Source organism: Solea senegalensis, linkage group LG8 (assembly GCF_019176455.1).
Source record: "Solea senegalensis isolate Sse05_10M linkage group LG8, IFAPA_SoseM_1, whole genome shotgun sequence".
NCBI lineage: Eukaryota > Metazoa > Chordata > Actinopteri > Pleuronectiformes > Soleidae > Solea > Solea senegalensis.
Window position 1 is genome coordinate 20,381,107 of NC_058028.1, and position 288,358 is coordinate 20,669,464.

Below are 288,358 nucleotides of genomic sequence, written 5' to 3' on the forward strand. Positions count from 1 at the left end.
GTCCCCCACTCTCAATTACAGATTACAATATCATCTGCAAACAACATAGTCTAACAGAGAGCCCTCATCTGTCAATGTGTCCATCACCATTTAGCACCTATTACGGTCTCAGAAGGGTCTCAGAGTTGATCCCTGGTGTAATCCCACCTCCACCTTGAAGCCATCCATCACTCCAGCTGCACACCTCACGTCATACATGTCTCGCACTACCCTCACATATTTCTCCACCACTCACGACTTCCTAATACAATACCAAAGCTACCTGTTTTGACACCAGTTCATACGCTTTCTCTAGATCCACAAAGACACAGTGCGACTTCTTATGGTCTATACTACGTTACTATCCTCTATATGCCATTACTGCTCTCAAAGCAAAAACCTCACCTCTCTTTCTTAAAATGAATCATACTGCTGCTCACTGATCATCACTTCTTTCTTTAACCGAGCTTGTGCACCCCTGGTGGTACACATACCACAGTTTGAGAACCATGGTGTTAGACAATCTGGTCAAAAAGTCAACTGCTCTCTCTCTCTCTCTCTCTCTCTCTCTCTCTCCCTCTCTTACATATCCATTCCTCCAGAGGTATGTCATCTGGACCAACTGCCTTTCCACTCTTCACACTTCATGCTCTCACCTCCTCTTTCTAATCCACTGCACTTCCTGAGGCACTATCTCCCCTCCATCTGTCCTCCTCGCTCTCCCACTTCCCTCCTTCATCAGAACCTCAAAGTACGCCTTCCATCTTCTCAACACACCTTGTTCACTTGTTAGTACATAACCATCTCTGTTCTTAATCACTCTAACCTGCTGCACATCCTTTCCAGCTCTGACTCCCTGTCTAGCCAATCAATAGTCCTTTTCTCCTTCCTTGGTGTCCAGTCTCTCATTCAACTCATTATAAGCATTTCCTTTGCCTTTGCCACCTCTCTCTTTGCTGCACACTCCCAGTACTCCTGCCTACTTTCTCCCTGGCAGGCCCAATATGAAAGAAAGTGTGTACTAATGCCCCCAACATTTGATTTGAGTTGTCATTTCTATGACACCAGTCGTTTTTAACACAGTAATGTTTCAATCAACCTACATAAAATAGTATCAAACATTTACTTGGTAGGCCACAGTTATGTTGTGTATTTACTAACTCCAGAACATTTTCTGGCACAAACACTGACCTTGTCAGAACCAGTAATCCTCAGAGAGAACAAAACCTGATCCACATGAGGGAGAACGTCAAAGCTGAAAAACTGATTTTGTTTGGGCTAAGATATAAATTGTTGTTGGGTTAAGGTTAGGGTTAGACATTAAGTTGTTACGGTTAAGGTTGGGGATACTGCTTTGTTTATCATTCTTCATTTTCTGTTAGGGTTTATGTCCAAATAAATGTAGTGTCCTAAGAACAGATGTGCTTTATCTTTTGTAATCTGTGAGGGCAGAGTTTGGTTCAAATCCATCAGATCCTTGTATTTTATAATGGGCTTTTTGAGAGGAAAACTTGGATTAGGTTCAGAATACAGTTAGGGATGTAGTTGAGATGGTAATGGATTGGGATAAGGGGCTAGGTCTTATGTCAATGCATGTCCTCACAACTATAGAGAGACATGTGTGTGCGCGCGCGCGTGCGTGCGTGCGTGTGTAAAATGACAGGTAGAAAGCTGCCGTCTCTTAGTGAGGTGCATGCATGTGCTGAACAGATTGGTTTAGCAAATTTTACAATGTGAGCGTTCACACCAATCGTCAGATAAACTATGTGCACAAAACTTGGCACCATTCTTGGAGTTCAGCTGTAACCGTGGGCGAAGATACCGCAGGAGCAAACGGGAAATTCAACTGTCAGCTGGCCGGGAAAGCCGATCACACCACCCGGCTTCCGGGGATTCAGGGGCCGCATCGGTTGACGGCAGACGTCGGTCGGTAGCTCAGGGGAAAGGGCGAGCAGCTACATCATCGCCGACATCCACCGCTCGATTTCAGCCACTTTCCACGATGTCAAGAAAGCTACAGAGGACAGAAGTCTGCGCCGACTGCAGTGCGCCAGGTAGGGGCGATGGAAATTAATCAGAATGGACCACTGTACTGGAACAATACGCCGAAAGGGCGACGTGGTGGGACAGCAGGGCCGAGGCTGCTGTCACTGTCAGCGGGTCCGCAGAGCAGGAAAACGGCCAGGGCTCCCTAGCGTCGCATAGGCCCAAAATAAACAGTGAAAATAGGCGTTATCACATCGGGAACGATCCTCAGCTAATAGCTGCTAAATATGAAGTAGCCAAGTTGAGCTGCTATAACTGTGTATTAATTTGACTACGATTGCACGCGAGGGAGAGCGGTTTATTTGCGGCAATGAAAGGCGTGAGTGTCAGATTTATGTCGCCACTTTCAGAGACGTTTGTTTTGATTTTCGCGACCGGGATAGACTTCTTATCACGTTAGCTCAGATTGGCTAACGAGGTGGCGATTTTGACTCACCGTGGCAGCTGACTAATTCTAAATGTATCTAATTAACGTGTTGAACTGATGCACTGTTTCATTTTTGTACTGTAACTGTTTTATGTCATTGTTGACACTAGACTGCGGCTTCTTCAGTTAGATGTAGCTGGATAACACTGCTAGCTTAGCTACAGCGTTAGCTAGTTTAGCTAACTTTTGCTAAACGGCAAGTTGTTGCTAAGCGAATTCAGTCATTTGTTAACGGTGCCTGACATCAGTTTTAAATGATTGACTTATGTTCCAAAAGCATCGAAAGAAGCTAACTTCTTTAAATTGAAAACGCGATAGTTTTCTTCAGTTTCAAAAGGTGTTTTCTTCTTCTTACACCTAGAGAATTATAGAAAATACAGAAACTACTTTATTTGTAAGACATCCCAAAGTGGAATATCTAACCCCCCATTCTAAAATGTTACATACCATATGTAAACAGATGGAATTTCCGTATATGCAATATATGTATGTTGGGCTAAAACCATGTATGACATAGTGATATGTCACTCTTGGTATAGGGGCATTTCTGTATGTGTTGATATACCAAACGTTTAAAAAACAAAACAATGATCACAGTTCACCTGTCAGACAACAGTAGTTTTCGCACTTCGTTGTTAGGATGGATAGTATGATGGGTATGTAAGACTGGATGTTATGGCCAAAAAATGTTAAATAAAGACTGTCTATCAATATGTGTCACAATAAACTTCACCATATCAATATACTATATATTGTACCTGTGTTATATTGATACTGAACAAAATTATATTGCAATAGATTTATTACCCAGCCCTAAAAAATAGACAGTATATACGACTGCTGCAGTGTACTGATACATTTATAGGTGATGTTTACCTCACTGCTCTGTTTTTGTTGGAAAATAAGGTAGGGGAATGTGGCCAATACAGTTTTGCCATCTCTTTCTCGATTAGACATAGCCTCATATGACCTCAGTTTTATTTTCAAGCACTTGTTTAAAAGTGCTCCAGTATTTATGTGCATGTTCTTGTCATTCAGTCATGTGTACGTACATTTCAACAGCTGCTCTTGTTGGCTTTAGGACCCTAATGTTCAAAAATAGTGTTCAGAATGATTCTGGCCTTACCTACAGATTTTATGCCCTGAGCGTCATCCCATACATTTATTTCTGTTCAGTAACTGTTTGTCTTCTGCTCCTTCAGTTGCTATTCATAATCTGACTAGCACTTGTAAACCCCAGTTTGAACAACTGTCTTTCATTAACTAGTTTGTCAGTGCAGCAGCAATTACTGTTGTATACGTCTCTCTATGCAAGTAGGACAACATGTGCTCACACACAGTGCTTTTTTGCAAAATGCTGACCTAGCCACTGGTGACAGGCCACCTCCCTATGACCCAGCCGTCATTCTCAGGGATAGCTTCATGGCATGGCTACAAAAGACAACCAATACTTCCTATCCTAGCCAGGCCTCTTGAAGCTTTAATGTCATTCCATAGCAATATGCAGGCTTTATAGCAACAATGAATCATGTGTCCTGATGGTGAAGTCTTTATCGAACACAGATGCAATTGTGTAAGAACTTTAGGCTCTTGTGCAAGCATTTAGACCAGTTTGAATGTGACATTGAATCTGATCATAGTCTTGTGTTGTCAAGTTTAGCCTGTTGTTATTTTTGATTATTAGACACCGTTTAGTCAGTGTGTTACATTGTAGTGATTGTATCATTTACCATTGTAACGCTCATTGTAGTACATGTTCTTATGCAGACAGTTGCCAATGATATGTTGATGAATTAGGCAAACTTTTGGCTTAATTATGTCATGCTGCATATTTGGCCAATACAGCACTGTCAATATTCTCTCCAGGTCTAATAGCTTAATGGTGTAGCCTCATATTGATCCAGCGAGCCAAGCAGATAGCCTAGCCTGTGGGAGTTTTTATATTTATTACACAGATTAAGGAATTAAATTGCTTTGGTCTGGCCTTTAAAGACTCTGGGCTATTATTCTAAACTAGACTGTAGCTCTTTTGCATTTGCTGGTACTTTTATTTTCTGCTGACAAAAATAATGCGCAGCACGTCAGTTCATCTGACTATTTTAGCACCAGTAATACTCTAAGCCTAGATAGTTTTATCCCAGCCTGAGAATGACTACTGCAGATTTTAGATGTGTGTGTATTCGTGCAAGTGTGCATCTATTTGTTTTGGTGGTAGATTGTGTTAGCTGTGAGCTGCTCATCTCATCAGGCTCATGAGGGCATTAACGTGACCCATACTTAAAGATATTTTTGAATTTTGCAACACTGAAATGAAGAGATTTTTTTTCCACATGCAGCCTATACAGAAGTCAATATTGTGGTACAACCCTAAATAGTATTTACCATGCTCAACAAGCTTCACCATCATGTGCGGCCTGCTAACAAATCATGTGTAACCATCATTCTGTTCCTGTCAGACCCAGGCTGGACAAGCATTAACCGCGGGGTCCTGATCTGTGATGAATGCTGTTCAGTTCACCGAAGCTTAGGCCGCCATATCTCCATAGTCAAGCACCTGAGACACAGTGGATGGCCGCCTGCACTACTGCAGGTAAAGTTTGAGACATGTAGAGTCACTATGTCTTTTTCTATAAATGTTTATATATATATTGCATCAAATTAGTCCGTAATCTTGCAATTGAGCTGTATGGTGACTCATTTTACATGGTGTATTATCAATAAGTAATCTTGTGTGTTTTTCAGATGGTTCAGACCTTGGCCAGTAATGGGGCCAACTCCATATGGGAACACAGTCTCCTGGACCCTGCTCAGGTGCAAAGTGGTCGTAGAAAACCCAACCCCCAGGACAAAGTCCAGTAAGTACACTCACAAGTCACTACAAGCTGAAGTTAAACAAAGTAATACTTCCACATACCGCTCTCCTCTGTCACGTCTGCTGGGGGAAATATTTGTCTCTGCTTCACAGGAATGTCACATAACCTTTCTGAGCATAATTGGTGTTTTCATTAGTGGAGTGTCATTGCACCTAGGTTTTCCTTAATACCATAAAGTCACCCAAACTGTTTAATCTTGTCATGGATCACTTGACTACTTTTTTTTGTATTATCCTTATCTGATGTCATATGGTGTTTTGTATAATTAAATACAGTGCAGTTTTAAATATTGTATAAGACAGTAATAATAACTGGGTTTATTATGAAATCTGGTGATCACCTGTCTGCACTGGATGGAGGGAATTCCGATATTTCTGTGTATGTGAAAGAACCTTGCTCACATCTGTTAAAGAGCAGCGTTGCTGGCATTTAGTTCATGACATTTATTTGATGGGAGAGTGTGTTGTTCGTTCCATTTTATCACATAGCACAAATAATGAAAAAGAGTGAGTAAAATGTTATATCAAATGTTACATCAAAGCATAAATGAATAGTTGGAAAACCAATCATGATTTATGCGCACTTGCATTTTCATGCATTTTCTGAGTTGTGTTTCTGAATGGATAAACTATTAGCATGAAAGCACAAACCTTATCCCGTGTCAGGGGCCAGTTCTCCCAGGGATCAGTGCTAACAGTTTTTGTGTACATGTTAATACACCTTAAATTCTGATGGGCATGTGATTAAAACGGCCATTGCAAGAAAACTGTGGAATAACTATCATTTACCTTTTAGATGAACCTGCTTCCTTTTGAGATGTGATTTTCTGCTAACTATCTTCTTACCCCCTCCTGTACAGTCCCACTAAGTCAGAGTTCATCAGAGCCAAATACCAGATGCTGGCCTTTGTGCACAAGCTGCCATGCCGCGATGATGATGGTGTCACCACCAAGGACCTCAGCAAGGTGAGGGCTCTCTGTTCCACAGCTGAGGGGCAATACATGAGTTTGTGTTAATGAGCCTATTAAGACATAGCCATACTGTAGAACAGCATGTGTCAGCACAAAGGATGTTTCTTTTATAGATGTCAGAGGGAGACCTTTACATAAACAGGCATACGCGTGCATGCATGTGTGTGCATAGTCATGCACTTCCTTAAACACGTGCACGCTCAGTGATAACACCCTCTGGCAGGAAGTGATCTGAATGACACAGCAGGATGTAATGATCTCTAATGCTGTAGAGCTCCACAGAGCAAATGAGGGTGTTCTGCTTGTTTCTGTCTCTCTGTAATATTTAATCTTTCCACCCACATCTCTCTCTTGCTCTCTCTCTCCCCTCTATTAGCAACTTCACTCCAGTGTGCGGACGGGGAGTTTAGAGACATGTCTTCGGCTCCTGTCCCTCGGTGCTCAAGCCAACTTCTTTCACCCGGTAAGGAAAAATCTGCTCTCTAACTCAATACATTTTGCAACTAGCCATGCTGTTGCCTTATTTTTTTTGTGCCCTGACTCCTTGTGTGTACCCGATTCTCTAGGAAAAAGGCACTACCCCACTCCATGTAGCAGCAAAGGCAGGTCAGATCTTGCAAGCGGAGCTGCTAGTGGTGTATGGTGCAGATCCTGGAGCACCTGACATTAATGGACGTACCCCTATGGACTACGCAAGGTACGAGACACTCAAATTAAATTCCACATCATATCCACTGTATGAAAATGGCTTCAGTTCAATCAGGTAAAAAATATGAGAACGAATAATCTGTGTTGTGTGCTTTAGGCAAGCGGGTCATATAGAGTTAGCAGAGCGGCTTGTGGAGTGTCAGTATGAGCTGACGGACAGGCTAGCCTTCTATCTGTGTGGACGGCGTCCAGGTAACTCACTGGACCAGGTCACATGACACTCACCTGACCTCACGCAAAACAGTTAACCTCTCCTCTCCTCTCAGATCACAAGAATGGCCATTATATCATTCCACAAATGGCAGACAGGTATGGACCATAACATTATTATGTAATGTAATGTTGATTATAAAAGCCGTTTAGAAGCATGCATACTGTAGTTTGATTGCATGAAGCTTTTTGACTTGTTATACTTGTGTCTGGCTGGCGAGGATTCATTGATAATGTTGCAGTTTACTCTTTTGACCAGAGGGTGGCCCCATAGGATGTGTAATCCAACCCACTAAATGAGCATCTGTATAATATTATAGCTGGCTGTTTGTAGTAACTGCCATTCTAAGCTATTACAGTTAACAGTGATGATTTGGACAGGTGTGGTGTGCTTGGTTTATTAACCTTGAACTGCGGGTTTGATTTTGCAGGTGTAGAAGTGCACTGTTGGGCCATGATAAATCAAGTCAAATCAATCAGAGTTCTTTGGCTCAGTTTCAAGGCTACTCTGTGTGGGGGTGGAGAATAACTTGTATGCAGTCCTTCTTGTAGCAAACACAGCAACAAATTGTTCGTCATTAAGTTGATTTATATTAATGTGATTCATAGGTTTTTATGGGTTGCATCTCTTTCTCTCTGCTCTCCCTCGCTCACATAAGGGCCAAAAGTGCTATTTAGATTAGGACCACACAAAGTGAACAGGCTAAGACTACGCTAAAAACGACACACAACAAACATCAATAAGTATCTGAGATTGTCCTCTAGCCGCACAACCAGGCGCACCTCAAAATGTATTTGTAACTTACTGAGTCTTGCCTCTGAGCTGCCGTCTAACTCCACTCGCATCTATTCTGTTCTGGTGAATGGTTCTTCTTGATAATAACAATTAAAGCTGTTTTGATGTGGCTTCTCTGCCCCTTTTTCTCTCTGTTCCTTCACTTTTCTCACTCGTTTTCTGTTGTCTCCAATTCTGCTGTGCTTGGTGGAGCCAGAGCTCGTCCTAAGTGCCCGACACAGAGGTATCTTTACTCTCCTTGTCCCGTTTGTTTCACAGAATTCTGCCCTTCATTGAAATCCTCACTCTGCTTCCCCATCCTTTTGTAGATTTTCCCTCTCGAGGTTTTTAATGTGAACAGTCAGTGAGTTGTACAGTTATTTCCACAGTAAGCAATGTGTCGCTCCTTGCCGCCATCTCCATATGTTTAAAAAAATATAAAAATCTTAGTGTACTGCATATGAGCAAGTGAGCAAACAAGAGTTAAATAGTAAAAGTAAAATAAATTCTGTAAAACATTTAATTTGTAACTTATATCTGTATAATTGAACATGATTGGTTGGTTTACAGTAGTGTAGCGTATTCAAATTAATACTTTTTTGCTTTTTGCAGACATTGATATATGCTGACATTTTAAGACATACACTACAATCCTGTCCTATAGCAAACCCCCACAACACCCTTCCCAATCCTTAACTCATCTTCTCTTTCCGTTTACACATCTCCCCTCCCGCCTCCCACTCTGCCTCCTAATTCCACTGTGTAATTATAATGCCTGTTGGACTAATCATCTTTGTTTTTTTTAGTCTGGACCTCTCAGAACTGGCCAAGGCCGCCAAAAAGAAGCTCCAAGCGGTGAGTTGTTAGACTCAAATCTTGATTTATTGTACATGTGTACAGTTGAATTGACAGGTGTGAAGTCATAGATACAAACAAACCAATGAGCATCTGTTTCTCTGGAAGTAATGTAAAAATATGCTGCAAATGCTTTGTTAAGGTATTGTTATGGCAAAATTTTCACTGCTCCAGAGTTGTTTGTATAACCCCATAGAAAGATGACAATCTGAAAAATGGTCAATTAGCAACATTTGAATGATGTAAGTGAGAAACCTACAACACCAAATTGTTTTGGTGAAATTGAATGACTAAAAATCAGACATCCTGGATAGTAAAATCTTAAAAATGGAATTACAGGTCATTGTACATTTTTGTTTTTAGTTCTTTTGCTGTTATGCTATGCACAAATACATACATGTTGACATATTTTGGGTCCATTTGCTTGCATGTGACAGCTCAATAATCGGCTGTTCGAGGAGCTAGCAATGGATGTCTATGATGAGGTGGATCGCAGAGAAAATGATGCAGGTAAACATCACCTCCTCCCTGCTTATTTCCCTGTTTTGTCCTCTATTAGGCAGAAATATCTGCCTGTGTTGATTTTGCAATACGTTGAAACTACCTGTTTAAGAAAAAAAACATGAAACGGCAAGATAAATACAGCTCTTTATCGAGAGCAAGTGAATTTGAAGGACAGAGGGAAGAGAAAAAGGAGGCCAAATGAAGTGAGTGAGTGAGGGAGGAGAGTCCAAGTGAGGAAGTGCCTCAGAAATTCTTGAGTTTTTCTCCTCCTCCTCCACCACTGCTCTTTCTTGCTCTGTCGTTTTCTTTTTCCTTCTTTTCCCTTTCCTTCAGCAGCAGTCAATTTGTGCTTTCTGACAGAAGCACTGCAGGTAAGTGGCAGAGATACACACACTCTGTGGAGCTCAGTGCACCATAGAGGCTGGAATCCAGTTTTTAAAACTGTAATTTAAAAAAAAAAAAACAAAAAAAAACATATTTTGTTTTGTGTCTCCATGTAAGTGTGGGTGGATGAATTGGTGTTTCAGTACCCATGTTCCAGCCAAGGCGACCTTGCAGCTTAAAGCTACATGCACACTTTCTCTCTCCCTCTCTCCCTCTCTCTTTCTGTCTCTCTCTCACACACGCGCACAGACTTATTTCTGTTCTTGTTTATGTCTCCAGTGTGGCTCACGACCCAGAACCACAGCACTCTGGTAACAGAACGCAGTGCAGTGCCCTTCCTACCAGTCAATCCTGAATATTCTGCCACACGCAACCAGGTAAACACACACCCACCCACACATGCACATAAATATCTACATGCATACGCAGGAAATTGCAGATATGCGTAACTTGAGGACACTGAGAAAATTGATAGAGGGATGAGACAAAGTAGTGTCTCGTGATTTCTTTTGACACTTACTCACTGTATGTGTTTGGGGGGAAAGCTAAACATGAGTGTGAAATTGACAATGGGTGTTCCTCAGCTGTGAGAAAGTTGGAAATGTATAATCCATCTGTGCTACTCGGTCTCCTCACTCTCCATGTGAGAGAGAAATCCCATATGTCTTGTCATACAGTTCTCACTCATCTGTGTGGCTTATTTGTGTAAACACAGATTTTTAACACACTGAAATAACACCAACATGCCACGTTTGCTCTGCTCTGAGTGGGTAGGGTAGGGTTCACAGTGGGTAGGATCTCTTGTGTATTTACACTGAGGAACACATTTTAAGTTTAACTCTTTATCTTCATTGTCTTCTAAATTGTTGCATTTTGAAAAGCACCTTGTTTGTGTCGTAATTCCAGTTTTGTCTGTGTGTATTCGGTGGAAATGAACCCTTCTATTTTCATACATGGATATGCCAGCATTTTATTCTCTTTGCACAGTTTTGTCTGTCTGTGTGTGTGTGTCTGTTGCGAGTGCTCTTTATGACTGTGTTTTTCCATAGCTCATTGTAGTTGACCACAGTAGTAACACAGGCAGTGCAGCACTGACTGTGGGCCCAATTGTTTTTGCAAACTGCACATCTCCAGTTGAAATGAACAGAAATCTACCAAGTGTCAGATGGTGATTCCAGTGTGTGCACAAGTTGCGTATGAATACAAGACCTAAGTCCTGAATCGTTGTTCTTGCAGGGTCGTCAAAAGCTGGCCCGATTCAACGCTCGTGAGTTTGCCACACTCATCATTGATATCCTGAGTGACGCCAAAAGGAGACAGCAGGGAAAAGGTCTCAGCAGCCCAACTGGTGAGAGACTGGGAGGAAAGTTTATATTTGCACCGGAGGTTCAGGGTTGAAAGGACTTAATATGGTCTTTCAGTAATAGCAAAAAATAAGGACATGAAGCTCACAGTAGTTGCATATATGGATGCCTATTGCCTACAATCTTAGTTTGTTTTTGTTCTGCAGTGTGGCTCTTAAAGCATCTCAAAACATTTTATATACAACAGATTATATCTGCAAGCACCAACAAGATTAATGGGTGCAGTCCAGCAACATAGTGAAGATTGGAAAGGGGTTTTAATTGTTGTTGTCTTATCATTGTGAGCCATCTCACTAAAGAGATGAAAAGAAAGAGCAAGTCTACACACTCTGTTTTGAATGAATGGGAAAATACTTGCTTTGACAGACCAACTTGACCTGGGCAGTGATGATGACCAGCATGACTATGACAGTGTAGCATCTGATGAAGACACCGACAGCGAGCTGACCGCCCAGAACAACAACAACACGCAACGTAGCAACCGTGCAAAGGTATAGTACTTGTATAGTCTTGCTTTAATAACATGCAGAGTACCATTTAAAGGGTAAACCTGCTGTGATGACACACCATAGTGTCTGAGAGTAACATTTAACAAAGCTAACATATTAACACTTTTCCTCTTTTAAACTGCTTGTCCCAGCATGCTTTGCGGGGAGTGGCCACAGACAGGGCTGCCACATATTTCCTGAGTGACATCATCAGCTATTCTGTGTCGCTGTCAGAGAGGCATTGTTCGTACAGAGAGTCTTTGTGTGTGTGTGTGTACGGGGGAGGAAAAGGAGATGGAGAAAGAGAAGAGAGCGTGTGCAGAGTGGAAGTGGTAAACGGCAACTAAACCATTAACTATGTCCTCTTCCTGTGCGCTTTATTTAGCTCAGTGGGCAAATTACCATCAAACCACAAGTCAGAGGCTCCACTCCCCATCTCCACACTTGAAATATGTGCATTTATGATTTTGTTTTGCTAAGGTTGAACAGTGGCTGGGTGTCAGATGGCAGTCTACATTCATTTAGTGGGGGCATGAGCATAAAATAGAAATATGTAAAGCGAATATGTTAGTCGTGCTTTAGGGAATCATATAGGACTGAGTTTTAGCATGCTCTGGGTCACAGGAAGTGGGGGCGGTTGGTGCTTTGAGAGTAGAACTAAGGCTCTACTGTGTTTATGTGTGATCAGCTGCAGTACTGTTGTGCAGCCTTCTTTTTCTCTCACAGTTGTAAGCTCTGTTTTTACCCAGCTAAAAAAGTATTACTATACTGTCTGCATATTATCCCCATGTTACCCCTGAAAATGGCAACCATTATATATATATATATATATATATATATATATATATATATATATATATATATATATATAAAAAGTATGAGTGAAAGTTATTCCGAAGATATTAGATTTGTTTTTCTTGCAGAAACTGCACAAATCATATGTCAGCTTTCTTCACTTTGTCCATCTCTCACTTACTGTGTCCCATCAATCCAGAGTATGGACTCATCAGACTTGTCAGACGGTCCCATCACCCTGCAGGAGTACCTGGAGGTGAAGAAGGCACTAGCCTCCTCAGAAGCCAAGGTGCAACAGCTCATGAAAGTCAATAACAACCTGAGTGAGGAGCTGCGGCGGCTCCAAAATGAGGTAAAGTCTATGAAGGGGAAGTGAAAGGACGGGCAGGGATAAATTGGGGGAAAAATTTCAGAGGGTGAATTAACCAACATTGAGAGATACAGAGCAGGAGAGACACTTCATTTACTTGACAAAAAGCCTCTTTCTTCAAGAAAGAGAGATGGGATTAATCAAGAAAGGTTGTTCTCAGAAAAGTGTGAGATATCTGTATCAGATGAGAGAAGATGCCTAGGTGATGGGGACGCATTGAAGACGCAAGATAAAGTGACAAAGACAGGTTGGCGGAGTGAGAATGAACAAGTGATCCAGACACAACGAGGGCATGGTGATGGAGAGAAGAGTTAATATTTTATTATCTTCTCAAGCTGATATATTTCTCCTGACAGGGTGTCAGTGATGTCCGTGGAAGATGAATTTGGTGACAGATTTTCAGTGATATCTCGAAAACCAAAGCAGAAGTCATTCTCATGTGGAGTGAGAGTCTGACAAATGCCTCATCTTCCCATTTTAGTCATTATTTTTAGTTTAGTTTTTATAGTGAAGTCATTGTTGCTCCATTTGGATTCTTGTGAGTCATCATCATTAGTTTTATGTGTCTGCTAGTGTTAGCTCATGTGACCCATGGCTCATTAATAAATTGTCTTGTCTGAGAGTTTAGTGAAGAAGTGTGAAGGCAAACATGCACATGTACGAGCAAACACTTGTGTTCACGCTGCAAATAACAAAAACCGGTGTCAGGTGAGATGGTAGTGAAAATGTCTTTTTAGTGCAGGTGAATCCACATTGCTTCTGCCTGACCCCTCTAAAGCAAAGAAGTGTATGTACAGGTTGTGTATGTTGCCTTCCCTCCACCTTTTTCCATGACCTAATCCTCGCTTCACCATAACCGTAACTTACTGATACACTGCCACCACATATCCCCTCCTACCCCACTACTGATGTGACTACATAAATGAAACCCTGTGTGAGCCTTTAATTGTACATGCGATTGTGGGTGCTTGTTTTTGACCATTCATTTGACTCCACCCCTCCCTTCCCTTCCCTTTGACCTTCCCTTCCCATGTCCCTCCCTCCTTCCATCCTCTCATCCCTCTCATCCTTTCCTGCTCCTTCCCTCCTCTCCTGTAGATCACACGGATGCAGACAGAGAACAGTGCCCTGCGGGGGGGCCAGCAGGCTGGGGGGGCAGCCGGCCATGGGGTAGGGGGGCCTGGTGGAGGGGGAGGAGGCCATTGGCAAGGGGGGGTGATCCGAGGAGGAATAGGTGGAGGGAGTCTTGGTGGGTTTGGGCCAGGAGCAGACACCCCAGGGCTCACTGTGTCCTCCTCACTCACTCCCCACTCCCATGCCAACCGGCGAGACCGCCACGCATTCTCTATGTACGAGCCAGGAGCAGCCCCTGGCCCCACGGCCCATGGTCCCCCAGCCCTGGACTCCCTGGCAGCCCGCCTGCAGCCCCTCAACACACCCAGCGTAAGTTAGAACTTCCCCTGGCCCCTCGGACTTCTCGCCCTCCTATTGGTGGCCTTGATTGGTTCTCTTAGACCACATTGATGGATTTTGCCTTCAGCTTTCTCTCTCTCCCTGCATCTCACTTCCCGATCCTTCTCCTTGAAAGGTCCAGTTGTGCATGAACTCCTTTTTAAATGTGAAATCTTAGCACTGGTTTGTCGATGAATAATGAGACCTCAATCGCAAAAAGGGAAGTGCACAAATGTGCCCTGAAGGAGAAAGATGTAAAAAAAAAAACAGTCTTGGTCGTTTGGTTGCCAGAAACCTCTGTAATGCTCCTATCTTTAGCCTGCTCTGCACCCTGTTACCTTTACGTTTTCAAAGACTTGACCTCCCAGTTAACACTCCTGCTCCTGTACAGCTGCTTAATCTGGAGATGCAAGGGTCACAGTTAAACACATGCTACACACACTCTCATTTTGTTTATATCTTTTGAAAGGGCAGTTTATATTGCTGTTAGAAAAAAGTATGTGACCCTTTGGAATTTCCTGCTTGTCTGCGTGAATTTGTAATAAATTGTAATCTGCTCTTCATCTAAGTCACTAATATTAACAAACACAATGTGCTTTAGCTAATAACACACAAACTAATGGAAACCTTTTTTATCAAACTCACCCATTAAACAGTGTTGGTGGGGAAAAAATAAGTCATCCCCTTGGACTAATGACGCCAACTAAAGATGAATAGTCAGGTTTTATAGTCCGGTTGAATAGTCACGAATAGTCAGGTTTTAACGCACCTGGTGTCCTGTTAGTCCATCATTGATGGAACAATCACAACTTTATTCAAGCAAACATACAAGAAAAGGTTAGGGTGTGCTGACGCTCTGCAGGAGCTAGGTGATGCAACTAGACCCAAAACATGCAGGTAAATCAACCTCATAGTGTTTTTAACAAAAGAAAATCAGTGGTCCATTCAGAGCCTCAACCTTAACCTGATAGAGATGCAGTGGACTGACCTCAAACAAACTGTTGACATCAGACATCCTAAGACTGGCTAAACTGAAGCAGTTCTGAAAGGATCACTGGTTGAAATGACTCAGTATTTAGGTCTAACACGGCTACTTGAAGCACTTGGTTGAGGTTATTCCTGCCAATGGACATTCAACTGTTTACTAAGTCCAAGGGTTCACTTACTTTTTCCACAACCACTGTGATGTTTTAATGAGTGTTTCTCATGAACGTTCCCAACTGTTTGGGCATTAATAGCTTAAACACATTGTGTTTGTTAGTACTTGTGACTTAGATGAAGATCAGGTCACATTTTATGATAAATTCCTGCAGAAAACAGGAAATTCCGAGCCTTTGCAGCAGCCTGGCAAGCACTTACTTATAAATTATATTACACATTGTGGTGAGGCAGACCACAACACTTGTGATTGCGTCATGTCTGATCCAAGTACATAATCCCTTTGGTGGTCATACCAATTGTATACATGCACACACACACACACACACACACACACACACACACACACACACACACACACACAGTAGCATAGAAACTGCAAAATGGTGTTTAGGTGGTTGAATTGCAGAGTGACTCATACACACATCCAAGTATAAAAGCTGTGTCCATCTACACTAAGTAGGGCTCACAATACCAACATATAACAGTGTAGTATTCATACAGACAGTCAATCATCAGAAAACCCTCTATGAACCAAAAGTGAGTGTCCAGTTCACCGTCTGTTTACACAAAGATTTACCTGTATGTTTTCTTTCTGTCTGTCTGTCTCTTCACCTGTCTGTCCCTTGCTCACTGCAGTTCAGCCGTGCATCCTCTGGATGTAAGCATTTTGTCTGTCATTGCATCGTTTGTCATTTCGTCCTCGAATGTAGGATTCTCACACTGTGCACCACGTCTGCTTGTTATGCATTCTAATACTGGAGATCAACATTAGTTTCTAGTATGTGTAGTGTATTTCAGATAGGCTCTGTGTGATGTGTTGCTGCTGTTCATCTTTAGTTAGTTAGTCTCTGCGTGTCCTATAGAGGCATTCAGTCTTGATAGGATGATGGGTGAGCTGCTGAGTTGATCTGGCGCTGCTCTCACTGGCTCCTTCATTTTGTGTTTTGGACAGTTTTTAAAAACATGTCTTCTCTTTTTTTCCTTCCTTTTTCATCCAATGTTTCCCTCCAAATTTTTAATTTCATTTTTCTATCTCTTTCGTCATGTCATTTCCGTCCTTCCCATTTCTGTCTTTCTCTCTCCATCCTTGTCTACCTCTCTCTTCACAGGTGAGAAAGGGTAGTACAGGAGGAGGTCCGGCGTCATATGGCGGACAGCATTTGTCTGCATCTACAGAGATGGGCAGATATATGGTGAGTCTTTTGGGCGGTTTTCTGTACTCTGCTGTTGATACATGCATTTTGCCTTGAGAAGGTCCAGTCTGCAGATGTTCTTAAAACAAAGATGATGTAGTCAACTATGGCTGCACATTTATGTGTAAGAAAAACATTGTATTTATAACATTGACATAAAATAACAAGGAGCGATTGTGTTGTCCACTAGGTGTCACTCTTATGTAAGTTTTGGTCACACAATATGGGTAGGAACAATGTTTAGGTAACAGGTGTTGCACACACAGTTTCTTGACTGCTTTGTTTAGTTGCTGTAAGCCACACTGTGCTGGCAGGTGATACTGTGTAGTGAGGGACATTGTATTGGACTCTATGGATAAATGAATAATGTGGATTATTGGAGGATCGTGGTGAGTGTGAAGAAATTCAAAAGTCAACTGATTCATTTCCCTAGACGCATAACGCCAGTGATGACTTGTAAAGTGCGTCGACTGAGGTGCATGTCTTGTAACCATTGATCATTAGTCTCTACAATAACCATGATTTTCCATTAGAGATTGAGCAAACAGATTGAATTGAAACTCTGGGCTCACTCAACAATGGTGTAACCAGGTTATTCACAAAATACATTTTCATTTGTGGGCCACAAACTCTTGGATTGGTGTTTTGGTCTGTTGCTCCGCCCTTCACCCCCCCAACCAATTACACTGCTCATTGCACTTTGACACATGGAATTCGGAGTGAGAGCAGCTAGCTGTTATTCAGTGAAATGTTACCAAAAAGCTTGGCGACACCTCTGAAAAGTGTCTCAACCGGAGGACCAGAAAAATTAGGCTATGCAGCGGAAATGTGTTAAAATATTGACGAAAATGAAAATTAGACAAAGTTGACCATGACAGACATGCCGAGGTGGATACTTTTCTCCTGGACAGCAGCAAAACAGAGAATGCCAGCCAAGGTTACCCTCTCATTTGATAAATTACTGCTGCTCACCACAGACTCACTTTCACTTATCTATGGAACATAATGTTGATGTTTTTATTTCCTCAGGTCTCTAAACCAGAGAAGCATGGCAGTGGCACAGACAGTGACTATGACAACACACAAACATATGACCTCTCGCTAAGGTCAGATTCACGGCAAGTGACTGTACACACACAAGGATTAATATTATTTAATCTTAATGTCAGTGTTGTTTTTCTCCAGTATCACTTTTGTCCTGAGGGAAACAACGTGCTGATCAATAGAAGTGTGCTTTCTTTTTTCAGCATGGGCCGCAGCAGTGAGGAGGAGGGCCGCGGGGAGTCTGACGAGGGAGTAGGGGAGACGGGGGAGCCAGATCCCACTCTACCCTGCACAGAGGACGTCATACTGAAGACTGAGCAGGTGACCAAGAACATCCAGGAGCTGCTCAGAGCAGCTCAGGAGTTCAAACATGACAGGTGAGTGACCGGAGACAGTCTGCTGTCAATTCCTCTCATTGTGTTTTTTACATTTAGCACAAGAACTACCAGACCGTTTCATTGTTTTTGAATTAGGACTTGGTGTCATTGTGACATATAACATTCCCCAGTCAATTCAGTTAATATTTATTGTTATCAAGATTATAATGAAAGATTGATTTCTGCCCCTGAGTGAAACCCGTTAACACATACATAATAATACAAGGATATGATAATCACTCCCTTGATTTTAGGAGATTATAAGACTTACTTAAAACTGGGTAAGCTGTTGAAATCATTATAAAATCATTCAATATTCAGACATGCACATTTCTGCATGTCTGCATTTATTCAAAGCTTTTTCCTTCAATCTTTGAGTTAATTAGTACAATTCTCTGTTGCACAGCTTTGTTCCATGTTCTGAGAAGATCCACTCTGCTGTCACTGAGATGGCGTCGCTCTTTCCTAAAGTAAGTTCCCTCTTCTTGTCTTCTCCCTTTTCCATGTCTGTTTTCCACTGTCGTCATCTCCGTCTGCTCACGCTAGACATCATCCATGAGTGTTGAATTTTTCCCTCCTGTGATGTCTCTGTAGCGTCCAGCATTGGATGCAGTCCACTGCTCCCTCCGCCTGTTGGCGTCCAGTGCCTCGCGGTTGCAGGTGGAGTGTCGTAAGGCGGCGCCGTCAGAGCCCGGGGCCCCTGCAGTGGACTACCAACTCCTCACTCAGCAGGTCATCCAGTGCGCTTACGACATCGCCAAGGCAGCCAAGCAACTGGTCACTATCACCACCCGCGAGAAAAAGCAGTGACCCAACTAATGCATGGATGGATGGATGGAAGGAGGGGGAAGAGGGAGAAAGAATAAAGAAGGATAATATGATCACAGTAAAGATGGGAGAACGAGGGGCGGGGAGCGACAGATGGAGTGAGAATGACGGGCATGATGAGGAACGGAAAACAATGAAAGAAGATTTGAAAATGCATGGAAACTAATCAAAAGAAAAGAAACAAGCGGACTTAAAATATGAGAAATTCAAATACAAGAGTGGAAGTTAAAGTAGGGAAGGAACGAGCTGGAGGATCCAACATGGGAGCTAGAGCCAGAAGCAACCGACAAAAGCAGTTGGAATCGGATGTGTGTCATAAACCTTTCAACTGTGATAAGCATATGTGAAATACAAAGGTGGCAATGTACAGAGAACCTGGAACCCGAGGTATTACCATTTTATTTATTCCTCACCTTTTACTTGCCATCCCTTCCTCTCCCTGTTCACCATGATCGCAGAGGGAGGCCGGATGTGCTGCGAGAGAGGGAAGTAGATCAGCCATGACACACTCAAACCCTTGTCCGTCCCTTCGCTATGTGAGGAGTCACGATGTTCCTCCCTTTGCCCTTCTTTTATCTCTGCCTTTATCTCTCTCTGTCTCTCCAGCCAAACACAAGGCCTCTCTGCTTCCTGTCCATCCGTACAGGATGAGCCCCCAGTGCAGATAAAAATCCTCTGGGATCTAATGTCTCCCCTCGCCACATCCCAGATGCTCTCTGATGCTTTGGGTTAACTTTTGGAAAGGGGCTCCAGCTCTTCTCTCACCTGTCGTGTCCCCCCCTCTCTCCTCCCCTCCACCCTGTGTTGGTGGTACACAGTGTGATCTGGCATGTTATGATTTCTTTCCCCTCTTTCTTTATTCCCTTTTTTTTTTTTAACACAGACTGTTTTGGTCTGCAACTACGAGAACAAACATTACTGACTTAAAAAGAACAAAACACTTACACTGGAATAATTGTGATTTATTATTGTTTATTGTGTCAATTTTGTTTTGTATTGATATTTTTACTGACTGTCATCTTGATTTAACTGTTTATGTTTATTTTATTGTCTCAAATATGATGCTCATTTATGGGAATAGGGAGACAGCAGGTGGGAGTGTGTGCTCAACCTCTGACTGGGATTTCAGTTAACATTGCACACACGTTCACATACAACAACAACAACAACAACAAAAACAAAAAAGAAGTAAAACCTGTGAAATGGTCCTCAACATTTCTCAAGCGCTCCATATCCGGGTGACAGTTGAGGGTTTTTTTTATTTTCATATTTTATTGTCCTGTGACCAAGGGGTTGAACAGTTGCCAAATGGGAGAAGTGTTTGGGGAGATTTGTTTTTGACACTCTTGTCAGACCGAATGCCCCTTGGTGCACTATGACAGGACCTGGAAAAAAAATAATGCTCTTTTCATGTATCCTCATTTGTCTTTATGTGCTTGATTTATGCCTCATTTAACAGAACTAGTGGAATCATCTCAGAATCAATCTCATATTCATTTTTAGTGCCAAACAGGATAGTACATGACTGACATGGCTGGTGTTGCTCTTAGGTGCTTGTTTTGCACAGCATCCACTATTTACATGCACGCTAACATTAACTTTGAGTGGAGTTATGTCGATGGGAGATACTGTTATGTTGCAGTTGAGCATCATGTCGACCTGTGGAAAGCACCAGGTCTAGTAACCTGGTCCGTAAAAAAAACACTACACGATGCTCGCTGTATAGCTAATTTTTTTATTTTAAATTAATGAATTCACCTCAAGTGTGCTTGATTTACTTTGCCATGTATTATTGTCACTGTGGCATGCACAATCAAGCCCACAGCCTCTGTTTTCTGCTTGGTTCTGTGTCATGGCCTGCTGATCTGGGCCACAGAAGTCGTCACTTTTAGCTCACTGTCTCGTCATTGATATTGGGAGACAACATTGGGAACAATTTGTTTGTCTTTGTTTGCCTTTCAAAGAAAGCGCACTTCGCTTATTACAGGTTTAAAACTTGTTGAACTGTACTGAACTAATATGGCCCCACCTGTAACTGAATGGTTTCAGACGAGCTCTCTTAGGTCTTTGCTTAGCTGCCTCGTCTCGTGAAGATTCACCTCTAACCTTCATCTAATGGTTCTGCGGCTCATTTCTCAGTGTTTGCAGCTTGTAACAGTCGGTGGTCCTTTGCGTTATAATCCTCCTGAAATTTTGCCTGAAACAATGGCCTCATCCTTTAAAACTGTTACTATACATTCAAAAAGCCTTTTAACAAGAAGCAATTAGATCCAACGAGTTTCAAACACTTTGAGAGACTGATGCAGATCACCCTCAGCACTTCCTGACCTCTTGATTCACATTTTGTTATCACCCCTCGAGTCCCCCAGTGTCTTGTGCACTTGCACACATCTGTCTGTAGGTGATGATGACTGTTTTTCCCTCTGCTCCCAGTCAAAACAAGTCATGCCCGGAATACTCTTGAAATGTATTATTGTTTGATATTGAATGCCTTTGCACATCATGATCATCATCTCCTGATTTAACTGGCTGAGTTACAGTGATGTTGTACTGACTGCTGAAACAACAGATACACACACACACATACAGAACTAGTAACACGCACACACGCACACTCATTGGGGCCAGTAAAGAAGCTTGTCCCTTCAGTCTTGATTGCCCAACTTTTAGACTAGAGCCATATTATATTTGAACATATATTTTCATGCTATATTTTGTATTAAGCTATATGTTAGGGTTAAGTTTGTGAGGTATTTATGTCTATTTGTTGACTCAAGTGAGCTTCAGGCCAAAATTCTCTTCATTCACTCTTAAGTCTTGACCCTCGCTGTGCGTGTAGCTACTTTATGTCCCGTGAGTGTGGGTCTGCTGTGGTTTCATCCCCCGTACGTGTACAAACTGTAGTCCCATCGTACGCACACTAATGATCCTACGGCAGTTGCAGAGAGTGAAGAGTGAAAACACGAGTTTGATTCAGGTGTGGTCTTAGTTGCACTATTTTCATACACCAACTGGATGGGGTAGGATCTACATCACGTACGGCACTCTTCGAAAGCTCTTAGTTCAGGTACACAAGGTGCAGGGGTTGGATGTAGGATAGGGCAAATAGAAAGAGGTCTGGAGCGCACTTTGGTTCAGCACTACAGTCATCTCAACACGGGGGGAAGAGGCATCAAACTGCACACAGCCCTTCCCCAAACACATGGACACTGCATAGGGTGCCTCTAGTGTGAATGTTATAATGCTTGTTGTGTCACTTCATGTCCAACAGACTTAGGAAACGTCATCATACCCTCAACACTTCACAGTTGGGACTTCGGTTTGGACCTTCCACAAATACAGACATTACATTTGCAGCCAGTGAGTTACACACACACACACACACTCACTCATGCTTCAGATACTCAGCCACTGACGGTGCACCGTGGCCTGCACTGTCCCCATGTTTCTTCACAGCTCTACACTTTGGGAGATGGGTGACGGGAGATTTATCTTTTAACAGAAGACGTTAAAACTGTATAAAGTAGAAAAATCAATGACTCAAAGAAGGTCAATCGTAATGGAAACTCATAAGCTGTACATTTGTAATAAAATAATAAAACAAGTTAATTGTCCTGGCCCTGTCTGCGTTAAGTTTCTTCTTCGTCCTTCTCTCAAGAACGTGCAATTTCAGTACAGAGTGCGTGTGTGTTGGGCCAGTTTTCAGTCAAGAGACTACAAAACGAGAAAAGGTTGCAGTAATTAAATCTTTATCTAATACACAGTTTAGAATAGAATAACTTTTACCTTTGTCCAAAATGTCTTAAAACTGGATTCCAGTTACTTATCTGGCAAGGTTTAATTTTCACTACCCAAAAATGTGATAAAACAGTGAGCAGTATAGTTCTCAATACTTGTGTCAGTGGTTTATTTATTTTCTATGCAAAGAAATACAGCAATTCTTATGTTTGCACCATTCAGTGACACACAGTGTCTAACCTCACAACCTAAACCGTAACATGTTTCCAAACTAGTCCTTACAAAAAAGAAAAGTATAAAAACTATCTCTGGGCTGAAACATGGAGACTTAATATTGTCATTTACTGTACATGCATGTGTGAAAATGTGTTTATTTACACCGAGTGCTGTGGAGCAGACTGAGTAGATGGAAAGTATTTGAAGAAGATGAAATGTATAAAAGTCATAATGCACTGAAAAAAACCCCGGAGCTTCTATTGGAGTGAGATGCCACATCTTTCCGGGTTTAATGGACTGGACGACGGAGTTTTAGTCACTTCAGCTCGTCTTTTATGTACAGACAATTTGCTTCCAGGCTGTTCATGATACAGCACTCCTTTTGGAGGGTCACAATCTGTTTTTATTTCTCCCTTTCATGGCTTTCTTCACAAGGAGATGTAAAAGTGACAATCCTTCTGTGTCTTCTGACAAATCACAGTCTCATCCTTCACGCCAAGTTCTGTTCTCAAGGACATTTTACTCTTCACCTCCTCCACACCCCAAACATAATTCTTGGGAATGTTTCCTTCATTTTTCTACGGAAGTTCATCCGAGCTGGAGGAACTCGGCAGGAGAACACACTCCTTTCTTCTGCCCCTTTTCCGCCTCCTCTTGGCAATTTGCTGCCTCCTCTGGATCACATCTAGAAGACAGACACAGAGGACATAGCTTACAAATATATATATATATATATATATATATATGACAAGTTTTTTCACAATGGACCTTTGAAAACCCCTTAAAAGACTTTACATGACGTTACATGCCACGAAAGGTCATGAGCTGAGCTGAAGAGAAACTCATCAAACGTAGTTGCTCTGGTGATCGATCCCCGTGTGGTTCACTTACCCGCCACGCTATCATAGTCCTGCTGTGGGTCATGCCAGTAAAGACTGGGCATGGTCCTCCAGTGGCGGTACAGGCGAGTGTGAAGCACGGACAGTGTCAGGAGAACCAACAGGAAGCCCAGTGCTGCTGCCGCCCACACTGCCTCATCTGTCCTGGGGGTCCTCGGCAACCCCTGTTTCACAACAGCAGCTCGGGCATCGGGTTGTTGAGGCTGGGGAGGAGACGCCGAATGGGATTTGGAAAGAGAATCAAAGCCACTGCTTTCACTTTTGTGTTGAGAGTCTGTGGCACTGTGGGGTGTTTGCTTATGGTCCAACTCCCTCTCTTTTACATCTACAAGTTCATTGTCCTTCATTTTCCCACCTGCTGCCATATGTTTATCATAGTTTTTCTCTTTAGAGTCTGTGCCCTCATCTTTCAAACTGTAAACCAGGGCTTCAGGCCTCACAGTTTTGTTACCTTCAGGCTTCACATCTCTGCCAGTTTGCGGTTCTGTGTTTTTGAGATCTGGATGTTGTGCTGCTGTCTCAGTCAGGTTTTTCTGTGACTCGGAAGCATCAGATGCTAAAGAATCACTTTTAATTGTGGTCTGTGTAAGGCTCTGATTCTGACTTTGGATCTCGGACTGAGAGGGCACTTCCTTTGGACCAGGAGGATCTGAGAGCTTTCTGTTTTGCGGATGAGAATCCTCTGATTGTCTGAGCTTGTTGTTGTAATTCTGGATACCCCCTGCATTTCTGACTCTGTCTGTGTTGGTCTGGTTGGTTGATTTGTGCGTTTTGTTGTTTCCCTTGTTCCCAGCATTTTTCTGTACTTCAGTGATAGCAGCTCTTATTTGCCGGCTTCTCCCTTCCTTTATGTTCAAGCTTTCCTTCTTCACACTGGACTCCAGTTCCGCCTCCATTGTTTCATTAAGCAGAGAAGACATGGTCTGCTCACAACATCGCCTCAGAGACTCCTGGGGATTTACAACAACAGCTACTTAGGAGACTGTTACTACACTCCTCTTCTTGAATGCAGTTTCTTTTAAATGCATATAAAATGTGAAGAAAAAAATCACACACAATTAGCAGTAAAGAATACAAACCTTCACTTCCATCGACTGCTGTTCATCTGGATGTGTGCGTAGCAGCCGGTGCTGGTTAGCTGGCCAGGTTAACAGCAGATTGTATTCTCTGATGTGCTTCCCGCCGCTGAGCTTATTTCTTGTGCTTGCTGTGGTCTCCAGCCAGTCACAGACGTCTGCGGAGGCTACTGCAGACAGCTCCAGAGTCCGACCCCAGGACACCAAAGCTATTGGCTGAACACAGAGGCAGCAGACAACACAAATTAAAACTTCCTGCTGTAAAAATGTTTAAAGCTATCTTCACTTTTACTGTTACTAGGAGCAGAAAGAGACAAAGTCTTTCTTACCATGTGCTGTTTGAGCCGTGGATGTGGGGTAATGATGTAGTCTGACAAACAGGAGCGTGCCAGGACAGACAGAAGGTGGCGCTCATGCAGCGAAACACAGGGATGATACAGCAGAACAATAGCTCCGTGCTGGAAAATTCACAACATAAACACAAGCACACATTATTATCATTATCTACTATCGTCCTTCTGTGGGATTTACACCAATGGAGGTCTCCCCAAACGATATGGCATGAAGAATCTAATTTCTTAAAGTGATGTGAATATTGTATTCTGTCCTTTTCTGTTAACACTCAGTTAAAGGGCCAGTGTGTGCAATAATACCTATTTTTGAAAAATATACACTCACCTAATTGTACGATTGTAATGTTTGATGGTGCAACTTACCTGTAGATTATTGAGCCACCTTTGAGGAGGGCAGAACCAGTACTCCCCACTCTCTGCCCCGACTGGTCTGTACGCTCCACTGCACACACACACACAACTTAAAATTACTTTAATGCACAAAAAAAATCACTTATTCATCTGCTGACAACTTCCCTGTGGTATTAGTACAAAGCAGTAAATAATGACAATAACAATGCTGTGGTTGTATGTGTCCACACAGGCTTACCTGCTGGGAATGGTGTGATTGTAGGAGATGGGTTTATTCATACACATCTGCCTGGCAGGCTGCAGTGAAAAGAAAAAGGGTACGGTTCCTTTTTAATCACTCTATTCGTGGTATAAACACACAATTTGTCAAGAAACCTTGCAAGCTGTTAATCTGAATGTGTCAATGACTGTTATTTAAATGCTAGTGTTTTGGAGTGTCAAAGGTTGACAGGAATTGGATAAAGATAGCAGTTGCTCAGTCAAGTGTTGACTCACCTCAGGACCATATGTTGTGTCAATGCTGGGCTGCATCTGTAAATAAAGAGAGTGAACACTGTGTAAACACAACACACAACAACACAGACAATGACTAATGTCTTGTATTCTATGTCAGAAAGAGCCTGACAGTTTACAGAACTGATATTACCTGCACTGTCACATACACAGTTGTTAGCGCAACTATTTTCCTGTTGTTTCAAGAGCACCCCACCCAATTTAGCTACGAAGACTGAAACGTGTAACTAGGCATAGGCTCATAGGAAGATTATCCTTCACAATTATCCTGACTAAAATAAATGCAACAATAAATTATAACTATAACTAAAATTAAAACTATTTCTGTCAATAATCTACATTTTCACTTGGTCTGTGTCCATATGCTTTTAAATAACGTGCCCAAACATGGAAATGTGTCCAGAACAAAGTAAAAACGTTTCTAAATGTTGTAATGTTACAAACACAAATATATATATAGAACCATAAATAAGATCACTATAAATCATGAGGTAGATTGTATAACATGATTATCCTGATAATGGAATTAACCACAATCAACTAAGCATGTGTCCTTTTTTTCGTGGCGCATAATAAATAAAATACTATAGTATTATCCCATCCATCCCTATGTGCAACATTCAGTCCGTGACGATGATGAATGCTGTATCCATGGTTACCTGAGCAGAATGCTGCCAGGCAGATACTGAACAGTCCAGATAAAGATCCGTGAGCAGGTCCATTTCCAAAGAGAGCTGTCACACACGCAGAGAAACATTCGATTTAACAATAATGGAATAATAATTTAAGTTACATCCTTCAAACCTTGTAACACAGACACACCAACAGTAACAACAAAAATGTACCTTTCCGTTGTCACATCCTGGCCCCCAAGACTCGGAGACACCGCACCGACCCACACTGACCCACAGGGCGGCCAGGACAGTCACTGTCAGCGGCAGGGACGACGGGCTTTGACTCGGCATGGTGACACAGGTTACCAGTCAGCCATTCAAGTGTGAGACGTTGAACGCGAACTCGTCGTCATAGCCTAACTTTTATCACGTCGCTACAGTGGGTCAAACTGAGCATTTCTTTGGTAAAGTCCCATAACAGCAGCGGAGCGGAGACACGTACGTGAGGACGTCGCTGATGAAAAGAAGACGCCACTCGGGCTGCTGTCCTTCATAAGCTAAGCTAACGTAAGCGAGGCGAGGTCCATTTTTAAGTACAATTGAAAAGCCTTTTGTTAGTTATGTACGATAGAGAAAGGTAACAGAAAGTTCTTAACACTCACAGACCCCCAACACTACTTAGTGCGACACGGTTGTCACGCTAACCATACTGTTGAAAGATTTCTTTAGAAATTTCAAAATGCAGCTTTTGCACCAAATAAACAAGCTGTATACATGTATTTTATTCCCTTATCTTATTCTAGTTAGTCAATCGAATCATTTAATTGTGTTTTCCACTACTTACACACAGTCACGTGGTTTTTAATTATATTTATTTCTAAATTTTATTGTATTACATTACTTTTGTTTTGAAAATGAAATCGCATTTTCGGAAATGAGAGACTACACATGTGTAGCTTGATGAAAGGTACGGAAGCCGGAAAGGAACCGGAGAATGACGTTTGACTAATGGGATGTGGTCATTACTCCGTGCATCCACTGGGAGGCGACAACAACAACATTACATGACTGAAGCTAGTTTATCTATCGCAACCGACTCAAATCATGACATGACAAAATGTGTGTCATTTCTGTAACACCTAATATTATTTTTGAGTAGGTGAATTAGCCATTTCCAAAAGATATATGTTTGAAATGAGTGACAATGTAATTTTGCATGTGTTTTTAAAATAATCTACATATTAATCTTAATATATATCTGACTGGATCTTACATCTAGTTTGTGCCAGTCAGCAGCAGTTTTTAATTACGTCCTTCTCTTTATCACCACCACCACCAAAACGTATTGCTATTGTCATTGTTTGCTCTTTTAGAATTCCAGCAGAGATGTTTGTTTTCATGCTGGCGGCATTATGATGCAACTTTGTATGACTCCCAATGATATATTGACAATTCCCAGTGAAATATATATATATATATATATATATATATATATATATATATATATATATATATATATATATATATATGACATATATTTTGACAAAATCCTCCAAGTTCACTTATGGGTTGGGCTGGCACTGGTTTGTGTTGCATTTTGTATCTGTGTTTGCCCTCAGATGTAATGTAAACAAGTCGATTCCCTGTTTTCACATTTTATATATCCAGTGTAGTACATAGTCTGTGTGAGACTTTGTACTCATACAGGCCATGTAGATCCCAGGCAGTGAAACTGGCATTACCTGTTGACACAGGTAAACCTGCCTTTCAAGCTGCACCTCCCAAGTCAGATAAAGTCAGAGTACATGCTGTTGCTTTCAAAATAAAACAGACTGTATAAACAGTCTAAAATCAAAGTGAGCAGCGTGTTAGTTTCTGTCTTTGACAGTACAACATTTCATGACAATAGCTAGACTTGCAGTGTTAACTTTATCCCAGGTGCAGTTTTTGGAATATTAAATAATTTCTTTCAAAGGGTGGTTTATTTTGAAATTTGAGAAGGGAAGTCTTGGGATTTTGGCCTCCCTGACACTTTCCCTATTTCCCCACCCATAATAAGTGTAGCTTCCAACACCCAGTGCATGACTTAAAACTGCACAGGTGGGTCTGTCAGAGGAGACCTGGGTCCCTGGACAGAGAAGGATCTGGACCTGTATGGAGTCCAAGCTCATCGGAGGTTTGCTCTTTGTTTGACTATGATTTGTTACGCAGTCTACTAAGTTTATACTTTGATAAGTGTGTTTGAGGAAACTTTGACTTGTGTCTCTCTTTGATCAGCGTAAAACAAATCATTACCGGTAGATATGATCACGCAGTGGCTGTTGGACAGGGTCTGGTGTGGTGTCTTTACACTAAACAAAGATATTTGATCTCCTTGTACTGTGAGGGGTGTGGCACTTCTCAAATGTTAGAAATAGCTGTGCATTTCAAGTGGATTTATGGCAAAGGCCATCAAACTGCTACCAGCAGATGGGTTATGTACCCAGCATGCAACTGATTCAACACCTGATGTTTGATTTATACTCTGTTTACGAAAGTGGGCCAATAAGGAAGTGCAGTCACATAATCCTTTTTCCTGTGTAGCATAGTATGCTTGGTTGCTACAACACCTGATCCACTGTCATATTTATAGAGACTGACAGCTCATTTTTAAGGAGTGGACAATTTACTCTCATACGAAACCCACATCAGAGTAAAGGGTGTGTGTGTGTGTGTGTGTGTCGGCACATCTCTAATCCTTTCACACATTGTGCCCTTCAGCTCCAGGTGGGGCAGACGCTGATGGCGTCCTTAAGCCTGCATCGGTCCCTCCTGGTGGTCTGGAGCCACTTGTTGAGGTAGCAGAGCCTGCAGGTCTGGAGGATCAACCTGGAAAGCTCCCAGACACAGGAGATGGACAGGTGAACAGGAGTCATGTGTCTTTTTTGAGATATAACTTTAATGTGCATAGGACACATGACACACTTTTATGTGTTTATTATCCATTTGTTACAATTGGACAAGATACTAAATTATTTTTGAGAATCCCGCTTCCTGCTTTGTAGTAGAGCCACGCCTGAACTGATAAAACATCTGAAACAGGTCATGCTCAATGTCTCCCTGTCTTTGCCGCATGGTAGTTTGTCTGTGATCCTCCTCATGTCACTATGTTTTAACAATGCTACCACAAAGTACATTGGCTACAATGATAATTACCTGCACTGCATTGTAATGATTATAAGGGTCACATCAATTCATCTGTGTTTTTTCTCTTTTTCACCAGGAGCTGTACTCGTTTGACAGCTCGCCGTCCTCTCCAGACAGCGAGGATGAGGGCATTGGCAAGAGAGAGAAGAAAAAGAAGCTAAAGAAAAAGAAGAAGAAGAAAGTATGTGTCCATTGACCAAACCATATTCACTATTAAACTATTATTATCAGTTATTTTATTGAAAAAAAACATGAAATCACTGCACAACAGTCTATGTGGATTATGTGGCTTCTTAAAGGCAGTTGCTTGTCTTGAAGCAACACAGGTGGAGAAATCATGTCTTTGCACATTCCTAACGCCTTACAGAGGAGGGGAGTGCGGTTTGGGATGCACCTACTAACAGCCAGTCAAACAGCAGAGGACTACGAATGGAAATAATTTTTTCTAAATGCAAATCAACTGTCACTCCTGCTGCAGTAGTGATTAACTTGCACCATAGCTGGAATGGGGCGTTTTCTTGTGTATGCATGTGTCCAATTGTGTGTGTGTGAGTGAGTGAGTGAGTGAGTGAGTGAGTGAGTGAGCGTCGTTTGTGAAAAATGATTGCTCGTGTAGATTTCTTTGTGTGTTGCCAAGTGTTTGAAGAGCCCCTCCCTTGTGCCTCCTGTACGCACCTCTGACAAAAGCCTTGTTCCAGTTTGTTTGCGGTGACTCATTCAGTTTTCAATTTTCAATTCAATTTTTAGCACTTTCACCAGTAAAGGTGTGGATACTATAAACTAACCTGTTCCAATGGGCCCCCACGAAGTTGAGCAATAACCTCCCTTCGTCTTTTACAACAGGATTCCAGCTCATCCTCCTCATCTTCATCATCATCGTCGTCCTCCTCCTCCTCCTCTTCTTCCTCCTCTTCTTCCAGCAGCTCATCAGACAGTGACAGTGAGGTAAGCTTGTACAGAGTGGTATTGCCTCCTCACAGCTGCTTTCTTGCTGCAACATGTCACACACACACAGTTGCACTCATCACATTCCTTTTTACAACACAGAGCTTTTTCATGAGAATTCCCTCAGCCCGTGTTATTTGTGTTGATCATTTTTGAGGCTCTCAGGATTCAGTCAGTTGAAGCCAAAGCCTCCAGAAAAGGAAATGCAGATCTGATGTTTTGACAGTGCAGGTTTGTTTCTGTTAATCCCAAAGATATAAATCTCTGTCCGGCAGCACTGCTGAATTAAGTCAATGGTCACAAACGCAAGTTCCTAACAGATTATAGGAGAGTGATTGTCCCTTCTAAATATAGCTCTGCCTAAGGTGAGGATATTGTCTGACAATATAAGCTTTTAGGGGAATATTTAAGATAGAACAGCTGTAAATCCTTCTGTAATCATAAATTATAAATAAACAATGTGATTTGGAATGAAAAGGGGGATAAGCCAACTGTTTCAGAATGTTCAGAACTTTGGTAACTCTGGTAACGTTCCTGTTTTATGTGACTGCAGTCACATGGTGACTCGATGTCTGATCCCTTTTTCTGTGGGTGTGGTTGGGAAATGCAGGCTCATAAACTCAAGGAAAAACAAGTGACTCTCACACGTGTTTTTTTTTTGTTTTTAAGACAAATGACAGGAACAAAAGTTTAACAGAAGTCAAAGAAACCACAAGGTTGAGCGATTTCAAAAATGTGCCGCCACCACCCCGTGATAGGAGTGGTCATTTAAGACTGGAATGAATCTCACCCTGAGCCCAAGGCGTATCTGAATCTGATAGCTGGCCATATCTGATGGAAGTCATGACAATAAAATAATGAATACTCTGTATCAATGGGAACACACATACATGTATAGCTGCTCAGTATTTACTCTATGCATATTTGCATATTCAGGATGTAAAAACTACTGTGAATGTGTTGTACTGTATGTAAAATCTGTGCACAGTAGACATAGTCATAACAGATGTGAAGGTTTCCAGTCTGATTGTAGTGAAAAACGCCTTAAACTATAATTAATATAGATTTTGATGACTTTATCCCTATTTATTGCTCATACATGCAGTCATAAAAGTATCACTGTGTCTTTGCAGGATGACAAAAAGAAGAAAAAGGACAAGAAGAAAAAGGAGAAAAAGGATGAGGAAAAAGAGTTCATCTGGGACAAAGTCATCATATCTCAGACTGGTAAATGAAACAGCCTTTCTTATTTGCAGTGTATACAGTATGTGCTTAACGTATATACATAGATGTTTGTACGTACATGTCATATAGTCTCACCCAACAGACGCTAATTATTGCTAATGTTATTTGCATCAAGTGGTGAATTAGATCTCATTGACTGCTGTTTTAGGATAAAGATAAATGAATGGTCTCATGTGAAGGAGTTAGGAACATCTAATGGTGGGACTGCAGATTCCAACAAACAGAGGACTTTTGTTCCTCTTCATTTGCATAGTAAGCTTCCACACAATTCAAAACGCACTCTGGCTGGTTTGTTTTTCCGAGCTACTGCAGAAACGTGGCAGCGCAGGTAAACCAGGCCGTTGCCTAAAGCACGTATAGAAGTGTTGTTTTAAGGCTGTGACAACTCATCAGGTTTTATTCCAAAATGACTATGCGCCTTTAGTTTAACATACTTTGGATGAGGTTGTTATAATCACCGTATGACATGCACATTACCACGTTATCGTCCATGTGGTTGACAGACGTCTAGTAGTTTTACTGTTTTCACTCACAAACGTAAGATACAGTTCATGCGATACATTAATACACAACAGTGTGTCCATTCTTCATGTCTGGCAGTGATGCTGTGTGATTACTGATAATATTCAATGTTTTCAGGTCCCAATGGCGAAATCGTGCAGGTGTGTGGAGAGAATGTGAAGAACCTGGTGAGGGAGAAAATGAACAACCTTCTGTTTTTTTGACGACCCTTTGCTGTTAAACGGCTCATTATATATTTGTGGTCGCGTGTTTGTTTTTCAGGATGTGGACTCTTCAGATGAGGAGGCTGACAAGAAGAAGGAGAAAAAGAAGAAGAAGAAGAAGGACAAAAAGAAGAAGAAGAAGAAGAAGAAGGTAAATAAAAGTTGTTTTTTTTCATCACCTCAGTTGACAGTTAACCTTTCATCACATCATGTTTCTTCTGCACTTCCAGGAGTCATCCTCTTCTTCATCTGACAGTTCATCATCTGACAGTGAGGATGATAAGAAAAAGAAGAAGAAGAAGAAGAAAAAGAAGAAGAAGAAAAAGAAGAAGAAGGTGACATTACATGAGTGGTTCAGTACGATACTGTTACACCAATAATGTCAGTCCAGCAAATAAAAACAGATCATGAATATTAATATAGGATCATTCTTTTTCTGCCTTTACAGGACTCCAGCTCCTCTTCCTCAGATAGCTCCTCCTCCTCCTCCTCTTCATCCTCCTCCTCATCTGACAGTGAGGACGACAAGAAGAAAAAGAAAAAGGACAAAAAGAAGAAGAAAAAGAAGGACAAGAAAAAGGTAACTCAAAGTGAGGGTCACATGTTGGAGTGGTGGCTCGCTGTGTTGCCTCACAGCAAGAAGGTCACTGGTTCAAAACTGGTTCTTTTGTCATCTGTGCCAGTCACTTTTTGTTGCATGAAGGTGAACTAATGTGCTTTGTTGTCGTTGTTTACACAGGATTCCAGCTCTTCATCCTCGTCCTCATCATCTGACAGTGATAAAGATAAGAAAAAGAAGAAGAAGGACAAGAAGAATAAAAAAGACAAGAAAAAGGTAGAGTTTTGTGTATGATGCAGTAGGTTTCCAGGTCGTGTTAACGTTTACCTGTGTTTAAGTTGTCTGAAGTCATGTTATCTGGGAACAGTCTTTGGGTTAACCTCTTCTTTTCTCAGCTGTAGAAAGTGTTGGATAACTTTATAGCAAAGAGCAAACCTGATTTCCAGCAACACACACACACACCCTGAGAAAGTGCCTTCTATGCCTGTCAGGGCCTGCAAGAGAAGGGCATGTTAAGATAAATTAAAACACCGTCTCAGCACCTCACCTTATATCTATTCAAACAGGAACAACAAATGTACCCGTTCACATCTGATGGTAGTGACTAGACCTGCAACTAACGATTATTTTCATAATCGATTAATCTGGCGATTATTTTCTCGATTAATCGTTTGGTCTATAAAATATCAGAAAACCTTAAAAAATGTTGATCGGTGTTCGTCAAACATGGAAATGATGATGTTCTCAAATGTCTCGTTTTGTCCACAAACCAATATGATTAACTTTATTTATTAATTAACTTGATTTCTTTGTTATCCAGAGCAAAGAAATGAAGAAAATACTGACATTTAAGAAGCTTTAACAATCGGAAATCTCATTTTAATCATGAAAAAAGCTTCAAACCGATTCATCGCTTATCAAAATAGTTGTCGATTAATTTAGTAATCGATAAATAATCGATTCATCGATTAATTGCTTCAGCTCTAGTAGTGACCCTGGTGTCGTCTTGTGTTTGAATGAACTATATATCCATCTGTGGGTGTATGCTGAAAAAACAAGGTACAGAATATTTGATATAACGCTGTACTTGATTGAATCTATGTGTATCCACAGGATGAAGATGAGACAGAGGTCAGCTGTGTCGTTCTTTCTGCAGCTGGTGAGTGTGACCATTTTTGTTCCAACACGTGGAAAACAGTTGTCACAATTTGTGGTGCTGATGCAGAGATGTTGCACTTTTTTTATTCCTTTGTGCAGATGGCGAGACCACAGGCCCAAGCACTGATGGAGCTAAAAAGACAGATGGAGATGCTGCAAAGGTAAAGTATTGGCACAAACTGCGCTCAGGATGCATATGCACAGTCGCTCAGAGAAATCACTGCCTTCCTTTCGTCATGACAGGCCAAAGACAAGGACAAGCTGGCCGCTGCTTCAGCTGGTACGCGTGCTTCTCTTACTCGTAAACACAACTCGAAACAGTGAGTGGAAAGATAGTCTGTGTTTGTGATGATGTCCCATTTCCAACAGGGGGCGTAGAAGCACTCTCTGGTGCGATTGAGGAGGGCAACCTGAGTGACGATGAGGGAGAGGCGGACAAGGAGAAGGACAAGAAGAAGAAGTTGAAGAAGAAGAAGAAGAAGAAGGTGATTGTGTTTTGAAACAGGAAATGAAAAATTTTACTTTCTGTAATATAATGCACTATTACAGTTATATACATTATCAACGCCATGTACTGATGCCATATTTACAGCATAACACAGTTACACTGCAGGATAATTCAAATACACAGTGATTTCAAGAATGTTTTCTGTTTACAGGAATCTGGCTCATCTGCAGACAGTGATGACGATGATGATGATGGAAAAGATAAGAAGAAGAAGAAGAAGAAAGAGAAAAAGAAGAAGAAAAAGAAGGTTAATTCATGTTTTAAATAAACATTGCTGTACCGTGTTTATCACATTCTGACATCCTTCTTTTTTAAATTGGATCTGAAGGACTCGTCCAGCTCCTCCTCATCAGATAGCTCCTGTTCAGACAGCGAAGATGACAAAAAGAAAAAGAAGAAGAAAAAGAAGAAGAAGCAGAAGAAGAAGAAGGATAAGGTTTTTGTCCTTGCAACGCTATTGTGTTACATGTCCTTGTGCTGTTTAGTTGTCTATTGTGTCTATTTTAAATAATTCTCTGTGCTTCTGTGCATTTACAGGATTCCAGCTCCTCTTCTTCATCAGACAGTGAAGATGAGAAGAAGAAGAAAAAGAAAAAGAAGAAGAAGAAGGTGAAGAAGAAGAAGGATAAGGTTTGTGCCTTAACAACACAGTTGTGAATTAAATAAATATTATGTTTGGTTGTGTATTGTACTGACTTTAAATCACTTTTTGTGTTTTCATTTACAGGATTCCAGCTCCTCTTCCTCTTCTTCATCAGACAGTGAGGATGACAAGAAGAAGAAGAAGAAGAAAAAGAAGAAGACAAAGAAAAAGAAGGATAAGGTTTGTGTCTTTACAACACTTTTGCAAAGAACATTTTATTTTTTCTATTGCTGTTTTGTTTTGTTGTGTATTGTATTGATTTTTAATAACTTTTTGCACTTTCATTCACAGGATTCCAGCTCCTCTTCCTCCTCTTCTTCTTCATCAGACAGTGAGGATGAGAAGAAGAAGAAAAAGAAGAAAAAGAAGAAGACAAAGAAAAAGAAGGATAAGGTTTGTGTCTTTGCAACACTTTTGTGACGTACATTGTATTTGTTCTTTTGCTGTTTTGTTTTGTATTGAAAGTAATTCTCTGTGCTTTCATTTTACAGGATTCCTGCTCCTCTTCTTCATCAGATAGTGACGATGACAAGAAGAAGAAGAAGAAGAAAAAGAAGAAAAAGAAGAAGACAAAGAAAAAGAAGGATAAGGTTTGTGTCTTTGCAACACTTTTGCAAATTCATGTTTTTTTTCTCCTCGTTTGAAATCATTAACTGTGTCTTCATTTCACAGGATTCCGGCTCCTCCTCCTCCTCTTCCTCCTCTGATAGTGAAGATGACAAGAAAAAGAAGAAGAAAAAGAAGAAGAAGAAGAAGAAGAAGAAGGTAAATATTTGAATTTTACTGTTACATGTTACTGTTACTTGCTTGCTGGATGAATGTGAGGCTCGTAAATCAAGTGCAGTTTGCACCAGTTACATTACTTGATATAAAATAATAAAGAAACACTTGTTTGTGTAGAAGTCCAGCTGTGACGACAGCTCCTCTTCTTCGTCGTCTTCATCCTCCTCTTCCTCTGACAGTGATGATGACAAGGTGAGACGACATACTTGTAAATACGGTACATTCTGCCCAGTAAAGAGACAAGCAGCCGCACAGTTCCTTATGTCTTTGCTTGACTTTAGAAAAAGAAGAAAAAGAAAGATAAGAAGAAGAAGAAGAAGAAAAAGAAGGTGAGAACATCTCACAATGTGTTTTCCATTCCGGGTTTTCACTTGCACACATGTGACCATATTTTGCACAGGCACATAATGACTGTTTAAGGGATTAAAGTAAGATGATACCTCATTACTGTGTCCTTACTACTGTGGTAATGAAATCTGGCATGTAGTGTGATCATTTCACTCCCTTTCCAGGATTCTTCTTCTTCTGACTCCTCCAGTGATTCTTCCAGCGATGACGATAAGAAGAAAAAGAAGAAGAAAAAGGACAAGAAGAAGAAGAAAAAGAAAGACAAGAAAAAGGTAAACCAATGAGATGTTATTTTGTGCTAACTGCCATTTATTATACAAGTTATTTTCTGAAAAAGTACAGTTAAAAGCAAATATCACATTTCCATCCAAGGACTCGGATTCGTCAAGCAGTGAAGATGACAAGAAGAAGAAAAAGAAAGACAAGAAGAAGAAAAAGAAGAAAGACAAAAAGAAGGTAATTTACTGTGTGATTAAGTGAATAAAAATGCACTTTTTTTTATATTAAAGATGATTAACACATTTTACTTGTGAACAGGAGTCCAGTCCATCAGGTTCATCTGATAGTTGCTGTGGTAGTGACAAGGAAAACAAAGAGGAGAAGAAAGACAAGAAGAAGAAGAAGAAGGTAAATGACTCGTAGTCTAATGTGTATTTATTGTCCGTGAGTGTTGCATGACGTATTCACTTTCCTCTGTTTGTCTCACCTGCCAGGGTTCTGGTTCAGAGAGTGAAAGTGAGAAGAAGAAACGGGAGATTGTACGTTTGCTTGTAATATCAATCATGTAAAAAAAAAAACCCGGAAACTTTTGATTTCTAATCACATAATTCTTTTTTCAGGAATGTTTTGTTGGTAAGCCAAGTCAGGAGCCAAAAACAGAAGCTTCAAGTTCTTGTGGTGGAGAAGTCTCTGCTTCCGGTGGAGAAGTCTCTGCTTCCGGTGGCAGCAGCCCCAAGCCTGGTGGTGCTTCTGTTGTCTCCTTTGTGTCTCTACCATCCAAACCTGTCCTGAAGCTGGATCCTTCTACTTCTTCTGCCATCTCCAAGCCCACAGTCTCTAGCACCTCATTGGCTATTGGAGACAGGGCCCCAATTCGCAGACCGCCTAGCCCCATGGAGTCATTGATGAGCTCCTCACCGAGGAGATATGGCGATGGAACGACCCGTACCACCACCCACCTAACCTCCAGTGATTTGCTGAGAGGCCCCAAGCCTTACCAATAATGACACGTCATTACTGGATCAAAAATATCCTGTCACTTGTTTGTTTGTTTTTTATTGGAGGAAGTTGAATGTGATAATGAGCTTCTCTCATTCCCCTGATTCAATGCAAGAAATTTACAATCACTCATGAAAAATAAAAGAAATTATTTGATTGGGGCTTTTTTTTGATAGAGAGGTTACTGCATTAATGCATTGTGACATGGGTGAAACATGTCAAAGTTGAGGAATGATTTTATGTTTTCAGTTGTAGATGCTCATAATGTATATTTTAAAAGTAAATCAAATATTTTAAATAGTTCGTCTTTTTTAACTGTGATGAATATTAACCAATTTAACCAGATACTTTTTACTTCACCAAATGTATCTGATTGACTGTTTAAATTAGTTCTTCGTGCATGTCGTACACATAGTACATCATTTCCATCTAAATAGCCAACTAAATAGCAATTCTGCAGTTGTTCTGTTGTTGTTGTTGTTTTTTTAAATTGTCATGAAGTGTAAAATAAATAAATAATGAACCCAAATGCATTTTTTTTGTAAAGGAACAAAATGCGTCTTTATAAATTAAACTAACAGAAGTTAAAAAGGTCAAACCAAAAACAACAACAACATGGCACATGGACACAGTGGGGAGCACAGAGGAGATGATATTCAGACACAGGTGAATCACATAAGGGCGGGGCAGACAATCAACAGGGAAAAGCCAGGACCGGAAGTCAAACTTAACAAGGTACACACACTAGGAAGAAGTACAAAATAAAACCAGAAAACAGGAACAGAACAAAAAACAAGGTGAAGAACAGAACAACAAAGAGTCCTAACAGAATAAATGTTGTTGAGAAGCCAGTTGTTGTGACAACAATCCACTTTGATCGTGACATTGAAGACATATTCATGCATTCAGTCTGTGGTAATATACTGAGCCACTGAATGAGTATGTGTATGCTTTAATGCTGGAAAAATAGTTCATGATATAGTTCAAATAACTTTTAAATGAAGGACTTCTTTCATCACTGACCACCAATATAGTTTTGATATTTTCCTCTCCCATTAAATAACAACATTTCTTTTTAAATATTAATTAGCCGTCTTTGAATGACAATTCATTCTTGATATTCACCTTTTTGACACTTTTTTGTGTATATTTCTGACTGCACTTGAACGCAACTTGAGCCGACACCGGGGGAGGTGATCAGAGAGGGCGTGGTTAGACCAAGTCACGTGGTTCAGGTGCGGTCTGTAAATGTTTCCTGTGTGTGTGTGCGTGAGAAAAACAGTCAGTCTGCGGTCAGCTGTTTGGAAAAGCTCACCAAAGGGAGACACGATGGATTTTAACCTGGCTTCAGGTAGGTTCACGCTCAACTCCGTGATACTTCGACATAATTTGCGTTAATTCTCGCTGTGGTTTCACTGAAAAGCACTTTTTTTGTTTACATTTTGCACTTGAAGATTTTAAGAAAACAAGCTCATGGTAGAAGCGACCAATGTGGGTTATTTTATGGGCGATGATGCACAATGTTGTTCTCCAGTCTGCATTCTGCGTCTGCATTACACTTGTATCTTTTAAATAAAAACAATATATAATACATGAAATAGGTTATCAAAAAAAAACCTTGGATGAAAAATTTTCAAAACTTGCGTCATAATAATTAATCAATGATCAATTATTAAAAATGGCAATAACTTCTCCTGATTAAAAAGATGGAACCGAGTGTAAATGTATACCTTTCCTTTTACTGTTTCACTTCCACCACAAATGACATTTTTATTCTAACTTGAAGTCTGCTCATGTTTGTCTCTTCTGCAGCCGTGGATGAAGAAGCGATAAAGAGTGAGGATGCTCAGAAAGATGAGATCAGTTGGCCCTGGGGCAAGAAAGACGGCAAGGATAAGGACAAGGGCAAAGATAAGGGCAAAGATAAGGATAAGGTACGAGCTTTCTTACAAAGATGCTCATGTTTTGTGAATCAATAGTCTTCGATTGAGTCTGACTGTGAGGTCCAGTGCCCTTTAAGTCTGTTTCATGACAAATGTAAAAACTTTCATCCTCTCTGGATGGCAAACATTTAGGTCTCACTCTATAAACTTAACCAATTGATCATGTATTTAAAATCAACTTTTTCTTTTCCCTTTTATTCTTTTTTAGAAAGACCATAAGGACAAGTGTGGCGATAAGGACAAGTCTGACAAGAGCAAGTGTGACAGTAAGGACAAGTCACACAAGAAGCACAAGAAGGACAAGGAGGGCAAGAAGGACAAGAAGGACAAGGAGGGCAAAGAGCGTAAGGAGGGCAGTGGATCAGACAACTCATCTTCCTCTTCATCTACCTCTTCCAGTAGTGAGGACGTAAGTTAAATTTTACGTAACTTTCTCAACAACATGGTTATAGTGTGGTTTTATTGGATTTTAGTGGGAATAACAGCAACATCGTGCGTGGAAGTGTCACCATGGCAAACTTTTGTATGTTGTATGTTGTAGTTCAATAAAATGCTGCTCAGCAGGTAACACAGCTGTCACGCCTTGTTAGAAAGGTTGACAGCTCAATAGTCGTGGAACATCCAGCAGCAGGTCTGACCAGCAGAGCCAGTTTAACTTGGCACACACACACACACACCCTCCACACACCCTCCTGCATCTTTTTATTTATAGCACATAATGTTGTCAAGCCAGGAGCTGCACATCCTACATTGGTATGTTAACTATAATCTCAACAACGCCCAGTGTGTGAAGTGGGGAAACAATCAGTGCCAGTGCTCCCCTTATCCATACGACACGAAGTATTATGCCATGCTCTATGACACAAATCTGCCAAGAAGTCCGTGTGACTATAACTAAACATAAGTGAAAACACTAGTACCTCTTGTTTAACAATAAAACACTACACTCTTGTGAGAACGGGTGAATGTCACGCAGTGCAAGCTATTATTTTGGGCCATAATAATGAATTGTGAGTTAAAGGTACAGTACCGGCCCGCTTCAAACATTGACAAAGCCTTAGATCACATGGTTGCAGCTGAGAAATCAGAAAAACACGTAGGTCACATGTGCATGAGTTATTGGTTTTACCATACATGCAAATGACAGATGCAAAGAAGGGAGAGTCTGTCTCCGTGCGGGAGAATACAGAAACTGGTTGTATAGGAGAATCATAACAGAACTGGCCGTTTAATAATCACTCGCATGGAAATGAACATGCCGTTCCCAGATCTGTCATGGCCTGACGAGACTATCACATTCCTCACTGAAAAAAACACTGTGCAGAAACATTAAAGATGAAGTAAGAGCTGTGAGTTGTTTTTAACATGCCCTTTAATAAAACGTGTTCCCCTTTCTCCCGTAACAGCATTGTCCTCTTTGTCATTTCAGGACTGATGTTTCCTGGGGGACAGGACTGCTCTGTTAGTCTCATATTGTCGTGTTTGTGTGTGTTTGTGTATTTCTAGACTCCTTGTCACAGAAACATAATAATGTGTGTTGTGTTTACCAGCATACTAATGCCTACAAAGTAAATTTTCTGACGACAAACAAACCCACTTGAGTGTTTTCATTTTTGTTACTAATCAAATTCTCCTGTCATGCAAAATATCTTTTCTCCACCACTAGATGGCAGCATTTATATTCTTAAATGCATCCAAGCATAATTGTTATACTAAAAAGTCTTGAGTGGTTCTTTTTGTAACAACTAATATTATTTGGAATAGGTAAACCAGCCATTTACCAATATTGATAAATAAATAATCACCTTGTGTGATGCATGTCATTTAAAACATATGGACATAAATCTAAAGTCAAAGGCTGGGAAAACAAAACTACTGAAAAGCTCTGAACCCAGTCTCTTATTTTTTTTTGGTTAGTTAGTGATCAAGTATACAATACATTTATTGGCTATTAAAAAAGGGACATTTGGTTTATGCAGACGTTAAAAAAAATTCTGATTCAGCTAAAGAATAAAGAAACAATTTCTGTTTCATCTTTCAGTCACTTGAATGTAAAGTAGAAGTACTCGTTATGCAGGAAACCTACCCAGTTGTCATTTACTGGATCATTATTATTATTATTGTTATTATTATTATTATTGTTGTTGTTGTTGTGTTTCGCAGTATACAGTAAATCCTTTTGGAAAGTGTGCTTAAGTACAGTCCTGGAATAAACATGTTTAGTTAAACTCCACCACTGAGGCTGACACACTCAAACGTGGTTGACCCGATCAACGGAAATTATCGATGAGTGAAATATAGAACCTTCTCAACCCTGACTCGACACTCTAAAACAAATGGTCGTCATTTACCTGACATCAATATTCAAGGTGGTGTTCGCTGCAGCCCAGGCTGTCAGCAGAGGAGAATTACAACATTTAGCATTGGGGATCTCCTTCAGATCTTTTAAATCTTTTATGTGGGTGCAGAAAACGAGAAAAAGGGAATCAATAATAAATCAAGCATGCATCCTTCAGCAGCTGCTGAGAAAACTCAATTTAACCCATCTGTCATGGGCAGACCCTTCTTTTATTTAGAGAATATTGGGGGATGAAATTTGTGGTTGAGTTACATTTGCCTATGATGTGAAATGAAATATGCACAAGGTTTAATTTCTTTCCAGAACAACATCTACAGCATTATCCGTCTTTGCTGCCGTAGATTATTGTGACTTTATGAACTGCTGCTGCTGAAGAAGAACTCAGTTTATCAGTACATATTAAAGAACAGGTGAAGGCATCCAGCAGGTGACATGTACTCTAATGAGAGATGAAGAAATCTCTGCCTGTTTATCTACATGATTTTCTTCACAATCTCTCATTGAGTCGATTTGAAACCCGCTCAATGTGTTGTTCAGAACGTGAGAATACAACCTATAGCTGCAATAATGATGAATCATAATTTCTTAAACTATAAATGTAAAGTAATCAAACTAGTGTTGCCTTTGTGTCATTTGATTTTCCAGTTTCTGTATATTATATATAAATATATATATATATATAATATATACATAAATATTATTTGTGCATGTTTACAGTATTGAAATCAAGATATATTGAAATAATTCTGATTTAATTTGCACGTCGCTCCTGTTCGCAAGATACATTTATGAAATGTAATTCCAACTCCTGACGTTTGGAGGCAGTAATGGGCATAATTTTGCTTGGGCTGCCGCGCGAGAGGAGGAAGTGTTGTTGTGAGTGAGAAATGGAGACCATAACGAAGATGGAAAAGGAAAACTCAGTTGAGTCGCTTAAAACAGTACCGTTTAAGAGGAGACCTCGGTTGGAAAAGCTGCGAGTGAAAGCACTCGAACCGGACTAGCCGGACATTGTTTTAAGACAACAGTCGCAAGACGGGAAAAGACTTTACACTCGCTATTTTTCACGCTGCTGGTATGCTAAGAAGTCTTGGCTAACCGGATGTCCTGAAGCTGGTGCTTTATTTTGCTTCCCCTGCCTCAAACGCCGAGAACTGAAAAACCATGGATGGACTCTGGTGTCACTGGTATGAAGCATTTTGCCGAAAAAGCGAAACGGTATTAACAAGCTATGTGCCACATTGAAAACGCAGTAGGACTTGATGTTTGGGAGAGCAAGAGGAAAGTGAATATTCAGAAAACCCAGACATTTCTGCAAGACTTGTGCGTTTTGCAGACGCAGCCGTACAAGAACATCTACAGGCGGCAACTGAGTTTGAAGGGGACATCGAAGTCAGTACTAAATGAACTGCTCGACTGTATGCTCTTAGTTTTGAGAGAGCACATCATTGAAGAACTCAGGAATGCTGACTTTATCTCCATCCAGGTTGATGAAACGATGGGCACTGCCACTCAGGGTCTATTGGTGTTTATGGTCTGCTTTATTGACAAAACCCATGATGTACAGGAGACGTTTTTTGAGTTCATACCTCTCCAGAGTGCCACATGTGATTCAATCACCACAGCACTCCTGGACAAATTATGCACAATCCTCCCTGATGACCAGAAAAGCAAGCTCATTTCACAGACATATACGATGGTGGAGTTGTCATGAGAGGAGCCACAGGTGGTGTGCAGAAGACAGTGAAGGATGTGTATGAGTATGCACACTACGTCCACTGTTATGCTGCTCATCAAGTTGATGTCTTAATCTCATCTCACTGAAATCAGACAGTTCTTCTTTTATATAGCTGGATTCTCTAGCTTTTTGGAGGACAATAATTTCAACTTCTTCCTGGAACTGATCCATCGCATAATTCCCCACGTGGACTAACTTTACAGTCAGCTCCAGAAGCAGTCCATCGCCTCAGCCTTTGTCAACAAAGTCATGCAGCAGTTCACGGATGACTTGCAAAACGTCAGGTAAATGAATGTATGTTGTGCATACACTTATTGGCAATGTTAACAGTACATCCTTTAAACTTATTAAGTATTTTAAGTATTAAGTTTCTCTTCTGTCTGTTCAGAGATTCCCTTTCTTCTCTCTGTGAAGAATATGATGGCAGCGCACAACAGCTGAAGGCCAAGAAATGTCGCACACTTGGAAGGTGAACTTTAGAGAGTAGCTACAGAGGTGAGAGTGAGGCTGAATGAGCATTAATGTAAACGTATAAGTAACATGTTTACATTGATATTCATTTGTTGTCTACCGCTTTGTCCTTCATGTGAGTGTTGCGGGGGGCTGGAGCCAGTCCCAGTTGATATATGGAGCTTTTCCACAACAGTTCCAGCACGACAACTGTTTTTTGTTTTTTTCCATTTTGGATAGTACCTGGTACCTAGTACTTTTTTAGTTCTTGCTCTGGCGAGGTTCCAAGAGAGCTGTGCTGATACTAAAATAGTACTAGGTACTGCCGGCCACTGAGCTTTAGCTAACCTCTGCTGATGCTTCCCACTGAAGTATCTACACCAGCATATCTGTCACTGTGTCATTTTTTAAGGGAGCTGAGGCTTTTTAGGTCACATAACTACTCTCTACTCACTCTGCTGGCATCCCATGTATTGAAGCACAAAGGGCAGCCCATGTGGAAAGGAATTGGGCTCGTAAACAGAAGGTCGCTGCTTCAAATTCCGGGAAGGACCGAGGGCTGGGCTACCCCATTGCTCCCCAGGCAACGATATTGATGTCTGGACTTTGAAAACAATTCCTAAATTATACTTTTCGATACTAAATTAATTGGTAACATATTATGGTAAAAAAAAAAAAAAAAACTTGACTCAAAAGTGGTTTCAAAAAACTGACCCACAGTGTTAAATCTTTTAGGTTTTTATGACTGAGAAGCTTTGCATTTTTCCCATTTAAACAGTGACATTTCTTACTTTCCCTTTTCTGCTCAAGTAAACCGGTTGGTTGTCATTTGATGTGGCAGAGTGAAGAGAAAAAAAGAGAACTCCTATGCCAGTCCATGCTATGGATAAGCACATTTTAACAAGCGAACTATACCAATCATCTGCTTATTTCTTCAAAAGTTTAGATATAGTTTAAGTAAGTGGACTTGCTTTAGTTTAGTTAAAAATGTTTAATCTCTCATCTAAGAGACTTCTGCATTTCTGACCGAGTTTTTGTTCTCATATTTATTCTATAGACTTAAGATCTTATCAACGTACCTCCATTCCTGTAACAAGCACAAGCCTCTCAAACTACAACATACACAGACCAAGATCCTTGAAAGGATTCACGTTGACTTCCATTCATTTGTACAGCCTAAACAAAGCCTTATCCCTAATCTTAACCAAAACCAGTCAATGCCTTAACTCTTAACCTTAATCTAATCACAGTTCAAATGTTAGCCTTATAGTTAATTATTTCCTCAGGAAGCAGGTTTCCTCCTTATTTGGACCAGGTTTTTGTCTCCATGAGGACTACTGGTCCTGACAAGGCCAGTGTTTATGCCAAAAAGGTCCTAAAGAGGTACCAAATTATGAGCACTGTTGTATCTCAGTAAGGCAGCTAAAGCTGATGAGATGAACTCCTTTGGTATCGACATTTGGTTTTGAATGACAGCACATAGTTCAGTGTTGGGTGATAAATACAAAGTTCAGTCACAAGAAGTTTGATACCCAGCAGGGATGAGTGCAGACACCTCATACACAGTATGTGAAACTGATTTCCATCTCTTTGTTGTATTCATTTTTAGGTTTGTGACAGTATCTTGGGCCATACAAAGGAAAGGTTTGCCTTCCCTGAGCATCTGATCTGTGCTACACTGCTGCACGGAAACAAATTCAAGGACCAACCAAGACCAACCAGTTCCCTGAAGCAGCGTTGGACACCACCATTGCGACGTACCCACTGCTGAACAAGCGCAAGCTGAAAACTGAACTCTCAGTGATGTACGACTATAACGAGTTCAGGGACTGCTCCGATTTTTTGGCTCTGTTACAGTTCTTCACAGCAAACAATCTCCAAGATACCTTTTCAGAAACTGTAACTCTCCTAAAGATCCTCATCACAACTCCTATGACGACGCCTGAGTCGCAGAGAAGCTCCTCAGAGCGAGCAAGAATCAAGAACTTCCTCAGCAGCACAAAGGCGCAGGATCGTCTCAATGCACTGGTCATGCTCTCTATGGAAAAGAACCTCGTCAAAGAAATTCCCGATTTTAACCATCGAGTTGTTGAGAGATTTGCAAGTCTGGAGGTGAGAAAGGAGAAATTTACATACAAAACTTAATCTGTGTTCTGTGGTCAAACAATGACTCTTTTTGCTGTTTTTTTATTTCATTGATTTTCCAAATGGCACACTAGGAAGTGTTATGTTTCAGTTTTCAGATTTTGACAAATCTATTTCTATACATTTACAAACTAAAATGTTATACATTTGCTTATTAAATGGGAGTATTTTTCTACTTTCATTGTCATACTGCTTATTATCTTATTAGCTGGGCTTGAGCAGATTCTTAGGTATGGTCGTTTTTAATGTGGAAGTTATTCTTTTTTGTTGAAAAGCATTATCAGGCAAGTATTGCTCCAAGCAAAGGATTTAAGTAAAGCCATGTTTCCATCAGGGTACAGTACAGTTCAGTTTGGTACAGTATGGTACGGACATCTGTTGAAAAACACGCTGCACAGGGGGGGTTGCATTTTTCTGTTGCCCAATCAGCTGGCTGTCGTGGGTAGAGCACGTCTAGCGGCCTGTACCGTACCATTTTACTATGGTACTGAAAAATGGAATGGTATGGGGCTGGTTATTTTTGATTTACTATTCCTAATGCAAACAAACACCAAACTGTTGCACTTGATAGAAACACAGCTCAAGTACACTGGTGGGAGGTGAATGGTTAAAAACTAACTTTAGCCCACCACTTGATTTGATGCATTTCACATGGTGGTCTGGTGGATAGCACTGTTGCCTCACAGCAAGAAGACTCTGGTTCATGACCCAGTCCAACCAGCTGCCTTTCTGTGTGGAGTTTACATGTTCTCGCCATGGGTGCGTGGGTTTCTCCAGTTTCCTCCTGCGGTTTAGAAACATGTGGAGGTTAATGAGACACTCTAAATTGACTGTAGGCGTGAATGGTTATAGTTAGGGGATGGTTATTTGTGACCTTCACGTGGAGGAGTCGAGGGTTGAATGTGAAAAATTAAGGTTCAGGGTTTCTGACACGAAGCGATGTATAAAAAAAGACTGTTGATTCGGACACCTATAACTGGGGGACCTAAGTAACATAGGGGACCTATGTAATATTCAAATCGCTCTACATTTATTTAATTTTTGTGAATAAAAAAACATTGAAGGGTTTCCAGCTGTATTGTTGTTTTTTTATTTAAGGGTGGAATGTTGTGAACAAATAGAAAAGCTGATGGAGAAGCATCAGGGTGGAGAGAATCAATATTTAATATATAAATCAATCAATATTTAACATTGTAAACGCCTGTTGTGGAGCTCCACAGCTGCGAAGCTGAGTAAAGGATGGGGCCAGGGATCGAAGTCATCTCATCTTATTTCTTTTCCTTGATTATTTCATTTCCCTTGTTTAATTAAATTCAATTACATGAAGGAAAGATAAAGGAAATCAATTTTTTGGTTGATTTTGTGTTTTTGTGGACTATGTGAATGCCAGTAAAGAGTCATTTCGCTCTGCTGAGGTGAGCTAAGTGTGACCAGAGGCTTCAGACCTGAACTGCAGTGTTTAAATGATGTAGTGACCTGCAGTTCTTTTAATCACAGAGTGGAGCTTTAAACCATAGTCACTGTGGTGTGTCTTCTCCCTGTGGTGTGGTTTCTGAAGGTTCTCATCTCATCAGTGGTTTATCTTTCACTTCAGTAAGACTGGACTCTTTTCTCTTGCTGCCACTGATGTGTGTCCTCAAACTGAGCACAGAACTCGCTCCACTGAACGCAGTCTCCTCGGTGCTGCAGCAAGTCTGCACTGGTTGCAAATGATCAAAATAACTCACTTAATGAATGCCATTGTGTGTGTGTGTGTGTGTATATGTACATACAGTATATATGTCTGGGATTCCGTTTCTATTCATCAGTTGTTCTGTGGATTCACCGCAGGAGGGCATGAACGTCTCTCTCGCTCCCTCTCTGTCTTCTTTGCCGACTGGCGTCAGCGGTCTCCTAGCAACAGCCGGGCTCGTGCTCGTCGCCGTCACGCGCTCCTGTGCGCCGTCAAGCCGCGCAGACACGCTCAGACTGAAACAGGAAGCCAGCTGGATTTCTGCTTCGAAAATAAAAGCACTTTAATAAACAGTTAACCTGTTTATTGTGACCTGTGACCTTACAGATCACATTAAACAGCATTTCCACACATGGAATAGAATTGTGTACCATCAACAAGTGGAAGATCTGTATTAAGAGGCATTGTTTGAGGTTCTTATGGTCACTTGATAAATGCACTTGCACTTAATCCTTGCTAATCCCAAAGTTGATTATTTTTGTTTTACGTGGATGTGTTTATGCATCATGTCTTTGCTGTTTGTATGAATCCTGTTAATTGCATCTTTTTGGATGAATGAATTACTTTTTAATTGAACTGAATTGAGATAAATAATTTTGCTCTTATACTGTTAATGTTGGTGACGTTCTGTGGGATTTGTGTTCTTGTGGTTTTGGTCTGTATTCCTGTATCCGCCCCTTCACACACACACACACACACACTGATGAAAAACGACTTTTAATTCAGGAAACTACAGGCTGTAGAGGAAGTGATGCGTTCGATTGTCGGGTTGAACCTTGACCTCTTGCCACCACATGGCAATGGCATTAGCAAAGCTGGCGTCTGCTGTTTCAATAATGCATCTTCGCCATGCGCCGAGAGGTTTCGTTTTATTGTGAAAACCACGAATCGGAAGCTGTGTGCTTGCCACTGTTGTGTGACTTGGTCCCACCTCCGCTGATCTGCAGCGGCACAGACGAGAAACCATGGAGCGCAACAAGACGTGCTGGAGAGACTCACCTAGCGGACAGTTCAAGTGCCACTTTCTGGTGTCAGTGTGAGACACTTCCAGCAGCTGAAGGCTCACTTTTCCTTCACCAGCAGGTGGACATTGAGCTCACTCACTTTTTATGCGTAAATTGTCAGAAAAGGCGAGGAAAGAACATAATCTCGGAGTGACCAACAAACAAACCTGAGGGAAAGGAGGAGTAACAAGCGCACTGGTGCCTGGTGGATGGAAATGATTTGTGCGTTATTTAGTGGTACGTTTCATGTTGTTTGTAAAATGCCACGCGTGTTTGCGCTGCGTAAAACCCACTGATAGCTTCCATGTGTGATGTCAAAAGAAGAAAGAGAAGGAGCAGTTTCTTTTCTTCAAGTAAACTGTGAGCGGAGCGTTGGTTTCTCAGAGGAGGAGGAGGCGGCGGCGGCGGCACTGGACTAAAACTGACCTCGAGTCACTGAACACTGAGGAACCATGGTGAAGTTTCATAACTCGGACCTGTGGATAGCCTGGATGGTTCTTTTCTGCATGAAGGGTGAGCTGAACAAACCCACGGAAACATGTGTATCTTTTACAAACTGAGAACACAACACACCTATAAACAAAAGCAACTATATACTATAAATGCTTTAAATGATCTGCACCGACTGCATCGTTATTGCATGAACAGACTGACATGAATCTAAATTGCTCAGCCTCTCTTGTCCGCGCGAGCGCGTGCCAGAGCCGTTTGACCCTGCCCTCCCTTCTTAATACTGTATGTTTGGATCAGGCTGATAAATAAATCCTCCGCATTTCCAACAAACATATTTCCACAGATTTAGACATTTCCTCACTGCCCATTCTGCACGTTATCTCTCCCAACGCACTTTCGATGCGCGCGCGCGCCTTATCCTTCATGCGCTATGCCGTGCCATATCACTTCACTTTTGCGCGTCTTATATACAACACGTACAAAACACACACACACACACACAGTCACCACTGATACACTTTCAACACGTGGCACAGGAATGGAAGAGACTGTTTTGAAATAGAAACGGAGCAGACGGTGGACTGTTGCGCTGTAGTAATCCGCCCGATTAACGGGACACATGGTGGCAAGGCAGCACAGGAGAGCAGACAACCCCGAAGAAAAAGCACTGGTTATTCCTTTAATTCTTCCTCTGGGAGCTGCCTGTGTTTGGGTTTGGCACGAAACATCAAGTTTGTTGACCTCTACTTAGTCCAGTGTCGTTAGCAACCCAACAATATTCCTGTGTTTTTGACTTCACCAAACCATAAAACAATGAGAAGCACTGAAACTATAAAAAAAAGTTTAAGTTACATTATGCTTATTGCAGAGTCTAGTTGTTGCTGATTGTGTAGTTTACCATGAAATGACAACTCCATTTGTTTCCTGTTAACATAAAAAATAAAATACACTTCTGAAGAAAACAACGGGAGCAACATTGGAGAAGAGATTAATCGCACCCATTAATAAATGAGCATCATTAGTCATATTATAAATGTATTCATATGAACCAGGTCGATAATAAATGGGTCAAACCGTATTTCACATAATGTAATTAGGAGTAAAAATGATAGAAAATACAAATCTAGTTTCTCCTTAGACTCATTTCAGGACACAAACACCCCCCCACATGCACACACACACACACACACACCTTCCTTGACATGTCAATGTGGACAGAACAATTGCCCGAGATTGAATTTAGACCTGATTGCTCCCTGTTGTTTCACTCTGCTGCTCACTTGTTTAGCTGTGTACCTCTACAGTAAGTGGACGGATAGTGTCTTGTCAGCTTCACTCAGGATTACACACACACACACACACACACACACACACAGGTCAAAATGAAGACACTAGATTGTGGCTATCGCTTATTTTTCTCAGAAAGTGATTGCATTTCTGTCCAGTTTATTGTCTCCTCCATTGCACGTGAGTGAGGTTTCATGTCAACAAATGACTTTATAGCACGAACAACCTGCATGTGTGAGCTCAGCGGCTCCATTAACAAGCCCACTTGTTCAGACAGAAGCTTCCTTATCTGGACAATTTCTCTTCCCTCCTCTTGCGTCTTGGCGGGGAGCTGCCAGTGTTTCTATTAATACATTCTGGTGCAGCAAAGTCAGTATTGATCGTGGTTGCTTGTTTTGACTGTTTGTACTGACCTCCACTTTTTGCATGTCAGACATTGTCACTAAATTGATTAGTGACAACGTTTGTTGTTTTTTTGTCTGACCACATCTATGCATGTATGTAAATATCTTTCCAAAAGCAGATGTTTCTTTTGTCCGCGGATGTGATGTGCGACGTGTTTTCCGAGTGGTTGATGAGAAGTCAAAGGTTCAACTTGTGCAGGTGAAAAGGACAAGAGGCAGTGATCACAGGCGGGTGTCAAGTTAAAGTTAACGGCAGTGCACTTCATACTTTGAGCATTTGTGAGATGTCATGTCCTCGTTCAGCCCTCAACTCTCCCCGTCACACATAATCACTAGAAATCTGTGTCTTACAGCTACACACCGAGAGAAAAGTTGGGTTTGTCACATCTGCAGTGTTTGAAGAAAGTCTCTTACTGTCAGAGGAATTAACAGAAGAAGCTCCATGCTAATAAACCGATTTGTTCAGCTGTTGTCACAACGACCCCCTCGGTGAAACCAATACATAGCAGCTCTGTCCGTGAAGTCCCAATTTACGATCCACCACGAACAAACCCCCGGGGGTGTGGTGGCAGCCAATGTGGAGGTCCAATCAATTCAGCAAATTAAATTCAAACGGAGGTTTGAACTTTTCAACCAAGTTGCTTGTTTTAGCTGCTTGTGAAATGTATCCTATAGATGGTTTGGCATTTTCATTCAGTGGAATGTTCAGATTGGACCCAGGACCTCTGGCTCACTGCCTGTATGTTTGAGATGGAGGTGAGATGGTCCAGTGAGGATGAGAAATGCTCGAGCGTCACAGAAGACGGATAAACACGGTGTTTCTCAGGCTCATTGACATTCAGGGCATTCATGTCTGCTGCATCAAAGCTGGACTTAGACTCTCTTCTGCACTTTCAGTATGTGAGCATGTTTAACCTTTTGAGGCTCTGCTGAAAGCGCCCGCTCTGTTGTCAGTTACAGTGTGTGGTCCACTCTGCCGAGTGCGCTGCTGTCGTCGTTGTCATTCAAATATGATTCATGCCACACACAGTTGCACGTGGCTCACAGTAAGATCACAAAAGATACTCCTTTTATTAGTCACTCACCACGGGGACAATTGCAGTTACAGCAGCACAGACAGTCATGAAGAAAAGTAATAAATATTAAAAGTGAACTGAAAGCTGCAGTTCATAACTTTTGTTATTGCGTCTCTGTTTGTTCTTCATGAACAGAAGCAATGTAACATTATTTGTTTGCAGCGTCCTTAATCTGAAAACAGGCTCTGACGAGCAATACTACCAGACCTGACTGAGGGAGCGTTTGTGTGTACACAGTGGCAGCACTGGGGCGGGCGGGGACAAGAGGTGTTTATCCTGTCAAACTGCTGGATGACCAGTTTTTCTAAGCAGAAGAATTCACTTCTGAAACTTTACATTGACGCTACTTTCCTTTTTCCATCATACGCCAACCACTTTGCAGCCAGCTTGCTTTAGCGCAATGTTGCTGTTGCTTCCGTCTGTCTAAAACAAAGGACTTCCTGTGTGCAGCATGGGAATGTCGCCGGGCGACACAAGATCCAAACGCTGATGAATGATTTTGAATATTTGTTCGGAGGTAAAAGTTCCACACTGCAGCTTTAAGATGTGCTCATCACCAACACCATGTTGGAGATGATGATGATTTTTTTGATTGATTTGCTGTTTTTCTTTTTTGAAGCTATAGTTCTGACGGCACAGTTTTAAGAGAGCCGCGTGAACAGAGACCATGAAGACGAAACATGAAAGTGATCGACAGGCCTCATCTTGACCATTATAAACACATTCTTGTTTTTTTGTAACCCTAAGTGATCTTGCTCTTCTTAATGCACATTCCATCTATCTAGAACATGCCTCTCTTCTTGCTAATGCTGAACGCAAAAAAAAAATTCCCGTCTGTGTCAGTTTAATCTGATAAGTAGTATTTTTTTTTGGTCTGTTTGTGTGTGTCCCACTCAGCCTGCTGCTAAAAAGGAGCAGCTGGAACAAGAGTGTTGGACAGATGGAACTTTCCACCTCAATTATTTTTACTAAAAATAGCCTCTCAAAAAATTAAAAGTCCTCTGGGACCTCTGCTTGCAAAGTGCATGTGCGTGTGAATGTTTGAGCGACAGAGATGCAGAGAACTTTAGATGACGGTGTCCTTAACTGATGGCAGCAGTGGCAGCAGTGGCAGTCCTGGGAGTGTGAGAATGAATAAATGATAGGCTGATATTTGGGAGAGAGAGAGAGAGAGAGTGAGCAGCAGTAGCAGCAGCAGCAGCGTTCACCCGGTCCCACGATCTCTTAAGCACACATTAAACTACTTCCCAAAAAGTCCACAAGCTGCTACACGGCACTTGGCCAAGTATCTGGGGCAAACATCTGATGTGGTTCTTTCACAGAGGTTTGGGGTTTGGAGGTTTGAGGCGTTAAGATTTTTTGGGTTGGTTGTATCAGAGTGGCACATGATCATGAGTGAATCATGAGTGCGCAGGGATCAGGGTGAGACTGTGGATGCAGAAGTGTGACCAGTTGTGGTTATGGGGTTAGATGATTCAAAAGGCTGCTGGAGAACGAGGGTGGCATCACAACAGCAGCTCATGTACTGCTTCTTAAGTAGAACAAGTTTTGTAAGTGATGTTCCCATCAAGAGGAAAGAAGACGATAAAATGCAGCACAGTGGTGGACACCTGTGTGATTGACAGCTGGCCGCGAGAGTTGCTTCTCAACTTGTGGTTGTAAAACCTCAACATCAAAGGCTTCAAAACTGGAGTTTGGATTCATATTTAATTTAGGATAAAATCTGACACCTGTGTAACTCAAGGGTAGAAAATGAAATGCTGTAGTTTTGTGATATTATGTTTTCTAACAGGTGCAGAGGGTCTAACGTACCATAACAGGTTGTTTTCCTTTGGTGGCAGCCCATAGTGGAAGTGGAAAGGAAACTTGTCTTGTATCCAAAAGGTTTGGCGGTTTGAATCCCGTCAGGTCAAGGACTGTGTCCTCTGAGTAAGGTACCCAACCTCCTTTGCTCCCTGGGTTCCTAAGAAGCTTCCTTGTAGACGATGGGTTAAATGCAGAGAGGATTTTTTTTTTCCCTGTGGGGATTAATAAAGTTCAAAAAATTTAAATTGAATTAAAAAATGAAATGAGTGTGAGTGTGAAGAGCCCTGGGCGGATACATATTTAAAGCAGATGCCTTCTTCATGTGGTGACACCCTGAAGCTCCCCTCCTTGAAATGAGCAGTCTTGCTTTACTGGCTCTTGATGTTTGACAGGACTCAGATAGAACATTATTTTTTAAACAAGTGTATTGTGACCTATCAAGCTTTTGTTTGCTGTTAATCCTCATGGTCCATGTACTCGAGCTTTAACATTTAACTTCATTCATTTCAAAGAATCAAAGCAGTGAGAACTAGGGTTCACTTTGCTCCAACTGAATAATCACCCTTGCACACGACCACGTGCAGTGTTGCATAAATATCTCACAACTGGCAAAGTTAGACCTAAATTTCTCTCTAGATCTACATGGATTGATATCCCGCACGTTGTGCTTTTATTAAAGGTCTTTCATGAATTTATTTATTCTCACAACCCTGTTAGAAATGATGCTGTTCTCTTTGTCCCGAGGGAACCTGCACATATTTGAATGTTTGTAACAATCCATGTTAATTGACTTATATTTTACCAACACCCTCCTACACCACTCGTTTGTCTTTGTGTGTGTGTGTGTGTGTGTGTGTGTATGTGTGTGTGTGTGTGTGTGTGTGTGTGTGTGTGTGTGCGAGAGATATATTGTGGCACTCAATCAGTGCCGGCCAATGGGTCGTTAAGGTGATCGCTGGTATTACCAGGAATAGCTGTTGTGTTTATCATTGTAAGCCTTTATGAGCTCAGATCAATGGCCAAGGAAATGCTCCTGTGCACACATTATTCCCACAAGTGTGTGCTAATAGACTGTGTGTGTCTGTCTGTGTGTGTGTGCGCTTGGGCCTTTGTATTCCCCTGGCAAATACATTACCGTGGATCCCTGAGGATCAAGGTTTCCCCCAGACTGTAATGACCTCAACACTTTCATCCACCAATTGCAAATCTCCAGGTCTCCAGACAGTCAGATTGTCTTTTAGGTTCATTAGGCGGATCCAAGCTGTTGAGTTAATAGAAACCTCACTTCTGTCTGTTCAGTTGTTCATTCTTTCTTTTTTTTTATATCCAGTTACATTGTGAACACTTGTTTGACATGGACAGCGAAACCTGTATGAGACAAATAAAAAAAAAAAAATGGAGATGCGTCTGTCATGAGAGAAAGAGAAAGAGACACAATAAAAAGTGACATCGAAAGTCTGTCTCTAATTAGTTTCATAATTAATTTGTCATGGCATGGAAAAATCATTGGGGTGCTGATGAGATGCGAGAGGTTGCTAAAGTGAATGTGTTGCCTGGAGGAGTGCTCTCGTAGCCAGTGGTTGGGAATTGCTGATCTGACATAATATAAATTATAGAATGAATTAAAAAAACAAAACACCCTGCACATGCCATGATCAGTCATGTTACAGGCGTTTCTCTCTGCAGTTAAACTCACACTCACACTGAACAGGGCCAGGCTGTGCACATTCACTTAAAATTACAGATGGCTTAAGTTCTCTTATATATTTCTAAATGAACCCCAAACTCGTAAAGTCTGATCTGTTAAAACAAATCCTCATGTTGCTCCAGTGTAGTTGATGTCAAAATAAAACCACTGTCCATGATACTAACTGAACAAAAATGGGTAAAATAACAATTCATAAACCAGAGAGTAAATACTGTTTTGTTTTCTTGCTAAACTCTGGAGATTAATTTACTCATCAAAGTCCCTGTTCCTGTTCATTTTTCATTTATTTTAGTTCTACCATCTGCCGTAAATGGTCACTTATTTTAGTTCAGTGTGAAATGGGGAGGTGAATATAATAGTGAGGATATGCTGAGGCAGAGAACACACAATTTGCCAATTTGCCAATTTGCCAAAAAACTTTGACCCCATGACAACACTTGGGTCATAAGAGGCTGCGTTACTCAGCTGATTTCGCAGCTGTATTGTGTTTAGCACAACACAAACACACAAACACAAAAACACAAAAACAAAAACACGCTGCTCCTTCCGGGGAAATGATCGCTCTATTATTCCCAGTCAACAGATCATCAGTCAGCTACATGAAATATAATGTTGGGAGCTGCGTGTACAGCAGACACAAAGGAAGGATGCATTTCAGCTGTGGGTGGTTTTAGGTCTGAGTTTGCTGACATGGGCGAGTCCTGAAGCCACAAATACATATATGTATACATACATATATATATATATATATATATATATATATATATATATATATATACATATATATATATATATATATATATATGTGTATATATATATATATATATATATATATATATATATATATATATATATATGACATGTAATATACATATATATGTATATATGTATATATGTATATATATGTATATATGTATATATATATATATAGGTATTTTCAACTGTTCTCCCTGGTGTACAGTTGCCCTGCAACACTAATTTGAAATTGATCAGTAATCGATGTGCACAGTGACAAAATGACCTTACAACACTTGATGAACTTATGGGCTGCATGAGCTTGGTGGTGTCACACAGAGCTGGTGCATATCCTGTGACCTGCTTTGACGACATGACAGTCCATTGTTCTGTCTTGGTCCGATAATTGCACAAGCTCTAAAAACAGTCGGTGGATAATTTCATATTCTATAGAAACGTTGTTCTGGAAATTGCTGAGTGTTGCACATGATATCTATTATCTGTGCTCCTCTGTAGTGGCTGCCTCTCACTCTCCTAAGAGCAATACATTTTGGTCTCAAAAGGGAGGACAATGTTTGTGAGCGAGTGCTGTTTTCCCCCTTTGTGGATGTGGTAATGACCTCAATAATCTCTGACAGCAACAAAGTTTAGTTGCCCCCATTTTCTTTCAAGATGAATTTATTCGGCTAAAACAATGTGGTCTGGGTGAATGGATGAACTGTGGCCCCTTGTCCTCACACTGGCACATTGTGCTGCTAGTGGAGTGAAACATACAGAACATGGGGGACAAAGTGAAAAGGGGGACAGATTCTGCCGCATTAAACGTGTCCAGGACTGTGTCTCAGACATCTGCAATTCATACACTGCCAATTCAATTGTGCTTTGAATTTTTCTGCCGCCACTGAAACACAATGCTGAGGCGTGTTTGGATGGCGTTTTTGACGTCAGTGTATTTAATAGTCACTTTGATATATGATATATGGGTTTGCAGAAAGAGCACTCTCATTCCCCATTCCCACCAGTTAAAAACCCAGTTTAGTCCCTGGTTCCCATTAGCATTCACTGTCCGGTCAAATGACTTTGCACGTGCTAATTTCATGTTCATCTGCTTCATTTTTTTTTTTTAGCAGCAGTGCAAATACTGACGTCATGTAGTTTTACTGTTGTGACTTTTAAATGATTCATTCACTGCTGAGTTTGCTCTGATCATCAAGGCTGTGAAGGCGTGTAAACTAGTAACTAACATTGTCACTCAGCTCCATTGTGCTGCTGCTGTTGTTTTCTTCTTCCTGCAACTTGTCTTGTTTTCGGCACAGTCGGGACGTCGCCCTTCATGCACGTGTAATCACCTTTTCTCGTGGGTTCACTTGGGTCATAAAGGTTTTAAGTTGAGGAAAAAAATGCTTAATTGAATAAAACCAACCATGAATATTCACATGATTGAGCAGGATTTATCCAAACACGTAGGTTACGACCATGAAAGAAGAGCTGAAGGTGAACAATAAAATAATTACACAAACTGACACTTCAATTCCATGATTTAGCTTTTTCTACGTCCCACACACACGAGTAGGTGGGCTTCATTTGTTGTTTTTCTTTGTTTGTTGGATGAACAGGTCTCATCAAGTGCACAATCTGAAAACGCTGAAATGAACCATGTTCAAAATGAATTATGCCATTTTTCTTGAATTCCAGCACTTGATTGTTGTTGGTGATCTATGTCTTCAGTGAATCCCACAAAGCCTCTTAACCACACTTGTGTAACAGTGTTATTGTCTGCTCAGTAGAGAACAACAGCGTGAGACATCCCTGCAGGAGAGGAGGAGCTCTGGGTGTGACACACTTTGACTCTCACTAAGTGTGTTAACTGCCTGAATTGCTCCCTGTTGGAGAAGTTGTACAACAGTTTCATTATTAGTCCCTCGTCTGTACAGCGCCCCAGAGCATCACTCTCTACTTCCTCTCATTCAGGTGTCTCTTTTTCACGACAGTCCAACTTCACTTTCTCTCTTTTGACCTACATCCCTCCACACTTCTCCTCATCCTCCCCCTGTATCTTATATCTGTCTCCGTTTTCTGTAGCCCGTCGTCCTTCTTTTCCTCTCCTTGTGTCTCCCTGCACTTTTTCTTCCACACACACACAAATTTCTCTCTCTTTCTCCTTCCGCCACTGTCTTCTTCCCACATACTCTGTCAACACACAAATGACTTCCCCGGGATGAAGAGGAGAATGAAAAGTGGTCCCCGGTTGTTCTGGTCTTGCAAACTACGAGTGAGCATGTCAAGTCTGATGCATGTGAACAGCCAGGAAGAATGGCGCTTTAAGGCGCGTGTGCACGCACGCACACACGCACACACACACACACACGGAGCGGGAGAGAGGGAAACATGAGTGATCCCATCTGTGCATTGTTACAGCAGACTTCACAATGTCAGTGTTGTATCCAGTGGAACAGGAGGGGGCACAGGTGGGTCTTTTTACAAACTGGAGAGCACATACTTACACAGTACATCAGTCCATGTGTGGTCATACAATATGCACCAGCGCAAACACATTCCCCAGACATGACACTGCAAAAACTTGAACGTGATGCAGAAAACTACTCTGTGTTTGCTGCCAAATTAACGTTCACATGTACATGCTTTTTCTTTCATCTGGGTTTTTTCAGTCTTTACACTTGAGCTCTGTGTTGCAGCGTCTTTGGGAGTCTGCAGTCAATTTGCTGTCAGGCTGATTTACTGCTCAGTAGTGAAGGTGCACCCATACTGTCATTAATCTCATATCACAGTTAGGCATTTTAGCCAACCCTCTTATTGTCAGGGAAACTTGGACATGATATGTGTTCGTCAAAGGGATTGAATCTTTGATATTCTGACTGCAAGTTACATTATTTGAATAATTGTTTTCCTTCTAATATCTATTATCTGTAAATAACTTGTCCTGTCCTTGTTTAAATAAAGAGCCAGTGTGTAGAATTATTTTTTTGTTAGGATTGAGGAAATAAAAAAAGTATAATTAGTAAATGTTTGTTTTCTATTATTCCAGGATTAGCCTTTTATATATCAGGAGGTGGGTTTTTACAGTAGTCTAAAATGGACAAACTATACCTTTTAAGACCTTTTGTTTTTCACAGTGGACAAGAGAATTTCCTCAGCTGCATTTTAAATCCGATACCTGAACATGGATATTTGCTGACATTGCTTTTTCTCTTCATTCTCATTATTATTGTCAAACTATTTCTGTTGCTGTTGTGCAATTGTTTTCAAACTTATTTATTTAAAATGTATGCTTTACATTTAAAGAAGTCAATTATCTTAAATTTTAAAGTTCTCCTTTGTAGACCGTATAAGAACCAATAAGTAACAAGAGACGAGGGGTCACTAGATCTATTAGTCATTCATTTATCAATCAATAACATTATGTGTGCAACAATATGTTCCCTCTCTAATGTGAGGAAACGGAAACACAAAATTTGTCCATCAAACACACACATGTCTCATCCTTCCAGCTGCTAAGAGGTTTACTTTGATATTACTGTGAAAAGCAATGACTCAGTGTTTATGATTTTTAGATGGACTTTATAATTCTGTCCTTGTGTAGGGACTTAAAAACTGGCTCAAACTGATCTTATCTCATCGGGGATTTTTCTTTCCCCACTGGAACTTGGCTTCATTCACATGGTTTAGCTTGATGACCCTAAGGCCACTAAAGCTTGTTGTGAATGCGCTAAACCGTCATGGTTGAATAAAACGGAGGGGATGAGCACTGTTCTCTGTGAGACCTGGTTCCTGTGGTGACCATGTAGGCGGTTTTAGTCTAAGAGCAATGTAAGAGGCATGGATATCAGGGGGGCACCATATGCAGCTGTGCCCCTTCAACTCTTAATCTGTCTTTACAGTCTTATGTCGTTGCCCTCTGTGACAGCTTGACACTGGTGGTGTTGCAGGGACTCTGCACACAGCGCTTTGTGTTGCAATGTGCGCGACATGCATATCAGCCCCAGATAGTTTGCCAGTTCACCACACACACACACATTGAGGTCACCCCATCCTCCTACATGCATTAGTAACATGAGGATATTGCGCAGACTTATCAGTTAAGTCCACATCGTATTGTCACAGACCCGAGTGACACACTATGTGTGTGTGTGTGTCCTATTTGTCCACTCTGTGTCCTATTTGTCAACTCTCCTACAAAAAGCCTTTTAAGTAAATCCCAGCTATTAGAGGCGCTTTAAATGAACGTAACAATCATGGAGTGTTTGTTTGTGCTTATTTGACACACATGACACCAGCCGCGGGGATGTTTGAGTGTAGAAAATTCTCCATTCAGGAAACATGACCGCCTCAGAGAAACACACTGGCACCAACTCTGTGTTGCATCCTAATAGATAAGGAAAAAGTCCCCCCTTAAATCTAAACCCAGCCCATCCAGAGTGCTCACACAGTCATTTAAGTAATAATGAGTGGCCAGACTGGTGGGTGTTTAATACGAGGCCACTCACACAGCTGCTGTGCAATCGCTTAACATCGCTCTGCAACACCCACTTATCGCCTCTTGTTCACAATTTCTTTTTGTCACATCAAGGCCAAAGAAGTGTCTCATTAAATGTCTGTCCACGGTCACGTCTGCACTTACAGAATGCAGTGATAGGAAATAAAACAACTCAAGTGAAAAAAGGACGACTCTACGATAAGACATGGAGATGCTTGGGATAAATTCTTACCTTTTTACAATACTGTGGCAGTATAAACTGCAGAAGTACAGTGTAATCACATTCATTTATTGTGTCATAAATTAATATTCAGTATTAAGACATAAACTTACCATGATATGTCATCAGAGAATAAGAAAACATGTTTTATTGAAAAATGGCCAGTATATTCACAAATTAAATGGACAACCATGGCCACCAATCTCTGTTTATGTTGTGGTTTGGTGTTTTGGCCTGTTGTACCACCCACTGCGACCCATTCAGTAACACTGAATACTTTAATTCCTGGGTTGCCAGCAGAACAAGAGGCAGCAGCTAATGCATATTACTAAACCTTAAAGGCCTCACTACCACTCTCAAAAATGTCCCACCTCAACAAGAGAAGAGGCAAAACAAGAGTCTGCAGTGGAGATGGTGGAACATCGAGAGGAATATGAAGATGGATGCTGATAGCCAAGATCTTTTTCTGTCTTTTAGAGGGATGATGCCACTTTTTTGTGTCCAATACAGACATCACAAACTTGAGTATCTAACGATACCGATATTGGTCCGATGCAGTCATTTTTGACCATTTATGAGCTATGAAGCTGTTAATAATTTTGTTAAAAAAATGTGCTGAGTCATTTCAAAGACTCCAACTGTGATCCGAATATTGTACTCCCAAAGAGAAGAAAAAAACAGCCCAAACATGACTCATCCTCATTTACATCCTTACAGTATGTGCATAGTGAAGCATGCGATATGTAGGACTTTTGAATTGTATAGGATTTGACATTTTTACCTGTCCGATATCCAAACCAGTGATTTTGTCCAGCATGGGACCGACACAGATTACCATCCTTAGTCTTTGACTCGTTGTTGGTGGATTATGTAATGTACATAATGCTTGAACAGAATGTTATTGTTGCATTGTCAGCATCGTCACCCACCCTTACCCCTCATCATGCGATTCCCTGCAGCTGTGACACACTTTCACACGTTTCCACCTATTGCTGACGTGATAAATAAAACTTATAAGTTGGATGTTTATAAAACTATAATTGGACACAGTTATGTGCTGTATGTGTATGAATATATCCATGAACACAACAAGGTATAAGTAAAGCTTGTTGTTTTTGCGTTTTAACCTCTAAAGGCTGCAATTTTACATACAGCTTCCAATGCCCCTCTGAAGGTGATTTAACAATGGTAGATTTAGTTTTTGTTCCAACTTTTTCTCTGCTTGCTTCTTGCTAAAAGGAGCCAGCCGTACAGTTGTATCCATGTGACTCAGAGTTTAGGATCTAAATAAAAACTTGCATCTTTCTTTTTCTGTGTTTGATAGTTTTTCCTCTTTGCACGTTTGCCATTTGTCCATTTCTGCTGTGTTGTATTTTGAACTATTAAAACTGCCCTTGTTTCTTTTTGTTGAGATCTAGTCAGTGATGTACTCACCCTCTGCTTCTGATTAGCAGCCGCCACTGATCCACCACTTGCTCGCAAAGAGGTGATTTGTGAATATGGAACAAAGTGTCAACAATTGAGCCAAGGCCCAAATCATCTGTTAAGATGGGCTTTGCCACAGATTACGTCTGTCATTTGGTCTGTGACCCTGGCTTATAGATTATGGATAGCTTTGGCTTTATTTGATCAGTTCAGCACCACACAAGCAAGGCCTCGTGTGCAAACACACACAAATACCTACAGATTGGTTTGACATGGACACGTTTGACAACATATGTTTAACTCCCTTTTGAAGAAATGGCAGCAGTGTTGCCTAGAATAATGTTATATCAAGTTTATTTACCCATATTCACCTAGCATCGACTATCAGGTGAAATCACTTGAAAATGAGGATCTCTGTCGACACGGGCATTTCCAACTTACACAGGTGATAAGAAGTGTGTGTAATGATGCAGCACAAAAAGGCTGCAGTGGCCATTTCTATGATAATACGGTTCAAATCAAAGGGAAAGAAGATAGCTTGTCTTCCCCAAGATAAAGGATTGGACTGGAATGTATCCACAGGTTTATCTCCCTGAGGGGATGGCACTTGTAAAGATATGTTCCTTGGTGGAAAATGCTCTGCTGCCTACTAATGTCTTCTTGATTGTTGACTGCCTGACAGGCAGCATCCTGTGATCAGAAGGCGTGACAGGGTACACAAGGAATGTTAAAATCAGATTAATATGAAGGATACGGTTTGTTACTATTTATACGCCAGTACTGGCTACTTGAAATCAGATTTGGTTCAAAGCCACCGGAAGGAGGTCAGAGTGTTTCCAGTGAGATCAAATCTTCTTATTTTTTTAGTATAAGTCAGGGTTTGTAATACTGATGATTGGTAGCTATTAATGAAAATCGAGCAGATGATTTAATTTAACATTTCTATGTAAGTAATAGTTAGTATTATGGTCAAACCTGTGGCAAATGATTTCATATTGTGTATATTTCGCATAACATCTGCTACTTCTATGACTAGGCTATGTGCCCAGATTATAGTGGAGGGGGAATGGTGCCTGTAATCAGATGTGCGCTGTCCACACTAAAATTTGCTGTCACTTATTGGTGTGTGTCTAAATATAACACATTTTAATTGAAATCCATCTAAAGCCATGTAGACGAACAACCGCTCACACTCACACCTATCGGCACTTTAAAGCGTCCAATTAACCTCATGGTTTTTGGACCTTGGACCTGTGGCGGGAAACACCGCAGACAAACCACTCACACACAAGGACAACATGCAAACTCCACACAGAAAGGTCCAGACTAGGATGAGGACCAGCAACCTAATTGTGTGGCCCCAACAACTGCTCCCTATATAAAAACAAACAAACACTCTCACACAAGCAAATATGTACACACTTTCAACCAATCCAATTAGCTATACCAGTAAATTGGGGTAATTACCCAGAGACTATTAAGTCATTTTCTCGCAACTGTAATTATTGCAAAGCAACAATGATGTGCAGTTGTGATTCATTGTTATTGCTCTGTGGTGACGTGATGTCAGTCATAATGGCAGACGAGTGGCTGGGATGATAAAGAATTTCTGTATTTGATATTGACATGCATGGAGGAAAGGGTGGGAGAGCGCTGAGAGTGTGAGTTGCAACACAACGCTTCATAAACTTGTCTCACAATAAATGGTGGAATATCAAGTGATCCATCTTCTCTGGCCTGTAAACGGTTGACATTTTGCCTTTATTAGAGCTGTGAGATGAAACGCAGGCTTTTAACAATGACACGAGATGATCAATGACTCCATTGTATTCTGTTGGAGGTCGCTTTATTAACGCGGGAGCTATTGTGCCATTCTAGAATGATTTCTACGTGTTAAGAGGATGTTTCCTCCCCATTGGAATCACAGTCTGCAACTGCCTGAGTTGAATGTGTTGCTCTTCCTGTTTGTGCTTTTTAATTAAGCAGACAAAAGCCGTGCTTTGTCAGTAAGATGGACAGAGACAGAAGGAGATGTGTCTTGTCTTTATTACTGAACTGGGTGGTCTGAGAGAAGTGAGATATGGATCCAAGCAGGATGGAAAAAAGAGGATGGTGTAGAATAGGAAGGGAGATGCTTTTGACAATTGAAATAATAAAACACTGCTTAGAAAGCTCATGAATACAGGTTGCACGGTTGAGCTGAAGCAGCCGCTCTGTCATGGATTACACCACCACCGTGCACAGCAGGGAAGAGAAAAAGAATGATTCCAATTTTAATGAATCCTTGTTTAAATTAGAATGACAAACAGTACTGTGAATGATATGCTATGCCGATGAGATCGTATACTGAGTTCTATAGAGTGATGGAAGCATCGTAGACACAGGAGAGGATGAGATGAGATGAGAGGATGTGAGCGGTGGAATAAACGCAGACCAGTTTACTGAGGTTCAGCAGAGAAAGAACATCAGCTGCACAAGCGGATTTCACACCTGGTTTAACACTTTGTCTGAGGCTGGACGTGAAGATGCAAGATGTGTGAAGAGGATGGTACAGAGGGCTGGTCCAGTCTCATACTCTAATTACATTCATATACAATACATGCATCATGCCAGTTATGTTTTGAGGGACATTTTTTATACACAACATATATGATATATGTTAATAGCTAATAATTAAAAAACATGTGAACAGATGTTTATATTTTTTTTCTAGGAAACAGAGTGGATTGTTCTGCATGAAACTCATAGGCAGGTGGCCTGTGTGGATGGTGGGTGTACAAAACACTGGACTTTGACAATGGAGACAATGTTTTGCATCTTGAGTCCCATCTGTGGTTTCTTCAAGACAACAAAAGAACTGGTTATAGAGAAAGATTCTGATAGTAGAACATTAACTAATTAAAAACTTTCTGCAACTTGAAAACAATACCATGATCTGAAAACGTATCAGATTTCAAGGTATAGTAAAATCGTGCTTTTGTATTGTTGAGAAAGTCAGTGAGATTATCGTCCATAGAACATTTCACAACCAAATTCACAAATTACACACGTATTTCTATCAAAGCATGGCCAGAGCAGTTCCCACACATTAACAGTTTGTGTATTGCATTGTCACATCATTAAAATTTGTGAATTTAAACAATGAAGGCTTTTTTTTTTTTTAATGGTATTTTGAAGACCTCTTGTGCTTGATTGAAAAAAAAAAACACATCTGGAGCCTTTTATAGACTTCACTTCTCTCTCATTTATCATTTGTTTTCATTTTGCCATCCCTCCATCTTCCACCTTCTGCTGAGAGGGCATGAGGACTCTCGAATGTCTGATTTCCCCTTCTCATAATTGCCTTTCTTTTTTTTCCCAGCTTGAAGAGCTGTAAATGAAAAAGAAAAAAAAAAGAACCCTCTTTATTCTTACAGTTCATTTGCACTGCATTTTCACTGCCTAGCCTGGTGGAGACTCAGGTGGGCACGAGTATTAATAGCTTCCCTCATTCGTGACGTCGGTTGAAATCACACATGTGCCTCATAACACTCAGATTACTTTTATGTTAGTTAGACACACCGCTCACCATCTCGATGGTTATTTAGTCAGCGCTGTTAAGCTCTATTCAGTAAAAAAACGGCGAAGAAAACCTTTCATTTCTCCCCCCCACCTGCCTTTGTGGCTCTCAGTCTCAATGATAAATGCATCATTGTCCCTCTTGTTTTTCCCTTTTGTTGTCTGCTGTGAACCTGCTGTCTTTCTTCCTCTTCTTCAGATCAACCTGCACAGAAAGATGACTGATGAACAGTTTTATAATCTCGATCTCTACGTCCCTTCTTTACTCTGCGATGTCTTAAATAGTTCCGAGGTCCTAAATGCTAGATGGCTGTCTGTCTCTGCCAGGCGCCCGCCAAGCACCGGTCTCCCTGGTGATGAGACCAGCAACAGGCCATTCTGCGCCAGACACTGGGGGTTTGTGATTGAGTGAGCGTCTGTGTCTGTGTGTATGTCGACTTACAGTAGATTTGTGTGTGTTCTGCCCGTGGTCTCAGTTTAGATGTGTACTGAATGTAAGGGAGAGAATGCCGGGCAGTACGAGGAACGTGTATTCACTTGGCTCATTATCACGTGAATACATTATGTTTCCTGTCAACATGGTTACACCAAACAAAGGGGTCCCTGTTCTCTCTGCCAGGACTTGAGAGCCACAGCGGCCAGGCCCCAACGTGGTGCTGTTCTGCTCTGGCACAATTCACCAGGAGTTTAGCTCCACAGACACTGCTGTTGGCCTCCTCCCGATTCAGTCCATCTGTACTGGCATCTCAGCAGACGACAAAGACTTGCTCTGCGAGAATGAGATGGCAGAACTCCATTTACAGACCAAATTATACTGATGGAAGATTTTGAAATGATAATAAAACGCTGAGTCTCACGATGCATACAGCACTCCAGTGTGTGTTTTCCTTTGCCGTTCCTTATGGCATTGTTAAAAATGTCAAAGTTAATGAAACATCTACAGGTTTTTATTAGTCAAAAAGCAAATTCTTAAGGTCTTAGGTCACAGGATCCATATTTTATTGTCAGTTCAATCAGTGGGAACTGACCGTGGAAAAAACGGAGGCACAAACAATCCTTTTTAAACTCATTTTAACTGGCTTTAATGTCACTATGCCTACATTTTATTCTAGAGTTAAAAAAGCCAACTAAATAAAAAACAAAATACTTTTTTGTCCTTCGAATACGATCAGTGAATAATGAGATGACAATTTTCAGCAGCAGAATGACGAGAGAAGAACAGCCATCACTCACTGCTGCTCTGTCATTGTGGTAAGAACTGTTGAGTTCATCCAACGCTGACCTTTGACTGCGTTGTCGGGCAGATAGCAGGTGACAGAGCTCAGCAGACAGATGAAGCCTGATGTTGGTCATATGCATGTGCATGACAGCCAGGTGTGGCAGCCAAGAGGAAGTGAGGATCCCAGCCTCAGTGTGTCACTGTGGTCCTCAGGCATCATGTATTGTCCAGAGAGGTGTTTTCTGTGCTGTGAGGATCCTCTTAGAATTTGTAACATAAGGCAAAATTATTAAATTCAATAATCCTCTGTTTTAACTGTTTTATTCTATGCCTTAACCTTAGCATCAATTCACTCGTTTTATTCCTAATTTTGCAGTTTGAAGAAAGAGGCATCCTTTAACAAACATCTTACAGCAACGACTTATATCATAGTGTAGTACTGTCTCCTAACTCTGCGGTTGTAACAAGAAAATGCCACCAGTGTGGGATCAATAAAGTCAAATCTAATTTTATATAATCTAATCTCAAACATGAAATAAAAACATCATAAAACTAAGCCAAAGAGAGAAAGAGAGATAAATGTACTTCAGGCTCCACTAATCAAGAATAAAAACCCATAATAAATATATATATAAATAAATAATAGCCACTATTACTGTGCTGTTTACTTGAAACATTAAGTAAGCTATAAGCAAAATTAGGAACCTCCATCTTAAATGAAGTGTTAGTCTTACTGCTCACTAATAAACAACTTTAGATCATTCTAGTTGATTTAATAACCAATCGCAGCGCTCGACCTGCTCTCTGAGGAGAACCGCCAAACAAATGGCCCTTGTGATAATCATCATCAGCCCAATAATATTGTATAATGTTTCCCCTACACTGAAGCTGGGTCTCTAGCTGGTGTCGAGCTATTGATTGTGCTGACAGACACTAATGCTTTGATACTCAGTCATAGAGTGAGAGGTCAGCCCTGTGGTCTGCGCTCTCACCCCTCTTTGGGACCAATTTAATGGCCTGAATAGTTGAGGGTCCAAACATCATGCAAACGCGGGGTGTTATGAACGTGTGTGTGTGTGTGTGTGTGTGTGTGTGTGTGTGTGTGTGTGTGTGTGTGTGGGAGGGAGGAGAATGGATTTGCATGTGTGTTCACCCGCGTGCAGCAAAGTGCTTGTGCAAGCAACATGGAGATGCTTTGACTTGGATGTGTGAGCGATTGTATGCAGCTCACACACACTTGTTATGTATAAATGGAAAGCTGAATAACACCTATGAAGTCTGTGTGAATGAGCATATTGGAGACGGACGCAGTTACCCAGAAAATGGCTTTGCTGTGGGGGTAAGGGCTCATGTATTATGGAGGTCTACCGGTGACTGTCTGTGGTTTATACTCAGGTGGAGATGAGCTGTGTGTGTGTGTCTGTGTACTTGTATACTATACTTGTATTTGTGTCCTCTTTAGGACCTTTTCTGACATAAACACTAAAACTAGCAGGGCCAGTAGTCCTCATTGAGACCGAAACCTGGTCTTTATGAGGCAGAGCCCCAGTTCTTGGGAACTGATTACATTTAGGGGCAAGATTTGTGGTGAGGTTAGGGTTGGGGTTGGGTCAGGCTGTTCAAATGAATGGAAGTCAATGCTGAGTCCTAAGAAGAATAGCTGTGCAAACCTGTGTGTGTGTGTCAGTACAGATCATGATAAATAAAAGACAGGAATTACTTTGAGCCAGGTTTTTAACATTTACTTTATGCAGGGTTCTTCAATTGAGACCCGTAATCTCTTTCATATGGGGGATCAGGACACAGTCAAAGTGTTTTCTTAAGCCATTTTATAAGGACTTAAACATACAGTTCTACACATAATTGAAAGCATTTCTTTCTTTCTTTTCCTGGCAAATGGACACATCATGTAATCATCATGATGAAAGGCAACCCAGAAAACCTTAAATCTCGGTTTTCTGATAGGTGGAAGAGAAATCTAAAACAACACGCCTGCCTCTACTTCCAGACTGTAATATAATTGTGTATTAAAAGCATATGACTCCAGATTGTCTCCTGCAGCTTCATGCTCCAACATGTCTGTGCCAGACTGAGCCACTGAATGCCTCTGTTTCTTTCACACTTATTGAAATTAAAACACGACTTGTGATAAAAGGACAGCAGTCTGCTTGGTAATATGTATATTTGTGTGTGTGTGTGAATTGATTGAACACTGGCAATTGCTTCTGTGCCACATCTTTATTATCATTAACATCTCTACTTCATCTAAGTGCGTGTATGTGTGTGAATGTGTCTTTATTATCTTGGCTTATTGGACGTCTGTGCCAACAGTTCTCACACCAGGTTAATTGACCTCTGGAGATGTTTCTCTCCTTGGTTGTAATGAATGACGTAATTATTCTGCATTTGCTTTAGATGTTAGATTTGTAAAGGCTTTGCGTTCTCATTATTATTTTTGAAGTTAGATAGTAGATATATCTTATGTGTCTTTGAACATAGTGCCAGTGTGTAACTCTCAATTACCCAGCTTGTCTTTTGTGAGGATTGCTGATTGTAGGCTTTACATTTGGTTATTAACCCTTTAACACCGAGCGTATCGTAGACGACGTGTGGTTATTACGGTCATTTTACCTGTGTTATTGCAGAGAGCCTGTACATAGTTTCCATTTTTTTGGACATTTAGACAAAGACTCAAACAAATGTTATTTTAAATAGGTTTTATACAGTTCCAATTTCAAATTTAACACGCTAAATCTGGTGTTTGTGTACAACTACAGTGTTTTTTTTTTTGTTTGTCTTCATTTAAAATTGTTCATACACTATTTTAATATGCAGGAAACTGTAAATAAGCACTTACAGCAAAAGCACTTACAGGACATTTTTAGGCTGTTAGGGTTAAACAAAAACTGTCTATTGGTTTAAAGACTGCTGGGAAAGTTTTGGCCAAATGCAAGTACACTGTTTAACAAGCTATAACAAATTAACATCCATCCATTGTCTGCTGCTTTATCCTCCACGTGAGCATTGCGGGTCACATGAGCCAATCCCAGCTGACACAGGGTGGAATGCGTGGTACACCGTGGACAGGTCACAGAGATCAACAACCGTTCACTTTCACATCCACACCTACGGGCAATTTAGAGCGTTCAATTAACCTCAGCATGTTTTTGGACACTGGGAGGAACCTGGAGAACCTGGAAGAAAAAACGACGCAAACATGAGGAAGTGAACGAGTAAAGATGAAGATAAAAACCAGGTAACGGTACTCCCAATCCAGTGTTTTGAACCAGAGTAATTTGTTTCATACACATGTAAATACATTTTTCATAAACAATATTAAAAGGTCTGATCATCAATGATTAATAGTCTTCGCACCGTAATGTAGGTTAGGGCCCAGGAGGCCAGCGAACTGGGATGTAAAACAAACAAATCATTCTCCATAAAGGAAAACATCTTTTAATGCCCTCCTCACGGCTGCCTGCATTGTAATGACCTGTATTCCCAATAACAAAGAGAGCTGACGACGGAAAACGATGAACGCGATGAAGTCACGCGGGGCTTTTGTGTGTCTTTTGATCCACAGTGTACGCACACAATTACACACACACACACACACACACACGGAGGCACTCGCACCTACACAATCAAATAAACAGGCTGATGAAGCTTTTGTGAAACAAACAACTTGATTAAGACTCAGGAGGAGAGAGAATCAGGTGTGAGCACCGCGGGTCAGGAAATCATGTGTGAACGAATGCCAGGGATGAATCTTTGAAGATGCAGTTTGTATAGTTTTGTACAGCGCTCCACCTCCTGCGGGACTGCGTGTGTTATTGCTAACATTGCCGTTCACTTTACCTGGTGGTCGTCTCCAGGCTGCACACACGAGCGGGAGAGCCTAGCGGTTCTCTTGCCTCTGGGAGTCATAGTCCTGTTTTCCTTGAAGCTGCATTTCTTCACTGTCCACTGGGATGTTTTCTTCTCTTAGCTGTTGTTCTCTTCACCACATTTCTGACGTACAGTCTTCAAGTGATTTTAATAGAAACTGCACCTAATGCTCACCTTTTCACTACCATTTGATTCACTGGGCAATTTAAAGAGGTTTTACTTTTAAGAGCACACACTGTAAACAGTATGTTTTGTTTTCACTGCTCAAACACTGGGTCCCCTAGGACTGTGTGCACAATTAAAGTCGCCCCACAGAGATTTGTTTATTGGTGTCGCTGTGTGTTTAGGAGAGGAATAAAGAGCGAGGTGAGTCCACATTATTATGCCGCAGAGAAAAAAGCAAGAACTCAGAGTGAGCACGAATATTAAGCTGGAATAAAATTCCTCCTCTTTAATTTTCCAACACAGAGCCCAACATAAAGTCTTTGTTGCATACATGCTGTCAGTTTATCCTCCTTGCTATGAAAATAGAGCAGCTTTAACCAGCCAGGTACAAACCCCTCATTGTTAATTCCCATTTATACTCAATTTTCATCCGTTTTACAACCGTCTGTGATAAAATTTTATCTCCGTCACAACCATACATACCTCTTTTGCGTTGGTATGGAGGTTTACACAATACTTCCTCTAGGGGGGAGTGCCGAGTACCAAATTGCAGTCATCAAGCATTAAAAAGGGGTTATTTACTGTATATTATGCAGTTTTACAGTTGCTTCACTACAACTGTAAAACTGGTTTCCTGACTGACGGGACCATTGACTCAATACTGCCCCATGATTTATGGTGGCATTGTTCTGTCTTGGCCGTCATCGTGAGCTCCTCTGCTTGGTGCACAATGACAGATGAAATTAACTCAACGTACAGATGAAAGGTTCCACCCACCTCCGTCTTAAGTAGTATAAATGGGTCTTTATAGCCCCCACCTTTTGTAACAGTCAGACTTTTCTCCATGATGTAGTTTCTCAATATTCAACTTTGATGTGTATACATGATTCCATTTAATCCTGTGGACGCCTTTCTGGGTCTGAGGGAAGCTGCCAAGGAACTGCAAATGAGCAGTTACTTCGAGACAGAGGCGGATGTTTGAACCCGGGAACAAAGACTCATAGATTAACACAAACACTGATGTCAGAGAAAGAGAACAAGGCAGAAACAGTGCAGGTTAAAATAACACAAAAATCCGTGTTGTCAGTAGAGATTTCCATTTTCTTTTTAACACCATTTGTGGTGCAAGAGGGTGGTGAACAGCTGGGGGGTCGGGGGTACACGGTCTCCATGGAAACCGATGTTCCCTTAAAGGTACTTGGGCAGTCACTGCCAATTGTTGAGCTTGAGTAATGGTTGGAAATTCCCCGTAAAGTGCCTCAGAGATTGAGATTAAACGTTCTCAGGGCAGACTCATGCAGTGAGTAATCACACCATTTCTGAAAGATGGAGTGACGGAGCTTAATGACATGCAGACAGAGAAGTACTGTATCTTTATTTCAAATGTTTAGTTATACCTGTTGCCATTTACAATTTCATTCATTAAACACATTCATTAAAAAGGCAGCAACATTCACTTATTCTTATATTCCTGGAATTTGCAATGATAGAATTCACTTTAATTTAGCTCTCAACGCCGCTGTTCCATCAAGGCTGTCGTATGTGCACCATTTCACAAATGTGTTCTTTATGTCAAATGCTGTATATTAGCTGTTAGGAGGATATCAGGTGCAGCACTTGTTTTTCTCTGTTATTTCTGCATTTGTCCATCTTTCCTCTAAGCTTTTGCTCTGCCTGGCAGAACCGTCTGAATGAAAGTGGTCAGGCTTGGCTGCCTCACAACTGATGAAATGATTGCTCCTCTGTGTTTCCAAGTGCACAGGGCTTTATACGTCTGTGGCAGGTTGTCTGAAGGCCTGCTGATGATGGGCCTGTGAACATAAGTAGCTGAAAAGAAAAGTCTCACACCTCCGTCTGTGCCACCAGCTCATGCAGAAAATATGGAGGAATATTACTGTGTGCTAGTGTTATTGGATTATCATTGAAAAGCTTAAGTTGACTTGGAATCAATTTTATTTTCCTCAGTGAGTTTGTTTCTTTGTCACACATGAAGGGGGTGACTGTATTTTTCCAAGACAATAAGCACTCAACTCACAAAAAAGTGTCATTTGGGTTTCTAGTGCACATAGTTACATCACTTGTGCCATTAGATGTTCACATACAAGGACTTTTCTTGGGTGCTTTAGCACAAACAACGTCAGTAACAAGAAAGTACAAGCATGTGTTGTACTTCGTCTGTCACGCAATTCCTGCAAGATTGGGTTGAATGTCTTTTTTGTAGATTCATGAACTTGTTGAACAACACAGAGTTCATGTGTGCACGCATATGGGTCCGTCACACATTGTGAGGCTTATTTGTATGCCACAGCAGCTCCTGTTGTTTCCACGGCTCCTGAGGCCTGGGTGGTCACCCTGAGAAAAATCAAGGGTTTTCAGCAAAGCACGGATCGTAACTGTCAGTCTTCTCTTTTCATGATGCTGTGAATAGATCTACAGTGTAGGACAATGAAGCAGTGTTTTTGCATGGAGGGAGAGAAAAAAGACTGGCTGAAATTGAGCAGTATATCAAACATTGTGTATTTACTGCACTGACACCGCAGCACATCTGACTTCACTAAGTCCAGAGTCTTGGCACGCCACTGTAATCCAAGTATAGACTTTTAACATGAGTGTTTTATCAGAATCCATGACGAGTTACCTGTAAGCTTTTATCCCTGATGGTAACATTCAAAGCAATTTCATAGAAGACAAATGGGGATGCCTCAATAGCACGTATTTTATGTCTGATATGCCACCTAGCTCAGGGGGGTCAAAGTCATTATAGTTCAGGGGCCACATAGAGCACAATTTGAACTCAAGTGGGCCGGACCAGTAAAATAATCTCATAATAAAGGATAAACAACAAGAAATCCACATTTTTTCCAAAGTTTATCATTTACACGTGTAAATTGTGCTCTACAAAGAGGGAAAACATTTAGTCACATGTATCTGGAACTGAAAAATACAGAATTTGACATTAAATGTTCACAAATCCGTCCCCCCTGCCCTGAGCTTGCTATAACCATTTAGAAAAGAAAACGCTCCAACCGCGATGCAGCAATTTGCAGCCTTTTCTCATGTCCTGGACAGATGGCCGACCTAGTGACTTAGCCAATATCAGACGACTGTTGATACTGAGCAAAGTATAGGCTCATACTCATGAAGATTCTCAAACACTCTGTGCCGATTATCACAACGTCACTGAGCAGTCCACAGCCAGTGGTGGACCCACCTGCTGAGCAGCTCTTGTTATCAGACAGGAGATGTAGCAGGCATCTGTTAGCACATGTACACACCAAGCAGACACAGATCTTTCATCCAGCAGACATGAGCTGTTTGTTCCAGCGCGTCGGCTCTGGACTGCAGAGCAGCAATTGAGGACAGAGTGGCTTGGGGGAAATGGCGGGGGAGGGAAAGTTGTTTGGGGGAATTTGCCACTGGTAGTGTTAGTGGGCATATAGGTTGGCACTGAGAGGCGTATAAATCATTTATTTAAATTCCCAGTGAATGAATTATTTAGTATATATCAAAATGAAGATGCAAATGTACTCACCAAGTATTTCCTTTAATGTCCCAGGTGGCCATTGAGCATTACCAAAGCTCTGGGCACAGAGGGGAAATAAAATGAATCATGTTTTGCACTGCAATGATGTTTGTGACCTCACCGCAGGATGGAAGACGTGCTCTGCTGCTCCCATGCTACTGCTGCTTATTGTAATGACGACGTCAGTAAAGACGGCACAATGTCAGGTGCAAAACAATCTTAAACATGAAGAAGAGTGCATGGTTGCAGGGAAGTTGTGTCTATGTGTGTTGACAATGTGGCATGTTTTTAGCACATGTGAGTGTTGACTTATTGTAGATATGCATCCATGCACAATAATTACTTCACGCTCGCTGCCCAGGAAGGATTTAATTAACTGCTCCCTGTCAGCGGGGATAATTAGTCAATAACACACACACACACACACACACACATACCCACACACAATCAATAATTTTGCAACATCAGTGTTGAGACAACAATGTTCTCCCAAAAGTATGCAGGTCTTGAGTGATGTGGCTCAATAGGCAATTACAGTGGAGCTGAGCGTGGCACATGTTCTGCGCCTTCAGAGAGAAGAAAATGCTGATTTTTTTTTTATTTAAATGCTTCATTAGCATGGTAGCACAGCCTCGCTAATGTCCGCTTACAACACATCACTAATTAGGTTTTCTTCTCTTTTTTTTTGCAGGTTCATGGTTTGATCTACACACGGGGAAAGGTAAAAGTTAAATTCTTCATCCTTCAAAATGTTTTCAACACTTTCTAATTTTTCCTTGTTTTTACTTTTGCTGTCCACTCATGCCCACAGTTATTAGATTATTATTCGATTAGATTATTCTCCTGAATTCAGTGAGAATTTAAAATCTGGATTCAGGTTTTCTTAAAGAAACTTTCGTCTTCACACAGGACACCTTCTAAAATGCTCGGCACAGTTACACTTTCTGCAAAAACAAAGCAAAAGAAACTAACAACTACCTGGCAACTGATGTGTGTTTGTGGCACATAATATGTCCCCACACAAATGCCATCTGTGAGATGCCAGTGGTTGTTTTATTGAGTTTTTAGTGAAATCATTTTTACTGCATGTGAAAAATCTCATGCTGTGTGTTCTGAATGTGGAACCCTATGACTGGACAGGTCGCCTTTCTACTTTGTAAATCAGCTGCTGTTTAGAATGTCAAATACATCGGGTTTTTTTTTTTCTTTTTCTTTGCCATCGATGCAGCATTTTGTGATCATGATGAAGCCACGTCCTTCTTTTTTGTATTTCTATTTCTGGCAGATGGAGTCTGTAATGGTTTCTGTCTGTGGCCTTCCCTCTTTAGATCCCAGAGTATTTCAGTCCAGAATAATCCCCACCATCTGCTGTCTCCTCTACTATATTTTAGCACTCAGTATCTTTTCATCTGTCACTCAATTTTATTTGCTATTGCCTTTTCTCTTTTAGTTTTTAGTTCTGTATTTTTCCATGATCCCTCCCAGGCTGATTGTTTTCCATTTCCTCCCATCTTTGACTCTAGTATCTCTTAATCATGTTTCCATTTAAAATCTGCTTTTCATCTCTCATGTTTTAAATCTCTGGACATGCATTTTTCAGGAACAACTACTCATCGGGTTGCACTGGCTATTTGTAAATCCATCCCTAAGGTTGTCCCATACAAACTAGTGATAGATACTAGTATAGGTCTCGATGTTCAAAGAGAAGCAACGTCACACTGAGTTGTATTTGTTGCTAGGAAACGTTTGGACGTAATCAGTCAAAGCAGCGTCATGGCACAGTTTAATGTGTTCATTTTACATGATTGTCAGAGCAGCATTGTAATAAACTGTCAGATTTGAAATAATGACCACATTTGATGTAACCTTTAACAGTCGTGTCTTGCTGTATTTCACCAAGTCACTTTAGTAAATTGGTTTGCGTTTGACATTAACAAATAACGCAGGGAATCATTTGCATATAGTGCAGCTCATTATAATGTAGCAAATTGTGAAGCTATACCTCGCAAATGCTTCTGTTACAACTGGGATTTGAGCATCTCCACCTGAGAAAGTGAACAGCTTCTCAGCACAAACTGTGCATTACATTATTTTACCCTGATTTAAATTGTGGTGCCGTTTATGTTGACACCTGTGATCTTGAAAGCACATGAGAAATACACCAGAGGTGAGAGAAAGAGCCTCATATCTGTAATCACAGCTGTAATAAAATGACGCGCTCTCGCAGAAACTCTCGTTTGAGGGGAAAAAGGTTCTTCACTTTGCTGCAGTTGTTCTTTGGTAAATGGTACACGACTGCTGTGGAAATCCTCGAGTGTGTACGACCGTGTCTTTTCTCTCCGCCGCTCTCCTCTTATGCACTTAGTCAAATTAACACAACAGAAAGCATGGCAACAACATGCCACTGGTGACATTAATGGTGTTTTGAGAAAGAAATCCAGTTGGCGTTCAAGGCAGAGCACTTTCATTCTCCCTGATTTTATTTGTGTGTGCACGTGTGTGTGCGCATGTGGCTCCGAGTGGGTCACAACAGCGAAAATACAGACAGGTATGACATAGGCACCTCAGTGACATGAATGTCAGGTAGCACCCAGCGGGATTAACAATGACTGAATGGATTATTGAGTCTGTGAGTGTGCGTGTGTGTGTTCGTGCATGGCTGTGAAAGTGAGAGCGTCAGATGGAGAGAGCACGATAAAACGCAGTTGTGACTCCTGTGTCAAGTAGGTATTTGATAAAGCCGGATATCTTACACAGATACTGATAATTCTCTTAGATCATCATATTTTGGCTCGGCCGCTAATGACATCACTAAACCATGCACTCCAGATGTACGTTTAATTCATGCAAACACACATACACCCACGGTCCTGCGCAGATCAAGATTATGTCCTCGTCACCTTCTCACCCCTATTGATAAATCTATTAGCAGTGACCTCATCGTTCCTCTTCACTCCACCGATTCCCCCATGTTCTGCTTCCTCTCCTCTCATTTGTTATCACACATCCGGCCCCATGTATGGACCTTTTCTCCTCCATGCTTGGAAAGAGAAAGAAATCAAGTGACAGAAAAATTGAGGATGTAGGTGTAGACTGTGTCGCCTGTCTCTGTACATGCCACTCAAAATGTCAAATGTATTAGTGCCTACCATTTTACCGTCCTTCCAGAGCAGAGTCGTATACACAAGGCAGACAACATTATCTGTGACTACACACACACACACACACACACACACACACACAGTGGCCTCTTCTTTCAAAGTGCCACAATCTAGACGTTGTTTCCGCCCCCCTCTTTTGACCAAAAACAGATCCTAATTTTCATTTATTGCACAAGCCATAAAAGCATTACATGAGTTAAAATAAGGCTTTGTGCTAGTGTGGGTATAGGAAGAACATCCCTTATGTTGTCTGATGGACTACGTCTGCTGCCTTCTATGTGTCCTGTCATAAAGTGCCTTGTGATTGCGATTGTGCTGCAAACCCAGCTGCCCAATAAAGTTATCTCCTACCACTACCACTACTACTACTACAAACAGACAACTTTAACCAAAGCTAACACACACACACACAACATTAAATTAACAACAGCTGCATCTGGATGCTGAAGGCTATAGCTGTCCTTTTGGTCAAAACAAATGATACTTGATAATGAAGTTTCTTGAAATATGTAAGTTGTAATGTCCAACAACGTAATCTTTGGGTGTAAATGTGTGTATGTGCGTGCATGTGTGTGTGAGGGAGAGAGAAAGAGAGAGAGAGAGAGAGAGAGAGAGATGTGATTGCCAGCTGGGCCATTTATGCTAAAATTGTATTCCTCTCTGCAGCTGTAAATTGCTCTGGATTGCTGCTGATAGCTACTTTTGCCATTTCATTGTGAGTCCAATATAAAAATCCGACATGATGTCATTCTTTTGTCTCTCCCTCGTGCTCGCTGCTGCAGTGTGTTTCTTGGATTACTGTATTTGAACATCGCATGACGCTCCAAGAATGTCAGTAATGAATATAAGCCATACAATCTGCTTGACTATTCAAAATGCTCCTAATTGAAATGCTGAAAAGACGGCACTGGATAATCAGCTTAGAGATGAAGTCTACACTTGACAGATAATGAAGAGGATCTTTACCGCGGAAGATTCTAATACCACCCCTGTAATGAGAGTTCACAAAATATGATCCGAGGACAATGGAGGGATGAGGAATTTAGGAGAGCTGGGAGAAGTGCCGGTACAGGAAGGAGGAGATGACTTCCATTATTTAAAATGTAGGTTAAAAAAAGATCAACACAGGTGAATAGCTCCTGCAGAAATACTGCTTATTGTGAAATATTCAATGCTGTATGCTGAATGTTGTTGTAATCGTTAGAAAAGTGAATTCCTGACAAAAAGAATTATGGAATCCAATGCAAATACATTTAAACAGTGGCTGAAGCATATGAAGAAGAAGTAAAACAAATGTTATGCCATAAATAGAATGATAAAGGACTTACACTATTGTTTTAGATGTATGTTTAGGAATAATATTTCTACTTTAGGCACAAAAAGCACCCGTCAAAACTGCTTCTCAGGTGGTCGGATAGTTTTTATAAATTGTTATCCAGAGCCAGACAGGATGGATGTCTTCCAGAAAAGCCCGTCTGCTTCATCATCCCAACATTCAAACAACATTGCATCGTCTTCAGCAGCTGGCTTTTCCCTCCACTTTTGAGTGTCGCTGTTTGGATCTGGTATAAACACTGTTGCCTTCTACACCTACTTCCTTTTCAAGCTTTTCTAAAAAGGACAGCCTTTTGCACAACCATCATCAGTCACTTGTCAAGAAAATGTAAACGTGTACGTTTCTGCATTAGATAAATCTGGACTGTCATGAGTCGAGAAGCTGATTTGACAGTGTTTGAAAACAGCTTTACCACCGAGTAAAGCAAATTAATAGTGGCACAACTGATCCGAGAGGTGGATGGATGTGAACAGTGCTACCAGTGCAGATATTATAAAAAAAAAAACAGTTAACAATAGCAAAAGTAAAAGTACATCAACAAAATACTAGCAAAATAGTACCTTAAAAATGAATCATAAAAAGATAAAAACAGAGGCATAAAGTGCAGTCAATTAAAGACTACACAGTTGTGCAAAAGTTTTAGGCTCATATTGTAAGTAAGAGTCGAGACTGTTGGGCTGAAATGATGACGTGGTGGAGGCAGAGTATTTCACCTCATTGTCCGTGTGGACTTAAAAAGCTGGATGTCCCTGGAGACAAATGACCTCCTCAACCTGTCTGTTGAACATGACAGTGACCGAAGTCTGCCACTTGACATGTTCCTCTGTTTGATCATTGTGCTGCGTAGAGGGGTGGTGCTTATTGTCCATGATTAACAGCAGCTTGTTCTGGCTCCTTTTCTCCACCACTGATGTCAGGGGCTCCAGCTCCACGCCAACCGCATTGCCAGCCCTCCTCACCAGCCTGTCCAGGCGTCCAGCGTCTCACTGCTGCCTCCCCAGCACATCACAGATTAGAAGACGACACTGGCCATGACAGAGTGATAAAACATTAGAAGCAGTTTGCTGCTAATGTGGTAGGACCCCAGCCTCCTCAGGAAGTAGAGTCAATTCTGCCCCACAGTTGCAGTGTCATCAGAGAACTTCTACATGTGACATGATTGTGCAGTCGTGTGCAGAGTATATACAATGTATGTGGTGTATGCACAGTACTAAAAGGCTGTTTGGTTTAATCATGTCTTTTTGCCACACCCTGATGAGGTTCTTGCAAAAGTAACAGTTGGTAAGAGCTGACTAGTGTTTCCAGCACCTCATACAGGCGGCTATGTGGAACAGAATAACTCACCTTGTTTCTGACATGACAACTCGTGAGTGATGAAATAAATTCAGTTTACATCATGGCCCCAGTGTCGTGATAAATTCCCCCAAGACGACGAGCTGTCCCACACCTCGCTCTTACTTTCATTCGGGCTCATGCGCTCTCTGACCTGTCAATGTCGCATTTCCACATGCACATAGTGGACACACTCACACTGCATTTCTAAAGCCCCTGTTTATGAGTCAGTCAGAGGTCACGTCTGTGGAATGACACTGGGCACACGGGCACATTTTCACACAGCTTCCTACTAAGGCCGAACAATTTGTGGAAAATAGCTAATTGCAACTTCTCTGACAGATCTCGCTATTGAAGTTTGATTTGCGACAATTCATTAAGTCAAGGTTCAATTTAATATTTACAATAATAGTGTAATAGATTGTGGATCACAGGACAGCATCAGAAAATAAACTGTTAGCTGAGGGCAATGTTAAAGTTAGTTTTACCTTAGAGTATATAAGTAACCAATTATTATTACATTGCCCATTCAGTAGAATGACTTCTATTATTAAAGGGACAGTGATGTCAGCTACCCATTCTAACACTGTACTCACAGTTGACACTTAACAGGAACTACCAATACCATTTGTATATACTAGTTGTCCTAGATGTATTACTTGACAGTCATATTTTCACAGAATTAATTAATAAACAAGCTGACTGAAACCACTGTTATTCGTTCACCACTCTGGAAAACACTCACATTCATTTCTGTCAGAATAAGTCAATATACATACACCAGCCTAGCAATATAGGTCAATTCTGTCTGAATAGAATAAGGATTTAAACATGCACGCAGTCTTCATTTTGTCTTCATTTTTCCAGTGTTTGTTCTAAGCCAAGCTAAGGTCTCAAACTCAAATGATCTGTGGAGCCACTCAGCATCTTGTCTGGTCATTAAGGGCCAGTGAAGTGAAAAAAGTCTAACATTTTGCAGAGTGGACGAAATGAGCTTAAAATCATATCACAATATTCCATTATATTGCAATAGAAATGATATGGAACAATAAATGTTCACGATAAATATTTGTTGTGCAAAATGAGTCTATAAATAAAAAACAGACATAAATAAGTCATTATAAGTTGATATTAAGTGGAGGGCCACATAAAATGAACGTTTGAGACCTCTGATTTAGTGTCTATATCTCTGTTTTGTCAGGATATTGCAACACTGGATTTTAGTCACAAATGTACCCCCAAATAGCATGTACATAGCATGGTTTTTTATTTAAAGTCGAGTTAACCTGCAAAACAATTTGACCCATTTCCCAATGCCAGTAGATGACTGGCGACATGGATAGCAAACAGTAAAAATCCCTATTGAGACTGATGATTAACAATGGTTTTATCTCAGTCTCTTTCTGAACGATGTTTGAGAACAGAGACTAATGGGATATACAGCTGAGATGGTAATACGTCACTAAGACACTAAGACAAATAACCAGCGGAGGTGATGATTCTCTGTAGCCTCAGTGATGCCCATCACAGCAGTGGACAATGACGCTTGTGATGGCACGATGGAAAACATCTGTGTGTCCTGTTTACAGTGCTGCCTATCTTGGAGCTGGAGCTGATAAATACCAGTGACAACTATAGAGCTATTCAGCCCAGGAATAAATGCTAATTGTACTTTGTAACAATGAAACAAAAGCCATGTCATTTGTGTTAGTAGGTTTTTTTGTCCAGTGTGAAAGAAGCTTAAGAAAACACAACCAGTAATATAAAAAGTGAGGGGTCTTGTCCTCCTCATCACCAATTGAAATCCCCATCTTGCCCATATTGACATGAGAGTGACCTCTTTAGGAATCTATCACGTTCTTTTATAAAATAATGCAGCCTGTTTTGTTAAACTGGCCACAGACTCTTTGGCTGCATTTCTCGGGATGTGGTTCATCCAAGTCCAGTCTCCATGTGGGTTAAACATAATGGGAAAGTTCTATTCTTTGAGGTGCCAAGAATATAATATACGATCGCTCTTTCTACACTGCCCTGCAGCCAGAGATAGCACTGCTTTCTCTCCACATGTGAACGGTGGGCAGATGCCAGCCACTAGAACAGAAGAAAAAGGGCACAGCTAAAGTCCCACTGCTCATTATCGTCAACACCACCATCATTAATCATCACACCTTTGAGTATCGGAGACCTGCAGGATGTTAACTGTGAGTTTGGTTCAAAGGGTATGGCCCTTATATAGTCCATGATGAAGTGATAACAGCAGTGTTTTTCTTCAATGAGGTCTGTGCCTGTAGTGGTGTCACTGTTATGTCAGTTTGTGATTTGTATGCACAGCACAGAAACTATAAATGGTTGACTTTCAACACAAAAGGACATTATGATCAGATCTGCGACCCGATGTTTTCATGGATGTCCCGTTTCGGTTGCAGTGTATTCCTTGTTGTCTTGCGAACCAAAGGGTTTAGTTCGAGCCCTGAGACTGTTCAGCGGTTAGAGTCAGGCAACCAATTTAGAAAGTGTCGTGTCAGAGAAATAGGAGCTGAGAGGAAACTCCAGATACTCATCACACACATGCAGACACTGTCCGTTCTTCTCCATTACTAAATACTGACACCACAAACTTGACCCACTTGCTGGAACAGAATGACTGTCCATTTTAATTAAATAAAAAAAAAAAAAGGAAAAGATGAGCGGGGTGGGTGGGTGTTGAGATAGTTTGTGATTGACAGAGAGAGGAAGGCGAGGGTGTAAAAGACGGGGGTGGGTGGGGGCAGCTGTCCTTAGATGTCTGTCTCTTAAGGTTCAACCAGGAGACATCTTTGAAGTTTTCCAACCTTGGCATGAGTGCAAACAGACCTGAAATGAAATTGTGTTGGAGAATTGCACAGATGGTACATTTATATCTTATGAAATAGTTGATTTGTTTATGGATCAGGAGTTCCCTGCAGAAGATTGACAGATTGTAATCTACAGTACTGACAGAGCTGCAGACTTCGCCTCCTTGCTTTTAAAATTCTATTTCAGGATTGTAGAATCGTGCTCCATGTGAGTACAAAGGGAGTTTCAATATCCTGAGACCTGTTTTGAAACAGAAACAATTGTATTATGAAAAGCAATTTTCACAAAAAAAACGGTGGACTAAAGGAAAACAACTGGTTTTACCGTTGATTGACCTTAAGGAAAAAAAAAAAATTCGTACCCAGAAGCAGTGTCCTTGATCCAGCAGAGTAATGTGATCCAGAGTCCAACCACTAGGAGCCATGATGAAGAATCCGCTCAAGGGTGTATTGATTTCTGCTCAGTCTCTATTGTAGTTTTGCCACACAGGTTGACAACTACATAACCACAGCATGTTAACGCCACGGAAACCAATGTGATATGTAAAAAGGACCAGTGGCTTATTCTTCTTCCATTGACTTCCTGCTCGTGCTTTTGATTTTTTTCTTTTCCTCATCACTTTACATCTGCCCGTGGCAGTCTGTCTCCTTATGCGCTACGACTGATTTCTAACAGGCAAACACATCTCGACGCCCCATGAAGCTATTTGTTTTGGGGATGATTTGGTCCATGTCATTGCACTCATGCATTATGCAGGAAATATTGCACAGTGCACTGCGGGAGCAAAGCAGTAAATGTTCTACTATCATCTGTTATTCTGGGAATATTAAAGCATAGTGATGTGCTTTCCCAGCACCAGCTGATGAATAACAATGTTTCTTTGGGATATTTTTCATTGGAAGATGCCACTTACAGCCACTATCACCAACACTGTCATCGTTTTCCTGGCCTGTTGATAAGGTGGCTCATTTTAGTGTCATTATCAGTGGCAGATATAAAGTCGAATTACACAGTTTTGAATCACAGCCCAGCCCCCTCTTTGAATATCCCTGTGACTTTTTAGGTAAGATGTGTTTTTCTACTCATATGTTATATATTACCTGAACTCATTTCACTGAGAACTTATTACTCAACATGGCAGCGCTCTTTCTATTTTTTTTAGGTGAAGGCCACTGGATATATTTTATTTACACATGTTTGAATTATTGAGGGGAAATGTTTCTAGATGGATCTCGCCAGCTAACCATCCACCAGCTATGAATGGTTAGGTTATTCTAATGATCCCCTCTCCTCTGTGTCAGTGTGGGCCTGGAGGCTTTGCTGTAGCTCATCAGATCTGGATCGGAGACGTTTCCCGCTCAGCAAAAACCTGCTATTTTATTTTGCACTTGCACAGAGGGACGAGACTTGGCCTTCCAAGCCTCTCGTTGTTCCAGATTCATCTCCCCAGGTGTGCGAGTGTGATGTGAGTGCAAGTCTGCACATCATCATGTGCACAACTTGCTATAATTTCCCTGCAAATCCATCTCCTGCTTTCTTTTTGCCTCATCCTTCACCGCATGCTTTTCATCTCACTCCTGCCTCGCCCCGTTTCACTCGTCCGTCTTTTGCTCCATCTCTCGATCCTGCCTCGTTCCTCAGCCAGTCCTTCCCCTCGTGATTTCCTCCCTCCGTCTCTTTGCTCCTTCTTTATCCACTCCTTCATCTCTGCTTTGAAGTGACCACAAGGCCAAACATAAGGAGCATCATAAGGCCCCACAGCATTCTCCCAGGAGTGTTTTCTTATTCGTGTGTGCGGACGCATTCGTCTCAAACTGAATCCAACCTGTCGGTGCCGACAGAGAGTTCAAACCATATCCACTTCAGAAATATCTGACTCCAGACGGTAACGGTGTTGCAGGTTTTGGAGGAAATTATAATCATAATAATTATTTTTTAGTGACTGGATTGAGCAGGAATCTTTTGAGACGGTGTTAGATGGATAGTTTGCCCAATTTTTTGACACTTGACACACACCATTTTTTTGTAGTTTAAATTTTTGAACTTGGACTCTCACCAGCCGCAACTGACACACACACACACACAATTTCTATTCTCTCAGAGCCTCCACGAGTCCCTCCTCACTTCCTCTGATCTTCTCAACATCAATCCCTCGTTCCTCAAAGTGAAAGCGAGGGGACGGCCGATGACAAAAATGAGATGACAGATTACCTGCTATATATAGACTCAGTCCTTTGCCTCTTCCCTTATTCATCGTCTCCCCGCCGCCCCCTCCCCCCCACAGACATTCGATATAGCTTTTGGGTTAGCAATGCAAATAGACCCTCTCCCTTGTCACAGTGCTGCTGAAATTCAGTGTCTCGAGCCGCATGTTTTTGTAAAAGTTAAGGGGCCTCGCTGCAGTCACACATGTAGCGCGAGACCAATTTCAGCGGGTGTTGCTAAAACCCAGCCCTTTGTCTTCAATTTAAAAATATGACACAATCTTATGAGCAAGTCCTGGATTAACATTATTTGTATCTGGAGGACTGAAACATTTAAGAAATATCACGTTTCACTACTGGAAAAAACAGTATCACATTGTATCTATCTGGAAAAAGATAGATTATAATGGCCCACAGTGTAATATCCTCTGTTCTATCCTGTTCCATTTGTCTGCTAAGTGTTTCTATAGACATGCCATATTAAAGATTTATGTTCTCATGGCTCTGGGTGACAATATTGTAAAATATGGATTAGAACCACACTGAAAGGCCACAGATAATCTCACTCTTTCTTCCACTTCCCTCTGTTTCCTTTTGTCATTGCAGGTCAGAAAACGGATCATTTCTTTAAAACACAAACAACCCTAACCCCAACCCTCTTGGTTATCAAAAACACGTCATCATTTTGGTGTTCCTAAGATTGTGTTTTGCCCATACCGTTACCTCACATGGATGTTTTTACTGTACGTTTGTTACTTCTTTTTTTATGTAAACACAAATTAACGCAGACTGAAATACATATCGTAAATTCCACTTCAGTCCCACAATGTGTCACAAAATACTTTAAAGAAAACAATTTCCTTTTAGACGTGTTTATAAAATGTCTTCATGACGTGGCATTGATTGATTGAAAAGGTTGCTCTTCCTTTTTGCACTCTGTCTTCGTTTTTCACACTTTCATCTTGCTTCATGCTCATCACCATATCATCAGCATATCACGCGTCGTTCTGTCTTCTGCCACTGTAAAGCATCGCTCTCCCTTCACATCGCCTTTACGCACTTTAATCTTTACGGGGGGGGTTTGAGGTGCATATTTATTTCAAACTGAAATGTTAAGAAGCTCAACTCTCTCCAACCTCTGACTCTATGAATAAAGATTCTGGACCTCCAATTGGATTTTCCCTCTTCTCTTATGTCAGTGCCAGTAGTAGCGTTTTTTTCTCACTTTTTTTTTTTAAAAGATGAAATGCAAAAAATAATGTGCCATCGAGAGCAGGGAGAGACAAATTGGAGCCATGAAACTACTCATTTTATGCTGAGAGGAGAAGGAGAGTTCTGTTAGCTTGCTGACATTCCACTTAATTTGATTCATTATTGCATGGTGACACTCTTGTTGCTACATGCACAGAACTGGTCCAGTTGTGGAGCTTTGAAATATCCGAATGGAGGACGATGCAACCAACACATTATAAAATATGAATCAAGCTCTGGTTTGATTTCCGTCCTCAGCTCCTGAACTTCACAGCATTTATTGATATTTTTGAGAGCAAATTGTCCGGTCCCACCCAAACTAAGCCCATGAGGTCGAGCATATTTAGGGCTGGTGGTGTTCCATGCTTTACAGAGACAAACAGAATGTCTGTATGTGCTGTTCTGTACTGTAACAGATTTCAAGTTGGCAGAACTGAAAAGGTTTCCTCTTATCTTTTGACCTGCCCATACTCCTTAGAGCGATCAGGCTGAGTGAAGCCATCTGTGGCTGGTTAGGCGAGCCCAGAGTCAGGCTGATTCTCAATCTGTGTGTGTGTGTGTGTGTGTGTGCATTGGAATCATCGTGCATTGGAAACGTCATGTTTCTTTTTAAAGTTAGACGTAACTTTTACTTACTTACTACAACTAACTCCTTGATATGTTACATGTTCCTGTTGCAGGATTGTGGTTAGTGAGTTATGTTTGTTTTAGTTTACCTATATGGTCCAGTCAAATCTGGGGCTAGGAGGGCTATAAGAACCCATTTGAGCACTGTGTGAGGGGAGAAGTAATTTGTAGTTTCTCATGAGGCGGAGACATTTCATTTTTCATTTTATTTTTGTAATTTTCCTGTGACCGTTGCTTTCTCCGCTGATTTTTGGTCAATAAAACCACATCCCTTTTTTGTGCATGTTTCCTTAGGCCTTGTAAACAAACCTGTAAACATCTGTTCATCTCCAGTGCTGCAAGCCACACACACTCAAACAGGTCCTTCATTATGACACTACTATGTTACTGTGCTGTTTAAACTTGCTATATCTTGTTCCATTACTTTAACTCACAATTTCAAGTAAAAATCGTTTCAATATAATTAATATCTGTGACCATTTTTAGTCAAGTTGACTATTGTTTTTAATTATTTCCATGGAGATGTTTTCTGTATCGAAGTCTTCCAGTTACCTTATTCATTCAAAAGTTTAAACCTTATATATAACACATTTCCAGTTTGTTTTCTCTGTTTTTCAGCCCTTATGGAGTCATAGCACTGGCTTCATATTTATTTCCATCCCCTACTTATAACCTTAAAACTTACAGACATGGGTTAAATGAATGTTGTCCACATGGACACAATTCACAATTAGTCAAGAAAATGGTGTTTAAAAACATAATAACTCCAAACATTGTCATGATAAATGGTGTTGAATTGTCAAATCAGGTGTCATGTTTGTATTCTGATTATATGTATGTATATATATATATATATATATATATATATATATATATATATATATATATATATACAGTATATATATACATTTATATATATATATATGTATATACATATATATATATATATATATATATATATATACACATACATATACATATACATATACATATATGTATATATACCTAAATTAAATGAAGAGATGTCTCATTTTGCACCACCAACTAAAGCAATATGTTTACTGGGAGATGACGGAGCATGTGGAACAATATGTGGCTGTGATATCACTGACATATGAATGGACTCAGATGGAGAGCAAACTACAATCTGTCTGTGTGACTTGCTGTTGTGTGACTCATACAGTATGCATACAGTGCAGAGATCTGTGCTCAGTGGGCTGGACAGTCTAGTTACTCATGTTGTTGTAGTTCAAATACATACGGAGTGATAACAGAATCAGCAATCATGCAAATCAATTAATAATAAAGTGTGATGAGATGAATCTTGGGTTTTAAATAAACTCCTCAGTCTTTGGACTGATGTTTTTCTTTTTTTCTTTTTTACAGGACATTTACACTGACACTGTAAACGTCCAGGGGACACGCACTGTTTTGTATGCTGTGCAGCGCTCTGGTTATTCAGCGAGCCGTAGGGAGCAGCTCCTGACTGAGAGTCACACATCACAGGGGTCCCCACCGTTTTATGATTTTATTCATATGAATTGAATATAGTGTGGATTATATTAGCATACTAAACAAGAACCTGCTCCCTTACGATATCAGCAGAAACATGCATTTAAATGAGTAATTATATTATCATTTGTAATCCAGACCAGTTAAAAGACACCCGACTGTCCTGCGTGGTGCACGTTGGCCCTTGGGTGTCAACACATACACTTGTTTCCTTGTACACGACTCCTTACTGAAAATTGTCTTTGGGAGAATAGTTAAGAATGGATTAATTTATTTTATTTATTTTAACAGTCGCTGCTTTTGTCCATGATTCTTTCTTAAAGAATTATTTCCTTGTTTGTGACGGTATTAAAACAAGGATGTGTTTAAATGTACCAGTACACTGCAGTGTTGTGCCTTATTTCTCAAAACTGCATTTAAACCTTATAAAAAAAAAAACTCTACCACCAGATTTTGTTTTGTTTTGTTTTTGTCAAATATTCTTGGGGGCATCCTTATGCAGAGTGAGCTGCCCACCTGCATCTTTATTCTTACACAGTGGTGTTGTGGTGGGAAAAAAAACCAGATCATTAAATGAGGAACATTCCCAGAGCCTCTGTATAGACTGTATGCTGGAGGAAAATAATTTTGATTGACATGCAGAGAGTATATCATTTATCATTGCTTTGCTTTTACACACCGCCACAAGTGATTTTAAACCTAGCCATCCACCAACTTCATTTCCCAAAGCCCCCGCTTTCCCAAGCTATAAATCATCATCTAGCCACAGGCCACTGGGCACAGAGCAAGGTGACGCTCCACCCTGCTACCACCACCACCACCAGTGGAGATGGGAAGCAGAGAGAGAGAGACAAGGGAAAGAAAAGAGGGATGAAGGGGAGAGGGAGGAAGGTCATTAGGTTGAGAACACAGAGGCGGAAGGGAGATGGAGAAAGTGTGTGATCCATCTCCTCAGCCATCACAGTGGGAGGGAAATCTTTGATGTAAACTCTATTACTATTTGGCGTGTAGAGACCCAGCTCAGACTTGAGTGAAACCCAGTGTGGTTCATGGCTCCTCAGAAAGAAGCAGCCTACGTGGAAATTCAGACACGACGACACCGTACCCCACAGCATGCAGTTACTACATGGGTGTATGAGCGAGAAGTCGTGCAACAATATCTTTACCTGTTGGGAATGTGATTTCAAATTTTGTCTTCTCCTTGAAGAACTAGTTTAGTTAGTAAGGTCATGTCTTTGTGTGGTTTGACCTCACATAACAGTTGCTCAGTTAATCATAGGGGCTTATTTTAATGGAGACATGTGGAACATCTCCGGGGAAGGATGGATGCCCCCAGCTTCTTATTTTATGTCAATTTTTTATTGAGTTGCTTAATTAATAAAGTAATGATTAAAATTTTAATTAAAACCCTGAAATTTGAAGGACCCTCAAATAGGTGGAAATAAGCCTGGGTCTGTCCAAATGATACGTTGATCATATGAGTTGTGTATATGAGTATTTGCATGGCGTGGCAGCCTTTCTTCCAGGTTTTATAGGCTATGAGTTAGAGTGAACCACTACAGGTTTATGTGAAAGGTATCTTTTCATGTACTTCGAACTGGGCAAAATGTGATGCTATGCTATTAGACATTCGGCTATGTTAGCAACTAAAAACAGCTCTGCAATTTAAAAGACAAAACAAATGAGGGTGGCGGAGAGAAAATGAGGCAGGTGTGTGTTTGCATAAGGATGAAAAGCATGGGGTTTATTTTTTTAGTGTGTTTGTCTGTGAAGTGCTATCGTCTCAGATGGATTAAAAACATGTTGGTATTTCGATGCACACAGGGGATCATCTTGTTTTGAACAATAAGACGCTCACTTGTGAGAAGCACGATTTTTCATTGGCCATTAACAATAGCAATGATTTATACAGTCTTCATTAATCAGCCCTCAAATGTAATGAGCTCATCCGAGTGGGAGCAGAAGGTTATGATAGCAGTTTAACAGGGAGTTGGCTCACTTAACCTGGACTGCACAGGGTCTTATTTCATGCAAGGTGCTATAGACAGAAAATCAAATTCCATTTAATTAATCATCGGCTGAAATGTAATGACCCTTGTGTATTGGAGTGGAGACACTAATGTTACCATCATTACTGCACTTGGTCAAACTGCACCTAACTGCATGTCTTACATTGTTTCATTTGAACACAGATGAAGTCATTTCCAATCTTCTATTTATCACTTCTCAACCGAAATGAAGCAGGGAAACTGACTGTAATGATATGAGATTGACCCAGGAGGCTCAGTTGGAGAGGTTCAATTTTTGTTTCTTTATTTTTTTCAGTCTATAAAGGCGGGTGAAGCGGGCCATTTATCAAGCCTCTATGGTAACGACGCTGCCCTTGTGCAGTACAATGAGAGCGACACAGCAAGGGGGAGAAGAAAAAGGCAACAGATAGTGTTTCTCCACTGCTATCACTTCCGTCACATTCAGCAGTAATGGCATATGTGGATGCTGCATGCTGTCATCTCACCTGTGTCTTTATGCACTCACCAGCTAGAATGAAGGAGAGTAGAGTGTCAATCTATTTCCTTCTCACGTCTCTTTCTATCATGCAAGAAAATGATTCAGCAGAGATCTGCCACTTCTTTAGGCACACCTGTTTTGTGAGTTAAGTGACTTTGAACATGGCGTGGACGAGATGGACACAGCTGACTGACTGCTCGCACCAACCTGGAGGGGGAAGGGTCCTGTTGCTCAATGCTGCACACAACTCGAGTGATTTATGATGTGTTATTAAAAAACTCCTTACCTTAGGCTTGACATTATGGTAAATTCTAGCGGGTTTTGATACCCTGACCTTTTAATGCTGTATCTGTAGTTTATTGTGTACTTTGATCATCCCATGCTTGTTAGTGCTGGTTAGTGTCTCAGAAACTGCTGATCTACTGCATTTTTTTTTTAATGCACAACCATCTGTAGTGTTTACAGAGTATGGTCCAAAAAAAATGTCCAGTGCAGCAGCAGCATCTGTGCAAAAATACCTTGTCCATGCCAGAGGTCACAGGAATTGGCCATCAAAATGATAGAAACACACAACACGTGAAGCAGGCAGACTACAGCAGTAGAAGACCACACTGTACCTAATAAAGTGGTCAATAAGGTACTGATTTTGTTTACTATACAGTATTACTCATACTGTATAATGTATAATATATGCTAATGTATGCAGCTATAATGTAAGCATAAATGAGAGTAATGGTTTGATTGCTAAATTATACAAACACCTTTCCTGTTGTCATGAAGTCAATAAAAGAAAATCAAAGATGTGCTTTTCTTGGGCACATCACACAAAGCTGTTTGACTGAGTTGATGACTCAGCCGAAGCATAATTCTTTATTTGAACTTTTGAAGTAGGTCCTAAAATGTTAGCTACCCAGTTTTCAAAGGCAGGCCGATCCATGGCTGACGTCTGGGCAGTGATTGACTCCCTGAGAAGGGAAGTTTAGATCGTCCGCTGAGAGAGTTTCTCTTATAGATTTTTTATAGAATAGAAAAGTCGGAGAGCCACTGCTCCTTGCACCCCCCCCTGCAGCATTTGTGTGACACAGACTAACACAGCCACACAGACAGCATGTGAGCAGTGATTTCCTGATGTCAGCCACAGATGGCCCATGCCAGGCCAGATTAATGGTGATATTTGGAAGAAAGAAAGAATAACATCTATGTGGAGTCTGACACAAAATGTTCAAGTTTATTCCAAAATCAAACTATGCTGTTGGTTGAAGTAACATCAGGCTAAATGCTAATGAACTTCAAAGAGTACTGTACGAGTACTGTATAAAGTGTTATGTGCTATGCATGCCTGTCTGTAGAATAGTGAGCTCTGGTTTCTCCAGTTGGCTCTGATGAAAGGGTCTGAAGATACAACGGAGAAAAGCCAGATGGAGGGATGACAGTTTGTAAGGAAGAGGAGATAATTAGAGTCACCTTATTTTTGTTAGTGTCAGCTGACGTCCACTCGTGCACACATCACTTGACGAGCACAGAGAAATTAAGATGTAGTCCTCATCTCCTGCCTGTGACAATAACTGAATTACCTTAATAATAAACACTATGTCTACAGTGCTGGCCAAGGTTTGCTCACGTGCAGAACTAGTTGGAGCTATGCTGCGATGTCCAGCGCACACATCGCCCACATGTGCACACACACACACACACACTCGCATTTGTCTTTCTTGCTCCAGGCAGTTCTTCTGCTCGGCTTGCAGTGCTTGATCTCTTGTTGGCATAAATGGCTGGAGTTAACCTCTCTAGTTTGCACTATGATAGCATCACAGACTGGGTAGACTCGTCCATTGTTTATCCAGGAGACCACTTTAATTTGGGTCAAGATGAATAATAATATCAAAGCCAATTTCCGAGGCTGTTTACTTTGCAGGCTCAGAAATGTGGCATCTCCACTCCCACAGGCACACGAGGACAAACACTTCCATTGTGCAAATAGTCGACTCTTTCACTCTTCTCCACTGTAGCTTTTGGAGTTTGACAGATTCCATCATCACACTCATCCTGTTCTTGATGTCACACATGCACACACACGCGATATATACATATACCGCCACTTTATCATGTATATAGGACACCTATTAAAGTGGCTGGAGTGGCAGCCATGGTCCTCTATATACCTTGAGTGGTTATTTTTATTCCTGTTAAGAGTAATCAGCGCCTTACAATCAATTCAAACCAGTCTGGCCATTTTCCTCTTAGTGCTTGTGGAATCATGGAGACATTTTTGCTCAACAGACTGCTGTTCACTGGAACCTTTAAACCTTTAAACTTGATTGTTGTAATTTGCCATCTAATCCCATATGCTGCCATGTAGATAGCTGATTAGATATTTGCATTAACAAGTACTTGTATTTACCAAATAAAGTGGTGGTAAACTGGTGAGTGTATATTTAAAAAAAAAAAAACTCTTTTAAATAAGAGTCCTCTAATGATAAAGCATAATCATTTCCTCGACTGGGAAGTCTGTATGTGGGGGTAACATAGCATCATTCTTGAGTTTATATTGAATCCATATATCCTTCGCCTCACCAAGTCCCAGTGGTAGAATTAGAAGTTTGCACTTTAAGCTGTAAATTGTCATCACATTGTAAGTGATTGTTTTTTAGTCCCACAGCTAACAGATGCCGAGTCTATTTGTAGCCCGTCTCTCGCTGGACTCCCAGATGATGTGTGAATGCTGTTATCAACTATGGTCCTCGGTGAAAAGTGTATTTGCAGTGTGTAACACATACATTACACTTATAGAAACCCCGGGTTTGCTGTTAAGTATTCTAAAGACTAAAAGAACTTCAAAGGGTAAGCCTCTCATGGTAGATAAACTGAAATAAGTTGGGTGGTGTTCTCACTGTTGGGTTTTGATTTATTTATTTATTTATTTTTACAGAAGCCTGGAGGGGAAAAAAACAGGATTGAAACGAACACTTTATTGCAGAATAAGCAGTGGTGGAGACGGAGTTGACTCCGCTTGTCTTGAGTAATTGGTTAACTAATCAGCCATGGTCCATAATTGAAATTTAAATGTGGAAGAGGTTGTTTTCAGAATATTTTACATCTGTTAAACATAATTATACTTTGACAACAAAATTATAACCAAATTTGGTTAAAATTTGTTGTTGGATATTGACAGTTGCTTTTTAAACCAAGAGTGGTGACTTTAAGCAGCAATCTGGGTTCACCAAAGTGTTAATAATGTGTCTAAAAGGTGCTGGCCTTGTAAATTACACACCTGCCTTGATACCATGTAGTGACTGATTATGAGTATAGGCAAGCATGACCGCATCATTGGATATATCTGATATAGTACCACATACTGAAGTGACAAAAAAATTTGATTTGAAAATTTGAAAAGATGATTGGATGTCTCCGTCTTCACAGCCCTGGAACAAACCTGATCTTAATCACATCAGTGGGGAAAAATCAAATAGGATTCAACATAACCTACCTGTCCACATGTGCTTTCAGAAACCTTTGGAATTGTTCCGATAGCACAAACCGCAGCGTAACGGCGGTGTTAAAGGGTTAACACTGACTTTAAGGAACAGTAGTCCTCATGAAGACCAAAACCTGGTCATAATGAGGCAGAACCTCATTGTTGAGTCTCTTGTTGAGTTTAGGGCTGAGATTTTAATTATGTTTAGGTTAAGGTCAGGTTTTGGTATTAACTTGCTCTGGTTAAGTATAGGGATAATGCTTTGTGATGAATGAATTGAAGTCAATGCAGTGTCCTAAGATGAATCGCTGTGCTCTGTGTGTGTGTGTGTGTGTGTGTGTGACCTGGCTGAGCACAGTTAGATATTGAGCCTGAAGTGTCTTGTTCACGCCATCAATGTACTCACATCACACCTGACCACCCCTGCAGCCCCCTCCTGTCTGTACAACCACTGAGTCCTCATCACAATAGTAGAGCACGGCTTTATTGTCTTCTCTCCCCACTTCCTCATAGAGTCATAGAGTGTGTTGTTTGTCTTTTACAACAAGTTAATAGGAGTCTGTGTTGTAAAACGAAGCTCTCTGTGGAGGAAGAGACTAACAAGGCAATAGATCAACTAATATTATGGACTCTAACTGTCGTAAAACACAAAGAACAAACAAAGGAGCAACAATAATTTGGTTTGTTTGTGTGTTTGATGCACAGGAGGCTTAGGTTTGTTTGAAAGAAACATTTTAATGATATTATTTTCAGTCCCTGCCTTTGATGGAAATGATGTTTGTTTGTTTTTTATGTTTATCCATGATAAATTCAGATAAATGGTGCATACAGTGGCACAAGAAGACTTGTGTTGTGAGGCATTCCATTTTTGTCCTACTTATTTTGTTACTTGATAACTGTGCTCATGCTCAGCTAACTGGAAAAACTGACTTTATTGTGGAGAAAACAGGCAGTTCTCTTCTGTTTGGACAGGGTTTGGACTGATCCGTTTTGGAGGGATGATGTAACATCACTCTCACACTCTTCACAAACTCATAGTCACATGTAAATCCTGAGGGGATCACTGCTCACATCCTAACAGTTTCTTCTTTGTTTAGATCAGTATGTGATTGAGAGAAGCTCTTTCCAGTTACATGACGGTAATGTAGAATTTTTGTCCCGAACATCATGTGACACAGAAAGATGTGTTGCTATGTGAAACGGCACATACTGAATATGAATATTTAAGAGGAGACAGCTCATAAATAAGCCCGGCTTGACATTTGACTGAAAGGCGCCACATTGCGCCTGCCTTTATTAGGATTTTAGCATGTCTTTGCTTGTCACTAGGGTGTAATACACTCTACTTTTTCCCAATGGCATAGTGTCTTATCACCTATCAGCACCTCACATCTGACTTAATGATGTCTTGCAAGACACCTTAAGAGCTCTATTTTCATTCGACAGCAGCTGAGACATGTGAATGACGAAGGAAAATGTGTCAGTGGGTTATTTTGGGACTTTTACGCACCAAGCCAGGCCATATAAACCAACTTATCGGTACTGTTTGTGTGTGTGTGTGTGTGTGTTTCATGTGTGAGAATGAAAGAGAGAAGGTGAGGGAGGCATCTTTGACCTCAGTGAAAGTGAGGAGGGGATCGGGTTGCCGGTGCCGCTTATTGAGGTGGCTATTCCAAGTAACAGTGTACAGTTTCATCTTTGTCATGTTGAAATGCCAAGCTCAGGCCTGCTCGGTCTGTCTTTCAAAGATGCTGTGCTAATTTGGAGCCGTCTCCCAGACGCCTCTACATGCCTTTGGATTCATGTGTCGAGACGTTTCCATCCGTGTTTTAGGTGTGGAGGGACAGCATGGGTGCCTGTGTTTGTTGTGAGACTAGTGAGTGATACCAGGAAATTATACGTGTGCCAGTTATTACGTGTCAAGGTGATCTCTGCTCCTAATTTTGTGTGTCTGTGTGTTTGGATTAATGCCGCTATATGTTAAACTGTATCTGGCTGTATCTGGTGGTCCGGCTGTAATTAGCCTCTTATAATGTAAGTCATGTCAATTATTTTATATCGCTAAAGATTTACTACACCACAGGGAATGAACCAAAGAATGCACCTCTTATCATTATCAGCCCATCTCTCCCTCCAATAACATTTCCACTGGCATACCATTACTTTGAGACATCCTGCATGATTTACTAATTACGTCCTTAAGGCTTGTTTCGCCAGCATATTCTCTGTGAGAGCGGTTTTCAGACATACTGTGGATAATGAAATAAAATCAAACACAATTGAAGGACCTCCCATCTCTTTCAGTAACAGTGTAAATATGTTTTATAAATGTCCTGTAATAGGAAAAACACCAACACCAGAGGACACACGCTTCATGAGCATGCCTAACGAGCTGAAGGAACTAACGGGCCAAAATAATTAGTCTTCACCAGCGATCACCATGCACATTAATCAGCTTAGAGTGAACCATGAATGCATAAATAGCTCTCTCACTAGTCTTAAATCCACACAACATTATACACGAGTCTTCAGCCATTACTAACCACGCCATACTTCGAAATCTTTTTTCTTTGCAGTTGTATTCTGCAATTAATCAGTCAGCGATAATCAAGCTTCAGACAGTTTCACAAGCAGCCAGCGTTACCGAGGAGTGATTACAGCCCAACCGTTCAGTGTCTTGTCCACATGTGTGAACAGCACAACCTGTCAAAATAGTAAAAGGATAATGGCTTTGATAATATATTCTTGTTGTGGGTCAAACATGTTTTCCCTTTGCTCCGTGTTCCGTGTGATTCCAGACAGGAGTAGCTCATTACTGCTCGGTTTGAAACAACTTCACATGTTGGATGCTCCCTAGCTGTAATAGGTGTGATTGAACCCATTTGCATGATTCGCTGATGCCTCACAACTGCTTTTCTCACTGCATATAGATACGTGCATCAGATTTAGTCTTCTTACGTGTGTGTGTGTGTGTGTGTGTGTGTGCAAGTCATTTTTGTATGATTGCTACATGATTATGGGTGTGTCTGTGACTATGTCGTATGTGTGTGTGTGTGTGCGTTAGTGGTGTGTTTTAAATAGAGAGTTGATATTATGCATGTCACGTCACAGCCAATTAAGCCCCTGCTTACTGGAGCCCCTTTGAGTGTGATTTTTCACAGTCGTGAGTGTGAAATCTCAAGGATTGGAGGGAAATTACACCAGCTCTATATTCAGAGACTGAACCAGTCTCCTAACTCCCTCTCATCCAAACCAGCGTCTTTTGGGTTAGACAACGCAGTGAATTCAGGCAACAATTACATCAAGATGAAAGAAGACTGAAAAGACACACCTGGTCTTCAAAAAGACAAAAAGATTTGATTCCGGCTCAGTGCAGACTATAGTGAAGTAACTCTTTAAATAGGAGTTAAAAACACTTGTGTGTCCCTTTCTTTAGTATTTATCTTTAGTATCTTATACAAGTGCTTGTCTCTGGACAAACTACTCACGTCTCTCTCCCATGGCCTTGTGTCCGACCCTCTGTTATCATAGCCAGGTGTTTATGACTCATCCTCAGAGCTATCATGGGATAAGTTTGAAAACTGTGTATGATTTAAGCCTCTGCTGGGTTGAAAGTGATCTTTGGACAGGCTTATGGCTAAACTGCAGCCTCTCTGGGATTCACGTGTGAAACGGAGTGTGTGATGGAGAGATAACTGTAAAGTGGAACTGGCTGTCAGTTTGTATTTTTAGATATCAAGTTTGTTAACAATGTCCCCTCCGTGTCTCTCACTGTCCCCTCTCTGGTTACTCTGTTTTGCAGTCCTAACATCTCACCAGAAACATTAGATGACAAATAGATGAATGGATTTGACTCTGCTTATTTTACCGGCCTGTGTTTTCAACAATTTGTCCCGCTCCTTCATTTTTTTCTTGAACGTCTATTGTGAGAGCGAGTCCAAACAAGAAATGACATTTCCAAGCAGCCTGAATTAGAAATGTGATTTGTCTTTTTATAACGATGTGAATATGTACCTGTCACATTCTCCTTCGTAGAGAAAATATGTTAAAAAAAAAAAGTGGTGCTGTTATAACACAGTGTGATTTAAATAATTCCTGTCACCGGGAAGTTATGCATTTCTCTCGTCTGTAGAGTTGATGTCTCAACATGAAATGTCACCCAGCTGCAGCTGTTGGCCCAGAAAGGTGTATCTCTACAGCATAATATGTTTGCTGAGTGCTTGTTTGAGTGTGTCATTGTGTGTATCTCTGACTTTACAAGGCGTAACCTTGTCAAATAGAGCTGCATCATGTGCTGATCATCCCCTGCCTGTCCTCAGGACAAATGGCTCTCCCTCTCTCCAGAACTTTGTGAGGCCTCTCTGTCTTCACGAAAAAAAAATGGGTTAGGGGATTTGTCTTTGGAACTTTGTAAAAAAAAATAGTTGTAATTCACATTCTACTGAAGCTAATGTGAAGCATTCAACATGGGATTAAATACTTGCATTTGTTGTGAGGAGCAGGTTACAACCGAGACATCCTTCAGGATGGTTCTCCCGAGACATCTCTATTTATTTGGCTTCAAAACTCATTGCTTTTGCACATTTTTTTTGGTTTTCATTACACAAGAGCCAAATGCTCTCCCAGGCACACTGCTTGGTATTCTTGGCATCTTACCCTGTGATTGTTTTATTTGTTGTGGTTTTCATATCCACTCAGTGGCCACTTAATTAGATACACATGACAACAATAATATGGCAGCAGTGGCACCAGGTGTGGTCTTCCTCTGCAGGAGCTCATCTGCTTCAAGGTTGGAGGTTTCGTGTTGCAGTCTCTTGTACATATCAAGAGCTGGATCACCACTATTCCCAGACACTGAATATTCTTTGATTTCCTGCTGGTGAATATGTGCAGTAATTAAGGGTGGGAATCACAGGTATGAATCACATGATATGATATACATGGTCCACAATACCAATAATATCGTGATATAACGATTCAAAATGTCCGTGAAAGGTTGAAAGTGCAGCATTTCTCGATTTATTCACACCATAGATAACAAAGTGCACAAAGTCTATGTATTGAACATGGATGGGGCATCTCTTAACGCAGCTTTCTCCACTGTAAACTGTAAAATTTCCGCCCAAGTTTCCCTCATTCATTTGAGCAACGCTGTGGCGAGGAGACATGAAGTAGTGACGCCCACCGGGTAAAACTGGAAGGGACTGTTTACTTAAGAGTGCCTTAATCTTCTAAACACCTTACCCACAGTATTTTAACCATAAAGGGGACAAAAAAAGTGCTTTTGCCCATTTTTTTCAGAATAACTTTCAATATCTGGCAGTTTTTTCCTATTTACTGCATGTTAAAATAGTGTATTAACAATTAAAATTTGAAACAGGCCAAAAAATGCAAACTACGCACAGACTCCTTTCCTCTCTGGTGACAAAGACACTGATTCTTCGGCTTCCTGCAATAGTGCTAGTGAAATTACTGTAATAACCACGTGTTGGCTTTAATGTGCAACGTCTCTCAGACACTTGCATGTCGTCGGTGATACGCTCGGTGTTAAAGGGTTGATTAAAATATGGTGTATTGATTATTTTATTGCACAAGGGAAAACACTGACATATCACCAAATTGATATTTTGACCCACCTCTAGTAGTAATCGATCGAGTAAACAATTTTGACAGTGTCTTTCTTTCTCTGCTCAAAGGCTCTGACAAAGAATGGGATCAATTATGCAACAATTAATAGTTTGATTTGAAAAAATGCTTGTGATCTAAATGTGTGAGCGACGGCAGGAGTGAGTGAGAGAGAGAAGCCATTGTGCTATAAATTGGGCTTTAATTGTCTGCAGCAGCACTGGCTCAGGTGCTACACATCAGGCTGCCGTCACAATCAGCCAATCAACTCCTCAAACCTCAGCAACAGATAGAAAAAAGGATCCTCACACCAAACTCACTCCCGCTGGCAGCATCGGGGGTCGACACACGCGTGACTTCCCTGAAGGGGTGTCCCATTTTGTAGGACTAGATTTGAACCACTACCCCTTTGAACGCATTTGCAAGTGGCAAAGGGCACGATGTAGGAGTAAAAATGAGAAATAGGATCAGGCTGCTAATTATTTTGTCTGCATAAAAACCTCAGACACGCTTTACTGAGGCGGTGCAGAGATGCAGCACTGTATATCCCAACCCACATTGCTGCCTTTTATCTTCATTGCAGCTTAAAAAGAAAAATAACCTGATTGATACTCATTGATATTCGGAACTTGCTCGTCCACCCCTGAGGCAACCTGACTTTATTAAACAATACAGGATAATCAACAAAACTTTTTTTCTTTCTGTCGAACTAAGCAAAAAAAGAGATTTCCTAGAGGATGATTTTCATTTTCATTGCAGAGGACGTTTGATGTTTTGATTGATTTGATGTTTTTTTTATTTTTAATTCCATTCTTCCATAACAAATGGATATTAGGGATGACACTTATGGGATGACACCTCCCTGCTGTTGTAATGACTGCGTGGACAATATTAAACACTGCATGTATAATATGACAAGGGCAGTCTTATGTGCAATGCGCTGCAGTGACTTTTCTTTTTCATTACAAACATACATCAGTTTTCTTTCTACAACAATTGTCATGTGGAATACACAATGAACAGGAGGTAACCGCTGACATAATTGTGCAACAACAGAGAGGCACATCTGTCACATCGGAGGTGTGGACTGCTCTTGTTTTCCGCGTCCTTTAAAATAGCTCCATTTGCTTCCACTGAGCATGCTGATTGCCTGATTAACTGGCTTTGCTCTGTGCCAGAAGGAGCCGTTCTAATTGCCGTTGGATAAACATGAAACACACTGAGAGTGTGGATTAAATTACTTTGTCTTTTGGCATTGTGATCCCCCCTCTCTCTTCCTCCTCCATGGTACCTCTCCCACCATCTCCTTGGCCAGGCCTTGAGCCAACACTTTCTAGGACTATCCCCAAGACAAGACTTGGTGGGTATGAGTTTCAGTCAAGGTCACCCATTCATTTTCCCGCCTGTGACAGTTCTGTGGTAAAGATATGGGTCAAAGCGCTCAGAATGTACCCGCATTCCTCCTTTTTTCTCCGTGACCCTTCGCTCAAGGGCTTTAGGAGTATGAGCGGGGGGCTTAAGGTAGTGTACATATATAGACACTATTTCTTCTCAGACGTCTCAGTGGAATACCCGAATAAATTTAGACTCTCCTGCTCCTCACAAACATTAATTGCTGTGAAGAAACCGCAATGATCTCTCATTGATTGTGCAGCACCGTATGGAGCCTCATTAAATTGATCGCGGTCACAATAAAGGGAGCAGCAGTAATGTTCCACAGCGGTTGATTTCCTCTGCCTCACTGTCACTCCATGCAAGTCTGTACTTTACAGGTGAAGGATGCCCGTACTACCTAGGCTGATTGGTTTTCTCATTATTTGTTAATCGTTTAGCACGCAGAAAGCTAGGTAATCAAGACTTCATTTGCCATAGTCCCCACAAGGGACTAATGTGAATAGAAATGAGACAACAGGGAGGCAGAGATGCAGACAGTGTCATTTGCTTCACTTGCTCTCACAGAAAAGACAGCCTTGTCTCGGGTTGTGCATCTTAGTCTAAATTTCTTTGCTGCTCCTCTTTGTAAAGTGGTGAATAGCGATAGCGTTGGCCCTCAAAACACATACTGCTCTAGTTTCATTCCCATTGTTTCTCCTATAATGAATCTACAGTGTGTGTGTGTGCCTTTTCCAGTCGTCCCTTAACAATGAATCTTGGTCTTTGTTTAATGACAGTACATTATCTTACGCGTGTGCAGCTCATACAGTAACCCGCCGCCGTCGATTCTTTCTCTTTTTTTGCATCTTCAAATCTAATATGATCATATTCAGATGAGTCTATGCAAATATTGTTCATAAAGGGGCCCCGTCTGACATTTCCATACCCGATATATTCTCGCACAGGCGATCAAATTAGTTTTACAGGCCTGCCAATGTCCTGTGCAATATGTGTGAATTCAACATATATGAAAATATGGATAGGATAGGATAAAATAGATAAGTATTGCTTCCTAAGAAATATCAACCCGAGACATTTTCACTGCTGGATGACGTGGGGTTGGGGTGTGTGAAGTGATCCAATTGAGGAATCGAAAGTTCTTCAATATATCGTTCAAGATGAGCGCATGAATCATTCATAATGTGAGCGTCTCTGAGCATGATGCGTACCTCATCTATCCCTCTATCGCCTTCTTCCCCCTCTTTCTGTCACTAATTCACTCCTTTTTGCTCCCACGATTTCTCCCTGCTTCATTTTTATAAAATATCTGCTCTCTCTCTCTCATATGCACACACACACACACACACACACACACACAGACTGACTGCTTATGCTGGTGCCATATTGGGAAAATAAATGCTAGATAAATGGCTACACTCTCTCTCTCTCTCCCCTCCTCTTTCTCTGTTACAATAGTCAAGCAAACAAGCATTTTCCTCGGTCAGACACTCACTCGTTGCAAAGCCTCAGCTCTAAATGTCACCAAATGGACAAACCACGTCGGTGTGACAGTAATCACAACGTTTCATTTGTTTGGCATTTTAAGTTTGAGCCACATTCTCCTCCTGTTTGTGGAGTTTGTTGTTGTTGTCCGTGATACTGATTAATAATGCTATTAAATGTTAAGGTGACAGTTAAGCTTTATTAGCAGATGTTTTATTCTCTATGATGCCTGAACCGAGGCCTCTGTTGAAAAAAAGATCAAAACAACGAGAAGACCCTATCATATCCCCAGTGAAACTGAATCTGTAATTGTCATGTTGTGAAATTCTCTGGAGGAGAGTGGCTGCAATGTTCTAGTTTTATGAACAGCATGGCCTGAAGTGAAATGCTGCTGCTGCTGCTTCTGCTGCGAATGCACGTTAATGTTTGATTTAGGGCGCATATCTGTCAAAGTTACTCTTTTGATTCTGTAAGAGTGAGAGGGACTAATGGTGGGCCTTTTGCTCTTTCTATTCCCTTAAAAGGCCATGGTGTAGGGAAATAATCCTTGTGGGATTGTGTGTATGTAGAGCAGTGAGGCAGAATCTTTTCTGCAACGGCCAAAAAAATTAAATAAATTATATATGTGTATATATATGTATATATATATATATATATATATATATAGCTGTATAATTATATATGTATGTACAGTGAGGATTTGTCCCGTGTTCTCCTTGTTCTTTGTATCATCATCTTCAGAGAATCCAGTGCTGCATGATTCAGTATGGCGTATGGACAGACTTAATCCCTCTTATCCATGTGTTCTTAAACTACTGCATGGAACTACAGTATATAATGTCCTCACAATCTGTTTTGTCCCTGTGTTTTTTGAGTGTTGAATGCAGAGCAGAGCGCAATATGATACTGACTTATACTCGTAGAAAAGAGATTACACATGCAATATTAACTGTATCTCTCAAAGCTTGTGCTTGCGCATGAGCCTGTATCGCAAGCTCGGTTTGTCACTTAAAGATACAAAACTTGTGATAACGTTATGTGTAGGTTATTTCTTATGAATTATTCAGGGAATAAACATTGATAAACTCTCTCATGTGAGTGTTAGATGACAAATATTTCTTCAAATCTATTAATGTAAATCATACATTAAGTAAAACGTTCACAAACATTTCTTACCTCTACAGCAAAATCAGTGGATGCTGTTGTGTTTCACGGCATTCGCTTATTTATTTTTGCTTATTTGTGTTGTTTCCTTCTTATTTGTGAGGACCATTTAAACAGCTGGAGTCTGAACGCTCTCCCATGTGACACTAAACTTTATATTACAGACTACACAGGCCACATGTAAAGTTTCTCTCCCTCCAGCCACCACAACCACCAGTCCACTACAAGGGAGGCTACAGGGAGTTAATTAAGGACAGGTCTCAGGTTCAGCAGGGTTTTTTGAGTTTTGTCAGCCTAAAAGTCATGTAATAATCATCACTTTGTTTTCATGACCTGAGGACACTCTCTTTGAGTCAGCCATGATGCGAGACCCTGTCTCTACAGTGGCGCAAAAGTAAAGTCTGGAGATTTACAGAAAATGAAAATCCTGTTGACGCAAACATTTTCACACTAAACCACAGACATTAGCGTTAGACAATGTTTTGGCCATAAATGAGCTATAGGCAATATTTCTGTGTGCATGCACCGTTGTGTTTTGCTGAGGCTCTTACATTAAATATGTGAGTGTGAACTTGCATATGTGTGCTTTAACACCATCATCTATATCTGCCTGTGTGAAACGTTGGTCTGTGAAAGTGCATGTTTTCTCCCACATGGTCCAGGTGGTGCGAGAAGTCCTCCCTGCTGGATTCCACTTGGAGCACACACGTTCAGCACTCACTCCGGAGGGTGACTGCTCATTTCCACAGATGAATAGATGAAAATATCGGAGAGAGAGAGAGAGATATTAATGGGGTCAGTGGTTAAAGGTCCAAAAAGTAGAATGTGTGGCAGAACAATTATAATATTCAAAGCAATTTTTTTTTCATTAGTGTGCAATAACCTGAAAGTAAGAGTTGTGGTTTTGTGAACTTGCCACTACATCTTACACATTGAACCTCAAAAGTTATGGTTATGGTCAAAGTAAATTTGCAGAGTCAGATCTCTGCAACGTCCCGAAATATGACACGTGACAACAATTTGTGTGTTTGTTTTGGTGAGGCCTGCGGACTAAGCACGTATCAGCACAAACCTGCATATGTGTGCCATATCGCCATAATCTATATCTGTCCGTGTGAAACTTTGGCCTCTGAATGTGTGTGTGTGCATGTCGTCTCCCACATGGTCCAGGTGGCGCGAGGAGGCTTCCCTTCTGGCTTCCACTCGCAGCACACACATACTGATGCACTCGCTCCGGCGGATGCCCACACATGTTTCTACGGATGATTAGATTATGTAAGAAAACATTGCAGAGGCCTAGTAGTTGGTAAACCCAGATTACGCAGGATTATCATCCCTCTTGCTCCGCCTCCGTTCTTGTGTGTGTGTGTATATGGGCAGAGAGGAGGGCAGAGTAGGTGCTCTCGGTTTTGGTGCAGGGAGGTGGGGTGGAGGAGGGGGGGGTTTGCATGATGCTGCAAACACCAGAGCCAGATGGGACAGAACCCCTAAGCAGCTTAGAGTCACAGTAATCACGCAGGCTAAGTTGCCATCAATGGTGTATGTGCATGTTTCCTTGTGTGCTGTGTAAATGTGCGTTTGTGTGCACGTATTGTGCCGCATCCTTTAGCCTGGCAGTGTGCAAACGCGTACACATGAGAGTGTGAGACAGCCTGTGAATAAGAAATGAAGCAAACATTCTCATGCAATCAAGATTTTAGAGAAGACAAGGAGAGAGCGAGAAGCTGTGGGTCAGGGAGGTACCATTATTTCCTGAATGTGCCAATAAGATATTAGTGAAGTGGGAAATGACACTGTGTATGTCATGTTAGACGAATATCTGCCTCGGGGGGGGGCTCTGTAATCAATACCCGGGTGTCAATAGCAATCAGCTTTGCATTTCTGTTTGAAAGTGATTCCTGCAGGTCGACAAAGCAAAAAATAACGCCTGCTCGTTTTGCGTTCATCTGGAAATGAGCTTGCATGATAATTCAGTATCAACCTTTAAAAAATGCATAAACACATAAAGAGCGCTCATGTCTTTTCAAAGCATTTCTGTTGTGTTCCTCCCTGCACAGTGAGATGAGCGATGCTTTAAAACTGCAGAAAAAGCAAACTGTAAAACCCCGGGGACCGGCTTGCACGAATGTATTTACCTACATGAATATTCAATAATTGGGCCGCAGCACTTCACAAAGGGAAGTAATCACTGATTTATTTATTAGTGTTTTTGACATGCTGTGCAATTATACCAGTGCAGGCAAGATGTTGGGCTGCTCTCTGCCCTGCCCTACAGCTTTGTATGTGTGGCATAGCAGAGGTTGATTTTATAGCTACGTTATTGATTTAAATGGATCAATAGTGATGATTGTTCTGCTGCAAACACACTAATAGCGATCAGAGCGACCAATAACAGTGATCGTTAAATGATACGCGTGCTTTCAATTTGCATGGTCTCATTTTCTCTGACCTTTCCAAAGAATTTTGTCATCATTAGTTTGCAAGCTCAGTCAGATTCTGCCATCTCTCTCTCTCTCTCTCCTCCTTTGCTTTTCTTTCACTGTATCCCACAACAACTCTCTCTCTCCCTCTTCCCCTCCACTCTCTCCTGAGAAAAGAGTGATGACAGCTAGGCCCACTCTCAGCTCATTGAACATTCAGCTTTGCTTTTGATGGCATTAATTTGAATGTAAATGATGCTGTGATGGAAAAAGCTTTCATTGGGCCTGGCACAAAATTTCACACAGTGACACCGCTGCTCGCACTACCCCCCGATGTCTGAGCCAGTCTGCAGAGATGGAGAGATGAACAACAAAACAGCTCCAACAGTATGGAGACGTTACTTCTCTCTGAGGCCATTAACAGCCACGGAACATAATGAAATAACATCCTCCCTGGATTTAGTCGGTGGTTTAATCAATACCCGTGTTAATTTGTGATTTTAACTCCACTCCAGTGGGGTCATTTGTGTCATGACTTATCGCTCTTCAGGGATCCAACGATTTCATGGCACTGAAATTTACGGCGTGCGTCGTTGAGCTGAGTAAATTAAAACATGACACGACGAAGAAAGAAGTGATGGAATTTGATTAAAAACCAAAACTCTGTTCAAGAGGGCAACATGAAAATGGTAATAACAACAAATATTGGTTAAATGTAAAATGAATATTGAAGGATTGAAAGGATTCATGAGCTTTATTGTCACACGCAAAAGTAACATGTTAAGAAAGAGAAAGAAATTGCAAGCGAAAAGGAAGGAAATGTAAATACTATATATATATATATATATATATATATCTTCACACATACATATATTTTTAATCAAAGTGGAAGTATATGGGAGCAATATTTTTAGGATATGATATGATTTGAATGTAACAATGGATCTTTGCACGGGTTGAGTCCAGGTTGCATGCGGTGCATTGTGTTTGTCAGGCTTTTAAAAATGTACTATAAGTGGCAAACCATGTAGGAAAAAAGACATCCACACAGTGTTTCAGATCTCACCTGCATTATCCTCTCCTCTCCTCCCCTTTACCTGTCATGTAATGTCATTGTGCCATCCCAGCATATTCTCTCTTCCTCATTCAGCTCTTTCTTGTGTTGTGCATTTAGATTGTGCCCATTCACACCAAGTGTCTTTCTTTCTATGCCTCATACTCACATGCTCGCTCCCTCCCTAACATTTACTTCACATTATCTTAAAAAAGGCATTTGCATAGCGATTACATTGCTTTTACATGAGCGGTACAACGTAAGACACCAAGTGATGTGTTCTTGTTGGACTTGAGGCCATGCAGAGAAAGAGCTATGCATCCATACTCTTCTCAGTCTATGTTTAACCCATTTAAGATCATATAGATCCACAATTTATATTTCCCTGACCCCTCCCCCACTAGTCATTGCATTTTATTAGGAAGCTCCAACTTCCTTCACGTTCAGAGGTCTAACATGACGTTCACCATTCTGCGTCTTTTACAACATCATTGATTTCCAGTCTCCCTCAATGAAAGCCTTTGGCCCGCTCACCCTTAGCATCGTACATCACCCTACATTAAGGCTTCACCTTTTATATCGCCCCTCTTATATCATCGTATCCCTTACAGACACCTCTGCCTTTATGGCTCACTCTGCCCCTCTGATTTTAAACTGATGCCTCTCTGAACTGCCACTTACATTATATATTCCCCTGTAACAAAGATGGTTATATTTTCTGGAGACATTTCTAAGCATGGGAGGAGATTTTAAAGATTTAACGTCTTTTTCGATCAGGGAGCGTCCACCTTACCTGTATCCTCTTCATCTATACTGCCTGGCGTTAGATGTGAGTCAGGGAAGATGTCACTTTGATGCTTTATAAACTCTGCTCTTCTCCTTTCAGTATATTATAACAACCTTATAATATGTTTTTGCGTTCCCTGTTCTCTTCGGCGCTCTTTGAGATAGGAATAGACTGTGGAATAGAAGTGTGTGACTGCCTCCACAGTAATTATGTGATGAATGCCCTCATTCTGTGTGTAGCCCCGAGCAGTGAATAGCGCAACTGATTATTGAGGGGTGTGTTCTTGTCGGAAGACATGAGAATGGATGGATTGAAACAAAGAATCCCAAAGATAGAGGGACGGTGTGTGCGAGTAATGCTCCTATAGACTCTGCACGACTTTTGCAGGGTTCACACTGGCTGTGTGAGGCAGTGTGTGACGGCAGCAACGCTGATCTGCTGCGTCTTGCTGAGCAATGTTTGCACAGGAAGCGACTTTGCCATTGAAAATCATAAATAAATAAATAAACTGAAATACTTAAAATACTCTCAACTAACTAACTAACTAACAGGATCCCTGCAAATATTTGTCAAAAAAAAATATTACTAGTATACCTTTTATGCCGATATCAGGATTGCTTGGACCGATAACTGTAACAATACCGATATTGTTGTATTACTAATTTCTGCCTTAAAGTTAAGTTAACAAAATTAAATAATATGATTTAAGTGAGCTGCTTTAAACTGTTTAAAGGGATGTTAAAATCCTATATGGGTGAATGTGATGCTATTAACGGTAATTTGACATTAATTTGAAAACATGAAACTGTGGGTGCTTTTATTTTGTAGTGCAGTAAGCAACATTCTGGTTTCCGGCTGTGTTACTTTTGTTATAGCTTTATTCCCTGCTTACCTTTCAGTTACCCTCAGATACTTGAAATCAAAATATTTACAATCAACCAAGGCTTTATTGCTCTCTCAAAAAAACATTAACAAAAAAGAATGCCGAAGGCAAGAGCAAAAACGCTATTCAGAAACACGAAAATAAAAGAATGCCCAAAGGCAAGAGAAAAGGCGAAAAACAAACCTGTAAACTAGAAACAAAAACTGGATTATTGTTATGGATCGAAACTCTTAACGTGAAAACAAGAAACTATATCAACTTGATTCTACACTCTTAACATGAACAAGGTATCGATGAACATGGAGACGATAAAGGGAAATGAGTGAAGAAGGGGAAAGGGAAAAGGGACCAGGTGCTGATAATCAGGGAATGACACCAGCTGCAAACACTCAAGGTATCAGACAAGACGAGGACAAGGTAGACAAAGTGCAGATGCACAGGAAACCCTAAACCCTCACCAAAATAAAACAGGAAATGACTCCCAAAATGAAGCATTAAATGTTACTTTAACAAAGAGACATGCATTGGTTGTTATTATGCACATATATACAGTATATACGTACGTTTATCCCGGCACCCAACTGCAGAGGTCAATTAATATTTGCTGTAGTGAAATTAACATAATAATTTGCCTGCTCGTGTCGCAGCAGATATACATTTACATCATTGAGCGCTAAGGAGGTAGCAGCCTATTTCACTTTACTCTCACTTTGTGATTCTTCACTTTTTGTTCAGTGGGGAAAAAAACGAAAGAACTGCTATACTTTGAAAGACAGAGAGAGTCACGTGGAACTGACTTAATCAGCATTGTGTGGACTATTTTAACAATGGTTTAACTCTAACAGACATTAATTTATCTATTCTAAAGGGTTACAAACTACAGCTTAGATTAGACTTTTACTAACCTTGCTTATCATTTGATAAATTGCATATTTGTTGAGTAATATGCACCACTAAAGCCCTATTGATGAGACACACAGACTTTTTTAAGCCTCACTTAAAGCTCAGTATAATATTTATAGCATTTACTTACAGTAAAGTTTTTCAACCGTAAGCAAACAGTGCTTCAATTTTCAAAATGACACAACACAACCTGGAAAATTGCATTAAAGATGCAATGCAAAAATTCAAATGCTAAGGGCCCTACAGTGACTTCCAATCACCCTGCTATTAGGAGGTGGCCTGTGTCAAACGTTTACACCTGATTTTGATCTTTGTAAACTTCTACAAAATGATCAGATAAATGTCATGAACTAAAAGGATACACCAGTAGGTACAGGGTAAACAGGCAGCATTGCATTGTGCTTTTATTTACTCACACACAGAGACACAGATGGCAACACTTGTGCATTTTCCCACATGTCAGGTTTTCCAAATATTGTTCCAGTCATCCTGAAAGGTTTACAGCTATATGGGTCTGTTTGGGGGTTAGACACAAGAGCTGTCATACATTATCCTTCAATGATCCATCTCTTCAGCTGTCTGTGTCTCTACTCCGCCTCTCGCACTGTAACCCCCTTGTGAAGGAAAATCCATATGAGCTGGACAGCGAGACTGTGGTATTATAAATGGAGCTTAACATCCATCAAAAGGGGGTTTAAAATGTTGACTGCTTGATGTGCTCGCCTTAATGTTTCACTGAAATCACAGAGAAAATGGTGTTGTCACAGAAATGTCAAATGACAGCTGGCTCAGTATCTCTAAATGTGTGGTTAAAAAAGACAGAGGGTTGTGTACTGAACGTTTCTCTGGAGGCCAGGTTGCCAGAATATTGTAGAATAACCAGAATAACACATGTTGCTCCATGTCAAGTCCCATCAAATAACATCACACAACATTAAATTCCTTACCTGCTGTGATTAATTCACGGAGACATCGTTTTGGGTGGTTCACACTGTGCAGTGCGTCTGTGTCGTCTTGCTTTTCATTCACAGTCTCAATGTTTATATCTATTGTATGTCACAAGCTCAATATGCTTCAAAAGTAAAGGTACTTGAGATGCACGATATTATCGTCAAACACACCGAGATCTGACGATATGACTATAACATTAGGCGAAATAGCCTCATACAGCAGCATTAGGGCTAAAAACATCAAGAAGTGCTCACAAAAAGTTTCAGAAGTGGATTCTACTGCTAAAAGAATAAACCTGGATGTTCAGTATCGGGTGATATATATATATATATCACCCGATATTGAAAATGTGCGTTCGCTATGGTAAATGACAGATAAACAACAACTTGAGAATGCTTCATCTGTCTCTCTCACTCACTTCTCACTGTGTGTGTGTGTGTGTGTGCGTGAGTCTGTGTGTGTTACTAGGGAGGAGCGGTAGAGAAAAACTAGGTCAAATCAGTACTGCAGTGTTGTGATAATTATTCAGAGGTCCACAGGGGGGCCATAGAGGTTTCGCACTGGAACTTTAAAATAACTGCATTGGTAATAATCTGTATGTATGACCCTATATCTCAGGCTGGAGTAAAACTACTCCATAATGAGTAAGTGCATTTTTAGGCCACTTTATTTGGTACACAGGACACATGGTGTGGTCACCTGGTGTGTTCTACTGCTGCTGTAGACCTTCTGCTCCAGGGTCTGACACTTTGTGGTTCAGAGATGGTCTTCTTCATACTTTGGTTGTAACGAGCGCTTAACTAAGTCCCTGTTGCTTCTCCATTATTTTAACAAGTCTGGCCACTATTCTGTGAGAGTGGATACCCCACGAGTTTGTCAGCAGTGCCCCCCGTGACCCTCATGTGAAGGATAAAGCGGTAGAAGATGGATGGACGGATGGTCACTATTCTTTGACCGCTTCATTAACAGGGAATTTTGGCCCAGAGAACTGCTGCTAACTGGATTTGATTTCTGACCATTCTCTGTATACCCTAGAGATGATTATGGGTGGAAATCCCAGTAGATTTCTGTTCAGTTTCTGACACCAACAACCATGCCATGCTCAAACTCACTGAAATCACCTTTCTTATGGTCGGTTTGAACTTCAGCAGGTTTCATAAAGATTTTACACAAGACTGAAACGAACTCCTTTACACACAGTTCGCCCCTAAGGCAAAGAACCTGCTCGCTGCTTGTCAGTCACAGCCAGAAGAACCTCAGTGGACCTTTATACACACAGCCGTGAAGAAAAGATCAATGGGTTTGCATTTATACAGCAACATCCCCCCCCAACACACACACACACACACTCTCCCACACACAAGCATCTCCCCAAACTCCCTCCACCAAGTCTCTGACCTGTCCCCCGACAGCCAGTGTAGCCAGGGTATTGATTTCCACACATTAACACAGCCTTCATGAAAAGCCCAAGGCAGCAAAGAAGAGAGAAGAGGAGGAGATGAAGGAGAGGAGGCTGTAGAAGATAAGAAGACATGGGGCGGGAGGGGATGAAGAGTTTAAAGTGATGCCTGGTGCCTCTGATACTGTACATCATGCTCAAAAGGATTCACATGTCGGATACAAGCAAACGCATGCTCAGGTCTTTGAAATGGTAAAAAGCCAAATGAAAAGCTTGCATGTGTTATGTTTCATACGTGAACATTCATGGTTCACATGGTCTTCTGAAGAGGTGGGGGATGGGACTTTTCTAATGTAACGAACCTTACATTATGCACACTGCGTTAAATCACAACACAACTGATGAATTGGAAGTTTGAATCCCCACTTTACCCACTTTTTATTTTCATTTGTCAACAGGCTTGACTTGTGTAGTTCTCTTGTCTCTCACGTGGAGGGTGCAGGTAGATACTGATGGAGACATGTACTTGAAGAGATAGTAGTTTTATTTTTTTTTGATTTGTCTGGAAGGAGCTGATGGGTATGATGTCCTCTAATGGGTTACGGTTAACCAGTGAACACAAGTTGTAATGAGTGTATTTGGAACTCAGTGAAGACGTGGATCAACTGTAGAGCTGGATCGTCTAGGGATATTTTTGAAAAGCAACAGTCGACTCCATCAAAACCTCAGGGAATCCTTGGAAATCTTAAGACTCAAAACCAGAGGCAGATCTAAGAGCCCAGCCCGCAGAAGCAGAGGGGACTGCTTCTTTGGGGAGTTTTGATAAAGTATTGTGGGATAATCAAAAAGTCAGAGCCTCTGAGTCTGAGCGGTCACCGAGCAAACGATCTAGATCAGCGATAGCTGTTTTAATATAGAGCTACTTTACACTTATCTCAGGTATTTCACTAGACTCTACTGGTGTTAAATGTCAGTAGAATCGCTGTAAAAAGGTGACTGGTGGTTTTTGGCTGCACTTTATCCCCATGGTTTTTGGAAAGGTTTCCCTTCACCTAAGTAAACAAGAAACTCAACCTCAATATAATCATACATTTTGATACAGTGGAACCCATTCAAACACCTCTTGTAACCTCCTGGGTGAAAAACAAGTAGTTTTGTAATCGGTATTTAACCCCAACCTGGTGAGGATGGAATAAAACAATAATGTTGGGTGTTTGGAGATTTGCTGGATCTGTCTGCTTTGCCTAATGGGCAGCACGTGTGGCTCCTTATTTGTCAGCTGTTCCTCTCTTCTGCCTTGTTCCTCACTTACTGCTCTCCCTGTCATGCACGCACGCTCATGTTCACTTATTTTCTCTTTTCATCGCAAACGCTCTCTTTGTAAAGGAGAAGTGGGAGGCGTGTTTGCCAGCCATATGGCAGTGCCAGGGGCGTCCGGAGCAGATGTGCTCGGCTTTGGGCCTCTGCTCAATCAAGCACATGCGTATACACACACACACACACACACACACACACACACACACACACACACACACACAGAAGCTTATGCCTGTTACCAAGGAAGAGGTCACTGACTGACAACAGCATTATCTAACTCTCAAAGTAGAGCCACACCGGTGGCATGGATGATGACACCGAGGAACTTCTGAGTTCACAGTGGGTCATCAGATCAATAAAAATGTCATGATAGTATTTACTACAGCAGTGGTTATAGTAAGTACCACCTGAGAAGATATTGAGCTCACAAAGTAACACCATTATCTGCTCTCTCATCATCCTCCTCTTCCTCACATAACACTGGTATAGTGAAATTAGATTAAGATGCAGTGAGAGATAAGGTGACTCTAATTATTATCATTTAATTTGTTGTTATTATTGTTATTATTATTTTATTATTGTTTCATCATTTGTTTCATTATCTTCACACATTTTCATTCACATACTCTGGTATATACAGTAGAACAATATTTCAGATTTGTCAGAAGTACCACCAGAGGAAGCTTGCGTACTGCATTATACTTGGGTACTATAGTATTCAATAGTACTTTGTTTCAGGCTTTTGTGTGAGTATTGTTATACATTTCAAAAAAAGTACAGATTTACTGTAGGCTGGCACTTTGTTGACACTACTAATACAGACAGTCTCTTTTTGCTTTTTAATGATTGTAATAGTAAACAGAGACCAGCCCAGCTTTACAGGAACAGACTTTCTCCTTCATGTCACTGTCCTCTGATTCACTCGCTAGGAGACTTTTATTCTGCGATCTGTAGGCTTTCAATTTTTTTGTTTTAGTGTTAATGTGATTTTGTTGCCGAGTCAGTTTGACAACCTGAACATAGCCTTGGGAATGCAGGTCGCGACAGTGAAAGTTCCACATTAGCTCCAAAGAGCTTGACAAACATAGGAGCACTATGTTCCAACAAATCCAACAAAGTGGAAACCCATTATGTAATGCAAGGACCACACTGCAAACAAATCTCCGTCATGCTTTTTCTACAGTTCCTCTTGAGTTAAGAAAAGGTCCTTTTCGATCAGACTTTTTACACGCGTGGACTGAAAGCTGTTTTGCTGATCAAGAAGTTGCTTCCGACTGATCGGATTGTAAGGAAACTTCTCAGTGATCCGTTGGGTGCTTTTGACTTCGTTGTCTGGGAAAAGACCCTCCTTGCCTGTGGAGTGCCAACTCAGCAGGTTTGCGTTTATTTTTTAGAGCTCTTTTTTGCTGAATCGTAGAAGAAAGATGGAGCTGTGTGCATCTGTGTGTGTGTGCGATCCAGGTATTACTCATGTTGTAGGGACCTAAATCTATTTACACAATCACATTATGGGGAATAGAAGCAAATAAAAATGTAAATGAATAAATTTTAAGACATTAGGCTAGGTTAAAGTCAGGTTTAGTCCAGTAGTAGTTATGGTTACGGTTATAGTTTCTGCAGGAAATGAATGAAAGCCAATGTAATGTCCTCTGAAATCATGGTAACCAGACTGTGTGTGTGAGGGTGTGTCTGCATGTGTGTGTGTGTGTGTGTGTGTGTGTGTGTGTGTAGTTCAGTGAAGTTTCCCTTGAATGAAATGGCATGTAAATCTGACCAGCATGCAGAATGAGAATGTAAGCTGGTTCCCAGTGTTTGCTGAGCCAGCGTTTGACCTACATCAAACATCCAAAAGCAGATTAAGTTCGAAGGCATCACCATGCTAGTCATCACCTCGACACAAACTTGCATCAAATAGACTACGGGGGGAAAAAAAATGCACACAGAAGCACTTTTTTGAATGTTTTCCTAAATGAACAGTTCAGTAGCCCAGGATATGTGGAACTGTGGCACCAAACAAATACAACTAAATGGAGTTAAATTAAGGGATTTCAATTATTAATCATTATTTGATTAGATAGAGGAAGACTGTAGCTGATTGAGACAGTTAATGGTTGTTCGGTGTGAGGACAATTCCATTTCGTGGAATGAGTTCTGACGTATCATCACACAGGGATATTTCCAGTAACGCAGGGGTATAAATAGAATCACATGAAAACTAATTTTGTGATGCAGTGAGGAGGCAGAGCTTTGCCATTATTGTAAATGCCCATCTGTATTAGTATAATATCATCTTTATTAGTTCATATTTCCCTTATGTATGCTTTTCCAGATCCAAAATGTCACATTCATGTTAGTGCACTATTGATCACAAGACTGTGAATTGGAAATTTCTGGGAATGAAAAAACCCATGTCAGTGCATCCCCTCCTGATGAACAGAGAAAACTTAACAAAATATGACTGTGCTGATCTATAAATGGCATCACTGAGCGAGACTGCACACTTTTCTTAATGAGATTCAAATGGCTTTTTGAAGGGAAATCAATAGTGGTTGTTATTTCTTTTCTAAGTAACATGCATCACTTTGCTGGTCGTTTGTCATGGAGGAGTCAGCTGAGAACAGCTGTGCACAGGCAGATCACAAACCTCGGTGACACTTGGAGCAAAGTGTGGCACATGAGTAAATGTGTGAGTGTGAGTCTCAGACCGAGACAGCTGGTGAAGTGCAGTGTCTGGGTTCTTAGTCCTGGTCTGAAAAAAGGCTGATCTTACAATTCAAATCCATTTTTTGTTGAAAGAAACTAAAGGTTATGTTCAGTCATGAAAAAATCATTTACAAGAGATGTTTCAGGAAGCCGGATAACCAGCGTCTTTGTCGCCAGAGAGGAGAGAGTGCACACCTGTACATAGTTTCATTTTTTTTTTTACCTGTTTTTGCACATTCAGAGACAAAATGTTGTCAAAATGTTATTGTAAATATGTTTTATACTATTCAAATTTCAAATTGAACATGCAAAATTTGTTGGTCATTTACAACAATTTTTTGTTTTTGTGAAAACCTGCCAGATATTGGAAGTTACTCCAGAAAAAAGGACAAAAGCAGTATGAGGGTTAGGTGTGAAACCACAACAGTGTGAGTGTGGGTTCCTTTAACGTCACCATTAGCAACCACAGGTGAAAGAATAAAACACATACAAACACAATAGTGAAAGTCAAACTTGTTTTTCTCAGTACTGTCAACTCTGTAGCTGCTAAAAATGAAGAAATATTACATGTCTGATGTATGAAAGAAAAAAAAAATCCCCTAAATAAACCAATTAAAAGTATTTGACACTGTGGCACAGCATATCCTCTCTCTCTTTGCTTCCTGCTGATAGTACACACCAGTGGCGCTGAGTTGAGCGAGGGTTCACCCTGAAGGTGAGCCACACAGGGACTCAAACAGAAGATAAATCATTACTGGGCTCGTATTGCAGGAGAACTGTAGTGACCAAATCACCTGCAGAAGAGCTGTTGCTCCCAAGTGGCTCGACCAATGTTGGTGGGCTTAAAATCACTGTCCTCATTTGGAGAGTTACTGTTAAGAGAGATATATATATATATGTGGAGAGAGAGAGAGAGAGCTGGTTGTAATAGTAGTGGGGAAAGAAAGAAAGTAAAGAACAACTATCTAAAGGATATCAGACAAGGTTATAGTTATCTTATAAGCTAAATCCTAGTTCCAGGAATAGTCCTCCAGTAGTATCAGCTGACTGAAGCTTAGACTGTGTTTGCGTAAACCTGTTTCCTGCAGACAGAGAAGAAAGTCTAGTGACAGGAGTCTGGCCTCACCTAGTGATGCAACTGACAGATGTACTTACAGTATAGCACATACCCTTAGGTTTTGTTTATGTATTTATGGGTAAAAAACACATGTATGCAATAATAATAATAATAATATCTGTGTGTCATCTACATGGATGAACGAGTGTGTGATGAAATATTTACACCTTTAATCATGCTCTATGTCACCTGTATACAATCTATAACTGTAAACCACACATTGTGATGTACTTTGGTGCCTTTGGAGGAGCCAAGCCATTGTCATCATCCGGAGACTTGAGAGTGGCAGCTGCCAAAAACACAGCCACTTGACGATCACGTCATATCGGTGGGATGTTCAATTTGTGTGCAGACGCTGTGACAGTTTTGCAAAACAAAAAAAAAAAGTACACACAGATCTGTGGCTTTCATTTGGGAAAATGCAGGTCTGGTTCCACAGCTGTCATTTCAAACAACATACATTTGTAAAACAGCATGTTTTTGTGCTGTATGCAGTCAGACCCAGGATGGGAACATCGTTCCAGCTTAGAGCTCTATTTGTGATTAGTGTCCTCCAATGAAGTTGGTACTTCGTGGTCACTCTGTGTGTGTGTGTGTGTGTGGGTGTAGTTGTAGTTGTATCCAGGGCTGCATGTGCAGAGCCATCTGTTTGCTGCTTTAGCCATAGTCTTCCAGTGTCCAAGCTTATCTGATCCGAGGGCAGTGGCCTACTTCAACCTTCTGCTCGCGAGCTCACTAGTTTTGTGATCACCCATCGGCTTGTCCACAATAACTTTCCCCATCTTCATTGACATGAGCAAGAAGTCTTGTGACTCAGGCTGAAACAATTGCTCAATTAATTGTTTCTTAATTGATTACTAAATGAATCATCAACTATTTTGGTAGTTGATTAATTGGCTGGAGTGTTTTTAAGGAATTAAAGCAAGTTTTCAGATTGTTCAGCTTCTTAAATGTGAATATGTTCTGGTTTCTTTGCTCCATATGACAAAGAAATCATTCAAATTGAATAATGTTTGTTTTTAGACGTGACATTTGAGAACATCATCTTTTCCAGGATTGAGAAACACTGATCAACATTTTCTGATCAAACGATTACTTATCATTACAGATTCATAGATAATGAAAATAATCGTTAGTTACAGCTCTACTTGTGACTAATCAATTACTAATTTATGCATGTTTTTCATTTCCAACTAACACTAACACAGAACATAATGTTGCACGGTTTCATTTTCTCTCTTGACATGACAAACTAGCATAACTCGTGGAAAACACATCTCTAAATTATATTAGAATATACTGAAAGTTTGAGTGCTGGGCGGTCGACGAGTGCGACATTAATTCAGAGCAGTTTGCTGCGTCATCTTCAACAAGCTGTATTATGAAGAGCCAGTGGGGACATGCTTCTACTCATCTGATATATGCTTCTTTGTGTATAGCATATACTGTATATCCAGGAATATCCATGATTTATGAACTGGGAAAACAAAAGAGCAGGAACAATTTCCCACCATTGCATCATTGTGTTTGTTATCGTCACTATAAATCAACAGGAATTTACTTTTCCTTGAAACATAAGCTTGAGCTTCCGTCCTGACAATTTGATGTTTAATGCATTACAATGCAATTATGCAAATTCATGCGGTGAATGATTAGATAAAATGGGAACGAACTGCGGTTTGTTCACACTGTGACAGCGAGAAGGCAAACGGAGTGAAAGAATGCGACCCGCCATAGCTTGTGCTGTATGTTTGGCCTCGTGTTTGTAGCAGCATTAAGAGCACAATCAGCTGGACTTGTTAGAGTGTGTACCCTTTCAGTGGAGGGTATTAAGATATGTAGGCTAGTCAGTGGGCTCTGGTCAGCAGTGGCTAATAGGTCAACTATGGACAAGGCAGGGGATGAGGGGGAGGATAAGCAAGAGATTTTTGAGACTCTCTCATCTGATGGGAGTGAAATGAAAGTGAGAGAGGAGATGAATGGAAAAGAACAGAGTCACATAAACAAATGTCTGACTGACATCATTTTTCTTTTTAAACTGGCACACAGAGTGTGTGTGTGAGAGAGACCTTCAAACAAATGAGTTTTCCAAACCAAGATTTCGAGTTAAAATCTTTCAAATGCCAATTTATCTTGCACACTCACTGTAATTGGGCTTTATTGTTTGTCTTTATTGTTTATTCTTTATTTTTGAATTATATAACTATAGTGGAATAATGGGTAATCATTTAACAATTTTGATCAGCAATTTTTATTATCATTCTATTATTATTATTAATAATAACATTAATAATAATAATAATAATTAATTATTAATTATTAATTAATTAATAATATTAAATATATTAAGTGCAATATGTAGGCATATTTTTAACAGCTGTAGCATGCTAATTTACCTGTTACAGTTTTATCCTAATTACACCTAAAATGAGAAGCTGAAGAAGTAGACATAGACAATCTATATATATTTATATTTTTTTAAATACCATTTGCAAACTTCCATAAGTTTATACAGTATGTATTTTGAATTGTATTATTTATATATTGAAACTCCTGCTAGACTTTTAGTCTTTATGATTGCACAATATCGAAAGACCTCCTCATTTCATTGCTAACCTCTCAACATCTCTTCAACATATATATTTTATATATTATAGCATATTAAGGCAAACTACTCAGAAACCATTGAAAAGGATCTCATTTAAGTTAACAAAGCACGTTCAGGAAATACACACCACTTTGAATTGAAAAATGTGATGATTTGGGACTTTCTTTCTTCTGTTACCTCAGCAGTGCTTTGAGCATGATGTTTGATGAGTGGCTATAGAGCAGCTGGGTACACAACTATGCCACCTGAGTTAAACGCGGATGTCTTTTGCTCGCTCTTTGGTTTCGCTCTGGTGCCTCACAGGCAGTGGCGACATCACAAAGCAGAGAGTCTTGTGCGAGTTTGTGTGTGGGCACAGGTGCCAGAGCAAATGAAGCTACGTATAAATGTGTCCATGCTAGTGTTTAATTTCAATTTTTTTCACATCCCTACAGTCGGCTCACATGTTCTGTGGAGGTTAAAAGAACTAAATCAAGGGAGTCCAGAGAGAAATTCTAAAAGGATACAGATTAAACATGAAATGCGATCAGAGGCAACTGTTATGCCTCCAGCAAGAAATTGTTCCCTCTCACTTTTCTCCTCTCACTTGTAAAGAAGTCTCTCTCATGCAGAGACAATGCAGCTGTGATACTGTTAATGTTTCTGGCTTAAACATTTGAGTAATTTGAATAGAAGATTAATGTCATGTGTTTTAAATGTATAAATATAGCAATATGGTAAGTCAATTTAAATCTGAGGTCAAATTTGATGGAATCCGACTTATTGCTGTCTGTGATGAGGAATTAATTTGGTTTATGTAGAAGATGACGATTACCAACTACCTTTGTACTTGCAGGTATGCATTTCTCTTTAAAGTCAGGTTTACCACTGTCATTGTATCTTTGCACTTCATCAGCATACGTGTGTCTGTGTCTGTTATATCTGTGCGTCCCCGTGTCTCTGTGTGTCCTGTCTCTGTGTGTGTCTCTGTTCTGTGTTCATAACTGTGTATGTGTCTCTCTGTAATGCGTCCCTGTGTCTCTGTGTGCGTCCCGTGTCTCTGTGTGTGTTCCTGTGTCTGTATGTCTCTGTGTATGTTCCCGTGTCTCTGTGTAAGGCGTGTCTGTGCCCCGTCTCTGTGTGTGTTCCCTGTCTCTGTGTCCCGTGTCTCTGTGTATGTTCCTGTGTCTCTGTGTGCGTCCCCGTGTCTCTGTGTATGTTCCTGTGTCTCTGTCTCTGTGTGTCCGTGTCCCTGTGTCTGTGTGTGCGTCCCCGTGTCTCTGTGTGCGTCCCCATGTCTGTGTGTGTGTGTGTGTCCTTGCACATTCAGTGAAGCTGTGCCAGAGGCTCATCACATCACAGTATCAGGGGCATCTGTTTGAAAGCGAAATAAAAGTAACGCATATGAATAAAAGAAACCCAGGATGCAAATTACTTGCCAACCGAGGATTTTCTATGCGTGTGTGTAAGCAAAGGTGCAGCTATGATAGAATGGAGAACAAATGCAGAGTGAATACAACACTATACCGCACACCTGTACTCTCACAATCTTTAAGATACTCTCTCTTTCTCTCTCCCATATCTGGTGAGGTGTGTGGTTTTGTCGTGCATTAATCAACAGCAGCTCTGACACTCGGATGCCGAATGAGGATACAGAGCTGCCACAAATGCTGTTGATTCTGAAGCGCTGGCAGCACTGCTGGAGGTGACTTTATCAATTAGGCCTCACTGGAAAACAACAGCACCCTCCCACCTTTCTTTTGTCTTCCTCAAAGTGTTTCTTTTGTTCTTTGCCTCTCTATCAAACTAATGTTCTTCCATATCATTCCTCCTTTTTGTTCTCCTTGTTTTTTTCTGCTTAAACTGTCTTTTCATGTTCTGCCTCTGACCCTGCTTTTTAAATTTAAAATAAATGACCTTTTTATGGATGACATCCTTAAACAAGAGCCACACGGTTGGGTTGGTCTATAGTGGCTTTTGCAGCAAGAAGACCCAGGTTCACGACCCAGTTGGTGCAAAGGGTCTTTCTGCATGGAGTTTGTATGTTCTCCCCGTTCAGTCCAAAGACTTGCAGGTTTGGGGATTAGGCAAATTGGACACTCTATGGTTGTGTCTCTATATGTGGCTATATGTGATGGACTGATGATCCGTCCACGGTGTACCCCGCCTATTGCCCCATGTCACCTGAAATTTGCACAGCGCCCCCCCGTGACCCTCAGTTGGAGGATAAAGTGGTAGAAGATAGATGGATGGATCAGTGACCAGGCGGAAAAGAATGGGGGTTGTAACCGGAGGGTCGCTGGTTCAGTAGCAGGGGTGCCCCTGGGCACAGACAAACGCTGTCAACTACTTTTGCTCCTGGTTTTTTAAGTGTTCTCCACTGGTGTTTCAAAAGGAGGGGTTGAATACAGAGGTCAAATTCACCATCACTAATTGGTGTGTGTGTGTGTAAATAAATAAAATAAAATTCTTCCCAAACACTGTGTTTGTATTTTGCACACAAATCCCTAATACCTTTAATAACTGATAAACATATGCTATGAATTTGATCTACAACAGGTGACTGTGGGCAGATGGTCAGCATCAGGGAGAGATACTGGCCGGTTTCTGCTATTTCCTGTCAGTCAGGCAGGTCTGGCTCCAGCTGAGCTGCAGCGCCTTGGGGGAGCTTATGGCTGGAAATGAGAGGAGGAGAGAACAAGATGTTTGTTGACAGAAAAATGGACAGACTCGGATGGTAACCCTGGTGGGATGGACAGCTCTTTTCCATCTCACCCATGCACTTCAGCCTGAAGACATGAAAAAGACTGCAGTAATCATGTTCTCCACCCAGCCTCGGGCAAGAATACTTAAGAACATGCGAGACAAGAACAAAAGTGGGGGGAACATTAACTGCGTTGTATCAAAAACCTAGGAATTCTCTGAAACCATTTCTAAGTAAGACTGTAAATGTAGTCAGCTGCTCTTTACAGTGGCTTGTTTTCCTTTTCTTTAACGTCACTGCTTCATGTTTCATACATGACATCATGCCCTAACAGGTATTGTTTTAAATGAGTGGTCATATTTGACATTGAGAGGCTCAGGCATCATCACACCTCACACATACTTTACAGACCTTTTCATTGTGTCTACCGGACATGTGCAGAGCTGAGGGCCTGGAGTGAAGCTTGGGCAGAAGTCTGTGCAATAATGAGGCAATGCTAAGCAATGTTTAGCTCAGTTTAGTTGGTGAGCGTTCATGTCGTTCATGTCTCCCAGGGTGTCCCCTGAAGGTCTACCATACATGTCACCAGTGACACACACACGGATGGGTGTCGTGGGAGGGGCATCATGCGTGTGAGCGTGCGTGTGTGTGTGTCCTGAGGTCTTGTGGGCTTGTGCACAGAGGTTTCGTAATCCAGTGTTTTGAAATGAGGCCTCCAGCTGCTGTGGGTTTGAGAGACTCCTGCCTTGGAGGAGGCTTAAAGATGAAAAGATTCTCCCTCCATCCTCATTCTTCCAGGACTTCTCCCTTCCTTCCTTTCTTCCTTGTAATATTTCTTGGTCAAAAATACAAATCACTCAGACTAATGTCTTGCTGTCACTGCATTGTGTTAAGCTTTTAGTCTTTTGTGTGAACTTCCTTCGTTTTTCATTCTTAATCCTCCAGTAAGAACATGGGGATGGATTCTGTGCAGGAAATGAACATTGTTCACACAGTGATAAGGAGATGATCAGATTACAGTCGTGATCTGATTGAGGTTTTCTCATTTTATTGTATTTACAGTATATGGTTTGAGATGTCATTAAAGACGATGGGAAAGGCTAGATGATGAAATAATCCCAAAACTGGGTCACAATGAATTCAGGTCAATAACATTGACTAGTTTTGGACATCAATTACTTGATGGCACTTGGCAGAAGTCCATGCAACAAGTGCTTGTCATAGTCTGCATGCAATAGCATTTGCAGCCAAAATAACAGTGAGCCACAGAGCACTGTTATTTTATTGAAAATGTTAATAAACTACATTTTGGCAGAGTTGTTCTCTACTGATAGTGTCTGGGGAGAGTGGACACTGTTTGCTGATAGGCATGTGGAGGTGGAGGTACAGGGAAGTTGAGTTGTTGCTGTTGTTGTTGAAGTCTCCAAGTCGTGACTGTTTATACACAGAAGAACATAATTCATTTCCCATAAACCTTGGTCAGTTCTGGTTTCTTCAGTCAGGGTGATACTGATTAACAGAGACTGTTTGGTAGTTTAACATGTAGTCTTGTTATTGTAGGTAGCACTTATACTGTTTTTATTGACACTTGACAATGTAATATAATGCCTTTTAAGTGTAGGAGCTTGTGTACATTTCTTTGAAGTCCTTAGTTCATGAATAGATCTGTTAAAAACCATGACTGAGCTGAGTACTTTGAGTGCTGCCTATCTTCCATGTGCCAGCAGTGAGCCTGCAGGGTGTGTGGTGTCTGCCAGGAGAGGAGAAGCGTGGGAAGTCCAGCAGGTTTCGGACAGACAGACAGACAGACAGACAGACGGGGGGGCAACAGACAGTCTGTCAAAACAGGATGGTTAATATGTAATTTAGGCAGAAAGGAAGCCTTAAATTCATAACAGATGGGAAATGATTATACATTTTGAGGTAGTTGGCTCCACTTGGCATCTGGCTTGACTCGGACAGTAGATGGCACACAAATGACATGCTCGCTACTATTGGCTTATGGTATGATCATCTTACATTATCACTAACAAGGACGATTCACAGGACATGATCAATTATTTCTAATCATATCACTGCCATCATCCTCCTCACCATGTTTAGATAAGATTACTTCCCACTGGGGTTTTTGGACATGGATACATGCTTGCGGGGGAGATCTAACTTAATTTAGGCTGTAATGTCTTTAGCTGGTCTAGAAATAGGATGCAGCATGTACACATTTGTCTCTGTGGGTCTGTTATGGCTGACAGCTGACTCCAGATGAGGGCAGCAGCTCCTTGGGAGCCTTAAGAGGGTAGACCTTTACTGAACTAGAGAACAGGAAGGAGCAAATGCTATTAAAAATAGTCATTACTGTCCCAATTGTCATGTTGATTCTGCATGTATTAATAAAAGTAGTGTTCCTATGAAAGCCGCAAAGAGGCAAGTTGTTTTAGGAAAGGAATATCTCAAGAGACAGCACATCATGTTCTCCTATTTAAGCATTACATATTTCATGTGATCCTTCAGAGTGCGTTCTAGATGTTTGTTTATCCACTGAGAGTGATTCAAAAAAAAGCAGCTCGGATGGGAAATCATGTTTGTTTTGCTATAAAGATGAAGAAGCATCGATGAAAGGACAAACTGATTTATTAAACATGATCTATGCTTTTTAAAGATAGTGTACATTTAGTGTTCATTATTACTTGCACTTATAGACCTACTACTGCCTGTGTGTCTCGCTCTATCGCTGACTTTCTAAACACAAGTTTCCCCAACATCACGAATGCAGGTTGTCATATAGCCTGCAGAAAGACTTTGAACTTGACTGTAGTTGCTCATAGATTTAAAGGTGACATTGTACACGATGCGTGAGCTGGGAGTTGCGATGGCTGCGTTTAGACATCTGCTCTTCTCGCTGTGTCCCTGTTTTTTATTTGTTTTCACCTCCGAACTCATCCACTGTGCATCGAGGCCCTCATCACTGCTCTCCTCTTCCTGCAGTGTGTGTGCGGGCGCTGGACGTGACGGTGTCGCAGAGCAGTATCCAGGTGGCCCGTGGCCAAGCAGCCGTCCTGCCCTGCTCTTTCACCACCAGCGCTGCCCTCAACAACCTCAACATCATCTGGATGGTGATACCACTGTCCAATGCCAACCAGCCAGAACAGGTACATTTTACACACACACTCACCATGACGAGCCATAAATTAAAAGAAATAAGTACAGAATATCATGAGTCACAGAACGGATAGAGTTTCAGTCATAGATTGTATAAAAAAATGTATGAACTCTTCTCGTTTTCACCTGAAGCCAAACCAGGAAATAAGATTATATTGACACTAGGGGGCAGCAAATCCACTCCTCACTTGAGTTATGCTTACTTATCCCCATGAAGCCTGGTGATGCATAGGGCAGCAACAAAGTCATTGTTTTGTAGCTGTTTCCTTAGCGTATAACCTTTTTACAGAGTAAAAATTTATGTCAAATTATTTGACATAAACCTGGGAAACCTGCTACCATGCCCCCATGCATCTAACATATGTTGTTATGCACCATTACTGTGTATGCATCTTGTGGATGGCCGTACTTCATCTCAACGCCAACCTTTCAGTCAAAGCAGGTACACAAGTATTTACTTTGAATCAGTACCGAGGTGTGCTCAGATGCAGAAAAAAGAGAATTTTAGTGGCCCAATATGAAATAAAACACATTTATTTTATACATTTATAAATAACAAGAATAATAATAATACATTGTATTTGTAATGATCATAGTGCAACCACATTGTGGATGTTTGAAGCTTTACAGTCATGGCTGGCTTTTGCTTATTGTGATTAATAAACATGCTATTCTCCATACTTTAGTATGTTGAATGTGCAGTGGCTGCAATGCCTTATGCGTTACTTTTTGTAAATACAAAGACATCAAATTTCTCTTTCTGGTGCATCTGAATGCACCTTTAGGACACTAGCCAACGTTAGTTATAGACATTAGATGACTATAGCAATGTAGACAGTGTCTAGATTAATATCACTTTCCATGTTTTGTATTGAAGCAGTAGATAATGAGTGAGTGAGTTTTGTATTGTAGCCTGCAGACTTGCAGTATCATGAGAATGAATGCAATAAAATGAAGCAAATTTTACTGTTGTGAATATTGTGTTGGAACATTAGGAGTAAGCCGATGTTCACTGAAAATACTGCACAATTTAGACTTAATTAATAACTTACTAACACTGACTTATCACCATTGTCCTCTCCTGTCCTGCCACTCTCTTTGTGTTTGTTCTCTCTCTTTCTCTCCCTCTCACTCTTGCCCCCACAATCCCCACCCCCCGCGGACTTTGGTGATTCCATTTGAGTTGTTTAACATGCAGCTGCAGGCCGTACAAGCTCACCTGCCTCCCTTCACTTTGAACTCCGGCGCTAGTCGGTCGTCCAAATAATACAATCATCTTCTGCACTAATTATCTCACGCCCACAACAGGCTCTACATCGCAGCTGTTCTCACCCCACACACCACACACACATTGATTTTTATATAGCTGAGAAGGCTCCCATTGGTATAATTCATTCCGTAGACCCTTACCCCAACCTTAACCATCACAGAAATACAGTAAATCCCCATGTATTCAACTACAAACCTACTTAAACCAAATCTCGCCCATCAAACAACCCCTTTGAAGTTGTGAAAACATCTCCACACGTCATTTTGAACCCGTTTGTGCACACAATTAGGACACAAAAACAACCACCATGAGACAGACTGCTGGTCCAGATGCTGTGCAGCTCCACATGCATACACGCAAGGCTTATTAACTGTGCATTTACTGGCTTACAGAACATACATGCAAAGTGCACAATGATGAAAGAAACCTCAGATATGCACACTTCACACACACACACACACACTTTGCTGTCATGTGCTCACCTGCGGCTAAAAGCTTATCTTCACACACACACAGGAAGTTAAAAAAATAACAGTGAACACAATTGTGAGTGTGTCTTTTACTCATGGATGAATACATATGATTTTTTATGTCACGGAAGTGATGATTGAAGCTGACACATAAAGGAATCTGCATCGCATCCATGGTGTTGTCGTGCTGCACCCTCTCACCGCATTATGTACAAGTGTACTGATACAGTGATGCACGCACAAGTTTATAAGCATGGATTGTCCATTATAAACACCTCATAGAAGTACACACACACAAACACACACAATTTGAATTCTCAAGCACAAGAAGAAACCCATATTGTGTGAACTGTGAGCTGTGCCATGGGGTTAGGGTTGTGTAAAATTTGTGAGCTCTCTAAAAAGTAGTGAAGGAATAAAGTGCTGCGTGGGGCAACAGTACAAGTACAAGGTCATTCCAGAGGAAGAGAATGTCATAAATGATTACAGCTGATGCTAAAAGCCATTAAGAATTACTGAACAGTACACTTCTACACCATCACAACCTGCGTTAGCACTTTAGTGAGCACACTCAAATGTCTCCGCTCTCTCTCTGTCATGTTTAGATAGGACCAGTGCTACACGTGTGTCTTTAACTGCAATTTCTGTAACACCTCATATCATTTTGTATACGTGAACCAGATATTTCCAAGAGAAGTGCATTGCAGTGGGTTTCATGAATTAATCCCAATTTATTATAAGTAAGTGTGGTGTGGTCCAGTTCAGTTGGTGATCTGTGGGTCCTGACTCAGTCTCTGTGAATGTGAATGGCTGGGCTGTGTTAGAAGAAGCTTCTCTGACTTTTTGTTGTAGCGGAGATTAATCCGCTTGTATGTTTTGCTTGATGCTTAACGTTACATGTTGTTAAAACCTCATCCTGTGCTTTAAAAACTTTAAGCCCACATGGCTGTGACTACACAACACAGCTACACAGATACACAATAAGAGCTCCCTATGGTTTGAGTGAACAGTGAACACATGTGAACTGAAGTAATTACGACTCAGGACAGATAATAGACAGTCTGTGCATTTAATAGCAAAGACCATATTATTCCGTTAAAATGCTTGAATGCTAAAAAAGAATAAGTTGATAATTAACAATAACAGAATAATTGTAAATACTCCAGGTATTCTTATGTTGGGGACTTCTTCATGGGGACAGAAAGCAAGTCCCCATAATGTTAAATTAAATTTAATTTAATTTAATTTAATTTAATTTAATTTAATTTAATTTAATTTAATTTAATTTAATTTAATTAAAATAAAATAAAATAAAATAAAATAAAATAAAATAAATTAAATTAAATTAAATTAAAAGTTAAGATGAGGTTAGTGTTAGGTTAAGGTTAAGGTTTAGGGTTAGGCTAGTAGTTATGGTTAAGGTTTGAGTAAGACTCGAATTATGTCTAAGACTAATGTCCCCTGAAATCATGGAAACCAGACCTGTGTCTGTGTGTGTGCACCCACCTGCATGTTATGTGTTTATCTGGATTATAGGATCTCATACCTAGCAGCCCAGCTGAGGTAATATGATCATAGCAACTCTATAATGGACAGATTATATAGACAGAAACAGCACACATCAAAACGCACACGTTTATGTACGTATATGTTTAACAGAGGGAACTTTCCACGCTGTATTCAAAAAGTCTCAAGTCCCTTTTCCTGTTTTACGGTTGTAACACGGATTATATTATGATTTTGTAATCCCTTTTCATATTTATTGTCAGGTCATATCATTCAACATTTTTCTGAAAGCTGTTTTCCATCTTTGTAATCTACCCATCATAGTTTGATACACTTCAAATCTTAGTCTGAAACTTAACCAATTCCTGGGAAATACTTAAAATAAATGAACCAGGTTTAGAACCAGGTTTTGGTTCATCGTCTTTAAACTATTGGCTGGTTATTGTTGTTATTAATGCGCAATAAATGCTCCATTTTCAGTCCCAGCACCTGTAAATGAAATTGCTCACACATACGAACTTTAAATCCCTGCTCTCTTTGAACAAACCTTGTAGTTTAATATAGTCAGTGTTGTATAAAAAATCTTTTGAAATCAAATTTTGCTCCATATTCTCACTTTACTCGCTGTGGCTGATGAGAGAAATTAGTTTAAAACGTTTTCTCTGCAGCACTGCAATGTCATCACTAAATTATTTTCAGACTGAAGAATAAATTGAATATGTTGTGATCTTTTCCTGGAAAGGCAACACAAAAAAGAAGCACAGTTTGGGTGAAATGAGGCTCTGTATTGAAATAATAGAGAATCCCTAGTGCTGACATGATGTTAATCTGTAATTGAGGACATCTGTCATAGTATTTTAGATGATCTGACTCCGATCTTTATCTAAATTTAACAATCTGTCATGGAGGATGGAAGACATAAATACTGCTTTCAGATACCCTCAAACACCGACCTCTTCTTTTTGCCTCTCTTTGTTGCCCCCGTTTGCCCATATCTAAACAATTTGGTACTTGACACGTCAGAGAAAATGAACAATGTCCCATTTTAGACAGACTCAACAATCTCATTGTTTGTTTGAAGCTGGTAATCCTCCCTGTGTGGAAAGACTGAGGAGAGGTTACACCACCACAAACACCTCATAAACCCGGCTTCAACTCATTCTCTCATACGCTATAATGTGATATATTTTTATCGATCTGCACAGAAGACCTTTTGCGCTTGTCTATCTCCCGGGACATCAGTAATCAGAACAAGTGCACTGTTGTCTCTATGAAGGGGGCGTCTTGTGTGTCTTTCTTCGTATTTCAGCAGCAAATGAGCATCGACACCTACAACCTTCAGATGACGCAGCTCACTAACCCACCATGATTACTCCAAACCCTCATCTGTTATGCTTTTTCTTGTATTAAACTCTTTTTTTTTCTGTGAATATACATTCACATGTCTTTACTTCTTTGAGGCTTGCAGGGGGAGCTGGAATTCATAGTCTTACCCCAATTTGCACATCTTTGAACTGTGGCGGCCAACTCAAGTCATGCAAACTCCACACAGCAAGGCTCTGGCCAAAATAGCATTCAAAAAAGAAGCCTGTCTGCTGTGTTAACCACCATACTAGCACGCTGCCCACCCCTTGTGACTCCAAAAGTCAAATTCTTTTCAGCATGTCTAGTTCAACAGAAGAAAAAAAAATAACAATGGAAATAATGCTGTCCTTCTGTTTTTCTTTAATTTCACTGAAATAAAAACCAACTGCTTTGGTGCATGTGGATGGGTATTTGTAGATAGATAGATATTTCTTGTCCGTTGTTATTTTCATCATCATCTGACAACATCACCAACTTAGTGACTTTTCATCCGCTGGATCATCCGCACTCCTCCCACTCACCACCCCTTAGCGTGCTCATTTGACTAGGCGGTGTTATCGAACTTAGAACACATGACTATACATATATTATATACATTACACAGTATTTCATGTGTGCTATATCCAGAGCATGTGGACGATAGTTGGCGATAACACCAGCAGCTCACAGTGAGTATACTGTGGATGCCCAAAGTCAGTTTTATCATGTATTATTTAAGCCAGGGACGTACTGGGACAGAAAATCGGCCGCAGTCACATGTCATCCCCGTTAGCTCTGAGTTACGCTTTGACACCAGAGTACCGGGTTTGCAACCCAGCTGTGACAGACACATGCATGCGTTCATTTCCTTTTCTATGTTATCTGACAACACATGTGAATTTTGTTACGTTGCCATTTAAATAGTATAAATGTGACAATGAAAATAAAATCATTACAAAAGAGTGCGTTTGTATGTAACTTAATGGTAAATAAAAAAGGAAGTGAACAATTCCCCCCCCTGGAATCTTCACATGTTCAAACCTGGCCCTTGTTAAAAAAGTTAGGACACCCCTGCTGTAGGGGTTTTTAGACTTATTTTGGCTTTATTGGAAAGATGGCTGTGTGTCCCTCGTGTCTTGGACCAACACATCCTTCTTTCATGAGACTGATGCTGTTGTAACAGACACTTACAGTGTTCAACTGGTGTTGGCTCATGCCTGTGTGTGTTTTGCGTATGGAGGAAAGGATGCTGCAGAGTTTTACCGCTGGACGAGCAGTGGAACGTCCAGCTCGTCCAGCTAGAGTTCTTAGGGCCATTCGCCATATGACTGCCAGCCATGACCTCTTTTCTCCTAGCACACAGATTTAAAGCCAACCGGGTCATGTGAGAGGATGAGGTGATTTACGTACACAAAGGCGGATTTGTTTCATTGCAGTGGTCAGTGACTGTGTTTGTAAAACAGGTGGACAGTTGTGCTTACAGAGCTGGAAAACACAGTAAATATTAATGCTCATCGCATTATATGTCTGCTTTTTTTGAAATGTCACAAGCCCACAACACAAGAACCACGGGGGGAAAAAGCAAGGACAAGTGTGCGATCCTGCACAGGTTAGGACATAATCGAATCACCTGCTCTCATCTGCAAACACAAACAGTGTTGCATGTGAGGCAGATTGATTGGATGGCTTTCACTAACGATGCAGATTATGTTGTCGGGTCACCAAAAGTAAAGCACCCGGTCATTTCAGACCTGTCTGTCAGAGCGACGAGACATGCAGGCAGAAACCCTGACACAAATATGACAAGGGAAGAGTGGACAGACAAAATGTAAGTGAGATCACACACTTATTCAGCCTAGAGACGGCGACTGTGGCAAAACACACACAGATATGGACACATGATTGATTGTATTCCTCATTGGCAGAGTACATTACCCAGCTCCTTACCCTGGCCTCCACCATCACAGCCAATTTAATCCTTCAGCAGCTCTTTAAAGGTGGTTCACAAAGTGTGGAGCGACCACAGTGTCCTCGTTCCAAAACTCAAACTCAAACCCCCCACACACACACACACACACGCACGCACACGCACACACACACACAGATAAGAAGAAGAAGAGATGTAGTCACAGACTCTCATCACAGCTGAGGAGCTGCCTATTCATCTGCACATAAGAGGACAAAGCGAACGTACTGCACTCAGGAAATTGCAGCCGTGCAATTTACAATCGCGAGGCAGTCGTGGAGGACACAGTCACATACACACTCTCACTTTCATCACAACGATCTCACACACGCACACTGGTGCTGGTTGTTTCCCTGCCTGGGTCTTTGAACAGTTCAATGAGGGCTCTTTTCACCAGAGTGAATAGACCCTCTGATTCCCCTCCGTGCTTTGTGTGTGCGTGTCTGCGCGTGAGCTGGTGCGCGCACGGGTGAATGACTTGTGTGCTCATGCGTTTGTGTGTATGTGTGTGTCCTCTTCGTCTTTGTGCGTCCAGCTGAGGGGTGAGAGCTGTTGTGCATGTGGCTGTGCCTCACAAATGAGCTGCTCAGGCCAAGTTTGAAGCCAGAGTGAGGCTTTGCGTTTTTAATGTGGGCCTGAGACAAATTTACTTCAACCTGAAGGAGCAACTTTAGCGGTACAAAATGTGATTCTTGTCAAAGGTCACTAATATAAGGCGAAGCTTGTGCATAAAACTGCTTCAGATTGGAGTTTATACTGTATATTTCTAAGTTCAAATGTTTTCAATTATGCATACACGTTTAGGGAATGCTTTTATGTGAAGAGCCTTACCATGAAAGAGTACTTAAAGTAAATGCTTCTTTTCCTGCAATTTATCCACTGAGGTAGAAAGAAGCACTTACAAATGGAAGGTTTGTTTGTCTGTCTGTTTGTTTGTTTGTTTTCTCAGGCTGGAAACATCAGTTTCATTTACTTGCTCTGTATACTGGTGTTCAGTCTCTTGGTAGATCTATGTCTCCCTCTAGTGATGGATAATTGTAACTGTTTTCTAAGAATCATCTTCATATATATACATATTCTCCAAATGACAAAATGCACTGATTTCTTTTGACTCTAAATAAACGAATTGCTTTAAAATCTCATTAAAATGGTATGAGTTTACAATTCTAAACTTTAATTTCTCTTCCTCTTTCCTCACCCTCTTTTATTTTGTCATCCTTTCCTTCCTCTCTCTGTGATGTCCCACTTTAGGTGATAACTTACCAGGGTGGCCAGATATTCAGCCCCGCCAACCACCCCAATGCTCGTGTGGGCTTTGTGGCCACCATGCCAAGTACCAGTGCCTCCATAGTCATCAACAACACCCAGTTGTCTGACACTGGGACCTACCAGTGCCTGGTCAACAACTTCCCAGACAGAGGGGGACGCAGCATCGGTGTTATCGGGCTCACTGTGTTGGGTAACTAACTGCACGTCTCCACAGATAATGATCAATGTTTTCGTTGTTTTTCCGAAATAACAAAAAGAGTAGTTTCTCAGCTGAGTCTGCTGTAATAAACATCTTATATGGTTCTGCAATGACAGAGTCTCAAGTAAATCTTACTTAGACGAGGTAAAGAAAAGACACTTATATATGTTTTTATATATAAGTGAATTTTCAGGATTTTATTTTTTTATTAAAATCTAATAATTTGACCGTTAAAGATAGCATTCCCTGCCAACTGAAGAGCTGTAAAGAAAATTACACAATAACTTCATTGTCACCAATCAAAAGTGTATTTTTTTAACTTCATTCTGAATCGGACAAAAGCAAAATGAAATAAATATTAGAAATATAAGATTCTCCATTTCTTTGAATATGTCCCTTCCAATGCAGTAAGGAAAGCATTGCATTTTTTTGTGTGAAGTGGTTAACTTGACATCATCCCCTCTCTCCGTCTGCTAGTGCCCCCATCTATACCAGCATGTCGAATCCAGGGCACACTGGATGTTGGCAGTGACATCATGCTTCTCTGCAGCTCAGAGGAAGGTATTCCCACACCGTCCTACTCGTGGGAGAAGCTGGACACGCTGCCCAAGCTGCCTCACAACGCCATGCAAGGTATCACAAACAAGCTGGCCGTTGGAGTTCCTTTTTGCCGCGCCGTCTGTTTTTAAATCCCACACACATAGCGGAGCTCAGTCTCAGCAGCAACTCCACCATCATCACAGCCGCATGCCATCATGTACCAGGCCCAAACAACCGCTCGCAACAAAAGTTCCCCTCCTCTGATGGATGCAAGTGATTCATCCATCCGTCTTCTACTGCTTTATCCTCCACATGAGGGTCACGGGGGATGCTGTGCTCAATCTCAGCTGACATAGGGTGAAAGGCGGGGTTCACCCTGGACAGATCGGCAGTCCATCACAGGGCCACATATAGAGACAAACAACCATCCACTCACATCTACAGTCAATTTAGAGTGTCCAATTTACCTAATCCCCATATTGCATGTTTTGGACTGTGGGAGGAAATGTGTGTGTGTGTTTCAGGATTGTGTTTGTGAATGAGCAAAGTGATGGTTATTTTGGTGCGCCTCTGATGCCGAATACCAAACTCTGACACAAATGTGTCAAAAGCAGTGGTGCCAGCACTCCGTCACTCAGTTACGTTGTGAGAGACTGAACATCCATCCAGCTCCTCTCTGATGCTGGAGCTGTAGTTTAAGTTCAGCATCAGAGATGTGGTGTAGTGTTTGTACTTTTTTCTGCCCATAATCTTCATTATAATCTTCAAAAGGCAAATATATACAGAGGTCCAATCAGTTGTAAGGAACAGATTTGTCCTGATCGAGCTAAAACAAAATCTCATGTGGAGGATAAAAGAAGGAGATGGATGGATGAAATAAATAAATTCAAGTTTTTTTTGATAATGTTTGTTCACTGCACATCAATAATGAAGTTGTCTTGTCTGTCACTGACTTCAACAATTTCTTTCCACAATAACTAACCTAAATGACCACTGTAGTAATTTACTACTTACTTAACTGTTGTTTTTAGTTTAACCAACTGTACATGAGGCAATCATGCAATATCAATAACACTATTTTACTAATACTGCACTCATTAAATTGTTCCCCTTGCCTTGATAGTTGAAGTGTCCCCACTTAGACACGTTTAAACACTAAAGAGCTGCAGGATATCCGATATTCTTATAAATTTAAAATATTGGTTTTCTGCTGTTTGCACTTCATGAAAATTGAAATGAGGTCCTGGGTCACTTGGTATTACTCTTGTCTCTTTGTGTGTTTACCTAGACACACATAGCCATGACATTTTGTCATGTGACTGACAAGAGAACGGGTAAACACTTGATATAACTCAACTACTAGTCTTTCCGTGTCCAGTAGTGTACATGCACATCCAAGTGACTCAGTATAAGTACAGTATACTTCACTCATATTCCTTGTGTTTGTACAAACAAGGTTATTAGCACCTTCTATTAGTAGATAATAGCAGACGTGCTTGCAGTTTAATAAGGTAAACGATTAAAAGTAATGTCATTCTTAAGATAAAATGTACATTTTTGTCTTTTTATCATACGCCATCAACTCTAATTTCTAATCAGTTTGTATATAAGCTTCAACATATACGTGCGTCCGTCCCTTTAATCACTGTGTGGCCGTGTGTGTATGTGTGTGTCTTCCAGACCAGATGCAGGGCACGGTCACACTAAGAAACATCAGCACCTCCACCTCAGGACACTACCAGTGCACCTCCACCAATGCTATTGGCAAAAGCACCTGTCTGCTCAATCTGCAGGTCGTAGCACGTAAGTACTTCTCAATCAATCCATGTGCTTGTCAAGTGCAGGCAGGCTGACACATGGATGAGTTCATGCGCATGTATTGATAGAAAAAGCTGCCCTCTGGTCTTTCTCGAATGCTGACATATGAGGATAAAATGAGGATTCTTTTCAAGGACGCCGGTCAAAAGGAATCATAAACACGACAACAGCAAAGCAAAGGGCGAGACCAGAACATCTTGCAGAAAGCAGCACTCTGCTGTTTCTGACAGCGATCAAAGAAAATGACAGCAAGTCACTTGGGGGGGTCACACAGGGTCACACAGTTTGTGTATTTCACAAAGGAAGGACTGGAAAATGGTCTTTGGACCCTTTTCCTCAATCTGAGTGTGTGACAGGCCTTAACTGTCAGTGTGCTGAGTCAAGAAAAGGTTTATTTATTGAGCTCAGCAACACAAATTATCCTTTCAATGCCCTCAAACCAATTAAAACTCTACAAAAAAAAACAAAACATTTTAATGAGGCAAATGGAAGGAGCCATCAGCAAGGAACGACAGATAAATGAGAACACATTAGTTCTCAAGATAACATCATGGTACAGATGTGAATACATCACATATTCTAATATACGTAGCTACGCAAATATGTGATATTATCTGTGTATTTAGTTTAGACTTTCTGCTTTGTTGCTTTATTCTAAACTGTCATTTTCATCTAAGTTAATACATAAGTAGTGGATTGTTCTGGGTTAGCTTTTACTGTTTACCTTCTAAAAATATATATATATTTCATGAGTTGTTGTCGTTGTTTACCAGAATGAAAAGCTTGAAAGTTACTTCATGATGTTATTTAGCTGCCTCTAACCATCCTTGATAACCTATGTTAAACCTGCCTGACTGGTCTCTTTGTCTTACAGCACAGCCGCAGAGCGTAGGTCTGATAGCGGGGACCATTGCTACAGGAGTCCTGGCTATCGTCATCTTCTCCCTCTTAGCAGTGGTCACACTCTTCTACTGGAGGAATAAGAATAAATATGACGAGGAGGAGATCCCCAATGAAATCAGGTTGGTCATAAGCCGTTTGAAGGAGAATGCTGCTGTGCAAGAATTACAGATAATGTAATACTCGCGGCTAAAAGCTCCTAATGAAGTCCAACAGGGGATGTTATTTGCACGAATCCAGACTGTATCGCAGTGACTCAATTACTGCGCTATCTTCTTTATTTTAAAACTGGATGAGAAATAGGGGCTTTGTGGGGTTTTTATTGGCGAATAAGTCCGTTAATCTTGTAATTTCAAAGAAAAAAGCCGGGAACATAAATCTGATAGAACATTCAGATTAATTTTATCTCCTGGCAGCAACTTTTCACATTATCACATGCTAATTTGTCCGTTTCAACGGCCTGTGAAGCTCTGTCAGTTGTGTTAATGGACCCGATTCCCCTAATAAATCCCATTCAAGAATCATTGGGAAGATAAATCATTGTTCAGATTTCCTAGGCTTCAGTTGATTCGGTTAACATCTGCCTCAACTAAAATCCAACATTAATCTTATTTGTGACTCGACCTTTCCCGATAAAAACCTCAGCCAGATGTGTCAGGAGAGAAATAGTCTCAACCAAAATCACTCATCAGAAAACCACGTGAAGACTGATTACAGGTCCAACTTCAAAGCAAAAGAAAAATGTATTGCATATTTACTTTGTCTTGCTTTGTTGCTTTTTAATTTTTATGAGAGAGGGTCCTCAACGATCTAAACACAGATAAATCAGTAATATTTAAGGTCTCGGTGTGTTGCCACTTGATGACACACTGTTATTAAGTCACAGAGGATTTGTGCTTGATATTTGAAAATGATCTAATTGCCAATCTTATTGCAATCACCTCGCGTTTTACTGGCGTAATATTCGCATTAACTCCAGACAGCGGAGAGGCAACAATGATTCAGAGCTGTTTTTTTTTTTTTTTTACCAAAGTTAATAAATGGAGTTAATAGTACCAGCACAACATTACTGCAGAAGCTTGAGTGGCCATTAAAACTTACTTTAATCATTTACATAAGATATGTAATAAAAAAAAAAAATTCTATCTGTCTCCACTTTGATAGTAGATGTTTGGGTCACTGACTTCAGATACTGATATATGAATTATTACCTCACAAAGTTGTTATTGTGTCCACTTATTAACACATAACTACATATACTTGTTTTTCTCTTTTCTTCTATAACCAATGTTAGCTTTAACAGCTATCTGCCACTCTTAACAATGATGATTATAATAATACATTTTATTTATTTAAAGGTGCCTTGCAGGTCACTCAAGGTCACCATACAAAAAGATAAAAATCAATGAAGAGTGAAACACAACAGCACTAATACTCAACAAGACTCATCTTCAGCAAGGAAAAGCAATGTAAAAAAACAGTCACATTTCATCAAACACATCTTATGAAACAGCTCATTGTGCTGTTCTGTCGACTGGAATCTCCCCCTTGGACATGGGGTGATGCCCTCATGAGGGTGTAAACATATGAAAGTCCAACAGATGGCAGCACTTTGGCACAACATACTCCACATTGGAAATAAAAAGAAAATAAAAACAGGTGAATAGTTACAAACAGTGAGTAGATAATACATACACTCCAAAACTATGAAAACCAGAAATCACAGTTAAATATACAGTATGTGTTTAGTTTTCTTTGTCCGTCCCCTCTTTGTAAAATAAAGTGTCCACCTAGTGTTAGCCTGGCCAGCTCGTCTTGTCTAAATGAGGACATTGATGCTACTACTTAATGCTAAAGTTGTGGATACTTGTCCACCAGTCATGTCTGACCACTCTTTGAAATCCCCCCCTAACAGAGAAGATGACCTTCCTCCTAAGAGGTCATCATCAGTGAAGGCTTTCCATGCAGATGCATCGTCCTCAGAGAATGACACACTTACATCCACCAACACATACAACAGTCGCTACTGGCACAACCCCAAAACCAACTATGACACCAACTCCTACACGCGTTACAATGGAGACACACGCCAGACCTTCTCCACTGCAGCCCATGGCGCACATGGACACGGACAGGCCCAGAATGCAGGGCACGGTCACAGTGCAGTGGTCACAGCACCTGGTTCGGCACCGTTGTCTCGCCACGCGCAGCCCGCGGCGGCACCGACGACATCGTTTGCCAATGGCGGCCACACGCTCCCACCACCCAAGACTCTGGTGGTCACGACGAACTCTGCCCCATCCCCTCCCGCCAAAGTGCGCAGCAACGGCACTGTGAGCCTCAAACCGGCGGTGACGTCCGCACATGGGCAACACACGCACTCCTACGCTGTGAGTCAGGCCACGCTGGAGCGGATGGGGGCGGTGCCTGTCATGGTTCCTGCTCAGAGCAGAGCAGGCTCGTTGGTCTGAATGCTGATTTGGGAAAACAGACTAAATACGGGCTGAAACAGCCTGCTGCCCTTTACAACTGTGTCTTTCTCTTTGTCTTGACCTTTTTAATCTGAAAACAAACTGGGACTTAACAGTGAAGAGTTCATTTAATGCCAATTCTCTGACGTCCAGGACTCTCCATCTTGTGGACAAGACCAACATGGAACTTATTCATACCTTTATTGGACGGATTTCCCTGTTTCGTTGTGGTGGGAAACACTTTTTACGCACCTGGATGATTTCACATCATCCTGTGAGACCTGGATTTCCAGATCTTATTCAGGGCTGGATCATTGTGATGATTGAGGGTCTTTTTGGACCCAAAGACACTTTCATCTCAGTGCGTCTGCACCGCACAGTCACGGTCAAGTGAGCTCAGATTCCCGGCATAAATACACGTGTCCCTTGTTTTAGGATGACAAAAATAATGATTTAATCATTTCTAATAATTTCCTCTCAGTTGTTATTTTGACTGACATTAATGATAGTGATGGAAGTGAATGTTCTCGTTGGGTAAAAACTTAAAGGGTGAAAGTATATATGGTGGTTAAAATGGCCTTAGAAGCTTAGGGAGAGGGAGGGAGAGTTTATTGGGTGCAATACAACATATATTACACTTCACTGAATGCAAACTTTTTCATTTTTGCACTTTTCAAAGCAATTTTATATCAAAACTGCTGTCCTCTGAACAATATTCAGTCTTTCTACTGAATATGCTCACACACCACTTTCACAACAACACCCACAACACGCTACTGGCCCTGATTTAAACTTGAACCTGCAGATGGACAGTGTCACAGTCTGTCCTCGCTGTCGTCCTAATCTGGTTCATGTCACATCAGCGCTGCTTTGAGAAGACATGGATAAGAGGACGTGTTTGTTCATAAAGGCTTTATAAAGAGATAAATATATATTTAAGGGTGTTTTTTTTTTTTTTTTTGCAAAGGCAAAGATCTACTGTTTTCTCCTGTACATATTGTAACTACAACAGTAGGCTAGATTGTGAATCAAAGAAAACACATTACATGTCTGTCTTAAAACATCATTTTACAACTCATGTGTCTTAATTTTAAAACGGTTCTTGTTGTTACAGTAGACAGCCATTCAGGTTTGATAGACAGTGTTACTGGTTTCAGTGGAGGGTTGTTTTTCTTCCTCTCAATAAGTTCAATTTCTAATGAGTTTTGACACGTTCTTAACCAGGTCTGAGGTAAATACAGTTTGGTTTAACACGACTGACACCTATGCTGTACAAAGTAGAGAGTAAATCTGACCCACTGTATTTATATTTTAACCAAATTTCACCAATGGTAACACACTATGAACTGTTATTTGTGTGTTCAATGCAGTTTTCTTTTAAAAAAATGATTTCTGTATAATTTCTAATCATTTTATGTATGTTCTTTTAGCATTTTAAAATCCTCACTCGAGGCTTTACTTTAGAGTGTTCATGGCAATTTCACAATTTGTGGTCTGTTTTGCGACATACTGAATTCACCCTGGTGAGTTCAATGATCACCAGTTTTTTTAAATGTGGAAGACATTTTTGTCTTTGTGCTTTTGTCCAAGGAGTGTTACAGTAAAATCACAATGTTACTTGAACACTGAAAAAGAAAGACTCAGCCCTTACTGTTCGCTGTACAATATTCTTATGGAAGACACGTCAATGGTTAGATCATAGGAATAAAAAAACACCGGACAACATTTCTGTAATATAATTTCCACATTTTTGGATGAGAACCAGTCAACAATGATGTTGAATGCGTCAGATGTGTTGGCCTGCAGTTAAATACCATGACTATTTCATCTTTCCAGCCCTTCCATCTTCCTGACTGATTCACTTTCATTATAACAGTCGCCACGGTCGGCACTGCATCTGCTTAGGTCAATGACAAACATACTTTTTTCATTTGCACACATAACCTTTGACCCAGGTCTGACCACAGCTGCAAATCCTCACACTGCTTTTACACAAATATGTATTCATTTTTTTTTTCTTCAATATTTCTCATAATGTTATCAGCTGTGTGGCAAAGCTAGAGTACATTGGTTGAGTCCACCTCCAAGTGCTTCATTCACGCGCATTGATTTATAAATAGGAAGATAGAGGTGAATAGATCAAAAATCAGTATTTCTTTTCCGTCTCTGTATGTCTGTCTGTGTAGATTCCTCTCAGCATTTCTCTCAGTGACCCTGCCCTGAACACTGGCTGGCAATATTAAAGAACTTTTCTTCTAAGTTTTTTCTGGCTTTATTCTTTCCAGAGAGAACGGCATGCTGGAAAAAGCTAAATTGAGATTATTTTACACATCTTTCAGCCATCGGTTGGCATCAGGAACACAAGGTGGTACACGGGTTGTACATAATAGACAAATAATGACATGTGGGTAATTGCCAACAGTAAAGAAAATAAAAAGTATTTGTAAATATGTATATGAACACATCTTGTTCTTACTGTTTACAGTTTAAATGAGATAGGAACAATAACTCTGGAACTTGTAGTAAATAAATATTATTAATACATTGTAATTGCCATCCTGCTCATTTGTGTGTGTGTGTGAGAGAGAGGAATTATATGCGCATCACCTTTTCTCCTGAAGGTTCAGAATATGAAATTAAAAAAGAGATAGATGCTGCACACTCACTCCATTCCCACAAAGATTTTATTACACAGCATTTCCAATGAGGATTTTCCTCAGGTGATATTGATTCTATAAACCTTTTGTCTCCAGTAAAGGGTTTTTGTAGCAGTGGAGTAAAGGAGAGAGAGTGTGTGTATGTTTATGTATGTAACTGCTTTGAATGTTTGAGGTGGATTCTTTATCGCTTGATTAATATGTCTTCAATCCTATCACTGATATTAGGAAACATGTTAATGATGCATCAGTTGTATTTCAAGATGGACTTACGCCACAGTGTTTCATGACTGCGCTGTGAAGCGGCCGAAAACTATATGTCATATGAATAATACTCTCAGACTTTCTATGAAAGTCATTCACCGTAACCCTCGGTGCTGCCACACACTGTTGAGACGGTCATGAAGAAGAAGAGTTGTGCAGAATAATATCATAAACACATGCAAATTGTGCGATACTGATCTATTTTTAGTTTAAAGATGTTTAACCGGAATTGCCTCTGATTATTTTTGTATTAAAATAACATGTTTAATATAAGCCTTATACAACTATATCATAATTTCTGGTGCACTTCATGTACTGTATTGTTGGGATTAGATGACTCAAAAACTGCACTCATGAAATGCATCACTTGGTGGCAGTGTCGACACAGCCATGTCATCTTAAGTTACAGTGACATGTTCTCTTATTACTCTGGCTTCCTCCCACAGTCTAAATACCTGCAGTTTGGGGTTAGTTTAAAGACTGGAGACTTTAAATTGACTGTAGGCGATGACGTGAGTGACATAATGTGAATGTTTGTCCTTCTGTAACCATTGCAGGATAAAGGATGTATGGATGGATGGTTGATGGTAGATTGAGAGATGTATTTTCTTCAATATTATTTCACCAAGAGTTGACAACTGACCTACTGGGGTGGTAATGGACTTATTTAAATTCATCAAAATTAAAGGGAAATAGCTGCGGACGGAATTCTTGTCTTAATGGAATCTTAATTGATGTTTTTAATCCTTGCGGTTCAATTTCTAATGTGAATTTCCATCAGTATTCATTTGTCCTTCCCCTCTAACCCAGTACAGCTTTACCTATCAAAAGGAGGCACCTCTGATAAGGAATCTGAAAAATAATAATAAAAAAATGTGTATATGTGGTATTTGTACTCGTTCTCACACTCCAAAGTAAAGGAAAATAACAGTTTCTTCTTTCTGAGACGTGACGAATCACATCAACCACAACTATGCTTCATTCATCATTTTTCTGTCACCCTCCACTCCTCTCCACCACTTAAACCGTGCTTGTTTTGAAAGGTGCTACCTCTTGGTGCAATTATTTTGTCGTCTGTAGCTTTAATATATTTCTTTACACATGGCTTTGGCTGTAGAGACAGTGATCTTTGCCTCCGATCAAGGCTGACTGCAGTAGAATGCTCTTAGCTTCACAGAACTGAAGAATGCGACCGTGTGTGCTTAATGGTGGCTACAACGGTCCTTTAAACCTGAGGCAGATATAACAAGCAGGAGAAAAAGTGGCATACTTTATGAGACTATTCTCTTTTATGTGTCCAGCTCTTGCTATCTCTTTATCTCTCTCTCGAGCTCATTAATTTAGATTATTTGATTTATAAAGTGCAACCTTCATTCATCAAGCTATTGAATCTCACAAATGATGGCATCCAAGTTTGTCTGTGGTGCTGTGGGAAATACTAAAATTTAAAGTTGAGCACATGTGATCAAAAGGACTCAAGAAAGGTGTTATTTGTATGTGTGACACATATGGCACCAACCATGATGGCGGAATAACAGCATATTGTGATCATCCCTTTTTGGTAACTTGCTGAAAACTGCATGTATTTCTTGTTTTATTCTATTCCTGTCATTGTCTGAATGTGTCTACTCCCGCCGTCATTGTGCTTCTCGCCTATGGCTATGTTCACATTACCAGCCACAATTTGTTCAATTTGGATTCCATTTTGATTACACACACATCCGATTTGACAGTTTACATTCACAATTGTCCTGCATCCTGTTTTCATTAAAGGTTCACTTCGTTAAAGTGAACCTGAAAATATGTGCACATTCTCCTCCGTAGATTGCATGATGACGATGTTCAGAGCATATACATATCAGCCAAAAGTTCCAATGACCGTTCTCACTCAGGCTTCCTTCTCCTTACCAACGATAGGTGATGAGTTGATGGTGTAGAAAAGCAACCCCTCTGACAAAGGGATTTTATTACAAGTCAGGCATCAGACCAAGCTCTGCAGTAGCTCAGAAGAACATTTTCCTGCCGAAATCTCCAAACAGTTCTGCCCCAGAAGAGCAAAACTAACCTTATATAGATTATCTAGCATTATCATTGTAGGCATCACATGTTCCGACACCCGCCTTTCTCCTGTTTCCATGGTGCAACGTGTATTTGAAAAACAAGTCGTGTCAGGAAATACTATACTATGTCTCATGATCTATAAATTGGATGCAACAAGTTTGGACAATCTCACCATTTAGTCAAACAAGAGATATCTATACTTCCTTAACGCACCATATCCAGGACAGACCCTTAAGCTTCCTGTCCTATACAGGATGCGGTATTGTAAAGCGTATGGTCTGACTGTCATGTGTCCAAACTAAAATCTGACCAGAAGTCTAAATAACAAATATGAGTCTGCCTACATGATTAAACCTCACCAAGTAAGCAACAAACAATAGGCTACTTGGTTGGTCAAAGGACAATTTGACAGTTCGCCTTCATTCCAAGCATATCAACTGTCTCTGCCTGTCTTTCTACACCACTGCCAACCTTGGTCAATGCCATTGTCACCTCCGCTGACTACGCTAACGTGTCATAGGTCTTCTCCTCACCCTTCTCCTGAACTCCAACCTTCCATAAACCACATCACTCTTGTCAATGGCGCCCAGTCCAGTTCTGCATTTGTTATAAAATTCTCCATAACCTCACGCCCCCATACCTCTCCAATCTTTTCCACACCTATTGTCCTGTACTCTTCATTCGTCCTCCCCCATTCTCCTCAATGCATCTCCTGCTCATTTTTCTATAATGGGTTCAAGAGCCTTTAGCCAAGTAGCTCCTTGATGGTGGAATTTACGGTTCAACCCACTCGCAACACATACCACCTCTTGCCACTTCAACTTCTGCCTCAAAATCCACCTTTTTAGAATAGCTGACTCTCTCTCACTGTCATCTGTCATGAACTGCCATTCAATTCTGGATACTGTTATTATTTTTTATTACACTTTTATTTATTGGTCTTTCATTTCTTTGCTTTATACTTACTTTTGGCCTTTGCCTACCAGGAAGGTATGTCAAGTAAGCTTTTTATCTGAAACACAAAATGCATGCTCTGGTTGGTTTGTTCATTTGAGCTGGTGTAAAAACATGGCATCCCTGCCTGAAGCACATGTGAAAGGCTTATTCTAACATACTGTTATTTTATTTTGAGGCAATTATACACTTAAAAAACACACTTAATGGGTGGCCAATAAACCCCCTTTTAAATGTTACACAGTGGACCAGGATACATCCTCTGAAAGGAGGTTTATGGCCATCAGTGCAGTAGTAATAGTCACACAAATACAGTAATGTATATGATTCATGTACTATTTGTTGTGTCTGCAGTGCATGTGAAGTAGGGAGGAGATACTCCCAAAAATAAAACTGGCACGAGCAATATATATTCATCTTTGCAATGGTTCATTCGTTCAATGATCTGTGATTCATTAAGTGAAGCCAAAGTGGATAAACAGATCAATGAGATGTGGAATAAATGAAAGAGAAAGAGAGAACGAAAAAAAAAATAGCAGAAAGCTATTTCCCAGCAGGTCAGACAGGTGGCCAACTATAGAACTGAATAGAGCCAATCTGTCCCCTGTGGTATCCAAGCTGAATGCACAATGCTGTCTCAGAAAAATCACGTAGGACTTCCATTACTCCAGAATGTTCTCTACCTCTGTGGGCCTAGTGTCGGCTGTGAAGCAGCCATCCCATAATGGCCTTGATCCACCTTTAACTCCTTCTTTTTCTCTCAGGCAATCGTGTTGTTCATTGCTGTGGGCAGATAAAAACCGTTCACTTCATCCTAAAATACACAGACAGACAAACTAGTGCTTGGAGCTTAACACAGTGAGAGATATCATAGGAGCAGCAACGCACATACATCCATTCATGCAAGAGGAGAGGATGAGAGATTCTGTTCACTTGTAATTTCTCCGCCTGAAACGAGTTTTGTGTGTGTGTGTGTGTGTGTGTGTGTGCTTGTGCAAAATAATGGATCTTAACATGATACACTCACTTTTGGAATCTATGTTTGAGTATGAAAGACGCACATAACTTTCAAGTGAATTGTCAAAGAGCCTGTTCATTGAGTATAGACTGTATGTAAAAATGGATGCAGTTGTGGTTTTCCAGTTGTAAAATGAACTCCCATTATTAAGCCTCCTGATTCATAACTTGACAGGGGCAATGAGTTTGAAGCCGGACGTTCAAAGACATCTATTTAGGAACATCATTTACAAAAGTCATTAATCATATTCTATTAAAGAAGTGCTGAAACTACAGCAATTCAGGGAAATGTTTATTGGGACTGTAAACCCAAGAAATAGGGTTATTAGTCGCCCCCTGGTGGTTAACTGCTACTTCCATTGTACTCACTAAGCTTTACTTTTATATACAGGCTTTATCATTGACACACTGGTATCTGTCCACTGTGATCAATCAATATTATAATAGCTGAGGAGCTAAGATCTGTAACAGTAATCCAGAAAGCATGTATTTTTTGAAACAACCGTGCATAACGAAACATAATATTCTATTATTTTAAGCCCCAAACACTTTCCTGCTGACAGGCTAAACCAGTTTGTTCTCTTGCAGGTATTTTCAGTCAGTGATGTGAATAATGGTGAGGATGCATTCAAAAATAACTCTAGAAATGTGGAGCAGATTTAGACATTGTCAGTGTATTCTGTCTCAGAGTCCTGGGTCTGAGGCTGACTCTGAAAAAACCATGTGTTGCCAGACTTTTTTTGTGTTATTTTGAGATTCTGGCTCTATGTTTGGGATTGTTATGATGTACAATCACTGTGGGACCAATCAGAAGGATCACTGATGGCACCGGGTGGTGTTAAGAATCTAAACATCTGAGGGGAAGTGCCTAAAATGTTTGCACAATGCTGTAAAATAGTTGTTAAATGGACCACAGAGGTACAATATCCCAGCATGACTATATAACCTGAACATTCACAGGCAGTTTTCATTGTGCCTCACAGCTCTAAGGTCATAAATACATACAGTGCTTTCCAAATCCACTAAATGTAAATTAATGTGGAGGGGAAACATCTTGGCATAGGCAATTTATTACACCCCTGTATCTGCAAAGAAAGAAATAAAGAAAATGAGAAAGAAGCACACACAGTTATACTGTATGTCACAGGAGACTACGAAGAAGAACATAACAAAAAAAGGAAAGAAACAGCTGTTAGTGTAACAGTATGTGTTTTTCTCGGGTCTGATGAAGTTGCCGAAGTTCTTTAGATGTTATTAACCTCCTGAGTCAGAGGTCGGAGTGCTCCAGCTGGAAGAAACTCTAAGGAGATTGGGAAAGAAGATAGAAAAGAGATAATTAGGTGAAAATAGATTCAGGGCATATAGACAGGTGCTGAAGAAGAGAATGAAAAAAAAACACTCCATCAATATGAAGTTAGTGAGCATTGTTTCTCAAGAAACAATTGTCTTTGTGTGTCTATCTATCTATCTATTGATCTTTCTTTCTTTCTTACTATCTACTGTATCTATCGAGAGAGAGAGAGAGAGAGAGAGAGCCTGCAAAACCTTAGGATTAGGACAGTGAAAGCTTAAAAAACAAAATATCACCTTTTACAAACACTGGAGAAAATAAACTCTCTGTGAAGTTAGTAGAGTCTAAAATACACTGCTCTCTAAATAGAAAGAGAGTAAAAGGATTTGCTCAAATGACAATGATATTACAGTAAAGAGTGAAATCCTCTCAAGGAAATCCTGTGTCATGGTATCAGATTGTAAATGTCATGCGGTTTTGTTTTTTGTATTTTAAAATGAAAGTATATCTCATTGTGTAAAGTCCAAAACACTTAAGAAACAATTTCACATAAATAACGTGCCAAGATTGTGCCAAGTTTCCTCAGCGGTATGTGTGCTGTGAGTTTGCCCCGGGGTCGTTAGCCGAGAAGAGGAGTTATATAAGGAGAATCTAATGATCCAAGATTTCACTTTGCTTGCATTGCTATTTTGTGATTCAGTTCATCATCCCAATGAATGATAACACTTAGCTCTTCTCACATGAGACTAGGCTACAGTACATGTGAGGTTGCACTTAATTCACCGCATCTACATATCTCAGCATTAACTAACGAGGCATATCTGATTATGACCTGTTGACACTGTTTGCAATGTTAAATGTGGTCTATGTGAGAAATGTATTATAATGTGCCAAATATTACATTACAACATTAAACTGAAATACTGGCTTAACTGCTAACTGTGTCATTTTCACACCCAGCGCCCACGTTGTGTAGGTAGCAAATGCACTTGCGCTAAACTGTGCACTTGTGGGTGTTTTGGTCTTAAAATGAGGTGTAGTTGGGTGCACTGTTGGAACATCGCTATCTTGAGTCTTATTTAAGCAACACATTGGATGTGCCAACCTAGATCTACATACACTCTGCTTCTGCTCATCAGTTAAATTCATTTGGACTGTTGGTGCATTTCTTTATCCTGTGCAGTCTAATGAAGTTGATGAAACAGTGGGTCAGTAAAACAGGTGCATCCTTCATCCTCGACGGCGAGATTGAAGGACGTAATATCTGCTACTGTACTTCTGTCTGTTCCTCCCCTCCATGCGTACACTGTTACACTGTGGCGTCTTAACTGTAAAACATCAAGTATTTGCATGTGTGCGTCTGTCTCATCGCCAGTGACTTCTGTACTTAACCTTTAGAACACAGAGCAGCTTTGTTCCATTACTATGTTAAAACGTATATAGAGAGGCTATAAAAATGCAATATATGTGTTATATCTGAAATTATAATATAATATAAATATAAACACATGTGATCAAGGTACTGTTATTTTCTTTATTGGATTGAATTGGTGAAATGTGGAAATTTAAATTTTGCTTGGCACATTTTTATAAACAAAAATATAAGAAAAATAGTCTTTTGTGACTTGCAGTTTTTTGTTTTTTTTCAATATGTGACATACAATCAATCATAATTTTGACTCAACAACACATAAGAACACAAAACGTATTCTGTAAAGCCTGAAGATCCTGAAGCCTCCTTACATGGACATCCTGGGGGTGTGTCCATATAAGGAGTTTATTATTCCAACTGCAATTCACCAAGGGTGCACCTGTGGCACTAACAAGGGTTTGCTCCAAAGCTGCCCTTATCACATTTCTTTAAAGTTCAATCTCTGCTTGTTGATGACATGATAAAATTGACCAAATGTGTTCATTGTTTATAAAAAATAAAACAGACAGTGGGACAATTATTTATGTATGTGTGCATGGACATAGTGTAGTGACAGGCGTAAGTGTAATTTCTTATTTCCACTCTCATGCAATGTTTTTAATTGGGATTTCAGTCATCGTTTTAAATGCTAAAGCCCACAGTTGTACATATTTGGCACATATATTTTTCTAGACCAGACACTTTGCAGTGACGGAAATGAGACACCTTTTCATGACATCTGGGGAGACAAGTGGAGGATCATTACTTCCACCATTTGAGGTTTTGTCACCTATACAGTAAGTGACAAAACCTCAATCTTCTATCTCTCTGCATTACACTGCAAAGAAAGACTAAGCCTATGATTGCATTGCAAGGAAGAGAGGATATTGCATCGGCATGAGGGAATCAAATTTAAGCCTGGTGTCAAGGCCCTGCCACCTGTCACATAGTCCATTTCTGAACTACTGGAAAACAAAGTTCAGCTTCCCCCTCTGTGTCAATTTCCAATCTATCTTTCTTTTTTTTGTCTTTATGTCTCCACTTTGTCCACATGTCACCCTATTATTTTACAGGCAGTTTTATTTTATTTGTACAAAGTCATACAAGTCTGGTACATGTATTATTGGAAGTTCCCGTGGGCTGCTAGGACCAAGGATAAGCTGTGTGCTGTGTTCTAGTCTTTGAGTTTTCTTTTCCACCATCCCACTCCTCATTTTAATGCCTTCATCTGTCACTGCCTCAGACCAAAGTCTGTAAATGGTCTGTCATTTTGCTCCTGAAACTGGCAATCAGCTTGTGCTTTTTCTCTTTTTTTTCATGATTGTCAGCCTCCTCACCTGCTGCTTACAAAGCCATTGCATTTCTTTCAGTTCAGCTATTCACTCATCTCTAAGGCTCCATCAGCTGCCTCAGTCTACCTTGATTTTCCCCAGTTGTTCTCATCTGGCAGGAGAACAGCACTGATTCTTTCATTCACCTCCTCCCAGGCAGCTGGATCAGCATCAAGACTGTCATATTGGTTCTGTCCAGCAAGCTCCAACCTCTCAGTCTTATGACACATTTTTTTTACATTGTCTTTGGACATTCTAAATGCTGCTAAAATCATTACTATCCATGAAATTGGTGTCCCGGTGATTCTTTGTCAGTCCACTTTTTTTGCACAAGATAAGTTTCATAATAACTCATTGTCTGTCACAATGATTCCCCAAGGAATTAAGATGACTTTAGACATTTTAGTAAATCGCGGAAGCAAAATCCAAGTGAGCAAAGCACAGCAGATTTGACAGCACTCATTTCTGGCATCTCTAAGGTCAAATTCAAGATTCTGTTATTAGCTACTATATAGAGCTCTGTTAGCTGCGTCACACAATCCTGTTTTGCAACAATGAAAATCGCAGGGAGTCGCGCCGCTCAAATCCATAGACGTACAAGGCAACATATACCAGACAATATGACAAGCAAGGCTGAATTCATAAAATGTAAAGATTGTAGATATGCCATCCCAGGGCAAATGGGATATCTAAGCAAGGACAAGCCATAAAATGCACTCGAAGTGAGCATAGAAGATGAAGTGAAGGGAAGGCAACAGATTCCACTTGTGCAGTGCTCACCTATAAAGAATAGAATCCAATACTCTTTAATATTTTGTTTGTTTTACATGCTTTTATTGCAATGTCCAAGCATTCACGATAGTAGGATAAGGGAAACTTATCAGGATACTGTCGGTCTGTAGAAATGTCCACTCTGGCTTTTTCCACACTCCTGTGGGACATTATAAGAGTCACTTATATTAAGTCTGTCATGTTTAGCAATATATTGCTCGTTCAAAGTGGATTTAAAGTTTACAGTGAACTCTGGCGGCTTGAACCTGGCGTAGCCGCCATTAATTGTTGCAGAAGCTTTTCCTGCCACCATAGCGACATAAACAAAGTGACCCACGTGACCTCTGCCTTATTCCTGGCATGTGATTCTGCAGTGAAGAAGAAACACACCTTTAATTTCTTGGGATACTGAGTAATTGTTTATGGTGAGACTGCAAATAGGTTTTGTTGTGGTTAGCATAGATACATAACACGCTAACACATGATAGCATGTTGTGATAGCAGTATCATGGTAACATTAGTGCCCTGGCCAGTTAGCCCTTACACTTCTTTCACAATCTACCCCTCTCCCTCAACAAGAATCGGGACACACTTCACCAACAAGTGAACGCTAAAATAGAAGGGTAGCGCCAAGTGGACGTGGTATGGGCAAGGAATGAAATGTGAATGAGCCTGATTAGCATGTATTGCGAGCATAAACAAACCAAAACAGAACAGCTGTGCTGTCAGGTGGCAGATGGCCCAGTCAAATAGGTAATGAACACAGGGCAGAAGTTTCCTGGAACCACAGTGAGCCTGTTGAATGAGCACTAAACACACATAAACATAGCAGAGAAACAGAGGCAGAAGTGAATGAAGGAGGCAGACAGTTGCAGGCATTACCACAATATTAATGCAGCTGGTTCATATCCCAAGCGAGAGGTTTGTGGATGAGGTGCCTGCCTAAGTGAGTAGGGTCACTCACAGTTCTACCTGGAATGTTCTTCCTCCTGACCTTGTAAGGCTGTTATTTAAGGTTATACTTGACAGCCAGTCACCTACTCAGTACACAGACATGGCCTTGAAAATGGAGGAAGTGGTTAAAAGACAGGCTGCAACAAATATGCTAAAAACCTGCACACTAATTCTTCTCTTTTTGCACTCTTAAGATTGACTTATCTTATTCCAACATTAAAATCAGGAGGACTGTTACGGCCCTTCTCCGCTTTTGGCCCGGCCCGCCTCCCCTTGCCTCGGCACGGCACGAAATGGCACGTTTTAGGGTTGTATCTCCACTATAAAAACAGTACCTACTCAACGTGGGCGGGGTCTTCACTGCACAGCTGCAGTGAAGACACACTGGTGACTTGTGAGGCAGTTGTTTGTTGTTTGTATTTGTTCAGTACGTCCTTCATGACCAGATCACAGACTCTGTCTGACACAGTCACTGGACTGAAATACAGCGGCAGGTTCGTGATCAGCAGTGCTGTCCCTAAATAAACCAGACCCCTCTGTTACATATTGAGATTTTAGACATTTCCCTGGTGACTGATGGAGATTAACCCACGTTTTTCGGATTGTAAAGTAGTTTTAAATGAGTTTGGCACTGTTTGGCTTCATTTCTGTCGGACGTCTCTTCCTGTGATGGCACTCTGGCCATTCAGTGGCCGGCAGTCGGACCACATCATGCAAAGTACCTACTCAGTGTGCTTGGAACCTTACCAGAGCAGGTACTAAAAAAAAGTATCTGGTACCAGGTACTATGCTAGTGGAAACTCAACTTAACCGTGCCGTGGAGAGGCGAGTAGAGCCGGTGGAAACAAGCCATTAGTCTGGTGCAAGAAAAACACGGGGAAGAAAATCATTTAGGTCAAATTAAGATATAAAATACACTATCAGCATAATGAGTAAAATAGAGAAGGTCTTGCAGTGGGGCTGTGATGATTCTAACCCATACATCACTATGTCCAGAAACACTTCACACACACTGGGCTGCATTAAACAAGCTTGTGATATTTCAGCAGGACCGTATTACACTGCGGTTTATGTGGTTAAAAAAAATAATGAAAACAGCTATGAAAAGTAGCAGTTTTCTATTCACTATCCAAGGACTATAGGTCTGAATGAGCAACAAGATTTTCTCAATTAGTGAGGTTCAGCTCAGTTCAGCATTTCTTCACTGTAATGTTCTTCTTGGCAATGACTTCATAGACCTTCTTCATATCTATGAATAAACAGTAAAAAACATCACAGTAGAGTTCAACTCAGCCGAACAGTCTGAGAATTATGTTTTTTTTTTTATTCAGGTTGTGAAAACAGTAGCATGACAGAATTAAATTAGGTTATTTCACCTATGCTGATTATATATCTCAGAACGCTTTGATTTGTCTGAAAGTGTGAAATTGAATGGATTGCTAAATCTACCATGTGCATAGAAAGATAACCATTATTAATTGGTTTGTAAGAATAATTTCACACCAGGAAATGGTGACTTCTATCTGCAATATCCTGAGGTTACCACAAGGTCAAATTCAAAATAAAGGAAGCATGTTAAAAGCTGCCAAGCTGACATGGCACACATAAAGAGTATAGTGGTGGAGTCATTAATGATGTTTGAAAAGTTGCCGATTGTATGCTGAAAGAGATTTTTTTTATGTCATCTACAGGAAGGAAACCACAAGGGCCATCACAAGATATCTGTCTGTGGACAGATATTTTCTCACACCTGACAAAAACGTTATTCAAATGGCTGATTTAGATATTCTAATGCAATGTTACTGAGAACTGGGAATGGAAGGTGGTCTCCAGTTATCGATTCATTCAATTTCATTTTGCCATTGCGTCTTACCCCAATTAGTTAGTTTTTCCTATTGTCACACTTAAATTTGTTTTTATTTTGGCCATGAGCATTAAGTCAGTGTCACAATTGATGGCCTGCTTACCATAGCAATCCTAACTCTGGGTTAACACAGGCCAGCAGAAAGGATCCTTCATGCAGCTGCTGCAAAATGACATTTAATCAAGCAAGGAACAACACACACACACACACACAGAAATCTTTTCTAAATTCATCCGCAGTGTAGAACAATTGTTTTGAGTTTCCCATTCTGTGGTGTCATTAAAGCGTGATTATTATTATGTGCTTTGTCTCTGTTTTCAATAACCCTGTGACCATCACTCACCAGTCTCCAACATTTACAAACCAAACAACACAAAACACCACTCTACTCCTGTTCTAGGAGATTTGATATGTGGTTTTCTTACACTGATTTCACAACATGCCCCTCAAACTTTACTGTGTTTGTACACCTTTGTGTGATGATGATAATTTCGACAATATGGAAAGAGTTAAACAATATGAAAAAGTGTGTTGTGCGTCGTAACACATGTAATGTGATATTTGGGCATTTTTATTATGAGGAAATGGTTGCTGAGGGGTATTTTATGTGTGTATAATTTGTATGTGACTTGGGAAAACATGTTATTTTCTGTACTCTTCTTCAGGTCTGTAATTGACAAACTGTGTCTCTAACATCAGAGTCTATTACCACTATAGGACACATCTTACCCTGTAGAAAAACTCATATTTAACCCCATGACATACATTTTAAAAATATCTTTGGGTAATGTAATCTCAGTTTGGGTAATGAAATGACACCCTATCGAGTGAGTTAAAATAATAGGCTGTCATCTGCTTATCTAGCAAATGATCCACCATTGTGTGAATGTGTGAAATTTTAAACAGCGAGTCTCTCACAACAGCAGAGGTGCTGTTGACAGCTTCCAGGTTGCTGCTGGGTGTAATCACAGTGCTTCTGTGCTGCAGTGGAGCCGAGACATCACCAGCGAGAAGCAGATGAAGCTGCTTTAGTGCCTTACATCTCCCCAGGGCTTTCTCATATGGTAAACACTGCTTGACAGCAAGGGTCCACGTTCATTATTTATGGTTTACAAATCATTTTGCGGTCATTAATATTTCATTATGTTGACTGTTTGATTTCACGACGCACAAATATTAGCAAGAGCGTCACACCACAACAATTGCAAATATGCCTCCATTTCATTACAGTCCTGACTCATGGATATGTGTAATATGTGGCAATGGACAAACACACGGAATAGTCTATTTGTTATAATACTACACAGAGTAATCGACTGGTTGTCATGAGTAAATAATGTTGTGGCGTTTGAATTCATGGCAAGACTGGGAATAAAACGCTTGATTAAAAAGACATGAAGAGGATATTGATTTTACAGTTTGTATCATATTCATTTCATATGTGCAGTTTATGAGCTTTTTTTTGCTCACTTCATGGATTGTTTGATGCTTGGCATGTCCACTTGATCTGTGCTTTTACAAGATTTCTTTTATTTTTTATTTAAAGTATTATTTTCACTCATCAGGAGACAAAACTGTCCCATTATGACTTTATGTGACAATAAACCACTTGGGTGAGTGATGTGATCAACCCTCTGTGACAACAGGTGACCCTAACCTCCTTGGATGATATCTCCATGGCAACCTGAATGAACCCTCATGTTCTCCAGATGAAACCCCCTTGAGATAGCTCACTCAATACAGGGTCGGGTGGGCTCTGCCTCCATGAAAACACTGCTCTTCAAAACCACTAGATGGCAGGCGAGTCCAAGCTATAGGCGCCCACCACACATTTCGTCCAGCGTTTGGTTCCTGCACCTGCTGTGGTTGTAGCACCTGCTGTGGTTCTTCTCTCCCCGCTGCCGCTGCTACTACTGCTGCTACTGCTGCTACAACTGAGAGGTTTCTCCTCTGAGGCTTTATTTCCTGAGGGCTCATCTTTAACTGAAGCGTCGAGGTCAAGATTCTCGCTGTGGACACCGAGCGTCGTCAGGAGACCCAAGTTTTGCTGTGAGGAGCGTTGAGCTGTTGGAGCTGATTAAAGGACAAACATGCATTACTTCTGGATTTACAGCGTTTGGATCCCCAGCATCGCTTTCCTCTTCGGATTTCAAGGCAAGTGACTCTTTTTAAAGAATAATAATACTAATTAGCAGTTCGCACAGACACTCTAATCTCTGGATTATCTGTGTAACTGCTTTTTTTTCTCTCTCTCTCACATTTACATGAAACTGCTGATATTTCTGTTGCACATACATGTAGTTCTGTAAAGGCAAAAACTTAAAAACAACACAAAAACAAACTTCCACTTCACCAAAAGAAGAAAAGGGAGCACACCTGTATGCTTTGGAATGTGAAACATGGCCGTCGTGCCATGCCAAACAGTTCAACAGTAACAGTTAGCTGATAGCCCATAGTAGATATATTGAGCTTTGACAAACACTCTTTTGTAAGTGTTTTAAGAGCAAAGCAACAATTTCGAGCAGGTAACTCTGACACAAAGTTTGAAGTTCTGTGAAGAGGAAAGGATCTGAAATCGGAAGCCTCTCCTAACAAGCTGCATCTTTATTGTCCCGCCCTCTACTCCTCTGACTTGGATATTTGAAAGTGAAATTTCGAGTAACCTTTCCAGAACTAGAAAATCAAGTAATTGCTGCGTTTTCCTTGAGCCCATCCGTGTTATTTAGCCTTCACTGAATCTCTTATCCTTTCATTTACATCACCTGACCTCACAGATGTCCTTTTCACTGGGCTAATTGAGCTGATTTGGACCATGTCAGGGAGCCCAGAGTAAAATCAATTAGGTTTTTTGTTTTTTCTGTCTTCCAGGATACACTCCACCTGGAACAGTGTGTACTGTGACCAGAATATTGGATTCACTCAACACTGTTGTGGTGTTGGCAAGCTGCCTGAATAGTGTGAGGTGCTGGATGGGGAGGAGGAGAGAAAATGTAGAGAAAGTGTACTGTACGACTTAAAGAACAAGGGACAGGGCACATAAAGCTAATGAGTGATGCGAGTTAAATGACTTTGTCCAGCTTCCTTCCGTCGTGCTACTGTTCTACCTTCGACACGTTACTCTGCAACTCACTGGCCTGTGCAAAATGTGCAGCTTAATCGTTATCCCTGGTGTTTCATCATGAAACAGATGATGATAAATTGTCTACTTAACCGTAATCTCATAAAGCCCTTTTAGTCTCTTTCCCAAACTTCTCTAGCCCATGCATCTACTTTTTATTCAGCTCATGTTGAGCGTGTTACCCGCTCTGAATTTTAAATTGAAAAGGCTTGACAAGATTTCTCATCTCATTTGACTTTGCTCTAAGTAACTCCCAGAAACCAATAACTCACCAACTGATGTCCAACTGATCAGATCAGATTCCATCAGATCTCTGTCAGGTGACTGCGGACATGTGATCGACAGTCGCTGAACTGTTTCTTGTTGCTTGGATGTGTCTCCTAAATGCAGAGATTATGTCTTTCACTCAGAGCTTTGTGACATCTGGGATTAAGCAGCTACTGTCTTTAAGTCTTTCAGTCTTTGTCTACGAGTGTGTCTGAAAGATGGCGTTGCACGAGCGACATTCTCCGCAAGATACAGAACTTTAAATCAGGTCAGAGATGAAGTACAATCACATACGTCCTCAGAGGTGAAGAGATCACACATATTTAATGACTGCTGTCAGTTTTAATGGCTCCTGCTTCGGGCTACACCTTTATAAAGCTAATATGTTGTATAGGTTGTGCTTCGGTGAGACTGAGATATTTTAGCTGTCAGACTGAGCCTCGGGAAGCTGGAGAGCAACTGAAAAAAATCGAGGTGATTAGGAGGTGAACTTATATGAGAAGTTACGTCAGGATCTGGTGGTGTAACGTATAACTCTGCTTGTATATACAGTGTCCTTATATTTCTAAGTCTTTATGTAACAACCTTGTTCATTAAATGCTGCACCATGGAATCATCTCACATAAAAGCCACATGCACTCCCAGTTTTTTGTCAGTTTTGTCAGTAGATTGGCGCTAACAGCGGTGAAAAAACGAATCTGCTCGGCAAATGAAACAAACTAAAGCCCTTTTTATTTGATTTAACGGCAACTGTTCTCTTCAAAGGGTTGCGTGAATGCTTTGATCGTCTTATTTTCCTCCTCATCAGGACACCACAGATTTTCTCCTTTTATTAAGTGACAGTTTGTAGTTTTCATTAGTAGCTGCCGTGCACATTACCTTGAGAGAAAAGGTAAAGGGACATTGAAAGTAACCGCAAAGGTGACAAATGATCATCGTTTTCTCTCTGCAGCTTTGAAAAGGTGGCATGTTTTTATAGGTTGTGCTTCACTGAGTCTGACATACCTTAGCTATCAGAGAATCAGCCTCAAGAAGCTGGAGAGGAACTCAGAATAGTAACCCTCGGCCCTTTTTCCCAAAGTTGCTTCGTAATGCAACTTTGGTGCATGCACCACAACAATCAGCTGGTTTTAAAGTGTGATACCAACGGACCAACTCTTTCTCTCTATGCCTCACTTCATCTGTGACCATGGCTGCGGCAGTCACTCTCAGGCTTTTATTGTGAAATTTTTGCCGGGCATTTTATGGCGTACAGAGGAGCATTCACAGTGTATACAAGTTTAAAAGAGTTTTGGCTAATATAAGTACACTACTCTTTCAGTTTTGAGATATTTTATCATGAGATGATATGACATAATGTGTAAGTGAAAAACAAGGAAAACGGAGGATCTGGAAATTCACTTAGAAGTTGTTGAGATTTTTTGTGGACAGTTCTGTGGATGTGGACACCAAAGGTTGAATAATGTGGGATTTCAGCAGAAGTATACAGATTAAGAAGCTAAAAAAAAAGAGTGTGGAGCATTCACCTGTGATATGGACTTTTTTGGTTTATGCCAAGTGTACAGCAGCTTTTAAGGAGGAGCTGTATGTGAATGTAAATGTTCACATACAGCGATACATAGCAGGAAAAACTACAGATGATCCTAAGTGAGAAAATGAGTGTCCTGCCTCCTGTGTGCTCAAGTCAGGTGTCAACTCCTTGCCTGGAGGTTCTCTTTGGAAGATTCTCCTGCTGTTGTGAATCCATTTCCCTTGAACCCACCGTGTTTGTCATATGTAAACCAGCAAAACCCAGAGAATGTAATGATCCAATGACCATCCCGGACATTGTTAGGACTTCATGTCTGAAAACAGCTTGTGACAGGTCTGACCTTTTGAGGACAGTGTGTGTAGAGGTAGGGGCATAGCAGCTTTAGTCACCAGATTAATAACTGAAAAGCAGAGTTACACAATATGTGCCAAGAAAAATAATATTGCAACTATTTTGACCGATTACTGCAATTGTGGTATGATTCATAATTGGTGCGACTGATTATTTTTGCATCTTAATGGTCATAGTAACGAGAAAATAATCAAATCACAATGATTTGACATTTTTGGGCATCTATCAACAAACACCTACATTTGGGCTTGTGAATTCCATGCAGCACTGCATAATTTCATAATGGTGCTGTTTTGTCACACATTTTATCTGAATCAAATAATTGCTGTGACATTCAATTTGGATATCGCATCTGTCTATATTTGCGATTTTGATGAATTTGCCATTAATTTTGCAGCCCCACGAAAAATGATCGATGCAGGGCTCTGCATATCAGTATAGTGACACCTGCTGAAATAGCAGTGATATAAATGTGGCGCAGTGCAGGAGGAACAAGATGAACAGTTAATTTTCATTAGATTTGCCTCCTGTCATTAGTTGTTTTGATTATCAAGTCATCATCTGAGCAGTGGAACCAGTTCTTCTCCCAAACACAAAAGAAAAAATAAGACAACTTTCACACAACAGTCAATTTTATACAAACCATTATCCCAGTGGGAGCTCTGTCCTGGAAATCAAATGGAAAAAGTGGATTTTCAGACTTGGATGGAAAGCAGTGAATGTTGTTTATAAAATGTTCCCTCCAGTGTCTTTGAGTCTTCAGAGTTTGGAAACAGCCACGAAATACAGCAAGTGTTTTTGTGTGTTCACGACGGCTCTCACTGTGATAAAAGCTTTTAAATTTAATCTTAAACACGTTTTACAATTAAAACATTCTCTTCCAGTGCAAGTTGTTTTTTTATGGCAAATACACTCACTCTCACTCACTCATCTTCTATAGCAGGTGCCAATCTCAGCTGAAATTGGGTGAAAAGCAGCGTACACCGTGGACAAATTGCCAGTCCATCACATGGACACATATAGAGACGAACAACCATCCACTCATGGCCCAGTCTACTGTCATTCTTCTCTATACCACAGAAAATATTTTTTTCTAGTAGTTGTTCATATAATTTTGTACCATCGTAACTACAGAACTCAAGTGGCTAAGTAGGACATTGATTCCTCTCACAGTACAAAATAAAAAGGCTGTTTTTTATCGCCTTGAGTCACAGAAGCCATTGGTCTGGTAACAATCATCACCATTATTGCAGTGACAGTTATTTTTAGATACTTTGTGTTTGTGTCTGTCTGTGTGTGTGTGTGTGTGTGTGTACACATTTGTATTTGTTACCTCTTTAGGACCTTTTTTTTTTTTTGGCATAAACACTGACCTTGTCAGGACCAGTAGTCCTCATGGAGACTAAAACAATGGTCCTAATGAAGCAAAACGTAATTTCTCAGGAACTGGTTACATTTAGGAGTAAGACTTGTCCAATGAATATATCCGTTTAATGTGCTTGCTACAATGTCCTTAAAAAGTAGCACATACACTGTTCAAAACGTGTGCGTGAGTCTGTGTACTACCCCTTAATGATTGTAGTTGTAGCAGCATTTATAGTAGTGCTTTAAAGATTCCCAAAGTCACTTAACAGTCGAGTCAAAAAATGACTTGCATCACGAAAACGTAGAATACATTCAAACCAGTACAGACTTTAAGTTTTTAATAGCGTGACAAAAGTGAAATGGCATATATTCTGTTTGCAGCAAATTTCCAAACAATCTAAGGGGAAAATACAGACTGAATGCACATTTGTGAGTACAGTACATGCACTGTTTAGAAGTTGAGCGTAATATGACTGTAATGCTGGAGACATTTGAATATCTGTATCTAACATCTGTTAGTGAAAAGCTGCACGTTGCAGCTGACTATCTCTCACCTTACCCTTCGCTTCCAAGCATGTAGTAGAATCTATGGCATTTATCATTAAAAGCTTAGTCATGTTTAAGCATGAAAAACATGGTGGTCCAACATGGTGACCTCTGTGAAGACCTGCTCATTCTGTGGTAATGAACATTATAATTCATACATTTAGGTAATTGTTCACACATCATTATATGCTTTTTTTTATATTCAATTTCTGCTAAATGGAAATAATGTCACCTTAATCTTACACACTGGATCTTTTGATAAGCCCTCATGCCATGAGTGGTTGAAAACTTTCCATTTTGATACACATAATTTCCTTTCTGATCTGCGGCAGGCTTAAAAGCAGGCATTTCTTCAAACACACTTTGACTGTCATGTTTGGAAGTACGAGACGAGAAAGTGCTGTGCTAAAGTGGCTGGTGTCATTTTCACTGAGGCCTGCTGCAGCGGAAAGTGGGAGGACCACAAAAACTTAAGAATCACCAATTGATCATTTAAAAATGTAAAAATTTGATTTATCTTTATGTAGTATGCGGAGAATCAATTTGTTCCTGTGTCTTCATTGCTATCACCTTTCACTGATGGACTGTACATGGTTACACTAGTACACCGATGTTTAAGTTGACAGGTATTACATGTGATAACGTCTAAGATCCCCCGATATGACCAGTTACCTCCTTGGCTTCTATGCTAACCAGGCATAGTACTAGACATGTTTATGTAAATATACAAGATTATATTTCCATATTCAGCCCCTTGGCAGGTTTATGGTAACCCAAAGACAAGTAAGACGGGAGACACGCCAACATTGACAGCAGTAAAGACTGAGACAGGTTCACACCTCACAAAGTTTTTTTTAGACCAGATCACACACACATTACATATAAAAAACATTCAACGTATGAGATGCTGGAATAGTTGAGTGTGTTTTTTTGAGTGATAAAGTGCCAAAGTGCTGAGTATTTAATGCTAAAGTGCGAGTGCTATTGCCGATCTCCTGTTTCCAAGGTGCTCGTAATATTGCACATTGCTCTCGTCGCACATGGTTTTAAAGTGCATGGGTAGATTGCACAAAGCCCTACCCATTTCAGTGCTAGTGTACATGGTTGTTGATGTAAGCACCATTACTAAACGGAAGTAGTCTTCATTAGGGTGTATGTACAGTAGATGTGACATTCTGGCTAGTTTGTAATCATAGTCGTGGTTTTAAAAAAACAGACAGAGCTTTCAAATCATAGTCATAGTTTCGGAGGACAGGCAGAGCTTCTGACACCACAAATCACGATACAAGCAATTATACATGGTGGAGTGCTTGTAACCATTGCTGTTTGAATAATGAATTGTTGGTACGTTGTCTGATGTTTTCCGGTATTTTCTTCCAGATTGTGTGCCTCTGATGGACGTCACTATTTGACTTAATGTGGTCTTTCGTCTGGGTTCATTGCCGTCTCCTCTTGTTATAGCTCTTGTGATCCGTCTGTTTTTTTTTTTATTTATTTTTTTTTATTAATGAATATAGCTATTTAATGGTGGGGGTGCAAGTCCATTCAGCACTTTGTAGATGAGACAGGTTACAGAAAAAAATGATAAATGTTAATTACACTACATTAGAGCCCAAATTACTTCTGCAGTTGGGCGCAGGAAAAACATATCCATCGGTAATCGGCCCAAGCACTGCCAATATTGGCATATTGTTTCAGCACAGAATCTTCAAACTTGCTTTTTTGAAAAATCCAAAACCAAAAGAACACACACACACACACACACTCATACAGTAAGTGGCATTTGGTTGACGTATATGAATAAAAAGACCAATAAATCAAACATTTTTGGACCCATTTAATTTGTATTCCATCATCTTAATATTAATATATCATTTTACTGTGCCCGTCCTTGCAACTATCAATACAGGCTTTTCCCTTCCTTTGCTTCTGTGTATTGATTTACACTCTAGGAAAGGAGAGCCCTTAGTGAAAGTTTGCCTTTGTTTTGTTTTGTTGTTCCTATTGCTTGTAGTATGTCATTTTAAGTAATTTTAATAAGCTGGTTAAGGGTTGTAGGTCATGTTAGTTAAATAAAACTAAAACGTGATGCATTTGAAAGACTTGCCTTATCAACAATTGTGTAGTTAAAATCATTCAATCGTTAGATTTATGTAATGTATTTACTTTTCATATGCGTTGTAGCTAGCTATCATGTTTGGTCATTTACAAGTAAATGTGTGTAACAGTGAACCTCTCACAGTAAATTATTCAGGATAAAAAAAATTGCGAAGATTCTGAGTGATATCTTTTTTGTTTCTGCGTTTTGTTCTTTTCCTAAGGAGTGACAAAGGGGAGACTGTAAATCAGTGATTGAGTGGACAGATCTTAGATGGTTGAGAGTTTGATCTCAGTCTCCTCTAGTCTACATGCTGATGTCTCTTTGAGTGAGACACTTAACCCCAAATTGCTTCTCTTGTGGTTGTGACTGTGTAGATGACAGATGTGTGATAGGAAAAGCAGTGCATACACTGCAGTTGCACTGTATTCATGTGAATGAATGTAAAAAGGGAAAATGGAGCTGTAGTAAAGTTCTCAACGGGCCTGAAAATTACGACCCGACCATCTTTAAGCCCGAATACGACCCGGCCCGCAGGTCGCATCATCTGGGTCTTCCGGTATCGTCTGTTGCGCAGTAAACAGGCGGGACTTTGGAATTTCGGCCACGGGAATGTTGCAGCTTTGTGGAAATCGGTGATGGACTTTTTTTCCCCTAACTGGTGCTCATGCCATTGACGCACGGCTGCCAACTGTGCAGTATCGTTGGCATTTTGCTGGCAGTGATGTCTGAGTCCAATTCACACTGAGCATCATAATAGGGCTCCAAAAATTACACTAACATGCCCAAAGTGTCGGGGGTTACGCACGCAGCAGCGTCAGGTCTGCCCCTCTTCGTCAAGCAGGCAGCCAGGTTTACTCTTCACCACACGTGAACAGCGATGATTCACAACAGACGAGATATAATTTACAACCTGCAAGAAATGTGTTTTATGAGCGGAAAAAATGAAGCCCGAGGCCCGGCTTGAACCTGACCTATTCGCATATTTTGATTTCATTGATCTGAAGATTGCAGTGGGACACTTGTTCTTCAAATTAAGTGAATGTCTTGCTGTGTGATTTCTGTTAACTGAATTTTGTCTCATGGAAGAGCTTTATTTTCCAACAGCACAGTGTGCTGTAATGTGATGTTCAACATGCAATTCTGAATCAATGTTGTCTCTGATGCAGACTCATTGAGCCTCCGCTGCTCTGTGAGCCAATGTTTTTTTGAACACTTTTCTCATGCTTTTCTCATCTGGAATACAATTGTTGATTGGTTAATTTATCATTCAAAGAAAGTTCAAAAAGTTTGGATGTTTAAATACGAGAAGCACACAATAACGACTCTACAGTTAAAAAATTCTATATTTAAGGATAAAGTTTGATAATAACAATACTCTTTTGAAACTCATCATCAGTGTTGTAACGTTCAATAATCTGTCACTGTGATTTGTTTTTTAAAAACCAAAAAAATATCTGTATCGTTAAAGTATGCAGTGATTTTTCTTTGTTTCCAAATGAGGCTTGAGCTGTGGACTAAGCAGTTTTATGATTATTGAGAGCGCATTCACTCAGCAGTGATCCGCAGCAGCTCTCTACTCTTCTCAATCCTTGGGTTATTATACTGTTTTGAAGTATGGGCCAATTTATAACCATCACTGTTTATTTATCATGTTTCATTGACCAAATTATTTTTGCAAGGCCCTTAAAAATTAGATAAAGGGAAATGTGAAATCTTTCTTCCCCTAAATTAACCTTGGCTGGGAGGTGGAAGGAAAGGAAGCTCCCATATGCTGCTGGAATTGTGGCAGTGTGTGGCAGTGCACTCATTTGCAGATTAGTACAAAAAACACCTGTATTGTCTCTCACATCACGCCACTCTCCCTTCATTTCCCTACGTGCAGTGCACACACATTAAAAATATGCTGTCCATGGTACAAAGAAAAAGCGCTGTCCATGGTACTGAAACAACACATTGTCTCTAACAAGTAATTCTGGCAGAAATAGAATATCAGTTGCTGTTTGGGAACAGACTCAACAGACACAACAACCCTGAATAAATAATAAACAATAATAATAATTGTAAAAAGGTTTTGGGCCAGTCCTCACAAACGCACAGTTCAAGCAACAAATTCTGTTATACTTATTAGAATAGTCCTGTGTTATTCTGTCTTTGGCTTGTCTTGTCTTACTTAACTTAACAATTATTTACTTTCGCACCAACTTGGTAAAGGTAAGTTCAAGGGGGAAAAAATCTGTTGACTATTAGGTTTTTTATTTCAGGAACCTAATTGTAAAGAAAATCAAAGTCTATAACCTATAGTCCCTTTTCCTCCACAACAAGAACTTTTCTCATTTACCGGAGGATTTACCAAGGTAAATAAGATTCTGCTAGCCACTGTTAACTGTCTTGATTGGTTAGGGAAGGTATAAACCCACGATAAAGTATTTTTCATTCTTTTGCTCCAGCCCCTCTCCGTTCATCATCATCTCTCTACATTTCCATACAATCACTTTGCCATTGCATCCACAAGCAGGGAATTGATTTATTGAATGAAGTGTGTCTGCCTCCACTCCACTAGGGGGCAAAACACCCCCTGTCAGCTTGTTAGTATAAGGTGTTAATCTAGTTTGTTCATTCAAAGTATTCCTACCATTCATTAACAGTTATTTACAGTATAATATCAGATCTTCTAATTGTCTCCTCAGTAATACAAATACAATAACTTGTTTTTACCAACTGTGTTTTAGTGAAGAGACTCTTGACATTATTCTTTGGTTGCATTTAGGCTCCTAAGGAATGTGAGGAATGAGGAGACAAAAATGGCAGATAAGGGAAAAAGAGACCGTCTAATGAGACTGAGATAAATGTAAGTCATGGCCATCCTTTTAATGAGAACCAGTCTGAAGCTGTATTCTTTCCTTTTTATTCTGACCAATTTTTCTTCTTTTTTTTTAAATGAACACAGATAAGCAGAAGCAGTAGTTATTTATATGGTAATTCCCCAAAGGCACACGAGACAATCGACCACCCATAGTTTAGTTGAATAGTAATTAGATGTTTTGTATGACTCAGGTGAGTGTCGGCTGTTTTTCTATCGATGTTTCATTAATCCATGTGTGGCAATGTAAGGTTTGAGGGATGTGATGCCTTCAGAAACCAACCATTCTACCTATTGTCTTCCTCACTATGTGAAAGTGAAGGCACAAACCCAGTGTTCACATTAATTGATCTGTCCATTGGCCCGTTGAGGCCTCTTTACCATATGAATGTTGTGTGTATTTATGCTGTTAAAGTGTAAACAGACCAGATGCCGAACGCTGTAGCATTAATGCCCAAGAAATAAACGTCATCATTCTTTCAATGGAACATCAGATGCTGGAGATGTTATAAAAAATATAACACCTATTGTGCAGTTCAGTGCCAGACGTGCTAATTTGCAAGATTTATTTGAATGATCATATTGTCCAGATGAAGCATCCCCCTCCTCTGTGCCATTTTTTGCACATGCATATACTTCCTCTGTTTTAGCTTTGACTTACTTAATGTCCATAACCAGATGAGCCATTTCCCACATCGTATACCAGCAGCACACCGCAGGACAACACTACACTGAAACAGAGCAGCCTAACAGATATAAAGTCCAGCGATTGGCCACGAATCTTTACAGTTTGAAGCTGATCTCCAAGAGTGCACCGTGGTCTGCCCATAAAGCACTAAAACCGCTTGATTAATTGAAACCATTAATTCCCACAGGAAATGAGTTAAGCATTGTCTTTTTAGAGCTGTTGGCCTTCCAATAGGTTGAGTGATGAATTGAGAGTGGAAATTGTCTGGTTTTACATTAGAGTGATGAAATAATGGTTGGCGAAAAAAGAAAAACCTGCACCAACAGCAACTTCTGTGTCATTCCTGGATCAGTGACAATTCTGTCGTAGTGTTTATTGTCTTAGCAAATACAGGTGATGTAGATTCTGCAGCATTTTTCTAAAAACAAAAACAAGGTATAGATTATTCAATGCAATGTAGGATTTACTACACTATTATTTGTAAAATCATATATTGCGATATACTCACACAACAGTTGTGAAAGTGAGCACTTGGAACCGTCTAGTGAACTAAAGCGTCAGTTGATTTCTTTGTTATGCTAACAAAATACTAAGTGATGTTTATTTGTAACATAGAAAATGATATGCTAAGAAATCAATACTTGGTTTCTCAAAAGCGATATACTATTGGCAACCAAAACATCGCAATATGTAACTGTATCGATTTGTCTAGTCCCCCTACAGTCTGTTACAAATGTAGTAAAACATTATGTCGAGGTAACGTTTTTAAACACAAACAAAGACAAACCTCTGACTCTACCCCACAATTCCAGAATACTCTACATTTAACTGTAAAATCTTTGATTGTGAGCTCAAACCTCACAATTCCACTGTTTCTTTGCTGTCACTGATGAATATTTTTTCCATCTTTTGGCAACTGTCACTGTAGTAAGTTGAGAACAAGCACAGAGACAGGCTTGTGGCCACACAAACTCAAGGTTCACTCTCACAGGTTGTCTCACCTCAGGCTCTGTTGTTTTAATTTCATCATGTGTCCTGCTGGCTGGAGTCAGGAGAGGCTCCAGGAGAGGATGTGACCCACAAAGAGGTTAAGAGAGACACAGCAGGCAGGAGGCCAGGAGAGAGCAACACAACTCAGTCCACTGCCAAGGTTGCACACCTACACAGCTACACACACTGCTAGAATGCCAGAGGTTACTCAGCTGGCTTACATAAAGATTCCCATGGCAGCAGCTGACTGATATTAACAGCCGCTGGCTATGACAAAGTACAAGGAGCAGCCTGTCACAGCCGGAGAGGCCAGGATGAACAGTGGAGGAGCAAAGAGCCAGAATCCATCCCAGAGGTAACAGACAAGAGTTGCATAGGCAGTGATGGAGGGTTAAAGTTACACTCTGACACCGTGGTTCTGACACAGTCCCAGAAGAGAGAGATTGTTTAAAGTGGGCCATGTGGATTACAGATAAATCTTTACCTTGCTGTGATTGCTACCATCTATTTTGCTCCCACCATGTTGAGAAATATTGCACACATACACAGTATAATCTGCCACATCCTATCCCAGACCATGGGACATGGCACGAGAAAGAAGAATAACAATTATTATTACTCCGCATTTGAAATTAACTTTAATTTTTGCAGGTACATTGTGATTTATCTAGGCATGCAGAGAGCGTGTTGTACATTAAGCTCCGCTCTGGCCATCTCTTTACCCCAGAACATCCTGTTCTTTTGCTTCCAGTTGTCCAAGCAACATTAATTTTGTTCTTCCTCAGATTATTTTGGCTTGTTTACCTGTTGCCGTCGCATCACACTGACCGACTCTGAAAGATAAACCGCACATTTATGAGAATGAATGAATGTTCCCCCGTCATTTGTCTTCTTGTCTGTCCCGTAACTAATTCCTGCCCATATTCCTCATTTCCATGCCGAGCGCCTGAATCATTAAATGTGTCTTTGCAATTAACTGTCTTTTCTTATCTGTTAAATAATGTCTAATGTACATGTGGTGGTGAAATGGGGCACATCCTGTTGGGAAGTGTGTGTGTCTGGTTATAAGACATATTTACAGCTGTTTTACAGCCAGTATACAGGAGGAAAAATTAAACAGTGAATCAAAGGCTTGATGCTGAAGCTATATAATGAATTTAATGATAATTAGATATTAGAGAACATTTGTAAAGGACACAGCTCAAGAGACAAAGATCCTGAGTCCTTTATGAAGGAAGGCACGCATTTTCACTGGAGATTATTGTCAGTGAAAACATTACTTCTCTCCGATGCGACCTTTTCGGGGAGTCAGAGGTTTGTCTCGTCACATCAGCCTCTTTTGAGAGGAAACAATAACTGTGTGGAGCGTTGTTAATTTTGTTCTGAATGAGCTGCTAGAGAGGTCGGAGCGTCACACACTCTCTAAAAAAAGAAAATTGTTCAGTTCTCATTTGTTGTAGTTTATCTGAAAAATCAGGAGACATGAAAATGAATTTTTGGGTTTAAGTTGAACCCAAAAAAAAGTCATGTTTTTTTTTTTCCAACCACATTCACCACAGAGGCTTTTACTATGTTAAAAAAAAATATTTAACAGTTTCCCACCTAAGACACAGTCTGCAGGATCTGTGAAACATAAAATATTCATTCAGTTAAACGAATTGCACATTACCAGTATGTGCCTGCAGAGACTCTGTATTGTGTTGCCTGTTTTGTGAAGCTGAGCAGACAGACGGCATTAATCCTTGAACTGTCTGTTTCTCTCCAGAGAGATTCTACAGCTCCATAGCAAACGGCCAAATGTTTGAATGTCTGAATATATGACTCTTTATTGCTTACAACACTCGCTGAGTTCTGACATGTACAGTATCTGGCTTTGTCACTTCTTTGCCGGGAGGGTGCAGGAAGATCATGGAAACAGTTGAAGAGGATTATTGAACAACAAGTTTCCTTATCTGACAGCAGCATAAACACCAGTTAAACTCACATACAGATTATTATCACAGATGAATGAACAATCCTGATGTTCTGATTTCATCATATTTTTTCACACTTAATTTGAAACTATCCATGCCATATTGCAGATGACATTATATACCAGAAAATACTAGTCAATAATTGTTGGTTGTGTTTATTTAAAGACAATATATGGAGGGAGTCTTCCAGTTTCCTCTGTGAAGTCAATTGTGAAGTAGGCATATATTGAAAAGCCACTAGGGGGCGACTCCATTGGCAAAAAAAAGTCAATTTAAAATGAAGTCTATTAGAAAGTCCATGAGAAAATTAGCCTACTTTTGATGTGGTTTCTAACACCAGTAAACATTTATTAAGGTGTTAATGGTGTAAAAGCTATAGTTGTCGGTCTTTAAAATGGACAATAAAGCTCCACACATTTGGATTATATCCTATAGGAGCGGGGTTATAGGCAACGCCTCTGTACCTCCATTTGAACAACATGAAATTGGGAATCTGGAGGCGTGATAGTGGGCGTCTCTTTTGGGTAACATCACGACCTGCCACCACGTGGGCTCGTCCAGTTTGTCCAATCCTTTCTGTTTCAGGCTGGTTAATGGTCCACACTATTTATGTATCAGTGGCCATTAATGTTCCCAGATGGATTGTTCAATTTCCTTATGGCACTTAAAGTACAAGGTGGGCTGTGCACATTGTGGAAAAAGCTCCTCTGTGTGTGCGCGCATTTACTTTAGGACCTTTTCTAGCATAAATACTGGCCTTGTCAGGACCAGCAGGCAAAACCTGTTTCTAATGAGGCAGAACCTAATTTAAGAGCAAGTGGTTAAAATTAGGGCTCAGATTTGAGTTGTAGTTAGGCAGAGGTTAGAGTTCGGCATTATGCTTAAGTGAATGGAAGTCAGTGCAGTGAATAGCAGTATCCAAACCTTTTGGCATCCAAAAATAAATGTTAATTGAATTTTTCTTTTAAATTGTTTGATTTTTCATTTCAAAAAGAGACTGACAATGACATCAAACACTTGAAGCGGCATGTCTTAACACTTTTCTTGACACCTTTCATTTAAAAACATCTCAGGAGCCTTTTCTTTAACATAGAAGTACAGTCATTGAAGAGCTTTTATTAAATGCAACCCCACAATCTTCTCTCCATTTTATCCCACTCTCTAAAATATTACCTTGACATTCAGTGCTTGCTTTCTTTTTGCAAAACCATCTGCCTAACCTACTTTTTTTTTTTACAACTGTTTGATTCAGCTTGATGTGGATATTATGCAAAGCCATAATGACATTGTAAATTGAAGAACTCATTTGTGGTCTATGGCATAGACTAAAACATAAATAGCAGGTGAAGACAAGTAACATCAATTTCCAAGGGGTTCTGCCGTCAATTTACACTGACAAAATTATGTTTGGCCAATAAAATCATTTCACTGACATCTCTCTTAAAACATTTACAGTATATCAAGTCAAGGAGAACCTGGTCGTTTTCTTTCCTTTTCTCGTCGAGGCAAAGTGAGACAGCCTTCAGTCCATGTTTATATGCAAATGTACCTTAAGTAGATCAGGACCCTGCAGTCATCACTTTAAACGAGGACACATCTGCACACGATGTGAACTTTGTGACTCAGCAAAGTCGGTGTTTGTTCTCATGTTCTCAGCCAGAGGGATAACATGTGCCCCATCGCTGGTCCACTCCACATTCTCCGAAAGCTGATCGAAACCTGGACAGCTGTCCTGCTTCCCGGTCTGTCTTCTGTCAGAGCCAAAGGGCTCCAACTGCTCCCCTGTGTCCTGCCTGTGTTTGGACCTCAATTGTCTTCTCCGCCAGACAGAGTAACAGCACACATGGTGCCCTCTGTCTTTTGTCCTTCAAACCGTGTTGATGTTTCCCCTCTGTAAGAGTTTTATCACCTGTGAGTTTGCTGATATGTTACTGAAAATGTTCAGATTTGTCTTGGATTTTCATATAATAAATTATGCAGTGCCTTTAGATAATGTTCTTGGTGACATTACAGTTCTGTAATGGCATGGTAATAGTATGGTGACAGTATGATCATAGGGACATACAATTAAAGTAATTAGTTCATCTTCAAGTGCTCTTTACTGTTAAGGGTCACAGCCTTCAGGTATGCAAAAAGTTAATGATGGATGACACCTTCAGTGTCTTGTTGTGACACAGTGTCGTCGTTGGATTGTGCTGACTGTTTCCTCTTTGGGAGAGTTTCTACTTCCATGCTTCAGCTGCCGTATCTACACTACTTTACTGATAAAAAAGAGATGATGTAGCGGCACAGTAAACTTAATTCCAAAGTCGTTAGCTGCAGGCAGGTTCCTATGGGCTTGACTCGTAGGTGCTGTTTAAGTTCCACAATTATCAAGACAAGGAAGAGTCATGTAAAGGGTTTGCACAGTTATTTCCGCTTGCTTCTAACGGACACGTCCACCAACCCAAAACGCTAGAGTACCCTTTATTAGATAACGTTACTTTCCTTGCAAGAATATTTACTCAAAGGCCAATGGTTAACTACTTTAATTGTTCACAAATAACACTGTAACAAGTAATCATGCATGAATCATTTAGATTAACCCTAATAGCAAGAGGAGCCTGCAGTATACATTATATCCGTTACATATAATGTAATGCATATACGTTTCCCAGTGTTACAGTAATATCAAAACATTTGTGAAAGCACAATCCTGTGATCATAACAAGAAGGAAATGCAACTCCGTGTCTCACACAGCTGGACAGCGGCGGTTGGGTTTTGTTACAGCTGGGTAGTTCACATCAACAGCACCTCCCCCCTCCCACTCTTTAACACCATTTTTGCAGTAGTTGTCTGGGTGAAGGGTCTGGTTTACAAAGTTTTGACAGAGCCAGTAGCACATCTGACATGCTCAGGAGACGGGCAATAAATAAGCTAACAAGTCTGCAGAGACTTTGAGGGGTGAATCTCTCGGAGAACAGATGGGATCTCTTATTTTCTGTTGGATAGTGGAGAGATAAAAAAAGAAAAAACACACACAAAAAAAAACAGAACATAGATGAGGCCCATCGTGGTGAAGAAATTTCCCCTGCGGTGATTTAGAGTGGCTTAATAGTGTGGTATGTGGTGTTATTGCAGAGCACTGTCGAGAGTAGCAGAGTCTTTTTTGGTTTCAGTATCTCAAGGCACTTTACACATTAAGGCCAAGACCCGTCTACATTAAAAACAGAAAGAGGAACCCAGCAGCGAACATACTGTAAGTATATTAACTAAATATCTGGCACATGGAGCAAGAGAGAGTGTCAAACAGTGGCGATTGCTCTAAGACAGCAAGGCAAGCTCAGCTTCCTCTAAGATTTTGTCAAGTATGTGCTGTGTTGTATTTACATTTCAATATTAAGTGTGCGCTAGAACGCGATTAGAATGTGTGTATTCCTGTAGCAGCCTCCGCATTAAAGCTCAGTTTCAACTGTTCTCTATGGTATGGCACAAAATAGTTTTTTTTCACTGCGGCAGACGCTGGACTTCTGCGTGATGATTGGAGGAACTGTCTGAAAGGCGGAACCAGTAGTTGATTGACAGCGTTGCAGAAACATACAAAACAGTGGAGCCTTTTCTGCCTCAGTCCTGTGTGGATTATGTGAGGGAAGTCTATAGACAGTTGTGTGTTATCTGTTCGGCGATACAATATAACCCATTTTCATTTGTACTATTCACATACACTGTGAATAAAAACACTATTATAGCATTTCAGTTTCACATAATTATTGTTTCCTTGTTCTAGTTTTTCGTTTGCAGAATTTATGGAAGACTTGTAAATATGTAAAAATAACTGGGCCTGAAATTAGCTTCTCCTGTTTAAGAAACCAGCAGCCACCACTGGTATTAACCCTTTAACACCAAGTTTTTTGGCCTGTTTTTGGACATTGAGATAAAAATGTTTGTTTTAAATATGTCTTATACTGTTCAAATTTCAAATTTAACACACAAAATTTGGTGTTCATGTCCAACTAGAGTGTTTTGTTTGTTTTTTTTAGATACAACTTTGTGTTTCATTTTAAATTGTTAATACACTATTTTAACATGGAGTAAATTGTAAATAGCTGCCAGATATTGAAAGTTTTTCTGGAAAAACGGGCAAACACACTTAATCACAGGACATTTTCTGGACCTTTTTTGGTTAAAATAAGCAAAATAAAGTCCAGACAGACATTTTCAGGCTTAGGTGTCAAAGGGTTTGGAGAGTGTGAGAGAGCAAAATGAACTGCTATAACTGCTCCAATGATCACTATGCACAAAATTGCATGAGCATAAGCGATTTAAACAAGTGCATATCCACTGCTCTCAATACAATTTATTCTGCAGCCAACACTGCTCGCTCTGTAGGGTTTTTTTTGTGATTTATTTAAAACATAATGAGTAAGGTTTCATGTCTTCTGGTCAGTGTTACCTGGAAACTTCAGTGACTGCAGCCCCAATAATGTAGATCCACATTCACTGCAGGACTTGTGTCCGTGACTCAGTGGAGCCTTTGAATGGAAAGAAAAAAAAAAAAGTTTTGAAAACTATGAAAAAGTTGTGTGTATGACAGATCTTCTCAGAACAAGTTGGCTGTTTGAATTTGAAACTCATGTCAGAGGTTATTTGGAGACTCGTGTACCTGTGTGTGTTTTCTTTGAAAGAGAACCACAAGCCTTTCATGTTGTGGAGCCCAGGGATCTGAAATTCTGTGACATTCAGACGGCCTTATCAAAGGATTGCATTGATGTCAGACTTGCTCTCTCACACACACACTCCACCAGTCACTGTTCATCTCTCTGATAGTGCTTCAGTGTTTTCACCCTGTACTGCAGACACAGGAAGTGGCCTGGGTATTGTCAAAACATTGAACATTTTAATATATGATGACTATTAAGTGTATGTCAGTCTCTGTAGTTTTTTACACTCTGAAAAAAAATCAAGCATTTTATTAAAATTAGTGTTAAAATTGTCTGGTCTCTGTTTAAATATGCTTCAATCATAAAGAATGTGACATTTACTCTTTCAGATTTCTCTGACTCTATGCCTGACCTTCTCAGTGTGGTCAAACAGAAAAGATTAACCTTAAGTGACCCTCGAGCAGAAAACAAATGAAATGACACATATCACCAGTTTGAGTGTATGGTCTGTCAAGCAGCTCTTGTGTCTCTGTCCATCCCTAACTGCTCTTTTCTAGTATTATCCAGAAGAGACTATGAACAGGTGTAGTCGGACTGTCTGATCAGCACTCTTTTGCTTTGTGTTTCGCAGTAGTTTCAGCTGATTTACCTTTCTGCACACTGAGGCTATCTCTGTTTACCTAAAGGTATAGCTGAAGTTTTGCTGCTTATGCTAAAAATCTCCTCATACACCCCATTTCTTGGTGGCCTACTTTGGCATTCACATTATTTTTACGTTAAACAATGTAAAGTTCAGCCGAGCCCAAAGTTGTTTGCTATGCCCCGAGGAACGGCAGTTATGAAAACATGGCATTTAAGGTGACGTTCAGCTTTAACAGAATGTTTTTTATATGTTATGGAAGCACAGTTTACACCTGCTAGCCGTAATGACTGGACCATGGCAAAAGATGTTGTTGTTCAGCCTAAATATTTTATGCATGAGTACACAGTCATCCATCTTAAAATGATGCCGTCAAAAAAAAAAAAAAGCAAATTTACTCAGTTAATATTGTGATAAGCCACAGCTCATTATTTTGGATTGCTGAACCTGCTGCTTTGCTTTCATCTGATGTTGTTCCAGGCAGCCACGTACCAATAACTCCAGATACAATAACTCTTTATCTGCTTTGATTATCACCTTTCAGCCTGTCCTCTCTCATTGAGGAATAGCCACTGTTAATGATAGCAACAATGCAATAGAAAAGCGTTGAGACGAAGCTTGTTTCTATTGACTCCTGTGTTTTTTGGAGATAAAGACTTTCATTTCATTAAGTCTCATTTCTTCAGTAATAATAAGAAATCAGCAGCCGATCCTTGTCGTGGACCGAGAGCCTAATGACGAGCACACCGCCATTTATGTTGGGTCTAAATGAGAGACTGAAACAGACCAACATCTTTGGGAATATTTTGACAGATTATGCCTTCTAGAGCCATTTTGGTGGAGGAAAGTGTGGAAAAGGAGCACAACAGTCATCCATCTTGAACTCTGTGGAGACTCGTATAATCAGTCGGGATGTGCTGTGATGGAAACCGCTGGGATGCATTCACTAGAAATAGAGCAACTCGTTATCCAGCAGCATTGGAAACCACAGCTCAAAGGGAAGAGTAAATGCCATCAGAAACACCAGCTTGTAACTTTACTGTAAATTATCCACTGCCAGAGGTCAAAGTAGTATGCAGTGTCATGATTTCAGGATTTGAAGTAATTTTGCTGTAGACTCATTTCCTCAAGTGTTCTGGTTAATGTTATTGAGAAAGTCCTATAATTTCATTGAGCAGCTTAATATGGCCACTTAGTGGAGAAGAATTGGACCAATTTCAGGCTTGATTCGGCCTTGCCGACAATTTGTTTCTGCGCAGCCGAGTTTTTCAGAGCAGTTGGTGCCTTCACAGTTTACAGCTTTTTCACACCTTTGGCGTGTTACTCCCACATGGTTGTTTGTTCAGAATTAAGAAGTGTAAGTAACAGGCCAAAGGAGCTGATGTATGTCACAGATGACTTGGCTGTACTAACAGCAAGGTGCAATGTTTGAACCTCTGCTGCTTTTATGCAGAGATGAAAAGCAGTGTTTAACATATTCGACACATGGTATGCAGCTACGAAATAAATCACGGCTATGTTGCATTTAAGCCTGAGCAGTCTGTGCTTATAGGTGCAGACAAGCTGTGTCTCAATTCTTAGTCTGGATACTCAAGAGTGTGTATTTTTTTGTCTGGATGTTGTCAAAATGCAAGGTCATAGGTTTGTCTTTGGACAGTGGGGACATGTCACCACCATTATTTGGAGAAAGACAGATTGTCCCTACCAATATGGGAGACGGGGCAATGTGTATATGTGTGAGATGAGTGAGCAAGCGGATTTTACGAGGATCAGTGAACACATCACAGCCAAGCAGAAGTCTCGCTCCGAGTCACGGAGGAGACGAGAGAGTGTACGTGATGTGCTGTTCTGACAACTCAGCGGTGACTTTTTAGGGCTTTCGATCCATACCTTAATCACACAGGCAAATCTTCTCCACGGATCTGCTGTGACGGGAATATGAAAAATATTATCATCATTTTACTACAGAAGACACGAGAGTCGTCTGGCTCTTGAAGACCCAGCTCTTCCAAGAGCATCTTCTGTCCTAGCACTTACCTTACCCCCTCCCCTCACGACAACAGGCTTGATGGAGCCTGAGGAATTGTATACCGAACGCTATTGCGAATGAATGAATGAATAAATAAATAAATAAACTCCAAACGCACACCATATCTGCGTGTAACAGAGTGTGTGCAACCTTTTATCAAACAATTGAAGTGTGATATGCGGCACAGAGAGGACGGCGCCATGGCGTCTCAGTTTGTACATTAGCTTACTCACACCATTTTCTATAGGTGAATCCAGGCACGACCCAGTAAATACATTATCTCGCTCCCTGTTGCCTGATGATTATCTGACCATTTGTTGTGTGTGCTGGTCGAGGGGTTCAATTCACCGTAGGCAGGCCCCGAGCATCAAATAGGAGTTTAATATATACACTTTATCAAGAAATAAGAATTTTATTGTGGACCCTTTGAATTTCTCAAGGACCCATACAAACCTGCACCTGTGAGTCCAAGGACGTACTACATTGAAAACCTATCAACATCACCCGCTAGACACTGGCTGACTAAATAGCCACAAATATAAGCATATTGTCTTAAAATCTCTTTCCAGTGATTTACTTAAGAGCACTTACACAGTTTACCTGATTTATAAGCTGCAGTTTATTTCATAGTTTGTGCCAGGTTTCCATTATTGTTAATGTGTTCATTAGTCTTCTAGTGCTCTTTCACAAAATGAATTGACACATTTTCACAGTTGCTGAACCGACATTCACTACGCTAAGTGCTTTATTGTTAGGTTCCAAACAGGTGGCCTCAGACAACGCTTTCCATTGCTTTTCTAGCATCACAGTAATGTATGTGTAACACATGATTAGTAGGGTCATTTCAGAGTTGTGCGTTATGATCATGGAGTAGGAGGGTTATCAGTTTATGAGGCGTTTTATGGGAGCCTCAGTAGCTTGGGTACTAAGGTAGTAGCTGACCTTTTCCGTTGGCCTAATGGCTGAATCTATGATGAGCTCAGTGATGCTTTTTTTCCCCCCATTGTTTGCCCTATTGCCCGAGATAAACATAGTTATTTATACTCTGTCATTCAAAACTGTTGTGTGCCAGTGTCATGAATAATGTATGAAATCATGCAGTGAGGATGTCAAAGCAGACATGATTTACATTTCATCCTCTGACTGATGGCCTCTGCAGGTCTGACTCAACAACATGAAAGAACACTTGACTTGTCCATGGGAAGCAGCATCGCTCATCCTGGAAGCAGTATTTTTCATTGTGTTGCTTTATGAGCGTCCGTCAAACATTTGCTTTGTTTTTTGCCTTCATGATGCTGCTGATAAGTTCAAATAATAATAATAATAATAATAATAATAATAATAACAATAAAAAAGAACTGGCTGAGCCTTAATATCAATAAACGACACTGAATATGAAACTATAACAATCTCCAGTGCCAAATGGTTATTTAGGTTAAATATTTCAAGGGTAAATGAACACATGCAGTACGACTATGCAACTGAATATATATAATTGAAATAAAAGTAAAAAAAAGGGCAAATAATTTGGGATCAAGTTGTCATTTGGCAAAAACTGACACAATCTTTAGAAACATAAATTCTGCATATTCAATATACCAGCTATGAGACGGGTGACTTGCGTACAGTTGATGGCAAAGTGATATAATTCAGCTCTCATCACACGGAACACTGGTGTTTTATTTTAAATGCTTTGGATGACGTGCGTGTCGAGTGGAAGTTAAATACGTGGCAGTTAAAGTGTTTCTGGCGAAGTGTTTTATCAATCACCGTGCTGGAGTGTTTTTTGCCGCAGCAGGTTATATGTTTATGGACCTCGGTAACAGCAGTCAATCACTTTGAGCAAATCTCATTTATTGAAACGATGCATCGTAACTCATCATTTTGTTGTTTGCGGCGAAATTTGAATGCATTTCTGGCGGCCATGGTATGTGAGAGCAGTGACTGATGTTTTCCCGAAAATGAGATGAGAAATGATGACAATTTTCCTTTCTCCTTTCCTTTCTTTAAACCCCAGGTCATTTCAGACAACAAGAGCATGCATAATTGCTCTTGCTTTATAACTTAAAAGAGGACAATAATAGATGATAAAGGAGCAATCTACACGGTCAGACTTTTGTCTTAATAGGCACAAGGTGCACAAATACACATCTGCTGCATTTTATATTAGATCCAGAGCAGAGTTTAGTATGAAATCAAACACACAGTGCATCAGTGTGCGCCATTTACCACCAGGCCTGGAGGCCTCGAGCATCACTGACCATCAAGACTCATTCACTGACCTCCAGGAAATCTCAGTGACAATACAAACTCCATTCGTATTTCGATAGATGTGATACAAATCATCGTTATGTTTTTTTCCTTTTTCCCATCATTAATTGGGAAATGGTCTTGACTGGATTTCCCTGGAATGTTGTTTCCCTAGATCAAACCTTAGTAGGCAGTAAATTACAAAATTAATAACAATATACTGTAGATCCTTATGGGGCCGAATTCAGGAGAGTTACAGTATCTCTGCCACTTTAATGTTCTCTAATTGAGGATTATTTTTAGCTTTAAAGAAACCATAAAATGCACACCATGCAATTTCTGCTGTTAGGGGAACTCTCAATCAAAACAATAGCAAAGACCTAGTTTTGATAATGCCAGGAATCTGTGTGGGATCATGGGAATTATTATGCCTTTGCTCTTCATGGGGAGAGGTTTCAGGGCAGAATGTGCCGCAAAGAACGGTGAGTTGTCTTGATCCGTTAAAGTGAAAAACAAACAACTAATTGCTAACTAGTAGCAATTATTTCCTTCCTCCCGCTGATATTTCATAGTTGGATTGCCCTCGAAGTCACAGTTGGGTTTATGTTCTGCCAGGGATTATCCGTTATCAGAATTGGGGGACATAAGGACTTTTACAGTTAAGATTTTTACTTTTCATATTGTTTGAGTATATTCATGACATTGTGAGCTACTAAAAACTGGGCATTTTGATTTCAATTGGTGGGGAGGATCTCAGGTTAGCTTAAACCTACATGCGATTGAGTACCTGTGTACTGATTTTTGGTTGTGACTCTCAGGATTTGTACTCTTGTCTCAAGGTTTTTTTATTATTATTATTTATACCTATAAAGAGAAAATTTAGGGTGTGAGAAGATGGAGTCATTTTAATTAGGGTAACAGGAAAATCTCCTCTCATTCTTGGCATCAGTGACTGGTCTGTCAAAATCAGCTCTTTCTCGGTGTTGGCTGGTGCTGCTCCTTAAATCATTACCTTTTGCTTAGTCAGGAGTCATTATGTTATTCTGGAGCTGAAAAATGTCTAAAAAAGACTTGAAGAGGTTGCGCAAAGCTGTCGAGATATGTTTCCCACCCTCTGCTCAGTTAAAGGCAAAGTTGATGACAGAGTTTGTAGCACTCAGCCTTCTCATTTTACTCTCGGCATCTTTCTCATTCCTTCCCTCACCTGCCGTGCACAGATCAAAACCTCTTACTCTTTGAAATATTTTTTTTTTTATTTCAGCCTCTGTCTTTGTATCTTCAACAGTTGAATGTGCTGAAATATTTTAGTTATCCTCCAGCAGCAGAGATCAAATCCAAAACAAGTAAACATTTATCTGCTTTTCCCAGGAGCATATTCTTTTTTTTTTTTTGCTTAGTCATAAATGTCACCAATTACAGCAAATACATTATAGAACAGCAGAATTCAATAGGGATAGCAAATTTACTTGACCTCGCTATGAATGTTGCAAATCTGTTTAATTATTTTTCTCTGAGGTGGGAAAGATTAGATAGTCAAGTCCACAAACTATTTTTGTATTGTTTTCGCGAAGCAATTAATCTGGCCCAAAGAAATACTAAAGTAAATTAAAAATGGCACGACAAATTAATGTGGAAATTAAGTGGAACCAGTTTAGATGCACTTTTAAAGACTTCTCCATTAAAGATTTCTCGAGAAGCTTATTTCGTCATGTCTTATCCCTCACCTGTCAGAGAGGATGTCAGCGCTGCTCGCCATTAATCCACTAGCATGTTGGACTCGGCGCTGAACGAGGCGTTTAATGTAGTGGCTGGATGCTGTGGCACAGATGTGGACAGGGTCTGCTGTTGTGATGATAAGGTCACGCTTGCTGTGATGTGGATTTGTGCTCGGAGTTTGGAGAGGTGTCGGGGGTTGGATTGTCAGTCAAGCTGGAGTCGGGGAGAGAGCAGCACACTGACATTTACTGTTGTGGTTGAAACCTGGAAATGAAAGAGTCTAAAAAGCATAAAAACAAAAAAACAACCTAATTATATTAAAGCTACTCGGGAAAGGAACAACATTATTATTTATTTATTATCATTATTAATAATAATAATAATAATAATAATAATAATAATAACAATACTAATAATGATAATAATAATAATAATAATAATAAAAATAGATTGGGCAAAGTGTACACAACACTGAAAGATGAAACACAAGAAATAAAATTCTTCCCATCATCTGTCTAACAATAAAATCCACACATACAACCCCCCACACACTTTTTTTAAATTAATATTATTCATTGCATTCAAAGAGTGCCACTGAATGTGACAGGAAAAGGAGCTGTCTGAAGTGCCACAGTTTTTTTCTTAAGTACCTTGGTAAACCATTTGTTGTTTATCTGTCTTTTATCGTGGCATGTATCCAGGAAACAGAGCTGTGAGGTGCAGACACAGGCAAACCACAGCAGAAATTGTGACTGTGATGGAAATATTATGTCCAGTAGGGCTGCACTATTCTGACAACAAAAGATTAGAGACATTCAACAGTGTGATTTCTTTAGGCCCTGCCTACGGGCTTCCTCCTCCTCTGAATCACGAGACGTAAAGGCGCTTCATGTGTTGAGAGAGAGAGGGAGAGAGAGAAGGCAGCGACAAGGCTGCGATGAGAAATTCGGAGAGGAAAATAGGATTGTTTATTGTTCATGAAATAAAAAGCAGAAGAATCGTTGTCATTTAGAAATGAGATCACTTGAGTTTTTCGTGCATGTCCAGGTTTGTTTTTAGCTGAAGAATCCACTCTGAGTGATGCTTTCTCTGTGAGTGTTTCTTGATGTTTTTAGCCGTCGTGCTGCTGTATGAACCTTCTTCACTTTACTCTCGCCGTGTGCTTTTTCCGCATCGCCTGCTCAGTTGTGATGTAAAATTGCGTGTCGCAACTGACACGAAAACAAAAGAAGCTGCTACACTGAGAAGCACAGAGTCATGTAGAGCTGATTCTTATTCAGCATTCTGTGAACTTATTTGATTTTAATGGAACAGACATTACTGTAAACTCTTGCAAAATCATTGCATTTAGAGAAACCGTCAATGAAAAATCTCCATATATGATAATGCTTGTATTTCTACAGATATTTCTGCTATCTACTATACAGGTTTTTCCAACGTTATTATGATCAAACTTGTGTATTTAATAGACGATCTTAAGGGTTTTGCAGAAAAGTTTGGTTATTATACAGAATGTTACCAAATCCTTACAGTCAAACATTTTTAATAAAATGTCAATACTACAAGTTCAGCTTTTTTTTTTCTTGAATTATTACAATCAAACATCTTTAATGAATGCACAAAACAATACTATAGGTTTTTACAAAAAATTGTTATTTTACAGACTTTCCCTAATAATGACATCTTTATTTATGGAGAATCCTAAAGCTCTTGCTGGAAAATACTTTTGATCAACAGATTTAATCCAAATTATTGCAATAAAACAACTTCAATAAAGTGAAAAAACACATTTGTTTTTACATTTACTGAAAAATAAATTTGTTTTACTGATGTAAATAAATGATTACACTCAAACATCTTCAATAAACCGTAAAAACAACTTTAAAAAACAGTCAGACGACTGGTAGCAGTGGCTGCCAAACAACAAAAATGAGTTTGTGTTTAAAACTACGAGACTCTGCTTCTCTCTGTGACCCCTGTGACCTTCTTTATCTCCTACCCCTCATTGATAGGCCCATGAGAGTGATAGACGTTTTGTACCTCGGTAAGTACAGGCTTTTACTCTTCAAGCCTTTCAGGAGACTAATTCAGATTCAGTGGCTCTGACTAATTTCATGCTGCACTTCTATTTGGAAACAAATATGGAGAAACAATGTGCATGTAGCTGATAATCAGCAAATGGCCTGCGAGTGTTTGGGCAGTGCAGAGTAGGTGTAGGAGGAAAACGGTGATCCACTTCAAACATCCACTCATATCCACTCCATTCATTAACACAGTCATAGTGATGATTGAAAATGTGCCGTTTCAATTAGGGTGAACATAAATTAACTTAAAACTTAAAGCTTAAAAACTAAGCTCCGTCCATTTGATTGACTTTTCCATTCATTTGAGCAGCCTAAACAAAGTGTTAACCATAACCAATTAATGCCCAACTGTAACCTTCACAAAATCACAATTCAAATCTTAACCCTGAACTTAACCAGTGCATAAGAAATGAGGTCCTGCCTCATTAGGATCAGGTTTTGGCCTTCATGAAGACTAGTGGTCCTCACAAGGTAGTGTTTATCACATCTACACACACACACAAAGAGTTGCGTAGCTGTGTGGACACACCATAATATTATTATTTCATTTTTGAAACTCCTCAAGTGGGCCACAATGCTTTTATGGCTATATGAGAACAGCACGACCCTCAGAATTTCAAACGTCAAAACTTATCTTTTTAATGTAGTTTTTAGTTTGGTCTAACTATGTCGGGAAGAATGATTTATAGTCCGTTCAAATTTGAATGCAGTTTTTACGGTGTATGATATACTTTTGTTAATAGATTTTTCTTGGTTTTATTTGACTGTGTAAAGCACCTTTGGTTGTAACGTTTCATGAATGTGCAATATAAATACAGACTATCATCATCATCATCAATAAACCTTATTATGTCCAGGATTTGGTTTCTATGAGGACTACTGACAAGGACAGTGTTTATATCAAAACACGTTCCTAAAGAGGTAACAAAACAGGTACACAGACCCTCACACACACACAGGAAAAACCTATCCGCCCTAAATCCAAGACACAAGTATTCTGCTCAATCTTGTGTATCAATGTTGATGCAGGCTGTGATCAGTCAATCAGCAGAGCAACATGTTCGTCAGGAGCATGAATTATTCGTTTGAAAAAACAAAAAAAACACACCATCTGTGACCTTCAGTACCGTGGTTTCCAGCCTGCTCAGTTAAGGAGTATCTACTCTCCAACAAAATCACACTGTGAGCAAATATATGGGAACGTGAATTTTAGCTATTCATCAGTTGGTGCAGTCATTTCTGTGGCATGAGTGATTTTAACTCTAAACAGGCTTCTACTGACACCGTTAGTTCTTTTTTCCTTTGTATTACAAAGACTGTTTAAAGTGCATTTGTCAGTTTCACATCCGAGTGACTGCTCTGCAACTGTAATAACCTGCGTACACATGAAAGATTATGCATGTCTGCAATACCTTTTTTAAGAAAATGCCTCTATCAGTGTCATTTGCCTGTCAGTGCCTGATGCCTCTGTGTGTTGGACTGTGTGTCATTTGGCTCAAAGATGAAAATGTTTTTTTGCTTCTTTTTTTTTTTGGAGCTGCAAAAGGAATATATTATGTGTCATTTTCTTTGTGCACTGAGCTAAAAATTGTGTATATACATATATGTATATGTATATAATATATATATGTGTGTATTTATATATGTATATATGTGTATATATATATATATGTGTATATATATATATATATATATATATATATATATATATATATATATATATATATATATATACATACATACATACATATATATATGTATGTATATATATATACATACATACATATATGTATGTATGTATATATATATATACATATATATATATGGCGTTGCGTGTGATAAATGAATTCCGAAATACCAATGTGACCTAAAATTCAAACTTTTTTTTAAAATTAGAAACTATTATATGATTGACGTGGTGCAGTCTGGTGCTTTTTGTGAATTAGAGGCTGAGTGATGAGCCTGAGCTGTAAATGACAGATCTGGTTGTAGCTAATATCATTAAGACAAACTGACGCACCATCAGTCATCAGCCCTCCCTGCACTCTTTACTTCTTGAAAAACTCTTTCATCTTGATTCTTGACCACACATGCCCCACGCCGATTAAATAAATGACCTCACCAAATGCCACGCCAACCAATATCTGCTATTCACAGATATGCTTGAGCATTACATTACACATGCTGGATGAGTTAAAGACCAACTCTCAGTCCCATCATTCCAATCCAAATGCCAATGATCACAGAATTTGACAGACAAGAACAACACAGGTGATGGTGCCCTGACACTTACACACAACTGTAAATTATTCATTGTATCCACAGATGATATAATTCTTATTCAAAGCGGGCTGCACTGATAACCCCATTAGACTAAAGGAGAATGAAACTGTCACTCCAGTGGCTCACTGGAGTGTTCTCTCTGTCACAGAACACTTGATGATTTCAGAGTAAAGTCCGACTCTCTGTGCCCACACCGTCTTCAAGACTTTTTACATAACCCTAAATGAACAGTCCACAAGCCTGCGGTTGGACTTATAAGACTATAACCTGCTTGTGTCTGTTGACCTGATGATTGAAGGATTTACTTTAACAGAGGGGATTTGTTGCAGTGGACAAACAGGAGGGACGGGGTCAGCTCTCTGTCACAGTTCAGCAGGTTTAACAGCTCCCTCCTCACTGTTGCCTCTCAGCTGGAAAAGTCTCTATTTGTCTGCTGGACAAAACACTGTAGTGGATTAGTGCAGCGCAGTGTGTTACAGTGACAATTGTCCCGGTCTCCAAGGATATTGCAGCTATTATTTATTCAGTTATTTTATAGTGAGGCTGTGACTCATATTTGACTATTCAGTGAATTATATTTAACGTCGAGAACCCATAAAGCATATTTCTATTTTTCCCTAATAGAAATCTTCAATATAACCTATTATTATTGTGTACTATTAAACCCACCTTGTGAGAATTGAGCTCACAAAGTGTGAGGCACAGTTGAGATTTTCTAAGTGACAGAAAATCGATTTCCAAGTTAAGAAGGCTTTCTCTCACTTTGATTGATGTAATCACCGCAAGGCCTTTTATGGCGCCTTTGTGCAGATATAGTGGCTGTTGATATTTCACACCACTGGATTTATAACAATCACTTTGTGGAACAAAATCAATTTGTGAGCCTTAAGATGAAACGTATTCGGTTTGCAATCCTTTTTTTTTTTTTTTTTTATTAACAACATTTTCAAATAACTCAAAGGATGATCTAGAGCTGGTGGCTTCTCTCTTTTAAACATGAAAGAGAAGAAAATTACAGTAATTATGTTTATCTTATTTCTGTTTATAAGCCTAGTGGATATTGTTAGTAGACTTTGTATTCATTAAGTGGATTTAGTGACTTTCATGTCGACTTTAGTGAGTGGTAAAGACACATGTTATACATAGTGTGCAATTTAGTTGAACAACTGTTGTGTAGTTATTGTCTTTCTGGGCAAAAGTGACAGAAATCATGGATAAAATCACTTTTATTCAATAGCTCTGTAAAATAATCTGAAAAGACTGAGCTCTGGTTACAAATAGCTGGAATATTTGTCAAGTCAGTCTGTAAGGAGGCTGTCAAACGACCTTTATCCTGTGAGACCTGTGTTCCTCACAGCAGTGACAATACAAACTCTGTGGCTCAGGAGAACATTTTATACTTTGAAATACAACTATTGATTGTTTTTCTTTTCAGTAAGCTCTTATAATCCTACTGCTTATCTGGCTTGTGTCATGGGGGCAACAGCTTGAGCAGAGAAGGCCAGACTTCGCGCTCCCTGGCCACTTCGTCCGGCTCTTCTGGGGGAATCCCGAGGTGTTCCCAGGCCAGCTGAGAGACACAGTCTCTCTAGCGAGTCCTGGGTCTTCCCCGGGGGCCTGTGAGATGTGCCTGGAACACCTCACCAGGGAGGCGTCCAGGAGGAATTCTAACCAGATGCCCGAGCCACCTCATTTGGCTCCTCCTGAAGCAGAGGAACAGCGGCTCTACTCTGAGCCTCTCCCGGATGACCGGGCTTCTCACCCTATCTCTAAGGGAGAACCCTGTGGAGGAAACTCGTTCCAGTTAACTTCACTCTTAATTTACTGTTGGTGTGAGATTGAATAGTTATTCATCTGTGTGTGTGTGTGTTGGTGCAGCGATGGACTGACTGTCCAGGGTGTACCCCGCCTGCCATCAGTGCTGTTTTTGACATGACATCAGGACATCAGGTCACTGTAAAATAACAGTTAATTAATAGATAATTTGACAGACAATGTAGTTTTGAGATGTGAAAATATCTAGAATAGACATTTTTATAGAGGTTTTCTCCACGTACACAGTCTCACAGTCCAAAAACACACAACTGCATTTAAGAGTGAGAGCAATTAGTAACAGCTGTGCTAATTAGCTCAGCTGATGCTAATCATCTGAGCCTCCTCTACTACATAAACAGATGTATGTGGGCTTTATCCTATAGCAGCGGGCGGTGTGTATTTTCTGTTTTAATGACAGCGTCCTCCATGTTGACTCCAGCTGTGCTTCTTATCTCCAGTGTCTGTGTTGAGCTGGTGAACATGTGCAGTGTGTCAGTGCTGGTTAGTGCTGGGACGTTTTCTAGTTTGTAGCTCTGGTTGTTGTCAGTAGGACAGATGTTGGGGATGTTGAGTGTGTACAGGTCACAGTGTGTTACATAACAACATCCTGCTGACACAGCTGAACTGTGAGACAGGGGAACTGAACGAATGAAGAAAGGACAGGGACACTGAACGGATGAAGAAAGGACAGGGAAACTGAACGAATGAAGAAAGACAGGGAAACTGAATGAAGAAAGGACAACTGAATGAAGAAAAGGACAGGAAACTGAACGAATGAAGAAAGGACAGGGAAACTGAAATGAAGAAAGCACAGAAACTGACTAACTGATGAAGAAAGGACAGGAAACTGAATGAATGAAACTGAACGGATGAAGAAAGGACAGGGAAACCGAACGGATGAAGAAAGCACAGGGAAACTGAACGAATGAAGAAAGGGCAGAGCTGCAGTGAGGAGTCAGTGTCTTATTGGAACTTGTATTGATGGTAGCTCAGTCTTTCTCAACTGGAAGGTTCTGGGATTGATTCCCAACTCCACTCGTCTACATGTCAAGACACTTAAGTCCACGTTGCACCTGACTGCTGTGTCGGCAGTGTGTGAATGGGTATAAAAGTTATGTGATAGAAATTGTGCTCTATGATAGTGTGAGTGAATAGGTGAATGAAAACGGTAGTGTAAAGAATCAGAATCTGCTTTATTGACCAAGTATGAGTGGCACATACAGGGAATTTGCCAAGACATGACAAGGACAATAAATGGACAATTGACATGTTAAGGATCTTGGTCTGTACTGTACAGCAGGGAACAATTTATATATCTAATATGTACAATGGTTGGAATAATAAAGAAATGCTGCAGAATAGTGAGCTTGATGTGGTAACAAGACTAGAGAAGCGCTTTATAAATTCAGACCATTTACCATTTTATAAACAATCTCTTGGATCATTACATTTGCTTCATGTTTCACAGACGTACTGAGTATCAGACTACGCAAATGTGTGTGTTGTGAAAATGTCAGGCTGCTGCTGCTGAAGCTGGTTTCATTCAGAATTGTCACCCCTTTACTTTGGCTGAGCTGGAAGTTCATCGTAACATTTACTCAAGTTTCTGTCTCTTCTGTACTTCAAAGTCTGTCTTCTCTGCCGCCCTCTGAGCATCACGCTTCAATCTGTTCAGATTCCATCTGGTAATGTGACCAAACCCTCTTCACCTCATCTCATGTCTGACCCCAGATCAGCTTCTCTCGCGCTGCCATGGACAGACTTGGCACGGACACCGTCTCAGCCTGGCATGGATTTTATCCTCTCAGCCTCCATTTTCTGCAAGCGATATTAGCTAATTGCTCGAGAGGAAAAAGATGAAGTTTCAGCAGCAGGATTGGCATGAATGAACCTGTTAACTTGATCGATTTCTAGTTTACAGCAAAAACTTATTTTTATAGTTGCTGTCTCCTGTAGGAGGTGATCAGGTTCATCTTTTTTTTTTTACTACTAGGACTAAAATTCCCAGTCCTGATGAGCAACATAACTCGCCATCTTTTATAGGGCACATTAAGTTTTTATATTTTTATAATGTGTTATTTCTATTGAGTAGTAAAACCTGAGCTCCCAAAACACCTTCAAATAACCGTTAGAACAGTCATCTGAAAAGATGTTTAAATGAAGAGGAAGATTTGGAATTATCTGTATTTTTAGTCTTAAAACTTTTTTTTAAACATAACTTTTTTCCTGTGTTACAACATATTATTTATCTGTGTAGTAATTTTGATTGTCTTTTTCTTTTTTTCTCCTTCTGGTTCTTGGCTCCTGGCACCTGATCTCCTTCATCCTGGATCTTTTTCTCTGGACACTAAAATACAGGTAAAACATTTCTCATTGTTTATGCTAATGAGGTGTCATGCAAGTTTGTACACCACAGTCTGGTCATGTGCGGGACCTGAGAATTCATTTGCTTTATGTGTGTTAATGTTTATGTAACACTTATTTTTTTGGTACAATAATCTTTTTTTTTTTTTTTTAAACACACCTTATAAGACGTTCTGAAGCTGATCACACAGAGAGAATAGTTATTAGTGGTTCTGTGGTGGACGTGCTTCTCTATCTACTGCTGTTATATGTACCAACCTGGCTCCGATTACCACTGGCAACACTGCTTCTTTTACCCAGCATGTTTTTGAAGGTCAATTCTTAGCCCTCGGTATGTTTTTCGACCGCGTTCTGTTGTTTGTCTGCCACAGTGTCTACAGCTGGAAGTCCTACAGGAGCTTTACTCAATCATTCTCAACCACCCAAGGAGGTGTCTTCCAATCTGCCCTGGGAACTTCCAGCCTGTACACATTTCCAGCCACTGGTTATGATGTTCCATGTACGCTGCGTAGTCTGACCAGGACTCTCTTTGGCCTGACACTGCAGACACTCTATATATTCTATATGAGCTCCGTGCCACTGAGGGAAGTCACTGGCAAACAAACCTTCATTTATCATGATTCGCTGCTGTGTCATGGCGCATGCAAGGGTTGTAAAGATCACTCGTTCTATTTAGTGCTGTTTGTCACACATGATAGAGATGGTGTTTTTTTCCTTGTAAGAAACATGTAGAAATCAGACATATGTCTTCAGTAACAATGTGTGAGGCTTGTAGGGAGATGATCACAGGTGATCCTTCATATATTTTTGCAGCATGAAGGAGTTCATATGTTGCTAGTTATGAATGTCCTCTGTAAGGTCAGCTCATTGTCTTTTCTTTTAGGACATGGATGCAACAACATGGTTAAATAACTAGTCAATATCTATCTTTAATCATCAGAAAATGTTAATTTAACATCATTTGATAATAAGAGCTTGGTGATAAAGTATCGGTTCCACACAGGCACATTTTCGTCCACATCCTGTGTGTCTCACGCAGCAGCTTTTGTCAATGTCATTGTAAAACATAGGGCACTGCAGCCACACTGTGCTGCCTGTATCGGTCACTGAATATTTTTCTTTTGAGAAACATTAAAATTGCCTCAGGGAAAACAAATGAGTGGAACTGCACAAAAGCACGTGCTCACCACACGCATATGAATGATGTGAGTTTCAATGGGTTTCACTTTCAGCAGCTGCATAAGAAATGTGTTTTCTGAATAAAAAGAAGACTAGAATGACGATGACAGTAACTGATGGACACATGGGACAGTAGCTTTTACCAGAGATATTTTTTACATCATAATATGGAAAGTGTCAGAGATGAGGGAAAGGACAGACGATTATTGAAAATTAGGCTTATCATATGCCATACCTGTATCCTCTGCAAAAAACCTTCCGAAACTATCGTGGTCATGTGAGACTTGAATGCCAGCTTTTGGTAACAGCCGAGTCTGTCGATTTTCTTGTCGCTTTGACGTCTATGATGTAGAACCAGACGCTGCTTCTCTGATGCTCAGGTGTCATGATTGTCAACTGAAGAGGACAGTTTAGTTGGTTTGTGTCAGTGAAAATGTGTGTGGATGGAGAAAAGGTGTCCTGGTCAGTGTCTTCACTGGTCTTTTTTAGTTCTGGACTCAATTCCCGGCTTGAGTTCCACCAAACACAGGCGGTCTTCAGCAAGTGAATGACTGTCTGAGGTTCGCTCTGCTTTTACCTGCAGCCTTTCTGTCCGTCTTTATCTTATTTTCCTCCTCTGACAAAAAGACTCTCTTCTGTTGGCAGTTAAGAGTTTCCACAGTGGCTCTGGTTGTTCTACCATCTGTCATTTCTGTGCTGCTGCCACTGTGGAAAACAAAAGAGCTTCTATTTCCTTTACTCAGTAGCAGACACACTTCCTTTGTGCCGTGATTTGTTATGTTGCAGAGTGAAGTAAGGCAGATGAACCAGTACCAATTGAGCCTGGCATTCTATATCTATTAGAATACTAGAATTTACATCACAATTAGTCAGGAAATGGAAAGAAACAGGGAGTCCCATATGACGTGGGACTCCCTTTACATCCCTGTTAATGAACCTTCAACCAACCAGAACCACATTCAGTTAACTCCGTTTAGCTTCTGCTCTATTCCGACTGTTTTGTGATTAGATCCACAGCGCAATAATGTAGTGATGACTGCAGGGCCAAAATATTCAAACTAAAACCTGCTGGAGATGCAAAGCAAAAGCGAAACAGCTATTTAGTGTCCAGAGTTTTGGTTTGAATTGGTTTTAAATTAATTCAGAAGGCAATGACTTATCAAATAATTGAATGTGACTCATTGTGACTTTAATCTGTATTTATGTGTAAATGGGTCTGACATTCAATAGCAGCATCCTCCTCAAACAGCCATTTAAATGCAAAAAGTAGTTCTCACACAACTGGTTAAACAAGCACACACATTATCATTAGTGGCATTGCAGAAGTGGTGAATTGCTTTTATGATGACATTTGTGGATTGTGTGTGATCAGGTGGCTCATCAACACGTTCAGAAGGCGCTCCACCAATAGCATAGTGGGCTAGCATTGTGTCATTGTCAGTCAACTTTGTTAATTGACAATTGGTTTCGGTATAAATTTGGATAATCATTTTAGTCACACCTCATCTTTGTTTTTATATCAGACTCAAGACATTTTACATGACTATCTGATATGTGGCTAATAAGGGAAAAGAAGAGAAGGTAACTTGGTTGTGTTTTTCATCCTTGTCGATCATATGAATGTGATTTCTATTGACACTATAATTCAACCTGGATTATTTTGCACGTGTTCATTGTTGTTTGTGTTGTTTTCTGCAAAGTGGATCACCAAATGACCAAAAGCATATCGCCATTTGAAACCAGAATTACGCATCCATGACTAGCCGTCTTTTTTGTTGGTGTTTACTAGGGAATGTCTTTTAGTTTTGTTGGTTTTCTGCATTTTCCTCTAAAGTCCTTAGTTTTCCCACCATGGTTTCTTTTTCCTGAGGCAGTGCTCACCACAGTTACATGAATTTAAATATTTAAACAAAGTTATTAACACCCTCAGCTGGCTGCAGGGCTTCAGAGGAGTCTCAATCGTACATCAGAGAGCTTGTGTTGTGCTTTTACAGGATAATAACAGATGACTTTAGTTTGTGGCATTGTATCTTTTTTTTTTCTTTCTTTAAGTTTAAACTTGTACAACATAAATAATCTGTCTTCCATTGCTTCATTAAGTGATCCTGATTAATCACAGCTTGGTTTATATATATTTGGAGAAGTCATATTCGGTTACTTTTTCTATAGAACTTGTATTAAATAAACCAAATAGACTTACGTTATTGATCTAATTTACGCAAAGGCTTTCATTTCACTCTGCATCGTCGCACGTTTTCGATGTTTTCCCGTTGTCCCCAACCATCTCCAACCGTCTGCACTATTCAAACGCACCCAAGCTCAATGAAGGACCAGTGACGAGGACACTACCACTAGCTCTGCGAGTAATAGCCAGAGTGCTGCTCCTGCTGTTGGACCAAGCAGAGACCGCAGCGATAGCCCATCTGCTGCATCCACCTGACAAGCAGCACACACGTTGAGTCATCACAGAATGACAGGTTTCAACCCAACATGGCTGTCGGAGATGAAATACTCCTCCTGTACACAACTCTGGGTAAGTAATTTATCAGAATACTTTAATAATCCCCACTGGGAGATTGTATGCATTGTATACATTTGCTGCCGAATAACATTCATTCAAGTAAAAGATAGATTATTTAAACCAATACCGTGACGTGTAAACAATAAAAGAACGTGTGCTTGGTAAGAAAAATGACCTTTGATTCTGTGGCAATAAATACAAGTGAATAATATTAACGGGATAATAAATACCATATGTAAATGTAATGTATGTACAGAAGCAGATGAACTGAAGTTAACAATGAATCTATTTGAAATGTATTTTTTTACTGCACATGTATCTTGATATTGCAGTGTTTGACTGCAATATCAACATACATAGGATCATAGGATACATAGGATCAGGCTGTCACTATAAATGACAGACTTAATAGACATCTATAAAATCATCCTGTCAGTGACAGCAGGTTATTACAATGCAAGTTAGTCTTATGTAATTGCTATATTCACACCCAATAGATTTGTGTGCAAACATTTAGTTAAAACAGAACAATAATTCACTGTATTGATGTGTCTAGCCTCTTTGAATGTAAACTTTTCCAACTATGTTTCAGATTGGCCGGCAACCACCGAAAACCACCGACTACAGATCTGATCGAATAGTGCAATACTGATTGTCTGAAGCCAGCTGCAGAGATTCTTGGTGTTTTTGAGCTGAAAGTGAAGGAAAAGTCAAATAAATTGTGATATGTGAATATTTATATCCTTTTACTTGCATAGATTTTTGTCTGTCATTGACAAGCAATTAAAGGACACACGATAACTCAACAGGATGAGATAAAAAAAAAACAAGATGAGAAATAAATGCTGTACCTCTTCCATTGGCAGAGACCCGCATACGTACCTCTGCTAAGGGGCTGTACTCATTCCTTGCCCCCTATCGCTTCATTACTGCCCTTAACCTCCAAGTTGATGTGCTTCCTCACCTGGCACACCTCTTTAAACTTTTCCAAAAGCAGCATGTCATGTTCCTGGCAATCAAAGAGTAGGCGACTTTAGCTACCAGGTTTTAAATAAATTTTGCACATAAATTGGATACCACAATTGATCTTTTCAATTTGTAGAGGGGGAAACACTGCTTCTCATCTGTGTTTGACAGTCAAAGCTCCACAGGAATCTTCCACCTCCATAGACGAGCAGTGACAGCTAGCAAAGAAAAATCTAAAGCTTCTGCAGAGCACAGTCATTTTGTGAGTGGCCGGTGGAATAAATGTTTGTGGAAGGAGTCCCTGGTCTGCACTGGAAGACTGTGTGCTGAAGAATGAATGTGCTAAATTGAGAAATGGATGCTGTAAAAAAGGATGGAGGACTGACTGTTGTTCAGTGTAGTTCTGACCTCAGACCAGTTGTATTCTTTCCTCTCTTACTAATTCTTCAGTGTAACCTTGGTTTTGTTTTAAGGAGCAGAGCCTACATTTGTATTCAGAGTGTGTCCTGCAGTAATGTCTGCCACAGTCCATTTCCCTCTTGAAAGGTAAATGCTACTTGACACATCAGGATCAACTTGTGTGTCCTGAGTCGCGATCGTTTCTTGGCCATATTTTCACAGGCATAGGGTAGTTTTTATTCTTAATGACATATGATCCAAGTCATATGATCTAATAGTGCTGAGTCATGTAAAATTCATTTCTCCAGTGTGTCCATTATTTCTACAGCTCTTGAGTAATTGTTAAAAAAAAAAAAAGGAGGAGCTTAGAGACACAGAGACTGAAGAATTCATGATTCCACTTCCTTCACTAAAACGTTGAATTAGTTTCATGGGAAAACTGAGTCAGATCAGTAGATTTTGTTTCGTGCTGTAAAAGTGATTGCATTCTCGTGAAGTTAGATACAAATATATTTGCAGGCACAATATGCTGTACAACATGTACTGGCAGTAGGTAGAGGTTGTTTTTTTGCCACAGTTTAAATTTGTGCCGACATTTGCTGAAGGAAAAAATGAAGTTGAATTTTCCAAAGCTAGCAGCCATGTGTTTCAAGTTTCTGCAACTGTCGGTAACTTTTTTTTTTCCTGAGGCTATCACACACCGTGAGACAGAGACAGAGCGCCGAGGTTTTAAGTGTCTCTCTCGCGCTCTATCCTTCACACACTGTCTGATTTTTACCTCACAGTAAATGTGTCCCAATCAGCCGATCATTCTCAGCTTGCTTCACCACACCTACTTCCTGATGCTGTGTAACTATGAGTAAACTAAAACCCCTGCGTCTGAGCCTATATCTGCCCAATGCAGTAGCTGGTGTTTTACCAGCGAGGCAGTCGGCATGTACAGTATAATTTCAATAGTTAACACTAAACTGTGAAGATTTGCACATGAATAACATTACTAGATACCCATATACACTTTCATCTGAAAAGTATTTTAGTATTTATAGGCATGTTAAAAGTCAGAGTTTAGTTGAGGATCCTCTCCAGTCTTTGACCCGGAAGTAGAGGGAGACGACATAAAAACTGCAAAAAAGAACAAACAACACCATGGTATTGGCTATAGAAGAAAAGCTGTGGAGAAAACCCAATATTTTGAAGTGATGAAGCCGCGACCTTCATGCTTCGGCACCCGAAGGAATAAAATACTCTCATGTTCATAGTTGTGCAAGCCTGAGATGGGGATTTAAAAAAGGTAGCTGAAAACTCCTTTCTTTTTCTGTGACCTGTAACAGACCAATAGCACTAGCTTGTAGAGCGATACAGCGCCACCTATGGAGGCTGAGTCATATGTACACGGTCAATAAATATAATTGCTCCTCCACATGTACAGTTGCAAGAAAAAGTATGTGAACCCTTTGGAATTATCTAGATTTCTGCACAAATTGGTCATAAAATATGATCTGATCTTTATCTAGGTCACAACAATAGACAAACACAGTCTTCTTAAACTAATACCTCACAAACAATGATATGTTTTTATTGAACACAATAAATTAAATATTCACAGTGCAGGGTGGAAAAAGTATGTGAAACCCTAGGCTAATGACTTCTCCAAGAGATAATCAGAGTCTGGATTCAACCAACCTGGAGTCCAATCAATGGACCAATCAACCTAAAATGTCTGTTCCATGTTTGTCAGCTTTCTGATCATTTGGTAATTTGTGTGATGTCACGCCCCAATCATCTGCTGTCACGCCCCAATCATCTGTTTCTCCAGTGTGCATGGCACTTGTACATGGTCTGTTTTTTTTATTTTTTTTATTTTTAAATAAAAAAAATGCCCAGTAAACACATTCTAAGATGTGTTGTTGTGGAGAAAAGTGGCAAAAAGAAAAATGAAATAAAGGGCAGAGAGATTCACATACAGTATGTGTGACCGAGTCCTTAATCTGCTGTGGGAAGTAGAAGAGTTGGAGTGAACATGTGTCCTTGAAGCAGTGAGCTTAACATTGAGTGACAGTCGTGATGGTGATGATGATATAAACAGGCACTTGATGAAGTGTTGGTACATGTCTGTAAATTTACTTTCATCCCTGTCTTTCTAAGGACATTTTGACCTTGTGAGGGCAACTTTGAATGGCTTTTTGAGGGTTAATGTTAAGTTTTACGATTTGACATTTAGTTGTGATGGTTGAGGTTAGGGTCAAGAGAATGCATTATGGCTCTGAGTATCCTCACTTACATTGCTGTAGTGTCACCAGTGACAGATAATGGGAAGCTGAAAACACACTCTTGTGGAAGTCTGGAAAGTTTTTATTCACCAGCGAGACAACACGAATGCCTCGTAAATGTCTACATACTCTGCGAATAAAGCTGATTCAGAGTCTCAACACATTTTGTGTACCTATATCTGCAGCTCAGATCAGTGTGTATGTCTTTTAATTGGCCGTTTTATTCAAACTCAATGTGCATTTTGTATTTTTTTTCTACAAGGTCAGAACATGTAATCACTGTATAAAGTTAGAGCTGCATCTATTGCAGATGTATATATTTTATTCACCAGTAAAATCTGTGGTGTGAGAAATCTGGAGTTAATTACATAATATTCACTTTAAATGCCGAGTCATGCTCCGCTGCCAGGCACGAATAATAATTAATAATGAGACATGACCCAGGGATTCCCACTAGTCTCCTCTTTGTAAAACACGGACTTCCTGCAGGGTCTTTAGATTTTTTCGAGCTGCAGGTGAGTCTTAGACTCATGGAGGCTAAAGTCAACTGGCTGCTACACATTTTGAAGGAGAATGCACTTGTCAAAGCAAAGTCCATCAGAGCTTTGTTTGCACACAAGAAATGGAGAATGGAATTCATAAGAAAGGGGTCAACACATCAAAAAAAACAAAAATGCAGCTTTTCACTTTGCCAAAAATTCTTGCTAAAAAAAGGTTTTCTTGTTCAAAAACTGTTCACACACCTCCTTTTAAAAAAAAAGTAAACTTTAAAACAGTAGTGTAATTGTTCATTGAGATATGACCATAGATCCACATAATTAAATATGTTGTCAACATTTTCCCTTGTGTGTCTCAGTGTAAAACCCTGCATTTAGAAGTGGCTTTCCTTTTGTCTGTAGCCTTATTCATTTTAATTTGAAAATCTTGCATCTATCTATAAATGCAAGAAACATGTATATGTCTATATATGTGTGTGTATGTGTATATATGTATGTATTTATATGTATATATATATATATATATGTATTTATATATATATGTATGTATGTATATATATGTGTATATATATATATATATATATATATATATATATGTAAACTCTATGTAAATGTCTTGTACTTCCTATTTCCATTTTACACGAGACAAGGACAAAGAAAATAGACTGTAATTTCCCCGTCTTTCTTCAGGTGATTTTCTTTTTCCATCTTGATAATAAATCTCTCCACATATCTGCCTGTTCTTCCTCAGTGGACATGGTTTCCCTCCAGCCTCCGCCGCAGCTGCACTTCAGTAAGAGCCATAAAAGTGGATTAAACCGCTCTGAGCGTGTCTGCGTCTCATGCTTCTTCAGTCTGTCTTTCTATATACAACATATTCATTTGTGCAGTCGAGTGGGTGTCTTCATGACTAATATAGTTAATTATCAAGCACACAGGCTTCTTCTTCTGCACCACTCATCCAGTGGTGCAGAAGAACTTTTGTTGATCACGTCCTCGCACACAGAAAATAGTTTTTGATCTTGAGCAGCGATATTATTTTTTTCTTCTTTCGTCTTCTGCAAGTTATAAAGTGACAGACGCTTCTGCTGTGCTCTCACTCTAGTCTCTGAATCTGTAAGAACGTCTAATGAGGGTTTAATATTGTTGTCGGCATACTGGTCCTCATATTAATAAATTCATTGTGATTGATGTTGCACTGTGATCAAAGTGCTGGAGGCTCAGCGTGACCTGGACTGGGTTTGGTTTCTCATTATGTCACTTTTCTCTGGTTAAAGCTCAGATGTTATTGCGTCATTCTGCTGAACCGTTTTTCAAGCTAAGATAGAAATCATTGTCATTCATTATTGAAAGAGAATTTTATAATTTTCTGAATAATAATGAGCTACGTCTGGCAGATGTGACTGTAACTGTGCTTTGAAGCTCATGTGCCAGTATCATGATGATTAACTTGTCTTCCTCCTCATCTGCTGCTGCAGTTCCTTCATTTAACTGACAAACCAAAGTAAGAAGATATACTCATATAGACATTTTTCAATGTATTCTTGTAACAAGATGCTTTTGCTCCATTGATCTCATGCTCTGTACTTCACTGTCAGACAAAGTCAAGTTCACAAAGTCATTGTCACACTGACACTGAGCTGCTGACTAAAGTGTCCTGGATCATGCCGTGCAATGGCAAGAAGTCGCTAATCAACACGCGTCAGAACTTAATAGCGAGACAGATTCTTCCAAATCCTGATCCATTATCAAACTGGATTTGGCGATCAGGAACTGCGCTCGATGTTATGTCACATAATTGATCTGAAGGCTAAAGGACAATTCGGTTTACGTGGGACATGTCGATTAAAGTCTCCATTCAAGTCTCCAGGCTAACAACAATAACTGACTCTGTTCTGTATATTTATATAATTTTAACATAAGAATTTGAAGTGAGTCATAAACGGCAGATGAAGGTTGTACCTCATCTACGTCTCAGTGATTGCACAAAAACATGAATAAACCGAAGGTCTCTTCCTGAAAAGAGTTGAAACGTTTGTTCTGCACATTTGCTGCAGGAGCATTTGATCAACTTTTCAGTGAATATCCACTCTACATTTTTATCCTTCAAAGTAATAATAAGCAGATAAGAATTAGAGGAATCAGTTTCATGTTTTGCATTGACCGAATAAATATTGACACGCCGATATTATAACTCCAATCGTGTGTATCTCTGTTTACGTTCTATTCTCTGCTGTTTACGCTGACTGAGTCTCTTTGCAGGTCAATAAAGCCTCAGTCACTTCTGTTCCTATCAGATTGTTAAGCCAGAGCTGCCGCAGCAAATCTCTGATCTTAATGGAAAAATTAAGTGAATGCCTTGAGCTGGGGACACACTGAAAGATTTTATGCCCAATTTTTTACCCACGATTCACAGTTGGGTCTGAACTAATCAGCACTAGGTGGAGACAGTGATCTGTTAGTGTGTGAGAGGTAAAGACTAGGTTAACAGGCTCGATTCGACCTCAGTCAAATGTGTTTGGATCTTGAGTCGACTCTGGACACAATCGGGTAGTGTGTACCCATTACTGACCCAACTGTGAACACATGTTGCCAACAGCCAATGAAAAAGAGTTGATCGGACGCAGGAAATGGTGTCAGATGACAAAGATGACAGGACGTTGCGGGAACATCAAAACAACAATCATGTAGTCTGTGATCCCTCATTTGAAGCAGTCGTTAAATATGTGATTCCTACGGAAGCGTACCGCTGCCACACATACAAAAAAAGTGGGGTGCTTAGTATTACGTTAGAACGAGAAGCTGTCTCGTTATAATGAGGTAAGAAAACAACATATCTGGCAGCATTACGCTTCCGTAGATTCCCAGTCTTTCAGTCATAAAGATATCTGCTGAAACCAGTCAGTCAGTGTGACCTTCAAGTCTTTTCAAAATCAGTAACGTGGAGGTTAGGGTTAGTGAGTTTCAATTTGCAAATCCGTTACAACACTGGTTGTGAATCTTACCGTCTCTGCTGTGGTTTATGGTCCATCATGACCTTCATCCTCTCGTAGATAATACTGGCGTTGAATTTCTGTAAACTTGTAAAAGAAAAACAAAAGCCTTTGAGCCACAGTTATCTCGCTGTTTATCTTTTGTACAACCACATGTCCCACTTTAAACCTGAATCTGCTGAAAGTCCATATTTACGAAATCACATTTCTTTTCTTCTCCAATATGCAAAGACCTGCTGTCCTGAGCCGTGTGCGACTCAGTCGTGCTGCTAGATGTAATCCACGCTGATATTTCTCTTCCTGCAACACATACATCCGTTGTCACCCTTCCAGTAAGATGTCACACAGTTAAATCGCTTTCCTCCAGCTTCACAAGCCTCTTATTCTCAGCACTCAGTCACATAATATTCCTGCAGACGTGTGGCGGCAGATGACAGGAATGAGATTTTGACTCCTGCTGCAGGCTTCACCGAAGTAGGAAGCCGTGGAAAGATGTGCCAACTGTTGAGCTGCGGAGAGAAGAGTGAGTCAGAGTTCAGTCCCGTGTCACAGAGCAGCAGGACACCACTGTAGACCAAATATGAAGGGTTTCTTTTCACACATCTCATCTATCTCAGATGTATTCAATAACGAATTGTGGATAGGACACGTTTTTTCTTTTTTTTGGTCCATCCTCTTCTCATCCTTGTGTTCTTATTGTGGCTTATGCTGTTACCCACCACGACAGTCTGCAGACTCCTTTAGTAGTTTTCTTTGTGCCAGTGGTTGTACAAAATTACACTTTCAAATAAAACTTCTTTCGGCACTCACCCACTCAACAAATGAGTTGCTGAGGGCCTTCATTTATTTGCAGCGTCTCAGCCTCCTGCTCATTTCATCTGCAGTGCGTCGGGTCCTAATTCATTATGATTGCTATAGTGGCACATCCAGTGACCAGTGTAATGATACCTTTTATTTCCATCACCAGCGAACATTTCTTTACCAACCATGATTTTAAATTGCTAGCACTTAAATGTCAAATATTGCGGTCATAGGCAGGAAGCACCTGTTACCGTGATTATTATTCAGACACCCCTCTGCATCCTCTTGGTTGTTGATTGACAGCTGAAGGAGTAATTACTGAGTCTTAGGATAGGATCGTGGGAGTACTGCTCTACCTCTCTGTTAGAGATTAAAGAGCAAAGAGGACATGATAAACAGTGTAAATAAGTGTAGGATCACAGGTGTAAGAGGAGAAAATGAGATTTAGCGATGATGGAATGACGAGTGATTATTCTCTGAAGAAGTGGGCACATATCTACGGTTCTCCAGCAATGTTTACTCGCGTCGTAGAATTCATCATGTTTATTTATTGTGCAGTGATGAGAATGAATTATGCATTAGCTGTATATATTGTGTGTCTTGGGAAAATGTTAAACTTTTCTGCTTTTACGTGCTTTTTGTCATAATTTGTCAACTATAAATATCTTAAGTGTTGTCAATTGAAAGGATCTTGATTATGGCGTCTTCATAGATACTAATATTGCATTTATGTTACAGTTATTGTAACCATCTGCCTCTCTTCTGTTAGCTTATGTTACATTTTCCGCTATTTTCTACATTTAATTTCATGTTTTGTTTTATATTTATTTTATGTTTAATCTTACTGATGTTGTGTTTGTAATCTGTTGAGCTTGTTTCTGTACGTGTGACACCTAGATCCTAGGAGAGGGACCCCTCCTCTGTGGCTCTTCCTGTGGTTTCTCCCATATTTTTTGCTCACTCCGTGTGAGGGTCTATGGATAGAGGGTGTCACTTGCTCTACCAGACTGTAAATTTGTAGTGAGCAGATGAGGAATACACTGACCTGCTGCTGTTACACTGTGTCGCAAGACAACCTCCTTTTGCGTTTTGTACACCTTTCGAAGAAAAGAGGTGACGTGCATGTAATTCATCTATATTTTGCTGTGTCATGAGAGCCGTAATGTGGGGGATGATCAAAGTTAGTTAGTGTCATTGGTGTGTCATCATCCTCAGCATTTCTAACACATCCTTCAGCAGAAGATTGAAGAAGATGCTGTTTTGTCTCTTCTTCACACCGCAGGCTCAGCTCAATCAAGGTGTGTAGCTGTGTGAATGACTTCTCCTCTGTAGCCAGGAGGGTGTTTCTCAGTGGGACGTTTACAGAGCAAATGCCAGTGAAAGTGAGAGACGAGAGAAGAAGAAAAGAGTGAGAGGCGTGTGTCGGAGCAGACGTGGAAGTGTGTCTTGGGAAAAAAATAATAAATGGAATCAGGAGCAAGTTTGGTGGAGATATTGTACTAAAGCAACACAGCGTCTGTACAACTGCTTGTGTGGCTGAAAGGCCTCTTATCTAGCTGGTTGCCCTTCACGACATGAACACACACAAACACCAACACCAGCAGAAGTCCGAGCCCCTCACTGCAGGACAAGTCCAGCCTCCCTGCAGAGGACGCTTCTGCTGTTTGTATCTTCAGTCTTTGTGTTGTTGCCCAGAGATTAGCAGCATAGAGACAAGGAGCAGGAGTCACATTTAGTCAATTTGCTCATAAACACTTCATTATTGTTAAATATTTCCCATAAAACATTGATTTAAGGTTCAGGGTTTAGCAGAGCTGTGGAGTTTATCTGTGTGATGCTTGTCAAAGCGCCTCATTGTCAGTTGCCACCGAACTGATCTCCTCCATTAACCTGACATTCCACAGTCTGACTCAGAGGCCACAGAGCTTATTTGTCTTTCACTGACATCAGGTTTGGAACTCATGCAATAACAATACTGGCAATATCATTTTCTCGTGATGGCGGTCTGCACTGCTCTGCTTGGTTTGTCGGAAAAGTGTACTAGTCCGTGAAGGTTGTGAGGTCCGTTTCCTCTCTGTACATCACCTGAGCTGTGGAGGAGTGGCAGTAGAGGGAAGGTCAGCAGTTGTCAATCATGTCAGCTCACCTGGGCAAGTTGCAGGATTTTGGCTTTTAAAAAGATTTGTTTCGGGTGGACCTGCAGAACCCGCTGCAGATGATGGTGGTGGTTACTGTTCAAGATGTCTGATGAAAAGCAGACAGTAGAAATCCAGTGGAGGGTCAGACATGAGGCAAAAGGTACCAACAGATACAGATTCTACTTTTATAGACTCTCCTCTCCTGTCCTCTTCTGTGTTTTCCACTGTTTCAAATGTATTTCTGTTGTTTGGTTAAAAGTGCTTTGTTTGGTTGTTTTCTGGATGAATGTTGTCCGCCCACTCTTGTCTATCCCGCAGGGAGTGCAAATAGTGCAGCTGGATAGCTCTGTCACCATGGAAGAGGTCGTGTTGGCAGTCGGGGACCAGGTCGTTCGTTTGTGTTTCAAACTACAAAGGGTCTGTTGTGTTTCTTTCTGAACCTCTGATGTTTACTCTGATCGAGAACGGGGTTTTAATTTTCTCAGTTCATGATATCGTAGATATTTATAATTTGTATGTTGTAAATATCGGTGTTGTCTCTTTAGATCAAGAGAAAGCTTGGATAGGGTGGAGCGTTTTATTTGTTCCCAAGACTTTGGTGATGGTGTTTAAATTGGGTTGGTTTATTGTATGATAAAGAGGGCTGAGCCCCTATTGTGCAGGTTGAGATGTGTTCAGATGCTGACCATGGTCCTCTTGCACTCTCAGCTTATGCTGATGATGCGCATATTTTGTTACTGGGTTAAAAGGGAAGCACTGCTTTTGAGGTCATCAGAGGTGGAATCAGAGCAGTGGGAGGTTCCAATCTAAGAAGAAAACGGAGTCCTGGACAACAATGTGCACAGTTGTCTAAATGGAAATAGTTGCTACACCGATCTGTTGGAGTTCTGGTTGCAAATTACGTGGTTGCTTGATGCCTGATGTAGGCCTGTGCATTGTTGAGGTCAGCAGTCAGCAGTCCTCTGCCTGCCTGTGGAGGAAGGAGAGAAAAGACTTTTTGACATTCAGTCAAAGTTTGTCTCCTTTAGACTAAGAACAGCACACAAATTGCTCTACAGCTGTGACCTCCTACAATCAGAGAGTGTGGTCAAACACTGCTCTACAGCTCTGGCTGTACTGAGCTGGGCCTCTCTATCAAGATGACGTCAACCTCCATGGACTCCCTGAGACAAACTACCGTCATCACCTCTGTCAGGCTTTTCAACAGAGTGGTGGAGGAAGTCTGTGCATCCCTGCCACGACCGCCGAGAGCAGCTGCGATAGACAAAGACTTGTGTTGAATGACTGAGAGGAGTTTTCCCCTCGCTGTCAATCACTCCAGCTGTGGGGGAGTGACAGGAGCGAGGAGGTCAGCCGTGGTCTTACACCACCCATGCCCTCAATAACTTTTTACGCTAAAGGGAAGAAAACCATCTACCAGATCTGTGTAAAGGTCCTGAACCTGAACTCCTTGGTGGGAATAAAGGAGTCGAGGTGGACAGGGCTTTTGGCCCAGACGATTCCTTGAAAAGCAAAATTGGACAGCAGACCTCCAATGAAGGATTGTGCGTGAGGTAATGGCTACACTCAGATACAGAGCACATCTCAATCCGTGGTGGAGTGTGGTACAGTCTGTTTATTTCTTCAGTGTCCTCAGCTGACACCAATTTTCCACATTAAAAAGTTGTGGTTTCGGGGACTGTGAGAGCTTTTCTAACTTTTTTTTTTTTTGTATTTGGACCCAAATGCTGTCCAAAGAAAAATACTGTTAATACGTTAATAAACCTTTTGTCTGGCACAGCCAAGTCGGCCATCTGGTTGACGAGGATGAACCGAGAAAAAAGTGCGGGTATTGTAGAGCCAGTGCCAGTTCTGCAAGGGCTGGTTAAGGCCTCACTAAAGGTGGTACACACTTACTATATATAGTGGTGGACAATACTGAGACTTTTCTTTGGCTGTGAGTGGGGTTTTATATTCTGTGGGGAGGAGAGGGGAGTTCAATGTCTGAGTTTTGCTACTGTCATTGTTATTATTTTTCCTTGAAGTATAAAGAAACTTTGAAAACCTCTCCTCTCCTCTCCCTGTGATTTGCAGTTAACTATAGTTTTGACACCAGGGCAACTGTTTATTTAAGAAATGAACAGGCTGTTAACTCTTGTTAGTGTGAAAGTACATCTTGTCTTTCACACATAAAAAAAAAAAAAATGTTTTATATTTATTTTTCCTCAGGCAGAATTTTCCTCAGGTATTATTTTAGAATGAACATTTTTGTTGTTGTTTGTTAGAGTTTTAAACTCATTTCAGAACATACCTGGAATTATAAATATGACAATTAAATAAATACATCCCTTCATCAGTCCCAAAAAAATATGAATCCATAAATGTGTCTGTAAACATTGTTTTTATTTTAATATAAATGGTAAATGTGTTATGATCATCATAATATGTGCGCAGTGACAGACTGTCACTGAAGACATTTCTTCGTGTTTACATACAATGCAAGATGAAGATTGAATGATCTGGTTCTATTTTCTCCGCGTATGAATTATTTTCCTATGCATTGTTTATTTGATAGAAAGCGTAGCAGCAGATGGTTTATGTCGTCTCTTTGTTCAGAGATGTGGATATAAATATCACAACAGTAAATACTGCTTTATAGCATCGCTCTGCTTCACTGTCGCAGAAATGCGTCCGGCTGCTTAATTAGCTGATTCATTTTCTAAAATGACGTGATTTAAAGGGACATCGTCTTTTTGTCGGAGCGAGGTGAAGAGGCTGATGAGGAGTGTTTGTCTCTTCACTGCTCCTTGAAGTGACTGAAGTGTTGGTGTAATCCATTCAGTCCATAATCAGCCCTCTCGCATTCACTGAAACCTCCAAAGAGACATTTTCTGGAGGACACGCGGTAACTTAAGCTTTAAACATCTAGGCCTCCAAAAAGATAAAACATTTGAAACACAAAGACACTTTTCTGACGGAAACTCTTTAATTCACACTCACAGTCTGTACAGTGGATTCACATTCATACAGTTCATTTATGAACATGGGATTTTATGCTGCAAATGTAAACAGTGGTGGATCAGATGAGTCATGGTTTGTCATTTCCGCTGCCTTCGACGTGTTTGATGAATTTGATCAGCAGTGGATATTAATACACACCTGACTTCACACTGCTGCTCAGCGTGTGTATCACTCATAAATAATATTGATCGGGAAAACCTGTCGAACCATGAAATGATTAGATCCTTGAATTTAATTGAACTTTTTTAAGGTTTGTGTCAGCATCGGATGCTGTTTTATCTATATTGGTGATGCTAATATTCATCATGTGTATTAAGTTTAAAATGAGGCTCTCTGACACACTCGTGTAAACTACCAGTTACCATCATAGATCATATTCTGTATTTGTATACAGAGAAGGTGTGAATTATTATTTTAGTTTGGGTGAATATAAAAGACAAGACAACGCCCCAGAGAACAGTATATAGTATAATAGTGGTTGTGTATGTTCATGTCTCTCCAGTGATTAGCAGGGGAAGCTTACAATTCTTAAATCTGAACAATTCATATTGTTTATGTTTAACTCTTAGAACACAGAGCATTTCAGCTGTTTTTGTTCCATTACTATTTTAAAACATACAGTATATACAGAGGCTATAAGGATGTGCAATACAATATAGTGTTTTCTATCCTTTATTTCATTTTAATTTGCATCAAGTATATAAAGAAACCTGAGCACGAAGAAACCCAAAATGTTTAATATCGGATTGAATTTGTGAAATTTGGAAGTACGTCATTGTTCAAAGTTCACTTGGCTTGTTTTTATGAACAAAAGCAAAAAGAAAAACGCTCAATTTTGTGACTTCTGCACAATTATTGCTACGAAATGTATCGTGTGGCTATTTAGCATGGGTGCGCCTGCGTCACAGATCTGTGCCGCGTGAGCACTAAGAGTAAAACTGATGTACCGTTATTGGTCATGTGTCACGTGTGGTGATATAGATCTGTCGGCCGTTGAGGAGCCCTGTGCTCTCACTGCATCTTGAATATCTTACTTTGTGAACAATACAATTCCAATTGGTTTTCACTCAGCTGAGTCACAGCAGCATCATGTTCCCTGCTTTAAAGGCAGAGATGGAGGCAGTCTCAAAGCAGATGTTTTGCTGCTATAGTTAAACTCTCTTTGTCTCTCACAGTACTCATGTGACATGACCGTACGCTAAGGCATGTAGTACAGCTCATAATAGACACTCTAACCTTTCTGTATTCGTCCTCTTCCCACATTCACTCTGTTCTCTATTCAACCCGAGCAGGAAATATTTCATTCACTTAAGTTTGAATGAGTTCCATTTGTCCTGATTCACTCACTATCATTCTTCTCTTTATTCTTATTTAATGTTCCGATGCCTCATTTCCCAGAGCAAAATATTACTCAACCTGTAAAAGTGAAGCAGCAACTACATGTTTATGTTTATAAGCTTATATTTTGTCAAAAGTATAAAGGATTATTTAATATTTTCTTCCTAAAAAGCATATTTTTTACAGTCAGTCTGTGTGTGTATGTTCATGCAATACAACTCAACACATACATTAGTTAAGCGAAATAGACTTGTGACTGTAGGAAGGTGCTTCCATTTTCGTGTGAAGATCTTAAAGCAGGGACTCGTTTATTGTTGCTGCAGCAAAGGCAAAAAAAGAAATCTGTGTTTCCTTTTGTATGAAACCGGAGATCAGTTCAGTGCAGCAGAAAACCTGTTTTTGGAGTCAAACAGCTTTCGTTGTTTGTGTCTGTGAAATGTGTTACCACTTTTAAATGTATACCTATAATTATCCTGCTGTTTTGTCCACACTCCCACCGTTAACATTGTTGATATCAGCGGGGATAAAAGCTGTTTGGTATTTCACATGAAACAGCCTCGTGTTCACTTTGATGGTGATGTTCAAAGGAGTTCCTTGTTTCGGCTCAAATGTGCGAAGGGAAAACAAATATTGTTGGTGGTGATTTATCTGCACATAAATGATGATGAATAAATAAATGTCTATCTACTTTTCCACAGTCGGTGATTCGATCCACGAGCTGTAGTAGAGGTTTCATGTATGTTGTGGATATCTACAAAAACACAAGCAATGTTAACATAAACAGGAAACTTGATTCTTATGCAGAGATTTTAATTTAAAAATATTATCTCATATGTTTAAAGAAGCTTACAACCACCACTCTATGAAGTGCATTGTTTTATATACAGTATATCTTTTTATCCTGTGTTAAAATGTACATTAAAAATGATTTTATTGTCTTTTTTAATGCAGTTATTTATCTACTATCTAACTGCAGGTTAAAATACAGTTTTATCAATTTAAAATGAGGAAAATTGGAAAAACACCACAGTTGGACATGAACAGCAGATTTTGCATGTTAAATGTGAAATTTGGACATTTAAAATAAAATTTTTGAGTCTCTCTTTGTGCAAAAACCAGCCAATAAATGGAAACTATGTACAGGTGTGTAGCAACCGATGACGTAACAACGGCCAATAATGTAATAACGGCCAATAACGTAATAATTTAAATGTAATAAAACCAATAATATTATAAATTGCCAATAATGTAATGAAGTTGTTGAGCCAATAACATAATAACTTATTACATTATTGGCTGGTTATTACGTTATTGGCCCTGCATAACTGAGGTATCACTTTATTTTATTTTCAATTTCTGGAGACAAAGTGTCACACTTAGCCTTAATATTGACTTAATTGCTCTTTTAAGCCTCCTGTGGAGGGTGGTTTGAGGGTGGAGGGGTATCTATAAGGTTGGATATTTAAGCATCTGTTACAAGATGCAATATTAAGGCTAAGTGTGACACTTAGCCTTAACCACCCAATAACGTAATAAGTTATTACGTTATTGAATAAGTTATTATGTTATTGGCAAAAAAGTGATTATGTTATTGGCTAAACAACTTTATTACATTATTGGCAATTTATTAAGTTATTGGTTTTATTACATTTAAATTAATACGCTATTGGCCGTTATTACATTATTGGCCGTTATTACGTTATCGGCTGCTACAAGGTGTTCTTTCCACTCTCTCCTCTCTGGCGACAAAGACACTGTTTCTCTGGCTTCCTGAAAGTGCAGGTGAAATAACCGTAATAACCAACAATTTTGGCTTTGACGTGCAACTTCTCAGCTTTCAGGAACCGCTGGAATTTCTCTACAGAAACTACAGTATAGAGCAAACGTGTCATTGGGGATATGCTCGGCTTTAAAGGGTTAAATAAAGTGTAATATTATTTCAAACTTTCTCTCTGTCAAAGCTTGATGTTTTACTCTGCATCAACCAGTGTTCCACCGTTCCTGTTAAACAGCCAGTTTTCAACAAGCCAGGATGTGTCCACCACCATTCTGTCATGAAGCTTAAACTAATCAAGTTGACGACATCTGAACACTGTGAATGTCACCTCTCCTCACAAACTGAAACACGAGGTCAGAACACACTTTGATCTGCTTCACAAACATGGCCTCCTGCTGTCGTTGGACTCTATGTACAGAACCGTGTTCTCACTCACCAGAGAGAATAAGGCATGAACGAGCAGTAGGAAGCCCTGGCTAATTTTCTGACAGAATAAATCAGTCATTGTGCCTCGGTTGTCGACAGTAGAAATAACTCACACCACTGTTTCAAATACTGATCTGGCTCAACTGGCTCATAAATCATCCAGAGTGAAGTCATTTCCGATTTCAGCTTTAAGTCCTACAGCTGTTTGAGACGTCTGGCGCGGAGTAGAACATGGGGTCACATCTTAGAATATTCACTTACATCAGTTGGTGTTTAGCCCTGAACAGCCTTGTGGTCTCGTCTCATTCAATGTGGACTTTTGCACCGTCAGTGTGTGTGGGTTCATGTCTTGTGTTTTAAACACATCATATGCAACTAGTAGATACAGCCATTTATTTATAGCATTATTTACACTAACGTCTCATCATGGAGCGGAGATTCACTGCTGTCACTGATCGTTAGCTTTCCCATCCACTCTGTCTTCCTCCAACGCAACTGCTGCTAATTAATCAACTCCACTGTGTTTGGCACAGTCCACTGGGTGGAGAAAATAAATTGGAAAAACTTAAACACAAATCAATGAATTACCGTAAACAAGAACTTGTAGATGGAATCTTTAGATTGAGATTGTCACTACAGTTACACAGTAAAGAAACAGTTAAACTGAGTCTAGATGTAACTAATAAGACGTCAGGTCTTGTCAGTACTGATGCAGATTAGATTATGTGCGTTGTTCTATGTTAATAGCTATGATATGTCCATCAGCCAACTGTTGAAATGACTCAGCTGGACTGAAGGCTTCGGTTGTTGCATATTCATGCGACTGTGGCCGCATCCAGAGTTTTGTCCACAGCTCTCTCAGAGCAGCATTAGTTTGTTGGCAGTGAGCAGCTACAATTGAGGACAGAGCTGATAGTAAAATGTGATTGTAAAATGTCCTCCTCCTCTGATTCTGTGTTTCGTCGGAGTTTGTGTCCATCTTGGATTCTGTCCTGCCTCGTTGTCTTTTGTTTGTGTCTTTAGTCCTGCTCCTCGTCTGTTGCTGCTTGACATTCCTGACACTCATCAGCGAAGGAGGCTCAGTCGTGATGGACACATGGACATATAGACAGTGGAACATCTGCCGTGGGTTAGAAATGTAACTCTGTCCAACATCAAGTTTGTTATAATTTAACGTTATCTGTGACCTCTCTTTCCATTCACATGGCGTTTTAATTCATTCATCCTTCAGTTTTCACCCAATCACTGAGCAGCCACATTTGAATCAGTCATTAATTAGCACTTAATTATCATGATGATTGATTGCGACTAAATATTATTGTGAAAGGTCTTGGTCTCCACCACACACACACACACACACACACACTCTTGGTGAAATCTCCTGTGCTGTTTGAGTCACAGTGATATTGTCTGGTTAAAATGGAGTCCCACTCTTTCACTTCTGTTCCTGCAGCTCTGTGCTGCGTGTGATTGATGGAACAATTATTCCATGTAGTCGTACAATGTTACACATTCCCCCTGGTGTTTGTCTCAGACTCCTAAGTAACAAATACTGTGTTTTTCACTCGGACCGCAGCATCACTGTTGCCTGCTGTTGGCTGAGTTGTGACGATCATGTAAAGCAGGAGCATGTGGTCATTTCACTGGTGGGAGGAGACAGTGTGAGTCACACATGCTCTCTCTTATGTTGTGGATTGTATTTTAACCAATCACCAACAGGTAATCTATGATGACAACGGAGTAAAACCACACCTTTTATAGAAAATTGCCAATGTTTAAACGAGTCCAGACGTTGGAGGTTGACTTTTTGTTTTGGAGAACTTTAAATGAGTCTCACTAAATGCTCCATTTGGTTCTGAAATCCTTTCAGCCTTTTGGATTAATGTTAATTAGAAGGTAAATGAAGTGTGGCAGAGAGATTAGAAGCAACTCCCTCCTCCAGGTATCACCGGCTCCTCGTAATCTCACCAAATCCCGAAGTATCTCAGTGAATACTAATGTGAATAATATCACACAAGGCTCTGTTAACTGTTACTTTACGAATAGAAACATATGAATATCAAATGTATTCATACTAAATGAGTCAAATCTTGCTTTGCAGGAATAATGTGTCAAACCTCTGAGCTGTATTTTAATCTGCTCTCATGTTCTGTAAATTCATTCTCTGGATTCAGGTGAATGAATGATGTGGACAGGTGAATGACAAGGACACGTGAATGACATGGACAGGTGAGCGAATGATGTGGCCAGGTGAATGACGTGCCCAGGTGAATGATGTGGCCAGGTGAATGACGTGGACAGGTGCGTGAATGATGAGGACAGGTGAATGGACAGGTGAATGAGGTGAATATGGACAGGTGAGTGAATGATGTGGACAGGTGAGTAAATGATGAGGACAGGTGAATGATGGACAGGTGAATGATGTGGACAGGTGAATGACGCTGACAGGTGAGTGAATGACGTTGACAGGTGAATGAATGACAAGGACAGGTGAGAGGTGAATGAACGAGGACACAGGTCAATGAATGATGAGGACAGGTGATTGAACGACGTGGACAGTGAGTGAATGACATGGACAGGTGAATGATGTGGACAGGTGACTGATGTGGACAGGTGAGTGATTGATGAGGACAGGTGAATGACGCGAACAAGTGAGTGAATGACATGGACAGGTGAATGATGTGGACAGGTGAGTGAATGATGAGGATAGGTGAATGATGTGGACAGGTGAATTGACGCTAATTGAGTGAGTGACATTTGAGACCCTTGACCCATTTTGACAGATACATTGTATTTACATATTATTATTTTGTCAGCACTTTAATTTTTAAGTTTTGCCTTTAACTAAAAAAAATTAATGTGAGATTTCTTATGCATTGTTCCTGAACGGTACACAGAAGCAGTCAGTCCCCTTAATATGTTAACTTATACCAGCGGTTTCAAACATATGGCCCGTGGAAACATTTGGAGATTTTGTTGTTGATAGGTTATTAAGCTATTATTTTACCAGTCCGGCCCACTTGACATCAGACTACACTGTCTGTGGCCCCTGAACTAAAAATGAGTTTGACACCGCTGTCTTATACTAACAATGACAGTCACATTGAGTGTGAACACATATAGAAAAAAATATCAGGGTCAATTTAGGTCACTGTCACAGTTCAGTGGGTTTAACAGCAGCATCCTTGCTGTCGCCTATCAGGAGCAGCTTATACTTTATATCTGCCGCAGAAAGCAGTGCAGTGGATCAGACTGTGTGTGTTGGAGCAGATTGGTGTGACAGTGTAGGTGTGGACGTCCACGGAGGTTATTTCCACTTCAGAATCAAATATTTCTCCAGGATGTTGTAACTCTCGGTTCTCGTCGTGTGAGCAGCAGCAGCAGCTCTGACAGTGTGACTGATGTAAAAGGCTGTTGGAGGCTCAGCACTGTGTCGTCTTGGACTTGGAGCAGTTCTCTTTCAGTCTTAGACTATGGAAAGGCTCTTTTTGGCGGCAGCCAGATACCAGGCGTTTGCTCTGACGTGAAGAAATGTATCACTGATCAGTTTGGTTACAATTTACAGGGTTTATTGTTAGTATAACTGGTTAGAAATAATACTTGGTTTGCTTTTTTCTACATGTGATTCGGACATGGGTCTGACTTATTAGTAGTAGTATTAGCAGTATTATTTTAAATGACACCTTCTCAGATAAGCATGATGTTCTCTAACTTCTTGTCACTTTGACTTTGTTCTGCTAGTTAAATAAAGCCTGATAAACTGCAGCACATATTTATAAAGTAATTCACCAAAGACACTTTGCCTGTTTTTTGATTTTGTTTATAGACTTGCATACAGTTCAGTGTGGGCTTTCTGACAAATAGTACCATTGTTCAGTGAAGTCATTCAGGTAAGAAATTCACTGTTATGCAGATATCATTTTTAAATGGATAGGTCTGCTCCAACAGGATGCGATGAAGTAGACACTCTGTATCTCATGCAGTCTCCATGTGTTGTGTTCGTGTGTAGCCTTGGTGTCCGTCCCCCAGACTGTGGAGCTTGTTCATCCCACTCTGCTGGTGAAGCTCTGAGCTTCCCTCTCCGCCATCTGTTCTGGTGAAGCAAAAGGGGAGAAGGATTCAAACGCGGTCTTTAATTTGATGTCCGACATCACGTCTCTACATTCATAAAATAAATCGATTCTCCTTGTTTAATATTAATCTCGCAGTCCAGTAGGTTGTGTTAGTAGGAGCTTGATATATGAGCGAGGGGGAGAGAGAGTTTGTAAATCAAATACTGCACAGCCGAGTGGGATGTGACTGGAAATTTTGCAGTTTGCAGTTGACTTTAAGCTCATGACTCCGACTACTACTACTACTAGTAATAGTAAATAAGTACATAAATATATGATCACTGGTGATTTTGGTCCTGCAGACACAGACACTAATGAATCAGTCTGCATTCTCTTATATTGTGTTTTCGTATAATCGTATGCCTTACTTTTCTATTGCCGCAAATGTAATGCATCCAATTTCTCATTGGGGTTCTGCATTTTAGTTTGATTCTGATTTTCTCTCACCCTGATGTTAAGAATCTTCTTTATAAATAACCACTGACCTTGTCTGGGTAAAATAAAACACACACATTCAGTCCATATTCCAGTCCAACCAAACGACAACAACAGCCTTGTACACAGTTGGACACACTGTCACTCCACTGAGACACCAGATGAAGGCAATTTGATTTTATGATGCTGCAGATTTTGAGGTTACTGTCGGTGTGTGTGTGTGTGTGTGTATTGTTGTGGTTTTTGGAGTGAAATTCTCTTCGTTGGAAGCCCTGTAAACAACAGAATGTGCTCTCTGTGATTGCAATCGCGTTGTGCCTCGTAAGAACCAGAATTTGGATATTTCCAGTTTGATTAGTCACCGGTTACTCAGTCATGTTGTAAATAACACTGTCACACTGTTCTGGTAGAAAGTGATGAACATGATTCCACGGAGACATCCTTACTAAACAGTATTTCCACTGGTTTCCCTGCACACGTGTCTTTCTCTGTCCATGACGGCTGAGGTTCACATCACATTTCGAAGCTCATTCTCTGAGCTGTCACTTTGTAGGAGGAAAATAACGTCTCGAGAGACGGTAAGACAAGATCACACTCTTTAGATGTGACACTGCAGGTACATGGTGAGATCACAGGATGAAATTCACAAGCTGCCTCTTTGTTCACATCTGCCTGCGCAGGACTTTCATGAGTGAAAACGAGCCGTTTGTTCTGCTGCGTCTCCTCCATCATGTTGAAGTAGCATTAGTTGTCGCCGCCCCCCACTCGTAATGGAGAAAATCAGGATGAAATCACCTGATGATGAAAATTAGATTCCTTTTCTCAGACTGTGTCTCTGGGGTAGAGCATCTCTTTTTTTTTTTCTCTGAATCAGGTCATTTAGATGCTCAGACAGATCTTTTTGTATCTGTGGATCATTCATTTCATTACTGCTGATTGGGCTCTAAACTGTTGGATTCAGACACAATCAGGTTTTGGCATGAATAATTTTTGATATTTTATTTTTTAATATTCTAAACGAAGTTACTGGTAGAAACACCGTTACTGGCACATAATAAGATCAACATCCTCTGCTTACGCAGTCTGTCTGTACGACGCAGGCAAAGTGAAAGCAAGACTAACGATCATTGACACCGAAAATGATCGACAATAAATCACTGACGCAAGCTGCTTCTCTTAGCGATAAACTTTACTTTTTTTGCAGGTTTTATAACGATGAACATCAACAGTATAAACACTGCTCTGCTTTCTATTTACAGCTGCGTTTGTGCTAATGAGCTGCTGAGGAGAGTTAAGTTACCACTCATTAGTCAGTGTCAAGTGCAACCAGATGTTTACATCTGGTGACACGGAGGAAATGACTGCACTGTAGTTTGTGCTTCACACTTTGTGTTTCATGTCCAATGATTGTTTATTTTGCACAATGTTGTACTGATTTTCTTATTATTTCCTTTTGCGATTATAAGAACATTATTATTATTATGTTTGTTGCGTGTGTGTGTGTGTGTGTGTGAGAGAGGTCATATGAAAACATGGCGGGTGACGACCTCTGTCTTTAAACAGTGTGTGTGTGGCTGAGGCACAGCGAGGTAAAAGAATATTGATAGAAATTAATACTAAATATATTTGCTAGCAGTATTTTTTGCATCATTCATATTGTGGCTTGTTGGGAGGGTAGGTGGGCGGAGCTTCCGTGCACACCTTCAGTTTTGTTAAGCATAAACATGTTCTAGTTAACTAGGTGCGGTGTGTTCATGCAGGCGTGTGCAGAGATCATTGTTGTGCGGTTTTTGTTCACGTCTGGTTAGATTGCTGCTGGTTTTTTGGGGGGTTTTGTGTTTGCACCGTGCGAGAGTTAGAGTACACAATAAAAGGCACTTCTTCTCAAGTGTAAATGTCTGTTTTAACTTCATAATCAGAATACAGTGGCGTTCATGATGTTTCTGCCGTAGTTCAGGGGCCTCATGCAGTGCGATTTGATCTCAAGATGAAAAAAAATAACATAATAGCCTATAAACAACACAAACTCCAAAATGTTCCCTTTGTTTTACATTTAATGATGCATCTTTTTTACAGAATATTGTGAACAACCTGACATTTCTTGTGAAAAACAAGTGCAATTTCAACAACAGAATGCCCAAGTTTTTTTTTTACCATTTACACATCCATCCATCTTCTACCGCTTTATCCTCCACAGGAGATGATGGTCAATCCATAATAGAACAACATTTCTGTGAAATGTCATCATAAATATCTTTTATGCTATATCACGGTGGAATATTTTGTTATAACTCATATTGCCCACCAGCTACTGGGCAGTTTTTTTTACCCCACTTTTTTCTCTTGACCAGACAAGACCATCATTGGGCCCCGGGTCATCCCTGATGTACAGCATCAGTGTGGGACACAGAGCAGGGACTGACAGTTTACACAGGACATGTCAGGTCCCATCATTGTGTGAACTGGGACATTTTTGTTTCTATAAGTTCCCTCCTGTCTACTTTTGTCAGCAGTCCGTATTGATTCTCTCCAGACTGTAAGTGCATCAGCTCTGAAAGTATCGGTGGATGTTTGGCAGTGATGACTGAAAGAAAGACAGTTCAGACACTTAAGTTTCACACTAGTGTGTGTGTGGTCGTGTTCAAATACGTTTCCACACTAACTTCCCTCTCACTAGTTCACAGTCTGCTCACACTCCATCTCTCTGTGGACTCTCATCCACACTGTTTATGTTTACTAGCTTCATTTTCAGCGTTGTCTGCTGTTTTTTTTTTTTTATTGCCTGCTTAACTTGGAACTGTTTCTTTAAACAACAACGTGAAAAAAGAAACTCCTGACATTGGAGATCCATCCATCCATCCATTTTCTACCGATTTGTCCTCCACATGAGGGTCACAGGGGTGCGCTGTGCCAATCTCAGCTGACATGGGGCGATAGGCAGGGGTACACCCTGGACAGTTCGCCAGTCCATCACAGGTCCACCTATAGAGATAAATAACCATCCACTCTCATACTCATGAAACGTAAGAAACCTTTTTCCTGACAAAACAAAACGAGTGTCAAGTATTTAATGTGATCTACCCTGACACTGGACTTATAGCATGACCCTGGCTCTCTTAACCCTGGAGTGAAACCGAATTAGTGCTATTGGTGTCATGTTGTGAAAAAGGATCCATTACACCAGGTTTATTCAAGACATGCTTGAGCATTACATACACGTTGTATGAACTCGTATCAAAGACTGACTTTCAGTCACATCATTCCAATCCAAAGCATGTGTTGCTTTGGTGTCTTGATTAAAACAGCAGTTAACACAGAGTCGAGTCTCCTCTCTGCTGAGCTGCTGCTGACTGAAGCTTGTCGTCAATGTCACTGTTCATCAGTATAACATGGCCACTCTTTTCTACAGTGTCCATGCAGTTAATTAAACCAGATGAAGCTTTGATGTTTTCATGAGGGGTTTGTTTGCTTCACAGTGAGAGACACGGAGACAGTGAAGGGAAGCCTGATCTGTGTTTACTCTGCTTCTTTATCTCATCTAATGAATCTCACTCACCAAAACAATAATGTTTGCTCAACAGGGGAAACTTTTGTTTTCAACCACAATGCAGAGGTGGAAAGAGTACTGAAAAGATTCTACACAAGTAAAAGTACCACTATTCTGATCAAATTTTACTTAAAAATACTGGTCTAAAAATGTACTCAAGTTAAAGTAAAAAAAAGTAGTTTGTTTAAAGTAAAAGTTACTCAGTTACTTTTTTGACAAAGTTGAGGTTCTTTCTTCACATTAATTGTTTTTAACATTACAAAATAAAGTGTCGACAAAATAAAATGTGTGAACACATAATGTGTCAGTCCGAATGGGTCAAAGGTCACACATGTCACTCACTCAGGGGCCTTTGCTAAAATAACAATATATGAAGAACTAACCTTCCTCCAAAACTGAACGTGGGCATTGAAGTGAATGCATCTTGTAAACATGTGAAGGCAGTTTGTGTTGAGACGGTGTAGAGGTGTGTCTCTCAACGCACCTTTTGCTGGTGTTGTGCGACACTGTAGCTACCGGCTGTTTGTGACCTGCTTGTCATGTAAATGATAATGTTGAGTGTGACTGTGACACTGACACTCATCAGCGTCACACCCAGAGATAAACATCACAACATTTATAATGATATAAAAGCCAAATGCAGGCACAAACACAAACAAACAAACACACATACAATTATTTCCTTTCAGAAGTGTGATCACACCAGAGATTGAGAGTAATCAGTTGATAATCAGTGGGTTTTTTCAACAGATAATAAAGGCTGGTCTCACAGGTGCATGCTGGGACATTACTATACTATCATTAATTAGCATGTTGGGTGTTGGATGAGAAAGGATAAGTGTGAAAACCAAAAAGGTGGTTTATTTTCTCAGATTAACCACACATTTATATTCCTTTTACAGTTTAGTTAAGTCAAAATACAAATAAATAGATATGATATACATATGTATATATTGTACATAAATATAGTTTTATATATAATATGGTTATGTTCAAATTCCACAGAATTCCTCATTTGCTGCTGCTTTGCCTTTGCAGGTCTTTCTTTTTTTGGTTTCCAACTAAAAGGTTTTCAAATTAACACTGACCTTCACATACCGGAAAGGCCGGAAAACAGAATAATCATATATAAAGGGGGAAAAAAAAACAGATGAACACTAGAAAAGTCGATTCTTCATTTTTACTTTTATTTAGATAAAAGTTTTTTTTTCTCATTCCTATTCATCAACTGGTCACATTTTACGTGTGAAATACATTTCAGTCATTTCTACAATTGAAAAAGTGAATTAACCTTTAGAATACAGAGCATTTATGCAGAGGCTATAAAAAATTATGAAATGTTTTTTTCAGTTTCCTTGACTACATACAAACAAACCTGAGCAAAAAGTGCTCAAAATGTTTAAAATCGAATTAAATATGTGAAATATGGAAATACGTCTATTTTGTAACTTCTGCACAGTTGTTGCTACTCAACAACACATAAGATGAAAAAAAATAAAATAATTTTTAAAGCCTGAATATGTGACCTATAAACGCCCCCCCCTCAGGATGTCCTTAAAGTCTTAAAGTATAGTCATTTTTAAGCTGATGTTACAAATAAACATTTGAAATGAATCTTTGATTCGCATAAAAGAAATTACGTCTCAGTCCACTAAGTGGTGCAAATTGCTCACTATAATATTGTGATAATATCATATTGTGATGTTTCTGGTGATTCCCACCCCTGGAGGACAGTAGTAAATGAATGACCGGGTCTTCCGTTCTTTATCTAAAGTATCGTGTGGATAAGTTGTTTATTAAGTCATACAGAGATGGTCCTGATCCCTGTGAATTGTCACTGAATAGAAATTCAGGAGAGTTTTTGTGCAGTATTGTTTTTATTTTTCCTCAATGGTCACAGATCAACATTAACATTAATATCCTACTGTGTCATACCATTAACATTAACATGTTAATACTCGACCGTATAGTCATTATACACGGCTCATTGTCTTGGTACCTGCCGTCGTCCAGTGGTCACTGCCAGCTGTGCCACAGTCAACTGGATGCTGAATAATGTCCTTCACTCAAACCAGCTGTTCAGCCATGAACGGCACAGCGTCATCACTGCGTGTGATAAGCTGTAATTGATTTTTAAAAGTGATCCTTCAGTGCTCCATAGATTTATTTCCGTCATCACAGGGCGACGGCGAACGGACATTCATGTCTCACACACAGTGGAACATACAGAGATGTTCCACTGCAGTGCTTATTTTGTCTCACTGCTCTGCATCCTTCACAAACTAATTACCCACCGTGGCAGCATCATCTTTCATGTTTTCTTTTACCCTTGCTCTGAAAAGAAACTCTGACTGTGGCAGAGAGACTGTGACAAATGAGGAACTTTGAGGACGAATGGAGGGAAGTTGTGGTGAAAAAGGCCAACAGAGCACAACAGAGACACTGATGTCTTCAACAGCTCAAATGAACCTGCCATTATGCTCTGATGATTTTAACATGAGGACATGTTAAGGGTGTCTTTTCTTGACCGACAGTTATCAACAGCTGCTCTAAAGTCAAAGCTGAACCAAATATCAGTCCTTTAACCCTTTAACACTCAAGCCTCAAAATGTCCACTTGGCCTTTTTTGCTTATTGTAACCATACAATGTTCTTTCACACATGTTTCCAGAACTTTCAATAACTGTGCGTTATTTACAATTTACTGCATGTTAAGAGAGTGCATTAGCAGTTTAAAATCAAGAAAAACAAAGTTTTATTTAGAAAAAAAACCCCACTGTATTTTACATTACATTACATTACATTACATTACATTACATTACATTACATGTCATTTAGCAGACACTTTTATCCATTATCCAAGTATTTGTGCATGAATAAGAGATTCCGCAGAGAAATTTGTCAAGTATAAAACATCCAATGGAATTTTTCAAGTATTTTTCTCAAAATTTGATATTTGATTGTGTGTGGAAAGATACTCATTGGTCGGCTTCCTGCATCGGGTTCAGTGAAATTACCATAATAAAGACATGGTTCGCTTTAAAGTACAACTTCTCAGATTTGTGGAACCGCTGGAATTGTTCCAATAGCACAAATGCTCCACAATTATGGTAACGCAAAGAGCGCGTGCCCAAACACCTCGCCAGTGATACGCTCTGTGTTAAAGGGTTAACAGATGCCTGAACAGCTATTTTAACCTTTAACTTTGATTTGACCTGATGACTGTCTTAAAGCATAATCTTGGGTTTTATTAGTCACTGAGATACATGACAGGGTGATTAGTAGGAGAACAAGTGAACATATGAGAAATTACCTGATAGAGTCATCAAGATATAGTTTCCCCGTGAATCTGAAATGCAGTTAATAATAATGATGAGATGGTGTGGGATGGTAGATATTATATTATATTAAGCAATCACTTGGCATGACATACTTGACAATATTTATCGTGAACAATATTGACTGATCATGAGCGACAGTGTACGATGCAACTTTTTCTCGCGCTCATGATGAAAGCAGGGTGTTGTTGACTCTAAGTATTTTTAACTGACCTCAGTTCAACGTTCTTCTTCTTCTTACTTAATCACTGGGCCTGATTCTGGCAGTTTGAGTCTGATGAGCATTAAGTTACAGACTTCTCACAGTGTTCCGACCCACTTACTAAACTTATGTAGAGCAAGGACAGAGGTCCTGGTGCAGAGTGGTGATGACAAGGCAGAGATCCATCCAAATGTTTCTGATTGCTATTTTAAGGTGAAATAAAAGTCGCAGCTTTGACTTTAACATCGAATACTGTGTTTGTGAATCTTATGTAAATTGATGCATCATCACGTTCAGTGTTCACCAGCATTTCCCTCATCACTTCCTGGTATCTTGTGATAGAGATTGAGCCACATAGAGTAATAGTTAAGGGGTTCCAGATTAATGCAGAGAGACGGAGTGAGACGAAACAAAGTAAGAGTGATAAAACAAAGGGAAGCGTGTGGCTCGGCTGATTCTCTACTGTCTCTGTCCGTAATTGAATGTCAGCATCGATGATGCTCTTCAGACTGGCAGTAGCTCACCCTGAAAACCTGCTGAGTGTTGAGAAAACAAACACGGGGGTCGATCAGCAGCTCAGTTGGCTCTAATCAGGAAATTGTTGACAGCTCAGCTGGAAACAGAAGTGAGCTGCAAAAGGATTCAGATCTTTCCTAATCCAGTCTGAGTCCGAAAGTGTTAACTAACACATCGCGGGATTCATTTGTTCCTCAGTAAACACACACAGAGACTGTTGTTGTTGTTGTTGTATTGACACATATTGACTTGTGAGTTTATGCTGTTTGAAGAGTCGCTGCTCTGTTAGTCAGGTGGACGTGGAGAGCTTCATGCTGTAGAGGCGGAGCTTTGTGAAAACAGCTGGTGTCACATCGACAGAGATTTGACAAAGTGTTCACTCATGTTCAACAGCAGAGGAGTACACACACACACACACACACACTACTCTGACCTAAGGAAGCTCTAAAGCGTGTGTGTGTGTGTGTGTGTGTGTGTGTGTGTGTGTGTGTGTGTGTGTGTGTGTGTGTGTGTGTGTGTGTGTGTCTCAAATCACCTGGGGGGCAACGAGCGTCTCGTCTGGTCAAGATGGGGCCGGACTAGAGAAAAAAAAGTGGGGGGGAAAAACAACTGTTCAGTAGTGGGTGGACAATAAAAAAAGATATTCTTGATGATATTTCACTAACTTTCAAAGTAAAAGGGCTTGTTTTAAAATGGAACGATGCAAAAACAGAAATAAATCTAAAATCAGCTGAATAATAATGTGCACAACTGTAATTAAAACACCTAACAAGCTCATTTATGTATATATATATATACTGTATATCTGTATGTATATATATATTTATTTTTTATTTTTTTAATTTAAATGTATTAATCCCCTTAGGGAAAGTATTCCTCTGCATTTGACCCATCCTAGAATTAGGAGCAGTGTATACATATATAGATGTAATTTTATGTTGAATACAATACATTTAATAATGTGGCAATTACAAACAAATGTCTTATTACTTTCATAGCAAATACATTTAGTATTATATTCTGTCTCTATTCTATTACCTCACTTTGTTTAAAGCAGGGGTGTCCAAACTATGGCCCGCGGGCCAATCGCGGACCTCAGTGAGACGTTGTCCTTGGTCATGTGTCACCCCCATTAGCTCAGCTGGTAAGGAGTGAGACGAAAATGTTTCTTTTCATTTGTTTTCACTTCTGCGTGGTTACAATTGTGACTATGAAAATTACAATTTTTATAAAACAGTGCATTTGTATGAAAATATTACTGTTAAAAAAAAGGGAAAAAAAAGACCATTGACCTCCGGAAATCTTCACATTATCAAATATGGTCAAAAAAAAAGTTTGGACTGCTGGTTTGCACATTTTCATTATAACAGGATATTAAGTGGTGGGCCGCATGTAATTGATTGGGTGGGGGCACGTGTGGCCCACGGGCCACCAGTTTGACATCTCTGTTCTAAAGTATCTCTCTTTGTTTGAAGGTAACTGTAGCTGCTCAGGATCATTTTAACTCATTCATTTCTAACCATCTGCCTCCACATCAGTGGTCTGGAGAGGTGACATTTACCTGTGGGTGATATATATATATATTATCAGTGCAGACGTCTTTATGCCCACATGATCTGTCCTGTGTATAAGTATTTGTATTTTATGGAGTCATCGATCCACTTCCTCCTAGAATAGATGCTGTTCTTTATACAACGTCACTTGTCTTCCTCCTTTGTTCTCATCATAACTATTATGGCTGCTAACGATAAAAAGTAACTGTGGGTCATAATAAGCGGTCGACCTGTGGCTCTTTACAGTAGGACAGTCTCTCTCTTATTGGCAGCAGCATTGTTCAGCCGTCCATGACTTGTGTCTCATCCAGGACATTAAACCCCTTACAAATGATCGATACACTTCTTAAATCACCGCGCGAGTAATGTGGCGTCTTCGACTTAACAGAACACGTTCCATTTGGTGATTTATTCTTCTAAATAGAGAGTCTCTATTTCCCTCTGTGGTGTTAAGTGAGCTCAGCCAACTTATTTCAGCGTATAAATGTTCATCATCAGCGGAGTGTCACTGGAATCACCACACCTACTCTGTCATCCTTGAACGAGGCCGGAGCTGAGTAGCTGCATGAAAGTCCACTCAGCAGAGGGAATAAAACTACAGTATTCTCTCTTCAGGCTTTACAAATTCAGGGTGATTGAGCATCTCAACATTTCCAAGATAATTAAAATAAGACAGGTGAAGAAGTCATCCATTATTCACCTTAATCGTGTTATTATTTCTGTACAAATAGTAGTTTATTGTTGCAGGTATTATTTATTTAATTTTTTTTAATTTGTTAAAGTGTGCAAGCTAAAGTGCTTGTGCTTTGATTATCTGCACAACAAATGACAATAACATATTGCAATCTGCACTGTGGTAAAAATAATCAACATCGCTAATTGGTGAAGCCAGGTCCTTTCTGTGTCCACACCACACCGTCTCCACACTGGTGATGGACATTTAGATACATATCTTCGGATTAAATGAGCTAAAGCAACTATATTACTGATTTTAAATGATAAAGGTGTGTAATTTGTCTAATATGTACAATCCTGAGAAGAAGACTCAGGACAATCACTGTGCTCACCAGAGAGAATCCATTTTCATCAGACTGGTTCAGATCAGGATGGTGTCTGAGGATGGTGTTGATAATGAGAACTGTGGTATCAGTGGTCGGTGAAGTTGATGATAGATAATAAGCACAGTGACTGTGACAGGCAGCTGTCACGGGCTGTAGTTTATTAGTTTATTTCCGTTTGACGTACATATGCATTCATTACGTACTAATGTTACATTGGAGTTTTTGCATGTTCTCCCCGTGTGCGCGTGGGTTTACTCCGGGTTCTCCGGTTTCCTCCCACAGTCCAAAAATATGCAATATGGGGACGAGGTAAATTGCACCCCACCTTTCACCCTCTATGTCAGATGAGATTGGTGCCAGCGCCCACGCGACCCTCAGGTGGAGGATAAAGCATGAGAAGATGAGTGAGTGAGCGGAGTTTTTTGCAGGATGTAATCTAGACATTCAACACCATAATCACCTTAGTAGCGTACTCTCTTTTCGAAATACGATTAAATGTTTGCTTCTTTCGTTTCCATGTGTCTCATCCATCTGAAATAAAAATATCCCTCATGTCAGAAAGGGAGCTGGGTAAATAAAGCAGCAATGCATTCTGGGCATGATAGTAGTGAGACACCAGCTGCAGTGTTGACGGATAGTTCATACGTTTTGACAATGCACACTGTAGTGAGATATAAGGAGGTTTGGCCCAGTTCATCTCAGTTCAAGGTGTAAACAACAGAGAGAATGGGACAGAAAAAAAAGATAAATAAATTAGATACTGTATTTTTCTATGTTTATTGACTATACCCAACTATTTCCAGAGGTATGTTTGAACAAAATACGTATTAGTGAAGAAAGGTGAGATTTTTGTTGCTGCATCCTATTGACACTTTTACAAAACACCTTCAGTAACTCTGTACTAATGAGCAGAAATAAAGATAAAGAGTTCCCAACAACACATTTGTATAATTCACTACTGTGTGTCACATAAACATCCTCAATAACACACATCAAATAGAGCCCAACCAAAGACTATGGTCTTTATTTAGTTAGTCTTCTCAGTCTTTCCTCCCAAGTCACTTTGTATTCCCACTTTTTTTTTTATAGTCGATCTGTCTTTCATTCCTTCCCACACAAAGATAGATGAAATGCTGTTTTCCTTCCTCTTTCTCAGTATATCTTAGCTGAAGGAAAAAGCTTGCTTATCTGCCGCTCCAGGGAACTGTTGTTGTTTTTTCCTCCATCTACAGGTTTGTGTCCGCGTGTGGCGACATGCTCCGTCCTAATCACTTCAATTACTACTACCACAGTTAATGAGAACTTTAGAGACAATCAATGAGCATGGATAGAGAGAGACGCAGAGTCCGTGAAAAAGAGAAAAGATTTGACCTCAACTTTAATATCCCTGAAGTTAAAGGCAAAGATGTCCTTCCTTCTTTTTTTTAAATTTATGTTTAAAAAAGTGTTACAGGGTGTTTTTTGGAACAAATCCAGCCACAGACACAGAGTTCCACATCATATCTGCCTTATTAAAGGATCAGTGTGTAGGATTTAGTGGCATCTGGGGTAAAGTTGGGTATTGCAACTGACTGCATTTGCCAACAACGACAATCTGACTGAGATTCATTTCTTAATCTCAGTCAGAATGAAAACACAACAGTGTTATAAATTCATGTGGTGCTTTTCATCCCTTGGAAAAAAAAAAAAAAAAATCAGCCTCATTGTGTTTTACAGTCAATGTACAGTATGCCAGTGTTTTTTTCACAATGGTAAAATATCTACAGCATCGACTGTGTTATTTGGCTGGTTGAGTTTTCTGGGTGCAGATGGATGCAAATCTCGTCCCTACAGCAAATTATTGAGGATTATTTCAGCATGGTGCTATTTACATATGCTAATCCACTTTGTCCACACAGACACTCGTTCACACACACAGTCTGAATGACAGACATGCACTGCACATGTTGTATAGAATGACAAGGAGACATAAAGCGGTTTGGATAAACAGACGTGCTGAAGGCTGGAAGCATTTCCTGTTTTATTGCTGATGTCAGTATCCGTCAGACGGACCTGCGGCTCCATTTTTCACAGTTAGCAGTCAGACGTTTCATTCAGGCAAGAAATTGATTTTGAAAATTAAAACCAAGTGGAAATCAGTCTTTTCTCTGTCTTTTGGAAGGCAGCGGGTCTTGGAGTTGTGATAAAAGATTGTATGCTCTAATGAGTCACTGTGATAGGTTTTGTTTTAGGTTACACTTTAAATGTTTATTCGTCTTTCCTAATTTCAGTCAAATAATTGTTTGTAACCATCTAAACCGAGAGCAGAATAATAAATGAGTGACCTTTATAACCATATACCATATAACGAGGATTGTGTGTCTGCTGTTGAATACTGAGGCTGTTTATATTGTTGTTTATGTTTGGTTTCCACCTGCAAAGTGAAGACTAATTTGTGAATCTCAAACTCCTCTCACATCAAATATTGAGCCACTCTAGACTAACGCGGTTTGTTGATGTAACTCGGGGACGTGATGCATCTTAACTCAAATTCTGGGAGACTGAGTTCCTACGGGAAGAAGAAGGGACTTCATGTGTTTTATACAGTCAACAGAAAATCAATGTAGGTCATCCAATATAACTATATTGTGTCAATATAATGATGCTCTGTTGGAGGAAACAGTGAGTGCCCTCCTTCTCTGCTCCCTGCTGAAGTAATGATCTCTCCAGTGAGCGTCTTCCTCCAGATCTCTCATGGTTTTATGAGTCCATGCCCTCCAGAATGACCTTTGACTTTATTATAAACTAGTAGTAGAGCCAAAGCGACTTCAACAAACAGCTGAACTCCTCCAGGTTCTCTTATTACTCTGGAAGAGTCCATTAATTCCTCCGAGCCTCTGCCGCTGCTGCTGCTGCTGCTGCTGCTGTTGTTGTTGTACGGTTCTTTACACTCACTGCTATAGATGCTCCACCCTGACTCTCATCTGTCTGCTAATTAAATCAGTTTGACACTTCATTTAAACACCACGTACGGTTCAGTAGTGCTGAGGTGAGGGAGTGAATCAGTGGCCCCGTGTTCAGGTAAACAGCTTCACCCTTTTGTCTCTGTGAGTCAGTGGAGACGTTTCTGAGGACGAAGACACACCGAGTGTTCGATTAAGCTGCTGTCATTGTTGTTGTTTTTTTCCCCTGCCTCCTCTTTGAAAATTGCTCAGTGTGCTGCACTTGAATTATACCCACTTACTTGTGCTGTTTGACAAAAAACAGTGATGCTGACTGTATTGTGGGTTTGAACTCGGTGTTGAGAAGAGGCTTCAGGAGGCACTCACACACACACAGCAGCTGAGCAGCAGCAGGAACCAGGGCTTGTATCACTAAACATTCTCATCCTTGAACTATGAATATGATTATCCACTCAGCACGATTCAGTTATGAACGTGTGCATCTGTTTCAGTGAGGATCTGCTGTTTTGCATGATTGTGTAAGACACACTTGACAGTCTGTATGTCCTCAGTCTTTGAGGCTCAGTGATGGAGAATGTTCAGATGTCTGCACCTCATGATGTTTATTTAAAAGCTGAGCTTTATTGTTCGTCATGTTTCATAAAGTTTTCCTAATCAAAGTGAGTACAGAGTGCATGTTTCGCTGACAATGACAAGGACGGATTGTGTTGGGGACTGATGTGACATGGGAACGTGATGAGCGGGATCAGTCGTATCTAAATGTTAGCGTCTTTGGGAAACATCCAACGCTGTTCTTTTACTGTGGACACTTGGCTGTTTTGGCAACGATCCTTTTTAGGAGCCACTGTCAAGGTTATAAGCCCACACAGCAACAGACTCTGTCACATTGCCAGAGGTTACTCAGCTGGCTGCTATAAAAAAAATTCCCCCACTGAAGTAACAGACTATCATTATCCAGGGACAGAGACGGAGAGCAGCCTGTCACAGCAGGAGAGGCCATCATGGGAGCAGTGGGGGAGCAAAGAGCCATAATCTGTCTCTGAGGTAAGATATAAGACTGGAAGAGGCAGTGAAGGAGGCTGGGATAGAGACGACAGTGCTGACTTTTTACATTTTCAGCAGCCAGCACATCCTAACACTTTTCAAATGAGTAAACACTTAAGGGCCGGGGTGATATCACCAGAAAAACTATTTTCCATCTTAGTAAAAACAAATTATTCCAAACAATATGTTAAAAATATTTTCAAACTGAATTTCCCATCAGGGTTGTAGCGCAGCCGCACACAGACCTGCTCGCTGCCTGGAGTTGAAATTGCATTTTAACAAAGATGCTTGCTGCCATCTTGTTATGAAATGATGGGCTGCAGCGCGGCGCCACTATGGAATCCCGGGTGGAGCGGCGATGGAGATCTGGGAAATCTATTTTCATTAAAAACAAATCATCTTCAACCAGTAATACAGACTAATGAATTGGATCGATTAATTTGCTCAGCCTTAAAACACTTAGAAACACATACTAATTAAACATCTGTGAATCACTACATCACTTTGTGAGAACAGTAGTTCTCTCCTCAGTGATTATGGTGAACCAACTTATCCAGTGGCTCCATTTTGAATCATTTCTGTTTGGAAACAAACATCAAGGGAAACGTGGGAAATGGACAAAGAGCAGCAGAAACTCTCGAGCGCGCTGTTGCTGTAAAAACTGGGCATACAGAGATGAAGGGTGATCTCCTCAGATAACAGACACACAACCCACACTGCTCTTGTTACCATGGTGACAGCTGTGAAGGGTAATGTGCATGGGATTACTGAGGATTTGGAGAATTTCTTAATTTGCTTATAATCACTATTTAATCCAATTTGACTTTGTCAAAAATAATAACACCTTAATACCAGATTGAATTACAGAGAGAGATTTTCCACACGATCAGCAAGGAAATATTGTCAGAAAACTCATGAACAACTTTGCGCTGTACAATAATACACACTGGTCACGTCCTTGCATTTCTTCATTGTGTTTTTTCTGGGTTGTTTCTTCGTCGGATTTCATTTGTCTAACTTTCTCCTCTGATCAGGGGATTTACAATTCAATGCTCAGAGCCACGCCCACAAGAAAAACAGCCGGAGGAGTTTTTTTTTTTCCTACTCAAATGTCAGATACAAGAGCAACATGTTCTTTTGCAGATACTCTTCAGGTTCACAGCAGTGCTGGGCTCAGAATCCCTGTTCAGCCTCCCGAAAACAGCTGAATCCACCTTTCCTTATCTCCAAGAGCAGGGAAGGAAATAAGGGAGGAAGAAGAAGAGTCAAAGGGGATGAATTAAAGGGAAAACAACTGGGCTGGAAATGGATTTTAAACAATTAAGTGTTTAACAAATTCTTGGAGTAATGGAGGAAATGTGTATATATATACAGTATATATATATATATATGTATATATACATATACATATATATATCTATATATGTATATAGATATATATATATATATATACATATATATATATATATATATATATATGTGTGTTGTTGAGATCGGGTTTATACCGGTTTAAAGAAGACGGGCAAGGCCAAGTGTTTGACAGGGATTTCAGACGGGCTGTTCCTAATTCTCATGATGTTGTATCTGTGGAAGAAGCCTGTCCTTGACTTGTTTTATGTGAAAGTAAAAGGAAACACGCTTGTCAAAAGTGGTGAAGTAGTTTACGCCATCCAAAGTGAATAAAAGTTCCGGCGAAGCTTCTCTACCATGTTTGAGGCCGAGTAACTTCAGTTTTATGTGAGGGTCGGAAAGTGAAAGGTTACAGGTTACAATGGCCTGATTATTTTCATTCACTTTCATGTAACACATGTAGCAGGGTGTCATCTGCAGAGCAGGGGGAATGTCACACATATAGTAGATGAAACTTGTTCCCATGCAGCACTAAAATACCAAGATGAATAAAAAAGAAACTTCCCTCAGATCGCAGATTAAAGCTCCGGTGCAGAGCGTCAATCGCCCCCTGTGGATTTCTGAGTAATTATCAATCCACTGCAAGAAAACACGTTCCCCCCGCCCCTTCACACACACACACACACACACACACACACACACACACTTTCTATGACAACACACCATGTAAATTAAATGAATGATGACACTCGGAGACAAATAAGCACATTAGATGAAGCAGATGTAATTAAGTGTATTAGAATTTACTTTGATGTCTCTTCAATTGCAGTGACTGTCGGTACATTTCGGTCCAGATATTACATCTTTGGTATTTTGTAATGAAGTGTTTTCTCATTAGGAGTCAGTGTCATATTAAGTGCATTGTGTTTCACGCGGCCTCTTTGTTCATGGTGTGTGTAATCTCACTAATGCCGCCACCCCAGTGCTCTGTCGGATTACATGTGTTCAGAGCTGCTCAATGATCATCCACCGGGGAGGACGAGGCCCCCACACTCCATCACACATCTAATATTCAGACAAACACTGAGAGGCTGGCTGCATGTTTTAGTGTGGTCATAGCGGTTTGCACAGGAACTAAGGATTTTAATGACTGTGTGTGTGTGTAATCTGTATGACAGTGCACCAAACTAAGAGGTTATGGTTCATGCTAAGCAGAGAGGAGTCTCTCAGCAGTCTGACCAAATAAAAGTTATTAGCAGTTAGTCTTTTGCAGTAAAACAGCTCCTCTGCTGCGTTTATGGCTGATATTTTATTTGCAACCTGTGGAGGTTTGTTGAAAGCACACAAGCTGTGAGGAGCAGATCAGTGTGTTGCTGAAGGCAGGAGGACTCTTGGTGTGATTGTGATTGAGTCACAGGTTGTAATATCTTTTTGCAGCGTTGTATTAAGGTTTTCTGTGAAATATTAGTTTAGGTGCTTTAGCAGCTCGTATGAGACTTATTGACTTTAAAGATTCACTTCTTGTTTGTAAAGCACAAAATCCTGTCGCCCCACAACACCTCTCAGAGCCGCTTAGTGCTTATGAGGCCGACAGGTCTCTTAGGTCGTCTCACACCGGGCTTTTTTAAGGATATAAGCTTCTTTCAGGTTTAATGTCTCTGGAACAGTGTTTACCTGATTTATTAGAAAAGATAAAATGCTTCTCCTCTGCTTCCTATATTTTATTGGTTGTTTGACAAATATTTTGTTTGTGTATGTGTGAGTTACTGTGGCTGAGTCCCATTAACAGGCTCAGTTTAATACTCGTGTTGTCTGCTGTTGTCTCATAAACCAGACCGAGTCTGTCTGTGCATAATGTGTGGAACTAATTGGATGCGTTTCTTCTGGTTTGGAGCTGCTTTTCATGTGCGGCTTGTCCCCGTCCTCAAACTCTTCCTCTTCAATCTCTCAACCAAGTAAGGATGCCCTTGTCCAGACAACAGTGTTCTGAAGCATCATCATCATCGCCACAGTGATGACATGCACAGCAGAGGAGCAAAGGCCACCACTGCATTTATTCACGGACACATTATTTCCACCTCCCTGCTGTGAGCTTCACAGGGCTGCTGGGCACCTGCTGTGCTTCACTGAATGCCAGCTCACTCCCTCCTGTGGGATTTGTTGGCAGTCGTGTTTGCTTTCCAATTAGCAGTGTGCATCCAATTAATAAATATAAAGCTGATGATGGGAAAGGCTGCACATTTGTGTCTAATTTTCTCCTCCGTAAGTATACACAGCTTCAAGAATCAGCTTTGAAATGAATCTCGTGTAACCTCCTTCCTCTTTTGTCCATGTACAGCGAGCTCGAATCATCTCCGCATGTGTAAAATGATGCTGTGTTCATTTCTCCTAATTTGTACTATGCTGCTTCACATGCATCAGAAGTATATGCTTCTTTATTTTGATTTACTGTATATCTCACCCATGCATTTCAATATTGTAATAAAATAATTAATAATACAGCGGGAAAGCGACTGACCGACTTTACATCAATGATATAATGTACTGTTTCCACTGCACACATGAACTGCATGAAGATCTCTTTGACTACAGCGGTCACTTCTGGTTGGTCTTCTGCGTTCTGCACACATCACCTGTCTTTCTTTTTTTTTTACAGTGGTTTAATAGAAACTAAGTGTCTCCACTTATCAATTTACCTGCCATAAAAGCCCAGGTGTCAGTCAGTGAGTTAACGAGGCCTCAGTCCGTCATATTAGTGAATGAACAGCAGCTCCTCGTTAGTGTTATTAAACACACCTGTGCTTTCCCTCCTCTTATGTGAAAGTGCAGTTTGACAAGCAGCAGCCTTTTCAGTCATTTTGGAGATTGGAGAAGCAGAACATTTGGATTTTGATTTGGCTCTTTTGTTGCAGTTGACAGGTGAGGTGTGGCGTTGTCAATCAGACTGCGGTATCTACTGATGAGTCATATTTTATAGACAAACCCTCAGGCTAAAGTATTGGTGCAGGGTGAACTTTGGAGAGACCTGCATGTGTTTGTGGAAACACCACAGAGAGAGACTATTTTCTTTTGTGGAATAGCACCCATAACATAACTGCTTTCAAATGATCACTCTGAACTGAGTCTTTCTGTTGTTGTCTTCTTTCTGCGACTCAGTAGATGCTGTTGTGTTTATCTCTGCTGCGTATTCATGCTGAGCTGGTGAATGTCTGTGGTGCAGGGCGTATGTAATATGTAGCCCCCAGCTCTGGGCAGATGTGCCGGTCTGGAGTGTGGACCGGGTCCAGTTTGCTACATAATGACATCATGTTCTGCTGGAGTCCAGTGAGGTTACAAGGCACTTTGACAGAACTGTGTGACCCAGCATGCAGGAGGCCAGGGCTGCAGGGAGTGGATATAACGTGGGAGAGCAAAGAGGGAAAGACCGAGTTGATTGGTTGTTTGTGAGCTGGTAACTTCTAGAAGTTGGAGGTGAACATTAGACTTCAGTATAATAATGTAAAGGGCACATCAGCCATTCTTAGGTGTTTTACCAGGAAAATGCGCTGGTGTTACTGATGTCGAAATGCAACTTTGGCCATCATTAATTTGATTATTTACACGTTATTTCTGTGCACTGCTCTATTTTTGTGGGTTTAAAACAGTGTAAGTGTCAGTCAGTGAGATAATGAGGGCTCAGGTACCATGTTAGTGAAGCAGCAGGTACAACAGCAGAGTCCAAGACCTGGATCTATTTAATAGACTTCAGTCAGCATGCTGTTTCTGCTTTTATGTTATTTTACAGTTTGATGAATACCAGGCTTTTCATTGATGATGAAAGAACGCAACTTGTCTTTCATGTTTTCAACAACACAACCCCTCAAATCCTTCTGGGAGGAGAGTGGACTGTTGTTCTTTGTCAGGTCATGTTGCTGGTTTTCCCAGCAGATATTGTTGTCATTCTTAACATCCAATTTTTGACCTTGTTTTGTAGCAGACAGGTGATGAGGTATTGTGTGATCAGACTGCAGTATTTATTGGATTGTCATATTTTATAAAGAAGCCCTGAGGCTGAATCACTGGAACAGGATGAACTTCAGAGCTACATGTGTTTGTTCAGGGCCAATTATAACCTGTTGCTGTCAGCAGGCCAGCTCTGCTGGTCTGGAGTGAGAATTGAGTCCAGTCTTCTACATCCTGTACTGCTGGGACCTTCACTGTCCCATAAACCACAGTGCTGAGATTGCGCTGAGGCTTGTTCTCATTGTACTGCATTTATGTCTGATAGGATCAGTGCTAGAGGTGGGAAATATTTCAGGAAAACACTTTCACTTTCAAACACTGTTTTATTTACATTCCATTATTTGAAAATGACCTTTATTTATTTAGCACTTTTCTAGTCTTGACCACTCAAAGCTGCTTTACACTGAAGTTTTGCCATTCACCCATTCACACCCGTTCACTCACACTATGCACTCATCTTTCATACCCATTCACACACAGCTGACACAGCTGCCAGGAGCAACATGGGGTTAAGTGTCTTGCCCAAGGACACATCGGCATGTAGACTAGTAAAGCCGGAAATCTAACCCACAACTTCCAAGTTGAAACCTTATTAAAGTTTTTAAGCTGCAAAACACTCTCCGTCCACTTCTGTCAGGAGTAGAAGTGTGCATCTTTTGTGCATAAAATCTGTGCTGGTGGGTGTCTAAACTGAGTTGCTAACTGTTGTGCTGTGGGTATAGCTTGACCGCAATATTTACATTTTGGTTCTCCAAATGTAGCCTTATCCATAATTTCTCTGTTTATTTACAGTCTTTCAAAAAGACAAGCAGGCACAAGCAGACTGATCCGAATCTGATTGTTGTTTGTTCTTCTAACATTTCTGTCTGTCGCAGCAGCAGCCTCCTACACATTTAAACAGCCAGACTCCAGATGGAAGCAGTTTGAATTGACACAGTTGAGTTCAGAGGAAAAAGTGTCATGGTTTACGTATAATTGTGTATGTCCATCCATCCATCTATCTTCTACTGCTTATCCGATGTTGGGTCATGGGGGTAGCAGCTTGAGCAGAGAAGCCCAGAATTCCCTCTCCCCCACTTTGTCCAGCTTTTCCATGGGGATCCAGAGGTGTTCCCAGGCCAGCCGAGAGTCTCTCCAGTGGGTCCTGGGTCTTCCCCGGGGCCTCCTCCCAGTGGGATGTGCCTGGAACACCTCACCAGGGAGGCGCATCTAACTGGATGCGCGGGGCACCTCATCTGGCTCTTCAGCAGCTGCTCTACACTGAGCCCCTCCCGGATGACCGAGCTTCTCACGCTGTCTCTATGGGAGAGCCTACTCCAATATGCACATATGGGCACCCTTATGTTTGAACGTGGTGTTCATTATGGACAATCCGTGAGAAGTGCAGAAGTCCAACAATTAAGCACCACTCTGGTTTAGATCGGGGGGGAGGGGGACCTTTCCTCCCAATCACACCCCTCTAGGTCTCAATGTCATTGCCCAAGCTGTGTGTCGAGGCGAGCCTGTCTATATCTAGCCGGAACTTCTCGACCTCGTGCACCAGCTCACCCTCCTTCCCCACCAGAGAGGTGACGTTTCACGTCTCGAGAGCCAACTTAGGCCATCACCCAACTCGCACAGCACCCAAGCTCCTTGGCCCCTCCCACAGGTGGTGAGCCCATGGGAAGGTGGACCCACGTTGCCTCTTTGGGCTGTGCCCGGCCACGCCCCATGGTTGCAAAGACATTTTTGCTAGTTCTCACGTAGCTGTTTTAAGACCTGGTTTCAGGGTGAGGGTTCATTTTATGTTTGGATTAGTTAAGGGTTAGTGTAAGGCATGGGGGTGGAGTGGCTCAGTGGTTAAGACCAGTACCCTGTGTGCAAAAGACATCCTGGTCACAAGTTCAACTCCACCCCCTGGCTGATTGTACTCAATTCCATTGTAAGTCATTTTGGATAAAAGCGTCTGTTAATGACATGTAATGTAATGTAATGTAATGTAATGTAATGTAATGGTTATGATTGTGTCCCTACTTAGATAGCTGTACTAATGTGTGTGTATTTGTCTCTGTTCCCTCTTTATGACCTTTTTTGGCATAAACACTGACCTTGACAGGACCTTCATCAGTAGATGGACTCTACTTTAAAAATGACACATCCTTACATGATGTGAACTCTCGGACACTGTGAAATCAGTACCTGCTCTCTTGTTCTCAGCCAGAGGGATAATGTGTGTCCCCTCAGTGTCCAGTCCTTGGTCCCGTCCTCTCATATGTCCATGTTATGTTCTCCCAAAGCTGTTTGAAAGTTGAACAGCTGTGCTCTCTCTCTCAGTCTGTCTTCTGTCAGAGCCAGAGGGTTGGCACTTCTCTCCTGTGTCCTGTCTGTGGTTGGACCTCAGTTCTGTCTCTTCTCCACCAGAGAAAGAGAACACATTGTCCTCCATCTTCTGTCCTTCAAACCAGGACAAAACTCCATGTCTCCTTCAGCCAAGTCATTGTCAGTGTGCTGCTGTCTGCTGTGATGGTTAATGAGACCTTTTAGATAAAACAATTCTGAATATAATTTCATTTAACTTTTTTTAATATATTGTTTTTTGTAGAGTTTCTGTTTTATTTGCTCACTTCCATGAGTCAAATCATTACAATAATATGTGCAGATGGGACATTACAATTAGAATGTGGATTTGTAAATGATTGCATTTCTTGATGATCATTTGTTTGGCAGTAATTATTCTTCCTTTTCTCACTCTCCTCGATTTCCTCCTCTTTTCTCATACCACCTGCTTCTTCTTTAATCCTCCTGATTGAACAGTGACAGACATTATGCTGTCAAGTGTTACTCAATGTGCAGTTGGTTGTGCATGTTATAATGTAGTAATGAGTGCGATTGTACGGCAGGTAATACTTCAGCAGAGGATGGAAGCAGTCTAAAGTAAGCAGATAAAGGTCTGACATTTACTTTTGAATGCTTGAAAAGACCGAGATGCCTCACAAACCTTACATTTCCTTCTGCTTGTGAGATCTGTTCAGTTTGATTTATTTCTATGAATTCACGAGGAAGACTTTCAGTGTTTTTGCAATGTGAAACACTCTTCCGCTTCTTTTTGCACATGAACTATCAGATGGTCTTGAAAACTGTCAATTGAACATGATAAATGTATAATGAACAATCAAACCTTTGCTTTGGAGTTTTCTGTTCAGAGAGAGACTTTCTCTTACTGACTGAACCGTCAGCACGTGTCTCGGGTCGTTTTCACCACACACTGCATCGCTGTTGGATTTGAAAGTTACTCTTTTTCGTTTCACTTTTTTTTTGCTTTGTCAGTGCTGAGTCACCACTGAGATCAGATTTGTATAAAATGTGCTCTTTTCCTCTTCGTCCTCCCACATTCTCTTCCTCTTGTTTGCTCTTTGTCATTCACTGACATTTTTATTTTCTGTGTGAAGTATTCAGCTTCTTTGTCTTTTGAAGTGTCAGGCAGTATTCTGGCAATTTTCCTCCCACACGATTCACTGTTGTTCCTTTTACTGGACTCCAGTGGAACTGCAGGGAAAACAGTTTTCATCAGGTTGAATGGCTAAACCAAAGCACATTTACTTCTGCTGTATCTTTCACTGAATAATGCCAGATGACTGGCTGTGCATTTGTAATCTTAGATCACAGAGTTCATCTCTGGTGTCTGATTGTTTGTTGTCTTGTGTGCAGCTTATTGACAAACAGAAGGTCTTACAGGATGTGGATGAGACAGACAGGGTAGATCAGGGGAAATTATGCCACAGTTTTGTGTGTGTGAGAGAGACAGAGTCCTGCAAATTGACTTGATATAATGTGACCCTGCACATGATGGAAACTGAACTGAAAAAAAATTATCTGCCTCTTTAACAGCGTTGGTACATTATTTGAGGGATACACACTGTGTTGATCAGCTCTGTTATTCACTAATTCTGTCGCAATTATTAAAAACGGGAATAATTAGTGCAAATAAGCATGGGGACAATTAGTGTGTCATTCGTGTAAAGTGGCTGTCTGGTTGCGGTGTCTCTTTTACCTCCTCTGTGGTCATAGTGTGGTGAGCAAGAGGCTGAAGCTGAAACTGCTGTACGGCTCGTGATCAGCGGAAACGCACAGTCGGCTGCGCTTTGTCCTTTTGTGTCCATTGGAAAGACTGCAACATTGCTCTTGTAGCTTATATCAAATCAAATTGGATTTAGCAAACCTACAGTAATACACCAAATACTATCTAAAATAATTCCATATTGACATTCAATTCAAATCTGTTTATTTATATAGTGCCATTTTACAACACTTCAAATCAATACTCTGCTTAGTGGAAGACAATACTGTAAATGCAATGTCCAATACACCGAGTGTGACCCATTTAGTTTAACCTTAGCACAGGTAAAACATATTTCAGTCCACATATCTTCACAGATGTGAACAATGTATTTCACAGATGTAGTCTCACTCCTCGCCTCTCTGTCTGAATATTTAACCCTGCTTGTGTTAGTGTTATAAAGGCCAAGTGACAAGACCAACTCTTTTATCTGGATCTGAACCAGAAACGGATGCTATTCTGAAACCTTTGGTTCTCTCTCAGATGCAACATGACATTAAAACAGACTTTTGCATTTTAGCTGAGAGGTGCAGTGCTTCAGCACAGAGCTGAAGAATAATAAGAACAAAACAGTCATAAATCAAATGCTCTCAGCAGAATCACAGGTAATCAGCTGGGGTCTGCTGTGATGGAAACCACTGGGATGGAGTCACTAGAAATAGACAGAGAAGCTCTTTATTCAGGACAGAGACCAACAGCAGAGGAAACTAGAGCTCCAAGAGTCATTAGCATCAGAGAACAAGTGTGTGCAACTTTACTGCAAATGATGCACTGCTGGAGGTCACAGCTCAGAGTAGAGAGAGGGAGAGGGAGAGGGAGTGAGGGAGAGAGAGGGAGAGAGCTTTGCACTGTGCTGTTGTATTCAGAAGTCATGATGCTTGATGAATGAGAGGTTGACCAGTAACCTTCCCTTTTCTGATCTTTTACATCTTACGGTCACTGACAGAGTTGCATCTGTGACACTTTGGTCAATGATCCAGGATCCAGCAGCGCATACATATGTAGTATTCTACTACAGTACAATTAACAGTATAACAGTGACTTTGTTATGTGATACTGAAAAAAATGTGTAACTTAATAATTTGTCTGCACTGAACAAAACGATGTGCTCCGCTGCTGCTCGGTCACTGTCCATGGTGCTGACTGGAGGACAGATCAGTTGTCAGTTCATCATCAGGGTGGAGGGAAACATTAAATCAAACATAAAAGTTTTTTACAATGTGACTCATTTAATGAAACAGTATGTTTACTTTCAGTATAGTTAGACCTTCACTGTAGAGGTCGTACAAGGTCACTTTTACAGATGACCAATGGAAATTCCTCACATGCGCTTTTCTCTTCACCATTTTCTCTTTCGCTCTGTCTGACTGGTTGAGCAATGGGAAACTGAGACCTATGTGTTCCCAGCATGCCACACGGTCTGAGAGTGTATCTCACATATTTGACAAATCACCTTGTCTCAAGTCACTCTGATTGTCCAAAACTCCCAGATGTTTCCATGTTTCCATGTTTCCTTTCACAGCTCACCAACAGCAATGTAAGAGTCTTATCCAAGGATTTGCTGGAGAACAGAAACACTGTGGGCTGGAAATGAATAATAAAACAAGACTCTTGGAGGTCAGGAGCTGTGTTTCGGTGTTCAGTAGAAGACATGAGTGGACTGCGATATTTACAATGAATCGGCATTTTTCCATTTAATGAGGACATTTATTGAGGAGGACATGTTTTTGTGCTGATGTCTTTGATTGTACATTTGTAAATGAGCAGGAAATTGTCTCACAGACTGTAATGAAGTAGAGGATTTGAGTGAAGTTGCATCATATGACGCTGATGACTTATTCTAACACTGGAAAGCTTTCATCTGTTCATGAATATACAATGAAAGAAGTATCTAGGCAGAAATCAGCTGAAACTGACTTGATTTGTCCCTGACAATTGTCAATTGTCTCCTTCTCTCTTCTGTCTCTGACAGTAAACTATAGTTCCTACCATGTTGTTATAATATTGTGAGCTGTGTCTCTCTTGCTGCTGGCACATTGTGATGAAAACAGTTTTCTTTTCCTCTGAGTCCGAAATACAAATGAGCATTGTTGTAGAAGCAGGTGGAGAATGTAAATAGACTCTTCAGTCCACCTGTGCCATGAGGTCTCATGAGTAGAAGCTTCACAGATGGAAAATGAAGCAAAACTCAAAACAAAGATAGAGAAAAATACAAAAATACTAAAAGAAAATCTAAGTACAAGCAGGAGTGTCTCTTCTGTGTGAGAGCAAAGTCCACAGCATGTCGTGATTTTATGAAAACAGCTGGTGGACAAATGTGCACTTTAGTATCTTTGTACTTTCTATCCTTTGCTGTGAATGATGTCAAAAATAAAATACCACTTGTAAAATAGTCTATTGAAATTAATGGCTCCTGCTGTTTTCTTGACAGTACTACCACTGTGCAATAAAATAGAAATACAAGAATAAGTTTAATGTCTAAACACGGAGAAATATAATAAGTTTGCCTCCTGCAGATGTTTTCACTGCAACTGGAGTAAATAGCAAAAAAGTGAAGAAACGGCTTCAACGGCTCTGAGGGAACTGAGTGTAATAAATGTGCTGTCAGCCTTTCTTGGCTAAAACACCACACTTGTATGCACACACAGAACTGGTTTTCTCCATTGAGACCAACTAGAGCGGCTTCACTCTGATCTCTGACATGTTACAGTATTGATACAACACATACATATGGGATGAAGTAGTTCCTTTAGATTCGGCTCTTGAAACGCTGTATACTCAGAGGACGTCCATGCATCTTTATAGTTTAATTAGACGTCAAAAAGTAGGAAATCAGGGCACAAATAGAATTCTCACAAAAATAAAACTACTCATGTGCATATTTTCCTTTTTTTTTCTTCAGCAACTAATTATGTCACGTGCAATTAAATGGGTATTTTTATAATGTCGCTGAACTTCATGGAAGGAAAAAGTCAAACTGTGTTGATGAGACTTTAATTTAATAATATTAATAATGAGGTGTTGTCCTCCTTCACTGTCCAGTGGTAAATCTGCTCAGTCTCCTTGTATGAGCTGCTGAATGATATGTAATGAGCCTGAGAAGCTGCTTCAGTCAGAAACACACACACACACACACAGTGTCTTTCTCTGTGGAGAAGTGTGTCGGTAGGTGGCGCTAATGTCCGCGTTACAGCAGCAGCAGCAGCAGCACAGACAGCGTGAGTCTCCAGCTCGAGAGTTCATCAGCGCTGTTCACTCTGGGATTTCGTCCTCCGCTCGGCTTCACCTGCCCCGCTTTCTCCTCTGGAAATAAACCGCCGCAGACGGAGCTTCGTCGGGAAGAGAAGAGCGCGGATTACCGGGGCACCATGCTTTACTTCTGGATACACACCGTGTGGATCCCCGCCGTCGCTTTCCTCTTTGGATTTCAAGGCAAGGGCTGGTTTCATTCTTTTTTCCATTTCATGTCCCGGCGTTTTGTCACCAAGAACCAGCGCAGTTGAGAGGGAAAGTGCAGCCACGGTGGATGTTTGTTAGTGAGTCCGTCTCGTGCAGACTTGAATAGTGAAGGCACGTGCACGCGTAAAGTCACGTCCTGTCAGAGAGACACGCGTGGTGTCTTCAGTGAGGAAATCTGCGTTTGCTCCAAATGAAGTTAAGTCCGTGAATTTTAATTTAAAGTTCACTTGAAACACCTCAGTGTCTTCACAGTTCTATCATCTTTAAACCACGACGTCTCGTGTGGATCATAGTCATGTGACCTATTGGATTCTCTTTGACTCTGTTCTTGTGGAGGCAGCGGGCCTCATTAGTGTATGTGTGTGTGTGATGGAGAGATGAGAAAGATTGAATAAAAGATAAATATAGTGGAAGAAGTGAAGTGTGATGGAGACACAAACTGTTGAAGAAAGGGATGACAGAGGATAAGTGTAATAGTTGATTGTCTGACACCATAGATTTAAACTAACCAGTGGATTTGAGTCATGTTGCATAATATGATGTTAATGTCTTATTCCATCACTGAAAGGTCTGATATTATGTACTGTCATGGTTCTCTGAAAGCAGCGGCTGCAGCTTTGACTCCACCATTAAACAGACTTGACTTGTTAGTTTGAAGCCTTCATCTCACTGCTGAAAAAAAAAAAAACACTCTAAAGTAGAAATCGGTTCATTGAAGTTCATTTTTCAAACCGTTTCACTTAATCAGTTTGGTCTGACATAATACTTTTGGCAGAAAATATTTAAGCTTTAAGCTCAGACTGAAACACAGTTTTCTCGTTGGGGAGAAATGATTACTGATTTCGCACTTTGATTTACCTTTGACCCTTCAACCTTCAGCCAAGGAGCAGTAGAGAAAAAAAAAAACCAACAACAACAATTTCCTATGTCTATATGTATCAAGAGCAGCTGCTAAAGTGTGAGTTGTATCACACTGCTGTGTTTGATTCATTTAATTTACTTCACAAGTTGACCAAGTAAATGAATACTCAGTGTATCCACAAACTGCACTGCTTCAGTCAGTGTGTCTACTTTAATTTTCCCCTCAGATCTCTTTTCTGGTGTAATGTTCTTTGCCACTGATATTATTATTAAGCTGTCATATTTGTTTGTCATTAAATAAACACATTTACTTCAGGTCCGGAATGATCAAATGTGTATCCGCATGTTCATTTTCTATTATTCCTTATTTGCACAGGTAATTCTGTTGAGAAATAACTTCTCTGACACTGTGTGCTTAGGATAAATCATATTTAATCAGATTTGTTGAAGTGAAGACTCTGAAGATCCTTTTATTTTTTTGGCCGATAAATACATTTAGCAAACAAAAAGACCAATAGATTTTTCTTCAAATGAGACTCTGTTGAGTCCAGGTTTCTGCTGAACTGCTCCTGAATATGTCTCTCTTTAATAGCCTTAAAAAAGGATATTACAGTGGAACTGCAGGTGAAGCAGCTGAGAAGAGGTGATTTTTTTCTTTTTTTCTTTTACACTTTCAAAAGTAACCATAACCTATTATGCTCTCAACTCTTTTCTGATACCACTTTTAACAAATCTCTCTTCAAACATCATTAACCTTGAATAATTGAAGCTGCATTTAAAGAACAGAATGACGAGGAACAAGTTTCTGGAAACTGCTACAAAATCATGTGGACAGTCTGTTCTTACTGTGGTGAGGCCAAATGCTGTGACTGGTTTTAGGGACAGTCCATCATGCTGTTTCTCTAAATATGTTAGATTTGATTTAGTTTAGAGAATTTGACTCCTGTGTGTTGTGTCGGAACCGTGTTTGCATGTGTGAAAGCACAAAGAATGGTTTTGAATGACACACACACACAATCAGTAGGGAAAATGCTTGTGTGTGTCAAAGATTTAAGACGCGTCCTTACTTCAGCTGTCCTACATCCAGTGTGTCTGAATCAGCTGACTGTTAAGAAGAGATTTAAAAACAGGCCTTTCTAATTTGCACCAGTCCACTGTTGAAGGGCCACGACAGCAAAGGCATGTTCCCCTCTGAGCTTGCACTTATCTTTTTTTAGCGCACTCAGAAGCAGCTGATCAGCTGACCTGAGTGAGAGGGTAGGTGTGTAACGATGTCACCAAACAAGTTTCAAGATTTTTACTTCCTGTCATTGCAGTTTTCCCCTCACTGACTGATTTTAACTAGGCAAAGTGGATTTGATGAGCTGTTGTCCTCTGATTCCTCTCACAGCCACTTCACTTCAGCACCATGGACAGAGCGACTTCCATGGCTCACGTTGCTTTGTAGCAGACTGTGAAGCTTTGAAGTTGAACATCAGTACATCATATTCACGGTTTATTATTATATGTGCTCTCTACCCGTGAATGCATTGCCTTAACATTGTTCACTGTGAACTAGTTTCTTTTTAAATGCACATTAACCACTTCCTTGTTTGTTTATACTGAACTTTGGACTAGATCTTAAGTGCGAGCTGGCACTACACTGTTCTCTACCCACAGAGTGAGTGGGAACAGCATCTTTGTCTCAGTCAAAATCAGCAGGACTTTGTGTCTCTTGGACGGTTTGGCTCGATGGATTAGCGTCCAGCATGTTCCTGAAGCAGAGGTGTGAAATAAATGTGATTAAGGGGGGATGAGCAGAGTGAGACAAACGGACACCATGTTGTCTCGTCTCTCATTTCTGCCAAAGAAGCAGCAGCTGTAAAGCAACACAGGAGCCTGAAGGCATCAATAAGCCTGTCAGCCACACAGCGTCAGGGAGGAAAATCTGGAGTTGTGTTGCATTGCAGGTTTACGTGATGTTTTCTTCCGTTGTAATCCACGTATCTACCCATCCATTTCATTTATGTCCATATTGTGTAATTCAGTTCTATTACATCATCATGTAACGCTTTCAACTCTTTCCTGAATTTATCTTAATCCTGTATGAACACAGTGTGATTCACCGTACCACTTTTAACAAATCTGTCTTCAAACATCATTAACCTTGAGTAATTCAAACCACATTTGAAGAACAGTATGACGAGGAACGAGTTGTTCTTACTGTGGTGAGGCCAAATGTTGTGATTTGTTTTAGGAACAGTCCGTCATGCTACTTCTCTAAATATTTGAGATTAGATTTGGTTCAGAGAATTGACTCATGCAGAAATGTTCTGACATAGCCCTGACTCTTGGATAGTTACGGTTCTCAAACCAAATTTTGAAATGGCCGGTGGAAGTGTGCTCCTGTAATTCTTGCCAGGTTCAGTTCTTTGTTAGCTGATCCTAATGAGGCTGAACTGTGGACAGGTTTAGAGATTAAATGGTTCGGGACATGGCTTTGTTCAGGCAAAAAAAAAAAAAAATCAATGCAGTGTCCTTAGAAGAATAGCTACACAAACGTGTGTGTGTGTGTGTGTGTGTGTGTTTGGCAGACATTAATTTCTCTCCTGTGCTCCACTCTGCAGTTTCTACACTCTGCTTGTGCTTTGTCTTTACCACACAGTGCTGCTCAGATTGGGGTTAATTTGGAATTATAGTCATCTTACTGTGTGCATTATGTTTACGTGACACGTCAGTGATGTATGTGTGCTCTGTTATGGTCTGCACACTTGAACTGGAGACATATTACTCTCAGTATCTCACGGTATCTCTTTCATGTTGCTTGCTCTAATTTGGAGAGATTCTCAGAGAACAGAAAACCATCAGTCAAACACAACTGCTACCTTTGTTGCTGTGAATGGTTCAGTCTCCTCTGACACGTTTGTCTGACTGTGATTTATTTCCTTCAGGCAACGTGGAAACTAATTTATAACGAACAACAGGACATCTCAATAAGCAGCGAATAGTTTTGTGTGAATGTCGCACTGCTGGATGACCAATATGATCTAATTAATTAGACTTTGTTTAGACTGATAACATAATGAATGTGTCCTTCACTGAGTGATTAGACTCCATTTCCCGGCTCTTCTGTCTCACTCGAGGACAATGAAGAAACAAAATAATATTGTCAGTGTTTTTTTTCTTCTTCTCCGAACCAAACAACAACGCCGATGTTGTTGTTCGTGATGACTCATTAATCAGTTGATCTAATGCGTTGTGAAAATCATCGCGTAAATACCGGAGCAATGTCAGTGACGGTCAAAGCAGCCATTTGCTAACTCCTGTGACGATGTAGTTTCTCAGTAATGGTTTCACTGTGCCACATAATGAACAGAGCAGCATTTTAGGTACGAGCTGAATTACAGCCGTGTTCCTGCTGGTCACTGAGACTGTGGGTCATTAGCTGGTTTGGTCCACGAGCAGTGACACGTTCATGCGAGGCTCAGTGGATGGATGGTCTCTGTAGTCTCTGCTTAGACAGGTCTTCATATGAGCTGTCAGTCCACCACCAAACACCCATCAGTCCATTTCTGCTGCATTTGTTCTGTCAGTCTTCTCTCTCACACTTTCACTCAAGAGGTCACTCACTTTTCTGATACACAGTAAATGACTGATGGTTAGAAAATATACTGTAGTTGCTGCACCACAGACACTCACTGTTGTACTCCCACACTCCACATCTGCTGGAGATTGCGCAGGGTAGATTTTTCAGTTTCCATCTGATCCTGCTCATTGTCTTGTTTAACGTCGTATCGGGGAATCTTAAGACGGCTTTAAACAGAGTCCAGTAAACACCTGCAGCTGCAGTGTGCGCCTACACACGCACACACTGCACATCACTCTGTATCCCTTGGGTTGTAGCTGTGGGAATACAGCGGCTAATTAGTGTAATAAATAAAAATGAAACACAGCCTTTTTTCAGCCTCCACAGCCTGAAAAGCCCCGACCAAACTTTTTCATTGTGAATATGTCTCGTGCTATCAGTGGGAGCACAGCTGCCTTCTCTTGTTTCAGACTTGTTCAAATATGTTGTATTGAAAAATTAATCACTACCAAGTTGCATATTGTTTAAAACTGCTTGTTTTGTCCCCACACACACACACACACATCTAAGCTCAGTGCAGCATACAGTATGTGCTACCTTCTTTACAAAGTGCTATCCAGTGCTATTCAGGCACATTGTTGAACCATCACTATCGTAATAGAAAATAATCCAACCACGGTTTATGTTAGCCGGTATATGCTGGCTTTTGGTCGCATGAATTTTTCCAGCAAAACACAAAAAAAAAAAAATCAGTGATTAAGGAATAATTTCTCTTGTCAAGAGTTTCCCGTGTCATCATGTGGTCATGTGACCGATACAGAGCGATGAATTTGTGGCTTGGACGCGCAGCGTGATGCGGTGCCACTGATGACGGCTCTGCGTGGATATGGAGGCTTGAATTTCCAAACTGCTTTTGAAACAGTCCTAAAGGATTTTGGGGAAATCTACCCTGACTGGGACGAAGCTGGGGAAGATCGGCACCATAATTCCCATGTCTGACGTGCCTGCCGGATCCTCGCTCCGAAACCGAATCAAAAGAACAGCCCCAAGAAGCCGTGTTCAATGAAACGCCGACGCAAACTGACACAAACGGAGAATCGTGACATTGGGACAGAGCCGTGTGTTTTAAAGGAGTCAAACTCGGCATAATGTATTTCTAGTTAATTCTGCAGGGTATTCATTGTTTATTTCTCATTTAGTTTATAATAATTCAATTTTGGCCTGCTGAGTTTACAGTGTGTGGAATGGTTGTTTTCCAGAATTCAATGAAAACTTGTTCAATCTTAGATTGAGTGAAGGTTTTTGTCTCTGTGTGTATGCATTTCATGTCACGTGTGTCTATTTAAGAATACTGTATGTCCGGAATGTTAATATAAATATTAGAGGCCATGTTTCTAGCCTAAACTCTGAATCCAACCTATTTTAAAGTTTACTCTTTATCTTAATGTTGACTCTTTTTGTGTGTGTGTATCATGATCTTCACATTACCACTTTTGCTGAATGTTAGCACACTGTGGGTGGATTAAAACCCTCCGATGGTTCAGTTCAGCTCCTCCACCTACACAAAGCCACTGAACTTTAGACCAATAGCTGGTGAAAGTTTCCGAAGCAAAGGCCCATCACTTCTCCATCTGATATGTTTAAAGTCTAGTTTTCCACGGTCGCTAATGGTATTGCCTGTCTTGGTAGATAAATGTTAGATATGCAGAGTAAATCACAGGTATTGACTAAACAGAAAGTTGAATCTTGTATATTGGAAGAACAGCATAGATTTAAAGAGGCTACATTATATATTGATGCGTTAAGGCCTTGAACTAACAGCATGCACACAGAGCCAGCAGGGTCTGATCATCACAGTATAAAAACAGAGATAAAAGTAAAATATTTCTGTGAGTTTTTAGCGATGGATCAATGCAAGGTCACGTTTAGTTCCTGTTTATTCCTTTCAAATCAAAACAAATCTTTATCGTTGGCTGCTTTGCTTGAATAGCTTTTGACCATTTGACTAGAGAACAGCTTACTTATGGGCCGTGAGGTGAAGTTATTTGTTCTCTTCATTTCGTTGTCAAATGAGGCGCCACCTCAGGACACGGAGAGGGATGAACACAAAGCTTGATGTGATGTTGTCCTTTTAGATCAACCAACGTCACCACCCTGATTCAAGAATACACGTAAAACAAGTTTAAAGGGATCAAATTGTTATTTTCTTCTTTTGCCACAGCAGATCCTCTGCCTCTATATTGTCCTCTCCCTTTTGTCCTCTTCTGTTACGCCAACTGTCCTCATGTCCTCCTTTATGACATCCATGAACCGTCTCTGTGTGGGCTTCCTCTTTTCCTCCTGTCCGGCCTTCAACATCCTTTGTCCAGTGTAATCACTACCCCTCCTCTGCTCGTGACAAAACCTTGCCTCTCTTACTTTATTTCCAAACTGTTCGACCTGAGCTGTCCCTTGAATATGCTCATTTCTTATCCTGTCCAACCTGGTCACTCCCAAAGAAGATTTCAGCATCTTCAGCCCTGCCACCGTCAGCGCCGCCTCCTACCTTTTAGACAGAGCCACTGTCTCCAAACCATACATCATAGCAGGTCTCACTACCATCTTTTAAACCCTCCCTTTCACTTCGGCTGCTATCCTTCTTCACAACACCCCTGACACTCGTCTCCACCCACTCCACCCCGCCTGCACTCTCTTCTTCATCTCTCTTGAGCGCTGTCCATTGCTTTGGATCGTTCACCCTGAGTATTTAAACTCATCCACTTTCTCTACTCCGTGCATCTTCACTAAATAATTAAAATATAGATTTTTTTGTTTTTTACCACTATTTTAATTCTTGCGTGTAGTTAAAGAGAGAAGAGATCATCACATCTGTATCAAATAAACACTGTTGAAGGTAAATATTGAGTGAGTTGACAGTTGATAACTGTTATTGTCACACCAACATGTGGTTAATACTGTGGTTTCAGTGTGTCCAGTTGGAGCTAGCAGGTCTGACATTCCTCTCCTCCTCATATCCATGAGCCTCAAAGCAGTCTCAAATTAATGAGCACATTAGCCACCTTTTATTTTGACCAACGCTGACATTTTAGGCACTCAAGACAGAATTGTTTTTAATCATGTGAGCGCTTCTGCTTGCAATCAAGACTAAAAAAAGGTAATGGAATACAGATTACACAGATTAATGTAATTATATATCATTTTGTACCAAGTCCACGTGTGATGTTGAGCGTCAAAATATACACCTGAGGACACGAAGGCAAAGACGAGGGGAAATTATGGAGCTGCGAGAGGAGACACCGATGTCATCACTCGTTGTCCTGGTTCTTTCACACTCGTATTCATTTGTCTGTCGTCGAGACACGTGGCAAACAAATGAATAGTGTGAATAACCGCTTCTTACCAGTCACTGTTTACTCAGTCATCTTCATCTCCCATATGCTGAAAATTTTGGCTTACGTGACAACATGTGCGACTGCTTGTAGTTCACACTCTTTGTCCCAAGAGGAAGAGGCTAGATTTTTTTACCAATACCACTTTTTTTTGTCCAAGTACAAGCACTTTTGGTTCAATTGCCAATACAAGCACCCAATAATGCCACTGTAGTAGTTTACAGTTTTCTTCTCATCAGATGTTACTTTTCATAAATTATTCAACACGCAGTGTTGTTTTTCTGAACAAACCTGGCACTGCCACGACAATCCTTATCCTTATTCATTGACTGCGACACTCTCCCTCCCCTCTGCAGTAACATACAGATGCCTCAGGGCTTCGTTACCTTCTTCATTCCTGCTTCAGTGTCATTTGTTACAACCATTCAGATTGTCTTTCATAAGTAAACTTTGCTTAAAGATGAGAAAAATAATGAGGCTCGGTCATATTGTTTGAGGAGAAGGGAAATATAATATTGTAACATCAGTCAAAAAGTCAAACAGAGTATAAAGTAAAGACAAGGCTGATCAATGTGTCTTTGGACATAAGTAATTATTTTGATTGTGAAATGAGGTAACATCATGTAATGTTCCAATTTCTTTCAAAGACCTTGATGATGAAGCACGTTACATTTTGTTTGCACTGCAGCTATTGTCAAAAGTTTGAGGCTTTAAATGTTTTCAATAGTTTAATGTTATGTAACTGTAATAATTAAAATGTGATGTCTAATGGGAGGTTTTAGCTGAAAGTGAAGGTTAAACCATTGTGAAGTGAGATGACATTTCAGATGTGCTGCTGTTTTTTGTATCTACCTGTTCTCAAAAACATCAGAGTCTATCTACACAAACAACGATAACATTGGAACAACTCATGCATTCTCATACTGTGTGCAGGTGTGAGGGCAACAGTGACATTGTAACAGTGAAACAGTGAGTTTTCCTCCCACATTTCTAAGTGTATTCATACGGGTTCAGTAAAGTCCCTTCTTATATAGCAGTAATCCACCTCTGCTCTCACGTGGGATTTTTAGTGATGTAGTAAAATGCTCTCCCATTTGCTTTCCCCCCAACTGTTGTCGACCACCTACACTTTTTTATAAACACGACGGGTGAAGAGACGAGTTGTTTCTATTCATATGCATCTACGGACAGCGCGGCTCCCAGCCAAAAGGATGTTTTGGATTCCGAGGGTTGCAGTATTGCGTGATGTCAGCACCTGGAGCTCTTTATGTCATTCTAAAGTTTGGATGGAAACCATCCCCAGCAGCGGCCGCGCTTTCCATTAGATTCCAAGAATCTAATCATGACGTTAGCACACATTACCCATAATATTTGGAAGGCAGGGCCGCCTGAACTGCCGCTTGCTGAAGTGTATCAATTTCACCGCCGTACACAACTTTACTCAACAACACTGCGCGCCACTTACAACTAAATTGCATATTTCTTATCAAACTAAAACAAACAAACTTAAGAGTTAATTAGACGCTTGCTGCGCGCCGCTCCTTGAAAAATGTCAAATTCACCAGCACAGCCCCTGCTTGGTCACTGCGCTCCCTTGCCATTACCATTACACTACTAAAATAAAATCCTGGCCCTGATCATTCATTCTTGGTTTAATATATAATATAGAATAAAAATCTAAATACATTTTCATTAGAACAATCTTTACAAAGTTGTATTTTACTTTTCATTTACACACCCACTGGCCTGAACTGGTGGGGTGCTTGTGTGTTTTTGCTCTGTGCTGCTTTCACACAGTTCTTCTTCTTCCTCACTGTTATCTTCAACATCCCCACATCAGAGACTGATGCTTCCCCAAACTGCCGCGTCTCTTTTTATGTTCACTATGTTAAAGCACACAGTAAATAAATAGCTACTCACGTCACGAGGTGTTGTTTTATTCCAGTGTGTGGAGCTGACAGGACTTTTTGTTTGTATGAACAAATGATGACAAATGATAATTCCACTGCACTTAATATGATACGTGATATGAACAAAATCTCATAAACTGAGGTTATTTTAAATCCAGGGAAGGATACGTATTTATAGTTGTTTCACATGCCTGTGCTCAGCCATGTCTGTGCAGATGTAGCGTACATCCTAACAGCAGCCATTATCTCTTCAGGTCTGCAGTAATGAAATATGGATGCATCACATTCTTCCCTTTGTCTTGTGAAGCCTCTTGCCTTGTTTTTTAACAACCTCTAAAATCCTCCATTATTGATAACAATATTGCAGAATCTTCCACTCGGTGAGATCACGTTCTGTCCATATGCCAGGTCTCTCTGCTCCCAGCAAAGGGGGACTGTGCTGTTTCTCTGCGCTAAAACTCATTCAGGGCCTGACATTTTGCCATTTTCACTTCAGTAACGATGCTCTAATCTGAGATTGTGTTAATGTGCAGTTTCTGATGCTGGAAACTCTAATAGACGTAACAGCAGCAGCAGCAGCGGTGACTCTTGGTCTTCCTTTCCTGGGACGGGCCTCATGAAAGCCAGTTTCATTATCAGGTTAGATGGTTTTTACAACTAAACTTGAAGATCTCAGTCAAAGATCTTGAATCATCATATCTGAAAGTAATGATGGACTGTTGTTTCTCTTTATTAGTTGAGTGGTTCTTGCCCTAATATGGATCAGAACAGAAGTCCAATAGGGCTTTTCACTATGTAGAAACCTCAACTGAAAAACATTCCAGGTGATTACCTCATGATACTGACTGAGGGAACGCTTTTCTCATCTGTTTCTCATTTACTTTTTTTCCTATATCTGTTCTTTCAACAGATATAAACCATTGAATGATCCCCACACAGTAGTGTCAGGTTGACCTCTAACCTTTGGTTGAAAAGCAGCAAATTGAAAATCCCGAGCATTTGGCGACGGTGACTATTTTCAGCTTGGAGTGAAAATCACTGTAACTCTTCTCACATTCATTGTCCGAGCCCTGCTAACAGTAAGTGTCCAGCGTCAGTGGCATACACCGGGCAATCGGGGGTTCACACACAGACGGATGCCGTGTCCCTGAGGACGCCGAGGCAGCAGCTGGACGAAAACTTCATACAGAGCTGAGACCCATCGCAGATCAAATACCGAACTCTCGGTGTCGGTGTGTGTCCCGCAGCTTATTGCTGCTTTACACAATTTATAAATCAGACGTACTATACATTTTTAAACAGCTCATTTGTTTTTTGGCTTGACGTTGCATCAGACTCATTAGCAGCTTCCTGCAGCCTGAAGGTTTCCTTTTTTAGTAAAGAGGAGAGAAACCGTGTCAGTATGAAGGTTCTTTATCAGGTTCATCTTGTTGATTGTGACTCTTATTCCCCACATTCTTCTTTCACTCTTTTAAGACACACTGGCCCTCATTCATCAATCTTTCCATGCAAAGATTCACCGATTTGATATCAATGTCAATATAATATCCATCTCACACCAGCTCAGACCAGGTGTGTGCTAGTTTGAAATCACCGTGGACTTGCAGTGCAGTGTGGATAATTGTTATTAGATGATATTAGTACAATATCCGTTTACACAGAGGGCCCCAGACTTAGATTAGTTAGAGTTAATTTAGATATTGTACGTAGAGTGTGGCTGGAGTCTCCCTCAAATATAGGGTGAGAAGCTCAGCCATAAGGGAGAGACTCTTGAGTAGAGACAGCTGCTCCTTTTGCGTGGAAAGGAGCCAGTTGAGGTGGTTGGGCCATCTGGCAAGTATGCCACCAGGGCTACTTCCGTGGGAGGTGTTCCTGGCTGGCACGTCCAACCCGGAGGAGACCTAGGGGCAGACCAACGACCAGGAGGAGAGATTGTGTCTCCTAGCTAGCCTGGGAGCACATGGCCAGAGAAAGTGAAATCCTGCTACCCGCACGAGCCGATCTCAGATAAGCGGTTGATGATGGATGGATGAATAAATGGATTGAGATTGTATAAAATATAAGATCAGAAAAGGAGGTGGAGCTGGACTCACAGAGCTCTGTCCACTGCAGCGGCATCAGAGGAGAACAGGATATTGTTGCATAAACACTTGCATTTAGCAACCATGTTAGTCAGTGCAAGAAACTCACTGTACAACATTGATTTCATTTGCTCTTGTATTTGATTTTTTCGTATTGATTTGTTGTAACGTGTAGTTTATTGCCGCACACGACTCGAAACGTTCATGTCCGCATATACAATTTAAGGAGCTGTTAATAATACGTTCTTATAATATTCAGATGAGTGTCTCTTGTGGCACGTTTAAATATTTACCGTTATCTGGCTCAGACACAGGTCTGCCATGTGACACTGAAGCAGAACCCCCTTCCATCAGTGCCCCCTCAGTGTGGGTCAGTGACAGGCTGAGATCTGGCAGCCGTTTGGAGGTCGGATCAAACCAATAGGCTTTAATATATGATGACTTGTGGAATATTACAAAATGCATGAATCAAATATTAAAAACTCTTGCTTGTCAACACCATCACGGTCGACTTCAGCGCTGATTTATCTCCGTATGGTTGCTTTCTGATTTTCCTTTGATCCCACTTTACAGGCTGACAGAAAGAATCACACGTTATGATGCTCATTTTCAGCTCCTGAAGCCTCTCCTCTTGGTCGTATTCCACATCTCGGTGTCGTCAACTCAAGGGTCAAGGTCACAAAAACATGGAAAAAAAAAGAAAAAAGCACTGAAATTACGATTAATTTCAGCCGCTGCATTGATCAAAGCCTTATCAGGCATATGCCCGGATTGGGTCGCTTAAGTACCTTAAATTCCTATTTTTTTCCCCGTCATCTCTCAGCATTTGCAATGACTTTCCAATCACTCTGGATAAATGAATATTAATTGGGAGCATTTTTCTGACTATTAATAGGCAAAAGCCACGCCGACTTCCGGGTTGATTGTGATTTATAAAGGGAAACTGGAGTGGGACATGTGTGCTCATGGTTTTATAAATCAGGATATTTCTGTGAGTAAGCACTCTTGTGTACACCAACCTTTCAGGTGAATCCTGCGCACAGTTTCATAAATAAGGCCCCAGGAGAGGATGTGACCCACAAACAAGTTAGGGGAGACACAGCAGGCAGTCGGCCAGGGGAGAGCAGCACAACACAGTCCACTGCCAAGGCTGCACGCCGACACAGCTACACACTGTCGTGTTGTTTATTGTCATAAAGATTCTTTCCCAAAGAATCTTTATTCCTTATAAGAGAAAGGAGGACTGGGACAGGCAGCCGTGGAAGGTTTGAGTGACAAATCGAGACGGACTCAAAGACATTTTATCATCCATACAATGTAGTGGCTCCATTACATTGTCTCAGTAGTTGAATCCAAAGTTATTATTGTCACAAAAATGGATGCTTGCTTTGATGGGAGCAAGATGTGTCACTTGTTGAGTTTGCCTTTTGGTTTGTGTAGTAGTGTGTAGTAGTGTGTAGAGTGGTCTTCAGTGTGTTTGCTGCAGTTATTCAGCTTTGATTTTGCCCACAACAACAACTCTGTTTGTTGCTGTGTTATGGTTGAATAGTTGACTTGTTATTCATGTATCCTTGAAGAAATGTTATTTGTGTACAAATTCTAAACGTCGTTAAATAAATCAGAAATCATATTCCAGGTTAGTAATGTTTGCTTGTTTTACGGTTTTCTCTCAGTCCTCCTCCAGTATTACATTTATGTTTTATTTTTTAATAATAATAATTACTGGACAGTCCATCACAATTTAAGATGATTTAAGCTGATTAAAAGTGAGACAATGAACCAGACGTCACACCACCACCCTAATTATAAACCTGAAATAAATGTAAATATTTTAGCTTTTATCTTCCAATGTTGGAGGTCGACTTCTTTCGTCTTCTTGTCTCTCTTCAGTTTTAGTCCTGCTGATAACAGTTGTCCTGATCCCACACTTCTCTTTCTTATTTGTTCTTATTTGATTTCAAAGGCAGACTTTTTGTATCTCTTTAAAGATCAAAAACAAAAAAACACGCCACATTACTCTGTGGACACAAATTATGACTGGATTGAGAGGCTGAAATTCTATCAATTATCAATTAACACTGCTCATATACAAATTTGCTCACTTTCATTCGACAAGGACTCTCACCATTTATTATGACTCTTTACAGTCGTCGATAATGACGTCTAATTGTCGTGAAGTGTGAGCTGAAAGGAGATTCCTCCACGTCCCCATAGCTGAGTAGCTGAGAGGCATTTAATCAGATTATCAGTGAATGGCTGATTGTTTCAAATCCCAGTGAAACCCTCTGGTGTGGTTTCTTCTCTTTGTGACAGAGTTCAGGAGGAGAAATGACACTGAAGCTTTTTACTTCTCCTCCAACCTCGAAAAGAAATCACTATTTTGTTCTGTAAATTCAAAAAGAAGTCACTCTTAAGTGTCCTTCACTCGCTCAGTCTCATTAATTTAGTTAGTTATTCATTTGTATTTGGCAAATTAAATCATTTCGACCATACATACTCTACATAGTGAAATGAAACGTTTCACCGCGATCAATTGGTGCTACATTCAAACTGTAAAAGGGGACAGGATTATTCAGTGCGCACACAAGAGATAATACATAAGGAAGCGTCACTGCCTAAAGCCGGTGATTTAAGACGGAGACAGTGAACAAAACAACAAACAGACATCAACAGTAAACAGAGCAAAAACAGACTGGTGACAGACTTGATTGATTGTGTTCACAGAATGAGTAGATAGAATAAGAACTATATAACATCCATAACATTACCCGTCAGCATATTTCCATCTATACAACATTAACCGCCTCTGTCCATCCCTTACTCCCAACACCATCCTCGTCCACAATGTGATCACATCCTGCCTGGATTATTGCAACTCCATTCCCTTCAAATAATTCTGTGTGTTTCTGTAAGGTGACCTTGAGCTATGATTATTATTATTATTATTATTATTATTATTATCATATAGATAAGGATAAGGATGCATTATGTTGAACTGTTGAACAGTCTGACTGCTTGAGGGAAGGAGCTCTTCCCAACTGGGCAGGTGCAGCCGGTTATACAATACCTTGTGCCTGATGGCAGTATTATGATTGATAATGAAGTTAATAATTGATAAATCACAAAGCCAGAATAACAGTTAGTTTAAATTAGAGTTCTGCCGGGAAGAGGATGCAATATCCACTCTTGTGCAACATTATGAGGCCAGGCTGTAATTTGTGTGTGATAGAGTGATTGTGCCTGTGTGAACAAAGACCTTAAAGGAATACTTTAGCTTTGTATTACTAGAATAGGGGTAGTATTTTTTTTAAAAAAAATAGTGCTTCCCAACCTCAGTTTCCCCTGAGTTGTGAAATATCTTCATTCTTTTCTTTGTTATGTGCCCACCAGTGACACTTGGTCCTGTTAGCTTAACTGTTAGCAAAGATGGCGGACACTGTTCACATTCTGGGAATGAGGTCCCGTCCCCCGACGAGCGGCTCTAAAAAGTGCGGATTTAGCGTTGCAGTTTCAATCCTCCGGCCAAGGCTCAGACCAAGTGTCAGTGGTGGGCACAACACAAAAAAAATTATATTGATATTTCCCGACTCAGGGGAAACTGAGGTTGGGAAGCACACTTTTTCAAAATACTACCCCTATTCTAGTAATACAAAGCTAAATGCAAATCAGTGAAGTATTCCTTTAATGGTCAAGTCAGGAAGACAAAAGGGATCTCAGAACAAGGTGGCAGTTAACAACAAACGCACTATAGCAAGATAGTGGATTCAAAAGTGGCTTTTTGAACGCATGGCTGCTCTGTTTCTTTATGTAGGATGAGGATGAGGGCCTGGGCATCACTAACATCAGATTTACATAAAGCTAGACATAACAATAACACGTGCATACACAAGTGAGCTCAATACATAACTGTACAAGGTTAAACAGTTACATCACCACGTCCTTAATAAAGGGAGAGAAGTGTCCTTTTGGGATGTTGTGCACAAGCTGCAGTTTGCTGACTGTGTCTCGGTGTCTGACGCTCACGCCTCTCCTCACAATATTAGCTGGTTGGAGGTGACTCAGCTCGGGATTCATGGTTGATCCTCGGGCAGGCTCCTGTGTCACTGCCTTTAGAGAGCCTGATAACAGGCTGCTTTGAACAGGCCTGTGTGGCAGTGTGGAAAACGGAGGGTCTGGCTGGGCTGAGCTTTGTGGCGCTCTTTGTCTCTAAACAAAGGACCATGTGGTATCCATCCAAAAAGCGTGATGGCTCCATTTTGAATCAGCGGAGACCCAGAACTCAACAGATACAGTCACAGTGTACAGGAAGTCAGAGACATGGGGGACGACCTTATTCAAACCTTTAACCAGTGTCGTTTTCCCGAATAAAAGGGACAAAACTGTGATTGCTCCACAAGCTCCACCACATGATCGTTATTGTAGCCATGACGACAAAGGTCCATCAAAACTGCCTTGGTAGGACACCATTTAAGGAGATTAGGGATGTCCTGATATAACGATACCGATATTGCAGACTTGAGTATTGGCCGATACCGATATCGATACTATATCAGCACGAATCATACACACTTTAATTACTTATTTTGTAGTGTGGAATGTTAGAATAGGCTTGATCAAGTAATATTACCTAAACAGAGAACAATAATCAGCAACAGTAGGTAGGAGAAAAACTGACCCATTTATTATTAACTAATGGGTTACATAAATTTTAACCTTCAATATAAGAATATTCAATTTTTTGCCATGTTAATTTCATATAGTCTATAGTGGCTCAGTGGTTAAGACCAGTACCCTGTGTGCAAAAGACATCATGGTCGCAAGTTCAACTCAATTCCCTTGTAAGTCGCTTTGGATAAAAGCGTCCGCTAAATGTAACGTAAAGTAATCAGGAGAAGAGTACCAAGTGCTAATGGGGGTGTTTTCAGAGCACCCACGTTTCATAGGCAACAGCATGTCTTCAGAGAACACCACTATTTTGGATTAGCCCAACCCACACAGGGTGAGTGACTCGTCCCGCAGGTAAACCCGGAGCCCAAGGACCGGCCCCCGCAGACGTACTTAGCTCCATGTGTGGAGCTTCAGAACACATTTAAAACTTAGAAAGCTCTTGGCATGGCTGGTTTTTAGGGTATAATTAACAAACGGAGGCTGTTGAAAGTCGACAGGTGGCGCTGGTTTATGAAATAATGTTGGTTTTAGCAGCCCACACTCACTGTGCGGCTTTGTAGCCTCTGATTTCAGAGGTTAAAGAAACATTTTTAACCTCTGAAATAGCAGTAGCTAGCTTGTTGTGATCACGTGGGCTCTACATGCATCCAACACGCAGAGCCCACGTGATCACAACAGGCGCTGCTGGATAGAAGTGCTGGAGCGGAATGGACTGCTTGTATCAGAGTGCTTATATCGGCGATTTTAGAGGCAGGCCGATATAATCCGATAATCATATTTTGGGGATATCGGATATTGATCCGATATTGATATCGGGACATCCCTAAAGGAGATGCTTCCATGAATCACATCAGAGGGTTGGTGTCAATAAAATATGTTTAGAGGATTTGTTGTTAGTAGCAAAAAAAAGGATGTTGTATTAATTAGCATGTTGGATATTTGAGATACTGTGTGAGTTGTTTTTATTGTTTGTGTTTGGTTGTTATCATTTCCAGTTTCCCTTACGGCAGAATCCACCTTGTTACCAAGTTGTCCTTGTGTTGTACACTATGTTTATGTTACCAGACTGCAGTAAACATCAGGCTGACATTGTGGAGCAGGTTAGACTTTGGATAGAGAGAGCATTGCTTTAATGAGCCCTGCTGGCAAAACGGTACTGTATATCATATACACTTGTGTTTGTGTACTTGTATTGGTTACCTCTTTAAAACCATAAAGACCATAAACACTGACCCTGTCAGGACCAGTTGTCCTCATGGAGACAAAAACTTGGTCCTAATGAGGCCAAACCTCACTGGTTAACTGGTTAGGTTAGGGCTAAGGTGTGAATTGTGGTTAGGGTTAAGGTTATGTAATGGAAGTGTAAAGGCTGGAGGACCCTATTTAAGTAATCAAAATAACAAAAAGACAGGTAAAACAGAAAAAAAAAGAAAAACAACAAGGAGCAGAAACACATCTAAAACAGGGGTGTCAAACATACGGCCCGGGGCCAGAACCGGCCCGCCAGAGGGTCCAATCTGGCCCACAGGATGAATTTGTTAAAATTTCACACTACGATTACAATCTAAACGTAATGTCAAATGCAATATTTTTCACTGCCAGATACCTGTGACTAAATGTTTGTGCCTTAAATTTAGGCATGATATTGTTGCAATTGCACTTATATCTTTACATTACATTACATTACATGTCATTTAGCAGACGCTTTTATCCAAAGCGACTTACAATGGAATTGAGTACAATCAGCCAGGGGTGGGCTCGAACTTGCGACCATGATGTCTTTCGCACACAGGGTAGGGTCTTAACCACTGAGCCACTCCACCCCATTTCTCAAGAAATGTCATGTTTTGTTAAAATATCCTTCATTAAATGTAAAACAAAGGAGAAAAAAACAAAGGAGTTCTTGTTGGTCACTATTGTTACTGGTCCGGCCCACTTGAGATCAAATTGTGCTGTATGTGGCCCCTGAACAAAAATGAGGTTGACACCCCTGATCTAAAAACCAACAGGACTGAAACGTGACGTTAAGAAACCAAATAAACCAACCAATGGACACAGAGACTACAGATACTAGGGAGGCGACAGCAGTCATACACAAGTGAACCAAACAAGACACAGGTGAAACACATTAGGGTGGGGCAGACGATCAACGGGTAGACGAGACAGGAAGCAAAACTTGACATTCACACAGGGAAAATCTTCAAAATAAACCCGGAAACAAGTAGCTGAAAACCAGACAGAACTAAAAGCACAATGTAAAGAAAACCGATCAAAAAAACGTTTAATATGTCTTTACTTCTGCCTGCATAGAACAAAAGTCTGTGCCCTGAAGCAGTATTGGTCAGCGTAGTTAAAGAGGGTAGAGACAGAGGGGCTCATAATATTTACTACTAATGTTTTCCCTGGGTTCTCAGTTAATTTGTGTCCACTTTATGACTTACAGACAGTAGATCCATTATGTAACTAATTTAAGTCAAATTGCATGAAGCTCTTCCATTTCAAGAAAATTTAAGTCACTTCGTTCCTCCTATTCTTCGAGTTCCTCGGCATTTGATACTCTTATTAAAACCACTGTGCAAAGTATGAGCTGTTTTTAATGATTCATCAAAAATAAGTTCAGGAATCACTCAGGAAGTGTGCACTGTGGAGTAACATGAGCCTTCCCCCCCTCTGGGTTCATTTGAACAGTCAGTCAGCTGTGTCTTTGATTGTATGATGGCCTGAATTCAGAGCTGTAATTACAATACTGTGGTACGATGATATTTTGGCTTAAGGTTATTTTCACTACAAGAATCTCATACCTGGGTGCTCTCAGTGCACTGTGTTCATTTTCGTGGAATCAGTTCATCTCTAAAGTAAATGGAGACTGGATGCTGTTGAACTCTTCCACAGGTGCTGTTTATACTTCAGTTCCCTCCCCTGTTAATTGCATGGTGAGGTGGGGGAATAGCAATGACGCATTCACTGCAGTACACACAGATGAGTTGTTCTTAATGACTTGGATGTTTTAGGAAGAGCTCTTTTTGCTCTTCCATTAGTGATGGGTTTTTTTTTAGTACCTGCTCTGGCGAGGTTCCAAGCGAGCTGAGCCGATACTAAAGAGTCATGAGTCATTTTCGTGCAGCCGTGCTATGACGACCCCGCCACCCGTTGAGGAGGTACTATGAAGTAATCGACAACGTCGTGACTGATGCCACAGTCGAGCCGAATGGTGCTGTTGTTGGTTCAGTCTTCTCCAAGAAAGAGAACCCCAACGCAGACAGAGTTAAATACTGTCTGATGATCGACTCAGGGCAGTGAAATATTGGAACATTTCATCGATTGTGATGAGAAGTTTGTACCTTCAAGCAAAGTTCAGCATGAGTTGGATTTTGGCTAATTATCACAGTGTATATAGATGCAATATCTTCACATATTAGTTAATTGGTGTATTTCTTCAAAGAAAGATTATGAATATTGGATTATATTACTTCTCCAGGCTGGTCAGCACAAAAATCAAACCAGATATCTGTATAAATTCTATCACATGGTAAGGATTTGGATATATATTATATGCTGTCTGGAGTGCAATTTCCTTGCGGATAGAAAAATGTCCCTCATCTTTCCTAGCTACTGACCATGAATATGATGTTAGATTACGATGGTACCATGGCTCAATGACCCACGAGCAGCTGTAATGTGAGAAAATGGAAACTGAAATTGGCTTTTTTCCACGATATCCTTCATGTAGTTTTGTAATCTTCCCTCCAGGTATCTGTCAATACTGTGAGTCTTGGAACAAGGCTGGTCGCAGTAATGAAGAGCATTATGAAAAACCAGAGTGTGGCTTTCATCTGTGTCTCACTGTCATTAACAGGAGGTGTTGTTGACAAAAAATCAGTCACATTTCGCTCTGATAAGTGGACAAAGATAACTTAGACACCGTGTTTGCTTGCAAATAAGAGTATAAACTGGCACAAAAGTAAGAGCTGAGATGGTTGTTGATTATTATCGTTATTTTGTCTAGTTGCAGACTGAGCAGAGAACAAAGGAGGACACACAGAGGCTTTTAATCGCCAAAGTTTGTGTTTCACCAGCTTCGTCCAACGTTAAACTGTGCAAAGTTTGACCCGTTGCTGCTTGTTTCGTGTCATTTCACCACATGTGGTGACAGCCGTGGGGTTTGTGTTATATGCAATGATTTGCATTTACCAGGTTCGGCAGTGGCAGATCAGCTCGCAGTCTAAACCCACAGATGATTGGCCGCACTCTGCACCTCACTGTCAGAGAGTTTGTGCAATGCCCTGTGTTTCCTGCTGTGAATGGTCCACAGTCACAGCAGCAGCTCAGCATTAACTTATCATTCTAGATATAGACCTATATACAATATTTTGCTGCTATGGCCTTGTTGACTACTTTGCTTCTAAATGCATGAGTAGATGTGACCTTTTAAAGCCAATGGGAAGACACAGAGCAGCTGAGGTCTCAGACGAGCTGAATGGCTATGTGTTGCTTTACTGTCAATATCCACACTCACAGCAAACAAAACTCCCTGACACATAACAAGCACTTACGCCTGAACAGAGCTGGATTTTTGGAGCTGACTAATGTCATTTATAGTAGGCTGTTGATTATGTTGATAGTTTGTTGGAGCGAAGATGAACAGTTTTCTTTTGCTTTGTTAAACTGTTTCTGTTCTTCTTGTCCTGGGTGGTGGAGTACTGATGAAAACGAACTGTTACATTTGTCAGAAAGTCTTCTTTTCCTGCCTTCCATCCATCCATCCATCCATCCATCCACTTCTGATTAAAGGATGCATGACCTGGGTGAATAATGGACACATTTTTACAACTATCTAAATGGAATCACAGTAAAATGAATCAGTGTCGCTAAAAGGCCATAAAAAGAAAAGTTTACTTTTACTCTTGAGTAATCATTTTTAAGACAAACTATGTTCTAGTAATTATGTGTTACGTCTCAAAGTTTGTTTGCACAAGGCATAACCATTATCTTGATAGATGTAAGGCACTATAGATTGTTATTGAATTATTGCCCTATGACTAAGTTAGAAACCACGATGAGAACAAGCTGCAGGTCAAATGAACGAGCTGTTTTTTGTGTGAGTGATATGTGATATGTGAGGATGCCCGGTTGTGGCAGCACCATTAAAAGTCACCCTGTCGTACGATAGCCGACTCTTATTTGGTCTCGGCCAAATCTCCTCTCCTTGATTTACATCGTCTGACCTCACAGATCTCCTTTTGTCGGACTATTAGAGCTGATTCGGCTCATTTCGGGGACCTGAAATGGGCCGAATCAATCGGCGCCTTTTGTCTTCCTGGAACACTCTTCCAAAAAAAAAAAAAACTGTGTGCGCCATGACCAGCATACTGGATTCACTTTAACACTGCTGTGAGGCTGGCAGGCTGCCTGGATAGTGTGCGGGAGAGAGTGTGAGACAGTATGAAGGGAAAAATAATGAGGAGCAGAAATGAAAGGATGAACAGGGCACAGGAGGAGAGAAACATGATTAGTGGGAGAGTGAGTTGGAATTACATTCATATAACGCAAATAAAGTTTACATTTGTAATTGCCGTAAATCACACTTACAAGCCTCTGTCTATTGTCGTCGATAGTTCTACGTCCTGTATACAAAGGACTACACACAAAGTGACTGAAAGTATCATTATGAAATTAATTGTAGCACCGGTGGTGTTTCATCATAAAGCAGATGGTGAGAAATAGTCCTACCATACTTCACTGAGATTTAGTGCCTCTCTTTATTCCACTCTCATCTTTTCTTGCCCACTCACCTTATTTTTATTCAAATTTCAGTCTGTCCCGAATTTTAAGAGGCTCTCATGTGAGATATGATCATTTCAACTTGTGTGGCGTAAATCGCTGTGGACCAGCAAATGAATATGATTTCCCATGGGCCTGACTCCTAACTCCTCTCCTCCATCTGATCATCAGACATTCATCTTGCTCAGTCATTATCAGGAGGCTGCGGTCACACCATCAACGGGCAGTGAACTGTGCCTTGTTGCAGCAAGCTATCGCTCAGATGCAGAGAGGATAAGAGTTTTAGAGTTTGTCACTCCGGTCACTGCATAATCAAATGAGAAGTGTGTCTGTACATATTTATCTGTACAATTCAGGGACTTAAACCTTAGAACACAGAGCATTTACTGTTGTAAATACGTACAGTATATACAGAGGCTATACGAATGTGCAATGTAGAGTGTCTTATATCCTTTTTTTCAGCACAATATAGACAATCTGATCATATTTTCTGATCAGATTGTACTCAAAATGTTTAAAATCATATTGAATTTGTCAGATGTCACAGTTAAAAGTTCATTTAACAAATATTTAGGAACAAAATTAAAAGAAAATACTGTTTTTTTTGTGACTTCTGCACAATGTTCACTATAATGTGAACTACCAAAACGTATTCTTTTTTATTTTTTATTTATAAGCCCTCCGTACCCCCAGGATTTCCATAAGGAGTTGTGTTTTATTCCTACAGTAATTGTCCAAGGGTGCACCTCAGCACTAAGGGCTATAGTGAGAGTAAGGAGAATGTCCAGTATAGGAGAAATTCTCAGAATGCTGTTACCGCTCTTTGCAGATGATGCAGTTGTTCTGGTTTTGATTAACTCGGGTGCGGAGTGGTCAGGATGAGGCCTCTCCAAGTTTCAAGCCATTGGTTTTTGTTTCAAGACGACGGCTGTGTGAAGTGGACTGTGCGATGGTCCGGCATGTCAGTGCAGTGACGGCAGTAGTGTGGACTTTATTTCAGGCTGCTGTTGTGAGAATGATGAGATCGCACACACACAAGTGTCAGAATTAGTTTTTATCCATAAGGGCATCGTTCGGACAGCACATCAGGCGCCTGCCTTTGGAGGCTTTCTGAGTGCAACCAGCTGGGAAAGGACATCAAAATAGTTTGACAACTTACTGGAGGAATTTCATATCCCATTTGGCCATGAATTCCTCTGGATCCTTCAACATAGATGCATGGAAATCCCTGCGGAATCTGCTGCAAATGACCAAATCTTGGATAAGTGGAAATGGATGGATGGTTTGATGGATGGATGGATGGATGGATAGGATCAGACCTTTTTTACATATGTGTTTCAGCAGCGGTTTTTTTCCCCTCCAACTGACTGTGTGTCAGTCAGCACACAGGCTAATATCGCTGCAGTTTCTTGATCCAGAACTCTGAATAGAACAGACGAAACAATATCGTTCATGTCTCAAGGATTAGATGCAACTACAAAAAAAAATCCTCAGCAGCGAAGAGATCAGTGATATTTATTGACCGGTTTTACTTTTCACATCTCAAGGCGGAGGATAAATGCATCCCTGTCTTCCTGCTTCTATCTACAGCGTTGAACAGCGGAAGTGCTGTAAAGGCTGCGCTTCGCTGAGTCCGACATTTTTAAGCTGTCAAGAGAATGAGCCCTGAGAATGAAAGCTGGAGATGTCCACGAGGTGAGACACACTGGAAGCGCAGTCGGATGTGGTGATGCGTTGATTTTATTTTTTTTTACCACTTTGCAGTGTCCTTATGTGATTTTTAATTGTTTATAATACATGGACCTGTTCAAGTTCTGACAAATTGTCTCTGTGGATACTTTAGATTGACATTAACAACATGGTTTTCCTGCTTTCTGTAAGAAAAGAATGAAACACATTTGCATCTGAAACCAAGCTCTTTTCATGTTATTTAAACAGGAAGTAATCTCTTCAAAGAGCTGCCTTAACGCATTGATCTTCATATTTTCCTCCATGACAAGTCGCAGTGTACAGTAATTGTCAATCATCACCTTAATATGTACAACGTTATAAATGAACGTTGACTGTACTGACACTGAAAGCCTTTGAGGCACTGTTGAAAACCGATACATGCTTGCATGATGGGCTAGAACCTATTAACTTTGTCATAACCATCAAACATAAGCTAGAAAAAGGCCTCACATACACTCTCAGCACCCACTTGACCAAAATAGAAAAGCTCATCTCATCTCAGTGAAAGTAAGAGCTTTATTTTCTAACAGCACCTTGTGTCTCACTAATGTGATGCTAAACGTGATTGATCCACCAATTCCTTAAAGTTCAAGAGTCCTGACATTACAGAATGAAGTTTGAGGATCATTTAAACTCCTCACTGTTGGGCTTAATTACTTTTGTGCAGTTGCTATTTTCTGGAATTCCATTACTTTCATTTTGTTAATTAAAAGGGATGCAGTGTTTTGTATCATTTCAAAGTCTCAGAGTAGATGCAGTGTATTTTTCTGAGAGCCCATTCACTCCGCAGCGATCCAGGGCCACTCTCTCTTCTGCTCAACCCTTTATTCGCACTCTTTTGAAATAAAAGCCAAGTTAATCAATCACTATTTATTAATCATGTTTCACAGATCAAACATTCTTCTGGAAGGCACTTTGAACATATTCAGAGAGCAAATTAGATCAAGAGGAATATGAAATTTCTCTGCCTAAATCACCTTGAGTGGTCGTTGAAGAAGGATGTTTCAGAGCTGCTGGGCACTTCACGCTGCTCATCACAATGACACACTTCACTGGCTTTGAAAGCTACACCGAACCTGACAGCAGCAGGACTCTGTCTGTTTACTCACAGATGAAGTTCACCAACTATACAGTCAAGTGTTCTGGTATTGCATCAACTTTAAGTTACGGGTTGTAAGATGTAAGATGTAACCCTAATGACTAAGGTTATGTATTGGTTGTAGTGGTGCACTTAACATTTTTCATTCAGAATTCTTCATTTTAAGGGTTTCTTTTCTGTTATTCCCCATATAACCATGGTTACTTTGGTGTAGCCAAATGTTTTTATTTATTTAAATGAACGGAACACATGCTATTTTAGTAGGCCACCAAATGACCTTGTGAGGACAGGGGAGAAGTGATCCTAGGTTCACCAACTCCTCCTGGTCTGGACTAAAAATGGTGAAGCATTCCACTGCCTTGGTTGTGGCAGATTCTGCAGCAGCCTCTTCTACTGGAAAGATAAAGACATCTGAATAAATGATTGACAGTATATCTGATCCATCGATGTATTCATAAGATAATCTTGCAGTTGTTGTTGTTTGACAGTGGATTTGATTGTTGCCTCCACGACTCATAGCATCTGTCATAAGAGCAATGTATAAGTGGTTCTTCCAGTTTATAAGAAATGATGTAAAAAAGTATGTGCATTTGTGTAATTTATAAGATATAAAAGTACCTACACAAAAGCCTGGAGTGTGCATTGGGGTGTCAGACACAAGCTTTACCTGTGAGGCATGGAGTTAAAAATGACAAAATACAGTCCACTGCCTCTTGCTGCAAAAGGGCTATGACTCCCCCTCTTTTCCCAAGATTAACTGCAGCCCCCAGAGCTAAAGTTTGCTCAGGCCAGTCTCCATACAGATCCTCACAAGCAGCAAATGTTTTCTTTGTGGGGGAAAAAAAAACCCCGGAAAACATTTGCTGCTTTTATATTCCTAATAAAAAAAGAAAGAAAAGTTTATCTCTGGATATAACTACACTATATTCTGTTCAGTCCAGTTGAGACGTCACCTTCGTGAAATTAGCTGTGATTCTATCATACAGTATATTGTATGTGGAATTTGCGATTTATTTTTCTTCAAAGCGTTGAGTTGAGCACATGTTGTCAGGTTTACGTTCAACCCATTCTTTTTCATGAGGAGGATTTTGGACTTACATTCAGTAATTCTTTGGCTACATTACAAGCAAAGTTGAATTTTATTATCATCTCTGATCCCCCTGATGTTCCAGTCATTGAAAAAGCGGCCATCACGGCATAATGTGTTTCTTTTTGAGACATTACGCTTTCACAGTGACACAAAAGACACTGTTGTCAGCCATGCTTTGGCCACATGACCTACAGTATTAACAGTGCATCATGTTATCTGTTTTATTGTACTCGAGTCAAGCAAAGTGGTCTAACCAGTCTTTTTCTAAAAGTGTATCGTTTCGGTTGTCTGTAAGCGGTTGGCTCTCGCTCTGGTTCTGAGTCAGTTGCCATCTCTGATGAAGGGCCAGGGCTTGGCAACTAACACGAGAGTTGGGACACTGATGGCTGAATTACCTCCAGGTCTGCGCTGTCAGAGCAGGGATCGGAAAAAAATATGTGTTGGACGGAACAGGATTTTACTTTACATACATCTTTATGTAATCTATCTAATAGGCTTCTCTTGTGCATCTCGTCTGTTGGTGTTCTCATGATTACATGCTGCAGTGTACACACACACACACACATCCACACAGTGAGCAGTGTGCAGGAAGACCTGCCCTTTCTCTTCATTGATTAGTGTTGACCACGATCGATCATCCTTCCTTTTTGTGCAAGTTTGGGCTTTGCAGATATATATTATTTATGCATGTTATTTATATAGGGCTTTTCAAAGTCCTATTTGTAAGAAAATAAAATGTTTCATAGCAGATATTAAATAGTATGACAAACACAGCAGTAGCAATAATCAAAATTCCACTCTTATATAAGTATTTATCACTCACTCGCTCATCTTCCACCGCTTTATCCTCCACATGAGGATCGCGGGGGCATTGGTATTTAGTAAGTACTTATACTCTTATGTAAATACTTGACACTTTAACCCGTAGAAGCTGTTTGTTGTTTTTCTTCTTTGCTGAAAATGTGTTATTTTCTAAGTGTATACATGTTTCCAGTATTTTCTGGATGTGTTCAAATAGATTGATTGGGAAATGATTGTACTCTATGGTCTTTAGAGCATCGGTAAAACAACACATCTAATGTTGACCTATAATGTTTGCACTGTGCTGTATATATCGGGTATGTTATCGGGTCATCCCTAACATGAAGTGACAAGAGTGACAAAACAAAAACTGCACCACTGCTCCAGTCTGTCTGCTGATTCATCCTGACTTTCAATATCAGACTGACCCCATTGTTACCGTGGCTACAGCAATTTTTGCAGCTCGTAAAGAAGCGTGTGGGCAAAAAAACCCATCACATTTCTGACTCAAACACTAATTAGGGGACCAATCGCAGAGACATGGGTCAGATGACTAATCAAAGCAGACTGGGCTTTTTTGGGGAGACGAGCACAGAATTAAAATGCTTGACTCCTGCATCGGCACACAGCGAAATATTACACGTTTTGAACAATAGGTAATGCAAAAGTATTCTAGTTGGACACTTAATTAAAACAGTCTAAAACCGTCAAACACGGGCCCTTAAAAATTACAATTTGACATTTCTATTCATGGCTTTGTTATTGGCCTGACAGGCGGAACGTCTGTGTTGAAAATGTAATTGCATGCATGTAAAATATCACAAATGAACACTGAGAAGGACTCTGAAAGCTAAACCTGCAGGTGACGCTGCCTTTGATGTCTCCAGAAAGGTCCTCGAGTCTTATTGTCATTTGTGACTGGCAACTTTCCAATGTGTAAAAGAAAAAAGAAAAGACACAGACTGTCTTTGAGCGTTTAAGGAGGAAACACTGGCAAACTGACTGATTCACTAATGACAATATTCAACGTAATTGCTTAATACCAGACAATTATCTGTGTTATATTTCACGTTCTAATATCCCAGTTCTACGGAGCCCCTAAAGGGACATCGGAAAAAAAAAAAAACTAAACGTTTCTGCGGATCCTATGTCAGAGGATCATTTCATCAGTACAGGCCGAGGTAACGCTGCTCTGCCCCACGCACTGTACGTGATCACCTGACCACCTATCTCATGCGCACCAGAAACTTTTAGTTTTTTTTTTTTTTCGATGTCCCTTTAGGGGCGCCGTACAGTTCAAAGCGAGTCTTGCTCGTCCTGCGTTACCTTATTCTCACAGAAACGGCATTATTCTCACAGCGGTCGACAGTGTTTGTGCAGTAACAGTGTGAGACGGATAGAAACGAGCCCACGGTGTTGTCAGTTATCTTGAGCAGGTCAGAACAAGACACAACACTTGAACCCTGTTAACATTTTATCCTGCACCAAACTGTCAGAATCACAGCTGCAGCAGCCAGAAAAGTTGGAGATTTAGTTCACTGTGAATAAATTCAGTGTTTTCACTGAATTTATTCTAATGTAATCCATCCAAGATATTTTTTTTTTTATTAAAATAAGTTTGACTTATGACTTGTTATGTTCATAAGTCACCGAGACTGAAAACATTAACCACATGTGCTCAGAATGAAATGTTACCCTCAGGTTATAGATGAAGATGGCCAATTAAGGTCATTTAAAGGAACTGCATGTTTGCCCTCTTTTGATTATATGTTCATTTGATCACTGACAGCGAATGAGTAACTCACAAATTCAATATGAAAAGTTAGTTAACATCCTATTTGACTTCTGGTTTCTCCTCTGCCTTCATGTGCAAAATCATTTTTCTTTAACTATTTTATTTCACGCAGGGACGATTGATGTTTCTTTCTCCTTGATGCAGAAAAAAGAGAAGGTCCAGAACCAGAAGGTCATGCAATAAAGGGTAGCTTATTGTGTTTGTTCAAATCCCCTCTCCTCAGTCACTGTGAGTCGCTCAGTAACATGAAGTCCAGGAGCTCTTGTTTTGTCCCCGATTCACACTGAGCTGCCGGACATTTGAATGTGTCTTAGCACTGGACTGTCGTCTCGCCATATGTGTTGACTCCTTTTGTGTCTTGCGGTTGCCGTCACTAAGACGGATCCGCTGGTGCGTTCAGGGCCCAGTAAGTTACAAGGTGAGACTAAAAATGCTACACCCGTCAGGACAAATGATGAAACTGGGGGACAAAAAGAAAGATCTTGATTTGTTCTACTGTAATGAAGGAAGTCACCACTTTTCACTGGAGAAAACTTGCTGTGTGTTTTCCAGAGGTTTGTCTTGTTCCATCAGCCTCTGTTGAGACGTAATGATAAGTAGACGCTATGTTAATGTTGTTCCGCCTCAGTGACACATTGACTTTCAATGAACCTCTAGACTCATACACATAGACGGGGGTCGTCACACAGACTGTCACATCCTCGCGTTTACCCAAAGCGACTTAGTTTCCTGGTTTATATTTCTTCTAATCTGTGACAAATGGGCTGAGGAAATGGAGAAAAATAAATGAATACAATATCAGAAACATAGACCTTTATAAGATAAAAAAAAAAAAAAAGTCCCCTCAGAAACGGTTGTACTGATACTGAGACGGAGAGGAGAAACAGCAGCTCTTTATCAGGTTTCTAACTTTGTCTCTAGACTCCATCCTCAGCCTCTTCAGTGTGGTCAAATGGATACGGTAACACATTAATAACCCTCCAGGGAAAGCAAATAAAAAGGTCAGGTGTCAGAGTGTTGTCTGTCGACCAGCTCCTCAACTTGCTATTTGTCTCCAGTGTATATTTGTCCTCGTCTTTTATTTATTTATGCAGAACGGACGGGGAGCAGGTGAAGCCAGACTGTCTGACTGCAAACTGCTTTCTTTTCCTCATAACCTCAAACCAGTTTGCCCTGTTCCATGGTGTCACTTTGTTGTGCTGTGTGTTGCCGAAGCTTTGGTCGTTGTTTACAAAATCACGTTCCCCTCTGTTTCCAAGCATCTGGGAGCTCGCTGTAAGTGTTTATGTCCATTCAGCGTTGCACACAGATCAGACTCGCAGTGAAATCAAAATCCGAATCCCCGATAATCTGATGTGGTCACGACAAATAGCATTTTTATTCATGGCGGAAACAGAAGAGAGCGAGCGAGCATGAGTCATCAACATTAGAATACGAGTGTCAGCATCTTTATTGTCTGAGGTCACGTCTCGGAGGGTTACGAGAGCAAGTTGTGGAATATTATTCACATAATGTAACCTGATGCTGTGCTGTTTCATAACCATCAGGCCTTAACCTCCTCAGCTTGTGGAATGGAGGTTTTGATGTGTGAATTTGAACTGAAAACCAGTTGTAAACAAAACATCTGGAGTCAAAATACATCTTATTTTTTTATTATTATTATTTATCAAACCTTTATTTAACCAGGGAGTCACTTAAGATTACTATATGAGCAGTTTCTAATTGAACTTTTTCAATATTTTAGTGCTGTAACCACACACATGTTACCTGAACACACAGTATACAACCCAGTAATATCAATATGATAATATAATATTGGATTTTAGATGTTGCTTTGACCTCAGATCCACTTTGTGCAGTGTACTAAGTCTGATTTGGTTTAGTTTGATTCTTTGGATGCCTCAGCCCACCGTATACAATTCAGATGCCCCATCACAGATATGAGCCTGATGCTCTCCAGTCGCTCCCTCCACAGCAGCTTTGTCTATCAGTTGAGTTCAGACATGAATCGGCTCCTCAACTCGTGAAGTTCTCTCAGCGTCATCCTCGTCCCCAGAAAGATCACCCTCGGTTTAACACCGCAGATACAGTGAAGGTGACGGTGCTACCTTATGTCGTGTCATAGCTGTAGCACAACTGGCTACTCTAAATGCCAATATGGAAGTATCCCTCACAGCTTGTTTTAACCAGACAAAAATACAATATGACAGCAGTTTAATTGAGCACTTCACCTGCAGCCAGGTTCGTGTTGCTTCAAGGAAAGGTCACAGAGTCTTTTGTATTTTCTCCGCAGAGCTTTCTTTCCTTCTACACCACATTATTTACTTCTCTACTTCTGTTCCACCTATACCGGCTAAAGACTAAATATCCAGATATCCAATATCCAATGCTGTCAGAGCAATGACAGGGACACTGTGATTTGTTTAAAACATTTTCTTTGGATCATTACTTTGTTTGATTTCCGGGAGGGGAATTTCCAGAAACAAAATGTCTGAAAACTGTCTGAAACTGCAGGCACGATATTTCATGACTCAGCAGAGAGATGGTTCACCATGAGGCTTAGACTGCAGTTGTGCTTCTCTCCTCTCCCCTCCTCACTTTTTTTGTTTTATACACCAGGCTTTTAACATGTTTGTGTGCGACCTTTCATCTGAGCTGAATAATTGCTGCCACATAAATAGAGAATCATGGATGAGCCATAAATCACAAGTTGTCACTAATTCACTGAGGATTTTGTCACACTCAAAAAAACAAACAAACAAAAAAAACAGTGACGCAGCATAAATGAGAGTTTAGTTACATACTCACATTTACGTACAATTTAAATCCAGACTTGTAAACACAACTTTTGCAATCAAAAGTTAAAGCTTTAGAGACAATCTTACGCGGTGACAGAAAAACAATAAGTGATTTTCGTCTTTAAAGATGAACACGTTAAATTAGAGCAGGGCAGAATAACTGGCAGCAGAAATTCTGCAGGGATTAAAGCATCTCTGCTCACTGACGGTTGGGCTATATCTCAAGGTATTAAACAAAATCTCAAATGAAATATGCATCCTCAACACTTTAGGATTTTCTGCAATTAATAAGCCATTTAATTAGTCTGGTATATTTATCAGCATATTCGTGAATTTCCTCAGTGTTGATTCTTGCTGATATTTATCTTTCGAGTCAAGGTGCCATCTGCTCAGGATCAAAACCACTTGGTGAACAGTTGTATGTGTGAGCCATTGTTAATATTAATGAATTTCTCGTCCACTAAGTTGTGATTCTAAGCATGTTTCACAAGTTTTGTTTTGTTTACTTTCGGTGCTTTAAAGGTTTAGGGCTTAAGGGATTAAATCCTCATTTGGTTCTGTTGTGTGCTACAGTTCAGTGCGTGAGATAAACACAGTTGCGATACTCGCTTAATTATATCTGATGTGTGAATGTGCCATGTGTGTTTTTCTCCATGTAGTCCCAGATTGTCCATGTTGTCCTAAGATGGGAATGTGTTTCATTCATGTAGCTCTTTAACTTACTTAAAATATAGTAAGTTATAAAAAAATGGTGATCTGTGTTTACCAAACCTGGATATGATGATGTTCTTAAATGTCTTGTTTTTGTCATATTGAGCAAAGAAACCAAAGAAAACACTCAAACCGACTAATCCATTATCAAAATAGTAGACGTTAACTCCGTTATCGATTATTAACCCATTAAACGGATAATCGTTGCAGCCCTGCATCAATCCCTGTTTTGAAACTCAGAATCAAGCCATGAAACCAGAACTCTTCAATCTCTTTTCTTCTAAAAATAATAAAGTGAGAAATAAAAGTAAAGCAGCACTGAAAGAAAATAGAGCACAATGGATGAATTTGTTCCCGTCACCAGTCTAACATAGAGAGATTTGGTCATTGTTTTAGTGTTTATCTTTCTGTCGAGTACTGGAGTGTTAGAGCAGGATTAACCATTCATTAAAATGAGTTTATGTGAAATGCAGTTTTCTCCTAGAGGTCAATTGTCAGCTGACTGAGTTAACATGTTAGGGATAGAATTAAATTGAAAAAAGAATTGAAGCATAATTCATGTTGCAGTTAAATTTATATCGGTATTGATTCATTAAACTTAGGGCTGCAACGATTAGTCGACATAATCAAGGACGTTGACAAATTTTAATCGTCGCCATTGCCGATTATATTGAATTTTTATTGTTGGCACGTCGTCAAGTAGTTTGATTAAAATTAGGGCTCGTCCTGGTTATGTGGCACTACTACTGACAGTGCTCGGAGTAATGCTAAAGTGAAAGCTAAGTGGCGCTAACACTCTTACATATCGGCACATAAAGGAGACTGAAGCTGACTGTGTATGTGTATTGGAGTAACTCTAAAGTTTTCCATCACTTTGGCTCTGGAGCAGTATTTGTCTTCTCTGTGCTCCACTGTGTCCTTCTTCTCCCCACATATGTTGATATTATCCATCCATCATCTATCGCTTTATCCGCTGTGCCAATCTCAGCTGACATGGGGCAATAGGTGGGCTACACCCTGGACAGTTGGCGAGTCCATCGCAGGGCCACACACATAGAGACAAACAACCAGTCACTCTCACACCTATGGTCAATTTAGAGTGACCAATTTACCTACTCCCCATATTGCATGTTTTTGGACTGTGGGAGGAAGCCAGAGAACCCGGAGAAACACACACACACACACACACACACACACACACACACACACACACACGGGGAGAACATGCAAACTCTTGTTACAGCTGGGGCTCAGACCCTGGTCTTCTTGCTGGCAAGAATGCTAACCACTACACCAGCCGTGTGGCTCATGTTGATATTAATATTAGGAAAATATTCCATTATGGCAGAGACATGTTTGACGAGTTTAACTTTAATTAACTGACTGGACTTCTATGCATTGAAACAATTAGAATCGAGTATTAAACAAAGTCATGTTGATTAATGTGAAATAGCTGTCTTACCGCAAAGTCTCACAAAGGAAGTACACACTGTTACTCTGAGCACACTGAACTATAAAATTCTACCAACAGACCCAATTACATTAAAAAGGCATTTTTATCTTTGTAGCTTAAACGATTCCTTCTCCAGATGAATTGGTATTTTATTAAAGAGTAAGATATCTGTACTTAATTGAGTGTACAAAATGAGTGTAAATCGTAACGTTACCCGCATTTATTCTGAATAAACTGAAATAATCGAAAAAATAGTCGGCCACCAAAATAATTGTTAGTTGCAGCTTTAATTAAAACACTCATAGACAAATAAACTCTGTTCATGATTCTTCTTTGTAGCCTTTATAGCAAAAAGCACTGAAGGATAAATGTTTTTTCTTCTTTCATAAGCTGTAATCATGTTTTGTAAGCACCTGGGCTCATGTATCTAATCTGAGAAGGTTTATACATTCTCACTTACTCTCTGAACGTACATCTTCGAATTGGGTTGTTTCCTTCGATGGAATAACAAAGGTCAGTGTTTCTTTGTATTGACTCGTTTTTTTTTCAGTGCGGTAGGAAGAGCGTTTGGATTCAAGGCCTGTTGTGAAGTGTAAAACTTTGCAGTCGCATCATAAAACACGCTGAAGCACAAGCACTGACAGACGGGAGTTTGTTCAGGCTGCACAAACACAAGAGTCCATCATGGAGAAAAACTGTTAGTAATTTGTAAGTGAAGTTCCCTCATTGATTCAGCCTCATAAACTCAATTCAACCATGAAGACGAACAAAGGAGCTTATAGGGTGTTACTTGCGTGGACGAGTCATGGTTTCACGACCGAGATATATCAAGTCTTTGTCTTTGACAATGGGGTTAGCGCTGTATCACAAACTGAATCACACTAATGGAAAGTGTTGTCTACATAGAAGCAGATCGAGGTGAACAATTACAAGAGTCTGTGTCTCCAATAGGCGACAGGAGGATAAGGAATGCAGGTTTTTAACTGTGATGGTGGTTCCACGTGTTAGATTTTCTTTGCCAATAGCCAGGATATACTGTGTCTGACCCCCAATTAAAATTGTTGTGTGCTTTTTCAGGTAAGTGCTGTCACTAACCTTCAGCAGAAAAAAAAAAGAAAAAAGGTTTGACTCTTTTTGCCAAGATCTCCCTCTACAGTACAGCAGCATCCAGTGTGTTTGTCATGCTTTCTTTCTATAAAGATGAGATGAGTGTAGTCAGAGATGCTCTGATGATAATGGTGTTAACACACAGGAGAATCCTAATGTTGTGCTTGGGTCACAGTGTATATATTAAAGCTGTAATATGTCATCAAATCCATGGCCCATTGAGTTCACACTAGTGATGTGTCGTTCGTGAACGATCCGTTCAAAATGAACTAATCTTTTATGTGACTCGGGAGTAATGAGTCATCTCAGTGAGTGATTCGTTCATTTTCATGCAGTACCTTCCTTCGCCACATGGCAGACAGCTGCATAAGCTCAGCAGGACAGGAAATAGAAATGATTAGTTCAGGATTCACTCAACTGAGCAAGCGTCCGTCCTCAGGTCACGTGACAGCTCCCGAGTCACTGTCGTGCTGTTAAACAACAATGGCAGAGAGGATATAGGACACAAGTCACTTGTCACTTTTATTGAGGGGTGTATTTGCTTTCCTAAGGTTTCATATGGTTAGAATTGCATTTTGTTTATTATACTTTGTCAGTTGAAGCAAAACGATGTTGCCTACAGTGTTCAGTGTTTGAGAACTGCGGTCTTTTTTACAACGCCCACAAGAGGGATACAGCGCCACCCGCTGTAAAAATGAACGAAATGAACGAAATGACTCAAAAAAAGGTTAGTTCAATTTACTGTCCGAGAGTAAAAGATCCGAGTCAGTAAGAAGAGTCGAACTTCCCATCATTAGTTCACACGATGCTGAGTAAGCTCCACATGTCTCTCTCTGTGTGTCTGTGGCGACATTCTTGTGTTACAAACAGAGTGACGCATTTTACGTCATGAGTGAAGCGAGAGAGACCAGAACCAGATCTATATTTAACAGTTTTCAATTCGGTTTATACGGGCAGTAGCATAGATTGTTGATAAGAATTAAACTGATGTCAACAGGAAGGAAACCTTCAGTTGTGAGGTTTAAGCTTAGGGTAAGAGGCTCTGGAAGGCATTGTGTTTATAAGTGACCTCACAAAGAGTCGTCTAAACCAAGTGCAAATTCGATGTTGATTTAGACATTAATATAACATGTGACAGCCTCTAGTAAAAGTACCGTTTCTCTGACTTACTGATCAAATGCTAGTTCCAACTTCATATATATAGCATCTACTCATCTACTATAAAATCCCACTTGTCAAAGTTGATGCGTGGAATGAAAGTAGGTTTATCTTTTCTCGACACAGGCCAACAACACAATTTACAGATGGTTTGGTACCCCGACATCTGTGACTTCATCACTCTACAGCTGCACACTTACAACTGTGTCCTCACCACTGAGCCAGCAGTGAGAATGCATTTCATGTAATGCAGTATTAGTTAAAAGTATAATAAATATACAAATAAAGTGAACTGTTTATTCTCACTTAACAGGAGATCGCTAAAGAAATAGTTTATTCAGAAGGGATCATGAGATTCTGACCCACATTCTCAGTTTATCAAATATACTGTATGCTTGTGGATGGATCATTAAACTCAACATCATCATGTGCAGGATTTATCAAATTTCAAATCACTTTGTCACTAGAGGAAAAGCCAAATGAGTAACAATAATTTGGAGTTGTCCTCTATGGATGTACAACATATCAAGGCAATAGAATTATTGAGGACAATCTGCTGTCGGTTATTAACCTCTTAATAAGGTGAAATGAGAAAACTATAGTGAAAAAAAAAAACGTTTTCTCTGTCGGAGAAAATATCAGTACCTCTAATCAATAGACTGCAAATAAATGAGCTAAATAGAGCTGCCTCCTCAGCTGCTGCAACTTCATTACAAATGTCTGTTCACTTCAGTTCAAATGAATTCACTGATCCCACTTGTGGTAATTAGTTCAGGGCATGCAGGTCTTGGTTCTGAACTTAACTGCACAAACTGAGATTCTAAGGCAAAACATCACAGCGTGGACTGAGTGGCTGTTTGTCTGTGTCTGTGTTGGCCCGGTCGTGAGACGGCGACCTGCTCAGCGTGAATCCTCACATCATGTAACAGCCGAGTAGAGCCATCTGAGAAACAGATGCTGGATATTTTCATCTGTTGTTGATCCAGAAAGCCAACGATTGAACCAAAAGCCTCAACAGAATCCTCTTTAACTGCTTATTGATTTTTTTCTCTTCCTTCTTTTTTCTGTCAGTACGAAAAAGAAAGAAAAAAAACCGACACACATTGTAGTTACTGGATATCTATTCACACTAAAGAAACACCAGCAGTGATGTAAAGCAAGAGACCCGGAAACAGAATGCAGAGAGTCGTTCTGCATTTTTGCCTCTGCAGGTTACAGTATTATAATAGAGATGCACATGTTTGCTTCTTCTTCTTTTCTTTTTTATCTGTTTACACAAATTGAGCATTATTTTACACAGGGATATGTATGTTGTGTTTGTCTAATAGAATAGAATAGAATTTTATTTAAATAGGGACAATACAGTTAACGTAGTTCCAATACAAATAATGCAACTGATGTGTTGCACATAGAGTTTATAGCTATCACTAGTTTGCATATACATGATAAAACACATTAAAACTACACTGAAACGCTACATGCTAACATTACATAACACATTCAAACGTAAGCGCAGACATATAACAGCTACAAGCTTAACAACATGCAATAACAATTGTCAAATGATAAATATAAAACAATTAGTACAATAAAGTATGATCAAACTTGCTAAAACTGCACTTGAAAGTACACTAAAACACAACAAAAAGTCAAATAAAATGCAAATTGTCCAAAACTATGGTATTTTACAGTTACGATTCACCACACTCCTGGTTACTCTGGTACTGTTGTGTTTTTTTGGACGGACTTGGAAAGAGGCTCTGCCGCGAGTCTGTGTAAACATTTGAAAATGTTGAATGAGTTATGTGAGTTATGCTTTTTCAGTAATTGGCAGAGATACCAACAGATTGGCTTTCAAGCCATTATTCTTAGGGCTTGGTTATATAGGGATGAGGCGTGTCTGGTTATAGATGGCGATGCTTGAGCCCAAACTGTCGCCCAATAGGAGAGATGCGTGCATAGACATTTAAGCTGCCTGAGTGTATAAGGTCTTATATATTTAAAACAATTGAGGTTAGCTTTTTACTGCTTTGGACATTTTCTTCAAGTTAGTTGTGCTGTATTTCACGGTTTTGTAAAATGACTTTAAATGCAGGTTCTCTCTATGTTCTGATTGAGCCATTGACAGACATCATCCATTCTCATTGTTAGGAACTCAGCAGGCTTTCTAGGTGACTTGGCAGGTGTTTATACAACTGTGTCATCTGCATAAAACTGGTAATTGGCTGCAACCTGCTGTTTTTTCTTTTTCTTGTAAAATATGAGGTCCAGTTCAGTTGTAGACTCCTCTCTGTATAGCTTACATTACTCTGCTCATTGTGCCGTGAAAGAGCAAACCAGTCATAAACTGTCACTTTTTTTCATTGGGTGAAGATGAAGCTGTGACCCAGTTACACCAGTTTTAATTAGAGGTGTAGGGAGGAGAGGAAGAGGGTCAGTGACGATTCAAGAGCACGTACAGACGCAGAGTTTGAATATGTGAGGAGTTTATGGGACTACCACAGCAGTCAGTTTGTCTGCATTATTTGCAGGCTCTGTATTCTCTACCCTGCATTTATCACACACTTTATTGTTCAGTTTATCAATAACTCCCCTCTACCACTTTATAATGTACTGTACTCCCCTTCAACGGTTGTACGGTGTAAACTAATCACCAGCAACTCACTCGGCAGAAGCTCAATGTAGTTAGGCATGCAGAGACGGTCAACATGACCTGCTGGTGTTCAAACAGAGCATTAGAAAAGGGCAGAAGGAAGATGTAAGTGACTTTGAACATGAAATGATTGCTTCCCTAAGAGAAGAGAAAATATCCACTGAGTGGCAGTTCTCTTGTAGAAATGTCCTTTGTTGATGCCACATGCCAGAGGAGAATGCTTCAAATGACAACGAGGCAATCGAAACTCAAAATAACCATTCATTACAGTTGTGCAATTACCTTTTTTTCATGCCCAACATGTAAGACCATGAGGTTAAATGGACTACAGCAACAGAAGGCTGCGCCAGAATCACAAATAAAGTTACCAGTGAGTATTATTTTATTTAAAAAGCAAAATATTGAATTGCTTCGTCACAGATTAATTCACACATTTTTTTGACTTGTCTTACAATGTTTGATAGCAGTGCAGTTTTTGTGAGGTGAATGTCAGGTCTGCAGCGCTCACAGTGCTCACCAAACAAAGTGCTTTTATCATGAACTACACTAGAGGTGTCAAACCTGTGGCCCTCCAATCAATATCAGGCTGCTCGCCACTCGTGGTGCCTCCTCAGTAATGCATGTACATTTATATAGGAAACACGTTTTGGATGATTCAGACACACCTTGTACTGTGAACTCTAAATCATTCCATAGCAACACAAATGCTTTTATTTTGAAAGTCTGTAAAAATGTCATCACAAATATTGATTCTGCTTTATCATGGCGGATAATTTTTTTTTTTCTCCACTTGACTGGCCCCCTCCTGACCAGACATGATGCCCTCAGTGATCCGCAGGACATTTTGAGACAGTTTGAGACCCCTCAACTACACCCTTATATTCTACGATGCAGTTGCATTTAATTCTTTCAGTACTTCAGTGTGCTGCAGTTTCTCCTTGACTTTGGATTGTGAGCATGGGGAACTTATTATAATCTGGTGCTTCATGTCGATTAGCGCCCTTTGTGGAGGCTGAGTGATGAGTCTGTAAATGACAGATGGGATCGACATCCTGCTTCTTGCCCACACATTTACCTCATGCACGGAACATATTGTGCACATATTAAGGTGGATACTTTTAATTGAAATCACAGTTTGAAAAAGTTTACATGTTCAAAGGATTAGAAAAGGTTCTACTTTAGTGGACATTGCTCCAGCGTTTGTTTTCGCCTCTCATTGAATCCAAAGTGGACAAAGAGGAGGGACGGGTCAGCTCTCTGTCACAGCTCAGCAGGTTTAACAGCTCCCTCCTCACCGTCACCTCTCAGCCGGAACCGGTCTTTATTTGTCTGCTGCACAACACACTGTAGTGGATTATAAGCCGTGCGGTGCACCACCGCGTGACACTGTGACAGACTCATGTTGCAGCTCTTACTCATTCATTTAGTCCGTTCACGAGTCATCATGACCATGCGGTGTGTTCTATTTAAAATCAGCAACCTATAACACATACTTTTAATTCAATATTTTCAATATGGTCTTAATGTTTGCTTTAAATCCACCTAAATGTGAATCATATGGCAAAGTTTTTAAAGTGACAGAGAATCGATTTCTAAGTGGAGATGGATTTTTCTCACTTTGATAGATGTAATCACCGTCGGCCCTTTTATGAGAGGCCTCTCTGTGTATCGTGGCTGTTTAGATCTCAAACCACTGGATCTATAACCATCACTTTGTGGACCAAAAGCAGTTTATGAGCCTGAAAATGTACAGCTGGTGCCCTCTCTCTTTTAGCCATAGAATGGCAATAAATTACAGTAATTATATTTGATTTATTTCTTTTTAGGAGGTTTTCTGTTTATAAGCCTTAGTGCATATTTTCTTAGGTAGATTTAATGGCTTTAATGTCGATTTAGTGAATAGTTGTATTGCTGTAAAGATCATGATGTAAACTCTGTGGCTCAGAAACATATTTTATGTTTAAAGATAAAGATTTTTTTTCCCTCTTTTCAATAACTCCTTGTCTGATATTGCAATGAAATTCATTTTCCTTCAAGGAAAACATTTGTCAACTCCTCCTTTAAATGTGTTTTTTGACATAATATTATATATATAGTATGTATATATATATATATATACATATATGTGTATATGTATATGTATATATATATATATATATATATATATATATATATATATATATATATATATATATATACATATACTGTATATATATATACATACTATATATATAACTAATCACCGGGAAGTTTGGGTGGATGATTACATTTAGATTTAATTAAGATTAAAGTGATTAATTTGACAATGAGTTACAAGATACATTTCCCATAGTTTTCATATTTGTAAATATAGTAATAGATATTATTTATGTGTACTACAAGAGGATGATGTTGCTCCAGCACAAAACTGCATCCTCTTTTTACTGGCTTGACTCTGCAGTACATGAAATTGCTTTAACCAATAGCAGCAGACGGTGTAAATGTGTAACCTCCTCCTCGAACGAAGGCGTCCTCCTTGTTGACTCCAGCTGTGCTTCTTATCTCTCGTGTTTGTGTTGAGCTGGTGAACATGTGTAGGGTGTCAGTGCTGGTTAGCGGGGATGTTTTCTAGTTTGTTGAGGATGTGGAGTGTGAACAGCACACAGTGTGTTACATAATGACATCCTGCTGAGACGGTTTAACAGCGAGACAGGGAAACTGAGCGAATGGAGAAACTACAGAGCCGCAGTGATGGGTCAGTGAGCACGAGAGAGAGAGAGACACTGAATCCCAATGTTCGACGGTGACAAAGATGTTGTACACTTTTCATTTCGAGAGCTGATCATTTATCAGCAGCACGTCGAGTGTGATTTTGCTTTTATTCAGTTCAGATCCCCAAATGCTATTTAATTGTTTGAAATTTAGAAGTTCATTTAACCATTTATATGGCTCCACCACAAAACCGACACAACCACACCGACTTAGTTGCCCAGCAACACAAACAATGAGCATATCATGCTACACACATTATGTCCACTACTGTATCATGTACATTTATTTGTGTTTCCATTTTGGATGCACAACATGATCGGCACAATATCGGTATCTGCAGATATTGGATTTAAAATGTATTATCAGATATCATCAAACACACCAACATCTGTTGATGTGACGAATGACTACAACAGCACGTGAAATAAGCTACTTATTAATCGATCACTAAATTAAATGTTAACTATTTTGATAATCGATTGATCAGATTGAAGCATTTTTTCATTATGAAAACAAGATTTCTGCTTCTTAAATGTGAATGATTTCTGGTTTCTTTTCTCCATATAAAAAAGAAATCATTCAAACGGAATCATTTTGGTTTGGGTTTAAAAATGTGTTGTTGAGTCAAAGTCAGGATTCATTTTATATTGCATTTTTAGTCGTGAAATAAAGTAGCAATAATTGTGCGGCACTCACAAAAATAGTAATAGTTCTGTTCAAGTGAACTTTGAACTGTGACGTATTTCCAAATTTCACAAATTCAATCCGATTTGAAACACTGAGTATTTTTTGCTCAGATGTGTTTATATCCATGAAGTTGGTGAAAATGTAAAAATAATGTTGCGTCAGATTGTCTAGGTTGGGCTGAAACAAGGAGGATATAAAGCACTCTATGTTCCAAGGCCTATAACCTCTGTATATGCTGTGTTTAAACATAGTAATTGAAAAAGCAGCTGGGATGCCCTGTGTTCTAAGGGTTAATTTCACGACAGAAAAGACTAAATGACCTCTGCAGTTGGGTACAGGGAAAAAAAATGCTTATACACATTGGTATCGTTGCATCCCTACCGTTTAATAAACTTTCAGATCAGCAAGACGGATATCTATATTTTCTCTTGTGTCACATGGCGTAATAGGTTATCATATTTGTATCTCATGCACTGCCGTGATTTCCATCACTGAGGTCACAAAAAGACCCTGGGAGGTTTGCACGGCAGTGTTTTGCTTCTTCTCCTGATAACTTTTCAGAATTGAATTGAAACGTTATTTATGGAAAAATGTCTTTGCAACGTGCTCTGTCATGCCTGGATCACACTGTGTCAATGCTGCTCGTGCTCGTGTGTGTTTACACTGTGCTGGTGTGTGTGAGTGTGTGAGAGAGAGAAAATCTGCCCTCAATCAGACATAATAGTGTAGGTTCATGGCATCTACTGACATATTCTACTCGAGTAATTCTACTCAACATTTTACTTAAGTAAAAGTACCAGTCTAAAAATGTTCTCAACTGAAAGTAAAAAAAGTATCTTGTTTAAAATGTACTCAGTAAAAGTTACTTAGTTACTTTGTTAACAAGGTTGGGGTTCTTTCTGTTCTCATCATCCACCTGTCCTCATCATCCTTCACCTGTCCCCATCATCATTCACCTCATCATTCACCTGTCCTAAATATCATTCACCTGTCCTCATCATCCTTCACCTGTCCCCATCATCATTTACCTGTCCTCATCATTCACCTGTCCTAAATATCATTCACCTGTCCTCATCATCCTTCACCTGTCCCCATCATCCTTCACCTGTCCTCATCATTCACCTGTCCTCAATATCATTCACCTGTCCTCATCATCATTCACCTGTCCCATCATCGTTCACCTGTCCTCATCGTTCACCTTTTCTTATCATTCACCTCTCCTCATTATCATCCACCTGTCCTCATCATTCATCTGTCCACCTGTCCTTGTCATTCACCTGTCCTCATCATTCACCTGTTTTCGTCATTCACCTGTCCACCTGTCCTTGTCATTCACGGTCCTCATTATTCACCCCTGTCCTCGTTATTCACCTGTCTTCATCATTCACCTGTCCACCTGTCTTTGTCATTCATCTATCCACATCATTCACCTGTCCACCTGTCCTCATCATTCACCTGTCTTCATCATTCACTGCAAAAGTTTCCGGTGCGTGATTTTTTAAAATTTAATTTAATTAAAAAAACTGAAATTCAGGCCAACATTTTTTACTGAGTAACGTATGTGATTTAAATTGTAGCAAAGTACAGTACTTCCAAAAAACATACTTAAGTGAAAGAAAAATTACAAATTTACAAGTACACAAAAACCTACTAAAAGTAAAAATAATTCACTACTTTCCACCTCTGCTTATTGATTATTACAGACACTTGTGAAGTGGAGTGATACTACAATAATGCCTCTGATCCAGTCAAATTACTCACTCACAACTGGTCAGTACTAACTGTTGAATTACTACAGGTAATTCCTATATAGGATTTAATGTTTTAATGACATTAAGTGTGCAGTATAAAAGTGTCATGGTGACAAAAATGGAGTGTGTATTTTCAATGTTCCACTGCATAATTCCTCCTTTCTTACTGATAAAGAAGGAGGAGCTGCCAAACTGGAAAAATAAGTAGATGGACAGTAACTGAGACGAGCTCTTCTCTCTGTCCTTGTTCTGTTATCTTGAAGAGCAGATTAACGCAGAAAGCTCACACACTCGATCTTTTGTGACGGCAAAGTCCTCAACTTGTCTTTGGTAGAAACACAACTTCACTGTTTGCTGCGTCAAAAAAAGGGAACAACATTCTCTCCGCCGTGTTCGTAGAAGTCAAAAGAGTCAAAGAGCTGAACTGAGTTGATACGATTGTTTTTAAATAAACAATCTCTTAAGCTGGTTTCATTTTAGAATTGTTTATTGTAACGTTTATTAAGTTTACATGTCTGTCTTCTCTGCCACCTTCTGAGTGTTAAACTGTAATCTGTTCAGGTTCCATCTGCTAATATGACCAAACCCTCTTCACCTCATCTCACATCTGACCCCAGATCAGCTTCTCTCACGCTGCCAGACTTGGCACAGACCCTAGCTCAGCCTGGCATGGATTTGATCTCGTCAGCCTGTTCTGCAAGAGATATTAGCTAATTAGCAGAGGGAGAAAGAAAACATTTCAGCAGCAGGATTGGCTCAAATAAAGCAGAAAACCTGTTAACTTGATAGCTTTCTAGTTTACAGCTAAAAGTTAATTTTATTTTAGTTCCTGTCTCTTTTGGAATGATGTAGAGTTCATTTTTTGAAGACATCTTTTAAAATTTATGGCAGGTTTTTATTTTATATGACACTTGTGAAAAACACACCTTCAAATAACAGAAAATCATCATCAGTCATCATCTAACCGCTTTATCCTCCACCAGAGGGTCGCGGGGGGTGCTGTGCCAATCTCAGCTACATCGGGCGATAGGCGGGGTACACCCTGGACAGTTCGCCAGTCCATCACAGGGCCACACACAACTAGAGACAAACAACCATTCACTCTCACATTCACTCCTATGGTCAATTTAGAGTGTCCAATTTACCTAATCCCCACATTGCATGTTTTTGGACTGTGGGAGGAAGCCGGAGTACCCGGAGAGAACCCACGCACACACGGGGAGAACATGCAAACTCCATGCAGAAAGGCCCTTGTTCCAACCGGGGCTCGAACCCGGGTCTTCTCGCTGCAAGGCGAGAGTGCTAACCACTATACCACCGTGTGGCCCATAACAGAAAATATCTCTGAAAGTATGTTGACATGAGGAGGGAGAGTGCTGATGTTGACAGTTACAGCAGAATAACCAAAGAGGTTGAGAAGAGGAAGTTGGTGAAAGAATTATCTGCTTTATCCTCCACATGAGAGTCGCGGGGGTTCGCTGGTGCTAATCTCAGCTGACATAGGGCAAAAT

The 288,358-nt window shown here is 40.4% G+C and overlaps 6 protein-coding genes and 2 long non-coding RNA genes across 13 annotated transcripts; 7 read left to right on the plus strand and 1 right to left on the minus strand.

Annotated features, from left to right (window-relative positions):
* The first annotated feature begins 1,631 nt into the window (after window positions 1–1,631).
* On the plus strand, window positions 1,632–18,935 carry git1 (G protein-coupled receptor kinase interacting ArfGAP 1). 5 transcript variants are annotated; one of them, XM_044031654.1, is made up of 21 exons: window positions 1,632–2,033; window positions 4,909–5,042; window positions 5,195–5,307; window positions 6,185–6,290; window positions 6,673–6,759; window positions 6,863–6,993; window positions 7,102–7,196; window positions 7,271–7,313; window positions 8,207–8,233; window positions 8,796–8,844; window positions 9,282–9,354; window positions 10,012–10,109; window positions 10,969–11,080; window positions 11,463–11,587; window positions 12,579–12,731; window positions 13,848–14,192; window positions 16,472–16,555; window positions 17,585–17,673; window positions 17,803–17,976; window positions 18,383–18,446; window positions 18,571–18,935. In XM_044031654.1, exons 1-21 carry the CDS (start codon window positions 1,982–1,984, stop codon window positions 18,784–18,786), a joined length of 2,370 nt encoding a protein of 789 aa, XP_043887589.1. In that variant the 5' UTR covers window positions 1,632–1,981; the 3' UTR covers window positions 18,787–18,935. The 5 variants fall into 5 exon arrangements, with proteins under 5 accessions (XP_043887589.1, XP_043887591.1, XP_043887592.1 ...); XM_044031656.1 differs by having other exon boundaries at window positions 17,585–17,661; XM_044031657.1 differs by lacking the exon at window positions 13,848–14,192 and having other exon boundaries at window positions 1,633–2,033.
* A 3,755-nt stretch (window positions 18,936–22,690) lies between these two features.
* Window positions 22,691–28,038, minus strand: tp53i13 (tumor protein p53 inducible protein 13). The gene is made up of 9 exons (XM_044031660.1): window positions 26,796–28,038; window positions 26,610–26,684; window positions 25,933–25,968; window positions 25,676–25,734; window positions 25,450–25,528; window positions 25,063–25,191; window positions 24,737–24,949; window positions 23,650–24,607; window positions 22,691–23,443 (listed from the first exon to the last, which is right to left on the minus strand). The coding sequence occupies exons 1-9, from the start codon at window positions 26,913–26,915 to the stop codon at window positions 23,337–23,339; spliced, it is 1,776 nt and encodes a 591-aa protein (XP_043887595.1). The 5' UTR covers window positions 26,916–28,038; the 3' UTR covers window positions 22,691–23,336.
* Window positions 28,039–28,594: 556 nt separating this feature from the next.
* LOC122773571 (osteocalcin 2-like) lies at window positions 28,595–30,918 on the plus strand. Its single transcript, XM_044032337.1, has 5 exons — window positions 28,595–28,740; window positions 29,325–29,464; window positions 29,827–29,931; window positions 30,594–30,695; window positions 30,853–30,918. Exons 1-5 carry the CDS (start codon window positions 28,719–28,721, stop codon window positions 30,916–30,918), a joined length of 435 nt encoding a protein of 144 aa, XP_043888272.1. The 5' UTR covers window positions 28,595–28,718.
* Window positions 30,919–31,750: 832 nt separating this feature from the next.
* Window positions 31,751–35,460, plus strand: LOC122773959 (protein FAM133-like). The gene is made up of 12 exons (XM_044032978.1): window positions 31,751–31,922; window positions 32,580–32,629; window positions 32,724–32,816; window positions 32,896–33,000; window positions 33,114–33,245; window positions 33,405–33,500; window positions 34,338–34,383; window positions 34,482–34,543; window positions 34,626–34,662; window positions 34,752–34,867; window positions 35,042–35,137; window positions 35,219–35,460. Exons 1-12 carry the CDS (start codon window positions 31,766–31,768, stop codon window positions 35,399–35,401), a joined length of 1,173 nt encoding a protein of 390 aa, XP_043888913.1. The 5' UTR covers window positions 31,751–31,765; the 3' UTR covers window positions 35,402–35,460.
* Window positions 35,461–36,266: 806 nt separating this feature from the next.
* Window positions 36,267–36,508, plus strand: LOC122773960. Its single transcript, XR_006360932.1, has 2 exons — window positions 36,267–36,298; window positions 36,434–36,508. It is a non-coding gene; the product is annotated as an uncharacterized LOC122773960 (long non-coding RNA).
* Window positions 36,509–39,135: 2,627 nt separating this feature from the next.
* On the plus strand, window positions 39,136–41,417 carry LOC122773638 (protein PXR1-like). Its single transcript, XM_044032448.1, has 4 exons — window positions 39,136–39,233; window positions 39,695–39,816; window positions 40,034–40,234; window positions 41,255–41,417. The coding sequence occupies exons 1-4, from the start codon at window positions 39,212–39,214 to the stop codon at window positions 41,258–41,260; spliced, it is 351 nt and encodes a 116-aa protein (XP_043888383.1). The 5' UTR covers window positions 39,136–39,211; the 3' UTR covers window positions 41,261–41,417.
* Window positions 41,418–43,016: 1,599 nt separating this feature from the next.
* Window positions 43,017–47,578, plus strand: LOC122772993. Its single transcript, XR_006360843.1, has 3 exons — window positions 43,017–44,206; window positions 44,311–44,417; window positions 45,982–47,578. It is a non-coding gene; the product is annotated as an uncharacterized LOC122772993 (long non-coding RNA).
* Window positions 47,579–49,211: 1,633 nt separating this feature from the next.
* Window positions 49,212–143,118, plus strand: igsf11 (immunoglobulin superfamily member 11). 2 transcript variants are annotated; one of them, XM_044032160.1, is made up of 9 exons: window positions 49,212–49,766; window positions 75,907–75,936; window positions 126,933–127,096; window positions 127,540–127,548; window positions 134,914–135,121; window positions 135,608–135,763; window positions 137,351–137,473; window positions 138,363–138,510; window positions 140,304–143,118. In XM_044032160.1, the coding sequence occupies exons 1-9, from the start codon at window positions 49,706–49,708 to the stop codon at window positions 140,857–140,859; spliced, it is 1,455 nt and encodes a 484-aa protein (XP_043888095.1). In that variant the 5' UTR covers window positions 49,212–49,705; the 3' UTR covers window positions 140,860–143,118. The 2 variants fall into 2 exon arrangements, with proteins under 2 accessions (XP_043888095.1, XP_043888096.1); XM_044032161.1 differs by lacking the exon at window positions 127,540–127,548.
* Window positions 143,119–288,358: the final 145,240 nt, after the last annotated feature.

Coding starts and splice junctions, on each gene's coding strand:
- git1 (XM_044031654.1), top strand. CDS start 1,982: ATGTCAAGAAAGCTACAGAGGACAGAAGTCTGCGCCGACTGCAGTGCG. Junction 2,034..4,908: donor CGCCGACTGCAGTGCGCCAG/GTAGGGGCGATG, acceptor TGTTCCTGTCAG/ACCCAGGCTGGACAAGCATT. Junction 18,447..18,570: donor TGGCGTCGCTCTTTCCTAAA/GTAAGTTCCCTC, acceptor ATGTCTCTGTAG/CGTCCAGCATTGGATGCAGT.
- tp53i13 (XM_044031660.1), bottom strand. CDS start 26,915: ATGCCGAGTCAAAGCCCGTCGTCCCTGCCGCTGACAGTGACTGTCCTG. Junction 25,735..25,932: donor ACACAACATATGGTCCTGAG/GTGAGTCAACAC, acceptor TTTTCACTGCAG/CCTGCCAGGCAGATGTGTAT. Junction 25,192..25,449: donor GGTGGCTCAATAATCTACAG/GTAAGTTGCACC, acceptor TGAATTTTCCAG/CACGGAGCTATTGTTCTGCT.
- LOC122773571 (XM_044032337.1), top strand. CDS start 28,719: ATGGAGTCCAAGCTCATCGGAG. Junction 29,465..29,826: donor CAGACACAGGAGATGGACAG/GTGAACAGGAGT, acceptor CTTTTTCACCAG/GAGCTGTACTCGTTTGACAG. Junction 30,696..30,852: donor CATCAGACAGTGACAGTGAG/GTAAGCTTGTAC, acceptor ATCATTTTTGAG/GCTCTCAGGATTCAGTCAGT.
- LOC122773959 (XM_044032978.1), top strand. CDS start 31,766: ATGACTTTATCCCTATTTATTGCTCATACATGCAGTCATAAAAGTATC. Junction 34,384..34,481: donor TGTCGTTCTTTCTGCAGCTG/GTGAGTGTGACC, acceptor TCCTTTGTGCAG/ATGGCGAGACCACAGGCCCA. Junction 35,138..35,218: donor AAAAGAAGAAGAAAAAGAAG/GTTAATTCATGT, acceptor TTGGATCTGAAG/GACTCGTCCAGCTCCTCCTC.
- LOC122773638 (XM_044032448.1), top strand. CDS start 39,212: ATGGATTTTAACCTGGCTTCAG. Junction 39,234..39,694: donor GGATTTTAACCTGGCTTCAG/GTAGGTTCACGC, acceptor TCTCTTCTGCAG/CCGTGGATGAAGAAGCGATA. Junction 39,817..40,033: donor AGGGCAAAGATAAGGATAAG/GTACGAGCTTTC, acceptor ATTCTTTTTTAG/AAAGACCATAAGGACAAGTG.
- igsf11 (XM_044032160.1), top strand. CDS start 49,706: ATGGTGAAGTTTCATAACTCGGACCTGTGGATAGCCTGGATGGTTCTT. Junction 49,767..75,906: donor GGTTCTTTTCTGCATGAAGG/GTGAGCTGAACA, acceptor TTTTTTTTGCAG/GTTCATGGTTTGATCTACAC. Junction 138,511..140,303: donor GAGATCCCCAATGAAATCAG/GTTGGTCATAAG, acceptor CCCCCCTAACAG/AGAAGATGACCTTCCTCCTA.